Source organism: Cervus elaphus, chromosome X (assembly GCF_910594005.1).
Source record: "Cervus elaphus chromosome X, mCerEla1.1, whole genome shotgun sequence".
NCBI classification, from domain to species: domain Eukaryota; kingdom Metazoa; phylum Chordata; class Mammalia; order Artiodactyla; family Cervidae; genus Cervus; species Cervus elaphus.
Genome location: NC_057848.1, coordinates 42,813,457 through 43,097,437, shown reverse-complemented (window position 1 = coordinate 43,097,437; position 283,981 = coordinate 42,813,457). Strand labels below are relative to the sequence as shown.

Genomic DNA, 283,981 nt, shown 5'->3' with positions numbered 1-283,981 from the left:
GGCCCATTTTTTGATTGGGTCATTTATTTTTCTGGAATTGAGTTGCAGGAGTTGCTTGTATATTTTTGAGATTACTCCTTTGTCTCTTGCTTCGTTTGCTATTATTTTCTCCCATTCTGAAGACTGTCTTTTCACCTTGCTTATAGTTTCCTTCGTTGTGCAGAAGCTTTTCAGTTTAATTAGGCCCCATTTGTTTATTTTTGCTTTTATTTCCAATATTCTGGGAGGTGGGTCATAGAGGATCCTGCTGTGATTTATATCAGAGAGTGTTTTGCCTATGTTCTCCTCTAGGAGTTTTATAGTTTCTGGTCTTACATTTAGATCTTTAATCCATTTTGAGTTTATTTTTGTGTATGGTGTTAGAAAGTGTTCTAGTTTCATTCTTTTACAAGTGGTTGACCAGTTTTCCCAGCACCACTTGTTAAAGAGTTTGTCTTTTTTCCATTGTATATCCTTGCCTCCTCTGTCAAAGATAAGGTGTCCATAGGTGGATTTATCTCTGGGCTTTCTATTCTGTTCCATTGATCTATATTTCTGTCTTTGTGCCAGTACCATACTGTCTTGATGACTGTGGCTTTGTAGTAGACCTGAAGTCAGGCAGGTTGATTCCTCCAGTTCCATTCTTTCTCAGATTGCTGTGGCTATTTGAGGTATTTTGTATTTCCATACAGATTGTGAAATTATTTGTTCTAGTTCTGTGAAGAATACCATTGGTAGCTTGATAGGTATTACATTAAATCTATAGATTGCTTTGGGTAGTATAGTCTAGTCATTTTCACAATATTGAGTCTTCCAATCCATAAACACGGTATATTTCTCCATCTATTTGTGTCCTCTTTGATTTCTTTCATCAGTGTTTTATAGTTTTCTATGTATAGGTCTTTCGTTTCTTTAGGTAGATATATTCCTAAGTATTTTATTCTTTTCATTGCAATGGTGAATGGTATTGTTTCCTTAATTTCTCTTTCTGTTTTCTCATTGTTAGTGTATAAGAATGCAAGGGATTTCTGTGTGTTAATTTTATATCCTGCAACTTTACTATATTCATTGATTAGCTCTAGTAATTTTCTGGTAGAGTCTTTAGGGTTTTCTATGTAGAGGATCATGTCATCTGCAAACAGTGAGAGTTTTACTTCTTCTTTTCCTATCTGGATTCCTTTTATTTCTTTTTCTGCTCTGATTGCTGTGGCCAACACTTCCAAAACTATGTTGACTAGTAGTGGTGAGAGTGGGCACCCTTGTCTTGTTCCTGACTTTAAGGGAAATGCTTTCAATTTTTCACCATTGAGGATAATGTTTGCTGTGGGTTTGTCATATAGAGCTTTTATTATGTTGAGGTTTGTTCCTTCTATACCTGCTTTCTGGAGAGTTTTTATCATAAATGGATGTTTAATTTTGTCAAAGGCTTTCTCTGCATCTATTGAGATAATCATATGGTTTTTATCTTTCAATTTGTTAATGTAGTGTATTACATTGATTGATTTGTGGATCAAGAATGCAAGAATCCTTGCATTCCTGGGATAAAGCCCACTTGGTCATGATGTGTGATCTTTTTAATATGTTGTTGGATTCTGTTTGCTAGAATTTTGTTAAGGATTTTTGTATCTATGTTCATCAGTGATATTGCCCTGTAGTTTTCTTTTTTTGTGGCATCTTTGTCAGGTTTTGGTATTAGGATGATGGTGGCCTCATAGAATGAGTTTGGAAGTTTACCTTCTTCTGCAATTTTCTGGAAGAGTTTGGGTAAGATAGGTGTTAGCTCTTCTCTAAATTTTTGGTAGAATTCAGCTGTGAAGCCATCTGGTCCTGGGCTTTTGTTTGTTGGAAGATTTCTGATTACAGTTTCAATTTCCGTGCTTGTGATGGGTCTGTGAAGATTTTCTATTTCTTCCTGGTTCAGTTTTGGAAAGTTATACTTTTCTAAGAGTTTCTCCATTTCTTCCAAGTTGTTCATTTTATTGGCATAGAGCTGCTGATAATAGTCTCTTATGATCCTTTGTATTTCAGTGTTGTCTGTTGTGATCTCTCCATTTTGATTTCTAATTTTGTTGATTTGGTTCTTCTCCCTTTGTTTCTTGATGAGTCTGGCTAATGGTTTGTCAATTTTATTTATCTTTTCAAAAAAACAGCTTTTAGCTTTGTTGGTTTTTGCTATGGTCTCTTTTGTTTCTTTTGCATTTATTTCTGCCCAAATTTTAAAGATTTCTTTCCTTCTACTAACCCTGGGGTTCTTCATTTCTTCCTTCTCTAGTTGATTTAGGTGTAGAGCTAGGTTATTTATTTGACTTTTTTCTTGTTTCTTGAGGTAAGCCTGTAATGCTATGAACCTTCCCCTTAGCACTGCATTTACAGTGTCCCATAGGTTTTGGGTTGTTGTGTTTTCATTTTCATTCATTTCTATGCATATTTTGATTTCTGTTTTGATTTCTTCTATGATTTGTTGGTTATTCAGAAGCATGTTATTTAGCCTCCATATGTTTATGCTGGAATTTTAATAGTTTTTTTTCCTGTAATTGAGATCTAATCTTACTGCATTGTGGTCAGAAAAGATGACTGGAATGATTGCAATTTTTGAATTTACCAAGGCTAGATTTATGGCCCAGGATGTGATCTATTCTGGAGAAGGTTCCGTGTGCACTTGAGAAAAAGGTGAAATTGATTGTTTTGGGGTGAAATGTCCTATAGATATCAATTAGGTCTAGCTGGTCCATTGTGTCATTTAAAGTTTGTGTTTCCTTGTTAATTTTCTGTTTAGTTGATATATCCATAGTTGTGAGTGGGGTATTAAAGTCTCCCACTATTATGGTGGTGTTGTTAATTTCCCCTTTCATTCCCTTTAGTATTTGCCTTACATATTGCAGTGCTCCTATGTTGGGTGCGTATATATTTATAATTGTTATATCCTCTTCTTGGATTGATCCTTTGATCATTATGTAGTGTCCTTCTTTGTCTCTTTTCACAGCCTTTATTTTAAAGTCTATTTTATCTGATATGAGTATTGTGACTCCTGCTTTCTTTTGGTCTCCATTTGCATGAAATATTTTTTTCCAGCCCTTCACTTTTAGTCTGTATGTGTCCCTTGTTTTGAGGTGGGTCTCTTGTAGACAGCATATATAGGGGTCTTGCTTTTGTATCCATTCAGCCAGTCTTTGTCTTTTGGTTGGGGCATTCAACCCATTTACATTTAAGGTAATTATTGATAAGAATGGTCCCACTGCCATTTGCTTTGTTGTTTTGGGTTCGCGTTCATACAACCTGTGTTTCCTGTCTAGAGAATATCCTTTAGCATTTATTGGAGAGCTGGTTTGGTGGTGCTGAATTCTCTCAGCTTTTGCTTGTCTGTAAAGCTTTTGAATTCTCCTTCATATCTGAATGAGATCCTTGCTGGGTACAGTAATCTGGGTTGTAGGTTATTCTCCTTCATTACTTTAAATATGTCCTGCCATTCCCTTCTGGCCTGGAGGGTTTCTATTGAAAGATCAGCTGTTATCCTTATGGGAATCCCCTTGTGTGTTATATGTTGTTTCTCCCTTGCTGCTTTTAATATTTGTTCTTTGTGTTTGATCTTTGTGAATTTGATTAATATGTGCCTTGGGGTGTTTCACCTTGGGTTTATCCTGTTTGGAACTCTCTGGGTTTCTTGGACTTGGGTGACTATTTCCTTCCCCATTTTAGGGAAGTTTTCAGCTATTATCTCCTCGAGTATTTTCTCATGGCCTTTCTTTTTGTCTTCTTCTTCTGGGACTCCTATAATTCGAATGTTGGGGCGTTTCACGTTGTCCCAGAGATCCCTGAGGTTGTCCTCATTTCTTTTGATTCTTTTTTCTTTTTTCTCTGTGCTTCGTTTATTTCCACCTTTTTATCTTCTACCTCACTTATCCTATCTTCTGCCTCCATTATTCTATTGTTGGTTCCCTTCAGAGTGTTTCTGATCTCATTTATTGCATTATTCATTTTTAATTGACTCTTTTTTATTTCTTCTAGGTCCTTGTTAAACATTTCTTGCATCTTCTCAATCCTTGTCTCCAGGCTATTTACCTGTATCTCCATTTTGTTTTCAAGATTTTGGATCATTTTTATTATCATTATTCTAAATTCTTTTTCAGGTAGATTCCCTATATCCTCCTCTTTTGTTTGGCTTGGTGGACATTTTTCATGTTCCTTTACCTGCTGGGTATTTCTCTGCCTTTCCATCTTATTTAGATTGCTGTGTTTGGGGTGGCCTTTCTATATTCTGGTAGTCTGTGGTTCCTTTTTCTTGTGGAGGTTTCTCCCAGTGGGTGAGGTTGGATGATTGGCTTGTAAAGTTTTCCTGGTTAGGGAAGCTTGCGTCAGTGTTCAGGTGGGTGGAGCTGGATTTCTTCTCTCTGGAGTGCAATGGAGTGTCCAGTATGGAGTTTTGAGATGGGTCTATGGGTTTCGTGTGACTTTGGGCAGCCTGTATATTGACACTCAGGGCTATGTTCCTGCGTTGCTGGAGATTTTGCATGGTATGTCTTGATCTGGAACTTATTGGCTCTTGGGTGGTGGTTGGTTTCAGTGTAGGTATGGAGGCTTTTGGATGATCTCTTATTACTTAATGTTCCCTGTAGTCAGGAGTTCTCTGATGTTCTCAGGTTTTGGGCTTAAGCCTTTTGCCTCTGGATTTCAGTCTTATTCTTCCAGTAGCCTCAAGACTTATCCATCCATACAGCACTGATAATAAAACTTCTAGGTTAATGGTGAAAGGATTCTCCACAGTGAGGGACACCCAGAGAGGTTCACAGAGTTACATGAAGAAGAGGAGAGGGAGGAAGGAGACAGAGGTGAGCAGGAGGAGAAAAAGGGGGATTCAAGAGGAGAGAGACAGATCTAGGCAGTACTCTGCTCCCTAAGTGTTCTCCGCAGTCCAGAACACCCACAGAGATTCACAGAATTGGATTGAGAAGTGAAGGGGGAGGGAGGAAATAGAGGTGATCTGGGGGAGAAAAAGGAGAGTCAAAAGGGGGAGAGAGTAATCAAACCAATAATCACACTCCTGAGTAAAAATGGGTACTGAAGGTTGGATTCTTAAATGTCCAAAATTTTTATCAAATACTGAAAAACAAAGATTAAAAATCTAGAGTAGAGGTTAGACTCCTAAAATATAATATTAAAAAAAACAAAAACACAAAAAATTTGTGAAATATGTATGAAGTTCTCTTTAAAAATGGGTCCTTTTTTTTTGCCAGGTTATAGTGGGTTATAAAAATGAAAATTAAGGAGTAATAGAGGACTTTAAAAAAAAGAAAGAGAAAAAAATTTTAATTAAGAAAATAATAATGGTAAAAACATATCTAGGAATTTCTCTGGAGCTGTTGTGGGCAGTGTGGGTTCGGTTCAGTTTCAGGTAGCTCCTTGTTCCAGCTTACACTTCTCAATATCTATAGCTCCCTTCCAGTGTAGTCGGTGTTAACTACAGGGATTTTAATCTGTTGCACCGGTCACTTCTAAAGTGGTTGCCTTTGTTTATTTGGCTTCTGTTTGCAGGTCTCTTCAGTGTCTAATTTCCACCCTGACACAAGCGGGCAGAGGTGGTCTCTTGTTTAGGTTTGCTTGTTAAGTCGTGCTGCGGGGAGGGAGGGGCACTGCAGACAAATATCACCGGCCTGTGTGGGGAGCACTCGCAGTGTTCCGGCCACGCTGGGTTTGCCCCCGTTCACGACGCATGTGCTTTCCCCGTCTACACTGTTCCGGCTCCAGGCTGCTCTCCAGGGAGCGGGCTCTGAGTTGCGTGCACTTCCCAGGCCTAAGCCGCTCAGGTTCAGGTTTTCAGGTTCTCCACAAAGCTGCAGACTCGGTTGGGCCTGCGTTTTGTGCCTTCCCGGGTCGGAGCAGCTCAGGCAGCCAGGAGCTTGACGGGCACACTCTCCCCGGGTGCGGTGCACCTTATCCCCTCTGCAGTCCCAGCCTCAGTTTCCGGGCGTGCTGGTCCGGTGAGCCTTGTGTCTCTTCTGGGGAGCTGATCTCTGGCTGCGACCCTCCCGGCAAATGTCAACCATCCAGAATCTTTGGTTAGAGACTGGAAGCCTGTTTGCAGTTTGGTAGGGGATGCCTCTCTGGGGCCGAGTTTGCCCCTTTCCCCTCCCCGCTGCCTCCTGCCTCCAGCGGGGGATGGGCCGGTTCACAGCCAGCTAGCTCTTCTCTGGTATTCGCTCAGTCCTTTGTTCTGGGAACGGGCGGGTATTACCTTAGTTTAGGGATTTTTCCCAGGTTAATTCTCTCTCTCTTGCTATCCCACAGTTTAAATTGCTATCTCATGTTAGCTCCCTCCGATTGCCCTCAGGGCTTTCAGGCCTGGTCCTTACCCTAAGCAATGCCGCCCGCTCCTCTCCGTTCAGCCCCCACTTGCTGGTGGCGGATGCGAGCGAGCATCTGGGGTACTTTTCTGCTGGGAGTTGCTTTTAGGCATGTAATCTGTGGGTTTTATTTATTTTTCCTCCCAGTTAGGTTGCCCTCCGAGATTCGAAAACTTCCCCCAGACCCGCCGGTGAGAGGGTTTCCTGGTGTTTGGAAACTTCCTCTATTGAGACTCCCTTCCCAGGACAGATCTCTGTCCCTAACTGTTTTGTCTCTCTTTTTATCTTTTATATTTTGTCCTACCTCTTTTCGAAGACAATGGGGTGCTTTTCTGGGTGCCTGATGTCCTCTCCTAGCAATCAGAAGTTGTTTTGTGGAGTTTGCTCAGTGTTGAAATGTTCTTTCGATGAATTTGTGGGGGAGAAAGTGGTCTCCCCATCCTATTCCTTCACCATCTTAGCTCCTACCCCTACCCCCATAAGTTTTATTTATTGTCAAATAAAAGAGAGCCAGGCCAGATTGCCGGCTCTATGATTTTTCCTTGAAGAAATGTTTTATGGATGCCCCAAGACTTGTTAATATCCTAAATACTGAAAATAACTTCTAACAATGGGCCCTATACTTGACAATGTACTTATCTTGTGTTATCTTACACAACCGTTTTTGTCAACCCCATTTGAGATCAGAAACCAAATCATTTTTGTAGGCTCCTAAATGTATCATGGGACCGAGTCATCTCACCTACTGTGCCTAAAGCATAATGCCTTCTGCTTCTTTTTTTTTTTTTTACACAAAATTCACATTTTATTTAGGTTGAAATAAACTATACAAAATTGATTTTCTTCACCAAAAATAACAGCAATATTTTCTGTATTATTCCTAGATAAACTTATATTCCTAGAAGAACACTTATTTTTGTAGGCTTTCTAGGCTTTGCTTGTAAATCAAGATGAGGCTGTAGATACAGTCATGGAAAAAGACAGAAGAAAACAGACAAATCAGTTGTCAGTATCCATGGCCTCTGATCCTTTCTTGACCATGAAACTGAAGTGTTCAACATGTACCTGCCAAAAAGCTTATGAAGACGTAGGCTCAATCAAGGAATGTGAACAGCAATAACCAGATGTGGAACAACAATGGCACGCTCTTCCATTCAAATTTTAACTTGTTGCTTTAACTTCATTTGATAAAGAGAAAATCTACACTGAAATCCTTGTTTGACAAGCTTACACATTTCTCTTATAGTGTGATAATTTTCTTCACTGTCCTTTATAGATTTTTAATAGCATACTTATAACTCCTACTATTCAAAAGTCAGTCACGAGCTTCACTGTAACATTTTACAAAATGCATTCCTTCCTCCTATACCTCCTCTAATTTTATATTTTCAAAGATCTGATAACTTAATACCTGACAATTTGATCCACAGTGATAAACGTAATGTCTAAAATCACTTAACTAAAACAATTCCAAAGTGCCATTAGCAGAGATCACATAAAACTGTAATATGGTACTTTCAATGCTATCTTCTGGAAAAACAGTTGGGTCTCCAAAGCATGGGTATTTGAACAGGCCATTTAAACAGGCGGATTATCAATGACTAATGTACTCAATGGGAGGCCTACAGGTCAAGATATTCAGTGATTAACTGGCCTACCCTTACAACTTTTCTGTAAGATATTTTTAAATTTCTTACAAGTTTTTTAAAAATATCAAATATAAGAGAAAGTCTAGGTTAAAAGTCTCTTAGGTATTTTCAATGGTTTCTGAATTATCTGTAGGAAGCTCTGACTTACTTGTATAGAGTTTGATGTATGTATCCACCATTAAATCCAAATCGTGTTTTATATCAAAATTTATGTTAAGCAAAGCGAGGTTACTTGACCTTTGACCTGTCAAAGTGTTCCTCAAATATGCTTTGAGATGCTTTCACCCATTTTCATAGCGTTCATTCTCAACTTTCATCACAGGAAGAATACATAGGACCTTCAGCAATGCATAAACATTAGGAAAAAACTTGATGTCTGGTAGATGAAGGACTTCGTACATAGAGGATGGAAGTTCTGTATCTTCCCTCTGTGTTTCCATTTGATCCTCCAACAATGCAGCTCAGCAGAGAGTATGCCAGGATTAGGTAAGTCACTTGGGTACATGTCAGCATAGTGCTCCTCTGACGTATTGAATTTGAGCTGTCCCATGACAGAGGGTACCAGGGATAAGCACTTAAGAGCTTTGAGGTGCTGTTCTGAGAATATATCTTTCAGTTCCTGAATAATGGGTTCCACAGTTGGAACACTTAGAGTTTCTTTATAGTAATTCTCAGAGGTTAGCTGAGATTCTAGGTTACTGTGCTGAGCTCTGCGAAATTTCCCTGGGAGTTTCATCTGAATATCAAGTTTGGTTGCCAAATTTGTGGCTTCCTCAAACCAAAATTCATGATAACCTTCAATATTTTCCATCACTTTATTTAGTGAATGTAACACTGCAGTCAAGGTACTGGCTGCAAAAAAGACATCAGAGGTTTGCCCCTGAAGATTTTCCCCAAAGGCTCTTGTAAAAGATAAAACATTTTTAAGAACAACAATGGTAACAATGAAATCAAAATCTGTTATCTCACTACAGAGCACAAATGCTCGGCCAGCTATACAGTTATTCCATCTAACATTTGTATCACTATTTATACCATCTAAACATAAAAAAAGTGCTTGAAGGAGGTCCACTAAGATTTCAAAAGGATCGTGCTTGCCTGTCCACTGAGAATGGCAAATTTCCTTCAGTTCTTTGCCCCTTTCTTCATTGTTCTGAAAGAGGACAAAAATTACATTTTCAAGCTCTAAAAGCAGTTGTGGTGATTGATGAAAAAAAGAACAAACTTCCTCAATTGTTCCTAATGCAACATATACTCCCATAACAGGCACTGATTTTGCCAACCACATATTTACAGCACAGGAAGGGCACAGTGTGTAGATAGCTTGGGGATATTTCTCTAAAAGTCTAGAAGCAACAACTTTCATTTTGGATGAAAATCCACTAGACACAATGTAAGTCTGGCCACGACAGTACTCCATGTTTAATCCCCATTTCTCAGTTATTGTAGTGTGAAATTTCACAGCCAAAATTTCTGCATCAGCTTCATAAGGCAGGAAGCCTACAAATTCCTCTCTCAGGTTGTGAGCTTCATCGACAAACCTCATCAACACAGGCAGGTGCTCTTCCCCTGCGATGTCCACCACATCATCAGTGATGATGGAAAAGAAGTGAGAATCTCTCACTTCCCTGAGGGTTTCTTCCCGAATGCAGCTCTCACAGATCTCCAGCATCTGTTTCTGCTGTGTTTTGTAACAGAACAATGTGTTAACTGCTGTTGTCTCGAAGCGCTTTTTCAGAACCTCTTCACCAGAATTGATCTGGCACTTTAGCAGTGCTTGAAAGTTATCAGGAGTAAAAAGACCTTTGAATTTTCATCAGCTTCATGCCATTCAGAGGTATGTTTTGTTTTCCCATAAGAATCAAAATTTCAACTAAAGATTTTAAATATTCTGTTTTCCTTCTCTTCAAGAGTTAAAGGTAAAATGTCTTCATCCTGCTCTTCACCCCCTTTTCTGCACTGGGATTCTGAGCATTGCTGTTGTTTATTTCCTTATGTTTTGGTTCCTGTTCAGAAGTTTCATCAATTTTTTTTTCTGTTTCAGTGTCCTGATTTCATCTTCAGTCAATTCTTTTATTCGTTTTCTGTGGATTATTCAAATGCCTGGTAAGATCGAATATTGTTGGTATGGCATTATCTCGGAGAACTGTCCTGTAAGGACTAGTTCTGCAGATCATAGAAGTTTCAAAGTGTTTGGCACACAATTGATAATGTTTATTTAGTTGATCAGGTGTTTTATATTCTAAGTCTGCTCTCCTACAGTTCTCCACTCACTTCTGGCATCTGGCCGGATCCCGCAGGAACCTGAAGAAGGCCAGGTCCCACTGCGTGCAGTTGGGGGCTGAGTAGAAGCTCGGCATTGTTGTCTGCCCGCCGACCGACCCAGCCCTCCCCTCCCGGCCTCCTGAGCCAGGCTGGCCTACCGGCTGGCTCATCAGAACCGGTTCAATGGGTGGGGGAGGGGCCCCTTCTGCTTCATATTTCTGGAGAGGGGGTAAGAAATTAACTAAAAAGGGTTTGGTGACCAATTCTTTTTCAAAAAGTTGGTAAGAGATGGCAATCTGATACCTCTTCCTGATTTTAACCAAGATGTTTCCTCCTCCTGTTGGCCCTGGTTGAGTACAGCAGGCCTCTGCCTCTCTTGGCTTGAGAGCCTATGCACAATTTTGGCTTAATATTAGTTATCTCATGAGAGACTTATTAGAGTTTTCATCATGATTTGCCATTAGACTAGCTGAGAATTCTATGACAGCTCAGGAAGTGTGTCCCTTCACAGCTCAGATTTCCACAGTGAATTTTTGTTTTCCCAACTGTACTAACCCATGTGACCCTTGACAAACGTTGCCTTACTTTGGCATCAGTCATGGTAGTGTTTTTCTTTAAATGTAACTTAACTACACACTTTTAAAACCTTAAATACTGAATGGAGCCTCAAGTAATAACCACAAATCATGGTTTGATGTATTAGATTTATGGGAGTGAGGGGCCCTGGAGCCAGATTGTTGGCATCTAAATCCTGGCTGTGCTAACCATTTGCTAGCTGGCTAAACTGTTAGGTTACTTATTATCATTCAATCTTGGTCTCTACATCTGTAAAACGAGGATAGTAATAGTAACTACATCACCAGGGTGTTTTGAGAATTAACTGAGATGATAAAAACAAAACGCTACCAATGGTCATTACTATGCTGTCTTACGTTTCTGACTTTAGTCAATTGTGTGGTTAATTTATTTATTCACAAAGGTCCATGAAAGAAGAGAGATGATGGTTATTCTCTGGCAGTTGGCAATGAGGACAGAGAGTTTTCTTGTGAACATGTTGCTGCCATGTTTTTTGTCCCTATGTATGCTTCAGTTGCTGAAGAAGGCTGTCTTATCTCTCCTTGCTATTCTTTGGAATTCTGCATTCAAATGGGTATATCTTTCCTTTTCTCCTTTGCTTTTCACTTCTCTTCTTTTTACAACTATTTGTAAGGCCTCCTCAGACCTCAGCGATCAATGCAAAGAAACAGAGGAAAACAATAGAATGGGAAAGACTAGACATCTCTTCAAGAAAATTAGAGATACCAAGGGTACATTTCATGCAAAGATGGGCTCAATAAAGGACAGAAATGGTATGGACCTAACAGAAGCAGAAGATATTAAAAGAAGAGGTGGCAAGAATACACAGAAGAACTATACAAAAAAGATCTTCATGACCCAGATAATCACTATGGTGTGATCACTCACACTCAGCTAGAGCCAGACATCCTGGAATGTGAAGTCAAGTGGGCCTTAGGAAGCATCACTACGAACAAAGCTAGTGGAGGTGATGGAATTCCAGTTGAGCTATTTCAAATCCTGAAAGATGATGCTGTCAAAGTGCTGCACTCAATATGCCAGAAATTTAGAAAACTCAGCAGTGGCCACAGGACTGGAAAAGGTCAGTTTTCATTCCAATCCCAAAGAAAGACAATGCCAAAGAATGCTCAAACTACCACACAATTGCACTTATCTCACATGCTAGTAAAGTAATGCTCAAAATTCTCCAAGCCAGGCTTCAGCAATACATGAACTTCCAGATGTTCAAGCTGGTTTTAGAAAAGGCAGAGCAACCAGAGATCAAACTGCCAACACCCGCTGGATCATTGAAAAAGCAAGAGAGTTACAGAAAAACATCTATTTCTGCTTTATTGACTATACCAAAGCCTTTGACTGTGTGGATCACAATAAACTGTGGAGAATTCTGAGACATGGGAATACCAGACCACCTGACCTGCCTCTTGAGAAACCTGCATGCAGGTCAGGGAGCAAGAGTTAGAACTGGACATGGAACAACAGACTGGTTGCAAATCAGGAAAGGAGTACCTCAAGGCTGTATATTGTCACCCTGCTTATTTAACTTATATGCAGAGTACATCATGAGAAATGCTGGGCTGGAGGAAGCACAAGCTGGAATCAAGATTGCCAGGAGAAATATCAATAACTTGAGATATGCAGATGACACCACCCTTATGGCAGAAAGTGTAGAAGAACTAAAGAGCCTCTTGATGAAAGTGAAAGAGGAGAGTGAAAAAGTTGGCTTAAAGCTCAACATTTAGAAAACTAAGATCATGGCATCCGGTCCCATCACTTCATGGCAAATAGATGGGGAAATAGTGGAAACAGTGGCTGACTTTATTTTTCTGGGCTCCAAAATCACTGCAGATGGTGATTGCAGCCATGAAATTAAAAGATGCTTACTCCTTGGAAGGAAAGTTATGACCAACATAGACAGCATATTGAAAAGCAGAGAGATTACTTTGTCAACAATTTCCATCTAGTCAAGGCTATGGTTTTTCCAGTGGTCATGTATGGATGTGAGAGATGGACTATAAAGAAAGCTGAGTGCAGAAGAATTGATGCTTTTGAACTGTGGTGTTGGAGAAGACTCTTGAGAGTCCCTTGGACTGCAAGGAGATCCAACCAGTCCATTCTAAAGGAGATCAGTCCTGGGTGTTCACTGGAAGGACTGATGTTGAAGCTGAAACTCCAATACTTTGGCCACCTGATGCGAAGTGCTGACTCATTTGAAAAGACCCTGATGCTGGGAAAGATTGAGGGCAGAAGGAGAAGGGGACGACAGAGGATGATATTGTTGGATGGCATCACACCGACTCAATGGACATGGATTTATGTGGACTCCGGGAGTTGGTGATGGACAGGGAGTCCTGGCGTGCTGCGGTTCATGGGGTCGCAAAGAGTCGGACGTGACTGAGCAACTGAACTGAACTGAACTGATGCTTCAGTCAGTAATTCTTTGTTGGCTGCTGTGTTTACAAGGCCCTACCTCAGGCAGTGTGGAGAGTGTCATGATTCCAGAGACAGCTATTGTGCCATGGGTTCTCACAGTCTGGAGAGATCAGCCCATGTGAGAGAAAGAAGCTGGAAATTCTCTAGACAGAGTGCCCAGCCCTACCATCACTAACTTGCTGTGTGGCTAGAGGTAAATTAACTGACCTCTCTGTGCCTCAGATACCTCCTTTGTAGGATGAGGATCATGATGGTACCTGCTGGACGTGTTGTGAAATTTACATGAAGGAATACAAGAAAGGTCCATGGTGAGGGCTCAGACAGCTTCCACTGATGCTGAGTTAAAGGGCCGGGACTGACTGGGGGCCTGCACCACGCCTGAAGATGCTGGACATGGAGTGTCACCCCTGCTCCTGAGTGGATATGAGAGTTGGTAGAGTGCCACATGGCCATGCTTGGTCATGCTAGTGACACCATGTGGGAGCTCACTGTGCACCCGGGCCTGGCTAATCAATCTTATTGGTCCCCCGAGGAGGGGGCCATCATTCTCTTTAGTTCCTAACCAAGGTAATGGAGGCTCTGAGAGGTTCAGTGACTTTCCCAGGGTTACACAGCCCAAAGGTAGGGACAGGATTCAAACCTTTGAAAAGACTATTCTTAGCAGCCCGTTGTAGAAGTGGATATGGTTTTTGTGGGAAAGGTGTTGTTTGTACCCCATGGGATGGATCAGATACTGGCAGATGCTGAGCAGGTTGTGCTGAGAATCCCAGTGAAAAGCGATAGCACGAAAAATAAAATAAAATAATAAAACATGTAGCATGTTGTAAATCAACTACACTTTAAAAAAAAAAAGGTAGCACGAGCAGCCCCAGGAGGCATGAGTGCAAGCTTGTCTCAGGGAACCCCAACACAGCCAGATGTGGCCAGGTGAGTACAGATAAAGGGTGACTTTTTTTTGTAATTGGCTGTGATGGATCGTCAGTGCTGCACAGGCTTTTCTGTAGTTGCAGTGCATGGACTTCTCATTGTGGTGGCTTCTCTTGTTGAGGAGCACGGGCTCTAGGGCGAACAGGCTTCAGTAGGTGTGGCACGTGGGGTTCAGTAGCTGCAGCTCCCAGGTTCTAGAGCACAAGCTCAATATTTGTGGCGCATGGGTTTAGTTGCTCCGAAGCATGTGGGATCTTCCTACACCAGGGATCAAACCCATGTCTCCTGCATTGGCAGGTGGATTCTTCACACTGAGCCACCAGGGAAGACCTAAAGTATGGCTTTGAGAGGGAGTCGGAGGGAGAGCCTGAAGGTAACACTACCGTGAGTGAGAAATAAAGTTTAAAAGATAGATTGAGGTCAGAATTATGAAAGGAGTCAGAATGCCAGCATCTGGGCATGGATCACTGTAGTGGTTTTGGTCAGGGGCAGTGATAATGAAATCGGAGTCTTAGGATGTGGAGGAGAGGGGAAGAGTCTCTAACATGGCTCCTGGCTCAGCTCACTGCATTTATTGGGCTCAGCCACGAGGACGGACACAGCTTTCTGACTTGGAGGCCATGGTTGGCCATCAGGGAAATCACGGGCCTTCTTAAACTTGAATGTAAATTGCTTAACAATATATTTTTCCTTTTTAAAAGATTTTTTAAAGTAAAATTTTCTGGTGTACGTATTTTTTTAATATGTATTTATTTATTTTTATTTGGCTGTACCAGGTCTTAGTTGCAGCACACGGGATTTTTAGTTGCGGCACGTGAACTCTTAGTCGCAGTATGTGGGATCTAGTTCCCTGACCAGGGATCGAACCCAGAGTCCCCTGCATTGGGAACATGAATTCTTAGCCACTGGATCACCAGGGAAGTCCCTGAACTTGAATGTAAATTTTAAGAGTGTGTGCACCTTTCATCAGATAATCAAGGGGGTACATGATGACACAAACTACCCCCTCCCCAAACACAGACCAGAGTTTTGAGTAAAGATCCCAGGCTTTAGAGTTGGAACACCTGAATCTGGTTTCAGTGCACAGCACTGTTCTTTAGTTGCCTTCACACAACAAGAACTTTGGCCCCAGGTTCTTGTCACATGACACTGAGCATGCCTTGTATCTCTCTGAGAGTCGTGTAAAATAGGGTGACTATTGTTATGACTACTACTAGCTAAAATAAAAATAATCATCTTACAGAATGCTTTTTCTTTTTTCTTTTTAATTTTTTAGTTTCTCTCTGTCTGCATTTCACTTAGCATAATGTCCTCTAGATTCATCCATGTTGTGGCAAATGGCAGGATTTCCATCTCTCTCATGACTGAACAATACCCCACTGTATATGTATACCACATCTTTATCCACTCAACCATCAATTTATGCTTAGGTTGTTTGTATGTCTTGCTATTTTCAGAATTCTTGTGATGCTAGAATGAAGTATGGAAAGATACTTTATTAATTTTAACTGACTAAAAATATAAAGGGTGATTTCTATTATTGTCATTTGTGTTAAGCAATTTGACTTTTTATTTTTTAAAATAGCATTTAATGGAGAAGGAAATGGCAACCCACTCCAGTATTCTTGCCTGGAGAATCCCATGGACAGAGAAGCCTGGCAGGCTACATTCCATGGGGCCACAAAAAAGAAAAAAAAATAGCATTTAAAATGAAATTTTCAAACATACACAAAAGTAGAAAAAAATACAGTAACTCAATAATGAACCCTCATAGAAATCATCATCCAGATTCAATATTTATCAGGATTTTGCTAAACTTGCTTCATCTATCCTTTTTTTTTCTTCCCTCTTCTCTGTTCCCTCCCTTCTTCTTTCTGTCCTTTTCTCCTCCTCCCCTCCCCACTCACTCTCCTCTTCTGGCTGTGCTAATTTAAGAGGAACTCAAAACATGTATTTTCTTTTTTTTTTTTCAATAAACACACTTGATTTATTTTGTATAAAAGGGTTAAGTTTACAACTAAACTTTTATAGAAAGTTTAGCATGAATAAGTACATCATTACACTTTATATGCAGAAATGTACATTTCTGCCACTATACAAGAAAACTCTAATTAAAGAGTTCACAAGGTTTCACTCAATATATATATATTTATATATAAATATGTACACAGCATTCAGTAGGCTTGCGTCAAAAAGGTAATTTCTGACCAAAAGACTTCATTTAAGTAACTGAATACTGGATCCTTCTGATATTCACGCTCCACCTTTGAAAAAAGGCAAAGTCTGCTTAAATTGGGCAACTCCTTGTGATTTTAACGTTTTCGCTCCCCATGGTGGGAATAGTATATAAAGAAAACCTTCCAACTGCAGAAAGGGCATTTAAAAGTCCTTTTCATAAATAACTAATATCACAGTCCAGGTCAGAAAACACCCTGGGGAAGTTGATCATTCTTAAGTTTTCCTTCCATTTTTTTTTTAAAGGTCCATTTGACTTGTCCTCCTTGTGAAATGGTTGAAAAATAAGTTCAGCGCCTTAAAAGAGCCTGTGGATTTGTTGTTGTTGTTGTGCAAAGGGGAAAAAAAAGTCAGGAACACCACTTATTCAGCCACAGAGCGCTTTGCTGTCATTTGACATTAACTCAGAAGGGAATTCAGAAGCCTGCAAGGACGGGATGCTGATGTCGGTGTTGAGGGTGGTGAGCGGCGTCCTGGACGCCTGGCTCTGGCCCGGTCGCTGGTGGTGCAGGCTGCCGATGGTGGGTGCGAGTCCAGCGCGATCTGCAAGTCCAAGATGTAGTCGATGACGTGCTGCAGGATTTCCATCTTGCTCACCTTCTTGTTTGGCGGGATGCTGGGCACCAGCTCCTTGAGCTTGGAGTAGCAGTCGTCCATGTTGTACAGCAGGCTCATCGGGTCGTCCACCGGGGTTTTGCTCCGGGAGATGCCCAGGCCGTGGTCCGAAAGGCTGTTTTTCCTAACGGACCTCACTGGACTGAAGGATTTCATACTGACCGCGGGGAAGGGAAGCGAAGCGATTGGGAGGAGGGAAGCGGGCTGCCCCGAGGCTCAGGCCGCCGCCTACAGAGCTCGCTGCGCTCGGCACCGCGCTCGGCTCAGAATCAAGACATGTATTTTCATCCTTATATCTTTATGTGCACTTTTTAAAAAAAAATACAGACTTTTCCCTACATAACCACAGAGCCATCCAGGCACCTCAATGGTACTAATAATCCCTTGGTGTCATCACCCAGTTGCTTGTATTCAGAATTACCTGATTGCCTCAAAAGTGACTTTTTACGGTTGGTTTTTAAAAAGATATTTATTTTTTTGACTTTGCTGGGTCTTAGTTGCGGCACGTGGGATCCAATTCCCTGACCAGGGATAGAATTCAGGCCTCTGCATTGGGAACACAAAGCCAGGGAAGTCCCTATGGTTGGTTCTTATAAGTTTTTCTGTATCTACACTGATACAGTAAGAGGAAAACTCCAGGGGAAAGGGTTTTTGTATATCTAATTCCAGCCTTAGAAAGGCCAAGAAGAAATAAAGACAGCCTTGGATACCTACTACTACTGGTGGTTTTATGTGGCAGTAAAAGCAATTCTGAAAAAAAAAAAAAAAAGCAATTCTGTTTTTGCATTCACTGCAATGGCACCCCACTCCAGTACTCTTGCCTGGAGAATCCCATGGACAGAGGAGCCTGGTGGGCTGCCGTCTATGGGGTCGCATAGAGTCAGACATGACTGAAGTGACTTAGCAGCCACAGCCCTATCTCAGGACACCATGAGCTCTTTGGGTTTGTTCCGAGTCATTGTGGCCTAGTCATCCCAGTCCAGACGGTGGGACAGAGCATCTCTTTGCTCTAACCAGGCCTTAAGCGTAAAATTTCATGATTTTTCTTTAAATTCTGCCTAACCTATTAGGCCATTATGACAAGCAAGCTTGATGAAGCAAGAACCAGGCACCTCACTAAGGATGTGTTTCCCTAAGACAGCCTGGGCTCAAGCCTCAAAGGACTGCTCTCTACAGCTGCGTTCTCTGCGAACATCCTTCAGAGGGAAATCTCAAATGACATTTTTGGTCCTTGCCAGGAGTGGGAAAAACCATTTGCTTTTAGTCTACTCGATGGAGAAAGAAATGCAATTTGCCAATTCCCATCAACTTTCAGGTGTTTCAGGTTCTAAGTCAATCTCTATCTCTTGGAAGAAGCCTTCCCAGCTCACAATACTCTTGTCTTCTGAGCTTTTTCTGCTCTTAAAATGGGACCAATTCGTTGGATCCCAACCACACATTGCTTCCAGTGCAAGTCACTGTTAAATAATATGGAAGTAAGATGGTGGGACACATGTACACCCATGGCTGATTCATGTAGATGTATGGCAAAAACTACCACAATATTTTAAAGTAATTAGCCTCAAATTAAAATAAATAAATTAAAAATATATACATATGGAAGTATGACCTGTGTGTGTGTGTACAGGGTGAATGTGGTATGTATGTAGGTATATGTGTATTTTGTGTTTCTCAATTAGATGGTGAACTCCTTATTTTTACACACTTCTTAGTATTTTCCATGTAGTTCCCCAGAGCAGTGCTGAGGGATTTGGGAGTGAAGCGAAGGTGGAAGAGTTGCTCTGGCTGAGCCCTGAGACACACCTCTGGCTAGGCCACACCAAATTCCAGGAAAGCAAGAAAGAAGGTAGAGAGATGGCCTTTTCATTGTTGTTTTTAAGTTTCTGATCAAAACAATCAGTACTGAGAGGAAATCTTTAGCAATAAAGGCTTCAAGGTCATGGAAGGAAAATTCAACTAATGCCCCCCCCCAAATAAAATAGGAGCCTTAGCTGATAGCCTGTGAGAAGAGGAAACATTAAAAAAAAAAAAAGACTTGTCAATTGGTTGGTGAATATATTAGAAGAGTGGATGGCTTTGTTCAAAGCCACTGAGCCTGGAGACTTTTATTAGCTGAGCTTGTCCAGTGTTGGCTCCATTCTCTTATTTCCTTCCCAGCTCATTTGGCAGACTCTGAGGTAGCAAAGATCTTCCCAGAAAGGGTCTGGCACTTACTTAGTGGTCTTCCGTGTGGGTGGAGAAATGGGTCAGCAACATGATCTCCTCTCTGTCGGAAACACTGTGTGCAAAGCCATCCTGGGAGTCTTATCTGAACTGCAAAAGCTCTTCTTTCCTGTTTCTTTCTCTTTCTTCATAGTTATCATCCTTTTCGTCCCTGTCATTTGTGTGTGTGCGTGTGCATAATTGTTTAATTCCATGTCCATGTACTGTAAACAAGGGCCAAAGACATAAGCAAATCATGGAGAAAAAGAAAATACATGAGTTAAAGTCAAATGTGATCTAGAACAAGGAACTGAATAGCCACAAGCAGAAAATAAAAGTAGACCCTTATCTTATACCATATACAAAAATCTCAACTCAAAATGCACCAAAAATTTAAATATACATTAACAATGAAACCTCAGAAGTAGAAAGCAAAAAAAATTTCATTTAAAATCATGTTTAAAAAAATCTAGGAATAAACCAACAAGATGAAAGACTTATATGCTGAAAACTTGAAACTGAAGGTGATTCAAGGAAATGGAAAGATATCCCATGCTCTTGGATTGGAAGAATTAACATTATTAAAACAGCCATACTACTCAAAGAAATCTAATTAATGCAATCTCTATAAATTTACCCATGACATTTCTAACAGAACTAGAACAAATAATCCTAAATTTATATGGAACCACAGAAGACCCAGAACTGCCAAAGCAATCTTGAGCAAAAAGAACAAAACTAGAGGCATAACCCTTCCTGACTTCAGGCTATACTACAAAGCTACAATAATCAAAGACAGTGTGGAATTGGCACAAAAACAGACATATACAACAATGGAACAGAAGAGACAGCCCAGAATAAACTCACACACCTATGGTCAATTAATCTACAACAAAAGAGACAAGAATATATAATGGAGAAAAGAGTGTCTTGAATCAATGAAATCAAAACACTCACCTGAGTATATATTTGAAAAAAAAACAACACTAATTCTAAAAGGTAAATGCACCCCAATGTTCATAGCAGCATTGCTTACAATTGCCAAGATATAGAAGCAACTTAAGTGTCAATCAAGATAAATAAAGAAGATGTGGTGTGTATGTGGAATACTACTCAGACATTAAAGAATGAAATTTTGCCATTTCCAACCACATGGATGGACTTAGAAGGTATTGTGCTAATTGAAAAAATTCAGAGAAAGATTGCTGCTGCTGCTGCTGCTAAGTCGCTTCAGTCGTATCCGACTCTGTGCGACCCCATAGACAGCAGCCCACCAGGCTCCGCTGTCCCTGGGATTCTCCAGGCAAGAATACTGGAGTGGGCTGCCATTTCCTTCTCCAATACATGAAAGTGAAAGTGAAGTTGCTCAGTCGTGTCCGACTCTTCATGACCCCATGGACTGCAGCCCATCAGGCTCCTCTGCCCATGGGATTTTCCAGGCAAGAGTACTGGAGTGGGTTGCCATTGCCTTCTCGGCAGAGAAAGATTAATACTGTATAATATCATTTTTTCTTTTTTCTTGAAGTATAGTTGAGAAATGTGTTTTAGGTATACAGCATAGTGATTCAGTTTTACATTTTTTCAGATTATTTTCCACTGTAGGTTATTACAAGATATTGATGTATTACCCTGTGCTATACAGGAAATCCTTGTTGCTTTTCTATTTTTACACATAGTAGTTCGTATCTATTAATGCCATACTCCTAATTTATCCCTCCCCTCCTCTCTTTCCCTTTTGGTAACTATAAGTTTGTTTTTTATGTCTGTGAGTCTGTTTCTGTTTTGCATTTAGATTCATTCATATTATTTTTTAGATTCCACTTATAAGTAATATCATATAATATTTGTCTTTCTCTGACTTACTTCACTAATTATAATATTCTCTAGGCCCATCTATGTTACTGCAAATAGCAATATTGCATTCTTTTTTACAGCTGAGTAATATTCCATTGTGTGTGTATATACATATACCACATCTTCTTAAGCTAATTGTCTGTTAAGGGGCACTTGGGTTGTTTCCATGTCTTGGCTATTGTAAACAATGCTGCTATGAGCATTGGGGTACATGTATATTTTCCTATTAGAGTTTTCATCTTTTCCTGATATGCTGGATGATATGGTAGCTCTATTTTTAGGTGTTTTTTTTTTTTTTGAGGAAACAAACCTAAATTTTATTTTCAAATTCTAATGTTAATCCAGACTGAACAAACAAGCAGAAAAGTGACAAAGCTAACTATATTAGCAGACAAAGATGTACCAAATGTAAAACAGTGTGCTATTAACAAAACAATTTGCATGCATATTTATAAGCAATCCTTCTGTACATAAGTTTAACTTTTAGTTAGTTGGAAAAAGATTTCTGACTTTAGGTAAAAATATTACTAAAATAGGGCTGGAGTGGTACCATACTATAGCAAACATATTAGAAAAGTAATTCTCAAGCTTTATCAGTAATAAAGCAGATGGAAACATGAGTGACAAAAAGCTAGTAAAATTCTCTAGTAGAAAAGTCAGTGAAACTCATGCTATAAAATGAAAGTAGTAAAGTCATATAAATAAAGCAGAATAATATTCTACGCTTTAGAGAATGAGGTTAGGTGAAGAAAAATGAACAATTCTAGAACTGCAATAAATCCTCAGTGAAGAATCTTAGTTATTTAGTTGGGAGTTCTAAGTCTTTTTTTAAATCCCATTTTAGATGCCCTTGGTATCAAACACATCTGGATATGTTAATTTGTTATTAGTGATCTATTCTAAGACTTCAGTGTCAAAGATATTCATGACTGTGATTCATATTTGAAACTCAATGCACCAAGACACAAAGTAAAACTAAATGAAAGCTATAATACTAATACCTTTAAAAGGATGCTGCATTTTGCAGTAATATGTACTTCTCGGTTAAGACTTCCCCCCCCCCACCAGGAAAAGTAGAATTTAAAGGATAAGCTTCCCATCAGCTGGCAAAATTTACTTTCAATATTTCTTTTATTTCAAAATCAGTGTTATGCAGCCAAAGCAGTGGAATTAACTGAATATAATAAATTATGAGGCTTCCTGGGTGACTCAAGGGTAAAAGAATCTGCCTGCAATAAGGGAGACCCAGTTTCAATCTCTGGGTTGGGAAGATCCCCTGGAGAAGGGCATGGCAACCCACTCCAGTATTCTTACCTGGAGAATTCCATGGATAGAGGAGCCTGGCGGAATATAGTCCATGGGGTCCCAAAGAGTCGGACACAACTGAGCGACTAACATACACACAATAAACTACTATACATATACATTTATGTATACATTATAGGTAACAAAGTTTATTTTGGCAGAGATTATTAAACAAAATTAAAGTTGCATATGTTAGTAACATATATCACCATAATCTAAACTACTTTATAAAATGCATATGCTGAAATTTAATTTTACCATTTTTGCTTATGCTCTGGTTACAAACAAAACTTTTCATAAGCTTCTACTATTTCTGGGTCTGTCTTATCATCAATATAATCCAAGTGTGGGTCACCAGTCCCCAGTAAATCTGTTCACAGATATAGAGAACTAACTAGTGGTTACCAGTGGGAAGAGAAAAGGTGAGAAGAGCAAGAAAGGGGTCGGAGATTAAGAGGTACAAACTATTACATATAAAGTAAAAAAGTTATGAGGTCATACTGTACAATGGAGTAGCCCTCATAGTCAACAGAGGAGTCCAAAATGCAGTACCTGGGTGCAGTCTCAAAAATGACAGAATGATCTCTGTTCATTTCCAAGGCAAACAATTCAATATCACAGTAATCCAAGTCTACACCCCAACCACTAATGCTGAAAAAGCTGAGGTTGAACGGTTCTATGAAGACCTACAAGATTTTCTAGAATTAACACCAAAAAAAAAAAAAAAGATGTCTTTTTCATCATAGGGGACTGGAATGCAAAAGTAGGAAGTCAAGAGATACCTGCCATAACAGGCAAGTTTGGCCTTGGAGTACAAAATGAAGTCTGGAAAAAGGCTAACAACATTCTGCCAAGAGAATGCACTGGAAATAGCAAACACTCTTCCAACAACACCAGAAACGACTCTATACCTGGGCATCACCAGATGGTCAGTACCGAAATCAGATTGATTATATTCTTTCAGCCAAAGACAGGGAAGTTCTATACAGTCAGCAACAACAAGACCAGGAGTTCACTGTGGCTCAGACCATGAAATCCTTATTGCCAAATTCAGACTTAAACTGAAGAAAGTAGGGAAAACCACTAGACCATTCAAGTATTACCTAAATCAAATCCCTTACAATTATACAGTGGAAGTGACAAATAGATTCAAGGGATTAGATCTGATAGACAGAGTGCCTGAAGAACTATGGACAGAGGCTTGTGACATTGTACCGGAGTCAGGGATCAAGACCATCCTCAAGAAAAAGAAATGCAAAAAGGCAAAATGGTTGTCTGAGGAGGCCTTACAAACAGCTGAGAAAAGAAGAGAAGCAAAAGGCAAAGGAGAAAAGGAAAGATATACCCACCTGAACGCAGAGTTCCAAAGAATAGCAAGGAGAGATAAGACTTCCTCAATGATCAATGCAAAGAAACAGAGGAAAACAATAGAATGGGAAAGATTAGAGATCTCTTCAAGAAAATTAAAGATACCAAGGGAACATTTCATGTAAAGATGGGCTCAATAAAGGACAGAAATGGTATGGACCTAACAGAAGCAGAAGATATTAAGAAGAGGTGGCAAGAATACACAGAACTATACTAAAAAGATCTTCATGAACCAGATAACCACGATGGTGTGATAACTCACCTAGTGCCAGACATCCTGGAATGTGAAGTCAAGTGGGCCTTAGGAAGCATCACTACGAACAAAGCTAGGGGAGGTGATGGGATTCCTGTTGAGCTATTTCAAATCCTAAAAGATGATACTGTGAAAGTGCTGCCTTCAATATGCCAGCAAATTTGGAAATCTCGGCAGTGACCACAGGACTGGAAAAGGTCAGTTTTCATTCCAATCCCAAAGAAAGGCAATGCCAAAGAATGCTCAAACTTCTGCACAACTGCACTCTTCTCACATGTTAGCAAAGTAATGCTCAAAATTCTCCCAAGCTAGGCTTCAACAGTACGTGATCCAAGAACGTCCAGATTTTCAAGCTGGATTTAGAAAAGGCAGAGGAACCAGAGATCAAATTGCCAAATCCATTGGATCATAGAAAAAGCAAGAAGAGTTCCAGAAAAACATATACTTCTGTTTTATTGACTACCCCAAAGTCTTTGACTGTGTAGATCACAACAAGCTGTGGAACATTCTTCAAGAGATGGGAATAGCAGACCACTTTACCTGCCTCCTGAGAAATCTGTACCCAGGTCAAGAAGCAACAGTGAGAACCAGACATGGAATAATGGATGGGTTCCAAACTGGGAAAGGAGTATGTCAAGTCTGTATATTGTCACCCTGCTTATTTAACTTATATGTAGCATGTGAAATGCTGAGCTGAATGAAGCACAAGCTGGAATCAAGATTGACAGGAGAAATATCAATAACCTCAGATATGCAGATGACACCACCTTTATGGCAGTAAGCAAAGAGGAACAAAAGAGCCTCTTGATGAAAGTGAAAGAGGAGAGTGAAAAAGCTAGCTTAAAATTCAACATTCAAAAAACTAAGATCATGACATCTGGTCCCATCACTTCATGGCAAATAGATGGGGAAACAATGGAAACAGAGACAGACTATTTTCTTGGGCTCCAAAAATCACTGCAGCCATGAAATTAAAAGATGCTTGCTCCTTGGAAAAAAAGCTATGACCAACCTAGACAGCATATTAAAAAGCAGAGACATTACTTTGCTGGCAAAGTTTCATCTAGTCAAAGCTCTCGTTTTTCCAGTAGTCATGTATAGATGTCAGAGTTGGACTATAAAGAAAGCTGAGTGCAGAAGAATTAATGCTTTTGCACTGTGGTGTTGGAGAAGACTCTTGAGAGTCCCTTGGACTGCAAGGAGATCCAACCAGTCCATCCTAAAGGAAATCAGTCCTGAATATTCATTGGAAGGACTGATGCTGAAGCTGAAACTCCAATACTTTGACCACCTGATGCAAAGAACTGACTCATTGGAAAAGACCCTGATGCTGGGGCAGATTGAAGTCAGGAGGAGAAGGGGACGACAGAGGATGAGATTGTTGGATGGCATCACCGACTCAACGGACATGAGTTTGAGCAAGCTCTAGGTGTTGGTGATGGACAGGGAAGCCTGGCGTGCTGCAGTCCATGGGGCTGCAAAGAGACAGACACGACTGAGAGACTGAACTCAACACAGCTCGGATATGGAAGCACAGAGATGTCAGGCAACTTGCCTAAGATCACACAACTCAGAAGTGGAAGCACAGAGAGGTTAGAAAACTTGCTAAGGTCACACAGCTCAGATATGGATTCACAGAAAAGTTAGGAAACTTGCCTAAGACAGCACAGCTCAGAAGTGGAAGCACATAGAGGTCAGGCTATTGTAGCCACACATTCCGGGAAACAAACTCACTCAGAAGGACAATGCAGATAGTGGAGTGCAGTTTATTACACCAGTGGGCCCAAGGCAGTCTCCTCTTAGCCAGGGACCCTGACCAGTTTTTGTGAAAACATTATATACCCTAAGTGTACGTGCCCACACCCACTTCCCCAAATTCCCTGAAACTAGTCTGAACAAAGGAAAAGAAAGATACAATCAAAGTTAACCCATGATTCATATGCCTTAAGCCTAGGTAGTTAACAGTGGACAATCATCAAGAGGCCTCTGGTCATACCCCAATAAGCAAAATAGAATGTATGATTCTATTTGGTTACACAGATAATTAGGGTATTCTTTTAGGCTAGGGAGAGTCTAGGTATGAGCTCTGGGGCTCTTCCTTCCAGGGGCCTGGTTTTCCAGTTGGTATGTCATTTCCACAGATACTGGGCATATAGCTCAAAGTCCACAGTCCAGTCCAAAATGGAGTCCTGCTTTCAAGACAGAGCCTGTTCTGTCTGTTTCCTCCTTCAAGGCAATGTGCCTGAGATCACACAGCTCAGAAGTGAAAACACAGAGAAGTCAGGCAAATTGCCTAAGATCACACAGTTCAGATGTGGAACCACAGAGAGGCCAGGCAACTTGCCTAAGATTACACAGCTCATAATGGGAAGCACAGAGAGGTCAGGCAAGTTGCCTAAGATCACACAGCTCAGAAGTGGAAGCACAGAAAGAAAAAGAAAGAAAGTGAAGTTGCTCAGTAGTGTCCAGCTCTACGACCCCATGGACTGTAGCCTACCAGGCTCATCTGTCCATGGGATTTTCCAGGCAAGAATACTGGAGTGGGTTGCCATTTCCTTCTCCAGGAGATCTTCCTGACCCAGGGATTGAACCCAGGTCTCACACATTGTAGGCAGACACTTTACCATCTAAGCCACCAGGGAAGTACAGAGAAGTCAGGCAATTTGCCTAAGATCACACAGCTCATATGTGATGGACAGGGAGGCATGGCGTGCTGCAGCCCATGCGGTCACAAAGTTGGACACGACTGAGCAAATGAACTGAACTATATTGTACAAGTAATATAGCCAATGTTCTACAGTTACATAAATGGAGTATAACCTTTAAAAATTGTGAATCACTGTTGTAAACCTATAATTTATATAATATTGTGCATTTTAAAAGGTAAAAAAGTAAAAGAAAACAAAGTCGGGGTAAGGAGAAAGAGTGCCAATTTTTTTTTTTTTTAAATTGGTAATTTGTTTACAAAGTGCAATATCTCAGTACAGCAAATTCATCTCAAACAAAGGAACAGTATGTGTAGCTTCTTGGCCTTTAAAACTACCCCCAGTTTCCGTTTAGATGGCTTAACATTTAGTTGTGATATGTGGCAAAAGAAGCCTGTGTAATGAAGCCTGGGTCCCTAAATGTCTGCTATTTAATTTCAACATAAGAGTATGAGACCTGGAAAGTCAATATCTGATTGATGAGGTACAGATTATGTGAATAAAATTTATGACCTGGTAACAGTCAGTAATCCCAACACAAACTATTGCTTTGTAATGAATTCTGTATGGATTGCATATCTTTCAATAATTGAAGATTTTTCCTGCTTTTTTCTCCAGGTCTCGGTTTGGCAAAGTCCTTCTTATTTGTGGTCCCCGTGGTTGTAGAACGGCTGCTGCTGTTTCCTTCCTCATCAAGAGTCTTTTTGGTGGCTTTTAATTCCTTCTTTTGCTTCTCCAACTTTTGTTTCTCCAGCTGGGCCTGGTATTTTCGAACTTTAGTTATTTGACTGGCTTTTGCCTCCATCCTTCCCACTAATGCCTCCAGTTCACACTCTAGGTTGTCTTTCAGTTCAACAGTTGGTGATTCTTGGATAAGTTTTGCAAGCTGCTGGTGATCAAAGCTCATTTGCCCAAATTCATCTTGTAAAGTCTGCAGGACTTCAGACAGCTCTTCATTAACACTGCTAGAGGAGGGAGGCGTTGCTGACTTCTTGCTCTTCCCATTTCGTGAAGACACTTGTTTTGCCAAAGGAATACTGCTGACTACTCGATCGTTGCACAAGGCTTTACTGTGTTGCTTCATTAGATGCAGGACATGCTGAACATTGGCTACCACCGCATGGCTGGGGCTGGTGGACTTTCCAGCTACAAATGGCATATCACCCAAGCATAATCGATAATGTGGCTGTATAGCAAAATAGTTCCTAGAACCCTTCTTTTCTGGTGGTTTTGACTTCTTTTTTTTAATTCTTTTTGTACTGGGAACACATGAAGTTGCCTTATCTTGATAGATAAGTCTATTTACTTCTAGACCAGTCTGCAACTGGGCTGCCTTAGCTTGCATTCGTTTCCTTTCTTGTTCTTCCTGACGGAGTTTTGCTTCCAACTCTTGCATTTTTTTTTCTGCAAGGGCTTGCATTGTGGTAAGCTTGTTATACTCCTGTTCAAGAAGATCCAATTTTTCAAGTTGGTTTTGAACATGTGTTTGATCATGTTGTCGTTCTCTTTCTAGGGAGACCTGTTTCTCTAATACAGATGTCCTTTCCATTTCTGCATGCTTTATCATGTTCCGCATGTATTCCAATTGTTTTTCTAAAAGATTACATTTATTTTCTGCAGCTAACAACTGAGATGTCAGTTCTTGATTGTGCTTTGATTCCTCATTCTTTGAATTCTCCCTTTCTTGTATCTGTTCATCCAATACTTTCTTATATTCAATTGTTTCTTTAGACAAGGTTTTCACACTTTCTTCTGCCTGAATCCTTTCAAGTCCGGCTGCTCAGGACGTACGTTAGGGCGTGTGGTCCTTTCCTTATTTATTTTTTAAATTAACATAAAACCTGAAACAGTAAAACTACTAGAAAAAAAATGCACAGGAAAAATTAATTGACATTGGTCATGACGATTTTTTGATCATGACACCAAAAGCACAGAAAACAAAAGTAAAAATAGACAAGTAGGACCACATCAAACTAAAAAGCTTCCTGCACAAGAAAGGAAACAATTGCCAGAGTGAAATGGCAACCTATGGAATGGGAGAACATATTTGTGAACCATATATCTGATAAAGGTTAATATCCAAAATACGCAAGGAACTTGAACAACTCAATAGCAAAAAACAAAACAAAAACACAAACAAAACACAACAATAATGCAATTTAAAAATGAGCAAAGGGGAATTCCCCAGCAGTGCAGTGGTTAGGATTCCACGCTCTCACTGCCAAGGACTGGGGTTCATTCCCTGGTCAGGGAACTAAGATTCCCACAAGCTTCACAACGAAGAAAGCAAAAAAAAAAAAAAAGAATGGGCAAAGGTACATCAACTATACTTCAATAAAAGTTAATAAATTTTAAAGTGAGCAAAGGATCTGAATAGCTATTTCTCAAAAGAAGACATACAAATGGCCAGTAGGTGTATGAAAAGGGGCTCACTAATACTCAGGGATATGCAAATCGAAACCACAATTGACATATCACCACATCTGTTAGAATTGCTATTAAAGAAAAGACAAAGGGAAGTGGAAGGAGGGGCTCAGGATGGGGAACACATGTACACCCATGGCTGATTCATGTCAATGTATGGCCAAACCCACTACAATATTGTAAAGTAATTAGCCTCCAATTAAAATAAATAATTTTTTAAAAAAGAAAAGACAAGCATTATTGTTGTGTTTTGTTTGTGTTTTTGTTTTGTTTTTTGCTATTGAGTTGTTCAAGTTCCTTGCATATTTTGGATATTAACCTTTATCAGATATGGTTCACAAATATATTCTCCCATTCCATGGGCAGAGAAGCCTGGTGGGTTACAGTTTATGGGGCCACAAATAGTCAGACACGACTGAGTGACTGAGCACACAAACATACACACTGATATTAGAAACGTGCTAGGAGGGTAGATCTTAAGTGTTCTCACCACAAAAAGGGGAAGGGGTGACTATGTGAGGTGACGAGTATGTTAATTAGCTTGAATGTGGCTGTCATTTCACTATGTAAACATATATCAAAATAGCAAGTTGTACACCTTAAATACAATTTTTATGGTCACTTATACAAAATAACTGAAAAAGAGTAAAGGAAAAGAAAATAGACCAGAAATAAGGAAAGGTAAGAAGAAAATGATACATAGCACCAGGTAAGGACATTTAAAAGAACAATATTTATTATAATAATAGGAACAATACCTAACCATTATAGAGAGCTTAGGAAGGCTTTTTTCTCCTCTCCTACTTCAACTTTCATTTTCCACCCTTCCAACTCCCAATAAAGAATTCCCACTTATATATCTCAAACCAAAATATCTGTTCATCATTCTTGAAGCAATAGTTGAGCACCAACTTAGTGGCAGGCACTGTGAATTCTGTGATGAATAAAACAGGGCTCCTTTCTTCCATGAGGTCAAACATAAAGACAAGTATTTCCAGTAGGTATATTACCGAATGTAAACTTGTGTGCCCCAGGCACAGTGAGGCCAAACACTACAGAAACATCAAAGTTTGGAGCAGAAAAACGTTTATTTCAGGGCCATGTTGGGAGATGGGGGGCTCCTGCCAATCCCCCCACCAAACTCCGGGAATCCCTTCAGCAAAGCATTTTTTAAAGAGGCCAGGTGAGGTAGATGGGTCGCAGGGTAAGTGATCTTCTCGTAAACAATTCTCTGGTGATGGTGAGGTAACAGGATGGTGTCACAGGGGTTAACATTATTTATCAAGCCTCAGGCTCCAGTAGGCCTGGGGGCTATCCGGTTAGGGTCATCAAGTAGTAAACATCTTCCATTCCCTGTGGGGTTTTCACATCTGCAAAACAACACAGGAAATGTGCATCAAATACTATTATCTATTAACAGGTACTTCAGAGGGAACAAAAGCAGAGGCCATTCCGGAAGGCCTGTGGAGGGGTCGGGAAGACCCCAAAGGGTCCTGCTTGGTTACTGATATTAGATGCTTGACCGTGTCTGCTCTAAGTCCGCAGATGCAAGGGAGAGTGAAGACCAGGACACCTTGTGAAAGGACCTGAGGCAGGGTGAGAACGTGAGGGAGTACGATGTATAAGAGGTTGTTGCAGATGGATTGAAGTAGTGGATGAAAATGGGCTCAAGGAAGGTATTATAGAAAAGGCAAAAAGGGGACCATTCAGAAGCAGGACGAGAGATGAAGCAGACTCTGAAGGCAGGTGGGCTCCTCAGAGCGAAGGTGTGGCCGCATCACTCACCTCCTCCCGGTCCTTGTCCAGGAGATCGGTTTTGCCTCGTTGCTCCCGCAGCGGCGTGAGTGGCGGCCGCGCTCGTGAACGAGGAGGCAGAAGGGGAGGAGTGGTCGCCCGGAGGAGCCGAGGGCAGCTCTTGCCAACGACACCGGGAGCCGGGGTCGCAGGGCTGGTTTCTGGGGCCTCGGCCAGTTCCCGGGCCGAGAGCCAGAGTGCGGGCTAGAGCGGCGGCGCCAAGGGCTCGGGGCTCTTCCACGAACTCCGCCTCCCGGCTAAAGAGCGGGACAGACCAATCAACGCTGCACGAAAAAAGGGGGAGCTCTCTACTAGCGCCTGGCCTTCCAGAATGCCCATGCTGCGGTCCCGCCCAAAGCAGAGGAAACCTTGGAAAGGGTACCAGGCGAGTTGATGACGTCTGGAGTGCACTCCTGCGGGCGGAAGTGCAGTGCGCATCCCTGGAAATGAGCCACCTTGGGCACCCGCTCCCTGCATCCTTTCGGTTCCTCAGGAGACTCTGAGCTGAACAGGAGACAGCGTCCTTCCTCAGGCCCCTATGTGAAATAACTGAAGGGAAAGGCGATAGGACACTTGTCATATTTCACAAAGAGGCCATTTCGACAGTATAGTCAATTCATCTCGTGTTTGGGGAGGGGGTGTAATATGAAGGCCCGCTGTGCATGCGTACTAAGTCGATTCAGTTGTGTCCGACTCTGTGATACCATGGACTGTGTCTCTTAACTCTCCTGCATTAGCAGGTGGCTTCTTTACCACTAGCATGACCTAGGAAGCCCTAAGTGTATATGTAAACACATGTACATATACAATACACACACACACACACTAACACTTTTACGGACTTCCCTGATGGCTCAGACAATAACGAATCTGCCAGAAATGTGAGACACCCGTGTTCGATCTCTGGGGTGGGGAAGATCCACTGGGGGAGGAAATGACAATCCACTCAAGTATTCTTGTCTGGAGAGGAGCCTAGTGGGCTGCAGTCCATGGGGTCACAAAGAGTCAGACACGTCTGAGTGACTAACACTTTCAGTTTCACACACACATAGATACACACACTATATGTGTCACACCCTGTATCATATAATATTATATTAGTATATAATATAACTATATCAGTTCAGTTCAGTCAATCAGTCGTGTCCAACTCTTTGTGATCCCATGAACCGCAGCACGTCAGGCTTCCCTGTCCATCACCAACTCCCAGAGTCTACACAAACCCATGTCCATTGAGTCAGTGATGCCATCCAACCATCTCACCCTCTGTCGTCCTCTTCTCCTCCTGCCCTCAATCTTTCCCAGCATCAGGGTCTTTTCAAATGAGTCAGGTCTTCGCATCAGGTGGCCAAAGTATTGGAGTTTCAGCTTCAGCATCAGTCCTTCAAATGAATATTCAGGACTGATTTCCTATAGGATGGACTGGTTGGATCTCCTTGCAGTCCAAGGGACTCTCAAGAGTCTTCTCCAACACCACAGTTCAAAACCATCAATTCTTTGGTGCTCAGCTTTCTTTATAGTCCAACTCTCACATCCGTACATGAACACTGGAAAAACCATAGCCTTGACTAGACGGAAATTGTTGACAAAGTAATCTCTCTGCTTTTCAATATGCTGTCTAGGTTGGTCATAACTTTCCTTCCAAGGAGTAAGCATCTTTTAATTTCATGGCTGCAATCACCATCTGCAGTGATTTTGGAGCCCAGAAAAATAAAGTCAGCCACTGTTTCCACTATTTCCCCATCTATTTGCCATGAAGTGATGGGACCAAATACCATGATCTCAAGTTTTCTGAATGTTGAGCTTTAAGCCAACTTTTTCACTCTCCTCTTTCACTTTCATCAAGAGGCTCTTTAGTTCTTCTACACTTTCTGCCATAAGGGTGGTGTCATCTGCATATCTGAGGTTATTGATATTTCTCCCGACAATCTTGATTCCAGCTTGTGCTTCCTCCAGCCCAGTGTTTCTCATGATGTACTCTGTATATAAGTTAAATAAGCAGGGTGACAATATACGGCCTTGATGTACTCCTTTACCTATTTGGAACCAGTCTGTTGTTCCATGGCCAGTTCTAACTGTTGCTTCCTGACCTGCATACAAGTTTCTCAAGAGGCAGGTCAGGTGGTCTGGTATTCCCATCTCTCAGAATTCTCCACAGTTTATTGTGATCCACACAGTCAAAGGCTTTGGCATAGTCAATAAAGCAGAAATAGATGTTTTTCTGGAACTCTCTTGCTTTTTTGATGATCCAGAGGACGTTGGCAACTTGATCTCTAGTTCCTCTGCCCTTTCTAAAACCAGCCTGAACATCTGGAAGTTCACAGTTCATGTGTTACTGAACCCTGGCTTGGAGAATTTTTAAGCATTACTTTACTAGCGTGTGAGATGAGTGCAACTGTGCAGTAGTTTGAGCATTCTTTGGCATTGCCTTTCTTAGGGATTGGAATGAAAACTGACCTTTTCCAGTCCTGTGGCCACTGCTGAGTTTTCCAAATTTGCTGGCATATTGAGTGCAACACGTTCACAGCATCATCTTTCAGGATTTGAAATAACTCAACTGGAATTCCATCACCTCCACTAGCTTTGTTTGTAGTGATGCTTCCTAAGACCTATTTGACTTCACATCCCAGGATGTCTGGCTCTAGCTGAGTGTGAGTGATCACACCATCATGATTATCTGGGTCGTGAATTCTTTTTTATACAGTTCTTCTGTGTATTCTTGCCACCTCTTCTTAATATCTTCTGCTTCTGTTAGGTCCATACCATTTCTGTCCTTTATTGAGCCCATCTTTGTGTGAAATGTTCCCTTGGTACCTCTAATTTTCTTGAAGAGATCTCTAGTCTTTCCCATTCTATTGTTTTCCTCTATTTATTTGCATTGTTCGCTGAGGAAGGCTTTCTTATCTCTCCTGGCTATTCTTTAGAACTCTGCATTCAAATGGGTATATCTTTCCTTTTCTCCTTTGCTTTTCACTTCCATTCTTTTCACAGCTATTTGTAAGGCCTCCTCAGACAGACATTTTGCTTTTTTGCATTTCTTTTTCTTGGGGATGGTCTTGATTCCTGTCTCCTGTACAATATCACAAACATCCGTCCATAGTTCATCAGGCACTCTGTCTATCAGCTCTAGTCCCTTAAATCTATTTCTCACTCCCACTGTATAGTCATAAGGGATTTGATTTAGGTCATACCTGAACGGTCTAGTGGTTTTCTCCACTTTCTTCAATTTCAGTCTGAATTTGGCAATAAGGATTTCATGATCTGAGCCACAGTCATCTCCCAGTCTTGTTTTTGCTGACTGTATAGAGCTTCTCCATCTTTGGCTGCAAAGAGTATAATCAGTCTGATCAGTGTTGACCATCTGGTGATGTCCATGTGTAGAGTCGTCTCTTGTGTTGTTGGAAGAGGGTGTTTGCTATGACCAGTGCGTTCTCTTGGCAAAACTGTTAACCTTTGCCCTGCTTCATTCTGTACTCCAAGGCCAAATTTGCCTGTTACTCCAGGTATCTCTTGACTTCCTACTTTAATATTATATAATACAGTGTGTGTACTGTGTCATATATCAATGTATATATGTGTGTGTATAATATTAGCTCAAATCAAAGTACATATTTTTAAAATCTCTCCTGAATTAAAAAAATGTAAATGGAATGGGGAGAAAAGTACAAAGTATTAAAAGCATTTCCTACAGAAATGACAATACGTTTGTATTACAGTTATAATATTTAGCATAAAGAATACAGGGTAGGGCTGTCCTTGATGGTGGAGGAATAGGACGGGCAGACCATTTTCTCCCCCACAAATTCATTTAAAAAAAAAATTTGAACGCTGAGCAAATTTCACAAAACAACTTCTGAATGCTGGCAGAGGACATCAGACACCCAGAAAGGCAGCCCGTTGTCTTCGAAAGAAGGTAGGACAAAATATAAAAGATAAAAAGAGAGACAAAAGAGGTAGGGACAGAGATCCGTCCCGGGGAGGGAGACTTAAAAAAGAGAGAAGTCTCCAAACACCAGGAAACACTCTCTCCAGCGGGTCTGTGGTGAGCCTTGGAATCTCAGAGGGCAAAAAAACTGGGAGGAAAAATAAATAAATAATTAAACCCCACAGATTACGTGCCTAACAGCAACCCCCAGCGGAGCAGCAGCCCAGACGCTCGCATCCCCCACTAGCAAGCAGGGGCTGGACAGGGAGACGCGGGCTGCAGTGCTTTGGGTACGGACCGGGCCTGAATACCCCGAGGGCAATCTGAGGGAACTAGCTTAAGATATCAACCCAGACTTTGGGATAGCTATCCCGTGAAAAGCCCTAACCTAAGACACTGCCAGGCCCGCTCACAGAACAAAGGACCGAGCAGAGCTAGCCAGCTGCTGACCCGCCCATCCCCCACCAGAGACAGGCAGGCGAGAGCAGCCAGAGCCAGAAGGGGGCAATCGCAGCCCCAGAGAGGCATCCTATACCAAACTGCAAGCAGACTTCGTTGCTGACCAAGACTTCTTGGGATTCTGGACAGTCGACATCTGCTGGGAGGGTCGCAGTCAGAGATCAGCTCCCAGAAGAGACACACGGCACACCCGAGAAGGTGTGCCCATTGTATACCCAGAAAACCGAGCGGCTGGGACAGGGGAGGCGATAAGTCACAGCGAGCCTGCTCGCCAAGCACCTGGTCACCTGAGCTGCTCAGACCTGGGATGGACACAAAACGCAGGCCCAACTAAGTCTGCGCCTTTGTGGAGTACCCGAGAACCTGAACCTGAGCAGCTTAGACCTGGGGAGTGCGTGCAAACCAGGGCCCGCATCAGACAGTTCCCGGCAGAGCAGCCTAGGGCCTGAGCAGTGTAGACTGGGAAAGCACACACGCCGTGAGCGGGGGCAAACCCGGTGCAGCTGAAACACTGTGGGCACTCCCCACACATGCCAGTGATATTTGTTTGCAATGTTTGTCTCTCCCCACAGCAGGACTGAACAAGTGAGCCTAAAAAAAGTGACCACCACTGCCCGCATTGTGTCAGGGTGGAAATTAGACACTGAAGAGACCAGCAAACAGAAGAAGCTAAAATAAACAGAGGGAACCACTTTGGAAGTGACAGGTGCAATAGATTAAAACCCTGGAGTTCACACCAACTACATAGGAAGGGGCCTATAGACCTTGAGAAGTACAAGCTGGATCAAGGAGCTATCTGAAAATGAACTGACCCCACATGGTCTGCAACAGATCCAGAGAAAGTCCTAGATATATTTTTACTATCATCATTTCTTAAATTAAAAAAAAAGTTTATTTTTAAGTCCAATATTACTCCATTAATTTTCATTTTTATAACCTACTATTACCTTGCGAAAAAAGACCCTATTTTTAAAGCAAACTTCATATATATAAATTCTATAATTTTTGTGACTTTGTTTTGTTGTTATTGTTGTTGTTTTACTATTGTATTTTTGAGAATCTAACCTTTACTCTAGATTTTTAATCTTTGCTTTTTGGTATTTGTTATCAACTTTGTACCTTTAAAAACCCAATCTTCAGTACCCATTTTTACTTGGGAGCGAGATCACTGGCCTGATTGCTCTCTCCCCCTTTTGACTCCCCTTTTTTCTCCACCAGGTCACCTCTATCTCCCCTCCCCCTTTTCTTCTCAACCCAACTCTGTGAATCTCTTTGTGTGTTCCGGGCTGTGGACAACATGTAGGGAATTGATTATGGGCTGAATCTGTCTCTCTTATTTTGATTCCCCCTTTTATCCTCCTGGCCACCTCTGTCTCCTTCCTCCCTCTTCTCTTCTCTGAGTAACTCCATGAACATCTCTGAGGGATCCAGACTGTGGAGAGCACATAGGGAAGTGATTACTGGCTAGCTTGCTCTGGCCTCTTTTGATTCCCCCTTTGCTCCTCCTGGTCACCTCTATCTCCCTCCTCCCTCTTCTCTTCTCCATGTAACTCTGAACCTCTCCAGGTGTCCCTCACTGTGGAGAAACTTTTCATCATTAACCTATATGTTTTATCATCAGTTCTGTATAGATGGAGAAGTCCTGGCGCTACTGTAAGAATAAGACTGAAAACCAGAGGCAGGAGGCTTAAGTCCAAATGCTGAGACACCAGAGAACTCATATTCCAGGGAACATTAATTGATAGGAGCTCATCAAATGCCTCCATACCTACACTGAAACCAACTAGCACCCAAGGGCCAACAAGTTCCAGAGCAAGACATACCACGCAAATTCTCTAGTAACAGAGGAACATAGCCCTGAGCATCAACATACCGGCTGCCCAAAGTCACACCAAACCCATAGACATCTCAGAACTCATTACTGGACACTTCATTGCACTCCAGAGAGAAGAGATCCATCTTCACCCACCAGAACACCGACACAAGTTTCCCTAACCAGGAAACCTTGACAAGCCACCCGTCCAACCCCACCCACAGTGAGGAACCTCCACAATAAAGAGGATCCACAAACTGTCAGAATACAGAAAGGCCACCCCAAACACAGCAATATAAACAAGATGAAAAGGCAGAGAAATACCCAGCAGGTAAAAGAACAGGATAAATGCCCACCAAACCAAAAAAAGAGGAAGAGATAGGGAATCTAACTGATAAAGAATTCTCAATAATGATAATGAAAATGATCTAAAATATTGAAAACAAATTGGAGTTACAGATAAATAGCCTGGAGACAAGGATCAAGAAGATGCAAGAAAGGCTTAACAAGGACCTAGAAGAAATAAAAAAGTGTCAATTAAAAATGAATAATGCAATAAATGAGATAAAAAACACTCTGGAGGGAACCGACAGTAGAATAACGGATCCAGAAGATAGGATAAGTGAGGTAGAAGATAGAATGGTAGAAATAAAGGAAACAGAGAGGAAAAAAGAAAAAAGAATTAAAAGAAATGAGGACAACCTCAGAGACCTCTGAGACAATATCAAACGCCCCAACATTCGAATCATAGGAGTCCCAGAAGAAGAAGACAAAAAGAAAGACCATGAGAAAATACTTGAGGAGATAATAGTTGAAAAGTTCCCTAAAATAGGGAAAGAAATAATTACCCAAGTCCAAGAAACCCAGAGAGTCCCAAAGAAGATAAACCCAAGGTGAAACACCTCAAGACACATATTAATCAAATTAACAAAGATCAAACACAAAGAACAAATATCAAAAGAAGCAAGGGAAAAACAACAAATAACACACAAAGGGATTCCCATAAGGATAACAGCTGATCTATCAACAGAACTCTTCAGGCCAGAAGGGAATGGCAGGACATATTTAAAGTGATGAAAGAAAATAACCTACAGCCCAGATTACTGTACCCAGCAAGGATCTCATTCAGATATGAAGGACAAATCAAAAGCTTTATAGACAAACAAAAGCTGAGAGAATTCAGCACCACCAAACCAGCTCTCCAACAAATACTAAAGGATCTTCTCTAGACAGGAAACACAGAAAGGGTGTATAAACTCGAACCAAAAACAATAAAGTAAATGGCAACCGGATCATGCTTATCAATAATTACCTTAAATGTAAATGGGTTGAATGCCCCAACCAAAACACAAAGACTGGCTGAATGGATACAAAAACAAGACCCCTATATATGTTGTCTACAAGAGACCCACCTCAAAACAAGGGACACATACAGACTGAAAGTGAAAGGCTGGAAAAAGAAAGTCCATGCAAATAGAGACCAAAAGAAAGCAGGAGTCACAATATTCATGTCAGACAAAATAACTTTAAAACAAAGGCTGTGAAAAGAGACAAAGATGGACACTACGTAATGATCAAAGCATCACTCCAAGAAGATATAACAATTATAAATATATATGCACCCATCATAGGAGCACAGCAATATGTAAGGCAAATGCTAACAAGTATGAAAGGGGAAATTACCAATAACACCATAATAGTGGGAGATTTTAATACCCCACTCACACCTATGGATATATCAACTAAACAGAAAATTAACAAGGAAACACAAACTTTAACCGATACAATAGACCAGTTAGACCTAACTGATATCTATAGGACATTTCACCCCAAAACAATCAATTTCACCTTTTTCTCAAGTGCACACAGAACCTTCTCCAGGATAGATCACATCCTGGGTCATAAATCTAGCCTTGGTAAATTCCAAAAAATTGAAATAATCCCAAGCATCCTTTCTGACTACAATGCAGTAAGATTAGATGTCAATTACAGGAGAAAAACTATTAAAAGTTCCAACATATGGAGGCTGAACAATACACTGCTGAATAACCAATAAATCACAGAAGAAATAAAAAAATAAATCAAAATATGCATAGAAATGAATGAAAATGAAAACACAACAACCCAAAACCTATGGGACACTGTAAAAGCAGTGCTAACGGGAAGGTTCACAGCAATACAGGCTTACCTCAAGAAACAAGAAAAAAGTCAAATAAATAACCTAACTCTACACCTAAAGCAACTCGAAAAGGAAGAAATGAATCCCAGGGTTAGTAGAAGGAAAGAAATCTTAAAAATTAGGGCATAAATAAATGCAAAAGAAACCAAAGAGACCACAGCAAAAATCAACAAAGCCAAAAGCTGGTTCTTTGAGAAGATAAATAAAATTGACAAACCATTAGCCAGACTCATCAAGAAACAAAGGGAGAAGAACCAAATAAACAAAATTAGAAATCAAAATGGAGAGATCACAACAGACAACACTGAAATACAAAGGATCATAAGAGACTATTATCAGCAACTATATGCCAATAAAATGGAAAACTTGGAAGAAATGGACAAATTCTTAGAAAAGTAAACTTTCCAAAACTGAACCAGGAAGAAACAGAAAATCTTATCAGACCCATCACAAGCAAGGAAATTGAAACTGTAATCAGAAATCTTCCAACAAACAAAAGCCCAGGACCAAATGGTTTCACAGCAGAATTCTACCAAAAATTTAGAGAGGAGCTAATACCTATCCTACTCAAACTCTTCCAGAAAATTGCAGAAGAAGGTAAACTTCCACACTCATTCTATGAGGCCACCATCACCCTAATTCCAAAACCAGACAAAGATGCCACAAAAAAAGAAAACTACAGGCCAATATCACTGATGAACATAGATGCAAAAATCCTTAACAAAATTCTAGCAAACAGAATCCAACAACATATTAAAAAGGTCATACATCATGACCAAGTGGGCTTTATCCCAAGAATGCAAGGATTCTTCAATATCTACAAATAAATCAATGTAATACATCACATTAACAAATTGAAAGATAAAAACCATATGATTATCTCAACAGATGCAGAGAAAGCCTTTGACAAAATTAAACATCCATTTATGATAAAAACTCTCCAGAAAGCTGGAACATACTTAGCTGGAACATAGAAGGAACATACTGCAACATAATAAAAGCCATATATGACAAACCCACAGCAAACATTATCCTCAATGGTGAAAAATTGAAAGCATTTCCCTTAAAGTCAGGAACAAGACAAGGGTGCCCACTCTCACCACTACTAGTCAACATAGTTTTGGAAGTGTTGGCCACAGCAATCAGAGCAGAAAAAGAAATAAAAGGAATCCAGATAGGAAAAGAAGAAGTAAAACTCTCACTGTTTGCAGATGACATGAGCCTCTACATAGAAAACCCTAAAGACTCTACCAGAAAATTACTACAGCTAATCAGTGAGTACAGTAAAGTTGCAGGATATAAAATTAACACACAGAAATCCCTTGTATTCCTATACATTAACAATAAGAAAACAGAAAGAGAAATTAAGGAAACAATACCATTCACCATTGCAAAGAAAAGAATAAAATACTTAGGAGTATATCTACCTAAAGAAACAAAAGACCTATATATAGAAAACTATAAAACACTGATGAAAGAAATCAAAGAGGACACAAATATATATATACTGTGTTCATGGATTGGAAGACTCAATATTGTGAAAATGGCTATACTACCCTAAACAATCTATAGATTCCATGCAATCCTTATCAAGCTAACAACAGTATTTTTCACAGAACTAGAACAAATAATTTCACAATTTGCATGGAAATACAAAAAAACCTCAAATAGCCAAAGCAATCTTGAGAAAGAAGAATGGAACTGGAGGAATCAACCTGCCTGACTTCAGGCTCTACTACAAAGCCACAGTCATCAAGACAGTATGGTACTGGCACAAAGACAGAAATATAGATCAATGGAACAGAATAGAAAGCCCAGAGATAAATCCACACACCTATGAACACCTTATCTTTGACAAAGGAGGCAAGAATATACAATGGAGAAAAGACAACCTCTTTACCAAGTGGTGCTGGGAAAACTGGTCAACCACTTGTAAAAGAATGAAACTAGAACACCTTCTAACACCATACACAAAAATAAACTCAAAATGGATTAAAGATCTAAATGTAAGACCAGAAACTATAAAACTCCTAGAGGAGAACATAGGCAAAACACTCTCTGATATAAATCACAGTAAGATCCTCTATGACCCACCTCCCAGAATATTGGAAATAAAAGCAAAAATAAACAAATGGGACTTAATTAAACTGAAAAGCTTCTGGACAACAAAGGAAACTATAAGCAAGGTGAAAAGAATGGGAGAAAATAATAGCAAACGAAGAAACAGACAAAGGAGTAATCTAAAAAATATACAAGCAACTCCTGCAACTCAATTCCAAAAAATAAACGGCCCAATCAAAAAATGGGCCAAAGAACTAAACAGACATTTCTCCAAAGAAGACATACAGATGGCTAACAAACACATGAAAAGATGCTCAACATCGCTCATTATCAGAGAAATGCAAATCAAAACCACAATGAGGTACCATTACACGCCAGTCAGAATGGCTACTATTCAAAAGTCTACAAGCAATAAATGCTGGAGAGGGTGTGGAGAAAAGGGAACCCTCTTACACTGTTGGTGGGAATGCAAACTAGTACAGCCACTATGGAGAACAGTGTGGAGATTCCTTAAAAAACTGGAAATAGAACTGCCATATGACCCAGCAATCCCACTCCTGGGCATACACACCGAGGAAACCAGATCTGAAAGAGACACGTGCACCCCAATGTTCATCACAGCACTGTTTATAATAGCCAGGACATGGAAGCAACCTAGATGTCCATCAGCAGATGAATGGATAAGAAAGCTGTGTAGAAGATGGCAGAGGAATAGGAAGGGGAGACTACTTTCTCCCCCACAAATTCATCAAAAGAACATTTGAACGCTGATTGAACTCCACAAAACAACTTCTGATCACTAGCAGAGGACATCAGGCACCCAGAAAAGCAGCCCATTGTCTTCGAAAGGAGGTAGGACAAAATATAAAAGATAAAAAGAGAGACAATAGAGTTAGGGACAGAAACCTGTCCTGGGAAGGGAGTCGTAAAAGAGAAAGTTTCCAAACACCAGGAAACCCTCTCACCGGTGGGTCTGGGGAAGTTTTCGAATATCGGCAGGCAACCTAACCAGGAGGAAAAATAAATAAAACCCACAGATTACATGTCTAAAAACAACTCCCAGCAGAAAAGTACCCCAGATGCTCGCATCCACCACCAGCAAGAGGGGGCTGAACGGAGAGGAGCGGGTGGCATTGCTTAGGAACAAAGGAAAGACTGAGCAATTCCAGAGAAGAGCTAGTCGGCTTCGGACCGGCCCATCCCTTTCTGGAGGTAGGAGGCACGGGGTAGGGGAAAGGGGTAAACTCAGCCCCAGAGACAGCATCCCCTACCAAACTGCAAACAGTCTTCCAGTTTCTAACCAAAGACTTCCTGAGATTCTGGATGGTTGACATCTACTGGGAGGGTCGCAGCTAGAGACCAGCTCCTCAGAAGAGACACAAGGCGCACCCAACCAGCACACGCGGAAACTGAGGCTGGGGCCGCGGAGGGGAGAAGGCGCACCGCACCCGGGGAGAGTGCGCACGTCAAGCTCCTGGCTGCCTGAGCTGCTCGGGCCGGGGAAGGCACAAAACGCAGGCCCAACCGAGTCTGCGCTTTTGTGGAGAACCCGAAAACTGGAAGGGCACGCAACTCAGGGCCCACTCCCTATAGAGAAGCCTGGAGCCTGAGCAGTGTAGACGGGGAAAGCACACACGCCGCGAGTGGGGGCAAACCCAGTGTGGCCGGAACACTGCGAGTGCTCCCCACACACGCCAGTGATATTTGTCTGCAGTGCCCCTCCCTCCCCGCAGCAGGACTGAACAGCGAACCTAAACAAGAGACCACCTCTGCCCCCTTGTGTCAGGGCGGAAATTAGACACTGAACAGACCTGCAGACAAAAGCCAAATAAACAATGGGAACGGCTTCAGAAGTGAGAGGGGCAACAGATTAAAATCCCTGTAGTTAACACTGACTACACTGGAAGGGGCATATAGATATCAAGAAGTGTAAGCTGGAACAAGGAGCTATCTGAAACTGAACTGAACCCACACTGCCCGCAACAGCTCCAGAGAAATTCCTAGATATATTTTTACTATTTATTTATTTTAATTAAAAAATTTTTTTTCTTTGTTTTTCTTTTTACTATTTTTCTTTATTTTCTTTTTTAAAATTCTCTATTACTCCTCTATTACTCCTTAATTGTCATTTTCTTTTATTTTCTATCAACGTCCTCTATTACTCCTCAATTTTCATTTTCATATATTTTTACTATTTTTTAATTAAAATTTTTTTCTTTTTTGAATTTTTTCTTTTGTTTTCTTTTAAAGTCCTCTATTATGCCTCTATTACTCCTTAATTTTCATTTTCATTTTCATATATTGTTACTATTTTTTTAATTAAAAACAATTATTTTTCTTTTTTAAAAATTTTTGTTCATTTTCTTTTAAAGTCCTCTATTACTCCTTAATTTTCCTTTTCATTTCACTATAACCTTGCAGAAAAAAAGACCCTATTTTTAAAGCGAACTTCATATATATTTCTTAAATATTTTGTATTTTTCTTTTTCTTTTATTTTTTATTTTATTATTTTTGTTTGTTTTTGTTTTTAATATTGTATTTTTAAGAGTCTAACCTCTACTCTAGATTTTTAAACTTTGTTTTTCAGTATTTGATAAGAATTTTGGACATTTAAGAATCCAACCTTCAGTACCCATTTTTACTCAGGAGTGTGATTACTGGTTTGATTACTCTCTCCCCCTTTTGACTCTCCTTTTTCTCCCCCAGATCACCTCTTATTTCCTCCCTCCCCCTTCTCTTCTCAATCCAATTCTGTGAATCTCTGTGAGTGTTCTGGGCTTCAGAGAACACTTAGGAAACAGAGTACTGCCTAGATCTGTCTCTCTCCTCTTGAGCCCCCCTTTTTCTCCCCCTGCTTATCTCTATCTCCTTCCTCCCTCTCCTCTTCTTCATGTAACTCTGTGAACCTTTCTGGGTGTCATTCACTGTGGAGAATCTTTTCACCATTAACCTAGAAGTTTTATTATCAGTGCTGTATAGTTGGAGAAGTCTTAAGGCTACTGGAAGAATAAGACTGAAATCCAGAGGCAGGAGACTTAAGTCCAAAACCTGAGAACACCAGAGAACTCCTGACTACAGGGAACATTAAGTAATAAGAGATCATCCTAAAGCCTCCATACCTACACTGTAACCAACCACCACCCAAGAGCCAATAAGTTCCAGAGCAAGACATATCACACAAATTCTCCAGCAACGCAGGAACATAGCCCTGAGTGTCAATATACAGGCTGCCCAAAGTCACACGAAACCCATAGACTCATCTCAAAACTCACTACTGGACACTCCATTGCACTCCAGAGGGAAGAAATCCAGTTCCATGCACCAGAACACTGACGCAAGCTTCCCTAACCAGGAAACCTTGACAAGCCAATCATCTAACCCCACCCACTGGGAGAAACCTCTACAAGAAAAAGGAACTGCAGACCACCAGAATACAGAAAGGCCACTCCAAACACAGCAATCTAAACAAGATGGAAAGGCAGAGAAATACCCAGCAGGTAAAGGAACATGAAAAATGCCCACCAAGCCAAACAAAAGAGGAGGATATAGGGAATCTACCTGAAAAAGAATTTAGAATAATGATAATAAAAATGATCCAAAATCTTGAAAACAAAATTGAGTTACAGATAAATAGCCTGGAGACCAGGACTGAGAAGATGCAAGAAATGTTTAACAAGGACCTAGAAGAAATAAAAAAGAGTCAATTAAAAATGAATACTGATAAATAGGTAATAATAAAAAAAAAAGAATACTGAAAACTTCCGTAAAATGGGGAAGAAAATAGTTACACAAGTCCAAGAAACCCAGAGTCCCAAACAGGATAAACCCAAGGTGAAACACCCCAAGACACATATGAATCAAATTCACAAAGATCAAACACAAAGAACAAATATTAAAACCAGTAAAGGAGAAACAATAAATAACACACAAAGGGATTCCCATAAGGATAACAGCTGATCTATCAATAGAAACTCTTCAGGCCAGAAGGGAATGGCAGGACATACTGAAAGTAATGAAAGAGAACAACCTACAACCCAGATTACTGTACCCAGCAAGGATCTCATTCAGATATGAAGGAGAATTCAAAAGCTTTACAGACAAGCAAAAGCTGAGAGAATTCAGCACCACCAAACCAGCTCTCCAACAAATGCTAAAGGATCTTCTCTAGGCAGGAAACACAGAAAGGTTGTATAAACGCAAACCCAAAACAACAAAGCAAATGGCAACGGGACCATACCTATCAATAATTACCCTAAATGTAAATGGGTTGAATGTCCCAACCAAAACACAAAGACTGGCTGAATGGATACAAAAGCAAGACCCCTATATATGCTGTCTACAAGAAACCCACCTCAAAACAAGGGACACATACAGACTGAAAGTGAAGGGCTGGAAAAAAATACTTCACACAAACGGAGACCAAAAGAAAGCAGGAGTTGCAATACTCATATCAGATAAAATAGGCTTTAAAATTAAGGCTGTGAAAAGAGACAAAGAAGGACACTACATAATGATCAAAGGATCAATCCAAGCAGAAGATATAACAATTATAAATATATACGCACCAAACATAGGAGCACTGCAATATGTAAGGCAAATGCTAAAGGGAATGAAAGGGGAAATTAACAACAACACCATAATAGTGGGAGACTTTAATACCCCACTCACAACTATGGATATATCAACTAAACAGAAAATTAACAAGGAAACACAAACTTTAAATGACACAATGGACCAGCTAGACCTAATTGATATCTATAGGACATTTCACCCCAAAACAATCAATTTCACCTTTTTCTCAAGTGCACATGGAACCTTCTCCATAATAGATCACATCCTGGGCCATAAATCTGGTCTTGGTAAATTCAAAAAGTTGCAATCATTCCAGTCATCTTTTCTGACCACAATGCAGTAAGATTAGATCTCAATTACAGGAAAAAAACTATTAAAATTCCAACATAAACATATGGAGGATAAATAACATGCTTCTGAATAACCAACAAATCATAGAAGAAATCAAAACAGAAATCAAAATATGCATAGAAACGAATGAAAATGAAAACACAACAACCCAAAACCTATGGGGCACTGTAAAAGCAGTGCTAAGGGGAAGGTTCATAGCATTACAGGCTTACCTCAAGAAACAAGAAAAAAGTCAAATAAATAACCTAGCTCTACACCTAAATCAACTAGAGATGGAAGAAAGGAAGAACCCCAGGGTTAGTAGAAGGAAAGAAATCTTAAAAATTAAGGCAGAAATAAATGCAAAAGAAACAAAAGAGACCATAGCAAAAATCAACAAAGCTAAAAGCTGGTTTTTTGAAAAGATAAACAGAATTGACAAACCGTTAGCAAGAATCATTAAGAAACAAAGGGAGAAGAACCAAATCAACAAAATTAGAAATCAAAATGGAGAGATCACAACAGACAACACTGAAATTCAAAGGACAATAAGAGACTACTACCAGCAGCTCTATGCCAATAAAGTGGAAAACTTGGAAGAAATGGACAAATTCTTAGAAAAGTATAACTTTCCAAAACTGAACCAGGAAGAAACAGAAAATCTTCACAGACCCATCACAAGCACGGAAATTGAAACTGTAATCAGAAATCTTCCAACAAACAAAAGCCCAGGACCAGATGGCTTCACAGCTGAATTCTACCAAAAATTTAAAGAGCTAACACCTATCTTACTCAAACTCTTCCAGAAAATTGCAGAAGAAGGTAAACTTCCACACTCATTCTATGAGGCCACCATCACCCTAATTCCAAAACCTGACAAACATGCCACAAAAAAAGAAAACTACAGGCCAATATCACTGATGAACCTAGATGCAAAAATCCTTAACAAAATTCTAGCAAACAGAATCCAACAACATCTTAAAAAGGTCATACATCATGACCATGTGGGCTTTACCCATCAGCAGATGGATGGATAAGGAAGTTGTGGTACATATACACAATGGAATATTATTCAGCCATTAAAAAGAATTCATTTGAATCAGTTCTAATGAGACGGATGAAACTGGAGCCCATTATACAGAGTGAAGTAAGCCAGAAAGATAAACACCAATACAGTATACTAATGCATATATATGGAATTTTAAAAGATGGTAACGGTAACCCTATATGCAAAACAGAAAAAGAGACACAGATGTACAGAACAGAGTTTTAGACTCTGTGGGAGAAGGCAAGGGTGGGATGTTCTGAGAGAATAGCATTGAAACAAGTATACTATCAAGGGTGAAACAGATCACCAGTCCAGGTTGGATGCATGAGACAAGTGCTCAGGGCTGGTTCACTGGGAGACCCAGAGGGATGGGATGGGGAGGAAGGCAGGAGGGGCGATCAGGATGTGAAACCCATGTAAATCCATGGCTGCTTCATGTCAATGTATGGCAAAAACCATTACAATATTGTAAATTAATTAACCTCCAACTAATAAAAATAAATAAAAAATAAAAATAGAGAAAAAGAAAATAATCCTTAGATATAGAGGACGGAGAGACTGTGTAGGCAGCAACTTTCAAGCAGATATCACAGAACTTTAAGGAAAAACCAGTGAAAATCTTAGCTGAATATTTAGTTTGTAAAATAAAAGTGCTTTCTTAAAAAAAAAAAAAGAAAGCTGTGGTACACATACACAATGGAATATTACTCAGCCATTAAAAAGAATACATTTGAATCAGTTCTAATGAGGTGGATGACACTGGAGCCCATTATACAGAGTGAAGTAAGTCAGAAAGAAAAACACCAATACAGCATACTAACGCATATATATGGAATTTAGAAAGATGGTCACGATAACCCTGTATGTGAGACAGCAAAAGAGACACATATGTATAGAACAGTCTTTTTGGACTCTCTGGGAGAAGGCAAGGGCGGGATGATATGGGAGAATGGCATTGAAACATGTAAATTATCATATTTGAAACGAATTGCTAGTCCAGGTTGGATGCATGATACAGGGTGCTCGGGCCTGGCGCACTGGGATGACCCAGAGGGATGGGATGGGGAGGGAGGTGGGAGGGGGGTTCAGGATGGGGAACACATGTACACCCATGGCAGATTCATGTCAATGTATGGCAAAACCAATACAATATTGTAAAGTAAATAAATAAATAAAAAAAACTGGGGGGGGGGGGGGCGGGGAGAATACAGGGTAGGGCTTTCTTGCTGATCCAGTGGTTAAGACTCCACCTTGCGAGGGTCACGGACAAGATGGTTCCGCCGGTGTAGGTCTCTCCACTCATCAAGCTCGGCCGTTACTCCGCCCTGTTCCTCGGCATGGCCTACGGCGCCAAGCGCTACAATTACCTGAAACCCCGGGCAGAAGAGGAGAGAAGGCTCGCAGCCGAGGAGAAGAAGAAGCAGGATGAGCAGAAGCGCATCGAGCGGGAGCTTGCGGAAGCCCAAGAGGATTACCATATTGAAGTGAGCCTGCCCTTCTCCGGGGCAGTGTGGATGAATAAAGTTTTCTGTGCTCTGTGAAAAAAAAAAAAAAAAAAGAATGCACCTTGCAGTGCAAGGGACACCAGATCGATCTCTGGCCTGGGAAGATCCCACATGCCTCAGGGCAACTGAACCCATGTGCCACAACTACTGAAGCCCATGAGCCCTAGAGCCTGTGCTCCACAAGAGAAGACACTGCAATGAGAAGTGCACACTGCAACTAGAGACTAATCCCGGCTCACTGCAGTGACGAAGACCCTGCACAACCAAAAATAATTATTTTTCAAAAAAGAGAATACAGGGGATAACCCTGGTGGTACAGTGGATAAGAATCTGCCTGCCAATGCATGGGATGTGGGTTCAATCTCTGATCTGAGAGGATTCTACATGCCGCAGGGCAACTAAGCCCGTGTGTGACAACTACTGAAGCCCTAATGCTCTAGGGTCCGAGAGCCACAACTACTGGGCCTGAGTGCTACAACCACTGAAGCCTGTGCACCTAGAGTCCATGCTCCACAACAGGAGAAACCACTACAGTGAGAAGCCTGAGCACCACAACAAACAGTAGCCCCCACTCACCACAACTAGAGAAAGCCTTTCAGGCAGCAACAAAGACCCAAGGCAATCAATAAATAAATACATAAAAATCATTTTTTAAGTATAGGATAAATTTCAATATATTTACATAATACAGGAGGCTGAGTTATGTTTTAATTACTGATAAACAACAAATATATTTCTGGATAAGAATTTCCCATGCAATATAGGAGACATACTAAAATATTGTTTGTTATTTATTTAAAATTTAAATATAAGCCAGGGTTCTGCATTTTATCTGCCAATGCAAGTTTATTTCCCATTGTTCAAGGATGAAGAAGAAAGGGTGAAGGGGGGTGTGTATGCTGCAGGAGAATCTATTAAGACTGGGATTATACCACATACAAAATAAAGAGTATTCTATTTAAATTCTACTTCATTTAACAGAAGAAAAAGAAGCAAAGGAGATGGAAAGAATTACTGAACTTCAAGAAAATGTTCTTGACCACATGAGGGACCAAAAGGGATTCATAAAATTCCCTTTTTCTTCTCCAGCCTGTTGTTACCTTGTCCCTGAGGCATAATGTTTCAGTGGGACCTGGTTCATTACCATGAGACTTCCTGTCCTGGCCACTCATGATGTCTTAGTCCTCACTGGTCAGAAATCTGAGATGAGAACTAGGTAAGCAGAGTGAAGGATCAACTTAGAGAAACTCCCAGGCAGGGGTAGAGAGGAGAGAGCAAAGCAAGTCTGGGAGCAGGACTTACAATGAGAAATAACAGGGCCGAACAGTGGCATCCTATGATTGTTAGCTTTAGGTGTGTTTTCAGTTATATTCTTCTGTTGCAGAAAAATGGAAATTGTTTTAATGTTAGCTTCTCAGGCAAAGGTGGCAAATTGGCAACTGCAGCCCAAGTCTATTCTGCAGACCTGTTTTAGATATTCAGCACACTTTTCAAGAAAATATATTTCAGTTAGTTGCCAACATTTTAAAAATGGAAGGATTCATATAAACATTTTGAGGGACAACTCTGGTGGTCCAATGGTTGAGACTCTGCTCTTCTAATGCAGAGGGCTTGAGTTCGATCCCTGGTCAGGGAGGTAAGAGCCCACATGCCATGTGGCTTGGCCAAAAAATTGAAAAAAAAAAAACTATTAAAATTTTTAAAATGTGGGGCCAATCTTGAAAAACTGGAAAATACCGCAGTCCTGGCCCAACATTCCTGCCCAGCAACACTGCACTGGAAAACAGTGTTCTCCAATTTGCCAGTCACCATGCTTCTTGCTGTTATATTAATATTACCGGCCTGGCTTTGTCAGCATTTGAGTTTGTAACTCTGATTATTTAAAAACATGTTTTTTTATTATGCAAAATGTCAAACATATGTAAAAGCAGAAACAATCTTAGGATGAATCCCAAGTACTCATCACTTGGCGTCAACAATTATTCATAGCCAGTATTGTTTCATCAACACCTTAATCAATGTTCCAACACACTTGCATCTGCCCTGGAATTATTTAAAGGCAAATCTAGACATCACATCATCTCATCTGTAAATATTTCAGTGTGTGTCTCTGAAAGAACCAGAATGTGTGATTCCTAATTGGGCCTTTTTCCATTATGCCACATATTCCACAGGTAATACACCGAGGGGATGAGGATATATTGCAGAGTAACAGTAGTGAACATTTTCAAGGGCTTCTTCTGTGGCTAGACATTGTGCCATGTACTTGTGTACATTATGTCATTTATTCCTCTCTTCAATTCTATGACAAAGATATCACTATTACTCCTATCTTATAGTCTCCACACAGAAGTTCTCCCTCATATATATGCATACATATACCTATGCACATATTTATTTATATTATATATGTATGAGACATTTATATGTTACTTATAAATTATCCATATATATATATATATATTTAATTGTATACATAGACTAGAAGAAGTGATTCAGTTCTATTTTTTTTCCTTTAGAAAATCATGTTCCCTGTGGCAATAGGAAATTTCCAGAAGCTGGAGTTTACATATACCACTTCCCACTCACAAAGACCCAAAGTTCGAAACTTATTCTCCAAACATGGAAAAGGTAGCAAAAACACACAATTTCAGAATGTCTAGGACAAAGATGTGCAAGTCCAGAAGCAGGTTTTAGAATGGCTGCCTCAACAATTTTTTCAAGCTTACTGACCTATATCCTGGCTTCACGCACACACATGCATCTTGCAAATTCCTTTCTGAGGGAAGAAAACCACAAATATCCAGTGTTTGAAGTTGTAGATGAAATGAAATACACCATGTTCCATTCATGCTTGCTTTTTGGGCGGTGGAGAGCAAAGCAGGATCTTAGTTCCCAGACCAGGGATTGAACCCGGCTGGCCCCCTGCAGTAGAAGCACAGAGTCTTAACCACCAGACCCCCAGGGAAATCCTCATGCTTACTTTCAAATATCTATCCCACAACTCTTCACCCCTACTACATTGTTCTGTAATATCCAGATTGTGGCCTTGCTTTAGTAATGTTTTTCTCTCCACATTAAATTTCCCTGGAAGTCCAGTGGTTAGGATTCCACGCTTCCACTGCAAGGGGCATGGGTCTGATTACTGGTCAGGGAACTAAAGATCCCACATAAATAAATAAATTTCAGGGACCCCAAAACTCAGGATTCCAGATAAATGATATTTTTGTTTGTTGTATCACAGCATTGTAAATCAACTATACTTCAATAAAAATTTTTCAAAAAATAAAGAAAATGAGGACAATGATATCTGCTGGGAAAAATACTTTTGCAATTTTTTAAAAATCAAAATTAATTATTATGAACAAATTATCAAAATTTTAAACCAGGACAGGATCTGACCCTTCACTTGACAACTGGCCACACCTTACTCTCCTCACCCTGATCACCACCTTGGTTTGAATCAGACACTGTTTACAAAAATTTAGCATCAAGCCAAAGTGTGGCCACTTGATTCATTTTAATGCTGTGTGAAAATATCTACCCTGGTGCCAGGAAGAATTGCCTCCACTCTAGTGCCCAAGGACAATTTTTTATATAAAATTTATATAATTTATTTAAAATATTTTAAAATTCTTTTGAGGCTGACAAGATTTATTAAAGACATTCTCTTCCTGCAGCTCAATCCCAGAAAAATAAATGACCCAATCAAAAATGGGCCAAAGAACTAAACACATGTTTCTCCAAAGAAGACATACAGATGGCTAACAAACACATGAAAAGATGCTCAACATCGCTCATTATCAGAGAAATGCAAATCAAAACCTCAATGAGGTACCATTACACGCCAGTTAGAATGGCTGCTATCCAAAAGTCCACAAGCAATAAATGCTGGAGAGGGTGTGGAGAAAAGGGAACCCTCCTACACTGTTGGTGGGAATGCAAGCTAATACAGCCACTATGGAAAACAGTGTGGAGATTCCTTAAAAAACTGGAAATAGAACTGCCATATGACCCAGCAATCCCACTGCTGGGCATACACACCGAGGAAACCAGATCTGAAAGAGACACATGTACCCCAATGTTAATCACAACACTGTTTATAATAGCCAGGACATGGAAGCAACCTAGATGCCCATCAGCAGATGAATGGATAAGGAAGCTGTGGTACATATACACCATGGAATATTACTCAGCCATTAAAAAGAATTCATTTGAATCAGTTCTAATGAGATGGATGAAACTGGAGCCTATTATACAGAGTGAAGTAAGCCAGAAAGATAAACACCAATACAGTATACTAACACATATATATGGAATTTTAAAAGATGGTAATGATAACCCTATATGCAAAACAGAAAAAGAGACACAGATGTACAGAACAGACTTTTGGACTCTGTGGGAGAAGGCAAGGGTGGGATGTTCTGAGAGAATAGCATCAAAACATGTATATTATCTATGATGAAACAGATCACCAGCCCAGGTTGGATGCATGAGACAAGTGCTCAGGGCTGGTGCACTGGGAAGACCCAGAGGGATGGGATGGAGAGGGAGGTGGGAGGGGGGATCGGGATGGGGAACACATGTAAATCCTTGGCTGATTCATGTTAATGTATGGCAAAAACCACTACAATATTGTAAAGTAATTAGCCTCCAACGAATAAAAATAAATGGAAAAATAAATAAATAAATAAAAATAAAGACATTCTCTTTAAAGTATTTCTTGGGAATTCCCTGGCGGTTAGGATTTCACATTCTCATTGCAGAGGGCCTAGGTTCAGTCCCTGGTGGGGGAACTAAGATCCCACAAGCTGGGCGGTGCGGCCCAAAAATTAACCAAATACGCACTTCTTATCAGTGGCCTTAAGACCCCCTAGTTGGCCTTTGGCTCAGAAAAGGACGAAAGAAGCTCTAGGAGAAAGAATGAGTCTTGGGCCCTGCCAGTGCTCCCCGGAAGGTGGGCGCCGTCAGAGTGGACCACTTACTTTGGAACTTGTCCAAGCGGGTTGTAAAACGCTCTTCCGCTCCTGTTGTTGGCAACGGAACGTGAGTGGCGCAGTAGAGGGACTGCTGCCTGTTCCCAGGCTCCGGGGGCTTCAGCCCAGCGCCCTCAGGGTGCTCCTTGTCCGTGGGGCCAGGAGCTCCTGCGCCGTTTGAGGCCGTTGCGGCTGCTCTTAGATTCCGACTGTATTTCTGCCGTCTCGTCTTTCCTGCAGATCACTGGATTACAGGAGGAATTGTATCCGGAAAGGAGGAAAGGCACCTAGATCAGGGCACTGGATGCTAGGGTTCAAGGGCAGGAGCAGGCATGCGAGCCCTGAGCTGAGAGCAGCAGAGGCAGGAGCTCTGCGTCCTGTCCCCTCCCTGCCCTAGGGAAAAGTCGTTCCCTGGAGTTCTGAAAAGCGCCGGTCACCGTCCAGGCACTGACCGTGCACTTCTTCCCAGAGCTCCGGGACGCGCATCCGGTTTCATCTCGGCTGCACTGGCTGGGAGTCCCCTGTGCTCAGGGCTGTGGATGGAGACTCCGTGCTGAGTCCTCAGGCAGTGCCTGGTCACTCCAGAGGTGTAAGCAGAAGCCAAGTGGGGGGGGTCTCTTGGGGTGTTTGGTCTCAGTAGGCAGAGTGTCGACCTCAGGTTCAGCCTCAGGCTTATATATTCTAAAGAATTTTATATTATTTTACACCATGCTCACCTGTTCACAGACTAGTATTGTTACATAAGCAAAAAGTAAACTTCTCTCTTATTTGCATCTTATAAATTTTGAGGTCTGTTACAGCAATTAGCCGACATTAAATGATGTAAACGTTTTTTAAAAAGAATTTTATTTTATATAATATAAATATAATTCATATATAAATATTTAAGTGAAAGTCACTCAGTCATGTCTGACTCTTTGTGACCCCATGGACTGTAGCCCTCCAGGCTCCTCCGTCCATGGAATTTTCCAGCCTAGAATACTAGAGTGGGTTGCCATTCCCTTCTCCAGGGGGATCTTCCCCACCCAGGGATCAAACCGAGGCCTCTGGCATTGCAGGCAGATTCTTTACTGTCTGAGCCACCGAGGAAGCCCCACAGTATGGGACACATGCTAGGAGCAGCACTCAGCCACTCTCTATTACACCCAAACATTATTTTATAACTTATCAACAACTTAGTGTTGTTGTTGTTATGCAGTCTGTCAGTTGTGTCTGACTCTTTGCGGCCCCATGGACTGTATCCCGCCAGGCTCCTCTGTCCATAGGATTTCCCAGGCAAGAATACTGGAGTGGGTTACATTCCCTTCCCCAGGAGATCTTCCCCACACAGGGATCAAACCCAGGTCTCCTGCATTGCAGGTGGATTCTTTACCATAGTTATATAATTATCAAACTATTTAAATATATATGTTTTCAATATCTATATAAATTAAAATATAGATATAAAATATGGTATATTGATATAATTTCATTTTATAAATATTTTATACATTATTTATATATATTTATAAAATATAATTTAAAAATTTTTGAGACTGACAAGATTTATTAACAACATTCTCTTTATAACATATCTTATCAATGCACTATGTGTGTGTATATATATATACACACACATATATATATCAGGCTTCCCAGGTGGCTCAGTGGTAAAGAGTCCTGCTGCCAATGCAGGAGACGTGGGTTCCATCTGTGGGTCGGGAAGATCCCCTGGAGGAGGAAAATGGCTCCAGTATTCTTGCCTGGAGAATCCCATGGACGGAGGAAACTTGCAGGCTACATACAGTTCATAGGGGTCACAAAGAGTCAGACATAACTGAGCACATATGCACAAAATTTTACAAAGCCATCAGAAGGTTTCTGATCCAGAAGTCCTGAGTTTAGAAAGTAGAAGGGTGTGTGGGGCAGTGTGTGCATGTGCACTGAATGGGGCTCTGAATGAATATTGGAGCTCAGACTTGGTGGGGTCTCTGCCCAGAAGAAGGGGGTCTACTTGATTTTACAAGCTGATTTGGGCACACAGAGGAAAGAGGGGGAGATTTCATTCTAGTCTTGGAGAAGTTTGGAGGTGACTTTCAACCCAGCTCTCCATACCTTACAGCCAGTAATCCTAAAGAAAGGTGAAAGTGTTAGTCGCTCAGTCGTGTCTGACTCTTTGTGACCACATGGACTGTAGCCCACTAGGATCCTCTGTCCATTGGATTTTCCAGGCAAGAATACTGGAGTGGGTTGTCGTTCCCTTCTCCAGGGGGATCTTCCCAACCCAGGGATCAAACCCAGGTCTCCTGCATTATAGGCAGATTCTTTACTGCCTGAGCCACCAGGGAAGCCCTAGTAATCCTAAAAGAGATAGTAACTAAATAGAAATGATTTGTTGGAGCCTGCTTGCTTTGAGTATTTGCAGTGATGCTGAAATCAAAGCCCTCATGCTACCTGGAGCTTTGAGAGCAGGATCTTGGGGTGGGGTTTGTCCAGCACTCTGGGTGTTCAGATGTACTCTGCCAGAAACCAAATGCACCCCTTGAGAAAGTCCAAGTGCCCAGAGTTTTGGTGATGAATCCATGTCAGAGTACAACTGTAAACCCCTGCCTGGTGCTTAGTATCCCCAAGAATGCTTACATGGGGTCCTTCCCAATTAATACTGTAATGAGGAAAAATGAGCTAATATTTGGAAAGCACTTAGAACAATGCCTTGTGCATAGTAAGCACTACCCAAGGTTAGTGTGCCCATTTTGTGCCCATTTTCAAAGATTTATCACTTTGGACAAAAGGTATTTTAGTGGTGTATGTGGGACAGTGTTAATAGGATTATAGAAAAGGAAATAGTTTGCTGTGATCCTAGATGGATAGAATTGTGGAATTTCAAGTCCACCTGGACAATTCCTAAGAACTAATCTTTTGTAAACATCTGATCTGGCTCAATGTCCAGAAAAATAAGGGACTTGTCCAATACTCAGAACTGGTTGATTCTTAGCCTAGGCCTTCTGATGTTCTGAAAGCCTCATCTTTGATTAAGTAGTGATAGAAGCCTTTAAATAAGTTAGAAGAACCTTCAGGGGAAAATAAACACTGGGCAGAATCTGCTAGTTTGAGACTGATTACCTTTGACTAGGCAAGAGAGACCCATTCTGTTGGCAAAATGGAATGCTGTTAAGACAAGCAAAGGGCTTTGAGCACAGGATTAGGCCCTAGGGAGAAAAAAGGTGAAGAGGGGCAATGTAGGGAGATTCACAGTGAGGGCATACTGGCTTTAAGCCTCCACTCACGATTCAGGATATCAGGAAGCTTAGTCTATGTGGGCCTCTTTCTGCATAATACAGATTCATAATTACACAGTCTCCCCTACCCCTGCCCCCAGTAAGCCAAATCCCAAAGAAAAACCCTAGAGTCTGTAGACGTGGAGACACTTTCTAAGGGTGGACAACTTATATACCCTTTATTTTGGGGAAGACAGTATGTACTCTGAAGTGCTGTTCTATTCTTTTTTAAACTTTCTGCATATATTTACAGATATTAGTTATTTGTTTGGTTTTTTTTTTTAAGTTTTTGGCACATTAAATGGAGAAGCAGGGACTTCCCCAGTGGTCCAGTGGCTAAGACTTTGTGCTTCTAAGGCAGGAGGCTCAGGTTCGGATCCCTAGTGGGGAAATGATCAAAGATCCCACATGCTGCAGCTAAGAGTTTATATGCCGAAATTAAAAGATCCTGCATGCTGCAATGAAGATGGAGAATCCTGCATGTGGCAACTAAGACCCAGTGCAGCCAAATAAATAAATATTAAAAAAAAAATAAAATAGTGTTTTAAGAAATAAAAAATAAATAGAGAGGCAGACCAGTTGAGTCAGTGGCTCGCCAGAGACAATGCTGGAGACTGCAGTTTTCATGGTGATTCAGAGCAGAGAAAGGCCCCTGCCCTTTGCAGCATCCAGGGCATCAGCACACCAGGACTTGACCACTTGCCCCATTAACTGACTGACACCCACTGGGCTAAATGTGATCCTTGGGTTCTATCCTCAGTTAAGAAAGAGGAAGGAGGAAAAAAAATGAGATGGGGGGAAGAAAAGAAAATAGGAAGAAATACACATTGTGGGGAGAAAAAAACACCACCAGTAATGTAAAGGAGGCAATCAGGAGAGCAGGGCCAAAGCCTGACTTGCCATGTGTTGTGGGCCAGGCATGCACCTGTCTGACTCTTAGCTTCCTCGCCTAACCTCCTATGTGGGGCCCTCGTTAAAAAAATATAAAAGTGATTGAAGTAGGAAATGTGTGGTCATTCGTGAAGTTTTATTATTCCCACCTCTATTGATCCTCACAACACCTCGTTTCACTTGGTAGTTATAATTGTTATCCTCGTTTTAAAGATACTTGAACCAAGGCAAAGAATAAGCAGCTCACCAGATTAGCCAGGTTGCCTGTGAATGAACAAAGCTAGGGTTTAGATGCATGCAGTCATTCTGGCTCCAGAGCCGTTGCTTTCATAAATTGGTTCCATCAGATCATGATTCCCATCTACCTTTGCTTAGAATGCAGCTCCATTTCTAATTTTTAATTTAAAAATTAACATTATATTAAATTTAACTTTAAAATTTTAAATAAAAATATTACCATGACTGTAGGGCAATAGTTATCTGGGATACATGGGTGACTGGAGGTTAGATAACACTGGAGGACACCTTCAGCCCTGGAGGAGGGCATGGTAACCCACTCCAGTATTCTTGCCTGGATAATCCCATGGACAGAGGACCCTGGCAGGGCTACAGTCCATAGGGTGGCAAAGAGTCAGACATGACTGAAGGGACTTAGCATGCACACCCCCTGAAGTGTCACAGATGTCCTAGCTAGTCTAATGCAAACTATGAGGAGAATCTGTGTAGGTCTCTCATGTAATAACTGCTCCAAGGCCAAAAATTCATCACAGAGAATCTAGCCAAGAGATGAGGAGGCCTGCATAATCCAGCAAGAGTTAGTCTGAGGATGGAATATCTTGGTTAAAGTCAGGGAGGCTGTAGGATTGCCATCCTTTGACGTCTTTTTTAAAGTAAATTGTTCAATCGCCCTCTTTTAGATGATTTCTTAGCCATCCTCCAGAAACATGAGGCAGGGGCCACTTATTTATCAGGCACAGTAAATGAGGTGCTTAAGCCCTGTGATCCCACAAAAACAATTAAATTTCGTTCATAAAAGGATGCTGAAGACAATGGTGGTTGTGACGGTAAAAAGAAGATAAATCATATATGATACTAAGCATAGGGCCCATTATGAGAAGCTATTTTGAATATTAAGGATATTAACAGCTCCCAGGGCATCTACAAAACACAACTTGAAGGAGAACCATAGAGTTCTCAATCTGACCTGGATCTCTTTTATTTGACAATAAATAAAATGTAATTTTGTCCTAAGCAAGAGATTGGAATGCTATTCCTAGTGAAACGGAGGAGGGAAGGGGGAAATTCACCTGGGTTCACAATAGGAGCTCAGCACAGGACAGATTGAATTTGTGCAGAAGACCTGCACCAGAGCCGCTGAGCCGGAGCACAGCAACAGATGCGTACTGCACTGTGCTGTTCTAAGCCCGTGCAAGGCAAACGTTCTTGGATACACTAAGCCCGGGGCTGTGGTGCACACCTGCACTCTGATGTGCATACATTGCTAAAACCCTGGAGTGCTTGAATTTTCTCAACTGTAGGGAGTTTCTTGCAGAGCTTATCTGTCCCAGAATCCTTTGCAGTCCAGCTGCGAGATCTTGCTCGCAACAACGGCAGGAACATGGTGTGCTCTGGAGACGCTCAGAGCAAGCAGTACCCTAGTTAATTGTTTCACCTTAATCACTAGCCCGTGGCATGTGCAAGCTGCCAAATATGAAAGGTTGGACCCTGTAACAGTCTGCAAACTTTCCCACAAGGGCTCCGGCCGTTACTGTGAGATCTCATGACTCCCACCCTTCCCCTACTCCTCCCCTCAAAATCAACTTGCATTACCCAGGATAGCCCCTTCCTCAGGGTGGACACTCTGCAAGTGGGGAGTAGTGAACTGAACTGTAAACCAAAGCCCCAATTCCACAATACCCATGCCCCCACGAGCACACTGCTATCCCTGGGTGTCTCCATTTTGGGGGCCACGCCCCAGTCACTTTCGCGCCTAAGCAAATCCCACCCCCAGTGACTCCCGGTCAAAAGAGAGCCAATAGCGATCGTTCAAGGTGGAGCGCGGAGTGGGGGGTGAACCCAGCCCAAACCGTTATATACTGTACCACGCCCAAGCCCGAGCGCCAGTCTCGGGCTCTCTGCCTTCAGCAGAGTTCCTCGAGGCAGCGAGCTTCCACGGCGCACCAGCCATGGAGTCTCTGGCCGGGGACCACCAGTGTGGGCCCTACTGCCTGAGAGCTTGCACTTTGGATGTGAGACCTGAATTTGAGCAGGATCAAGGGCCAGAAGGCAGAGAAGGCTACTTGGTCCAAGGAGGTCGTCTGGCCTTCGTGGGTGGCGTGAATTACGTCAACCTCCTCAGCCTAGGCTACTGGAACCAAGAAGCCGTCTGGAACCACCAGGGTCGCCATGGTGGCCAGGAGCCGGAGCAGCAGCCTGCTGAGGAGCCAGCTGAGGAGCCAGCTGAGGGGCCACCCGAGGAGCCAGGCTTAGCGGCGGCTGTCGTCCAGGCGCAGCAGCAGGTGGGCCCGCCGCGCCGTCGTAGACAGCACAGGAAGTTCACGGCCATGCAGCTGCGGGAGCTGGAGGAGCTCTTCCAGGAGACCGAGTACCCGGACCTTCTCACCAGGTACGTGGCGGGCTCTGGGAGCGCTGGGTCCCAGTGGGTTTGGGCTCATTTCCAGCCTCCTCTATCCCTCTGTCGGGGCTGTTCCTTCCCTTCCAAAGCCACAAAATCAACCTGTACCCCGGGATGGGGGTGGGGGTAGGAATGCCTTAGTTACGTGGATTCGGTTTGGAAAGTGGTCCGTGGTGGTGGTGGTTTTTTAAACTGTGGAAAAATGTCTGTAGCCATAAGATTTACTGTTTTAACATTTTAAGTGTCCAGTTCATTAGTGTTAAGGATATTAATATCGTTGGGCAAGCAAGCTGCAGAATTTTTTAACTTGCAAAACTAAAACTGGATGTGGAAGGCAAGCCACCACCCCCCTCCCCCACCCCGTCGAGCCCCTGAGGACCACGTTTCTTTCTACTTTCTCTTTATATGAATTTCACTCCTCTGGGTGCTTCATATAAGTGGAGTTGTACAATGTTTGTCTTGTTGTAATTGGTTTATTTCACCTAGTATAATGTCCTCAGTATTCATCCATGTTGGAGCTGTTTTTTTATTGGAGTTCTGTTTTTTTATTATTAGCCGTCTTATTGAATGTGAAGTGGTATCTCACTGTGATGTTGATCTGCATTTCCCTGTTGATTAGTGATGTTGAACGTCTTCTAATGTGCTTATTCAAATCTTTTAACCATTTTATGCTTTATAAAACTAATATATTTATTTCTGAATTTTTATTGTAGTAAAATACACATAAAATTTGCTATCTTACCATTTAAAAATTTTCATTTATATATCTTTGAACTTGGTTTTAGTTGCATAGGACTTTTCTCTAAAGGTGGAGTCAGGGGGGTGGGGGAGGGCACTACTCTCCAGTTGCAGTTCGCGGGCTTTTCGTTGGCGCAGGTTTTTTCGTGGCGCAGGTTTTTTCATTGCGCAGGTTTTTTCGTTGCGCAGGTTTTTTCATTGCGCGGGCTTTTTTCACTTCCGTGGTGCGGAGCGTGGGCTAGGGCGCCCCCTGGCTTCTTTTACTGCGGAGCATGCGCTAGGGCGCCCCCTGGCTTCTTTTACGGCGGAGCGTGGGCTAGGGCGCCCCCTGGCTTCAGTAGCTTGCAGCACCTGAGCTTCAGTTCCTTCAGCTCCGAGGCTTTAAGAGCACAGACTCGGTAGTTGTGGTGGCCCAGCTTGGTTGCTCCGTAGCATGTGGGATCTTCCCTGATCAGGGATCAAATCCATTTCTCCTGCATTGGCAGGCGGAGTCTTTACCACTAAGCCACGAAGGAAACCCCTTTACCATTTTTAAGCATACACTTCCATGATATTAAAATAAGTACATTCTTATTGTGCAACTATCACCATGAAACCACCTCCAGAATGCTTTTCCTCTTGCAAAACTGGAACTCTGAACCCATTACATAGGAACAGCCTATTCCCCCCTTCTCCCAGTCCCTGATAACTGCTATTCTTTCAGAGAGGTCTTGGGAGAATACAAATTTTAAAACAAGCATAAAACATATCTATATATTTCATTTTGTCTATAACTCAAATACTAAACACTTGTGTTTTTCTCTCCTCAGAAGGGAGATTGCGAGACGCTTGGGTGTGACTGACACCAGAGTGCAGGTCAGTAAGCCTGAAAAAAACTTTTTCTAAAATTGACTTGGGGATTTGAACACCTTGTCCTGAATACTCTCAATACTCTCATGTTGTCTTTTTTATGTCGGCAAATAAGTCTTGATTTTAGTAGTCTTTGTGGGTAGCAAACTCCAGATTATACATATTTCCTGATACCAGAGGGAACATGATTTCCTAAAGGAAGAGAAACAACGAAATGCTTTCCCTAATCTGTATATAAAATTTAAATATATATATATATTTACAAACATAGATATGTATATCTATATACATGTATATGTGTATATTTAGTAAGGTTCAACTCCTAACAGTGGTATCCTCTAGGGAGCACTTCTGTGTGGAGTCATGTTGGGGCTCAGACTGACTTTGGAAGTATTCAAATTAATATACAGAGGAGCAGGTTGTAAGAGGGTTCAATTGTACTAAATTATTTAAAAGCAGGCATAAACTCTTTGCTAAATGAGTGAATTGATAAATATCAGGGTGAGGGAGTAATTATCCACAGAACACACTATGTGAGTGACTAATAAATGCTGAGACTGATAGGGGAAGATAGTTTAAAAGTCTAATTGACTGGCCCTCCTTCTTTTGTTTTTAAGTGTTTGGGATGGCAGTATAGAGTGGCAGCCCTAAATTTTAATTTTCTAGAATACTTGGATGTGTCAATCTGAAAGCATTGCTAGAATAGTCACATTAAGATGAGAATGGGGGGAAAGTTTGCAAACTTTGGAAATTTGTCTAAAGAATAAAACAGCAAAAAGAATAATATTGAATTAATATTAATTGACCCAAGAAGTATGAAAAGGTTAGAGAAGAAATACAGATACTACACAAATTCAACATTATGAATCTACTAAATGTATAAGTGAGTATTCTCTTGAGGAATTTCTAACATCTAAGGATGTTTTTCCCATTTTGGTAGGACTATTTTTTTAATTAATTTATTTTAATTGGAGGCTAATTACTTTACAATATTGTGGTGGTTTTTGCCACACATCGACATGAATCAGCCATGGGTGTACATGTGTCCCACCATCCTGAACCTCCACCCCCCCCCCAGCCTTCTGTATTGTCCCAGAGCATGCGCTTTGAGTGCCCTGCTTCATGCATCAAACTTGCACTGGTCATCTATTTTGCATATGGTAATACACATGTTTCAATGCTAGTCTCTCATGTCATCCTACACTCGCCTTCTCCTTGGTGGGACTATTTTGAAGAGGCAAGTTTTATGGAATTTGTTTAGTGAGGGGTGGGTGGCCCTCATGTCAGGGTAGATTCCTAGCTATATTAATTTCAAACACTTTTCATTCCCTCAGGCAGTGATAACTAATTTGTAGGTCTTGAGATCAAAAGGTGACCAAAAAACACCATAATTTTTATCAAAGCTTTATTTGCCCAAAAAGAAAAGAAAATCAGGACGAGAGTTGATTAGCTTTGCCACAGAGCGCATGCGCGAGCCAGGGATCGGCGCTGCAGAGCTGGTGGCGGGGTGTCTGAAAAGCAGCCCAACAGTCAGCCTCTTGAGTATCGGCATCCTAATGCCCCAACCTGGGCCCACAGGCCTGGCTCAGGTCGGAAAGGTTAGAAGGAGGTTAGGAAGACTTTCTCAAGTTGCCCAGGCATTTGTAGAAGAAAAGAAAAACTTAAAGTTTAGTGATTTGCTTTCTCCCTCACCAGATTTACATGGTCCTCTTTTGGTGGTATTCTGAAGAGAATATGACAAACAATATGACAAACAAATCAGGGGAAAACTTAATATTCTCATCTATTTCCAAACCATACAGCATGAATTTTCAGTAATACACAATTTTCTACCTTTCACTTGCAAATAGAGCTATTTTGTGAAACCAGTATTGGAAATACAGACCTAATTTGAGCCTAGGACACAACCAGCTTTGGGCTTTGATTCTGTTTACAGAGATTTGACCACTGGTGGTACATTTAGAGCCCCTCCCTGCTCAAAATGAGCCCTGTTACACCAGCCTGGTTTAGACTATCCATGCAGCAGAGAGACTGCAAATCCTAAGAGGGAAGAATGAAAATGAGGTCTCAGGAAGGGAAAGAGGGCCCTTTGGGTCACTTAAACTTTACAGTTTGGGAACTTTCAAAAGGATTGAAATACAGTGTCAACCCCCATTAACTAGGACATTGAGAGACAGTGAAGTCTGACAGTTTTGTTGGTTTGTTTGCAAAAATAGTAGACAGACTTAATTTTCAACTAGCCCTCCAACAGTAGTTCTCCTCCCCAAAGCAACCATTCTTTGCTTCATATAAATCTTATTTTTTAGTTTTTATTGGAGTAGAGTTGATTTACATTGTTGTGTTAGTTTCAGGTGTACAGCAAAGTGGTTTCGTATAAATCTTAACAGAAGTATTCAATGCATATAAAGGCAATTATGTGTATATTCTTTAAAAAATATAAATGATAGTATCCTATACACACACTGTTCTTCACATTAATAATATAGCTTGCTTAGAGAGTGTTCCATGTTGATAAAAAAATCTATATTAATATATAATGGGCAGATATTTAGGGAGGAGCCATTTAATCATCCCTTGCTCTCATTGTTGTCCACTATCTTCCAAAAATGCCTGTTTCACCTTCTTGCCTTAAGAATAAGGGATGGGATTGGGACCTCCTGGTTGAGTTGCAGCGCCTAGGATAACCTGCCATGCTGGACACCTGCGGCTCCAGTCCAGGATCCTGGAACTCTAGCCAGAGCAGAATGAGCTGCCTTGGTCCCGAGCCCAGGAAGGTTTGTAGGGTGGGGTAGGTTGGAACATGCAGAATTGACAACGGTGACCATGGTATGCCTCTTTCCCCTACACTCTTGGGTGGCCTAAGGTTTTCAAGGGTCTTTGTTAACTTGGGTTGAGTTGATCTCAACTTAACACTACAGGCTAAAATATCAAGGCAGTGTCCAGAGCTTCAGCAACTCTCATTTCCTGGTGACACAAGTCACAACCCACCCTGGGCTCCTTTGCCAGACCACCTTTCTAACTCTCAAGACCTTTCAGAGGACTAATGACCTCTTAGACATCCATCTGTTTAAAAATCCAACAAGTTCCTTCCTATTAATTATTTACTTCATACCAAAGATAGGCTTTTCAAATAGGGAGCTGTTCCCCTCAGTATGACCTTAAACAGATCCACTACTTACCATGCCTAAATCCACCCCCAAAAAGATGACCCTCTCCCTAGTGAGGACAGGGCAGGAGGTAGCCAGATGGCTGAAGATCAGCTGTCAGAATAGAGACCATTCTTTATCCTGTTACTGGGCATTTTATCAATAGCAAGGACCCAGTACAATGATTCATAAACTAAACCTGCATCCAATACTTGGGAAAAAATTAGAATATGAAAATTTCATGGAGAGAGATAAAAATAATAAGCTTATGCCAGAACTGGGCCCACAGCAGAGCTCATTAAGAATGAGCTGAAAAGAGGGGGGTGGTGGTTTAATTTTCCTGAGGTACCTTAGTAAGAAGGAAATAGCATCTCCTAATGCCCTTGGAAATCTCAATGTCATATAAAGTTGCAAGCTGTGTTTTTTGTATTATGACATTAACTGTTCAATACCCTAAACCAATCTTTTCTCCCCTCTGATTGTAGGTTTGGTTTAAGAATAGGCGAGCCAAGAATCGGAGAAATGAGAGAGCAGCCGTGGTTCAAGCTCCAACACCTGCTGCCATGAGGCGCCTTTACTTCTTCCTGATGGATGTGCCCTAAGATCTCGTCCGGGTTCTGGAGCCATACTGGAGATGGGTTCTTCTGGTGCCACTGACACCTGGGCTGCCCATGCTGCCCATGCCACCCATACCTCCTCTGTTCTTGTATTAGCAATAAAGAGACATGTTCTCAATATATTTGACTCTGTGTATCAAATGGGGCCAGTGGGTTATGTGTGAAAATTGTTAAGGAAATGCCATTTCAACAGAATGACAAGGTGACCTCCTTCCATGAGGTGACATCCTGGAATCACTACTAGTAGGTCCTGTGTATGTTGCAGAAGTTTCCCAAGCACGCATGGTGAGTTTGCACTGACCCATATATTCTCCTCCATCTCTCTCATCACCCCCACTCTTATCCCCACCCTGCCCCTTTGGGACCACATACATATGCACAATGGGTTGGGGTGAGTCCCTAGTGTGAGAACAGTGTGTTTCCAGACAGGGATGAGCTCCATTCATGCTGACAAGTTCAAGCTGAACACTGGAATCGTAAGGCCATCTTCCCTTAGGAGGCTGCTTGCAAGGATTCGTGGGAAGGTGATAGCCAAGCATTCATCCCACGTGCTCCAAATTCTGTTCACTGTTCTCTCTAGGGAGAAGATGGGGGAATAGGAGTCCTTCTGGCACACAGATTCTGCTGCTTCAAAAGAAACATAAGAGACTTCATCAGGCCAGAAAAAGGCACTTCTCCCTTTTTTCCCCTCTACCCACCAGCCTGGGTATATTCTTCACTCTTCACACCAGCATATTCTATATTCTTCACACCAGCATATTTTTCACTTTCCCAGCTCCGTTCAGTTCAGTCGCTCAGTCGTGTCCAACTCTGCAACCCCATGAACCGTAGCACTCCAGGCCTCGCTGTCCATCACCAACTCCCGGAGTCCACCCAAACCCATGTCCATTGAGTCGGTGATGCCATCCAACCATCTCATCCTCTGTCATCCCCTTCTCCTCCCGCCCTCAATCTTTCCCAGCATCAGGGTCTTTTCAAATGAGTCAGCTCTTCGCATCAGGTGGCCAAAGTATTGGAGTTTCAGCTGCAACATGAGTCCTTGAATGTCATCACCCAGGACTGATCTCCTTTAGGATGGACTGGTTGGATCTCCTTGCAGTCCAAGGGACTCTCGAGAGCCTTCTCCAACACCACAGTTCAAAAGCATCAATTCTTCAGCACTCAGCTTTCTTTATAGTCCAACTCTCACATCCATACATGACTACTGGAAAAACCATAGCCTTGACTAGACAGACCTTTGTTAACAAAGTAATGTCTCTGCTTTTTAATATGCTGTCTAGGTTGGTCATAACTTTCCTTCCAAGGAATAAGTGTCTTAATTTCATGGCTGCAATCACCATCTGCAGTGATTTTGGAGCCCACAAAAATAAAATCAGCCACTGTTTCCACTGTTTCCTCATCTACTTGCCATGAAGTGATGGGACCGGATGCCATGATCTTAGTTTTCTAAATGTTGAGCTTTAAGCCAACTTTTTCACTCTCCTCTTTCACTTTCATCAAGAGGCTCTTTAGTTCTTCTTCACTTTCTGCCATAAGGGTGGTGTCATCTGCATATCTGAGGTTACTGATATTTCTCCCGACAATCTTGATTCCAGCTTGTTCTTCCTCCAGCCCAGCATTTCTCATGATGTACTATCACAACTTCAAATTTATTTTGTCACCTTCAACATCCAATTTCTGCTCTTAACCACTAAAAGGGAACCTCTTGGTTTAATGGTGCTCCAAGCAAAAATAAGCAGATGTTTTCCCAAGCAGTGCTCCAGAATAATCATTCTTTGCAAAGAAACAGTCATGCCTTTGCTTTATTCATATTGTTTCCCTTGTGTGAAATGACTAGGGTAAGAAAAAAAGTAAATTTAGGAGAGTGAAAACCAGGCCTACTTTTCAAAAAGCATTTATTTCCTCTCAACTGAACCCTTCTTGTTGAGTAATCTTTAGTAATGTGAGGCTCCTTAAATGAAGTTTGATATTAAAAGTGATTAAAAATTGCAGTGACTACAGATAAGGTGCCGTAGTTACATCAGATTTCCTTTCATGGAAGTTAATCAAAGACCAGTTTCACAGCACTTCTGTGCTCACACACGAAGGAGACTGTTTTCTCAGGAAAGCGTACACTCTTTACCACAGTGTCCACTAATTTCAGGGGCTTCCCAGGTGGCTCAGTGGTAAAGAATCCACCTGCCAATGCAGGAGATGCAAAAGAAGTGGGTTCGATCCCTGGGTCGGGAAGATCCCCTGGAGAAGGAAATGTCAGCCCACTACAGTATTCTTGCCTGGAGAATCCCGTGGACAGAGGAGCCTGGCGGGCTACAGTTCATGACTGAGCTGTAAGGACATGAGCTCTATAGGACATAACTGAGTGACTAAACAAGCACTAATTTTTATTCCATCTTACCACTTCTCTCACTTGTGAGTGTCAAATGTCACAAAGTGGTTGTCATGTCAGGCTTCCACAGAGAGGATGTTACTGCTACCCAGAGACACCAGGACTTGTTGGGAGTGGGAGAAATTCGAGAATGTTCCCATGTATGCCCACTGTCATTCTCACCAGATGATTTTGAAATAAAAAATTCTTATTTCTTAGTATTGACCACTATCCTTTTTAAAATTTTTTTAATATTTATATTTATATGGCTGCACCAGGTCTTAGTTGCAGCATGCTGGATCTTGGTTCCCTGACCAGGGATCGAACCCCAGCTCCCTGCACTGGGAGTGTGGCGTCTTAGTCACCAGACTGCCAGGGAAGTCCCACCACTGTCCTTTTTTAAACATTAGGTTTCTTAGTACTTTAAGGACCCTCAAACTACAGGGCCTGTACAAGAAAGCTTCAGGACACTGTCAGACCCACTCCTAAGCCCTTCTCCACTCTGGCTACAGTGGAAAGGACCACATTCAGCCTTTCCAACCCGCGACTGAAAGCCAGAGAATACTCAGCACATATCCTCCAGTCAACCCTCACAGCAAGTCTGATACACACAAAGAACTTTTTTTTTTTTTTTAATGCTCAGGCTGCCTGGGAAAAACAAACAAAAAAAAGGGAATATCTATCCTGTAAGTGCTGGTATCTTCATTATACACTTTTACTATTATTTTGGGGGGCAGTGGAGTACACAGAATCTTAGTTCCATTACCAGGGATCGAATCCATGCCCCCTATAGTGGAAGTGTGGAGTCTTAACCAATGAAAAACCAGTGAAGTCTCCATTCTTTTTTAAAACATGTCTCTACTTCTTTCAGATGCCAGATGAATTAAGGCAGAGAGGTGGCATGAGGCATAAGAAATCAACAAAACAGGGACTTCCCTAGTGGTCCACTGGCTAAGATTCTGAGCTCCTGGTGCAGGAGGCCCCAGGTTCAATCCTGGTCGGGGAAGTAGATCCCACAAGCCCCAACTAAGAGTTTGCTTGCCACCACTAAAGATTCCACATGCCAAAACTAAGACCTGGTACAGCCAAATAAATAAATATATCTTTAAAAAGAAAAGAAATAAAAAATAAAATGAAAAACAAAAAAAAACAAAAAAAGAAAGAAATAAGCAAAACATTGCTGTAGCTAATAATTTACCCTTAGTCTAGGTTTGCCAAGAGATAGATCTTCTAAAATTAATCCCCAAATTTAATTAGTGCCCCAAAAAGAATTTCTCTCAAGGTACATTTCAAATATCCCAAAGACATAGATCAGAAATCAATTATTCTGACATAAGAAATAACCTGGATTAATAATAAAAAATCTTTAGAAACTGGCTACCAACAACTACAGAGAACTGAGGTAGGTTGTCTTTGCAGATGTTCATTTTGGCTAAAAAGTTGTATATAAGCATCATCTTATAAGGAGTGCAGTAGATTCAGCCTATTACAATAGCAATAATTTCTAGATGTAGTGTTGCTTTCTAAAATTTTCCACAATGAAGAATACATGCCAGTGAACTTTCAAAATAGTAAGGTTGGTGATCGAATGAAAGTGAGAGTCACTCCGACATAAATCACAGCAAGATCCTCTATGACCCACCTCCCAGAATATTGGAAATAAAAGCAAAACTAAACAAATGGGACCTAATGAAACTTAAAAGCTTTTGCACTACAAAGGAAACTATAAGTAAGGTGAAAAGACAGCCCTCAGATTGGGAGAAAATAATAGCAAATGAAGAAACAGACAAAGGATTAATCTCAAAAATATACAAGCAACTCCTGAAGCTCAATTCCAGAAAAATAAATGACCCAATCAAAAAATGGGCCAAAGAAATAAACAGACATTTCTCCAAAGAAGACATACAGGTGGCTAACAAACACATGAAAAGATGCTCAACATCACTCACTATCAGAGAAATGCAAATCAAAACCACAATGAGGTACCATTACACGCCAGTCAGGATGGCTGCTATCCAAAAGTCTACAAGCAATAAATGCTGGAGAGGGTGTGGAGAAAAGGGAACCCTCTTACACTGTTGGTGGGAATGCAAACTAGTACAGCCACTATGGAAAACAGTGTGGAGATTTCTTAAAAAACTGGAAATAGACCTGCCATATGACCCAGCAGTACCACTTCTGGACATACACACTGAGGAAACCAGATCTGAAAGAGACACGTGCACCCCAATGTTCATCGCAGCACTGTTTATAATAGCCAGGACATGGAAGCAACCTAGATGCCCATCAGCAGATGAATGGATAAGGAAGCTGTGGTACATATACACCATGGAATATTACACAGCGGTTAAAAAGAATTCATCTGAATCAGTCCTAATGAGATGGATGAAACTGGAGCCCCTTATACAGAGTGAAGTAAGCCAGAAAGATAAAGAACATTACAGCATACTAACACATATATATGGAATTTAGAAAGAGGGTAACGATAACCCTATATGCAAAACAGAAAAAGAGACACAGAAATACAGAACAGACTTTTGAACTCTGTGGGAGAATGTGAGGGTGGGATATTTCAAAAGAACAGCATGTATACTATCTATGGTGAAACAGGTCACCAGCCCAGGTGGGATGCATGAGACAAGTGCTCGGGCCTGGTGCACTGGGAAGACCCAGAGGAATCGGGTGGAGAGGGAAGTGGGAGGGGGGATTGGGATGGGGAATACGTGTAAATCTATGGCTGATTCATATCAATGTATGACAAAACCCATTGAAATGTTGTGAAGTAATTAGCCTCCAACTAAGAAAAAAAAAAAGAAAGAAAGTGAGAGTCACTCAGTCGTGTTCAACCTTTTGCAACCCCATGGACTGTAGCCCACAAGGCTCCTCTGTCCATGGAATTCTCCAGGCCAGAATGCTGGAGCGGGTAGCTGTTCCCTTGTTCAGGGGATCTTCCCAACCCAGAGATCGAACCCAGGTCTCCCACATTGCAGGCAGACTCTTATACAGTCTGAGCCATCAAGGAAGCCCAGAAAGAAGGTACTGTCAACTAAAAAAAATGCACAACCTAAAAGTTGAGAATTATGTTTTATTTGGTGGACAAAACTGAGGACTTTAGGCCAGAAAATCTCTCAGATAGCTCTGAGGGATGGCACCAAACAGGTAAAGGAGGAGCCAAGCTACATAAAAAACCAGGTAGTTAGAAGATCAAAAGATTACTGTTAATTCAAGAAAACCAAATATTTAGCACTTTTCTGTGTATGGGAAGATGCAAGAGTCCCGGCTTATGGAAATCATTCCTTTGAAAGGCACCTCAGCTATCTGGGCTGGTGTCCAGCTTTTCTCAATCCTGAATCCCCTCAGGTGCACCATTGTGGTAGGGCTGCAGTGACTGTCAACTTGATAACTTGATGACTGCAACATCCTTTGTTTACTGAAATGGTAAGCGACATTTCTCATTCACATTATGAACTGTCTAGGGGCTTCCCAGGTGGCTCAGTGGTAAAGAATCCACCTGCCAGTGAAGGAGACATGGTTCAATCCCTGGGTCAAGAAGATCCCCTGGAAAAGGGCACAGCAACCCACTCCGTTGTTCTTGCCTGGAGAATCCCATGGACAGAGAAGGCTGGCGGGCTACAGCCCATAGGGTCACACAGAGTTGGACACAACTGAAGCGACTTAGCATGGAAACAACATGAACTGTTTGAGGGGAAAAACTGTTTGAGGGGAAAAACCCAGCAATCCCACTCCTGGGCATACACACCAAGGAAACCAGATCTGAAAGAGACACGTGTACCCCAATGTTCATCGCAGCACTGTTTATAATTGCCAGGACATGGAAGCAACCTAGATGCCCATCAGCAGACGAGTGGATAAGGAAGCTGTGGTACATATACATCATGGAATATTACTCAGCCGTTAAAAAGAATTCCTTTGGCCGGAGAGCGAGCGGCGGGTAGGTTGCGGGCCGGGCGCCGGCGCCCCGCCTCCGCTTTCTTTCTTCTGAGGGCGCGCGCTCGCGGCCTCCGCGGCCTGCCCCGCCCGGCCGAGCGGAGGGTGCCGGGGGCGGCCGGCGCCTTGAGGTCCGGATCATTGGGGCCACCCGGCCACCGCCGCCCTCCTTTTGTTCCTCGGCGCGACTCAGGCCGGGCGGAGGGGCGGCCGCGGACCCGAAGGCCCAGGATCGAGGCAGGGCCGAGCGCGCGGGGCCTGCGACGGCGGGTGCCCGGGGCCGAGTTCTCACGGGCTCCCGAGTTGCCTGTCAGACCTCCCGGGCGGCCGCATTGTCGGATCAGAGGCCGCCTTCGGAGACCCCAGCTCTGGGAATGCGGCGCTGCGACGCAGCCCTGTGCCCGCTTCCCGATGCGGGCTCCGAGCTGCGGCCCAGGGCAGGGGGTGGGGGACGCTGCGAGGCCCTGGAGCTTCGGGCGCAGGCGGGGTGGCCCGGAGCTGTGAGTGCAGGCGGAGTGGTGGCCTGGAGTTGTGGGTGTAGACGGAGTGGCCCGGAGTTGTGGGTGTAGACGGAGTGGCCGGAGCTGTGGGTGTAGACGGAGTGGCCCGAAGTTGTGGGTGTAGACGGAGTGGCCCAGGGCTGTGGGTGTAGACGAGTGACCCAGGGGAAAAATTAATAAATAAATAAAAATAAAAAGAATTCATTTGAATCAGTTCTAATGAGATGGATGAAACTGGAGCCCATTATACACAGTGAAGTAAGCCAGAAAGATAAAGATCATTACAGCATACTAACGCATATATATGGAATTTAGAAAGATGGTAACCATAACCCTATATGCAAAACAGAAAAAGAGACACAGATGTACAGAACAGACTTTTGGACTCTGTGGGAGAAGGCGAGGGTGGGATGTTTCCAGAGAACAGCATCAAAACATGTATATTATCTATGATGAAACAGATCACCAGCCCAGGTTGGATGCATGAGACAAGTGCTCGGGGCTGGTGCACTGGGAAGACCCAGAGGGATGGTGTGGGGAGGCAAGTGGGAGGGGGGATTGGGATGGGGAATACGTGTAAATCCATGGCTGATTCATGTCAATGTATGGCAAAAACCACTACAATATTGTAAAGTAATTAGCCTCCAACTAATAAAAATAAATGGAAAAAAAAAAACAGATTCATGTAACCTGGATCTTGATTCAAACAAATATAATGAGAACCTTGGAATTCTAACTCAGAAGTGCCTGACAATCAAAATTCCAAGACCTTATATTTTTTAATTTTATTTATTTGGCTGCACCTGGTCTTAGTTACAGTATGTGGGATCTAGTTCCCTGACCAGGGATCAAATCCAGGTCCCCTGCATTGGTAGTGCAGAGTCCCAGCCGATAGACCACTGGGGCAGTCCCCCAAGCTCCTATTTTAACTGCAAGTACTCAGACAAAAAGGCCAGGGGGAAAGGAAGGAACCAGAAACAATCTTATCAAGCAATACAAGAGTGTGGTCCCTCCAGACAGATGTGAAAAGTGACTTTTTAAATTAAGAAAAGAATTGCTATAAATATATACAAAATAGGGCAATGAAGTTTGTTTTGAGTTGTCTTCAAAAAAACAAAAACCACATTTGCCTGAATTCTGATTACGGGGCATTGTGCTTACTACAAGGCACACACAGAGCACACATACTGAACACCATGCTGTCATCTGGTGCTGATGGAGCTCCCCTAGGAAATTTCAGACCCTGGAAGGGAAATAATGAAGCTAAAATAGAATCCTTCCCTGGATTTCCTGATTGGTAAGTTCAGCTTGGTCCACACCATGGACTGGGGGGGGGGTCTCAAAACCTTGAGTGGGACTGCCTTCGTGGCTCAGGGGTAAAGAATCTGCCTGCCAATGCAGGGGATACAGGTTAGATCCCCGGTCCAGGAAGAACCCACATGCCTCAGGGCAACTAAGCCTGTGTGCCACAACTAGTGTGCACCAATGCTCTAGAGCCCGTGCTCCACAAGAGAAGCCACTGCAACGAGAAACTTATGCACTGCGACTAGAGAGTAGCCCTCGACTGCTGCAACTAGGGAAAGCTCTAGTGCCACAAGGAAAACCCAGCACGGCCATAAATAAATGGAAACCTCAGGAGTCAGCTGCTATGACAACATAACCCTCATCACATACCCCTCATCCTAAGAATGCTGCTTGAGGTGAGAGGGAGGTTCAACAGGGGGGGGACGTGTGTATACCTATGGCTGACTCGTGTTGATGTATTTCAGAAACCAACACAATATTGTAAATCTATGATTCTCCAATTAAAAATAAATACATAACATTTGAATAATAAAAATATGAAAAATGACATTACTTTTACTTTGGGATTCATTTGAGACTTTCCTTACCCTCCCGCCCATTAAACCAGCACAGTAGGGCATCTCAAGGAAAGTACCTTTTTGTCTTCTGGGTGGGGGGTGGGGGGTGGAGTGGGGTGGGGGGGAACACCCAGGTTAAAGAAAGAAATCACAGTAGTCTCTCTGCACCACAGGGGACCTCTGTGGGCATCCAGTCCATTCCCTTCGTCGTACAGATGAGGGTATGCAAACCCAGAGCAGTTGGGTGGCCTGCAAGACAGGGCATGTGGAGTCGTCTCAGAAAAGGCGTCTCTGGGTGACTGAACTGTTCCCGTGGCCCAGATGCATCCAGCTCTGGGCAGTGCAGAGGCAGGTTCAGTTCTTCAGCACTTACCACCTCCAGCATGCACAGAACTCTTTCCTTCAAAGAGCTGTTGACTTCAAGTTCCTCACTCAGCCTCAGCACTAAGGCCCCTACCCTCCACCCTTAAGGCACGCAGTCTCCTAGTGTCCACTCCCGCACCGCAAAGGTCAAAGGGTTGAGACAGGGATGCCATGCCTACTGGATCACAGAAGCTCTGATTCCAGGACAACAGCCATTTCCTCCAATCTCCTGGCAAAGCCAAGCCTGCCCCCTGGCAGCACAACTCATGAACAACAGCCTGCTGTGCATAGTTGTTGAATAAGCTTCTTGAGGAAAGATGGCTAATAGCTTGGAAAACTTAATTTTGCCAGTAGGAATACAAAAGACTTTTAAAGCCCATTCTTTCATATTTCACAAACAAGGGGATACAAGTGATTTAAAAGGTGGTATTCAGGCATGGGTAGCACACTGCTACACTCAGCCCCCTCCAAACCTCAGCCCCCAGACAAAACTAGGGCCTGTATGAGCACTGCAGAGTTGGAACTTGATTTTCTATTTCAGGCCTAAGAATCTTGGTTTAGGAAAGTCCCTGGTGGTCCAGTGGCTAAGACTCCATGCTCCCAATGCAGGGGGCCCAGGTCTGACCTCTGGTCAGGGAACTAGATCCCACATGCCACAACTAAGATCTGACGCCACCAAATAAATAAATTAAAAAAAAAAGAAAGAACCTTCGTTTAGGTGTGGGGGACAGGGAATGTAGGCAACATAACAACCAAGGAAGAGCCTCTGTCCCATTCCCCTTGAACATGGTTGTAAAAGGAGTGAAGCAAAGGATACTTTGAAATTAGAAGTGGAAAAAGAAGTTGTAGTAACTAGAGGAGAAAGAAAACCATGTCAGTGGCTGGGCACAAAGTTGTTGCTGGGCTGTAGGGAGCTGGGCTGGGAGGTAGCCAGTAGGACACAAGTAGATGACTCTGACCGGCTGAGCTTTATAAGACAAAAGATACAGAGAAAGGAAAAACAGAACTCAGGTTCATGTGCAAATGAGTCCCTAACATTTTCCACAGCTCCCATCACAAGATCAAGCAGCAGAGTTGTCTTTTTCTCCCTGGTTTACCCTCCTTTTAACTCAAAAAAATTCACATGAAGCAATTTCACCAGGATTGAAATACTCATAAGGAAGGAAAGAAACTTAAGACAGGAAAAAAGTCTAAAAATGTGATAGCTTCTGGCCCAGTCTCCAGTCTCAGCACCCTTTGAAACAGCCAGGTTCCATTTTGTCATTCTAACCAGAAGAAGGATGTCTCAGGAGTTCCATGGACCCACTCATTCACATCCAAACTTCAACTCTAGTCGAAACTCAGGAAGAAATACTGAAAGGTGCCAAGTTAGTTCTCACATATTCTGTTAAATTAAGGGTTCACTTTAATATAGTCTCATGCAATATTTCTGGATAAAATTAAACAGATCAAATGATTGGCTATTGATGAGGGATTTTTGGGGTTTTTTTTACAATAGCTGCACTATTTAAATGATTTTCCTTTTCTCTGCATTGTATACTTTTTTATTTGATTCATTCATGCATTAGTTTATCAGAATTTAAGACCACATATAACATATGTGTGCATGCTAAGTTGCTTCAGTCGTGTCCAACTCTGCGACCCATGGACAATAGCCCACCAGGCTCCTCTGTCCATGGGATTTCCCAGGCAAGAATACTGGAGTAGATTGTCATGCCCTCCTCCGGGGGATCTTTCCAACCCAGGAATCAAACCCACATCTTGTATGTCTCCTGCATTCACAGGCGTGTTCTTTACCACTGCAGATAAGATGCATATAATACAGTAAGAAAAAAAGTTAACTGTGGATTAAGCTGTCCTTTTTAAAAGAGAAAGTGATTTCCTTTTTCCTGGGTGAATGATAAGCAGCCTATGAACAATATCAGAATATGGAAGTCTCACACTTTTATTTATTTTTAATTTAAAAATAATTTATTTTTGGCCATGCCACTTAGCATGCAGGATCTTAGTTCCGACCAGAGATGGAACCCGAGCCTCCTGCGTTGGAACTGGCTAGTTTTAACCACTGGACCACCAGGGGAGTCGGTGGAAGTCTCATAATTTTAAAAGCAAGATAAAAATAAAGCACGAATATAGTCAGCATTTCTGCTGATTTGAACCCAGAGTTTTCAAGGTGCACATCTTTAGTTTATTTTAATACATCAGTATGGTTTGCTTGGCTAAACTATATGTTTTAAATATATATGAAGGTACTTTGTGGAGTGTTGAATGCAATTTCACAGGCATGCATTCAGAAGAAGTCCAGTTATTTCATAGTTAAAGCAAAATAAAAAACAAAACAAGGCTTGAATGCATGAAATACCAGAGTTCCATATTTAAAATATATGTTTGTCCTTAAATAAATAGTAAATGAGTGGTACATTTATCTTTGAATATCAGTTGTTGGAAAATAGGTATATACCTATTTATATATATACCTATATATACCTATATATATACCTATGTATTTATATATATACCTATATATACCTGTGGAAACAGTGACAGACTTTGTTTTCTTGGGCTCCAAAATCACTGCAGATGGTGACTGCAGCCATGAAATTAAAAGAAGCTTGCTCCTTGGAAGAAAAGCTATCACCAACCTAGACAGCATATTAAAAAGCAGAGACATTACTTTACCAACAAAGGTCTGTCTAGTCAAAGCTATGGTTTTTCCAGTAGTCATGTATGGATGTGAGTTGGAACATAAAGAAAGCTGAGCACTGAAGAACTGATGCTTTTGAACTGTGGTGTTGGAAAAGACTCTTAAGAGTCCCTTGCACTGCAAGGAGATCCAACCAGTTCATCCTAAAGGCAATTAGTCCTAAATATTCATTGGAAGGCCTGATGTTGAAGCTGAAACTCCAATACTTTGGCCACCTGATGCGAAGAGCTGACTCATTTGAAAAGACCCTGATGCTGGGAAAGATTGAAAACGGGAGGAGAAGGGGACGACAGAGGATGAGATAGTTGGATGGCATCACCAACTCAGTGGACATGAACTTGAGTAAACTCCGGGGGTTGATGATGGACAGGGAGGCCTGGCGTTCTGCAGTCCATGGGGTCACAAAGAGTCAGACAGAACTGAGCTACTTAACTGACTGAACTGTTGCATATTACCATGGGAGGTAGTGTCCAGTTTTGGTTAAAAACATAGGATTTTTAACATCAGCAGAGCTTTTTTCATCTGGCTTCGTGTACCAGGTATGAGATGGTGGGCTGGTTACCCTTTCTGAGCTACAACCATCTGATCTATGAAATGGGAGAAAAAATAGTTCCCCAGTGCAGAAATGTGATAAGGAAGGTGAGCATAAAAGTATTGGCTATTATCATTATTATTGCTACCTGCAAAATACAAATTTCCCCACAGCCTCACAAACATTATGCTTTATTGTTTTAAATTTTTGTTTGTTAAATAGGTATAAAATGGTATTTGTTGTATCTGTACTTCCTTGTTACATGATGAGGTTTGTATTGTCTTTTTATTATTATTTTTTTTATTTTGCTGTACCAGGTCTTATTGTGGCATGTGGGATCTATTTCCCCAGCTAGGGATTGAACCTGGGCCCCCTGCATTGAGAGCACAAAGTCTTGGCCACTGGACCAGCGGCCTACATATTTTTCAAGTGTTATCTTCTGTGTGCTTTTTGTCTTGTGATGCCTGTTCTCTTCCTCATTGAGCATTCAGATTTTTGGTCTTATTCACTCAGAATTTACTCATTTTAAAGATATTTCTAAAGTAAGTAAAGCTTATCTATCATTCACTGCATATATTTCCCCTATTCTGTTGTTTTCCTCTTTTTCTTAGTGTTGTGGTCCATGTTTTTGTTTCTGATTTTGTTATTACTTCAGAACTTTAAAATTTTCCTCTCTCATAGTTGTATTACATTTTGTTAAATAATTGTGTTATGAAGATTTGTTTATTCCATACTTTGATTTGATTTTACCTGATTTTAACCACTTAACCTTGCTGAGATGTATGGCGCTTCATAGTTGGAAAAGCTAGAAAGATGAGGATAGGAAAAAACACCTCCCTTGTACCATTGCTGTGACCAGTAGGAAAGGCAGTGTGTGTGGTGTACAACAAGGTGTCTGAAGGTACAGAGCAGGCTCAGTACTGTGAAGGGAAAACAGCTATTTCAAGTTGCTGCCTAGGCACTGGACAGTAAGACAACCCTGGACACTTAGATGAGGACCTGAGCTTAGGATTCCCACTACAAGTTCCTGCTTTACTGTTCCCAGGACACCTTTTAAAATAACTGCTTAGGGATTTCCCTGGTGGTCCAGTCTCTAAGACTCTGCACTCCTAATGCAACGGGCTCAGGGAACTAGATCCCACATGCTGCAACTAAGACCCAGTGCAGCCAAATAAAAATAAATAAATAAAATGGTAAACAAAACAAAGCAAAACACTTCCTTCTTAAAAGTTTAAAAGAACTACTTAGATTTCAAACCCCCATGCCCCCAGCCAAAATTAGTGACCTCTACCCCAATCCACCTTCTAAGTCCAGGGGCTTGCCAACCTGTTTTCTACCTCCATGCTTATGACCTGGGATGGAGAACTCCCCTTCCCCCAGGTCACTGCTCTTCCTACCCCCCTTTCTGGGGTTTGTAAGTAATAAACCTTGTGACTTTACTTCCTTTGTGTGAGTGTTTGGAAACTGTACCTTCAATCAAAATGTCCCTGGGATTTTCCTTTTCCTAAAGTGGGAGCTCAGATGCTGAGGTAACTACCTGCCAACCCCGAGTGGGTGACTTGAGGCAAGGAAAAGACTTTAATCAGGGAGCCGGCAGACCGAGAAATAACAGGCTAGCACCTCAAAATAACCATCTTACTGGGGTCTGGATGCCAGGTTCTTTGATAGATCAGAGATGAGGGGAGGTGAGGAAGCAAAGCAAAAAAGCCATGAATCTTGCAAACATCTCCTAGAATAGCAAGCCTCAGGCAGGGGATGTGTTAATTTCTTCCTTCCTACCATTCACAAGTGGACAGGGTTCTGAACAAAGGCACTTTAACAATCAGGCAGAAGGACAGGATTCTCTGAGGCAAACCATTCTGTATGATTATAATAACAAAAGCAAAGAGAGGCAAGTCAAAGAAACAGTTCCAATATGGAGTCAGAATTGGCTTCCTCCCTGCAACAAAGATACAGTATTAAGTGCCTTCCAAACTTTAAGAGGGCATAATCCGGGGACGTCCCTGGTGGTTCAGTGGCTAGGACTCTGTGCTCCCAATGGAGGGGGCCAAGGTTCGATCCCCGGTCAGGTGGTCCCTAGATCCCACATGCCGGAACTAAGAGTTAGCATGCCACAACTAAAGATCCTGCTTGCTGAAATACAGATAGAAGACCCCCCATGCTGCAACTAAGACCCAGTGAAGACAAATAAAAATTATAAAAATAAATATTAAAAAAATAAAATAAAATACGGTAGGAAAGCTGTTCCTCTGTTGACGAAATACCTGATGGTGATATCTTGGTGTTGTTCTCTTCTTCCAGTCAGGTCCATGGTCTGACAGCGGGCTGCTCTTAAAGGCTTAGGCTGAAAACTCCAAGGTTGCCTGAGAGTCTTGACCAACCCTACCCCAAACACAAGTTCTTACAAGTAAGGGAAAAGAGTGGGCTTCTGGGGGTGGGGATGTTTTCTGGTCTCCAGAAATAAGGTACATTATTAGGCCTAGAAGGGAAAGATATGCTGAATAAAGCTTTCTCCTAGACCATGTGGTAGGTATCACACAGCAAGATGCACACAATATATCAAAGAAACTCTTAAACACATTAAAAATCACATTATTTTTCTTGTGAAAGTAATACTCCATGTTCTCATTGTATTCGTTACCTTTTACCTACTGTCTTTGGGTTGTAGTCATATGGTGTCGGGGAGGAGGAAATTTCCCCCTTCCTTTCTGGGTTCTTTTGGCTAGTCTAATAAATTGACAGAAGGCAGATTAACAGGACGAAAAAAACAATTTATTTCATATGTACAGAAAGAAAGGTGAAAGTATTAGTCACTCATTCGTGTCTGACTCTTTTTGACCCATGAGCTGTAGCCCATCAGGCTCTTCTGTCCATGGGATTTCCCAGGCAAGAATACTGGACTAGGTTGCCATTCCCTTCTCCAGGGGGATCTTTCCAACTCAGGGCTCAAACCTGGGTCTCCTGCATTGCAGGCAGATTCTTTAACACTAGTGCCACCTGGGAAGCCCCATATGTATGGAGGTTTCATACAAATAGGACCTAAGAAGTGACCAAGGAAGGCAGTTTTGGTGTGTGTGTGTGTGTGTGTGTGTGTGTGTGTGTTTTAGACAAAGAAATAACAAATCTGTGAGGAACTGACAGGACAAAAGAAATTTAGCCTGGAAGCTTAATTAGAGGAACATAAGCAAAGCTTGGGTTTGGGGTAGTAAACCAGTAAAGAAGTAACAAAGTTTGTTTGCACAGGCTTCTCAGCCTTGAATGTCCTGTCTCTGGTGATAAGGATGTTTCTCTCCTGGTACACAGAGTAAATTTTGCAAGGGAGAATTATTTCTAGCTTTGGGGGGGGGGGTAGAGAAGAAGGTCAGAGTGTTCCTCTCACACCAGCCCTTTCTAAAGTAACAGTTTGAAAAAATACTTTATTTATCTGGCTGCACTGGGTCTTAGTTGCAGCATTCAGGATCGTTGTTTTAGTTGTTGTATGTGGGATCTTAGTTCCCTGACCAGGGATCGAACCCAGGCCTGTTTTAGCCACTGGGTCACCAGGGAAGTCCCTCAAGTAACTTGAATTCAAAATAATCACTATGCCACTGTGGCATGTTCTAGGGTGGCCTGCTCTGAGCCCCAACAATAGAAACCACATGATCACTTAAAATGTTTCATCTGATCTCTTTGTAAAACAAGTTTATTATTTGGTCTCTGTTTTCTGAAAGTAAGGTTCCTGCCAAGAAACAGAACAACAAATGGTACAAAATAAGTTCAGACTAACAAAACAACAGATACCTAAATTACCACAACTGAATTCACCATTAAGATCTGCCTGGCCATTTTCTCAGTTCAACTCTTAAAAACAACTTGGTGTTTAATCTGGAACCAAGATTTGTGGAAATTCCTGAAGTCATTTGGCTCATCCACAAACATGAGCCTCTAGAGGTGAGGGACTATATTGTGGCCAACAACATAGGACAAAAATATACCAAAGAAACCTTTAATGATTATACAAACATAGATTATACAAACATAGCTTTGGATTTATTCTATAAAGAATTTTCCTTCTTTTTTGCTTTCTACCAAAACACATCAAAATACTGATCACAGAGAGACAGTGGAGAGTGATCCTGAAGAGAGATGGTGTTAATATTTCCCTGCCCAGGAACCGAACTGGGGCAACTTGGATGAAAACCCTACCCACCAGACCACCAGGGGCTAGAAGCTAGAAGCAAAGTGGCCCTGGCTCTTTCCCTCCCATTTGAAAGCAAGAATGTCTCAAGGAGGCAAAAACTGCAAAAACAGGTACAAAGTTTATTATTAGAGACATAGCATAATCTGGGGGAGAGCACACAGAAAAACAGGCTGTTTATTCAAGAGAAGAGCTAGGCAGAAATACACTCCCAGAGAGAAGGTGTGGGCGCCCCCTAGTGAGGAAGAGTGGCATAAGCCAAAAGCTTGGCAGAAATACACATCCAAAGGGGAGCGCAGGCATCCTGAATTCGGGGGTGCAGTAAAGAGGTGATTTTAAATCACTGATACAAAACAGTTCTTCCGGGTCTTTGTTTACTTTTGGCCAATTATCTTATTTCTTTCTTCATACCTGACTAGCCCTAAGACCCTTCCCAATATGTGTGTGGAAAATTTTTCAAAAATGGATTCCACCATAGAGGCCTGAGGCTATATGTCCATACTTATTATGGGGTGGTGGCCCCTCCCTTTTCAACTCCCCAAGAAACCTTCCTGCACATGTGCAGATAGGGAAGTCTTCCTTAACCTCAGGAGTGGGCACCTTCTGTCTTCAGCAGAGCTCAGCTTTTGCCACTAGCTTTGTTCTAGGAGTGTCTGGGTGAGAACAAAGCTTGAATTTTACTCCACCTGACAAACACCAGCTGTCCAGCCAAGAGGCCCATCTATCTGCTACCTCAACAGGAATACTCTAAGAGTTCCCAAGCAGCTCAGTGCACTTTAGTTCAATAACTCTTCACAGCTCAGCCAGACAGCTGTGGGCCACAAGGGTCTGCCCCTGCTTCCTTTATTTTTTTTTAATTTTTAATTGTTTTGGTCCAGCCAAGCAGCATGTGGGATCTTAGTTCCTCAGCCAGGGTATAACCTGTGCCCCCTGCATTGGAAGTGTGGAGTCTTAACCATCGGAATGCCAGGGAAGTCCTTGCTCCTGCTTCCTTTAGAAAACAAAGGAAGAGCATACCCCCAAGAGCACATCCACAGGGATTAAATAGCTGATAAGAGGTATGAGGTGTGGGGGTGGGTGAGTGTGGAGAGATGTCATTGCATAAGCACATCCAGACCCAAACTGATAAAGCTATTCTCCTTGAGTATCTAAAAATCTGCATCTACATACATGGGATTCCCCCAGGGGCTCAGTGGTAAAGAATTGGCCTGCCAAAGCAGGAGACTCAGGAGAGGTGGTTTCTATCCCTGGGTTGGGAAGATCCCCTGGAGGAGGAAATGGCAACCCACTCAAGTATTCTTTCCTGGAGCATCCCATAGACATGTGTGTGTGTGTGTGTGTGTGTGTGCTCAGTCGCTCAGTCATGTCTGACTCTTTGCGACCCTGTGAACTGTAGCCCACCAGGATTCTCTGTCTATGGAATTCTCCAGGCGAGAACATTGGAGTGGGTTGAGGGGAAAACATAATTATTTCATGTGTTTTGTTTCACACAAAACTACAGGAGAAGAACTCTGAGTTTTGGGGGTCACAAAATGATCAGGGTGATATGGCACCTTGAAAACCCAAGTATTATTTAATTCTACTCCCCCCACCCTATCCTCATGTGGAAGTTTCCTGCTGAGGATGGCAAATTACAATCCCATCTATTTGCCATGTTCTCTTAGAGCACAGGGCAGTTGCTGAGAGGGAAAACTAGCACTCAATTCTCACAGTGACAGTAAACTGCATTTTCCTCTCTGCTTATCAAACACCCAGAACAATTAAAGGGTCTTCATTTCATTGTAATTATTCATACTTCATTTCATTGAAATCACTGCTGTCTGTTCTTCTTGGCTCTGGGGATCTTCAAGGTGCCATCACACACTCGAACAGGAAACCTAACCACTTCTGCCACCTCCACTCAGTTTTGCAGTGGCCCTGGGGAACCGCCCAACAGCACAGTAGAACAGTGCCTTTGGGGTATTGGGTGTGGAGTGGAGAGCTGTTAAAGTACTCTCAAAGACAGCATCAAAACCTCCCACATTCAGAGTGAATTCCCTCTTCATTTTGTATAAAGTTATAAAGCACTTCATTTATAAGCTCTCCTCATTGGACCCTCGGGGAACTGAGGCTCAGGGCACTGAAGGGGCTTGCCCAAGGTCACAGAGCCGAAAGGTGGTGGATTCTCCTGATGCAAAAATCCTCACAACATTTTGTCTCCACGTTGTGTGCTCGTGTCCAACTCATTCTGACCTTATGGACTGTAGCCCACCAGGCTCCTCTATCCTTGGGATTCTCCAGGCAAGAATACTGGAGTGGGTTGCCATTTCCTCCTCCAGGGGATCTTCCCAACCCAGGGATTGAACCTGCATCTCTTACATCTCCTGCAGTGGCAGATGAGGTCTTTACCACTGTCTCTGCCTGGGAAGCCCTCTGTCACCACATGTCACATCAAATGGCAGGATAAGAAATGATTTTTTCTTTGCTGTCTCCATCAGAGGTTCATGACAGGTGAGTGAGTTTGGATACATCCTTGGCAAAACACATGCTTAATGCTTTCAGGAAATGGATAAAGTCCTGGTTTCCAAATAAGCCAAGGGAGAATCTGACATCTGACAATCATTTAAAAAGAACCATCACTCTCTGAAGTTGGGAGGATGGAGAAATTGCTCCAGGATCCTCACAAGTAGGACTCCGAAACCACCGTCTGATGTGTTCATTAATGGAGATTCAGATAATGTTTCCCTTTGTGTTTTTCAGTGGATTTGTTACTAGAGAGAAAAGATGGTCTTTCCCTTGAACATGTGGCTTCATCAGTGCTCTGGCTTGAGTCATAACTCCTCTAACATATTCCACCACCATGAAGGCCTAAGTTGGACATATTTCTCCATCATGAAGATCTAAGGCTCTGCCAAAAAGGTACCCATGAACAGAGTTATGTTTTTTGTTTGTTTTTTAAATTTTTTGGCCACACTATGTGGCATGTGGGAGCTTAGTTCCCCAATCAGGGATCGAACCCATATCCCCTGTATTGAAAGTGTGGAGTTTTAACTGCTGGACCACCAGGGAAGTCCCTGGAGTCATGTTTTTGGTGCTCATTTAAAGTCTCTCTTGTATTATCTGAATGCTCTTTCAGTATAAAAACTTGAGTCCAAACACTGGCTCAGTGGTAAAGAATCCAACTGCCAGTGGGGGAGACGTGGGTTCGATCCCTGGATCGGGAAGATCCCCTGGAGAAGCGAATGGCTACCCACCCCAGTATTCTTGCCTGGAGAATTCCAAGGACAGAGGAGCCTGGTGGGCTATAGTCCATGGGGTTGCAGAGAGTCAAAACACGACTTAGCAACTAAACAGCAACAATGAATGTACATATCTTGAAATCTGGACATTAAAATGTGAAAATATTTTTCCACAGGGGCAAAATGTTATCACATCACACACAAGCCAAAACCATCTTTTACAGGATGAAAAATACAAAGGTAAATAATTATTTACCTCATTTTTAGTGTTAACCTTTTTATTCCTGAATGTTTTCCTTCCCATGATCCATTGTATTATTAGATCTGACTGGATCAAAATATGACCCAAACCCCAAACTAATGTTCAGTGGAGTGGAAGTGAGAGTGGGGGTGTTGCAGAAACTGGTACTTGAGAAACCAAGCACCACACTCGGAGAGCTGGAGAACTCAGGTTTATTACACCAGTGGGCCCAGAGGAGTTAACACTCCAAGCTCTGAGCCCCAAACAAAGGGGTTATAAAGTTTTTATACACAGACAGGCATGCTTAAGCAGGTTTGTGGGTTTGCAGGGGCTGGGTGATTGCAAAGAGCAGGACAAAGGTGAGTGAGATAAGTTCTAGTTCCTAGTATTGTAAGTCCCTACTTTCTGAGACCTATGTGATCCAGACTTTGCAAGGAGCAAGCTAAGTTACAGAGGCAGAAGGAGCAGGAGGTTATGTAATCTTAAACTTTTCCTCTTCATTCACCTCTTGATGCTTCTATCACTCATTGTAGAAAGCATCATCTCATGTTTTTGTAGGACCTTCAGAGCTCTCCCTTGTTTAGGGGGTTATATTGAGCTATTACCATTTGTAACTTTATGGATTCAAGAGGTTATGAACTGGGTAATAGCATTGAGAATACAAGAGCCAAACAGGAGCATCACAAAGAACATGAAGAGAGGATCAGTTAAAGTGAGAAGCCATGATGCCCAGCTCCAGATATTGTTCCCATTACCCCAGGAATTTGCTAGTTCCTCTCTCCTTTTCTTTTTTTTTTTTTAATATTTATTCATTTATTTGGCTGCACCAGGTCTTAGTTGCAGCATGTGGGATCTAGTTCCCTGACCAGGGATTGAACCTGGGCCCCCTGCATTGGGAGCTCGGAGTCTTAACCACTGGGCCAGCAGGGAAGTCCCCCTCTCTCCTTTTTATGATTCCTTTCCTTAGCTGTTGGGCCATGTCCCTGACTATTCCTGATTGGTTTTCATAAAAGCAGCATTCTTCGTTCAAGAAGAGGCAGAGTCCTCCGTTTTCAGCTGTCAGTAGGTCTAGCCATCTCCTATTCTGTAAAACCACCTCAGCCAGGGAGTCTAATTGGTCCTGTAATGAAGAGCACAGCAATAATACTGATTCGGGATAGAGGCCAGGGTTGATAATGAAAATCCATCGATATTTTGATAGCCAGATCCTCTAGCTTCCACTGTGCGTTGACCAGTCAGCTGCCAGAGTGTGGCTGAAGCAAGGCTGAAGAATCCTCAAGTTTCTGCCGTGCGTTGACTAGTCAGCTTCCAGAGTGACTACAGCAGGGCTCAGCGTCCTTTGTGGGTGAGGGCCATTGTCTTTGGAACTGGACCTTGAGGAGGTTATGGGGGCCCCAAACTGCTTTCTAAATGTCCTCATCACGGGAAGTAGCTGCCGTCTTGACTCTGGTGTGGTGGATCCAAGGGATGACACCTATAACTTTAACAGCAGTAGGGGTTGCCAGGACGACCGTGTGAGGGTCAGTGCAAACTGGCTGAAGTGGGTTTTTTTCCCCTAATCTTTAACCCATACCTCATTTCCTGGCTGATAGGGATGAACTCAATTGCCTAAAGGAATCAGTGTCCTTTCTAAGGTTTATTGGGCGATATGGCAGAAGACTTTTCCCAGGGCCTGGAGGTGTTGGGACACCTCCAGGTCAGCTAGTTGTTGGTGGTCTCCCTTGAGCTTTTTTTTTTAATCATGGGGGTGGTCTCCCGTATAAGATCTCAAAGGGAGAATAGCCTGAGGACCTTGGGGTGTATTTATGGAGGGAGGTGAGAGTCCACAGAATGATAAGGCAGCTTGTTCCAGCACTGTCTGGGTGTTGGCGGAGGGATATTCTTGTCGTACTACTACTTGGAGAAACAAACTTAACAAGAAAGTTAAAGATATATGGCCCAAGATTAATAGACGTAGAAAAGTTGTTGTGGGGTTAGCCAGGAGAACCAGGTCCAGACGTTGGTTAGTGACATTAGTGCTTCTCTAGAATGAGAAGATGCAAGAATTTGGACTCAGAAAAATCTTCACCTGATAACATCTGGCAATCTGAAGGCCTGTTTTCCAGGTTTTTCCCAGGGCACAGAGTGCCTTATTTTTTGTCTCCACCCTGAACTCCTTTCAATGGGGTGTGGAAGATCAGCATCTTGTAGTGGTCATGATTTAATGTTTGTAGAGGTAGCTGGCAAGGGCCAACTTCCAGTCAGCAGGGCCCCTTCACAGCCACATATTTGACCGTGTTTTGGGGGCATTTCATGGTCATTGTGTCCCACGGTGCTGGGAAGGCTCATTCCAAGGTCTAACAAAAATTCCATTGACAGGACACTCAATGTGTTGTCAGTAGACCAAGCCTATAAGTAGCAAAAGTCTCTGGACCATACCTGTCTTATTTCCCTCTTGGTCCAGGAAAATATTTCCTCTTGTTGCTTCTTCCATATCTAGAGATACAACTATTGACCTCATACGGAACTGCATATCAGCATTTTATCACAGGCTCAGTCATACATTTGGTAATGTAAGAAATAATCGTCTGAAGCAAGCTACATAGAAAATAATATAGCTAGCAGTTATTAGTAAGGTCACAAGCAAGAATTTAAGTCAAGAACTTTCATTGGGTATAGCCCGGTATACCCCAGGTCATCTGACTCAGTGAAATGATTACAGCCAAGTGTTAATCTCCTGGTTGTACCTCAGGGAGCATCTGACCTTTATCCAAAGATTGGTTAATGAGATAAGCTTTAGAAATAATCTTAGAGTATCCTTTTTAATAACTCAATTAACCTTTTTAGCAATATAACATAACAAGGAACTATCTTAGAAGTGAGTTTTAGTAAGCACAGACCTTAATTAACAAAACTAAACTTAATATTCAGTGAAACAAATTTTTTTCTTTTTGTGGAGAACTCATTGTGAGGGCATTAACACTGTAGCCAAGGACAGAGGAGCCTGGCGGGCTACAGTCCATAAGGTCACAAAGAGTCGGACATGACTGAGCGACTAACAACAGGAACACATTTTATTAGGAGTGTACCCATACATAATCAAATGTATTTACATCTATCAAATGGTTTATTCTACTACATTAATTTTTCATCTTCTGCTATAAAAAATTTTTTATGTAGCTAAAGGATTCTGATTTTAAAAATAATTTCTAGATTTCCTACCTTGCTTTAAAAAGTCTCCTCAAATTCCTGATTATGTACAAACTTCCTAAATTTCTTCTGAAATGTACTGCTTTTAAATATATAATTTTCATATACTGTATTTCCTGTGTGGACTGTGGTAGACCCAATTTATTTTCCTCCAGAAACATGAAAAAAATTTAGTACTACTTATTGAAAAACTATCCTTGACTCCCTGATTTGAAATTCCTACTTTACTAAACAACACATTCTTATGTATATACCTGAATCAGTTCAGTTAAGTTCAGTCACTCAGTCATGTCCGACTCTTTGCAACCCTATGAACCACAGCACACCAGGCCTCCCTGTCTATTACCAACTCCCAGAGGTTACCCAAACTCATGTCCATTGAGTTGGTGATGCCATCTAACCATCTCATCCTCTGTCGTCCCCTTCTCCTCCTGCCTTCAATCTTTCCCAGCATCAGGGTCTTTTCAAATGAGTCAGCTCTTCACAACAGGTGGCCAAAATACTGGAGTTTCAGCTTCAACATCAGTCCCTCCAATGAACACCCAGGACTGATTTCCTTTCGAGTTGACTGGCTGGATCTGCTTGCAGTCCAAGGGACTCTCAAGAGTCTTCTCCAACACCACAACTCAAAAGCATCAATTCTTCAGCACTCAGCTTCCAGAATGGCTGGCTCTAGGTGAGTGATCACACCACTGTGATTAGCTGGGTCATGAAGATCTTTTTTGTACAGTTCTTCTGTGTATTCTTGCCACCTCTTCTTAATATCTTCTGATTCTGTTAGGTCCATACCATTTCTGTCCTTTATCTAACCCATCTTTACGTGAAATGTTCCCTTGGTATCTCTAATCTCCTTGAAGACATCTCTAGTCTTTCCCATTCTATTGTTTTCCTCTATTTCTTTGCATTGATTACTGAGGAAGGCTTTCTTATCTCTCCTTGCTATTCTTTGGAACTCTGCATTCACATGGGTATATCTTTCCTTTTCTCCTTTGCTTTTTGCTTCTCTTCTTTTCACAGCTATTTGTAAGGCCTCCCCAGACAACCATTTTGCCTTTTTGCATTTCTTTTCCATGGGGATGGTCTTGATCCCTGTCTCCTGTACAATGTCACAAACCTCTGTCCATAGTTCATCAGGCTCTCTATCAGATCTAGTCCCTTAAATCTATTTCTCACTTCCACTGTATAGTCATAAGGGATTTTGTTTAGGTCATACCTGAATGGTCTATCGGTTATCCCTACTTTCTTCAGTTTAAGTCTGAATTTGGCAATAAGGAGTTCATGATCTGAGCCACAGTCAGCTCCCAGTCTTGTTTTTGCTGACTGTATAGAGCTTCTCCATCTTTGGCTGCAAAGAATATTACCAATCTGATTTTGGTATTGACCATCTGGTGATGTCCATGTGTAGAGTCTTCTCTTGTGTTGTTGGAAGAGGGTGTTTGCTATGACCAGTGCATTCTCTTGGCAAAACTCTATTAGCCTTTGCCCTGCTTCATTCTGTACTCCAAGGCCAAATTTGCCTGTTACTCCAGGTGTTTCTTGACTTCCTACTTTTGCATTCCAGTCCCCTATAATGAAAAGGCATCTTTTTTTCGGTGTTAGTTCTAAAAGGTTTTGTAGGTCTTCATAGAACTGTTCAACTTCAGCTTCTTCAGAATTACTGGTTGGGGCATAGGCTTGGATTACTGTGATATTGAATGGTTTGCCTTGGAAACGAACAAAGATCATTCTGTCGTTTTTGAGATTGCATCCAAGTACTGCATTTTGGACTCTTTTTGTTGACTATGATGGCTACTCCATTTCTTCTAAGGGATTCCTGCCCACAGTAGTAGATATAATGGTCATCTGAGTTAAATCCACGCATTCCAGTCTATCTCAGTTCGCTGATTCCTAGAATATCAACGTTCACTCTTGCCATCTCCTGTTTGACCACTTCCAATTTGCCTTGATTCATGGACCTAACATTCCAGGTTCCTATGCAATATTGCTCTTTACAGTATCAGACCTTGCTTCTATCACCATTCACGTCCACAACTGGGTATTGTTTTTGCTTTGGCTCCATCCCTTCATTCTTTCTGGAGTTATTTCTCCACTAATCTCCAGCAGCATATTGGGCACCTACCGACCTGGGGAGTTCCTCTTTCAGTATCCTTCATTTTGCCTTTTCATACTGTTCATGGGGTTCTCAAGGCAAGAATACTGAAGTGGTTTGCCATTCCCTTGTCCAGCGGACCACATTGTCAGACCTCTCCACCATAACCCAACCGTCTTGGGTGGCCCCACACAGCATGGCTTAGTTTCATTGAATTAGACCAGATTGTGGTCCGTGTGATCACATAGATGATCAAATATTTACATAGGTACCACTAATTACCTACATTTAAATAATTTCTTCCATAAGAAATATTAACTTAAGAATGTTTTCAACATCCTGACTTCAGGATCCTGACTTTCAACATCCTAGTTGTCTCCAGTTATTTCTAGATAGGTACTTACCTAGGCACCACAAATTGTCTATAGTCCTAACACATGAATTCTATGAGAAATATGATTTTGGGCTTGACAAAAATGGGTTTTCCAGCTTCCTGCCTTCACCTCCTTAGTCTAGCTACAGGTAGTTATCTCTATATAAATCTTACCTAGGTAAGTCTATTTAGAGGGCTGCTTCCATGTTACAAAAAGCTGTCACATGACCTGAATTGTAACGGATATCCTAGCTAGGCCAAGGAACACCAGGATCATAACCATTAGAGGTTTCTCAGGTTATAACTAATCCCAAGCCCAAACTGTTCATTGTAGGTGAGGTGAGTAGGGTGGAGAACAGAGTTCTGGAAGATGGTCCCAAACAAAGGGAGAGAGAGGAGGGGAAAGAGGAGGGTGAGAAGGGGAAAGGTGGGCGCCAAGCAGGAGACTAGAGGAGGCAAAGAAGAAAAAGCAGAATTTAACCCAAGTCCAGGGGTTTTCCAGGTGGCTCAGTGGTAAGGAATCCACCTGCCAATGCAGGAGACGCAGGCTACATCCCTGAGTCGGAAAGATCCCCTGGAAAAGGGAATGGCAACCCACGCCAGTATTCTTGCCTAGAGAATCCCATGGACAGAGGAGCCTGGCGGGATACAGTCCATGGGGCTGCAGAGTCGAACACGACTGAGCAACCAAAGAACAACCACCCAGTCCACACAGCCCCCAGCATAAGAAACCCGTGCACTTTTGCAGAGGGCCAGCAGCCCCAGACGCGCTAGCGGAGCATAGCAAAGCAGATGCTCTATCCTCCACAATCGCGTCCAGGGCCAAAGCAAGGGTCACGTGCAGTGTTCTACACTTGCCCTCTGACATAGGTTAGTACAAATTTGGATTACTTGTTGCATTTGTAAGGAACAGGCTGGATTTCTTGCAGTAGGCATCTGAGTACACTGTGTGCTCTGCAAATACAGCCCCAAGTTCCCGCGCCCCAGTACCCCCCAGGGAACGAGAGGAGACGGGCTCTGCTTTTAGCGCTTTATTGCAAAACCCCAGCAAGTAGTCTCCCACCTTCCACCCCGTCTTTCCGTCTGAATCACTCGCCCGTTTCATGGACTTTGAGAGCGAATGGAACAGAATCGCAGTCCCATCCATTAATTACCGACTTCCCAAGAGGGAGGTCGCGCTCAGAGCCCACGCGACAAGAGGGGACGACTGTCGTCTCAGCCGGCTGGGATTGCTGGGGCCCCAGGGTTTCTCCAGTCCCACCTCTGCGTCTCCCGCTCTGGGGGTCAGGGGGTTGGGGGGGAACTAATGACAACAAGCCTGAGCCCATCGAGGGCCAGGCGGAGAGACGGTCTCCCAACATTTCCCCCAGGCTCCCGGGACGCCTCATTGAGGTCTCATTCCCTCCCCTCTCCCCCATCCCAAGTTAGCTCGCACAATCGGGAGAAGCCCCTAGTTCAGGACCGACCCAAGGCAGCAGCCGGGAGTATTCAGCTCAGCCACAAGTGGGAGCTCGCGCGCCCCCACCCGCTCGCCCCCTGCCAGGACTCTCCCCACGCGCATCTCTCTACTCTATGGCCACGCCCTGTCCACGTGCAAGCCCCAACGGCTACGCCCACCGCACGCGCCGTTACTGGGGAGTTCGCGTAGCCGACGCCGAATAGCTGGCGCGTGGGCGTCGGCGTGAACTGCCGCAGACCGGCTATAAACTCCCAACGCCGCGGACCGGACGTTGGGATCGCCGCCATCAACAGCGCAGAGTCGACCGAGGCGCGCAGCGGCTTGGACAGCGCTAGCAACATGGACCGTGAGCCCGGACGCCAACACGAAGACTCCGGTTACCTCAGTCTGGGAGTCGACGAGCTCCAGGAAGATCCCGGTCAGTGCCCAGAGCGGGATAGGTACACTGGCGAACTCGAAGGAAAGGCCCTTTCCCTGGGAGAGGCGAGTGGACGGGACGCGGCTGTGGTGCGGTCGCCGTCGCCTCTCAGGTCGCGGGCCTGCGCCTCCCCCAGCCCCGCACCCTCGGCACTCCGACGCCCAGACTTCTTGTCTTTTTCCTTTCCAGGTACGAAGCCCACCGAGGTCTCGGGCACCGCAACAAGTGCCGCCGTCGAGGAGGAGTCGGGATCAGAACCTGAGCCGGGAGCGGCAGCGGCGGCAGCAGCAGCAGCAGAAGAAGAACAGGGCCAGGCTGGGGCGGGAGCTCCCGACCCCATGGTCGACGAGATCCAGAAGGGCGGCGGCGGCGGCGGCGACGGCGACGAGGAGGAGTTCCCACAGGAGCCAGTGCAGGCGGACGCCGAGGATCCGCAGCCGTCGGACGGGGAGGCTCGCCTCCACCGCTGTTCGTTCAGGCGGCTGCAACTGACGGAGCTGGAGAGCGTTTTCCAGCGCAGCCAGTACCCCAATGTGTTCGCTCGGTAAGTGGCTTGCTCTGGAGGCGCCCAAAATTTTCTGGGACATTAGGGCTCTTCTCCCGACGCCTTTGGCGCTGTCCCTTCCCCCAGAGCCCAAATTCAGTGGGGTGCTCGAGGCCCTTGAAGGCTGCCCGCCCTTGGGCCCCCGGGTTGGGGCGGTGCGGTGAGTGAGTGAATTAACTCCGGAAACGTTAGGTTTCGGTGAATAACGTTTCATCGGATTGGGGTCTAGGTCAGTGGGAGGGGAGTGAGACCCCGTTGTGCAAGTATAGGATTGAATTTTGTTTTTATTTAAAATTTTAGATAATTTGGTGGTCGTGCAATTTTTTTTGCTCGTTTAGTCTTTAAATATTTATTCGGTTGCACCTGGTCTTGGTGGCGGCATGCGCCATCTTTAGTTTCGGCCTGTGGGATCTAGCTCCCTGACCAGGGATTGAACCGCGCCCCCTGCCTGGGGAGCGAGAAGTCAGCCACTGAACCACCAGGGAAGTCTCTGTGCATTTAATCTTTATTCTTAAATAGTACATTAAAAACGCTTAATATTGAATACTGAGTTTTTCAGTGCTCCCATAAATTTTGCGCACAAAGGAAAATTCTCCCTAAAGAGAATCTGGAACTGGATATTACAAAACTATGTTCCCTGGGCATTTGGGAGAATATGAATGTTAAAACAAGCATAAAATGTACTTTGTATATCTAATTTGGTCCACAACTCCAAATACTGAATATTTGCCATTTTCTCCCCTTAGGAAGGAGCTTGAAATTCCAGTCGATGTGAGCGAAACCAAAGTGCAGGGCAGTGAGCCTGAAGACGACAATTTGTGAGGGCAGTCATTATAAAACCTGCCTCAAGTCTTTGGACACTTTTGTCCTAGACATTCTCAAGTTTGCTTTTTCTTTTTTTGATGCTTTTTCCCTGTTTAGCAAATGAGTTTTGAACTTTGGGGTCTTTGGCAAGTGGAAATGGGATAAGTAAACACCAGTTTATGGAAATTGCCAATTATCAGAAGTAATGTGATTTCCTAAAAGAGCAAGAAAAGGAAATCACTGTTCCTATTTCCTGTGAAAAATTAAACATAATAAAGTTCAATTTCCTTTATTGAACTGTTCTCCTTTTATTATTTATTTATCCTTTTATTCCTGGTATCTTTTATTGAGCACTTTGTGGAGTCATGTGGGGGCTGGGTCTGATCTGGGAAGTGCACATTAATGCATTAAGGATCTAGATTATGAGATGGTTCAACTCTTAAAATACCGAAAAGTTTTTAGCTAAATGAGTGAATTTATAAATATTCAGGGACTGGAGTTAGGGGATAATTCACATACACTATATGAGTAAGTGTCTTTTAGTTAGGCTGAGACTGATATGGGGAGACAGCTTAAAAGTCCAAGTGCAGGGGACTCCTGCCATTGTTTTTAGTCTTCAGTAAAGCAGTGTAGAAAGCGACAGCCCTACATCTTTTTAAAAAATATTTGGTTGCACCAGATCTTGGTTGGGGTTATGTGTGGTATAGTTCCCTAACCAGGGATGAGAACCCAGGTCCCAGCATTGGGAGTGGGGAGCCTTAGCCACTGGGCCACCAGGGAAGTTCTAGCCCTACCACTTAATGTTTGGTATGTTATGATGTGTCAGCATGAAATCATTGCTAAAATAGTGACATTATGGTGGATGGTAGGAGCAAGGTGTACAAACTGGAAATTTGTCTAAAAATTGAAAGAAACAATTTTGAATAAAGTGGCACTGAGTTAAGAGTGAACAGTTTAAAAGAATTGCATTCAGTCAAACCATACACTTGGTGGATGGGGCTCAAATTGAACTTTATGAGTGAATATCATCTTAGGACTTTCTAACATCAAAAGATACTTTTTGAGGTATTATTTTAAAGAGGTGGGTTTTGTGGAATCTGGTGGGCAGTGGGGGTGGGAGGGTGGAAGCTTTCCGTTCAGGCCGGGTTCTTTACCTGTGTTTACTTGAAATACTTTTTTGTTGGAGAAGGAAATGGCAACCCACTCCAGTATTCTTGCCTGGAAAAGTCCATGGACAGAGGAGTCTGGCGGGCTGAAGTCCATGGGATTACATGACTGAGCATGTGTGCACAAGGGTGGAGGGAAATGGGTTGGTAGCAATAAAGTGGTAGAACTAAAAAAAAAAAAAAAAAAGAAATACTTTTTTGTTTGCTTAGGCAGCAATGACTGATTTGTAGGTCACGAGATTACCATTTGAGACTGTAGAAAAACCATAGACTGTATTAAGAGAGTATTTATCCAAAAATCCCAGATGAGTTTATTAGCTTTGCTTCACGTCCCTATGTGAGTGCAGTGATGGATACAGGCTGCTGGACTGGTGGTGGTGAGTTGTAGTGAACTTGGACCCAGGTGAGCTAAATTTTCCTCACCTCTGTAGGCTGAAATATCAAGGCAGTGTCCAGGGTGTCAGCAATTCTTATGTCCCAGTAAGATAAGCCACAAGCCCCCTGGGCCCTCCATAACCAGGCCTGCCTTGTCTATTTAACTTGAGGGAAACCTGTTTAAAAATCCAACTTGCACATATTGAATATCTCCTTCAGACGGAAGGAACTTTTTTTTAATTTTTTTTTCCTTAAAAAAAATAATTTTAATTGGAGGCTAATTACTTTACAATATTGTAGTGGTTTTTGCCGTACATCAACATGAATCAGTCATGGGCACACATGTGTTTCCCATCCAGAATCCCCCTCCCACCTCCCTCCCCATCCCATCCCCCAGGGTCCTCCCAGTGCACCAGCCCTGAGCACCCTGTCTCATGCATCAAACCTGGACCAGCGACCCACTTCACATGTGATAATATACACGTTTCAATGCTACGCTCTCAAATCATCCCACCCTCTCCTCCCACAGAGTCCAAAAGACTGTTCTTTACATCTGTGTCTCTTGCTGTCTCGCATATAGGGTCATCGTTACCATCTTTCTAAATCCCATATATATGAGTTAGTATACTGTATTGGTGTTTTTCTTTCTGACTTACTTCACTCTGTATAATAGGCTCCAGTTTCATCCACCTCATTAAAACTGATTGAAATGCATTCTTTTTAATGGCTGAGTAATATTCCATTGTGTATATGTACAACAGCTTTCTTATCCATTCGTCTGCTGATGGACATCTAGGTTGCTTCCATGTCCTAGCTATTGTAAACAGTGCTGTGATGAACATTGGGGTACACATGTCTCTTTCAATTCTGGTTTCCTCGGTGTGTATGCCCAGCAGTGGGATTGCTGGGTCGTATGGCAGTTCTATTTCCAGTTTTTTTAAGGAATCTCCACCCTGTTCTCCATAGTGGCTGTACTAGTTTGCATTCCCACCAACAGTGTAGGAGCGTTCCTTTTTCTCTGCACCCTCTCCAGCATTTATTGCTTGTAGACTTTTTGATAGCAGCCATTCTGACTGGCATGAGATGGTACCTCATTGTGGTTTTTGATGTGCATTTATCTGATAATGACTGATGTTGAGCATCTTCTCATGTGTTTGTTAGCCATCTGTATGTCTTCTTTGGAGAAATGTCTGTTTAGTTCTTTGGCCCACTTTTTGATTGGGTCATTTATTTTTCTGGAATTGAGCTGCAGGAGCTGCTTGTATATTTTTGAGATTAATTATTTGTCAGTTGCTTCGTTTGCTATTATTTTCTCGCATTCTGAAGGCTGTCTTGTCACCTTGCTTATAGTTTCCTTTGTTGTGCAAAAGGTTTTAAGTTTAATTAGGTCCCATTTGTTTATTTTTGCTTTTATTTCCATTACTCTGGAAGGTGGGTCATAGAGGATCCTGCTGTGATTTATGTCAGAGAGTGTTTTGCCTATGTTTTCCTCTAGGAGTTTTATAGTTTCTGGTCTTAAGTTTAGATCTTTAATCCATTTTGAGTTTATTTTTGTGTATGGTGTTAGAAAGTGTTCTAGTTTCATTCTTTTACAAGTGAAAGGAACTTTTAGTATGCTCAGCTTCCCCCACACTCAGGGTGACGCTATCCCTGGAAGGTAGAGGGTAGAGGCAGTTGGACCACTGAGGATCCACTGTCAAGATACAGACATTTCTCCATCCTGTACCAGAGATAGCATTAGCAGAAGGGACTGGGTGCGATCCATCAGCTGGACTAGCATCTAAGAGCTGGAAAAACCACTAACCAGTATTCAGAGTGGGAGGAAAGGGACAAAACAAGAGATCTGGTTATCGGGAAGCTTGGCACTTAGCGCTCACTAAGGATAAACTGAAGGGAACGGGGCTGTGGTGGAAACTTTCCTAAGATATTTTATCAATAAAGAAACAGCTTCTCCCAGTGGGATTTATAAGAGCCATAGCATAAAGAATGGCATGTTGGCCGCGGGTCCCAGCAGCTCGGGCAGCGGGAAGGGCAGCAGCGGTCAGGCTACTCAGCCTCGCGAAGGCTCTATGCGCGCGCGGCCCTCAGGCTCCCAGCTCTAGCCTGCCCCGCCGCAGCGATGCCCAAGAGGTAGGTCAGCTCCGCAGAGGGGGCGGCGAAGGAGGAGCCCAAGAGGAGATCGGCGAGGTTGTCAGCTAAACCGGCTCCTGCAAAAGTGGAAGCCAAAAAAGGCGTCGGGAAAGGATAAATCTTAAGACAAAAAAAATGCAAACAAAAGGGAAAAGAGGAGCAAAGGGAAAACAGGTGGAAGTGGCCAACCAAGAGACTAAAGAAGACTTACCTGCAGAAAATGGAGAGACTAAAATCGAGGAGAACCCGACCTCTGATGAAACAGAAGAAAAAGAAGCCAAGTCTGATTAATACCACACACCCAGTCCAGTCAGTGGTCCCTGTTTCCCTTTTTGTACAATCCAGGGGAATATTTTTATCAAGTATTTTGTAAGTGCAAGTTTTTTAGTAGCTCTGAGACATTTTTTAAAAGGAGGAAATCCCACCTCATCCCATTTTTAAGTGTAAATGCTTTTTTTTAATGAGGTGAAATCATTTGCTCGTTGTTTATTTTTTGGTACAACCAGAAAATAGTGGGATATTGGATATGGAAGGCTTTGATTGTCTTGGGTGTCAGCTTAACATTCCATAGATGGGGGTAACTTTTATATCCTATAATACAAAAGCATACTAAATGGCAATTTGGAGTCAGTTGTGTGTTTAATGTCTTGAACACTTTAAATTACTCCTCTTCCCATATTGTTTTGGTAGAATTATTTCCTATAGCAAACTACTCCTTGATCTTGGCTCTCCTGGTCAGAATTTTGCGTACTCTATATCTTTGGTCGTGATAGTTCAGTTTTCCTAGTAACTTGGTTAATGTGCTGTGAACGATTGACAGTTTGAGTATGTAGTGTGTATGATATTAAATTGTGAGTCAGTGGGACGTATGATGTAACAGAATATCAATATTTGAAGATAATTGGTACTTGATATCCTGTTAAGGAAAATTTGCTCCAAATTTTAAGCTGGAAAGTCACTGGAATAACTGTTAAGAATCACAATTACATGATTTTTTCAATTTCTGGTATGTATATGAAGAATTGTGTACAAACTGAAATGTCTGTGTAGTGATCCTCAAAACAACCAATAAAAACTCAATTATAAAAGAAGAAAACAACAGTGACATGTTGTGTGTATGGGAGTGGTTACTATGACATAAATTGCTCAATATAGTAAACCAATCCCTTTTTCCTCTAATTGAAGGTTTGGTTTAAGAATATGAGGGTCAAGGGGAGGAGATGTCAGAGGGCATTAATGTTAGGAAATATGCCCCCCCAGGCCACCCTGTGGGCATAATCTCGGATGGGCCCTGTAATCCCATCCTTGTTCTGGAGCCCGATTGGAGAAGGGTTCTTCTGGAGCCACTGTCATGCAGGTGGCCTGTGCCATCCATGCCTCCTCTGCCCTTGTGTCCCTCTGGCCAGGCTGAAGTTGGCCCAGAATCATCCCCTGTCACCTGCGACCATGCTGTAGTCCCTCATGAGTAAGATGTGGTCTCTATGACAGTTTTTCTGAAGTATTTTTCTGCCAGGTTCCTATTATGCACAACACAGTACCAAGAGCACTTCAGCAAATGCCTGTTAAATGAGTTGAATAAATGCAAAAAGTCAGTGCCCCCCTTTTAAAGTAGGGCACATTTTTGTATTTTTCAATAAAGAGGGAAATTCTCAGCATCTTTGTTTTTGTGTGTCAAATGGGGTTAAGTGTGAACAGATTGGAATTTCTAAGGGAATGTCATTCACACAGAATGGTAAGGAAGCCTCCTATTAGGAGGTGCCATCCCCCAGTCATTGGCAGTGGGCCTGTGTGCATGATAGAAGTTTTCCAAGTACCCAAGGTATGTTTATACTGACTCATACTTTTTTTCCCTCCACCTTCCATTATCCCATCCTCACCCTCACCCTTTGGTATTGCATGCACATGCAAGATGGGGTGGGATGAGTCCCCAGTGAGAGAACAGTTTATTTCCAGGCAGGGTAGAGTCCCACCCATGGTAATTTAAACATTCAGCCCAATGCTGGAAACAAGGGACGCTTCCTAAGAGGCTACATTACAGGGATTCATGGGAAGGTGGCAGCCGAGCATTCATCCCACATGCTCCAAATTCTGTTCACTGTCCTCTCTGGGGAGAAGATGGGGGAATGGGAGTCCTGGCACACGGGTTCTGCTGCTTCAAAGGCAACACAGAGGAGACCCCATGAGGCCAGTGAGGCGTATTGCACCTTCCTCAAAAGCAATCACACCTTCAAATGTATTATCTTCCTTGAGATAACCTTGATTCCTGCTAATTCAACACCAAAATGGATTATTTTGGTTAGTGCTGTGCAAAGCAAGAAGAGCAGCTTCCCAAGCAGCATCCTCAGGCCCACTTTTTAAAAAGCATTAAGTTCTCAGTACAACCTTGGCTCGGAGCAGTGCAAGGCTTCTTTAATGTTCAGTTCAGTTCAGTTCAGTTCAGTTGCTCAGTCATGTCTGACTCTGTGACCCCATGGACTGCAGCACACCAGGCTTCCCTGTCCATCACCATCTCTCAGAGCTTGCTCAAACTCATGTCCATCATGTCAGTGATGCCATACAACCATCTCATCCTCAGGACTGATTTCCATTAGGATTGACTGGTTTGATCTTGCAGTCCAAGGGACTCTCAAGAGTCTTCTCCAACACCACAGTTCAAAAGCATCAATTCTTGAAGGTGGTTTCTGCTTTATTGACTATGCCAAAGCCTTTGACTGTGTGGTTTCTGTTAAATGTGTTTAATTGTGAACACGGAGGTCCTACTGTGAAGTGATTGCTGAGATAAAGTGCCTTGATTACATTGGAATTTCCTCTCACAAGGGTTCATCCCAGACTAGTTTCACAGCTTAGATGTTCCCAGTGGAGAGGCTCTGTTCTGGGGGAAAAAGCATGTGCTTTAGGCTGTGCTTCCACTACTTTCACTCCTCTCTTCTCTCCCTCAGCACTGTGGTTGTGTGTGATGTGGGCCTTCTGCACAGAGAGGAGGGGAGTGCACCCTGAGGCCCAGCCTCTGTTGGGAGAGAGGAACAACTGGGCCCCAGTGTGCGCATGTTGCCATCCTCACCAGATGCTTTTGAAAACAGAATTTCTCATTTCTGAGTATTGACCCCTGACGTTTTTAAACATCAGATTCCTCAAACTTCAAAAATACAACTACAGCATCTTGTACAAACAAAAGCCACCGGACACTATCAGACCCAATTCTGAACCCTGCTAGTCTTTGTTGACAGCTGAGCAGGTGGCTTTGCCATACAGAGACTGGAAGTCAGACAGTATTCAGCACAGATCCTGCAGTTAACATACATACACACCTAGTGTGGCACACTTGCAGAGACTCAGACTACCTGGAAGAATAGCCGATACCCTTCCCCATAACTGACGGATTTTAAAGAGACAAATATACTATTTTTAATGCGTCTCTACTTCTTCTTGGTTCCAGAAGAATTAAGGCAGGATGGTGAGATGAGGCAGAGGAAATATTCGAAACATTGCTACAGAGAGTAATTTCCCCTCAGTCTAAGGTCTAAAAGGGACAGGTCTTTTAAAATGAGTCCTACAAAAAAGCATTTCTCTTAATGTGTACTTCAAATACCGCAAAGGTAAAGAAATTAATTCTTTTAATATAAGGAAATTAACACTGATTTGTAAAAACAGTCTTTAACACTGGCTACCATCAAATAGGTTTACTCAAGATCGGTGGTCTTTCTTGAGGTTACTTTTGGCTGAAAAGCTATAAACACAATCTCAGAAAGACAGGAGTAGTTTCAGCATCTTACAATAATCTAAAAATTACTTTAAAAAACCTTTATATCTTGCTTTCTAAAGCTTTTAAAGTTGTTTCACATCCAATAATACAGCTGTGAAAAGTGAATTTTTAAATAAAGAGTTACTTTAAATGTATACAAAGAAGGGGAATGGAGTTTGTTCTGAGGTGTTATTTCTTTTTTAAGAATAGAAGTATACTTACCTGAGTTCTGATCATGGGGTGTTGGGCTTATAATTGAGCAGCTCTGAACACATAAACTGTTCTAAACCAAACTGAGTGACACACCAGCAAAGAAGAGATTAAGGGTTGTATCCTCCCCCAGCATCCTGGCTTCCCAGGTGGCTCAGTGGTAAAGAATCCACCTGCCTACTACAAAGCCACAGTCATCAAGACAGTATGGTACTGGCACAAAGACAGAAATATAGATCAATGGAACAGAATAGAAAGCCCAGAGATAAATCCACAAACCTCTGGACACCTTATCTTCGACAAAGGAGGCAACACTATACAATGGAAAAAAGACAACCTCTTTAACAAGTGGTGCTGGGAAAACTGGTCAAGCACTTGTAAAAGAATGAAACTAGAACACTTTCTAACACCATACACAAAAATAAACTCAGAATGGATTAAAGATCTAAATGTAAGACCAGAAACTATAAAACTCCTAGAGGAGAACATAGGCAAAACACTCTCCGACATAAATCACAGCAAGGTCCTCTATGACCCACCTCCCAGAATATTGGAAATAAAAGCAAAACTAAACAAACGGGACCTAATGAAACTTAAAAGCTTTTGCACTACAAAGGAAACTATAAGTAAGGTGAAAAGACAGCCCTCAGATTGGGAGAAAATAATAGCAAATGAAGAAACAGACAAAGGATTCATCTCAAAAATATACAAGCAACTCCTGCAGCTCAATTCCAGAAAAATAAATGACCCAATCAAAAAATGGGCCAAAGAACTAAACAGACATTTCTCCAAAGAAGACATACAGATGGCTAACAAACACATGAAAAGATGCTCAACATCACTCATTATTAGAGAAATGCAAATCAAAACCACAATGAGGTACCATTACACACCAGTCAGGATGGCTGCTATCCAAAAGTCTACAAGCAATAAATGCTGGAGAGGGTGTGGAGAAAAGGGAACCCTCTTACACTGTTGGTGGGAATGCAAACTAGTACAGCCGCTATGGAGAACAGTGTGGAGATTTCTTAAAAAACTGGAAATAGAACTGCCATATGACCCAGCAATCCCACTTCTGGGCATACACACTGAGGAAACCAGATCTGAAAGAGACACGTGCACCCCAATGTTCATCGCAGCACTGTTTATAATAGCCAGGACATGGAAGCAACCTAGATGCCCATCAGCAGATGAATGGATAAGGAAGCTGTGGTACATATACACCATGGAATATTACTCGGCCATTAAAAAGAATTCATTTGAATCAGTTCTAATGAGATGGATGAAACTGGAGCCCATTATACAGAGTGAAGTAAGCCAGAAAGATAAAGAACATTACAGCATACTAACACATATATATGGAATTTAGAAAGATGGTAACGATAACCCTATATGCAAAACAGAAAAAGAGACACAGAAATACAGAACAGACTTTTGAACTTTGTGGGAGAATGTGAGGGTGGGATATTTCAAAAGAACAGCATGTATACTATCTATGGTGAAACAGATCACCAGCCCAGGTGGGATGCATGAGACAAGTGCTCGGGCCTGGTGCACTGGGAAGACCCAGAGGAATCGGGTGGAGAGGGAGGTGGGAGGGGGGATCGGGATTGGGAATACATGTAAATCCATGGCTGATTCATATCAATGTATGACAAAACCCACTGGAAAAAAAAAGTAATAAAAAAAAAATATAGCAATCACAAATTCATTTTTAAAAATCCCTTCCACAATAGCAACAGAAATTGTATAATACCCACGAATCAATTTAATTAAAGTGAAACAATACATACATGAGTAATACAAATGAAATTTTTCTGAAGAAATAGAAAATTTAAATAAATTAAGGCTACACAACTGAATGTATCTCAATATTGTAAATATCCCAGGTATTTGTAAATTAATGTGTATATCCAATGCAATCTCAGAGAAAATATCAACACATTTTTTGAAATGGATCTGACAACCTTATACTAAAATTTTTCTAAAAGAGAAATTATGCTAGAATTCCCAAGATAAGTTCTTAAAAGAGGAACAATGAGGGTGTACTTGTGTGGATCTGCACAGAGGTTCTTGTGCAACCAGATTGTATAACACACAATTAAAAATCTGCAGTAATTAGAGTATTAGCAAAAGAATAGACAAATAGATAAAGAAAATAGAACAGAGAGTTTTAAAACGGACCAGAGTACAAATCAGAATTTGGTACCTGAAAAGAGGTTTTTTAATGTAATGGGTAAAAGATTGTAATGAATTCTGTTGTCAAAGTGTCCATTCATTTAGGTAAAAATGTTAGATTCTGCTTCATACTAATCTCAAAAGTTGATTCCAGAAGGATTTAAAAAGTAAACAGTGAAATCAAAACTTTAAAAAATAGTTGAAGGAAATATAAGAGAATGTATATTCAACTGATTGGTAAGAAAGCCTTCTTGAACAAGATACATACACACAGGTTGTAAGTGAGAAAAAGATTGATAATTTTGACCTCATCAGAATTTAAAACCTCTGCTAAAAAGGACACCATAAACAGTTAAAACGTTAACAACAGATTGAAAAATGTATATGTTTACAACATATACATTAATCAAAAAATATTAATTATTTATTATAATATACAGCTCAGTTCAGTCACTCAGTCATGTCCAACTATTTGCAACCCCATGAACCGCAGCATGCCACACCTTCCTGTCCATCACTAACTCCTGGAGTCTACCCAAACCCATGTCCATTGAGTCGGTGATGCCATTCCATCTCATCCTCCGTCATCCCCTTCTCCTCCCACCTTCAATCTTTCCCAGCATCAGGGTCTTTTCAAATGAGTCAGCTCTTTGCATCAGGTGGCCAAAGTATTGGAGTTTCAGCTTCAGCATCAGTCCTTCCAATGAACAACCAGGACTGAGCTCCTTTAGGATGGACTGGTTGGATATTCTTGCAGTCCAAAGGACTCTCAAGAGGCTTCTCCAACACCACAGTTGAAAAGCATCAATTCTTCGGCGCTCAGCTTTCTTTATAGTCCAACTCTCACATCCACACATGACCACTGGAAAAACCATAGCCTTGACTAGACAGACCTTTGTTGGCAAAGTAATGTCTCTGCTTTTTAATATGTTATCTAGGTTGGTCATAGCTTTCCTTCCAAGGAGTAAGTGTCTTTTCATTTCATGGCTGCAATTATCATCTGCAGTGATTTTGGAGCCCCAAAAAATAAAGTCAGCCACTGTTCCCACTGTTTCCCCACCTATTTGCCATGATGTGATGGGACCAGATGCCATGATCTTAGTTTTTTGAATGTTGTGTTTTAAGCCAGCTTTTTCACTCTCTTCTGTCACCCTCATCAAGAGGCTCTTTAGTTCGTCTTCGCTTTCTGCCATTAGAGTGGTGTCATCTACATATCTGTGCGTAGTCCCTCAGTCGTGTCCAACTCTATGCAACCACAAGGACTGTAGCCCACCAGGCTCCTCTGTCCATGGAGATTGTCCAGGCAAGAATACCGGAGTGGGTTGCCATGCCTTCCTTCAGGGAATCTTCCCAAACCAGGGATCAAACCCAGGTCTCCCACATTGCAGGCAAATTCTTTACTGTCGGAGCCACCAGGGAAGCCCCTGCATATCTGAGGTTGTTGATATTTCTCCCAGCAACCTTGATTCCAGTTTGTGATTCATCCAGCTCAGCATTTCACATGATGTACTCTGCATATAAGTTAAATAAGCACAGTGACAATATATAGCCTTGACGTACTCCTTTTGCAATTTTGAACCAATCTGGTGTTCCATGTTCAGTTCTAACTGTTGCTTCTTGACCTGCATACAGGTTTCTCAGGAGACAAGTAAGATGGTCTGGTATTCCCATCTATAAGAATTTTCCACAGTTTGTTATGATCCACCCAGTCAAAAGCTTTAGTGTAATCACTGAAGCAGTGAAAGTGAAGTCACTCAGTTGTGTCCAACTCTTTGGGACCCCATGGGCTGTAGACTGCCAGGCTCCTCCATGGGATTTTCCAGGCAAGAATACTGGAGTGGTTTGCCATTTCCTTCTCCAGGGGATCTTCCCGACCCAGGAATTGAAGCCAGGTCTCCCACACTGCAGGCAGACTCTTTACCATCTGAGCCACCAGGGAAACAGAAGTAGATGTTTTTCTGGAATCTCCTTGCTGTTTCTATGATCCAGTGAATGTTGGCAACTTGATCTCTCATTTTTCTGCCTTTTCTAAATTCAGCTTGTACATCTGGAATTTCTTGGTTCATACACTGCTGAAGCCTAGCTTGTAGGATTTTGAGCTGAAAGATTGAGTGCAGCACTTTAATAGCATCGACTTTTAGGATTCGAAATAGCTCAGCTAGAATTCCATCACCTAGCTCTGTTTGTAGTAATGCTTCCTAAAGCATACTTGACTTCACATTCCAGGATGTCTGGCTCTACGTGAATGACCACACCATTGTGGTTTATCTAGGTCATTAACATCTTTTTTGCATGGTTCTTCTTCACATTTTTGCCACCTCTTCTTAATCTCTTCTGCTTCTGTTAGGTCCTTGGGTTTTACTAAAGCTGAGCTGACCAGGAGGCAGAGAAATAACCAATTCAAGCTCCTTCTAGCCTTCTTGTCTCTGCTAAAGGGAAGGGTGGGAAAGTTGAGAGGCACTTGTAAATGTCACAGTTCAGGGAGAGAGGCTCAGTAAAAGACTGAGATCCAATCATAGGACTACAGACTGCTTCCCCTGTCCCCAAGCTTACCACCACATCAACAGTGCTCCTGTATAATAAAAGTGGATTACAGCTGAAAGAACTGCAAGCTCTGACTCTAAGAAAAAGCCTCTAGGGACTTCCCCAGTGGTTCAGTGGTTAAGAATCCACCTTGCAATGCAAGGGATGCAGGTTTGATCCCTGGTCAGGGAACTAAGATCCCCCATGTCTCAAGGCAGCTAAGCCTGAGTGCCACAACTATTGAGCCCAAGTACCACAATAAAAAAGATCCCCCATGATCCATCAAAGATCCCACCACAGCCAAATAGTAAATAAATAATTTTTTTTTAAAAGAAGAAGCCTCTAAGGAAACGCAAAAATGACAGGGGAGACGAACAAGGATACTAGTAGAAATTTTAACCTCTGACACCCACCACTAACAGTAAACACAGCCTGATTCCTAGCCAGATAAACACAAAAAAACCTCACAAGAAAAAAAACATCTACTTCAGTTCTTTTATCCAATACATCATGACTGGCTTTCAACAAAAATTTACAAGGCATGCTAAAAATAAAAAGAAACATTCAAAAGAGAGAAAGCAGGCATCAGAGCCAGACTAAAATATGGCAGAGATTTTTGTAATTATTGAATCTAGAATTTAAAATAACTATGATTAATATACTAAGGTTTGTAATGAAAAAAGTGGACAAGATATAAGAACAGATGAGTAATGTAAGCTGGAGATAAAAACTCTAAGAAAGAATCAAAAGGAAAAGCTAGAAATCAAAAACAGTGACAGAAATGAAAAATGTCTTTGATGGGTTTATCAAAAGACTGGATGAGGCAGGTAAAAATCAGTGAGGTAAAAGATAAAACAATAGAAACATCCCAATATGACAATGGAAATATTTTTAAAAGCTTAACCCTAAAAACAAAACCCCACACACCATTTATATTAGCACCTCAAAACTGAGATACTTGTGTATGAACCTAAGAAAATATATGCAGTATCTCAATATCTATATGCGGAAAACTATAAAACTCTGATGTAAGAAGTCAAAAGTAGATCTGAATAAATGAAGAGATATTCTATGTTTATGGATAGGAAGACTTGATAATGTTAAGAAGTAAGTTCTTCCCAACTTGATCTATAGATTGAACACAATCCCAATCAAAATTCCAGCAAGTTACCTTGGAGAAATTGACAAATTGATCCTAAAATTTATATGTAAAGGCAGAAGACCCAGAATGGCCAAATTAACACTGAAGAAGAACAAAGCCAGAAGACTGACACTATCCAACTTCAAGACTCACTATAAATCTACTATAATCAAAATAGTGTGGTACTTCCAAATTCAGTTCAGTTCAGTTGCTCAGTCATGTCTGACTCTTTGCGACCCCATGGACTGCAGCATGCCAGGTGTCCCTGTCCATCACCAACTCCCAGAGCTTGCTCAAACTCATGTCCATCGAGTCAGTGATGCCATCCAACCATCTCATCCTCTGTCATCCCTGTCTTCTCCTGCCCTCAATCTTTCCTAGCAACAAGGTCTTTTCAAATGAGTCAGCTCTTCGCATCAGGTGGCCAAAGTATTGGAGTTTCAGCTTCAGTGTCAGTCCTTCCAATGAATATTCAGGACTGATTTCCTTTAGAATTGACTGGTTTGATCTCCTTGCAGTCCAAGGGACTCTCAAGAATCTTCTCCAGCACCACAGTTCAAAAGCATCAATTCTTCATATTAAAAGCAATGCCTTTGATATGAAACATGTTACTTTATTGGACTGACCAGGGTTGGGTTTGAGGTACTGAGTAAACGATGGGTCAGATTTAGGGTTATGAATAGGTAGACAAGGTTTTGGAGAAGAAATGGCAACCCACTCCAGTATTCTTGCCTAGAGAATGCTGTGGATAGAGAAGCCTGGTGGGCTGCTATCCATAGGGTCACATAGAGTCGGACACGACTGAAGTGACTTAGCATGCATGCATGCGTTGGAGAAGGAAATGGCAACCCACTCCAGTATTCTTGCCTGGAGAATCCCGGGAATGGAGGAGCCTGGTGGGCTGCCGTCTATGGGGTTGCAGAGTCGGATACAACTGAAGCAACTTAACATCAGTAGCAGGCAAGGTTTGGAGCAGGGTGAGTTATAGATAGGGTATTAATGTGAAGTTTGGACTGTAAAAGAAGAGGGAGTAAGAGTAAAATCATTATGTGGTGTCTCATGTCTAAGGGGAGAAAATGATATAAGTAAGAATCCAGGTGTAGAAATCAATTTGGGTAGGTGTGAACTCTATGAAATCTCCCTGGAGCCAAAGATCAGTTATAAAGTCAAGGAATAAGGGGAGATCAATAATAGTGGTGTTTCCAGGAAAGGTAAGGGCTTGTGTTACTATGTGAAGGAAAGTGGATAATGAATTCATCTAGGCTGATCACAGTAAGAGGAGGACCACGCCCAGAAAAACAAGAACTATGGAGAAGTAGGTAAAACAGAGGGAAAGCTTTAGAATGATAGTCCACGCAGGGGGAGACACAGAGTAAAGTACTACTGTGAATAGGGTAAGTAGGGGCAATCCCAGCCCAATTAGTAACAAATACATCTATTTTTGTTTTACTTGTCGATATTTGTTTTTCTGCCACAGGGACAGCAGACCTGGGTATGGCATAAGCCCTCTTGGAGGAGGTCACTGTTAACCCCACCATAGAGCTGCCAGAACTTACACAGGACTGGGAAATAGACTCTTGGAGGGCACAAACAGAACCTTGTGCACCAGGACCCAGGAGAAAGGAGCAGTGACCTCACAAGAGTGACCCAGACTTGGCTGTTTGTGTCCGGGAGTCTCCAGTGGAGGCATGGGTCAGTGGTGGCCTGCTGCAGGGTTGGGGGTACTGAGTGCAGCAGTACATGCACAGGATCTTTTGAAGAAGATCACCATTATCTGAATGACTCGTGGTTTTGCCCACTTTCTTCAATTTAAATCTGAATTTGGCAATAAGGAGTTCATGATCTGAGCCACAGTCAGCTCCTGGTCTTGTTTTTGCTGACTGTATTTCTCCATCTTTGGCTGCAAAGAATATAATCAATCTGATTTCAGTGTTGACCATCTGGTGATGTCCATGTGTAGAGTCTTCTCTTGTGTTGTTGGAAAAGGGTGTTTGCTATGACCAGTGCATTCTCTTGGCAAAACTTTATCAGCCTTTTCCCTGCTTCATTTTGTACTCCAAGGTCAAATTTGCCTGTTACTCCAGGTACCTCTTGACTTCCTACGTTTGCATTCCAGTCCCCTATAATGAAAAGGCATCTTTTTTTGGTGTTAGTTCTAAAAGGTCTTGTTGGTCTTCATAGAACCATTCAACTTCAGCTTCTTCAGAATTACTGGTCGGAGCATAGACTTGGATTACCGTGGTATTGAATGGTTTGCCTTGGAAATGAACAGAGATTATTCTGTTGTTTTTGAGATTGCATCCAAGTACTGCATTTCGGACTCTTTTGTTGACTGTGATAGCTATTCCATTTCTTCTAAGGGATTCCTGCCCACAGTAGTAGATACAATGATCATCTGAGTTAAATTCACCCATTCCAGTCTATCTCAGTTCGCTGATTCCTAGAGTATCAATGTTCACTCTTGCCATCTCCTGTTTGACCACTTCCAATTTGCCTTGATTCATGGACCTAACACTCCAGTTTCCTATGTAATACTGCTCATTACACCATTGGAACTCGCTTCTATGACCAGTCACATCCACAACTGGGTGTTGTTTTTGCTTTGGCTCCATCCCTTCATTCTTTCTGGAGTTATTTCTCCACTGATCTCCAGTAGCATATTGGGCACCTACCGACCTGGGGAGTTCATCTTTCAGTGTTCTCTCTTTTTGCCTTTTCATACTGCTCATGGGGTTCTCAAGGCAAGAATACTGACATGGTTTGCCATTACTTTCTCCAGTGGACCATATTCTGCCAGACCTCTCCACCATGACCCGTCCGTCTTGGGTGGCCCCACACGGCATGGCTTAGTTTCATTGAGTTAGGCAAGCTGTGGTCCATGTGATCAGATTAGCTAGTTGTCTGTGATTGTGGCTTCAGTCTGTCTGCCCTCTGATGCCCTCTCTCAGTGCCTACCATCTTACTTGGGTTTCTTTTACTGATAGACAGAGTGCCTGATGAACTATGGACGGAGGTCCATGACATTGTACAGGAGACAGGGATCAAGACCATCCCCAAGAAAAAGAAACGCAAAAAAGCAAAATGGCTGTCTGAGGAGGCCTTACAAATAGCTGTAAAAAGAAGAGAAGTGAAAAGCAAAGGAGAAAAGGAAAGATACATCCATTTGAGTGCAGAGTTCCAAAGAATAGCAAGGAGAGATAAGAAAGCCTTCCTTGGTGATCAATGCAAAGAAATAGAAGAAAACAACAGAATGGGAAAGAATAGAGATCTCCAAGAAAATTAGAGATACCAAGGGAGCTTTTCATGAAAAGATGGGCTCAATAAAGGACAGAAATCTAACAGAAGGAGAAGATATTAAGAAGAGGTGCAAGAATACACAGAAGAATTGTACGAAAAAGATCTTCACAACCCAGATAATTACGATGGTCTGATCACTCACCAAGAGCCAGACATCCTGGAATGTGAAGTCAAGTGGGCCTTAGGAAGCATCACTACGAACCGAGCTAGTGGAGGTGATGGAATTCAAGTTGAGGTATTTCAAATCCTGAAAGATGATGCTGTGAAAGTGCTGCCCTCAATATGTCAGCAAATTTGGAAAACTCAGCAGTGGTCACAGGACTGGAAAAGGTCAGTTTTCGCTCCAATCCCAAAGAAAGGCAATGCCAAAGAATGCTCAAACTACTGCACAATTGCACTCATCTCACATGCTAGTAAAGTAATGCTCAAAATTCTCCAAGCCAGGCTTCAGCAATTTGTGAACCGTGAACTTCCAGATGTTCAAGCTGGTTTTAGAAAAGGCAGAAGAACCAGAGATCAAATTGTCAACATCCTCTGGATCATCGAAAAAGCAAGAGAGTTCCAGAAAAACATCTATTTCTGCTTTATTGACTATGCCAAATCTTTGACTGTGTGGATCATAAATAAACTGTGGAAAATACTGAAAGGGATGGGAATACCAGACCGCCTGACCTGCCTCTTGAGAAATCTGTATGCAGGTCAGGAAGCAACAGTTAGAACTGGACATGGAACAACAGACTGGTTCCAAATCAGGAAAGGAGTACCTCAAGGCTGTATATTGTCACCCTGCTTATTTAACTTACATGCATAGTACATCATGAGAAATGCTGGGCTGGATGGAGCACAAGCTGGAATCAAGATTGCTGGGAGAAATATCAGTAACCTCAGAGATGCAGATGACACCACCCTTAAGGCAGAAAGTGAAGAAGAACTAAAGAGCCTCTTGATGAAAGTGAAAGAGGAGAGTGCAAAATCTGGTTTAAAACTCAATATCCGGAAAACTAAGATCAAGGCATCTGGTTCCATCACTTCGTGGCAAATAAATGGCGAAACAGTGGAAACAGTGAGACTATTTTCTTGGGCTCCAAAGTTACTGCAGATGGTGACTGCAGCCATGAAATTAAAAGATGCTTGCTCCTTGGAAGAAAAGTTGTGACCAACCTAGACAGCATATTAAAAAGCAGAGACATTACTTTGCCAACAAAGGTCTGTCTAGTCAAGGTTATGGTTGTTCCAGTGGTCATGTATGGATGTGAGAGTTGGACTGTAAAGAAAGCTGAGTGCCAAAGAATTGATGTTTTTGAACTGTGGTGTTGGAGAAGACTCTTGAGAGTCCCTTGGACTGCAAGGAGACCCAACCAGTCCATCCTAAAGGAGCTCAGTCCTGGGTGTTCACTGAAAGGACTGATGCTGAAGCTGAAACTCCAATACTTTGGCCACCTGATGTGAAGTGACTCATTGGAAAAGACCTTGATGCTGGGAAAGATTGAAGGCAGGAGGAGTAGGGGACGACAGAGGATGAGATAGTTGGATGGCATCACCGACTCAATGGACATGAGTTTGAGTAAACTCTGGGAGTTGCTGATGGACAGGGAGGCCTGCCATGCTGCAGTCCATGGGGTCGCAAAGAGTTGGACACAACTGTGCGGCTGAACTGAGTGACTGACTGAGGTCCCTCTGTATAAGCATTAAGTCAGCTGAATTCGTTTGATGAGGCTTTGGGAGAGAGCAATCTGCATGTTCTCTCATGAGGTGTCTAACAAGGCCAAGGATGGGAAGATAATCCCCAGCAAGGGGCTGGCAGTAGGGAACTGACCTAAGAGAAAAGGGAGTCCGTGCGGTGTAGCCCTAACGTGCACCAAAGCCATGGAAAGGAGTTCAGTCCATGGCCTTTGTAGTTCTAGAGTTTGGTTAGGTCCGTTTTGAGAATAGAATTTGCCTTTTCTACTTTTCCCGTTGATTGGGGTCTGTGAGGAATATGTAATTTCCAGGTTATGCCAAGGGATTGGGCTACCTGTTGAGTGATTTGGGAGATTAAAGCTGGCCCATTATCAGATTGGAGAGTGGGAGGCCAAAGCGAGGGATGATTTCTCGTATGAAAAACTGTGTTACCTCTGAGGCAGTTTTTGACCTCGTAGGAAAAGCCTTAATCCACTCTAAAAAAGTGTCTACTAGAGTGAGCATGAGTTTTATTTTTCGTGTTGGAGGCATGTGAATGAAGTCAATTTGCCAGTCCTCTCCCGGGATATGACCTCGAGCCTCATTTGTTGAGAATGAGGGAAATAGGCTTTAGGGCTCCCTGCGGTGAGACTGATGAGCAGATAATGCAAGAGTGAGTGATTTGTTGTAAGAGTGAAAGAAGGTTAGGATAGGTGATAAGAGGTTTTAAGAGATGATAAAGAGGTTTAGTGCCTCTGTGTAGGGCCTGGTGAAGAATCTGTGTGGCCTGAGATTGGGGAAGGACAGGGTGGCCCTGTTTTTATAACCTTGTGGTTGTGCTCTCTCTTGTAATAATTGTTTTTTCTTAAGGGAGGTAAAGGGGCTTTATGTTGGAGATTACTATAAGTTGTTGAGCTGGTGATCAGAGTGAGGCTTGTTTTGCTTTTCTGTCTGCGGCATCGTTGCCCTGTGAAATGGAGCCTGAGGCCACCTGGTGACCTCGGCAATGTATGATGCCTACTTCACTTGGCATGTTAGCTGCTTTTAAAAGTTGGAGTATAAGCGGGGCGTTAGTTATGGGAGAGCCTTTAGTAGATAGGAGCCCTCGTTCCTTCCAAATGGCAGCATGTGAGTGTATGATGTGGAAAGTGTATTTAGAGCCAATGTATACTTTGCTCTCTTGTTAACTGCGAGGGTAAGAGGTCTAGTTAGTGCAATAAGTTCTGCCTTTGGGGAAGGGGTTCCCCAGGGGAGAGGTTGGGATTCAATAATTTCGGTGTCAGAGACAATTGCATATCCAGCTACTTTTTTTCCATTTGATGTCATAGAGGAGCTGCCATCAATATACCAAATAAAGTCAGGGTTATTTAAAGAGGTTGAGGAAATGTGGGAAAAATGGGTCATCAGGTCTTCTAACGCCTCTTTGCAAGTATGAATAGGGGCCTCAGAAGAATTAGGGATAAGTATGGCAGGGTTTAGAGTAGGACAGTGTTCAAAGGAAAACTCAGGAGATTTGAGAAGAGTGACATGAATTAGTTGAATGCCTGAAGGAGATAGAAGGGTCATGGATTTGTGAGAAAGTAAGTCCTTAAAGTCATCTGGTGAACGAATGACAGTGGGTTCTCCAAAAGTAAGTTTTTTACTTTCCTGAGCGAGTAGTGCAGCTGCTGCCAGAACATGTAGACAGGCTGGCCATCCTTGAATTGTGGTATCTAATTGCTTTGATAGATGAGCAACAGGGGTGAATGAGGGGCCCTGATTTTGTCCCAGAACTCCTAGGGCAATTTTGTTTCTCTCAGTAGTGTAGAGTATAAAGGGGCGAGAAATGTCGGGAAGTGTTAGAGCTGGGGCTGAAAGAATGGCTTGCTTAAGGTTGTTAAAGGCTGAACGTATATTTGATTTTAGCTCTAGGGGTTCTGAAAGATCTCCTCGGCTTGATATAAGAGTTGTGCCAAGAGGGCCAAATTAGGAATCTAGCTAACCCCAAGAAGGACTGGATCTCTGTTTCTGATGTAGGTAGTGGTAGGGTGGATATAAGGGACTTTCTATTGGTAGTAATATATCTTTTAGTTGGTGTTAAGAGGACTCCGAGATAGGTGACTCTAGAAAGAGAGAACTGAACCTTGATGGGAGATACTCGATAGCCTCGATCAGCTAGAAAATTAAGGAATTGTAGTGTGTTGTTGAGAATATGTAAGCAAAGGACTACAAAGGAGGAGATCATCCACATATTGGAGGACAGTACTTGGAGTAAGGTCAAGAGAGATTGGGTCTGATGCTCGAGCTTGGCCAAAGAAATGAGGGCTATCATGAAAGCCTTGTGGGAGGACTGTCCATGTCAGCTGTTGGGAGCAATGATTGTCTGGATCAGTCCAGGTAAAGGTAAAGAGGTCTTGAGAGTCTGGGTGTAAAGGAATAGTAAAGAAGGCATCTTTGAGGTCTAGAACAGTGAAGTGGGTAGTGGAAGAGGGAATGAGAGAGAGAAGAGTATAGGGATTTGGAACTACTGGGTGTATGGGGATAACAGCCGCATTGATAAGTCTCAGGTCCTGGACCAGGCAATAGGAGCCATTTGGCTTTTTGACAGGTAGGATAGGGGTGCTATAGGGAGAGTGAGTTGAGTGCAAGAGGCCCTGACGTAGGAGTTTAGTGACGATAGGCTTTAGCCCTTGTTGATGTTTTTGGGAGATGGGGTATTGTGGTTGATTGGGGAATTTAGAGTGGTCTTTGAGATGGATATGAACTGGAGCATGGTGAGAGGCAACAGATGAGTTGTCTGTATCCCAAACTATGGGGTTTATGGATGAGGAGGGCAATGGGGTGGGGGAAGAGGAGGTGGGGTTAAGGAGCAGTAGCCAGGCTAGATCAGAGGGTGGACTTGGGATAGTAATAGAGGCTTTGAGTTTTGAGAGAAGGTCTCTCCCAAGAATAGGAGTGGGGCATTTTGGGAGTATGAGAAAAGAACGGGAAAATGGGGTATCTTGAAATGTGCAAGGTAGAGGCTCAGTTATTCGTGGTGTAGATATTAAACCATCAACCCCCATAACAGAGAACTGAGAGACCTTGGTTTTTCCAGACTAGGCAGGCACAGCAGTGTAAGTGGCCCCTGTGTCAGTGAGAAAGGAGATCGGCTTGCCTGCCACAGTAAGAGTTACCTTGGGCTCCGTAGAGGTGATGAGAGTCGGGGCCTGGGGCGCTGCGCACCTCCAGTCTTCAGTGGCGAGTCCGAGGAGGCTGGGCAGAGCTGGGTCGGAGGACTCCTGCTCGGGACCAGGAGGGGATGTCCAGGTCCCTGGAGGGGGATTTGGGCAGTCAACCTTCCAGTGTTCCTTTATGGCACAGCTGGGACATGGACCTGGAGGGGGCCTTGGCTTTAGGCATAGGCGGGCCCATTGGCCTTCTTTGCCACATTTGAAGCAGGGCCCAGGTGGCTTCCTTTCTTTGTTGGTTGATGGAGGCTTGGAGCCATGTAGGGCAGTGGCTAAAAGGTGGTATTTGGCCTAATCTCATTGGGCCTTCTCTAGCTTTGCCTGCTCTTCCTGGTTACTGAAAATCTTAAAGGCTAAATTTAAAAGGTCTCGTTGAGGGGTTTGAGGGCCTTCTTCTGCCTTTTTTAGTTTCTTTAGGATATCTGGGGATGACTGGGAGATTAAATGGGTGTTAAGAGCAATGGTGCCCTCTGCTGAAGTGGGGTCTAATTTTATATATTTGTGTAGCACTTCCTTTAACCTGGCTAGAAATTGTGTTGGGTTTTCATCTAGTCTTTGAGTTCTTTCCTGGAGCTTATCAAAGTTGACGGCTTTATGCCCTGCCTCTTGAAGACCCACAATGAGGCAAGCACTCATATGATTATGGGCTGCTTGTCCAGGACTCCCTGCCTGATAATCCCAGTTGGGATCATCTCGGGGGACAGCCGTTGCCCCTACGGGCTTAGTGTCCTCTATCCTGTGTATCTCATCAGCATGCACCTGAGAGGCTTGCCATACTCATTCCTTCTCTTCTGGGAGAAGAGTAGAGGAAAGTATGATGTAAGTATCATGCCAGGTTAAGTCATAAGACTGGGTAAGATACTTGAATTCTTTTAGATAATTATCAGGGTCTGAGGAGAAGGAGCCAAGATACTTTTCAATCTGAGATAGATCAGTGAGGGAGAATGGGACATGAACCCGAACAATGCCTTCTGCCCCAGCTACTTCCCCTAAAGTGTGGAGGGAAGGAGCGGGGTCCTGCGGTGGTTTCCTGTTTTAAAGTTGTTTGGGACCAGTGTGGGAGGATCTAGGGAGTTTAGGGTAAAGCCTTGGGATGCTCAGGGTAGAGATTGGGGCTGAGGTCTCAGAGCTTATCTCAGTCACAAGCTGGGGAGGGGGATTGGGAGCTGCTGTGGTGGAGGGCTGCACTTGAGAAGAAGGGAGGGAGGAGGGGACGTAAGGTGGAGGTTGTGGAACTGGATCTGGAGTGGCTGCAAGGGGATTGGGAGCGCTAGGGGGTGGGCTGTGGTCAGAAGGGTCAAAGGAAGAAGAAGAAAAGTCTGAACAGGGATCAGGAGACATTGTATTAGGAGGATGTGGCCCAGAGTGGGCTAAGAGTATTTGAGAAGTAGAATAGGATTCACAGAGAGAGGCTTAAGAGTGGAGCGCGGAAAACCTGAACATAAGGGATTTCTAACCACTTGCCATTGCAGCAGCAGAAGTTATCGAGGTCCCATAGACTATTATAATCAAGAGTTCCATGTTCTGGCCATCAGGACCTGTTATCAAGTCTGTATTGTGACCAGACAGTGTTAGAATAGTAAATAAGTCTTTTTGGTCTTATCTCCTCTTGGAAACCCAAAGCTTTTAGGTTTGGGAGAAGGCATCCTAGAGGAGTAGATTTTGAGGGCTGGGATTGAGAATTTCCCATTGTGGCTGAATAGGGAGGTTAGACAAGGGCAAGAGAAAGCGAGGAGAAAGGTCCAAGAGAAAAGGCATCCCCGTTCTCAGGACTTTCTCAGAGAGTAATAATAGTCTGCTTTGAAATGGGCATCCCCTATTTCAAAGTCAGATGGGGCACAAGGCCAAGGGCCTCAAGGGCTATGGGGATCCTCCCGCCTAGTGCTAGGACTTGGAAATGAGGCGAGAGACAGGATCCAAGAGAAGGGGATTTCACTCACCCTTGTAACTGATGATATGTGGGCCAGTGTGTGGATGTCTGTCCAGCAAGGCAAGTGGAAAGTCCCATTCCCGAACTTGCCTCAGTTTCTCGGCAAGGTCCAAGGGAGGGGACCACTGGAGGTGGGCTCGTGAAAGGAGCCCACCCAGTTGTGGTGGATCTTCCCTCCCGGGTTTTGGCACTAGAATGTAAGGCGAGTGCAGAGAAAAAGAGAGCGAGCCGGGCAGTCAGGCAAGAAAAGGGAAATTTTATTAGAGGGAAAAGAGAGGGTGACTGACCCTTAAGGAGAACCAGCGTCCTCCCTTTCTGATGGAGTCCTTCTTATACCCCACCAATGAAAAATTCTCTGAAGAGATGGTCTCGTAGCCAGAGGTCTGGAATCTGGTGGTCTCACAGCTTTGAGAAGATAGGTACCAGTGTGTAAACAGGATGCCATTTGGGCAATTTGGTCAGTCTCAAGGATCACTGTGATTTATTCTTTGTTTGTTAGGTCAACATAATGAGCCATCTTATCAGTGAGACCCCCATGTGGACTCTATCACCTTGATTCATGGACCTAACATCCCAGGTTCCTATGCAATATTGTTCTTTACAGCATCTGACTTTACTTCCATCACCAGTCACATCCACAACTGGGTGCTGTTTTTCCTTTGGCTCTGTCTTTTCATTCTTTCTGGAGTTATTTCTCCACTGATCTCTAGTAGCATATTGGGCACCTACTGACCTGGGGAGTTCATCTTTCAGTGTCCTTCTATCTTTTTCCCTTATCATGCTGTTCCTCGGGGTTCTCAAGGCAAGAATACTGAAGTGGTTTGCCATTCCCTTTTCCAGTGGACCACGTTTTGTCAATTTAGATAAATCCCCTTTAATTTGCTTGGAATTGGAAACAAAAAAACGGTGTGTGTGTTTGTGCCTCCTAAGTCACTTCAGTCGTTTCCGACTCTTTGTGACACTATGGGCTGTAGCACGCCAGGTTCCTCTGTCCGTGGCATTCTCCAGGCAAGAATACTGGTGTGGGTTGCCATGCCCTCCTCCAGGGGATCTTCCCGACCCAGGAATGGACCCCACCTCTCTTACGGCTCCTGCACTGGCAGGTGGATTCTTTACCACTAGCGCCATCTAGGAACTCATACTTACATGCATACATACAATTGCTTATTTACTTACTTAGTTACACAGCTCATTGTTCATACAGCTGTTCAGTGACACGTGTCCTGTGGCCTGTCGTCTTCCCCTTTAGGTCTTTCAACTCAAAGATGAAAAAGGAACAGTCTCATGTAGAGCTTAGAATTGAGCAGCCTCATTCGGAACCCGAAGGATGAGGGAACCTTGTTGCCCCACCGGCTTCTTTACACGGCTACACACATCCCGTCCCTGAGTCAGTAGGACCGCCTAGGTCTGGGGAAGGAATTTGCCGACGTACCCGGAACTGTTTCCAAGGTTTCCTCGGGTTCTGGCGGTGGTACGGCTGCGGGTCCTGGGAGCCAAGGCAACGGAGAATTTTCCCAGGCTCGCGCGAGCGCCCTCTTCACCCACGGATTCAGGGACCCAGCAATAGCGATGGCTCCGGTGTCTGGCTCCCGCAGCCCGGAGTGGGAGGCCTCGAGCTCCGGGGGGAAGCGTCGCAGTTCTTCGAAGAGCCCTAAGCCTAGCAAATCCTCTCGCTCCCCGCGCGGCCGCCGCTCTCGCTCGCGCTCTTGCTCTCGGTCCGGAGACCGGAATGGCCTCAGCCATCAGCTGAGTGGCTCCAGCCAAGGCTCCCGAAACCAGTCCTACCGTTCGCGCTCGCGGTCACGCTCTCGAGAGCGGCCCTCCGCACCTCGCGGCGCCCCTTTCGCTTCTGCCTCCTCGTCCGCCTATTATGGCGGCTACTCACGCCCCTACGGGAGCGACAAGCCGTGGCCTAGCCTCCTGGACAAGGAGAGGGAGGAGAGCTTGCGGCAGAAGTGAGTGAGACGAACGCACTTTCTTTCGCAAGACCACCAGCCTTTAGAGTCCGATTTATCGTTCATTCCGCACCCGACTATTCGCATTTCGCTCGCTCTCCGTGACTTGCGCGCGTTTTCATCCCTTCCTTCAGTCCACCCACGATAACGCCTTATTCATCCTTTTCCATCGTTAGGTTTTTCGCTCATCCTCTGGCCCCTTCATCTAAAATGCCCTGGTCTCCCTCCCGCTACCCCTTCCAGCCTCCTGGCTTGTTGCGGGCATGGTCAAGAGCCTCGGACCTGCCGGAATTACAGCATTTACTTGGTTGTGTCGTTGTCATTAGTGATCACGTTTTCATTCCCCAGTAGACTGAGCCCTTGGAAGAGCCCAGTTTATTGATCACAAAATTTACAGTGCGGAGCACTTTGTAGGTGCGCAACCATTGCTTGTTAAATGATCAAACAGGTTTGAGACAATAGGATAAGTGAGTGGAGTTGTTTTGCAGCGACTTGGGAAGGGTTGAGATTTAAGGTTTAAATTGGAGGGGAGGAGAACCTCTGAAACAAGATGTTTGACTAAATGTAGGAAAAAATGATCTGCTAAACTGTAAGGTTGGACTACATTGAGAAAGATCTTAAGCGGTCTCAATCTTGACCATGAAAAATGAGGTCAGATTGAGATCAGATCTCCTTTAATGACAGTATTGGAGAGGAAAATGAATAAGGAAAAAGGAGAAGAATTATAATTACTGTTTTGTAAGCTTTAATTTTTATTACTTAAAATAATCGAAGTATAGTAGATATACAGTGTTTTTAAGTTACCTGTGTACAATAATATAGTGATTCACTTTTTTTTATTGATTCACTGTTTTTAAAGGTTATACTTCATTTATAGCAATTATGTGCTTTGTAAGTCTTAATATCTAATGCTTATTGAGTGTTAAATTGTGTGTCAGGCACTGTACTGATCATACTGTATGTGTTTAAAAATACAAGAAATTAAAAAGTGTTAACAGGCATTGAGGGGCAGGTTAAGGTTTCAACAGTAGGGAGATAGCTTGAGTTTTTTCCTTCCAAAAGTGGGAGGCACTAAAGCCTAGTGATTAAAAGGACAGGCTCCAGAATCAGACTGCCTGAGTCTGAAGCCCTCCTTTGTTACTTAATACTTGTGTGACTTTGGGCAAGTTACTTAACCTCTCTGAGTTCCATTTCTTCCCCGTGTAAAAGGGAAAGATTAGCACAAAAGCTTTTTAGAGATGTAATGATTTAGTGCCTGAAACACAATAAATTGCCCTTAAGTGTTAGCTGTTAGTGTTTTGTGCATGGGAACAGAAACAGTAAAAACAGTCCTGAGTTAGGTTGGAGACCGACTTCTCCAAATTAAAATTTCCAGAAAGTTACCCCCAGGCTGTGTCCATCAAAAAGCATCCAGTTTCCATACTAGACATTCCTCACCAAAAGATGTCAGAATTCCTTGGATGAAATTTGCATTTGTACATTTAGAAGATAAATAATTTTAAAGTATCCATGAAGTCGGATGGCAGGAGGGATAAGAACTTTACTGCTTGGTCTTTTTAGCCTGTCAAGCATTCTTCATCTGGTATATATGTATTCAAAGTTTAGCTATAAGTGTGTCCTCTGTTAGACTTTATGTTACTTCAAGTAGGAAACCTGAGTCTGACTCTGCACGATTATACCTTTTCCCCTGAATAAGGAAAAAAAAAATAATTTGTTTTAAAAAATCAAAAGGATTTTATTTCTCTAATAAGGTTCTTTTTTTAAACAAGTGGAGTCACAGCAGCTGAAGTTTGAAGAAGTAAACCTTAGTTTTTGTTGTGTATTGTTTGTGTGTTTATAAGGAATATCAAAAATTAAGAAATCACAAACATAAAATAATTTTGTCTTCCAAGGGTAGATAGAGAATTTACTCCTTTTTGAAAAAAGAATTAGGGGAAAAACAGAAAACAAACGCTATATCTCACTGAGTAAAGTTTTGTCAAATAAAATTTTTCTTTTACTTTCAGAGCTCCCTTTATTTTCTACTTCTAATGCTTCATTTTTATTTTCTTCATTAATTCCTGACTTTTTGAAAACGAAGGTTTGACCTTGGCCAAAGTAGAGAATTCTCTTTACTTTCATAAGGATACATAAACAAATGAAGTTATTTCCAAATGTAAGACCATTTTTGTCACATATTGCAGAAGATGAAATGAGCAGTTGGGAGCTGTGTGATGCATGTACTGGAATGACACACTGGACAGCCTCCCAGGCTGAATCTCTGGCCAGGCCTATCGGGCTGTCCGTAGTTTGTACTATTTGATAGAACATCAGATACTTCAGAACATTAGATCCTAATGTTGAGTTAGATACTAATGTTGAGCTTACTTTTTAAAAAAAAATTTTTGGCCACCTCTTGTGGCATGCGGGATCTTAGTACCTGAACCAGGGATCAAACCTGTATCACCTGTGGTGGTAGCACAGTGTCTTAAACACTGGACTGGCAGGGAAGTTCCTGAGTTTAAACCAAGTTTTATTAGTTTAAAGTTTAAAATGTAGAGGGAAAACAGGACTTAACTGGACCCCTTTGAATCTTATACATTTAGGAAACAGTTTACCTGCCTATCTCTTCTAGGAGACTAAGTGAGAGAGAGAGGATTGGAGAATTGGGAGCTCCTGAAGTGTGGGGACTTTCTCCAAAGAATCCAGAACCAGAGTAAGTGATTAAAAAATACATCTTTTATATGGCAGAAACCAACACAATATTGTAAAGCAATTATCCTTCAATTAATAAAAATAAATTTTAAATATATATACATATATAGTTTAAATGCAACATTTGTTTAAATCCAGAGTCTATGGTCAAAATTTTTGTTAAGTGAAGAACTTGAACTACAGTTCTTTTTTTCCCTCTTTCTTGTGATTTATGCTATTCTGTGCCTTGAGTTTTAAAAACATTAAACATACCTTAGGATTAAAACATGCTCCTAGTGGATTTTAGCATGCTAATTGTTCTCTTTAAATTATAATTCATGGAATGCTAATTTCCTATTCATAGAAGGGTTCAGTGTTGAAACAAATACATTAATATTATTTTGAATTATTTTTTCTCAATCCAGTAACTGATTAAATGTCAGACATTAGCATTACAAAGTTTTTAAAAATGAATATACTGAGTCAGTATTATTAAAGGCCTAATGCTTTTTTCTTTTCCTTATTTTTTTTTCCTCTGTGTTGTCATTGTTCAGTCATGTCCAGCTCTTTGCAACCCTATAGACTGTGGCTTTTCTCTCTTTGGTGCCATTCAGAAGCTGCATCTACCCTCTGCTCTATTTCTGTGTTTTCTTGAGACAAGATGCTTGACCGGTAAACCTGTAATTTGCGACAGGGTGATAAAGCATTATTATCTGAAAGTTCTTTTTTCTTCTTAAAAAACTGTTATTTTTTTCCCCACCCCCTATTATTTTTTGAGATATATTTGACATACAATATTAGTTTCAGGCATGTTATAACATGATGATTCAATATTTGTATATATTGCAAAATGATCACCATAGTAAGTCTAGTTAGCATCCGTCACCATATATAGTTATAAAAAGTTTTTTCTTGTGATGAGAACCTCTAAGATTTACTTTCTTATCACCTGTCAGATATGCAATACAGCATTATTAACTGCAGTTGCCATGCTGTACATCACATCCCCATGACTTATTTTATAACTGGAAGTTTGTACTTCTTGATCCCCATCATGTGTTTTACCCATGCTCTGCCCCCACCTTCTGTGCTCTGGCAACCATCAGTCTGTTCTCTGTATCTGTGGTGTGGTTTTTTGTTTTTTAGATTTCACATATAAGTGAGATCATGTGTTATCATTCTCTGTTTGACATTTCATTTAGCAAATGCCCTCACAGGCTGTCCATGTTGAAAATGGCAAGCTTCATTCTTTTTTAAAGATAAATAATATTCTCTTGTGGGGTATGCGTGTGTGTTTCTCATAGTTCCTTTATCCATTCATACATTCATGGATATTTGGTTGTTTTAACATTTTGGCTATTGTAAATAATGCTGCAGTGAGCATGAGAGTCCAGATATCTCTTTGAGATATTGATTTCAGTTCTGTCAGATATATATCCAGAAATGAGATTGTTAGGTGATAATGGAAGTTCAATTTTTAATTTCTTGTAGAACCTCCATTCTGGATTCTATAATAGCTGTACCATTTTATATTCTCACTGAGTGTAAGTGTTCCCTCTTTTCCATATTCTCACCAACAGTTGTTATCTTTTGTCTTTTTGATAACATTCATCCAAACAGGTGTGAAGTGATATCTCATTGTGGTTTTCATTTGCATTTCCCCAATGATTAATGATGTTGAACATCTCTTCATTACCTATTGGCCATCTGTGTGTCTTCTTTGAAAAAATGTCTATTCAGATCCTCTGCCTATTTGTGAAATTACATCATTTTTTGGTTTTGGGGTGGTTTTTTTTTTAATATTAATCCCTTCTCGGATATGATTTGCAAATGGTTTCTCTCATTCAGTCCATGCTGCAGTCCCCAGGGTTGCCAAAGAGTCAGACACAACTGAGCGACTGAACAACAACATTCAGTAGGTTGCCTTTAACACTCTTCTGATTCTTACTACCATTTTCTTTAAATTCAGCTCTGATGAACATACACCAGTAGAGGATGAAGAGCCAAAGAAAAGCACCAGTTCAGCTTCTACTTCAGAAGGTATTTTTTTAATTGAGAGCTTTTTTATTGAGAAATTTAAAAAAATACATTTATAAGTAGTTGAACATTAGACTTTACTTTTACTCAAATTGCCTGTCATCATTTCCTTTTCAGTATTTCAAATACAATAAAATTGATACTCAGAAATACTTCTGATACTTGTATATGTATGGCTGAGTCCCTTTGCTGTTCACTTGAAACTATCACAGCATTGTCAATTGGCTATACCCCAGTACAAAATAAGTTTTTTTCAAAAAATTTTAAAATTTAGAAGTAATTTTTATTTGTATTTTATGTAGAAGAAAAGAAGAAGAAGAAGAAGTCTAGTCATTCAAAAGAAAGATCCAAGAAAAGGAGGAAGAAAAAATCATCTAAAAGAAAACACAAGAAGTATTCTGATGATAGTGACAGCGACTCTGATTCTGACACAGACTCCAGTGGTAAGAAAGCCAATATCATTCTGCCCGCCTTACTTCAAAACTAGTTTTACTTCTTAAAGTTTATTTTACTTTTATTTATTTTTGGCTGTGCTGGATCTTCGTTCCTACGTGGGGGCTTTCTCTGGTTGTGGCAGGTGGAGGCTATTGTTCGTTGCGGTACACAGGCTTCTCATTGCAGTGGCTTCTCTTGTTGTGGAGCTCAGGCTCTAGAGCATGCAGGCTCAGTGGTTGTGGCGCATGGACTTAGTTGTTCCCTGGCACGTGGGATTTTCCTGGACCAGGGATTGAACCCTTTTCCCCTGCATTGGGAGGCGGATTCTTAACCACTGGACCACCAAGGAAGTCCAAAGCTTATGCTAGAAAAAGGTTCTTTAAAATAATAACCAGGAGTTTTGAACATGCACTGACTTTGTGTGGGGCACCCTGCTAGGTGCCTGATAGGCATTATTGCTGTTTAATCCACACAATCACTGTTGGACACATCTTAGAGTTGGGGAGACAGAGGACCCGAGCAGGTTATAAGTACTGCTCGCACCCAAGGTCACACAGTTGGGATTCAGAGCTAAGTGGTGTGACTCCAGAGTGGCTGTGTGTAGCTGCACAAGGCCTGTGGCACCGAACCAGGTTGGGGTCAGTCTGTGAGATGTGTGGTGCCAAACCAGGCCACAGGGGGCTGCATCAGCCCAGTGGAGCATCTCTTTTGTGAGATTCTCACACTCAGCAGTCAGCTTTGTGCGATTTTCAAAGAGGCACAACATAGGGGACCCTTCAGGCCAGCAGTTGATTTCTAGAAGACACTTCCTGTGGGGTTGCATCACAACAAAGCCGTCTTTTGGTGCCCTCCCATGGCTGGTGATTGACAGAGGGTGCCTCCTCTGAGGTCACATTTCTGTGGATTTCTCATCACAGGTACCCTGTCACTCTCCTGCAGCGTCCTGTGTGTCCTGAGAGTGACTTTCATCTCCTCATATTGCACATTCTTTCTCCTGACTCTGCCATGTGGTACAGAATCCAGCTGCCTACAGTGCCAGTCTCTCCTTGCATGCGGCTTGGCCTACTCACTGCATGGATGAACGTGCATTACTTTTGTAATAAAACTGACTTAGAAAGAACTAGCTTAAGAGTCACTTTTTCACAGTCAACCGTTCCTCACCCACCCTCTCTAAACCAGCCTGATGGTGATACTCCTCTGTGCGCCCAGAACACTGCCCCCTACTTCCCTGTCACTCAGATTCTACTGACCCCCTTCCCTCTGTGTTCCACTAGACTGAGCTCCTGGAAAGCATCCCCCCAAACACACACATCATGAAGATACTCAAACATCCAGAAAAGTGAAGGGAGTAGTGTCATTAATGCCATATACATTGCTTGTCACTCAGGTGTACCATCTGTTAGCATCTTGACATGTTTGCTTCAAATATGGATTTTTGTTGTTGTTGTTGATATATTCGAGGTAAATTACAAATATCACACTGCCACCCTAAATATCTTTGTGTCCATCTTTAAACAATAAGGACATTTTCCTATCTAATCACAATACTATTATCTCATGCAATCAAGTTAGTAATAATACCCTATAGAACCAAATGCTTAGTGCAACTTTAATTTCTGTGTCCCTCATTCCTTGTACATTTCCTAACAGTAGATGTTTGAATGAATTAAATTCTCTGTAACAACAAATAGAAGAGTTATAAGGTATTTATCTACTCAAAAGTATTAAGGTTTTAGAGTTAAAATTTTTTAAAATTGTAATATGCTTTAATTTGCAGATGAAGATACAAAAAGGAGAGCAAAGAAAGCCAAGAAAAAGGAAAAGAAGAAGAAACGCAGATCGTTGGTTTTTTTCTTTAATTTTTATTATGGAAAATTTCAAAAATATATACAATTATATAAAATGGTATAATGAACTTCTATGTAACCATCACTCAGCTTGAACAATTATCAGCTTATTGACAGTCTCTGCTGTCCACCCCCACTGTTATTTTGAAACCGGTCCCAGATATCATTTCATCCATAAAGCTGCAAGTTTCTCTAAAAGATAGGCATTCTTTAAAAAAAAAAAAAAGCACAATACTATTAATCCACATAAAATATTTAATAATAATTCTTCATTCAGATCTCAGCAGTTTTTTGAATAGTTTCCTCAAATTAGAATCTAAACAATGTACATGAATTGTGATTGGTTGATAGGTCTTTTTCATCTCTTTAAATAGATAGCTTTCCCTTCCCTTTTTGTTCCTGCAGTTTAGTTCTAGAGGAAACAATATCATTTGCCCTGGAGAGTTTCCTGCAGTGTGGATTTTGCTGGTTGTATTCTTACGGTGTCCTTTTAACATGCTTTCGGTCTTATATTTCCTGTAGATTGATAGTTAGGTCTAGACACTTGATAAGGTTCAGATTTGAGTTTTTGGTAGTACTTCATAAGTAGTACTGTGTACTTCCAGCAGGAGGCAGATAATGTCTGGTCATTTCATTTTGACATATTAACCTGCATCAATAGTCTTTGTTTAGGTCCCTTCATTAGGGATTGCAAAATGATTCTTCATTTATTAGGTAAAATAATTCTATATGAGAAGCCTACCATCATTAACTGTTTGGTTACCCTGGAGTATAGTTGGTATAGGAAGGGTGGAATAATTGCTTACTTGTTTTATGAGTTTTCAAAATAATGAGTTGAGGTTTTTTGATGTTTTTATCATCATGAGCCCAAGGATTCAGACATATTTGATGTATTTTAATCCATTATACTGAAAATTACTGATGTTCAAATTGATAAGCGCTGTTTTCTTAAACTGCTTTATTTCTGCTATCTTTCTACAACATGAGAACTATATTTTATTGTTCCCTTGAAAGTGAAAGTGTTTGTTGCTCAGTCTTATCTGACTCTTTGCGACCCCATGGACTGTAGCCCGCCAGGCTCCTCTGTCCATGGAATTCTCCGGGCAAGAGTACTGGATTGGGTTGCCATTCCCTTCTCCAGGGGATCATCCCAACCCTGGAATTGAACCTAGGTCTCCTGCATTGCAGGCAGATTCTTTACCGTCTGAGCCAGCTTATAGTGAAACATGATTTGGTTAAATAAGTTAAAATTTTTAATACAAATTCTTCTCTAACACATTTGAATAAGCTGAGCATCCAAATCATTTCAATCAGTCTTTCATTGCCTTGAAAAAGTAAGATGCCCTTTAGCCTGGGAACATTAAATCAATTTATATCAAATTATAATCAATGCAGGAAGAAATATAAGAAAAAGAAGTCTAAGAAGAGCAGAAAAGATTCCAGTGACTCAAGTTCTAAAGAGTCCCAAGAAGAGTTTCTGGAGAATCCCTGGAAGGATCGATCAAGTAGGTTCTTCTGATAGACTTTGATTTCAGAACAAATAAAACACTGAATTAACTGATTAGTTGAAATGTGAATATGTTTCTGAATATCTTTCCTGCAGAACCTGAAGAACCCTCAGATTTGATTGGCCCAGAGGCTCCCAAAACACTTGCCTCTCAAGATGATAAACCTCTGAAGTAAGTAAGAGCATGTTTATAATCTCTAAAGTGCCTTCCCAAAAGTATGGTCCTAACTTACTCTTCCAAGTATATCTTTCACTACTCCCTTATTTAGACCCAAAGTTTCTATGCACTTTTACCTTACTTCTTCCTCCAACATGCCTTCCCTTCTTTTCCCAGTCCTGGTTTCTTCACTAACCCCAATTCCTTCCTGTTAAAATCCTTAACATTTCTCAAAGCCCCTCAAAGGAGGGGCATGTGCTGATTCCCAATACCTTCCTTCCACAGGTAGGTGTGATTCCTACCCCTCTTTAATTCTTTAGTACTCACAGCATTTTATTTTGTGCATTGTAATATATATTCTACATTGTATTAGTGTTATATCCTTATTAATACATAAATTCCACAAGAACAGAGAGTATTTTTACTGTATATTACAAGCTTTGAGTTTAATAGCTACTCCTGAAGAATTTAGTGAATTGAATGAAGGGGTGGTAGTTTTTGTTTTTTGTTTTTAAAATTTTTTCTTCAAGTGTATTAGGTCTTAGTTGTAGCATTTGGGGTTTAGTTCCCTGACCAGGGATCGAACCCAGGCCCCCTGCACTGGGAATGTGGAGTCTTAGCTATTGGACCACCAGGGAAGTTCCAGGATGGTAGTTTTCAAAGTCCCCTTGAATGAAAGTTAATAGAGAACTGTTACTGTATAGCATTATTATTGGCTATAAGTCTAAAAAATATGTTAATTTAAGATATATTATTTCTCTACTTTGTATTTAAAGGGAAAAGGAATTCACTGGAGGCAGAAGCAATAAAGACAACAGCTGTAGGGAAAATTGATCCATAATTGTAAACCATGAATACATGCTCACTAACATCAGTCCTTTTATTCTTCCAAAGTATCTCTGCATTTCTGGGTTAGTAATATAGGTCACAGTGCAGTGTTCCCTAATTAAATTAAGATAATTTACATAAGGCTTCCCAGCATGCTACCCAGCAACTGTTATTCCTACTGTTTTCTGAGAGAAATGTTTTTTGTGCTTTCTTTTATAATGAACCTTTTCTTAATTCTATATTACTTTGTAGCTATGGCCATGCTCTGTTACCCGGTGAAGGTGCAGCTATGGCTGAATATGTAAAAGCTGGAAAACGTATCCCACGAAGAGGTGAAATTGGCTTGACAAGTGAAGAAATTGCATCATTTGAATGTTCAGGCTATGTAATGAGTGGCAGCAGGTATGTTCTTGGCAATGAGGTCAGTTTCCTTTATAACTACCAAAATTATATTTTGGTGATAGATTTTCATTAAGTGCCCATTTCTAACGAAAGGTAGAGTATAAATGTTGGTTTGTTATTGGGTTTATTGGTATAAATATAGTTGTCTAAAATTCCAAATAGGTATGCAACTCAGTTGTATCTCCAGCTTCAAAGAATTAGGCTTTCCAGTGTCCTTTTCTAGTTCATAGTTTGATACAGATAGTTTATCTTCTGGAGGAGATAGTTAAATTCAGTTACTTATCAGTGCCCCATGAACAGTGTGGCATTCTGGTAGTTAAGAAAGCATTTTCATAAGACAGTAAAAGTTTCTGAGTGTGCCTCTAGTTCTCTGTGGAGAACGTGAACTCTCTAGTCCTCTGGACACTGAGAATGAAGAATGAAAAAGGATATGACAGAGGTCAGTTTCAGCGTGAGAAAAGGAATATAAAATGGGGAAGAAAAAGCAAGATACCAGGAAGAACAAGGAGAGTGAACTAATAGTGTTTCAATACCAAGATCAAGCTGAATTTTAAAACTTCATAAACTTTTAAAAGTGGGCATATATTTGCACGACCCCTGAAGCATCTTCAGAATCTTGGAATTCTGAGGACTGACATTTGAAAACATTATATCTAAGAACCAATAAGACAAGAAAAAGAAATGAGAGGCACAAGAATTGGAACAAAGGATGTAACGCTGTCACTTTTTGTGAATGATAGAAAATCTTGGACTTCCCTGGTGGTCCAGGGGTTTAAGAATCCACCCTGCAATGCAGGGAACATGGGTTTAATCCCTGATCTGGGAAGATTCCACATGACTTGGGGCAACTAAGCCTATGCACCACAAATACAGAGCCTGAGCTCTAGAACCTGGGAACTGCAACTACTGAAGCCCGAGAGCCTAGAGCCTGTGCTTCACAATGAGAGAGGCCACCACAATGAGAAGGCTAGGCACCAGAGAAAGCCCATGTGCAGCAATGAAGACCCAGCACAGCCAAAAATAAAATAATTAACTTAAAAAAAAGAAAATCCTAAGGAATCCTCAGATGAATTATAAATAACAGGAATGTTTAACAAATGGTTAGATATAAAGTTAATATACAAAAATCAATTGCATTTCTGTGTGCCAGCAACAAACAACTAGAAAATATAATTAAATGAAAGGAAAACATTTATAACAGTATCATCAGAGAATATGAAGGACTTAGGAGTAAATCTTAACAAAAGAAGTCTAAGATCTTTACAGGCAAAACTATAAAACACCGAGACATTTAGTAAGACCTAAATAAATGGAGAAATACCATGTTCATGAATAGGAAGGCAATACTGTAGAGTTATCAGTTCTTGCAAAATTAAAATGTTAGACTAAAGGGCCAAGAGCAGCCATCTCATTTCTGAAGAAGAGCAGGAAGGTGATTTTTCCTACTGATATGAGGGCTTATTATGAAGCTTGCAGCACTTCACTTCAGAAAGAGTGGGGAAACAAATGAACTGTTCAGTGGAATAAAATACAGAGCCTGGTAGAGCTTTGCATGTATGGAACTTCATTACATGAAAGAGCTGCTTTCTCCAATCAGTGGGGAAAGAAGGAACTAGGCAGTAAATGGAGCAGGAAGAAAATGGTCACCTGTATGGAGAAAAATGTAAGTAGAACCCTTTATCACTATGTTTACAGCCTGAGCTACCAGGGAAGTCTAGAACCCTTTATCACTATATTTAAAAGTCGTTGCAGCTAGGTTATGGACTTAAATGTCAAAAACAACTTCATTACGCTTAGTATAGAATATGAACAGTTATCTATTAGATCTTGGGGTGGGGAAGTATTTCTTAAAGAAGACCAAAAAATGCACCAACCGCACAATAATATATTAATAACTTTACCTGAGGTAAAAGCAAGAACTTTTGTTCATTGGAACATCTTAAAATAAGTGAAAAGACAAGTTCCAAGCTGGGATAAGATCTTGTAATACACAAAACTGATAAAGAGTTAGTACTGAGAGTATTTAAAGAATTTCTGTAAACAAAAGGAAAGTGAGAAAAATGACACAGGCATTTGTCAGAAGAAAAAAATATAGGGCTACACATAAAAAGATGTTCATGATCTTGGTCGGATCATGAACTCCTTATTGCCAGCTTCAGACTTAAATTGAAGAAAGGGGGGAAAACCACTAGACCATTCAGGTATGACCTAAATCAAATCCCTTATGACTATACAGTGGAAGTGAGAAATAGATTTAAGGGACTAGATCTGATACACAAAGAGCCTGATGAACTATGGACGGAGGTTTGTGACATTGTACAGGAGACAGAGATCAAGACCATCCCCATGGAAAAGAAATGCAAAAAAGCAAAATGGCTGTCTGAGGAGGCCTTACAGATAGCTGTGAAAAGAAGAGAAGTGAGAAGCAAAGGAGAAAAGGAAAGATATACCCATTTGAATGCAGAGTTCCAAAGAATAGCAAAGAGAGATAAGAAAGCCTTCCTCAGCGATCAGTGCAAAGAAATAGAGGAAAACAATAGAATGGGAAAGACTAGGGATCTCTTCAAGAAAATTAGAGATACCAAGGGAACATCTCATGCAAAGATGGGTTCAATAAAGGACAGAAATGGTATGGACCTAACAGAAGCAGAAGATATTAAGAAGCGGTGCAAGAATACACAGAACTGTACGAAAAAGATCTTCACAACCCAGATTATCACGATGGTCTGATCACTCACACTCAGCTAGAGCCAGACATCCTGGAACGTGAAGTCAAGTAGGCCTTAGGAGCATCACTACGAACAGAGCTAGTGGAGGTGATGGAATTCCAGTTGAGCTATTTCAAATCCTAAAAGATGATGCTGTGAAAGTGCTGCACTCAATATGGCAGCAAATTTGGAAAACTCAGCAGTGGTCACAGGACTGGAAAAGGTCAGTTTTCGTTCCAATCCCTAAGAAAGGCAATGCCAAAGAATGTTCAAACTTCCACACAACTGCACTCATCTCAGACGCTAGTAAAGTAATGCTCAAAATTCTCCAAGCCAGGCTTCAGCAATTCGTGAACCGTAAACTTCCAGATGTTCAAGCTGGATTTAGAAAAGGCAGAGGAACCAGAGATCAAATTGCCAACGTCCTCTGGATCATCGAAAAAGCAAGAGAGTTCCAGAAAAACATCTATTTCTGCTTTATTGACTATGCCAAAGCCTTTGACTGTGTGGATCACAATAAACTGTGGAAAATTCTGAAGGAGATGGGAATACCAGTCCACCTGACCTGACTCCTGAGAAACCTGTATGCAGGTCAGGAAGCAACAGTTAGAACTGGACATGGAACAACAGACTGATTCCAAATCAGGAAAGGAATACCTCAAGGCTGTATATTGTCACCCTGCTTATTTAACTTATATGCAGAGTAGTACATCATGAGAAATGCCGGGCTGGATGAAGCACGAGCTGGAATCAAGATTGCTGGGAGAAATATCAGTAACCTCAGAGATGCAGATGACACCACCCTTAAGGCAGAAAGTGAAGAAGAACTAAAGAGCCTCTTGATGAAAGTGAAAGAGGAGAGTGAAAAAGTTGGTTTAAAGCTCAGCATTCAGAAAACTAAGATCATGGCATCCGGTCCCATCACTTCATGGCAAATAGATGGGGAAACAGTGGCTGACTTTATTTTTCTGGGCTCCAGAATCACTGCAGATGGTGATTGCAGGTATGAAATTAAAAGACGCTTACTCCTTGGAAGGAAAGTTGTGACCAACCTAGACAGCATATTAAAAAGCAGAGACATTACTTTGTCAACAAAGGTCCGTCTAGTCAAGGCTATGGTTTTTCCAGTGGTCATGTATGGATGTGAGAGTTGGACTATAAAGAAAGCTGGCACTGAAGAATTGATGCTTTTGAACTGTGGTGTTGGAGAAGACTCTTGAGAGTCCTTTGGACTGCAAGGAGATCCAGCCAGTCCATCCTAAAGGAGATCAGTCCTGGTTGTTCATTGGTAGGACTGATGTTGAAGCTGAAACTCCAATACTTTGGCCACCTGATGTGAACAGCTGTCTCATTTGAGAAAACCCTGATGCTGGGAAAGATTGAGGGCAGGAGGAGTAGGGGACGACAGAGGATGACATGGTTGGATGGCATCACTGACTCAATGGACATGGGTTTGGGTAGACTCCGGCAGTTTGTGATGGACAGGAGGCCTGGCGTGCTGCAGTCCATGGGGTCGCAACGAGTCGGACACAACTGAGTAACTGAACTGAACTGAACTGAACTGAAAAAGATGTTCATTATCATTGGAAATGGAAATCAACTTATGGACATATGGTTTTACACCCATTCAATAGAAATTCAAAGGTCTAATAACTGCAAGCATTTGATAAGATGTGTGTCTATATGATCTCTTAAGTATTGCTAGTGGTGGTATACATTAGAAAACAGTCTGATGTTCTCTTGGAAAGTTGAGCATTCACGTGTTTTATGACCAAGCAATTCCATACCTGTACCCAAGAGGATCTTTCCCATGTACTGGGAGATGTGTATATGGATGTTTACCACAGCATCATTCATCTAGCACTTTCTGTTCCAGATCAATTCCTCTACTCACTGTACCCTGAGCAACCTAAGTACATTGTCATCTCCTTGACTCCTTGACCTGCCACTCCCCCACCTTCACACTAACCTGAAATGAGTCTCCCCTCTTCACCTTACTCAGTTTGCTCTGTTTTTCTAGGCATAGTTCAAGCTTTCTATAATTGATTGTGTAGGTTTGCATACATACACATAAAAGCAGCAGGTTTTCGTGAAGTTTTTCTTCTAAATAAGCAGACCTTTTGAAGACCATCTAAGAGTTTCCCTCTGCCTCAGAGCCTATACTTTCCTGATTTGGCCCTTGGGCTAAAATCCCTTCTTTCTTTTCTGTGAGCTGCTACTGGATTCTAAGGAAGTTAAATCCACCTATCATCCACCATCCACAAAACATCCAAAATTCAGTTGTAGATTTAAACCTAGTTCTTTTGGTTATAGGATAAATTAGAACTCTGAAGAAGTTCCACCAGCTAGATGACAACTTAATTTTATCTGTCCTACTATCAAGTCTGCATACTACTTAGGAAGTTTAATAATTTGCCTGTTTGCTTGTCTTACTGGAAACAACAGAACTAGACTTATGCCCTTAGAATTTGAAATTAATAACTTCACTCTATTGACAGAACCTCAGAGATCATTATTTACATACTAGAAATTAATCAAAGGACATGTCAGCAGATAAAATGAATAATCCTTGGAAAATCTAGAGAAAGTTTCTATTTGTCAGCATTTTAAATTGACCATTCTGTATTAGGAAAGGATTAGTGAGGAAACACTATGAGAATAATTACTGAGAAATTAAGCCAAAAATACAATTATCTCTAGGCATCGCCGAATGGAAGCTGTGCGTCTGCGAAAAGAAAACCAGATCTATAGTGCTGATGAGAAGAGAGCCCTTGCATCCTTTAACCAAGAAGAGAGACGAAAGAGAGAAAACAAGATCTTGGCCAGTTTTCGAGAGATGGTATACAGGAAAACTAAAGGGAAAGAGGACAAATAAGGATTTCCTGATTGTTCATCAGACGTTTTTAACAACAAAAAAGAAAGTTTGGGTTCCATATATACACACACAAAAAGATTATGATCTGAAAAAGCTTTACAGTGCTACTGTGCCTTCTATTTAATTCTTTCAGTCCTATAAAAAAACGCTGCGTATTGATATAACTTTAGCAAGCTCTTTGGGTTATTTTGGATTAACCAAAACAACTTTCTGGTTTAAAAATCCAAATCATGAGTGAAATTCTGCTGTGTTGGGGGAGGAGACATTGAGAGAAAATGCTGGTGAAATGAGGAACTGAGCTCTTAAATTGTGGGACAGTGCTGCCACGAGTTCTACATGATGCCCACCCCAACTGAACTTGTGGGAAGTTACCATTCCTCTATGTTGAATGTCATAAAGGGACTTGATAGAAACATACAGGAGGCCACTTTTGTTAACAGAAAGAAGGCATGGCTGAAAAAAAGAAAATCTAGAATTTGAAGATTGACTTGTATATTACAATATGCTGTCTGCTCTGGAAATAATGTATTTTGATTTTAGTCCCTACCTCCACCCCCAAACCAACCAACAAACCAAACAGCAAACTAACCCACAGACTTACTGAATTGAAAATATGAACATTAGGTTTAAAATTCTTAACAGGTTACTTAAGAATGGCTCTTTCAAATATAAAATATTGGGAAGTCTGTTCTGTAAATGGAAGTACATTATTTCCATCTGAACTGTGTTTAATCATCATTTGAACACTGTAAATGAATAGGAATCAATAATAATCAGGAGTTTAATAAGGAAAAATACGTGAATTATTGCTTTAACTTCATGTGTCATAAGGATGAAGATAATGTGATATTAAAAATGTTTTTAACTCTGTACATCATGTAACATGCAGATTTCATTTTATTTTTTTCTTTGATTTATTTTTATTAGTTGGAGGCTAATTACTTTAATATTGTAGTGGTTTTTGCCATACATTGACATGAATCAGCCATGGATTTACTTGTGTTTCCCATCCTGAACCCCCCTCCCACCCCCCTCCCCATCCTATCCCTCTGGGTCATCCCAGTACACCAGCCCCGAGCACTTGTCTCATGCATCCAACCTGGACTGGTGATCTGTTTCACACTTGATAATATACATGTTTCCATGCTGTTCTCTCAGATCATCCCACCCTCGCCTTCTCCCATAGGGTCCAAAAGTCTGTTCTATACATCTGTGTCTCTTTTTCTATCTTGCATATGGGGTTATTGTTGCCATCTTTCTAAATTCCATATATATGTGTTAGTATACTGTATTGGTGTTTATCTTTCTGACTCTCTTCACTCTATATAATGGGCTTCAGCTTTATCCATCTCATTAGAACTGATTCAAATGTATTCTTTTTAATGGCTGAGTAATATTCCATTGTGTATATGTACAACAACTTTCTTATCCATTCGTCTGCTGATGGTCATCTAGGTTGCTTCCATGTCCTGGCTATTATAAACAGTGCTGTGATGAACACTGGGGTACACGTGTCTCTTTCAGATCTGGTTTCCTCGGTGTGTATGCCCAGTAGTGGGATTGCTGGGTCATATGGCAGTTCTAGTTCCAGTTTTTTAAGGAATCTCCACACTGTTCTCCATAGTGGCTGTACTAGTTTGCATTCCCACCAACAGTGTAAGAGGGTTCCCTTTTCTCCACACCCTCTCCAGCATTTATTGCTTGTAGACTTTTGGATAGCAGCCATTCTGACTGGCGTGAAGTACCTCATTGTGGTTTTTATTTGCATTTCCCTGATAATGAGTGATGTTGAGCATGTTGAGGTTTTCTATGTAGAGGATCATGTCATCTGCAAACAGTGAGAGTTTTACTTCTTCTTTTCCTATCTGGATTCCTTTTATTTCTTTTTCTGCTCTGATTGCTGTGGCCAAAACTTGCAAAACTATGTTGACTAGTAGTGGTGAGAGTGGGCACCCTTGTCTTGTTTCTGACTTTAGGGGAAATGCTTTCAATTTTTCACCATTGAGGATAATGTTTGCTGTGGGTTTGTCATATAGAGCTTTTATTATGTTGAGGTATGTTCCTTCTATGCCTGCTTTCTGGAGAGTTTTTATCATAAATGGATGTTGAATTTTTTCAAAGGCTTTCTCTGCATCTGTTGAGATAATCATATGGTTTTTATCTTTCAATTTGTTAATGTAGTGTATTACATTGATTGATTTGCGGATATTGAAGAATCCTTGCGTTCCTGGGTTAAAGCCCACTTGGTCATGATGTATGATCTTTTTAAGATGTTGTTGGATTCTGTTTACTAGAATTTTGTTAAGGATTTTTGCATCTATGTTCATCAGTGATATTGGCCTGTAGTTTTCTTTTTTTGTGGCATCTTTGTCAGGTTTTGGTATTAGGATGATGGTGGCCTCATAGAATGAGTTTGGAAGTTTGCCTTCTTCTGCAATATTCTGGAAGAGTTTGAGTAAGATAGGTGTTAGCTCTTCTCTAAATTTTTGGTAGAATTCAGCTGTGAAGCCATCTGGTCCTGGGCTTTTGTTTGCTGGAAGATTTCTGATTACAGTTTCGATTTCCTTGCTTGTGATGGGTCTGGTTCAGTTTTGGAAAGTTACACTTTTCTAAGAATTTGTCCATTTCTTCCAAGTTGTCCATTTTATTGGCATAGAGCTGCTGGTAGTAGTCTCTTATGATCCTTAGTATTTCAGAGTTGTCTGTTGTGATCTCTCCATTTTCATTTCTAATTTTGTTGATTTGGTTCTTCTCCCTTTGTTTCTTAATGAGTCTGGCTAACGGTTTGTCAATTTTATTTACCTTTTCAAAAAACCAGCTTTTAGCTTTGTTGATTTTTGCTATGGTCTCTTTTGTTTCTTTTGCATTTATTTCTGCCCTAATTTTTTAAGATTTCTTTCCTTCTACTAACCCTGGGGTTCTTCATTTCTTCCTTCTCTAGTTGCTTTAGGTGTAGAGTTAGGTTATTTATTTGACTTTTTTCTTGTTTCTTGAGGTAAGCCTGTAATGCTATGAACCTTCCCGTTAGCACTGCTTTTACAGTGTCCCATAGGTTTTGGGTTGTTGTGTTTTCATTTTCATTTGTTTATATGCATATTTTGATTTCTTTTTTGATTTCTTCTATGAGCAGATTTCATTTTAAACATTCTTAAACTTTTCAGTTTATTTTTTACATCTGTCATTCAGGTTAACTTCTCACTTTATCACTTTTTTATGGCTACTATTGACTTTTGACTTTGGGAAAAACGAAAAATTCTGGGACTGTGAGATCATGATCTTTTTTTTTTTCTTGCCTCCTTTTGTTCAAGTTTAGTTGTTAAGACATAGGAGGGAAGCAGGGAGGGGATAGTAGAAGTTTTGGCTGTTTTTGTTAAGGTTGTTTTGAACTGCATTATTATGTGCCTAAGATAAGTTTAAATTATCTGAATGATAGGGAATTTCAGGCTCTGCTGTTATAAAATGCCCTCTCTCCTTATAAGCTAACTTCCCAGATGACTCAGATGGTAAAGAGTCTGCCTGCAATGCAAAAGACCTGGGTTCGATCCCTGGGTCAGGACGATCCTCTGAAGAAGGGAATGGCAACCCACTCCAGTATTATATTAGTTGAAAGTATTTTTTTTAAGTTGTAAAACAAAACAGTGAAAGTATACTTGATATACTTTATTAAAGTATAGATTAAAAATTTACTACTTAACATATATTCTAGGAAAATGTCTACCTTTAACCCAGTTAATGAACTAAACAGCCAGTTGGCACGTGGCAACATTTATGATGACTGAATTTGAAGTGATTGTGATTTACCATCTTTGTTGCCTAGCCTAATATATCTATTATTTCCGAAAGTTGAAACTAGGTCCCAAATTTGTGGGTCATAATCTGTCCATTTCCCTGTGTGATAAAATGTAAATTTTTATTTCCCATCTAAAAATTTTATTCTCAGGAATTCCCCAATAGTCCAGTGGTGAGGACTCTATGCTTTCACTGCCGAGGGCCCAAGTGCAATCCCTTGTCAGAGAACTGAGATGCCACAAACTGCAAAAGGGGGCCACATTTTTTTTTAATTTTTTTCTCTAAGAACATTAGTTTTTGTTACTAGTTCCTAGAGACTGAATGGGATTGTTCTCTGATTTTCATTCAGTAGGCAAGGTAGTTTAAATGCAACAGTTGTTAAAAACTTTTTATTTTGTATTGGGCTATAGCTGATTAACAATATCATGATAGTTTCAGGTGGACCGCAAAGGGGCTCAGCCGTACATAAACATTCTTCCCCAAATTCCCCTCCCATCCAGCCTGCCACATAACATTGAGCAGAGTTCCCTGTGCTATATGGTAGTCCTTGTTGGTTATCCATTATTAAATATAGCAGTGTATATGTGTCAATTCCAAACTCCCTAACCCTTACCCCCACCCTTCCCCCTAAATGTAACAATTTTGTGATATGTGAATATTATGGATTTCCATTGGATTCTCCTGTCTCCTCTACAGAGTAGATACTCAATAAATGCTTATTGAGTAAATGAAAGAAAATATATTAATTTATTTCAGAAATTTATCATATCTTTCATTAAGATTTTTTCAGTAAAGATCTGCCAAATAGCAGCTTTGGTAGCATATTCTTTGGGAAAGAGGAGGGAAGAATAAAAGGGCTAAGAGTATTTTATTTTCATCCCATTAGAGTTACTGCTTCAAGCTGTGTTTTAGTCACCTGAGCCATAAATTAAATGGGAGGGCTGTTGTAATTGAAATATACTTTTTTGTTCTCCAAGGAGACTTACCTAGTTCTCCCACCTCCTCACCTGTTGCTCTGATAAGATTTTCCCTCCTTTTCAATTTATTTCACAAATGTAACAGTTGAAGAAGAAGAAAGAAAAATTACCCACAGTTTTACCCCATCAATTGTCTTTAGTATTCTGTGTTCCTTTCAAGTGCTTGTCTACATAAATATGTATTCTGATATACCTATAAGTAATCACTCGTAATTTTGTCTTTTGTGTTTTAAGATCTTGCAGCCAGGCAAGACAGCTTCACAGGGATGGTAGGAACAAATGATCTGGTGTGAGGATGGAAGAAGGCCAGAAATAGTAAGGGTGGTGATTGAACCTTCCCTGTTTCATCAAGCCAATCCTCAAGCCACCCTAGTGCCATCACAGTTGCAGTGGGCAGCATGCCCAGTTGCAGAGTTTCAGAATGTATTGTTTAACATTGAGGCTTAACTTGCATTAAATAAAGGGAACTGTGAGCAGGGAAACCCTTCAGACTGGTTATATTATGAGCTGTAGAACTGTTGCCATTTTTCTGTTCCCCAGTTGTGCCCATGAAAGAGGTATGTTCAGGCCGGAGACTCAGGCTCAGATGGGGGAACGAAGAGCCAAGGACCAAGCTCAGTTTGGTCTGACAGGTGAATTTAATCTACTCCCTAAACTCAGCTTTTGTATCTGTAAGACTGAGAGAGACAGATAGTGATGGGCAAAACCTTTTAGAAAATAGAAGACAACTTAGTGGTTACTCTACTAATGTAATGGAAGTTGCCAACTGGAAAATGAATGCAAAGAAAAACAATGCAGCTAGATTGTGTGCCACAAATTTATTAGTCAATAAATATTCTGTGGTTTGATGTACAGTATCATATTTTTAATATTCTCTGATTAGAAATCTCCTAAAATATTCTGGAAGATTCCAATACTGTTGAATTGGAAGATATTTGGATTTATTAAAACATATTTGGCCTCAATAATGTCCCTTAGCCATTTTTCTCGAAAGCGAATCATTCCTGGTCTGCAGAGGAAGAGAAACAAACACAACAAAAGCTTTTAAAGGGAAACAAAACACTGAGCCAGGGATCCATTGATTCCCTGTTTACTCTGTTATATTCCTAGTGAGCAAAATGCCTTTTGGGGGTGGGGACAAAGATTGTCTCCATTCATTAGGCCCAGTCAATAAAAGGGTGAGTTTATATGTAAAGATTCTGTAAGAGAGCTGATGTACAAATAAAAGGAGTTATTGAATATTATTTATGAGTGAGTTCCATGTGATTGTGAAGTTCCCCATTGAAACAACAGACAGGACCTACTTTGGCCCCACCCTACTCCAGCAACTAACCTCAAGTTGCTAGTCACTGAAAAGCAAGACATTACAGATAAAATCCATTTTCTAGAACAAAAGCAGAATCTTACTTTCAGCCCATCTTAATGGAGTAGGTGGTCCAAAGAAGAAAAGTGACCATTACATAAATTATCTGTCATTGAGGGCTTCCCAAGGTGGCTCAGTGGTAAAGAATCTGCCTGAAATGCAGGAGACTCAGGTTCAATCCCTGGGTTGGGAAGATCCCTGGAGAAAGATTTCCCAGTATTCTTGCCTGGGAAATCCCAAGGACAGAGGAGTCTGGAGGGCTACACTCCATGGGGTTGCAGAAGAGTGAGACATGATGTAGCAACTAAACAGCAGCAACAAAACAGGCCCACTGGCTTCTTGGAGTGTGATGACCTTGTCCTACTACCCTTTTAAAATCTCTAAATTTTCTTTACCTGTGAATTAATGAATGGCCCTCAAAGACATAAGAGACATCAATGGGTGTATCCTAAGAGAAAAAGACAACTGTCAGCCAAGACCAGTCATACCAACTCATGATTCTTTCCATTGCTACATGTATCCATAAATACAGTCTTTAATTTCTAGAATTCATCTTCCCTGTGAATTGGAGATCTGTGGGTGGTAGTTCTTTGTCACTTCAAACCTGTGTTCCCCCAAAAGATCTTTTAGGGAATAAATACCTTAAGAGTCTCCATAAAATTGAAAACAAGTCAGGGGAGGCTGTGCTCTCATTACTAGGAGCATGAGGAAGTCATGTGCCTTCTTTACATGGTCCAGTTTACTCAGCCAACAGCACCAACTTACCTTGTAGGGACAGCCTAAGAATGAAGCCATGTAGATGAACACGGTACAAAAACATTTAAAAAATGTCTTTTACAGTTATAATTCTGTCTCAGTGACCCCCATCCAGTGTCCCCTCCAAAATTATACTTGGAATTCTGAGCAAGAGCCTGGCTCCCAAGTCCTCTCTCTGTGTGGTCTCGTTTACCTCCAGCAGCCTCCCTTTCCAATGTTAGAGCTTGCCAGTTAGCAAGATAGCTGATGGTGGACTGTATGACCAGGAGAAATGAGAACTCCTTATAGTCTACCTCTTTAGATCACTCCAGGTTCCAAACTCTCCAAATAGGGGAGTTTGTACTAGGATAGGATAAATATAGGACATGGTTGGCTCACTATGGTGTGGTTATCTATAAAGCCTTAGAGTCAGGAGAGCCTCAAATAGCTTGGGAAAGGATGAAGGCAAAGGGGAAGTAACACTTTTATGTCTCCTGTATTCCAGGCATCATGGTTAGTACCAACCTGGTTCTAAGGATCCTAACCCTGGATTCATGGGTGTCATTTGGACTCCTTTCACAGCATCTGTCAACATATTTCATATTCACAGTCAACCTAGTGGTGACAAGCAGTCATTCCTTCAAATACTCAGTGCCAACTATTTGCCAGGTCTTTACAGCAGCACCAAAATCCCTGCCTTCATGGAGCTTACATTCTGGTGGGGGTGCAGAGTATAACAAGGTAAGAAATTACATAGACGATCAGAAGATGGTAAAGTATTAGGGAGGGAAGGAGGGTTCCAGTCAGAGGGAACAGCAAGTACAGAAACCCTGAGGTGGGACTCTACCTGGCTTATTTGAGGAGTAGCAAAATCAGAGTGGCTGGAGCAGAGTAAGTGAAGGGGCAGGGGTAATGGGAAAGCAGAAATAACAAGGGACCAGATCACACAAGGCCTGTAGGCCCTCACTACTCAGGGTGTCGTCTGTGGATCTGCAGCATCAGCAGCTCCTGGGAGCTTCTTAGTAATGCAGAAGCTCAGACCTGCTGAATTTGAATTTTCCTTTTAACAAGATCCCTGAGTAATTCACATGCATTTTGAAGTTGGAGAAGCATGTTGGAACATTGGAGGTGTGACATAACTTCATTTTTCCAAGACTTCCTATGGCTGGCTGAAAAGAGACAGGATGCAGGTAAAGGTGGAAGCAGAAAGACTGGCTAGAAGGCTATTGAAATAACTTTGGTGAGGGATGATGATGTCTTGGCCCAAGGTGGTAGAGGTGCAGTGGGAAGAGAGGCTTGGATTGAGCACCTATTTTGAAGGTAGGGCCAACAGGATTTTCTAATGGATGTGACTGAAAAAGAAGAGTCAAGGAGGATGACAAGGATTTTGGCCATCAGCTGAGATGAGGAAGGCATAGGTAGGTCAGACTTTGAAAGGAAAATCAGAAGTTCAGCTTTGGATACAGTAAGGGAGATGTTTAAATATCTAAGTGACAGAAGTCTGGGCTGGAGACAGAAATTTGGGAATCATAAGCTGGAGGTGGAGCTTCCCTGGTGGTCTAGTGGTTGAGAATCCTCCTGCCAATGCAGGGGACATAGGTTTGATCCCTGGTCTGGGAAGATTACACATGCAGAGCAACTAAGCCCATGCACCCTAGGCCTGTGCTCCGCAATGAGAAGCCTGCACACCACAATGAAGAGTAGCCCCTGCTCACCGCAGCTAGAGAAAGCTCACACATAGCAACAAAGACCCAATGTAGAAAAATAAATGCTTTTTTTTAAAATAAGCTAGAGGTAGCATTTAAAGCCAGGAGACTGGATAAGATTGTGCAAGAAATGAGGATAGAGAAGATATCCAAAGGCTGAGTTTCGGGACATGCAAACATGAAGAGGTCAGTGAGAGAAGAGACCAGAGAACCAGTAGAGTAAAAATTGGTCAATGAGGCAAGAGGAAAACCAGAAGAGAATGTTGTTGTTCTAGAAGCCAAATGGAACATTTCACAGAGGAGGGCGTGATCAGTGATGGCAAGTGCTACAGATGGGCTCCACCAGATTGAAGACAGAAATATGACTGTTCAGTTTCACAAGGAAGGGGCCATCAATGGCCTTGACATGCGAAGTCTCTTCTCATTGAAGTCTCACTGAAGGGAACAGGGCAGCCAAGGAAGCGCTTACCGGAGGTTTGTTTTTGTTGACCTTGATGGTGAAGTACACACTGGCAGTGATTTGGGCTATGGGTCTCCGAGCAGTTGGGATGCTCCAACGTACACAGTAGATGTAGTAGAAGCTGTGAAACACATCTTCCTTCCTTAAAAACTCTGTGTAGTGCTCCCAGCGGCCTTGATACTCCCAATTCTATTTCACAGGAGAGAAGAAAAAGCACACAGAGGAAGAAAAGCAGACTTCTGTTCAAGTCCTCTCAGTGCACCCCAATCTTTTTGGCACTAGGGACCAGTTTTGTGAAAGACAGTTTTTCCACGGCCAGGGTTGGGGGGATGGTTTGAGGCTGATTCAAGTGCATTACAATTATTGGGCACTTTTATTCCTAATCTAATGCCGCCACTGATCTGACTGGAGGTACCTACCGGTCTGTAGCCCACAGGTTGGGGACCCCTGTGATGAAGGCAGCACACAACAGTAGGGATTATAGCCCCACTTCTGGAATCCATTTCTAACCTTTTAGACTGAAGTTCAAACTATAGTCAACTCTCACTTATCTCCAAGGGTAGAGGAGAGAAAAGGTGGAGCTAAAATGGGAAATAACCTAACAGTGCAGACATTGCTTGAGATTGGATTTTGGAGTGCAGGGGCGCACACTCAGGTGTGTGTAGATACACACTGTATGCATGTCCACAGTGACCTCCTTCCGGACCCTTACTTGGAAGGCAAGTTTGGTTAATTGGCAAGTAATTAGAAAGTGCTTAGAATATGTGTTCTGCTCACTCCAGGAGACCTAAATGTGTGACTAGGAAGTAATGAGGCTGGGACTTCCCTGGTGGTCCAGTGGGTTAAGACTTCACCTTCCAATGCAGGGGGATGCAGTTTCGATCCTTGGTCGGGGAGCTAAGATCCTACATGCCTTGTGGCCCAAAACATAAGACAGAAACAATATTGTAACAAATTTAATAAAGACTTTTTAAAAAAATGAAAGTGATGAGGCTGATTTCATCACCTGTTTGGGAAAATCAGACTCACTTCATTGCAGCCCTAGGTGGTAAGTAAAATAAGATCAGAAAAGGAGTAGGTCAGGATCATCCAGATGGCTTGGAGAAGCTTCCCCCTCCAAAGTACACACCTTAATAACACCTCAGGTCCACACAAGTCATGTTGCACCCTTGAGTCTCAGCACCAGGCCTTGAAAGCCGGAGATATTCATCAAGTTCAACAAACCCCCCTTACTCTGGCTGTTGGGGCACAGAAAGCTTCCAAATTGAAAAAGATCCTAAATTAAGATGAAGATCCACAGAAGGACGGGAGTAGGATTCTCTAACAATCCCAGTGATATCAGAAGAGAGTTTGGGAGGAGATGGTAAAAAGACTTCAGGCCTTCCTTTAAAAAAAATAAATATTGGGACCTCCTTGGTGGTCCAGTGGTTAAGAATCCATCTCCCAATGCAAGGGACATGGGTTTGATCCTTGATTGGGGAACTAAGATGCCACATGCTGCGAGGAACCTAAAGCCTGTGCGACTGCATGCCACATGAAGAACCCGCATGCTGCAACAAAGACCCAGTGCAGACAAAATAATAATAAAAAGAAACAAAAACTGTAGGCTGGTCTTCTGCCTCAGCTGATTTTATTTCAAACTTAAACCCAGTTGGCCGTTAGAGTTGGCCAGAGAGGAACATCAGACTCTAAATTTCTTGAGATCAGGTCTCTGTGTTCTTACACAGATCATTATTCCTTTGAATGAAGGAGTCAACAGTCAATCCTATGAGGACCCTTGGACCATGCCTTTTATTTTCAACCTTTCTATGTTATACTTGATACACTTTTTTAGGCCTAATGTTTAATCTGTCACAGAGACTTCTCTGATGGTCCAGTGGTTAAGACTGTACTTCTAATGCAGGGGGTGTGGGTTCAATCCCTGGTCAGGGACTAAGATCCCACATGCCTCTCCGCACAGCCAAAATATTTTAAAAAATAATCTGTCACAGTCACAGGCTCTGTAGCATTGGAATGGTCCCTAAAGATCATCTAACAGAGCCCCTTGCTTTGCACATGAGGATCCCGGGACCTAGAAATAGGAAAGGACAAACCAAACAGCTGGAACTAGGACCCGGGCTCCCAGGCAGCCAGCTCAGTGCTCTCTCCACCCCATCAGATGTCTCAGCTCTAGGATATTCTAAAGCGGGCTTAGACACAGTAAATTCAGCTGTCTCCATCAAGCCAGTCTCTTCCCATTTTTGTCTCTATGCTGTGAGTGTGTGTTATCCCATGTTTTGTCATTTTTACATAACATTGCTTTATATACTCACTTCCAGGAAAAGAGTATCTCATTGTGCTATTCTGCCATGGATGGCTTAGACAATAACATACTATTGGACACTCAAAATCAACAGGCACCTGGAAGTATATGCACAAAACTTATCCCTGGTAAGTGACATCTGAGGGAGTAGAACTGGATATTGTAGGGATAGAAGGGGGTTTTCATGTTCTACTTTGTGGCTTTTTGCTGAGTTTTTTTTTAATAATGATATCTTAATTTTATTATGAAAATATTGTAAGTGTGTGATAGGCATGAGGGATTTTCCAGGTTTTCTTGTATAAAGAACTTCTTTGTGTATTCTTGGGACTTCTCGGTGGTCAAGTGGTTAAGACTCCATGCTGCCAATGCTGGGGGCATGGGTTCAATCCCTGGTCAGAGAACTAAGATCCCACATGCCGTGCAGTGTAGCCAAAAGATAAAAATAAATTTAAAAAAATTTTTTAAAAAGAACTGCTTTGTGTATCCTTGTTACTACATTGCATTGCTGAAGAAAATAAACTAGTGCTGCCCACTGGCAGTGTATAAGTGTACCCATTTTTCCCTCCCCACAAACACACAAGCCTTCAGATACCAGATTGAATCATTCTTATTCACATTGTAATACCTTAAAATCTTTTGAATTTGCACTTTTCATTGATAGTAAACTGTATTATTTTTGGCATCAAAAAGGACTCTTCCTATTACAGTGAGAAAAGTATATCAGATAGACCTACAGTCAAAACTTTATTTTGCTGATTAATCAGAAAGACTTTGGACAAATTGCCCAACCTCTGTGACCCTCAAGTTTCATCATCTGTAAAATGGGTACACTGAGGTACCCATACCCAGGTTTTTTGTGAGGATTAAATGAGATAATGCATGTGAAATGCTTAGTGGTGCTTGGCACATTGCAGTGCTCACTCAGCAAATGGTAATAACTCCTAATTTGCCATCCCCTGGTGTGTGGTGAACTCTAAGAAATCTGCAGTAAGCTTGAGAAAGCTTTCCATTAGAAGTGCCTGGCACTTAGATGGTAGACTTTACTTCTAGGGCTTGCTGCATTAGTAGAACTGGAAATGGTGGTTTTATGTCAGGAGTTACATAGAGCTGCTAGCTTTTCCATCACCTTCTACTTTCTAATTTGTCTCTGTCCTCACAACAGTCCTACCAATGAGTAAGACAAATACTTTGACTTAGCTTTTCATCTGTGAAGAAATAATGGCACAGAGAATAAATCTGTTCATATATTCAGCACATATTTATAGAGCAGCTCCTCTGGTGACTCAGCTGGTAGAGCATCTGCTTGCAATGTGGGAGACCTGGGTTCGATCCCTGGGTTGGAAAGATCTCCTGAAGAAGGGAACGGCTACCCGCTCCAGTATTCCGGCCTGGAGAATTCCATGGACTATACAGTCCATGGGGTCACAAAGAGTCGGACACGACTGAGCGGCTTTCACTTTCACTACCATGTACCTGACCTTTCTAAGGCCTGGGGACATGACAGTGAACAAAAATCTCTGCCCTCATGGACCATGTGTTCTGATGGCGGATAAAGGCAATAGGGTAAATAAAATCTAATATCCTAGATAGAGCTGAGTTCTGATGGAAAAGAAATAAGTCAGAGGAGAAATGGGTGCAATTTTAAATCAGGTGGCCGGGAAAGGCCTCAGTGAGCATAAGGCATCTTAACAAAGACCTGAAGAGAGGGAAAACGTGACCCATGAGAGTAGATCTCAGGGGAGAGGGAACAGCAAGTGTAGAGACCCTGAGGTGGGAGCATGCCTGGCAGTTCAACTGCAAGTACAACTTGAGTGAGAAAGGGGACCAGGGAGAAGGTGGTAGGTGATGGAGTCTGAGCAGTCAGTTGGGAGGAGGCGGGGATGGAGACTCAGATCACATGGGGCCCTGTAGCCCAGGCAGGACTGACTTTTAGCCTTTTACTCAGGACCAGTAGGATCTCCAGAGGCACGTTTTCCTGCTTGTTCTCTGTCCCATTCAGTCTGATTCATAAACCCTGGGTGCAGCAGGCAGAACCTTTGGCCCAAACCCAAATGGAAGATGTTCTCCGAGTGGGAAGGCCCAAGGGGAACCAGAACTTTGCACCGTTTGTCTTCATTGTGTTCCTGGTACCCCGTGCAGTGGCAGCAGCAGTCGTGCCGCTGGATCACAAATGGAGGGTGTGGAGTCCCAAACCCCTGACCTTTCCTCTTTCCCACTTGACTGGGGCCTTCCTGGGCCTGGGAAAGTGCCCTTAGGCCAGAAGGCTTGGATGGACTGACCAGAGGAACAGAGACAGCTGGACACTTCTTCCAGGCTCCGGGAGTTTGCCTCCACCAGTTTCACCTGGTTTCTCTTCCAAGGAAATAGAGTGAGTGGGGGTTTCAGACCAGTCTTCTTCCTCCACCCCGCCAGTATGCAAAGCAACCCAGGGCCTTCTTCCCAGAGCTGCCAGGATAAGCCCCACAAATAGGTCAGAGCCAGGACCAGGAGGAAAAAGAAAAGGAGTTAGGAGCATGTGCATCTGACTGTACAGTGAACACATTCCAGAGCTAAGTCAAAACACCTGTGATCTCTCTACATCCCCTCTGTTAACGTGAGAACTCTAGAGCTGGGACTACAGAACCCCTGTTTTTAGAGAGGCATCTCCCTCCTTAGAAAGGAAGCCACTCCCCAGTGGCTCAGTGATAAAGAATCCACCTGCCAATGCAGGAGATGCAGGTTCGATCCCTGGGTTGGGAAGATCCCCTGGAGAAGGGAATGGCAACCCATTCCCATAATCTTGCCTGGGAGATCCCATGGGCAGAGGAACCTGGTGGGCTACAGTCCACAGGGTCGCACAAATCAGACACAACTTAACAACTAAACAACAATTCCTTCTTAGGCCATTAGGCCCCCATTTAGGGCAGTGGCATGGGGAAATTGCTTAGCTGAGAATATCTGATTTTCTTAGGGAAGTGTACAATACTTCCCTAACAAGTGAAGACAATACAAACACTGGGAAATACGATTGTGCTGTTCACCTTCAAAGACTATCCCATCTTGATTTTGAAATCCAGATGAGACAGTTTTTATTTATTCAAGTCGCCTGTGGTATCATCACTTAGGCTTTCTAGCAGGACTTCCAACTTTTCATCAAAGAGGAGTCTTTTTGTCATTCTTCGCCCTTGTGTGCAAAGCTGGAGTGGCCAAAGGACTTACCAAAACAAACTCTTCAACTTGCTTACGGCCCTTTTCTTCTGTGAATTCACCGTGGGTGATCCAGTCGATATTTCTGACGGGGTTTTCAGCTTCTGCAAACAGAGTATGAATGTATTAGTTACCTCCTAGTGGAGCACTACCTAATGAGACCATAGGCACCCAGACAGGTTTACTACCTTCTATAGACTTGATAGCAGCAGTGATGGCATCCTTGGCTAAAGTTAGAGCTATTTCTGTTATGTCTTGAGGGTCTTTGGCCATTGCCTGGCTTGTGGAACCTTTATCCTCATTTGCTTCCTTCTCAAACTTGACTTTTTTGGTCACATTCATCTTCTTTTCACTGGAAAAAGAAACTCAAGAAGTTACTTTGTGTGTGTGTGTGTGTGTGTGTGTGCGCGCGTGAGTGTGTGTGTGCGCATGTGCACATGCCTATATAAACTCATCTTAAGTACAGACTATCTATTGAAGAATCACAAGACACAGGAAACAATTGTTGCCTCTAGGGAGGGTATTAGGTGTTAGGGTAGGAGGGGTCTCGCTGTTTACCTTCTGTGCCTGGATGCTGAGATCCACTATTCCTGAAAACCAAGGATTTTCTGATTCTCATAACCATGAAGACTTAAGTCAAGGAAGGTGTAGCCAAATGATTCCTAACTTCCTTGTAGTTCTAACAGTATTGATTTCTAGTTGAGTCTTTATTAGAACTTCAACCCCCAGGTTTCCCTGGTGGCTCAGTGGTAAAGAATCCGCCTGCCAATGCAGGAGATGCAGGTTCGATCCCAGATCTGGGACGATCCAACATGCTGCAGAGCAACTAAGCTCCTGTGCCACAACTATCGAGCCTGTGACCTAGAGCCCAGGAGCCACAACTACTGAGCCCATGTGCTGCAACTACCGAAGGCCCTAGAGCCTGTGCTCTGCAACAAGAGAAGCTACCACAGTGAGAAGCCCGTGCAGTACAACAAAGAAGAGCCCCCACTTGTAGCAACTAGAGAAAGCCTGTGCAGCAAGGAAGACCCAGCACAGCCAAAAATAAATAAAATTATAAAACAACAACAACTTCAAACCCTGCTTTAGGCTACTGAGGGCATGTGGCTCTTTGAAGATAAAGTGAATTAAAAAGATTAGAGGCAGTACAGTAGAGGAGGGGTTTGCTTTTCAGTTTTGTTCCTCTTGGATTTTCCAGATATGCAATTATCTGTCAGAAACTATCTTTTCTTTTGCCATCTCTTTCCCTGCAATATATAAGTGTTAGCTTTGGGTAACGCTTCCAGAAAAATGGAAAGGAAACGAGACAGTGGCTTCTTTTGCTTCAGGCTTCAAGGGGTGTGCTTTTTGGTGTGGCACCAGTAAGTATGATGCTGGCTCAGAGCTTGAAATTTGTTAAGAAAATATTTGTCTGCTCCTATTTTAGTAAGATGTTTGTGTGTGTTAGTCACTCAGTCGTGTCTGACTCTTTGAGACCCCATGGACTGTAGCCCACCAGGCTCCTCTGTCCATGGAATTCTCCAGGCAAGAATACTGGAGTGGGTTGCCATTCCCTTCTCCATGGGATCTTCCTGACCCAGGGATCGAAGCCACGTCTCATGCATTGTAGACAAATTCTTCACCGTCTGAGCCACCAGGGAAGTCCAAGATGTTTGTAAGAGATAATTAAATTTTTCCAAGTGTGTTTAACACTTGTCCAGATTGTGGAAATTAGTTATCAGGACTTTACAGTCACAGAGCTAGAAGTCTTTGCACATTTTCCATTTTTCCCCTTGAGTCTTGGAGTCTTTCTTTCCCTGCTGTGCTGAAGTCTCCTCACTGAGGTGCACTCACTTCTAGCGTAGCTATAAACCCCCTGCAGGCAATCTCTGCTTGGCCAGTGCTGCCTGAAAGTGGCTCTCTCGCTCCTAAGGGAGCTATTTATTTCTCTATAAATAGCAACTCCCAATTTGGGGGGTTTAATGTGCCTCATTCCATTTGGCTCTCAGCACGGCTGTGAGATCATGGCTGGACATCTATCTTGTGCCTTCCAGGCCCACTTTCCCCACCTCCCCTGCTCTCCAGCCAGGAACACTGACCTGCTGGGACTGTAACAGTGGGCTGTCCCGTGCCCTCTGGCTTCCAGGAGGTGCCACACAGTGGGGAGATCAGGCTGAAAGGAGAGTGAGCTCCAGGCAGGTATTCCCCCGGGGCTCTCCGCCTCCCGGGTCACCCCTGACTGGCTGCCTGAGGAGGTGGCCACCAGTCCCAGGGCAGCTCGCTCACTTCTCAGTCTGGTGAGAGTAACCATCCTCTCCCCTCAACGTCATGGCCCCACTGTTACCAGCCCCAAGGAGCCGTCCTCACCCTCCTTTCCCTACCCTCTGCCCATACCTTTGTAAATATTCCCTTTACTTAACCCTTCTCTCCGACTTTCTGTGTGCCAGCACTTTCCCCACTGGGGCCCTGAGTCATAAAAAGAGGGACTCTATAGTTACCACATGAACCAGGAAGCCAACCTCACATCAGGCCATCCAGCTCCACAGTCCGCCTCTCCTCCACCCTGCCCTCCTCCCTGCCCTCGACGCTTCACAATGAGTGATGACCTCATCGCTGTGAGCCTCTTTCAAGAAGGTCATCCTTTGTTCCCTTTCTGGACATCATCACTGGTCCCAGGCTGTGGTGGGTGCTGTACTAGGCAATCCAGCTCCCCTGGCTGCAGTGGAGGGGTGGACAGGGTCATCCTTTGGGGGAAAATGGAATCTTCCCAGGCAGCCCATCCCAGAGTGAGGAGGGACTCAAGGGTCCGGGTAAGGGTGTCTGGAGGCCCTTAGCCCTCAAGAACTGGCTCTCCCACCCCGAGGCCCATGCCAGTTTGGCCAAAGCAGTTTGTCATAAACCCCATCCAGCAACATGATCCTTCAGAAAACGGCCCATTTGGTTACTTGGTCATTCGGTGACTTGACTTTCAGTAAATTGCCTCTTGATGAATTGACTGGAAGCCAAATCTGTGCCCTTCAAACCCAGCAAATTAGTTGGGGCCTTGTCTATAGAAGGACCCCAGGAGCCCTGTGCTCCAGTGGGGAACAGGCCTCAGGAGGCAGTTCTCATCTTATCCTCACATGCCTGTGGACCACAGACCCAAAGCCTCCCTCCCACCGGCCTCACCTAGCTCTTTCTCCTCCTCCCCTTCCTAATGTGAGGCCAGAAGGCAGAATGGCTATGAAGGGCCGGGGTCAAGTTTGAGGTGTGAGTAACAAATGGGGAAGACAAGTTCAGGCCCCTTTTGCAGAGCCCTCCCATCCTTCATAACCCTCAATACCTCTGTGACCGGATCATTTTATCCTGGATCCTCGTATGAAACAGCAGCGGTCTGGGAAGCCACAGAAAGAGTTGCTGGGCAGCTTTTCCCCTGGCTTCCCGGCTGGAATGTTTACACCTGCTACCAGGGCAACACCAATTTCAGCCAATAGGAACCAAAGCTCAAATGATTGACTTCTTCTGTTAGTGAGAGGGCGGCTAGTAGGGTCACAGCAGCAGTCTGAGCTGTGGATCAGGACTAGGCTGTCCTGTCCACGCTAGCTTCCCCGCAGCAGGTGGACTTGCAGGGCTGCGCAGGAGTAGTGAGCCTCGCAGCTGTTATATACTGGGAGTCCTTATTGTGTGCCAGTCACTGGGAAGTGCTACATCACAATAGCCCCAAGAAGTAGGTGTTGGTGTTTTCATTACAGTTGAGCAGGGGCACAGAGTGTATTACATAAGTTGGCTAAAACTCAAACCCAGAGCTGTCTACCTTCATTGACTGAGCTTTCACTTATTTATTCCCACCTTCTGAGGTTAGGATCTCCCTTGTGTGCCCGATTATTTTCAAAGATGTCTTTTATGAATCTAGGATGAGCTTATATTGTAATGGTTATCAGCACATACCCAGGAACAATTTACTTAACATTTCTTAGTTTGTCTATAAAATGGGGATGACAGTGCCTGCAGAATCCTCTTAATGAGGATCAAATCACAGTTTTACAGAAAAGGCTGAGAACAGTGCTTGGTACATCAGAGCCAAGGCAGGAGGAGGGCTCGTGTGGACACTGCCATTGGGGAGCACAGAGGCTCCTGAGCTATGAAAACGCTGGATGATGAGGACCTGCCTGGCTTCTGTTTGTTGATCTGACTCCCATACAGCCCATCAGACCAACTGCCATGAACCTTCTAGTGCCTCAGCAGGCCCTGATCCACAGCCCTGCCCTCCTCCTGGGTTCCCTGGGAGAAAGGGAGAACTGGAAACACTGGGCGGGGTCGCAGCTGCACTCCAAAAGGACAGAGCTCCAGCCGCCTGTATGCGGCAGAGGCGGCAAGACCTAAGAAGCCCTGGGACCACTGGTGCGAGGCCCAGGGTGAGCATGGAAGGGTGGGCAGTGGGATTCTTAACTGCCCAGAGGAGACATGCAATCCGCCAATGAGACGCTCTTAGAAGGTAAAATGTTCTTAAGGGGGAGCCCGGAAAGATTTCCCAGCTGATTAGAAAGGCTCCTCTTTGAAGCAGAAGCTTCAAGTGGGTGGCCAGAACGTCACCGTTTACCCCCAGCCAAGCCCCTCACTGAAGCGACAAATTCTGGCCTCTGGGCCTAAGAGATTGAGAGACCTTTTGAGCCCTCATCAGCAATGAGGACAGGGACTTCCAAACCATGCCCTCCTCGGATGCCTCCTCCCCAGGCGGCACGGCAGAAGTGTTGAGAGGGCCGGGGTGGGGGTGGGGGTTGGAAGTGGGGGCGCAGACGGGAGAGAAGCAGGTGGGGCAGGAGGAGAAGGGGCAGGAGATAAGCCTCTGGCAGCGCCCCTCTCACACACCCCCGTCCCCAAGCTCTTGCCCTGGAGGGGGGGCCGGGCCCGGGGAGAGGGGCCTTGGACACGGGGTCACACGGGGTCAGAAACGCGCCGTCTCTGGCTTCGTCCCTTGCTCCAGCCAGGGGAGGGAGAAGGGGCGGGGCCTCGCTTGCCCCGCGTGTGGAAAGTGGAGTGCATTGGTACCCAGGATGCGGTGCTCAGTAGGGGGTGTTGTTTGGTCGCTGTCAGCTTCTTCCTGACTTGAGGACAGTTAGGGGAGGAATAAGTTGGGGAGGGGGGCGGAAGCGGGCAGGGGGTCCCGCAGGGGCAGTAGACATCAGTACAGGAGAAAGGACAGCCACACCCTGGGCCTTGGTTTTTCTTCCTTCCCACCTGTAACCTGTTGAGGCTTGTCCCAGGCCACAGGTGCGAGGCCTTGCAACAAGGCCACAGAATTGAAGCCCAGAACCAAGGACACCTCCCAAGCTGACTGAGCCCCTTCGTAATGGTTGCCAAAAGCCCCCTTGATCCTCACTAACAAGTTCCTGACTCCCAGTTAGGCCAAGGTGCCCACTCCACTAAACACCCCATAGCGCCCCAACCATCACCTATTGCCAGCCTTCCAGCAAGAATTTTGTCTTGAGGCTATAAAAATTGGCTATTAACTCACGAAAACTGTCAGCTTTCTCTCCTCTGTCAGGAGGTCGTCCCACTGCATTCACAGTACCCACATTATCTCTGCTCTTTGTTCTCAGTAAAAACTCACTCCCTTCTGAAATGTCCTGTGTCTGGAAATTCTTTTCCAACCCGCGATCAGACAGCCTCAACATAGCCCTTCGTTCCCTCTAAGCTCCTGCCCTCACCTCTCCTGGTACCTTCAGCCTATCACCCCCTTCCCTTGTTTATCTTCTTACTCCCCCAACCCCGGCCGATGCCCCACAAGGCTGTTCTCAGAGATGAAGCTCATGCTATATGCTGACGATCCCCTGGCAAGTGATCCCAGTCAGCTAGCACGGGTCTTCTGAGGACTGCAAGGCCCTGAGGTGAAGTAAAGCTGAAACAAGTTTCCCACCCTCAGTGCACCTACAGTCTAGTTGGGAGGATAAACTGCGCTCACCTGACAAGAGAAGCAGAGTCAAATGTAGCAAGGCACCATGGGTTTGGGCAGCTTCTCAGCAAGTGTGGCTGATGACTTCACTTCCACCGTAAAAGGCCTGACTAGACTGTCCCCAGAAGGGAGAGGAGGTGACAGGAGCCCAGGGCCTTTCCTAAATGGAGGGCTGTTCTTCATCCATAAAGGCCACACACCCTGCGTACTGTGTCTGTCAGCCCCAGGTGGGCAGACCCCTGAGAGCTGTGATGTCACAAAGACCTCTTGCAATATTCCAGCGGTCCTTGAGCATGCAGGTCTGCCATTGGGGGAGTGCCTCATTGAACAGCTTCCTGCTCAGAACACAAGTCCTATGGCAGAACTGTTCCCAGATGGCTGGCCTTTTGATGGGGATGCCTAGATGGTCATTCCCACATTGGGCAGCCCTTAACAGACACTGGATGAGAACTCCAGAGTTGCCCTAGAGACCTGACCCAGCTTGACCCAAAGACTAGGCTCTTAAACTTAAGAGATGGGAGTGGGCTTCTGGGGGCCTGCACTGTTTTCTGGCCTCTAGAAACAAAGAGTATTAAGCCTAAAAGGAAAACAATCTGTCTGCTAAGTGAAACAGACATTCCCCAGCCCTGTGGTAGGTGGCACATAGGGGTACAGGCAGGTATGCCAAAGAAAATCTTAAACACACAGGGAAGATTCTTGTTTTCTTGGGGGCAAGTGACACTCCGTGTTTCCATTGTCTTCCCTTTTCTCCTACTGCCTTCGGCATTACAGTTCTTTGGTGTCATAACTGAAATTGCATAGTTGTTGAACTTACCTGGTGGCGCAATGGATAAGAATCCCCCTGCTAATGCAGGGGACATGGGTTTGATTCCTGGTCCAGGAAGATTCCACAGGCTACGGAGCAACTAAGCCTGCAAGCCACCACTACTGAGCCTTCATGCTGCAACTACTGAAGCCCGTGTGCCCCAGAGCCTATGCTCTACAACAAGAGAAGCCACTGCAATGAAAGCTTGTGCACTTCAACTAGACAGTAGCCCCTGCTTGCCACAACGAAGACCCATTTAAGCCAAAAATTAAAAAGTTAAAAAAAGAAATTGCATACTTGTTTGTAAATTTTATTTCCCGACCACCCTCTAACCCATATAATTGATTTCTCCAAGTTTTCTGGAATTGAGGAAGACACCTGCTACGAAACAAAACAACAGATGAAACAAAATGTCTGCAAACAAATAAAGCAGTATTTACATGGGTTAACACAAGTCAGATCTGCTAGGCCATTTTCTCAGTGATGCCCTGAAAAGAACAATTAGATCTTTAGTCCTCAGTCAAGATTTGTGGAAATCCCCAAACTGGTGATTTGGCTCTTTATTGCCAAAGAGACTTTGGGGGTGGCCAGAAGCATCAGACACAGAGGACACACAAATATACCAAAGAAACCTTTAACGATGAAAGATTATGCAAACATAGCCTTGGATTGATTTTTTCCAGAAATGTCCTCATCTTTTCTTTTCTCAACCGTGCACCAAACTGTGAAGGTCCTAAGAACATTCTCCTCCCCAGCTCAGACTCTACTCCAGCTCCATCTGGGAAGCATAAGAAGAGCATATCCCAAAAAAAGCATTCCTGAGTATGCCAACCTCAGAGGTGAGCTATTTGGTCAGGAGTATCTGGATGTGGCGGGGGGAGGAAGGCAGCATTATACCAGCACACAGAGACTCAAATCAAGAAGTTGAATGCTAGTGTCTTTCAAAGTGAAAGTCACTCAATCATGATCAATTCTTTGCGACCCCATGGACTACACAGTCCATGGAATTCTCCAGGCCAGAATACTGGAGTGGGTAGCCATTCCCTTCTCCAGGGGATCTTCCCAACCCAGGGATCGAACCCAGGTCTCCCACCTTGCAAGCGAATGCTTTACCAGCTTAGCCACCAGGGAAGTCAATGTCTTTAGACACACAAAATCTGCATCAACACACTTGGGAAAGAAAAACCTCTATAATCGTTCCATATGTCTTGTGTGTCACAAAAGTGTGAAAGTACAAAAGTGTAGTAGAATAATTTTGAGTTCTCAGGTCACAAAAGCATCAGAATGATGTGAAATCTTGAAAACCAAGTGATGTTTAAGTCTCCCCCTCACCCCGAAGTTTCCTGCTGAGGACGACCAGCTTCAGTCCCATCCAGTCACCACCTTCCCCTGAAACAGAGCAGGCAGCATCTACCTTGAGGGGTAAACCAGGACCTGGGTTCACACAATGGCAGGAAAATTGCATCTTTCTCTCTTTCAGAACACAACTTCAGAGCAATTCGTGTCCTTATCAAGGTTAGTACCATCTTTGCTGCAGTGTTCTGTGAACCCCCAGACTGTAATCACTGGTTCCAAGAGAGAAGCCAAGACTGCTGCCACTGCCTACTCCTGGTTACACACTGGGTCTAAGGGTCCTCCCGACACCACATTTGGGTGACTTTCGGGGAGCTGGGGGCAGACTAGACAGCTTCCACAGGCACAAGGCCATCCAGTTACAAACTACTCCACAGACACGATGTCCTGATAGCCAGAGATACCCAGGGATGGGTGCAGAGCGCCGACCATCCTCCCTTAAAAGATAGGAGATCTGAGGCTCAGAGTAGTGAAGTGACTTGCCTGAGGTCACACAGCTGACAGGGGGCAGAGCCTCCTGATGTGCTGGTACCCTCCGTGTTCCCAGTCTCCACAGTCTTTCGGAAAAGAAACGGTTTGTTCTTTGCCCTTCTCCACCTGAGATGCGTCACTCGTGGTGAGCTGGGATACACCTGTGGGAAAACAAAAGTCTCCGAGGATGGGATACAGTTCAGGTTTACAGATGAGCGGAGGGAGAACCCGGGCTTCTCAAGTGATGCTAGTGGTAAAGAACCCACCTGCCAATGCAAGAGACGTAAAGAGACGCAGGTTCAATCCCTGGGTGGGGAAGATCCCCTGGAGGACGGTATGGCAACCCACTCCAGTATTCTTGCCTGGAGAATCCCATGAACAGAGGAGCCTGGTGGGTTACAGCCCCTGGCGTTGCAGAGTGGGACACAACTGGAGCAACTTAGCATGCACACACGAGGGAGAATCTGGGATCCGAACTTGAATGAAAAAAAGGACGAGGAACAGGAGGAAGAAGCCATGTTGCTTGATGGAGACCTGGCTGTTTTCAGGGTTTCTCAGTCTCAGCAGTGTTGATGTCATCATGGACTTCTAAAACCGCCCTGGGAGGGCCAGCCCCTGCGCTCAGGCTGTTGAGGAGCATTGCCGGCCTCTGGCCACTAGATGGCAGTAGCATCTCCCCAGACTCCCCGGGAGATGGTGAGCCCGTCTCCAAACTTTTGTCCACTGTCTTTTTTTTCCCCACTGTCTTTTTTTCCCCCACAAATATTTCACTTAAGGGTTTCCCAAACAAAGGGTAGGGCCATCGTCTTCCCCTCCCTTCTGAAAGCGTATGGCTTCCTCTAACCTTTTTCAAAGTCTTTTCCTAGTGACGATTTCATTTGACCCTAGAAATAATGATGGCAGCCTGGTAAATATAATTTCAAAGAACCATTCTTCCAAACAAGTGACAGAGGTAAAATATGTGTCAAGTGTTACCATCACAGAAGACAGAAGAACATGTGTTTATTTTTTTACGTGCACAGAAACCCTTCAGGGTAGTGTGACAGTGGGGTAGGTGATGGGCAGGGAACTGGAACAAAGTCTTTTCACTGAATAACTTCTATTGTTGGATTTTTGAGCTATGTATGGTATCTATTTTAAAAATTAAAGATAAAGAATAAAACCATATGTATAAAATCAGCTACAAGGATGCCTTGTACAGGACAAGGAATATAGCCCATATTTTATAACTATAAATTGAGTATAACCTTTAAAAATTGTGAATCACTTTGTTGTATACATGAAACATATCATATTGTACATCAACTGTACCTCAATCAAAAAGGTAATAAAACCAAATGAATGGCATCGTCAACCAAACGTCCTTTCAACTGGCCTTAAAAGCAGGTGAGTAGTGAATCTGAGGTCAGTAGCCAGATCACATCTGTCAGAGCTGCTGTAAGAAAACCCTTCTGGCTAACTGCACTTTCACAAAATCAAGAGAAACACGGGCTGCTCCCTTCGAGGCAATGGCAGCCCACTCCAGTACTCTTGCCTGGAAAATCCCATGGACGGAGGAGCCTGGTGGGCTGCAGTCCTTGGGGTCACTAAGAGTCAGGCACGACTGAGCGACTTCACTTTCACTTTCACTTTCATGCACTGGAGAAGGAAATGGCAACCCACTCCAGTGTTCTTGCCTGGAGAATCCCGGGGACGGGGGAGCCTGGTGGGCTGCCGTCTATGGGGTCGCACAGAGTCGGACACGACTGAAGCGACTTAGCAGCAGCAGCAGCCATTACCTTCTCCAGGGGATCTTCCTGACCCGGGGATTGAACCTGCATCTCCTGCACTGGCAGGTGGATTCTTTACCACCTGGGAAGCACCGGATAAAAGATGGAGAAGAAAGGTAACTTAATTTTCTCACCTAGAGGTTCCCTGGTCACCTGGAGTGTTGATCTATACACACGGATTATCACCTTCTTCATAGTAGTTACACCTTTTCAGATCTTCATATTATCTGGTTACCTTTAGCACTGGACATGCAATTCTTTATTTCAAATACATTCATTTTAATAAACATAATCATTGTTGCTGCTCTACATAATAAACTAAAATAAGAATCAACACTTAAGTGACTACCATATGAGGATACAGGGTGCACGGACGATGAAGGTGCAGTCTGGAATTTTAAGCATATAGGGATTCACCCAGAAAAGGAAAGGGGAAAAAAGTACTACTTTTTCTGTATTCTTCTATCAATCTCCGAAGAAACACTGTTTTCCAATATTTTAGTATCTACTACAAGAGTAGGAACTACCTTTGTGACACATAATGCGCTGGGCAGTTATTGGTGCTTGGTGTATATTACAGCTATAATTTTACAAGCCTCGGTTGCCTTCTAGTTTTTTTTAAGTGATAATGCTATATTGGGTAGACGTCTTGATCTTGGGTAGTACTATTTTAAAAAGTAAAGAAAACCTCTGATTTTTTATTTTTATTATACACTACAAAATACAATGCATGCTACACAATATGCCGCATAATCTACTAGCAGGGATAGAAGAGCATGACTGAGTTGTTCTTCATCAACCAGGAAAACGTTTCCTTAATCAATGTTCTCCAAACCCTGAAAAACAGTTTAAAAAGGAAAATGAGAGAATTCTGTTCCTCTCAAAGATGTACAATGACTCCCAGAACCTGTAATGATTCCTAGTTTTCATTTTCTGACAGTAACAAATATATCACTTTAAACTGTTTTATAAAACAACAGCCAACATCAGGAAGAGATGATTAGCCTTATTCTACTTTTTTACAAATGAAAAAAATTAAAAAAAAAACAACAACAACGGAGGCTCAGCCAGGTTAAAAGTCCCTTGCTTAAGTCAGTCAGGAAGTAGTAGAGTCAAGTTCAGGGACCACTCACCCCCTCTAGAACTTTTGCCCTGTAAGCATGACACTGTTCGGAAGACCATTCTATAACACTCAGTTCACAACCAAATGCTTCAGAAACTATACAGTAAAAGTGTCATCAGTGATGGCATTTCTTCCAGGTTGTTAAAATAACACAATCCAGGTATTCTGTTTCTATTACAGGAATAATCTTTTTAAAGAATGAGGACAAACTCCTACAACATATAAGAACATACTATTAGGCCGAACCATATGAAAATGCTACTGCTTGACCATTTTTGACCCCCACAAAAAAAAAAATCATTTCGTGATTCAATCAAATACAAATTATAGTAATTCTTTAATGTACTGGTGCATGAATTGGCAAACCAATGGAGTATAGAAGAGTACATTAGTGAAACAGGCCCATGTATATATGGATATTTAGTTTACTAGAATGGTATCTGAAACAAACAAAAAAATGGACTGTTCTATAAGATAATTCTGACAACTGGCTGTTTCTTGGAATAAACTAAAGTTAAATCCTTGCTTCACATTATACCCCCAAATGACCTGTAGACAGGTCAGAGTACTAACTGTAAAAAAGGGGAAAGGATTGTTAATTGTATTTGGAGAAACTGTAGAAATATTTTTTAGAATCTTGGATACGAAAGTCCTTTGTATCAATGTAAACTATGATAAACAGAACATCCATATTAAAAATCTATCTGATGAAAGCCAGGATAAAGTAAAAAAGACAGCAGACAGAAAAATATTTGCCGCATATAAAAGAGACAAAAGATTAACATCTGTAATGTATAATAAGAACCTCTATAAATCAAAAAGAAAAAAGACAACAGAACAAGAAAGGATATAAGCAGACAATGCAGAGAATAAGATGATCATTAGTATGTAAAAGGTGCTACTTTAATTTGCATTTTCCCAGTCTGCTGTAAGCCCTTTGGCAAAGCGTTAACCAGAATGCATCTCAACCCTGACAGGTGGGCTAGCATCAGAGCCATCTTACCTTTGACACATAGTAACGGTTTACTCCAGAGACACGCCTATCTCTTTCCATCATATACCACTGATATGAATAATGGGCAATCCTTTTTTCCTACAATGAAAGGAAATCATTATTGCAGTTTATAAAGGTGAGTGGGCCAATAGAAAGATATTAGAACTTTAATTAATAAGTGACATTCCAGAAAAATGGAATCATCACTCATATAAAAACCAAATTAAGACAGAATCTTAAATAAAATCGGACCACTAAACTTTAAAATTAAGACAGTAACCATGACTTCTTACACATTCTGTTTTAACCAGCATCATTTTTTTTCTTTCCTTTTTTTTTTTTTTTTTTTTTAAGTCATGACTACTTGTTCCTTTTGGGGACGCTGGGATGAAAGAACAGCGGTAGGTCACAAGTGAAAGACGATCACAAAACCAGAAACCAAATACATTGATACTTCAGAGTTAACGTAAAGAACCAGTTAGAAAAATCACAATCCTAAACTGAAAATCTGGAGTTTGAGCTAAATTCCTAAAGGCTTGCAAGAGAAAGTGGGGGGTAAAAAAAAAAATGTCAAGGTAAAAAAACCTAATTAAGGGGAATTCCCTGGCCGTCCAGTGATTAGGCCTCAGCGCTTTCACAGCCAGTTGCCCGGGTTCAATCCCTGGTCGAGGAACTGAGATTTCGAAAACAGCCTGTCAAGCCCCCCGCCCCCCCCCCAAAAAAAAACTAATTAAATCAAGTTTAGGAAAAAGTGAAAAACGAGAAGCTACCGAGATATGGATGCGAAAAATTAAAATCAAAATCCAGCCAGAAAGGAGACTTGGGGTGGAGGCAAGACTAATTGACGCCTCTCTCCTCTGCCTAGGTAGGGCTTCACTGGTGGTTCAGACGGTAAAGACTCTGCCTGCAATTCAGGAGACCCCGGTTCGATCCCTAGGCCGGGAAGATCCCCTGGAGAAGGAAATGATAACCCACTCCAGTATTCTTGCCTGGAGAATTCTATGGACAGTGGAGCCTGGCGGGCTACAGTCCATGGGACTGCAAAGAGTCGGGCACGACTGAGCGACTAATACTTTCCATTTTCTTTCTCCTCTGCCTAAGAATTTGGACTTGACCTCTTTTAATCTCCTACCTTTCCAGCCCCCAGTCTCTACTCCACCCTCCAGCCCTGGCTTCACCCAGTAACCTTACTAAATCCTTACTAAAGTGGAACACGGTTCCGGACTGGTTTCGTTCCGCAAGTCTACGTTTTAAGGCAATTAAAAAAAAAAAAACAAACTGGCGAGAACGGATCTCAGTATTCCCCATCTCGGAGAGAGCCTCCGGGTCCTAAGGGCCTCCCGACGCCCCCATCCGTTACGTAACGGAAGCGCTGGAATCAGCCGCCGGGCCGGAGAAGCCGCCTTACCTTGCCCCCGTTACTGAACCTGTGGATGCGCGCGGTGGCCATTCCCGGGATGAACAAGCACACGCCCATGACAGCGATCCCGGGGAGAACCTCGAACCACATCGCGACGCCGTTCCCGAGGCCAAACACTCCCTTCCAGGTCCCTTAAAGGTGACCCGGCTTCGAGCTCTTCCGGGTAAGCTCCGCGGCTGCGCGCGAGTGGGGCCGCAGTCACGTAAGCGCCAGAGGAAGCGACGGGGCGCGGCAGGGCTCAAGAGGAGCGCGCGCCCGCGCTCTCGCACACTGCCTGCTCTCGCACACTCCCTACTCCCGCAGTCCTCTTTCTGCAGCAGATTTTGCGTCAACTCGCCGCCGTGCGCCCGACGTGCAGTAACGCCAGCCAGCCCCGCGCCAGCCAGCAGATCATCGCCGTTTCGGACCTCAAGACTCTAAAAATGGCAGAGCAACTTTCCCCAGGAAAGACGACAGACCAGGTGTGCACCTTTCTTTTCAAAAAGCCTGGGCGAAAAGTGGCTGCAGGCCGCAGAAAGCGCCCGATCTGCAACCAGGAGTCCGGAGACAGCAGCAGCAGCAGTGACGAAGGGAACACTGTGGTTCGCCCGGAAAAGAAGCGAGCGGTCCACAATCCGATGATCCAGAAGACCCGTGGCAGTGGTAAACAGAAGGTGGCATACGGCGACCTGAGCAGCGAGGAGGAGGAGGAAAACAAACCCGAGAGTCTCGGCGTGGTCTATAAGTCCACTCGCTCGGCGAAGCCCGTGGGGCCGGAAGATATGGGGGCGACTGCTGTCTACGAGCTAGACACAGAGAAGGAGCGTGACGCACAAGCCATCTTTGAGCGCAGCCAGAAGATCCAGGAGGAGCTGAGGGGCAAGGAAGATGACAAGATCTATCGGGGAATCAATAATTATCAGAAATACATGAAACCCAAGGATACGTCTATGGGCAATGCTTCCTCCGGAATGGTGAGGAAGGGCCCCATCCGAGCTCCCGAGCATCTGCGGGCCACCGTGCGCTGGGATTACCAGCCCGACATTTGTAAAGACTACAAGGAGACGGGCTTTTGTGGCTTCGGAGACAGCTGTAAATTCCTCCATGACCGTTCAGATTACAAGCACGGGTGGCAGATCGAACGCGAGCTTGATGAGGGTCGCTATGGCGTCTATGAGGACGAAAACTATGAAGTGGGAAGCGATGAGGAGGAAATACCATTCAAGTGTTTCATCTGTCGCCAGACCTTCCAAAACCCAGTTGTCACCAAGTGCAGGCATTATTTCTGCGAGAGCTGCGCGCTGCAGCATTTCCGCACCACCCCGCGCTGCTATGTCTGTGACCAGCAGACCAATGGCGTCTTCAATCCAGCGAAAGAATTGATTGCTAAACTGGAGAAGCACCGAGCTGCAGAAGAGGGTGGTGCTTCCGATTTCCCAGAAGACCCCGATGAGGATCCAGTTCCCATTACTTAAATTTCCCCATTATTCTCAAATCTCAAAATAAACGTTTTGTTGTTTTGGAAATCTTAACTCGTGTCCTTCCTTTCTAGGGAAAGTGAGTGAAAGGAAAAGGTGGGTGGTGAAGTGGGGTCCTGGATGGATGGCTTGCAAAAGCATCAAGGTAGGTAAAATCTGGAGTTTTACCTGGCATAAATGCTGCCTGTGTGTAACAGTTACTTTTCATAACCCTTTTACATAAATTTGGGGGATGGGAGAAGTTCAACAAAAGAGCTAGAATTTGCTTGAAGTGACCAAAGCTGTGATTAAAAACAAGAACTGAACCTATTTATTATATCACAATTATGAATCACTTAATAATTTACAAAAGTATTTTCATGCATGATCTTTTGGGAGCCTGTAGTACTTCAAAATACACCCCAGCCAAGGTGTGTGTCAGGGGTTGGGGGAGCAGTGAGAGCGGGAGAATTAGGATGGGGGACCTGTAGCTAGACCTGCAACCTGTGTGTATGGGGAATGTTCCTTGCTCTCCTTGAAGCATAGGTAACTCCTTCCATGGATGATTGAAATGGTCTATGCTCCGGGGTCCAATATGATAGCCACTAGCTTCATGTGGCTGTTGGAACATTTGAAATGTAGCTGGTAGTGACCCTATGCAGTTCTGGACTGAACTTGTGAACCTGCAGAAGGCAAAAGCCTAACATTTTATAATCCAGTGTCTGAAACTATTTTCATAGAGCTGATCATGCCCTATTAATCTATGTACCTGTTTTCCCAACTAGCCTGTGAATTTCTCAGTGACCAGGCCAGTGCTTGGCATATAATAAGCACTTAATAAATAAACTCAGAGAGGTCTGAAAAAGGAGATCAGGGCCAAAGCCTTGAACCCAAGCCGAGGAGCTTTGACTATATTCTGTAGGTAAAGAGATTTGGGGAGGGGAACACAATCAAACTTTTTTTAATGTTACTATGGTTACAGTCTATCAGACTGCAGCAAGATGGAAGGCAGAGAGGCCAGTTAGGACAAATGACTAGTAAATTTTTACTGATCTAACTAGAATTTGGGCTGATCCCAGGGAAAAGATATAAGAATAAATTGTGGGTTAGAATTTTTATATTCATATACATTAATCTATTTAAAGATATTCTTTGAGGAGCCACTCTTGTAAGGCACTGTGCCTAGCATACGGGATGTTAGCAAAGAAGATAGACATAGCCCCTGACCTCATGGAGCTGGACATCACACAGTGCAGGTTTGATGAGTACAAAAACAAAAGTGCACTGGGCTGACCTCTCAGGATTAAGCCAATTCCAGCCCTTGAGAGAATTCAGAATCAAAGTCATTTCATACAATGTCATATATTCTTTAACAGAATGTTTTAAGTACAGTGGGGATACATGAGAAGCCTAGCGGGAAAAGGGATGGGGAATACATGTAAATCCATGGCTGATTCATGTCAATGTATGACAAAAACCACTACAATATTGTAAAGTAATTAGCCTCCAACTAATAAAAATAAATGAAAAAAAAAACAGAAAAAGAAAGAAAGTATGACACAGAAAACAACATTTAAGGGATGAGACAAAAAAAAAAAAAAAAACCCAGGAGAACAGGAAAGAGAAAGTTGTAGAGGCAGTTGGAGAAAGAGAAATTTAGGTGGCGCTAGTGGTAAAGAAACTGCCTGCCAATGCAGAAGATGTAAAATGATGTAGGTTCGATCCCTTAGTCAGGAAGATCCTCTGGAGGAGGGCATGGCAACCCACTCCAGTATTCTTGCCTGGAGAATCCCTTGGACAGAGGAGCCTGGCGGGCTACAGTCCATAGCATCACAGAGAGTCAGACACAACTGAAGCAACTTAACAGACACACTGAGGTGGAAGGCAAAGGAAGACAGTGTTCTAAAAAGTGTTATGGGAAGAAACAGGACAACGAGTAGCAAAAAGCGTGGTATGCTCAAGGTTATTTTTCATGTTTACAAGGTTTATGATTAAAATTTTTAAAAGAACTATTTTTATTACTCTAATTAAATGGTGCAACTTCATTTCATAGGTGAAAACTAAATAGTTATTCTTACAAATTAGAAAAAAATTAAATACGGGGGTGGTTCCCTGGTGGCCTAGTGGGTAGGACTCTGGGCTTCCACTGCCATGGCCCGGGTTCAATTCATGGTCAAGGAACTGAGATTCCCACAAGCCCTGCGGCATGGCCAAAAATAAATAAATAAATATGGGGGGATAAAGAGCATGCCAGCCGAGATGAGTTGCAGCTGGACCCTAAAGGTGCTAACCTAGTCTGAGAGTTCAGAGGAGGCTCCCCTAGGAGATGACCCTCAACTGGAGACCTGTAAATGGGGGTTAGGAAGAGGATCCAAGTCAGAGGGTCAGTATATCCCAAGGACCTGAAGTGAGAGACTGGCTTCAGCTAAGAACTCCAAGCAGTCCAGGATACTAGAGGAAAAAGACAGGTGGCCAGGTAGTCAGGGCCAAAGATCAGCCACCTTGCTGTCATGTTAAGGACTCTGGACTTTATCAGAAAGGCAAAGGGATGCCATCAAAAGGTTTTAAGAAAGAAAGTGAGCTGATCAGATTTGAATTTTAAAAAGATAATTCTGCAGTGTGAGGAATGGACTGTCTTGGAGACAAGACAGATCAGACTGGAGGCTGGTACACCAGTTGACGTGATATCATGGCAGACTGGACTAGACTGGGGACTGTGGACATTCATTTAATAAATAGTGTTTTGTTTTGTTTTTTACCATTCTAAAGCCTTTATTAGCATCAGGTAGATCATTTCATTATAACTTCTTAACTTCAAGACAGCCATTGAAATAACTTGCTGGAGGTTACCTAAGGCCCATAGGAGCAAAATCTCAGTCTGGGATTGGGTAGATAAATACCAAAAGATTAATGTACCCCAATTAAAGGGGCAAAGCTACTGTACAGTATGTCTCCATACATATCTTAAGTACACAGGTGCCTTGCAAACCTGAAATGCTCAAGACCTCCTTTTATATAGTTTGATATTTATAATACATGAATACAACTGAGTTTCTCGGGTGGCATTTGTCAATGGAAGTTAAAGCATTTAAAAAGGTTTGTCATTATGTAATGATGGTGCCTAAAACCTCTATTTCTATGGTATTTTTGTGAATTGCTAGGTTTTATTCACCTTTTAATTCTAATGACATTAATTATAGAAAACTGTACAAGTAAGTTCAGAGTACTAAAATAAGCAAATGAAATACTTTTTCCAGTTTGTTTATTTATTTTTTTTTTACTTTTTCCAGTTTAGAATTTTCAAATCAGGAATGTCTCTTCCAAACATTCAGGCATTTTTTTTTTCTTTCTAGGAATGGGAAGGAGTAAAATTGATAGGATTAGTGTGAAGAAAAGCCATCTTTTCAATGTAGTCTTCACAAAAATGACATAAAACCTTCTCTATATTTGAGCATATAAACCTCATATAGGAGAATTCTAACCATTACAAAGTTAAATCTAAAACAGTCAAGCATGACAGCATAAAAATATTCAAATAACTTGATTTGGAATTACTATATAATTCCATAAAGCTAAAGTTACATTTAAGTATAAACTTCAGCAAATATGGCAATAGCAAACATCAAAAGCTTATTTGCCAGCAGTTTCCCATACCTCTGTATAAAATAGTATTCCAAAGAAGCATGACTGGATAGCAGAATTACCCATTTTTCCTAAGACTTTCATCACCAGTATCACCCTATGCCCCACTATTGTTGGGTGAAGTGCAAGTTATCTTGAGATGGTTTTTCCCTTTGAAAAAAGATAAGGAGAAACTAAGGAAGAAATTTTTAAAACATAGATTTAAGACTTATCTGTGGATGAGCCAAAACACCCCAAATTGTCTGCTGCTGCTGCTGCTAAGTCACTTCAGTCGTGTCTGACTCTGTGCGACCCCATAGACAGCCCACCAGGCTCCGCCATCCATGGGATTTTCCAGACAAGAGTACTGGAGTGGGTTGCCATTGCCTTCTCTGCCCCAACTTGTCTACATTTTAGTAAATGTCAGGCAAATTGAAGTAGTTTCTGTCCCAGTAGCTGCCAGAATAAAGCCAGTCCTGGGCTCCGCTGTAGGGATTAGGGCCTTGATGGAACCACCTCGTCTTCCAGTCCTCTGACTTGGACCTGTTCTTGCATGCCACTCTTTGTTTCTCCTCGAGTTGCTTTTTTTCTTCACTGGCTTGATCCATCTCCCCATTCTCCATGGCTCTGATGTCAGGCTGCAGCCTTCAGTCTGTCTTAGGAAGCATGCTCTCCATCTCCTTGTCTACTTCATTCAAAACCATTGCAAAGCTAGTAAAATTATACATCTGGGCCGAATTCGGAGGCTGTGGGGCTATTCGCCACAAGAGAACGCTCCCAGGGATGACAAACACGCTCTGGGATTCTGGCACTGGCATTTCATCCGACTCCTCAGAAGCACTTACCTGTTTGCTGTTCTTCTCTTCAGTATTTTTCTTATCCTTTTTTTGGTAAGCAACAAATATGGCCAGGTCAACACTGTACAAACATTCTGTCCACTTCCCGTAGAGAGCACAGAGCTTCTTTTTGCTTTTATCTTGAATGTAGCCTTCAACTACGTGAAATTCTTTACCAAAAAGGCCGCATGGCTTAAAATTCAACAGGCATTTGTCCCCAGTCTTGCGGTTTGTGATCTCCACATTGCTATACTGCTCCATCCAGAGCTTTCCCACAATGATGTTGTGCACACAGCAGGTAGGATTCACTCACGTATATGCTTCATTGTGTTCAAGGAGCTCCAACGTCATGGTTCCTTTGGGTTCTGCTTCTATGCTTTTCCCCCAGAACTTGTTTGGGATTGATTGAGCCATGAAAGATGAAATCATTGTTTAATCCTTCAGCATGAAATGCACTAATGGGTGGGTGATGGCTGACATGCTCAGAGATGAGTCTGAAACCAAGGTCATCTCGAACTAATTCATAAGTCTCTCCCAGAAGTGGGTTGAAAGGCTTTCCAGTGCGTTCCCACTGAGAAGCAACAGCAGAGACAACAAAGGCAGCTACCCACTGCATCCTTTCCACAGGATCTGCAAACCAACTGGCCTTGTGGATGAGGTATGCATGCTCCATGTATTCAATGAGTCGCTGGAGGAAGCTCAAAGGCTCATTAAATATAACTGGCATGGTGATCTTGGAGAGTTCCGTTCTGATACATTTTCTGAGGCTGCTCCAGATACTGAAGTCATTTCTGGAAAACATAGGGGAGGGCAGGCTTGTTCTGTGTTTTTTGATGCCTTTGGAGAACACGTCTTCACCACCAGAGTCCTTGCCTTCCGACATTCTGTGCTGTCTACTGCTCCGGGCGCTCTGCTTCCTCTTCCAAGGAGTGCGTGGTCGGTCACTGCTTCCAGTCTGCTCGGGGACAGAGCTCGCCCTCACTCAAGATGCTCAGAGGCGGGGAGCCTTTGACCAGAGAATGCTCTAATTCGTGATGTTCAGTGGCTAGAGTAGCCAGCGCTTCTGATAAAAATTTGGTTTTTCTCTTGTTCCTGTTCCAATTTCAAATTCCTCGCCTGGGCCGGGGCCCGGGCTCTCCCTGGCGGCTCACTCCGCCTGGTGCTGCTCGCTCCGCCCGGGGCTGCTCGAGGCTCTCGCACGAATGCGCTCGGCCTGTCCTTCCGCCTTTTTTCCCAGCCCAGCCGGGAGGTGCGATCAAGGGCGACACCGCAAGGTCTCCCTAAGTCACCTTCGCGCGGTCCGCCCCCGGCTCCGGAGAGGTCGAGCAGGAGAGAGGCGCGGCCCAGGACCAACGCCCGGGCTGCCCGCGGTCCACGCTGGCCGGTCGGCTGCACCGCCGCCCTCCGGGGCTCCCGCCGGCCTGGTAAATAGTTTTTGAACACCCACTATATGCCAGGCATTGAGTTAAGCACTGGCGATACAGCCAGAGCAAAGGCACTCGAATCCCCACACTCTAGAACTTACATGAGAGAGCACAGCAGAATCGCACATGCATAATACATAACAAATGGAGCTAAGTGCTATAAAGAACATTGGAGCAAGGGAAGGGGATGAGAGAGCGTGCCCGGGGAGGGGGCATGTCATCGTATATAGGGTGGTCAGGGAGGGTCTCTTTCTGATAAGGTGACATTTGAGCAGAGACCTAAATGAAGCAGATAATCTGGGATAACAGCATTCCAGACAGAGGACACCAAGTACAAAAGCCCTGAGGCAGGAAAGTGCCCAATTTGTCCTGAGAACAGTGAGGAAGGAATTTAACGATCTGTTTTGGAGAGCCCATACAGAATGAACTCAAGGAAGAGGAAAGAACTGTAAGATGAGATAAGAGAAGTAATGGGGGGTGAGGGCAGACTGTGTACAGCTTTATGAGCCATTGCAAGAACTTGAGGTTTTATTGTCGGTGACAAGGAGGGTCACTGGGAGGTTTGAAGCAGAGGACTCACATGATCTGACACTGGCTTTAGAAAGGATCCTTCTGGAACTTATGGGGGGTAGTGGAAATGTTTTATATCTTAACTGGGGTGTTTGTTACACTAGTGTCTACATTTGTCAAACTCATTGGAATGTACATGTATGTGCATTTCATTGTATGTGATTAATATTTCATTAAGAAATACCTTCAAGTCAAAGGAGAAAAAAGAAACTGGTTGCTATGTAGAAAATACTCCAGGGTAGGCAGGTCAGGGGATGGAGCGGAGAGATCAGAAGGCTACTGCTATTGTCCGGGTGAGAGATGGCAAGTGCTTCAAACCAGGTGGTGATGAGAAGGGGTCAGATTCTAGATGTAGTCTGAAGATAAAACTGACAAGGTGTCTTGGCACGTTAGATATGAGGTGTTAGATAAAGAGTCAAGGTGACTCCAAGATTTTTGACTTGAGTAACTGGGTGGAAAGTGGTACCATTTAGTGAGATGGAGAAAGGCACATACAGAAGAGTACATAAAACACAACTTTGCAGTATAACAAGTAGCTACATAGGAAGCCTTGGCATAACCAGCACCCAGGTCAAGAAATACAAAACTAACAATGCTCAAGAAGCCCCTCAAGTATCCGGATTCTCCAGATCGCACACACAGGTAACCACTCTGCTGATTTTTATGGTAATCACTCCCTTGCTCTTTTCCCATTGATCTTCCTCTTTAGCTATTTCTCTCTCCTTCCCTCTCACCAAGCCAAGAATAATGTATATTAGTATCTTTCATTTTCTCCTAACAGCTTTACTGAGATACAACTTACATATCATATAATTCATCATTTTAAAATATGCCCTTGAGTGGCTTTCATTCACAAGTATATTCACAAGGTTATGCAACCATCCCCACTATAATTTCAGAACATTTTCTCAATACTTCAAAAACAAAAGCATATCCTATATCTGAAACTAACACAATAGTGTAAATCAACTATGTTCCAATAAAATTAAAATTTTTAAAAATTTGCTAATAATAAAAAAGAAAAGCATACCCATTAGCAGTCACTCTCCATCTCCCCATTCAGTAATCTTTCTGTCTCTATATATTTACCTCTCCTGGACATTTCATATCAATGGAATCATATTGGGTTGGCCCAAAAGTTCATTTGGGTTTTTTATGGAAAAACTGGACTGAACTTTTGGGCCAACCCAATACAATGTGTGGCCTTTTGTGTCTGCCTGCTTTCACTTAGCGTGTTCTCAAAGTTCATCCATATTGTCGAGTATATCAATACATTCCTTAACGTGTCTGAGTAATACTCCATTTTACAGAGATACTACCTTTTGTTTATCCATTTATCAATTGATGGACTTTAGATTGTTTCCACGTTTTGGCTATTATGAGTAATGATATGTTCATGGGCACACACATCTGTGTTTATGTGTATCTTCATTTCTCTTGGGGAGATATATAGGAGTGGAAATGCTGTTATATGGTTAACTCCTTAACCTTTTTAAAACTGTTTTTTAACTGAAATGAAATTCACATAACATTAAATTAACCAATTTAAAGTGGTTAATTTTAATAAAGTGAACAGTTTGGTGGCATTCACAATGTTGTGAAACTACTGTGCGTGTGTGCTCAGTCACTTCAGTCGTGTCCGACTCTTTGTGACCCCATGGACCATAGCCCGCCAGGCTCTGCTGTCCATGGGATTCTCCAGGCAAGAACACTGGAGTGGGTTGCCATTTCCTTCTCCAATGCATGAAAGTGAAAAGTGAAAGTGAAGTCTCTCAGTCGTATCCGACTCTTAGCGACCCCATGGACTGCAGCCCACCAGGCTTCTCCGTCCATGGGATTTTCCAGGCAAGAGTACTGGAGTGGGTTGCCATTGCCTTCTCCTATGAAACTACTAGCTCTATATAATTACAAAACATTTTCATCACCCCAGAAGAAAACCTCATACCCACTAAGTAAATGCTCCCGAGTCTCTCCTCTCAGCATCTTCTGGCAACCACCAATCTGCATTGTTTCCATGGATTTAGCTATTCTAAATACTTCATGTAAGAGGAATCATACAGTATGTAGTCTTGTGTCTGGCTTTCACTTAATACAATGTTTTCAAGGTTCATTCACATTGTAGTATGTATATGTATCAGCACTTCCTTTTTGAAGCTGAATAATATTCCATTGTATGTATACACCACAATTTATTATCCATCTTTCTGTTGATGGATATTTTTGTATTTTCCACCTTTAGGCGATTGTGAATAGTGCTGCTCTGAAAAATGAGTGTCTATATCTTTGAGTACCTGTTTTCCAATTCTTTTGAGTATTCACCTAGGAGTATCGCTTCTCGGCCTTTTGGCTAAGATCAAGTGAGTATTCACCTAGAAGTAGAATTGCTGGGTCATATGGTAATGCTATCTTTAACTTTTTGAAGCACTGGCAAACTGTCTTCTTTTAGCAGCTAAGGCATTTTATTTAGGAAACCCGAACAAACTTCTTTTTTAATTTACGTATTTTTAATTGAAGGATAATTGCTTTACAGTATTGTGTTGGTTTCTGCCATACATCAACATGAATCAGCCATAAGTATACATATGTCCCCTCCCTCTTGAACTTCCCTCCCACCCCTCTAGGTCTGAACAAACTTTTGGCCAACCCAGTATATTCCTACCAGCAGTGTAAGAGGGCTCCAGTTTCTCCACATCACCAGCACTTGTTATTTCCCTTTTTCTTAAAAGCAATCCTAGTAGGTGTGAAGCGGTATCTCATCATGGCTTGGATTTGTACTTCCCTAGTGACTAATGCCTGAGCATCTTTACATGTGCGTGTTGGCCATTGTATGTCATCTTTGGTGAAATGTCTATTTAAGTCCTTTACCCATTTTTTAATTGGGTTTTTTGACTCTGGGTTGTTCAGTTGTAAGATTTCTTTATATACTCTGGACACCAGGGCCATATCAGATAAATAATGTACAAAATTTTTCTCCCAATCTGAGTTGTCTTTTTACTTTCTTGTTGGTATTCTTTGAACCATAAAAGGTTTTGATTTTGATGAAGTACAATTTAACCACTTTTCTTGTTATTCATGCTTCTGGTGTCACATCTGAAAATACATTGATAAATCTGAAGTCATAGAGATTTACCCTTATGTTTTCAAGAGTTTTATAGTTTTAACTCTTTCATTTAGGTTTTTGATCCATTTTAATTTTTGTGTATGGCATAGGATAAGGGTTTGATTTCATTCTTTGGCCTGTGGCTATCCAGTGATCTAGCACCATTTGTTGAAAAGACCATTGAATGTTCTTGGTACTCATAAAATGAATCAGTTGACTGTAACCAAGTGGGCTTGTTTCTGGACTCTCAGTTCTACTCCATTTACCTATATGTCTATTCTTATGCCAGTACTATAAGGTCTTGATTACTGTCATTTTATAGAAAGTTTTAAAATCAGAAGTGTGAACCTCCTTATTGTTTTGGATATTCTGGATCTCCAAAATTCCTTATGAATGTTTGAGTCAGCTCATCAACTTCTACAAATAAATCAGCTGGGATTTTAATAGAGATTTCACTGAATCTGTAAATCAATTTAGGGATTATTTCCATCTAAATAATGTTAACTAATATGGGTAATTCCCTGGTGGTCCTGTGGTTAGGACTACATGCTTTCACTGCAGGGGGCCTGGGCTCGACCCCTGGTCAGGAACTAAGATCCTGCAAGCTGAGAGGTGGCAAGGCCAAAAATAAATAGATAAACAATATTAATTAATAGTAATCTTCTAATCAAACTCAGTGAACATAGGATGGTTTTCCACTCATTTTAATCTTTAATTTCTTTTACAATTATTCAAGTATTCATTTGTAATCCTTTTTATCTGTATGGGATCAGCAGTAATGTGCCCTCCTCATTTCTTTTGTTTTTTCCTTTTTTGGCCATGCTGCATGTCTTGTGGATATAAGTTCCCTGACCAGGAACTAAACCCAGGCTGGGCAGTGAAATGCTAAGTTCTAACCATTGGACTGTCAGGGAATTTCCTATTGATTTCTGATTCTAGTCATTTGAATCCTCTTCTCTTTTGTTATTTTTGAGTCAATCTAGCTAAAAGTTTGCCAATTTTATTGATCTTTTCAAAGAACCAACTTCTGGTTTCATTGATTTTTCTCTGTTGTTTTTCTAGTCTCTCTTTCATTAATTTCCTTCTAATCTTTATTATTACCTTCCTAATACTTGCCTTGGTTTAGTTGGAAAATACATTTTTCCAGTGTTTTATTTTTTAAATGATTGTATTTATTTATTTTTGGATATTTTGGGTCTATGTTGCTGCACTCAGACTTTCTCTAGTTGTAGCGAGTGGGGGCTACTCTTTGTTGGGGTGTGTGGGCTTCTCACTGCGGTGGTTTCTCTTATTGCAGAGCACGGGCTCTAGGGCACACGGGCTTCAGTAGTTGCAGCACGTGGGCTCAGTAGTTGTGACGCATAGGCTTAGTTGCTCTGGGGCATGTGAGATCTTCCTGGACCAGGGTATCGAACCTGTGTCCCCTGCATTGGCAGGTAGATTCTCAACCACTAGACCACCAGGGAAGCCCACGATTCATGTCTTAATGTCTCAGAACCAGCTTCAGATTTATAGTTATCTAATTCCAGTGAGACATAAAACATTCCTAAATACTTCTATTCTCTTTTGTCCCTTTTCATGATACATATTACATCTATAAATGTTACAAACTGACAATACATTATTACAGGGGTCCCCAACCCCCGGGCCATAGACTGATACCGCTCTGTGGCTTGTTAGGAACCAGGCCACACAACAGGAGGTGAGTGGTAGGTGAACAAGCATAGCTTCACCTGTATTTACAGCTGTCTCACATGGGGAATATGAGCGTGAGCTCCTCCTCCTGTCAAATCAGCAACAGCATTAGATTCTCAGAGAAGCACAGTAAATGTAATGCATCTGATCATCCTGAAACCACCCCTACCACCACCCTGGTCCATGGAAAAATTGTCTTCCATGAAACTGGTCTCTGGGGACTGCTGTGTTATAATATTATTTCATATACTTTTATGACTTTTACAGGACCTAAGAAAAGAAAGGAAAACAAGTACATATTTATACCTTCTGTTATATTAACCTTCTTTTTATCATTTCTGATTCTCTTTATTTCTTCTGATAGATCTGAAAAACCATCTGGAGTCATTTTCTTAGCCCAATACATGTTTGTTCCACCCACCTCTTTTGTGCTATTATTGGAAAATATATTACATTTCTGTTATAGATCCAACAATACAGTACAGATATATTATTTTATACAGTTAATATATAAATTGGTTGACAGAAGAAGGGAGAAGAAATAAGCATTTATATTGTTTTTTAAGTAATTCAGTTCAGTAGTTCAGTCATGTCCGACTCTTTGCAACCCCATGGACTGCAGCACACTAGGCTTCACTGTCCATCGCCAACTCTCAGAGCTTGCTCAAACTCATGTCCATCGAGTTGATGATGCCATCCAACCATCTCATCTTCTGTCATCCCCTTCTCCTCCTGCCCCCAATCTTTCCCAGCATCGGGGTGTTTTCCAATAAGTCAGTTCTTCACATCAGGTGGCCAAAGTATTGGAACTTCAGCTTCAGCATCAGTCCTTCCAGTGAATATTCAGGACTGATTTCCTTTCGAATTGACTGGTTGGATCTCCTTGCAGTCCAAGGGACTCTCAAGAGTCTTCTCCAACACCACAGTTCAAAACCATCGGTTCTTTGGCGCTCAGCTTTCTTTATAGTCCAACTCTCACATCCATATATGACTACTGGAAAAACCATAGCTTTGACTAGATGGACCTTTGTTGGCAAAGTAATGTCTCTGCTTTTTAATTTGCTGTCTAGGTTGGTCATAGCTTTTCTATCAAGGAGCAAGCATCTTTTAATTTCATGGTGGCAGTCACCATCTGTAGTGATTTTGGAGCCACTCAAAAGAAAAGTATTATACAACTACTATTGGTTTGTAGCCTCAGGAGTTCCCCTGAGTGAAATCTGAAATTGACCCCCTTACATGGAGCATAAGGAGAGACCAATGAAAGAGGCAGACCACTCCAGATTTTCAGGTTGCAGTTTTAATAAACAAGGGAAGTTACATAGGAGGCTTGTCTTGGGTGGCTGCAAGCTGAATAAATCCCGCATCCACCCACCAGATTCACTCTCATAACAACTTTCATATATAATGTAAAGCAGTGTTAATTATATTTATTTTTCTTATAACTTGAAGTTTGTACTGTAAACAGACAATGTTGAGTGCCATTCCAGTTCTACAAGGATCAAGTCATTGGCCACCACGGTCACTGACCTACAAGGACACCCTGAAAGAATTTAGGATGAAGCATTGTGTGTTTTAGATATATGGGCCCCTAGATAGTTAAAATGCACATCTAAGGAAGAATTTCAATGATCCCATTATTCTTGCATCTTCCCATACTTAGAAAAGTACTAAAATCATTAACTGAGATACTTGATCCTCATGAGCAGTAAACTTTCACCAAGATCTTGACTGCACTATATGTACTAGCTCTTCCCCTAACTCTTTGAAACTATTTCTCAGAGTTTTCTGAGAGGCTGTCTCCTGGGCTACAGTCCTCAGCAAGAGTCAGAATAGATTCAACTCACAGTTCTTACATTGTGTTCTTTCCAGTACCTTTTGATTATTTTCATTCAACTCCCCCTCCCCCCACCCCCACCTCTGGTAACCACAAATCTGATCTCTTTTTCTGTGAATTTGTTTGTTTTTGAAGTTTAACTGACCTACAATACTAGGTTAGCTGCTAGTATACAGCATAGTGATTCCATATCTATATATACATTTCAAAATGAGCACCATAATAAGTCTACTTACCACTGAGCAGTATCCTTATGAGAAGAGGAAATGTGGATACAACAAGAAATCAGGGGCCTTCCCTGGTGGTCCAGTGGTTAAGAATCTGCCTGCCAATGGAAGTGACATGGGTTCGATCCCTGATTCTGGAAGATTTCACATGCCTCAGGGCAACTAAGCCTGAGTGCTACAACTACTGAGCCTGCATTCTAAAGCTCCACAAGGAGAGAAGCCACTGCAATGAGAAGCCTGCATACCATAAATAGAGTGGCTCCCACTCACCACAACCAGAGAAAGTCCGTGCACAGCAAGGAAGACCCAGCACAGCCAAAAAAAAAAAAAGAAAAAGAAACATCAGGGGTACATGTACATAGAGGAATGACCATGTGAGAACATAGTGAAAGATAGCCATCTGCAAGCCAAGGAGAGAGTCCTCAGAAATAAAACATGCTGATGCGTAGATCTTGGAATTCTAGCCTCTGGAACTGTGAGAAAGTAAATATATGCTGTTTAAGCTGCCCGGTCTGTGGTATTTTGTTATGGCAGTCCTAGCAAGGTAATATAGGGCTTACTTTGGCCACCTGATGGGATTCCCTGGTGGCTCAGGTGGTAAAGAGTCTGCCTGCAATGTGGAAGACCCGAGTTCAATCCCTGGGTCGGGAAGATCCCCTGGAGAAGGAAATGGCAACCCACTCCAGTATTCTTACCTGGGAAATCCCATGGACAGAGGAGCCTGGTGGGCTACAGTCCATAGGGTCTCAAAGAGTTAGACACGACTGAGCGACTTCACTTTGGCCACCTGATGTGAAGAGCCAACTCATTGGAAAAGACCTGATGCTGGGAAAGACTGAGGGCAGGAGGAGAAGGGAGCGACAGAGGATGAGATGGTTGGATGGCATCATCGACTCAGCGGACATGAATTAGAGCAAATTTGGGGAGATAGTGATGGACAGGGAAGCCTGGCATGCTGCAGTCCGCAGGGTCACAAAGAATTGGACATGACTGAGAGACTGAACAACGACAACAGGTGGCACTAGTGGTAAAGAACTTGCCTGTCAAAGCTAATTAATATAAGATCCTCTAGTAAGTTTTTCATTTAAGTTACTGTACCTTTCAATTCCAGAATTTCCAATTCTTTTTTTATATATAATTTATTCTTATTGAGTTCTCTATTTCATACAACATTGTCTCATACTTTTATTTCTTTAATCATGGTTTTCTTTAGTTCTTTGAATGTATTTATGATGGATACTTGAAGTCTTTGTTAAATCTGATACCTGGTTCTTCCCTGGTGGTTCAGTGGCTGAGACTTTGTGGTCCCAATGCAAGAGGGCCTGGGTTTGGTCTCTGGTCAGGGAAATGGATCCCACATGCTACAGCTAGGACCTGGCACAGGCAAATAAATAAATATTTTTTAAAAATCTGACACCTGGTTACTCTCACAGATGGTTTTTGTTACCTGTTCCTCCCCGAGTATATGGGTAATATTTTTCTGTTTCTTTGTATATCTCTTAATATTTTCATTGGAATCTGAGTGTTTTAGGTAATATACTGACTCTGGGTATAGGCTCCCCAGCCACCACTCCGGGCTTCTTCTTGTTATTTGCTTACTGAAAGGCTGGATCATTATTGAAGTCTCTCCTTGCTATCCACGCCCCACTGTACCCCTCCCAGTGTAAAGCTCTGATGTTGGTTCCCAGGGAGTATGGCCTTGGTGAACCCATAGTCTCCCAAGATGACAGTGGTTTTGACAGGTTTCTCTGTCTCTTTTCCTGACAGTACCCAACTGTTAGACTGCTTTATTTGCAAAATTGTTGTTCTACTGTCTTCTACAACACCCTGAGGCATAAACTGCTCTACTGTCCATCCCAATCAAAGGAGAGCACCTTTGGAGGACCAGTTCCTGAGGTCAGTGTTTGAGCTTTGTTCTGCACCTAGGAGGGCTCCTTATGCAGTTTTCTTCTTAGAGGAGCTGGCCTACAATTTAGTTTATATCGCCACTGAATCTAATAATCTTAAGTCCTCCCAAAGAGCAAACTCCTTTTACCACAACCTCCACTGTGTTTGAGAATACCCTTAAAGCTCAAATTTCCTCATCCCGTGTTGCTAATGAAGTCAGTTCCTTTGGGATGAGATTACCGACTGTTTTGTGACCTCCCCCAAAGAAAAAGCTCCAAGCCAAGACTCTGGGATTGAGGGCTGAGGTTGTTTCTTTCTGCGCAACCTCCACACTTTAGGACTTGAGTGCTAGGTAGAGATGTGGCAGTAGACTCAGGTCTTCTCAGCTTGCCTCTACTAGTGTGGAACCACCATATCAGCCAGGGCAGTGGTGATCAGGGCCCCAGTATTTTCGGCCCCACCGTGCTCAAGGTAGAGCCTCTGTCCCACCAGCGGGAGCTGGGTGAAAGCAGGGACCCCGACCTTTCAGCCACATTACCCCAGTACTTAGCCATAGCAACAGGTAGCCAGAGGCAGGATAAGAAATGGCAATGTTTTGCCCTTCCGAGGAAGATAGCCCTCTATAGGAGCTACAAAGAGAGGGAGCCCTGTATTCTTGGCTACACCAGTCTGGAATGGAGCTTCCATCTCACTGAGCTGGGAAGTGGGAGGGAGAGAGCAGTCTTGGTTCAAATACCATAGGCTCTTGCTGTTCTTATAGAATCTTAGTAGATCTTTCTTTCTTCCTTTCCTTCGTTCTTTCTTTTTGCTGCATCACATGGGAACCTAAGTTTCCCAACCAGAGATCAAACCTGAGCCCCCCTGAAGTGGAACCATGGAGTCTTAACCACTGAACGGCCAGGCAAGTCCCAGTAGATTTTCTTGGATAGGTATTTTCTTCATTTGGTATATACTCTTAGGATTATTTCCAGAGACTGTAAATGGTTGTTGTTTTTTTTTAATAATCTTCACCAGTTTCACTGGGGAGTGGGTCCATGGAGCTCCTCATGCCATCTATAAGAATTCAGTCTTTCCTCCCACTTCCTCTTTAGCTCACCAAAAAGCCTTCTTTTGGCCTTACCATTTCTCAGGGACATTATTAGTGATGACCAATATCTTGTTTCCCTTCCTTCTGGGGCACAGGAGACTACACTTCTAAATACCCTGAATTACACAATGCCACATGGCTAGATCTGACCAAGGAAATGTGAACAGAAGCAATATCTGCACAAAGCCTCTATTTGAGTCTCCAGTTTCTCCCTTCCCCTGCCCAAGTGAACCTGGAAGCCTCCTGTGGAGATGATGAAGTTAACATATCAAAGCATAATAAATTTTTAGTCACCCCAGGGGGGACAGATGTTTTGATGAGTTTTCTGGACCTGATGCAGACTTAGGGAAAGGTAGAGTCTTGTCTCACACCACTGAAATTTCTGGTGTTGTCTGTATTGCAACATTGCCTACCCTGTCTTGATAAATTCAGCATTCCAAGAAATTCCCTGGTGGTCCAGTGGTTAAGACTTGGCACTTTTACTGCCTTGGCCTGGGTTCGATCCCTAGTTGGGGGAACTGAGATCCCACAATCTGTGTGGTGCAGCCAAAAAATAAAATAAAGAGGTTAAAAAAATTCACTTGGAGAAGGCAATGGCAACCCACTCCAGTATTCTTCCCTGGGAAACCCCAAGGACAGAGGAGCCTGGTTGGCTATAGTCCATGGGGTTGCAAAGAGTCAGACATGATTTAGTGACTAAATGAGGACAGCTGGGTTTGAAACCCAAGGTCTCCCTGGCTGTGTGACCATAGGCAAGTTACTTAGCCTCTCTGAGCCTGTTTTACCTTTTGTAGAAGAGACACAGATCCCCCATCTTGGGATGGTCTGAAGGTCCCTGAGGACATGGAGCTCAGACACTGTCCCTGGCCACCCTCAGAACCCATTCCAGTCCCTGGGAAACTCTAGTTAGGGCCAACCCTCTGGCCAGTTACCAAGGCTCAGAAGGGAGGGAGCTGAATAACTGAAGGCTGGGGGTAGCAGTCCCATACTGACTGCGGGGACTGAGGTCTGCTGAGACGTGCCTACTGGAATGGGGGCTGGGAGGCACCTCCCTCCTGGCTCTGCAGATCCCCACTCTGGCCCAAGTTCCCCTCCTACAACTTCACAGCCTGGATGCCAGCTAGGGACCTGGGTTTGGGGGCTCCTGCCTCTCAGTCAGGTCAGGGGTGGGAGCAGGTCCAGGCCTTCCTAGGTTATGCTTTGGCAGAAAGACTGGCGAGCCTGGCTGGGTATAGTGGCGGCTTGGGTTCCTGCACTGGGTTTCCTGCGGTCTAATGCACATCCTGGTTCTTGGTTTTCCCATCTCTAAAAAGGGCGTCATGATAGCACCTGCACCGAGGTTGGGGAGGGGAGCGAAGCTGAGAGGACACGGGCTAGCAGACACGAAGAGGACTGAGGGGGTTCCTGGAATGTGATACTCAGTTTTCAAAGCAGGAAGGTCTTAGGCGGATGGGGACAAGTTGGTGACTCCACATCTCAGGCACCTAGATAATAGTGCCTGGCAGGTGGTCAGAGCTCATAAAAGCTGGTCCTGGGGACACAGATGGGACAGACTCCCTATAGTACCCTAGGGTCCCCAGGAATCCCCAGGACCGTAGTTGTGTAGTCAGAGCAATGGTGGACTACAGTTTTAGGATCAATCAGCCAGAAACATGAGACTTGTGCCAAATTAACATCAGATGGAGCAATGCGGGGGATGGGACATAGAACAGGGACCTTGGATTTCCTCATGGACAAGGGCAGGGAGGTCAAGTGAACAAAATAGAGCCTGAAGTGTTGAGGAATCAGGTTAGTCCTGAGCCTGGGGAAAGGAGGGCTGGGGAGGGGTCAGTATATGAAGAATCGAGGTTAATTTCAACAGAGGTAGAGCTAAATGATTATTAATTTTGTCTGAATGGACAATATATTCACATAGTTCAAATACCCCAAAACCTAAAAAGGCCTTTGTTCTCCCCTCTTCTTCATTCCCACCCCACTCCCTTCATAACTGCTGTTAGGTTATTTTCCTCTCTTTGAACTTCAAAGACAAGCAAACCTGCATTTGTATTCTTACAGATCTCTGCATCTTTAGACAGTATTTTCAGTCCTGCTTTATTACTTGCATCTGAACCCCCCAAATTCAGCACTCCACTGTAATGACTTTTGCTAAGGTCACCCAGCCTTAACAAAAGGTTTATACCTTTCTAAAGTATAACCCAGTTCCAAATTACAATTTTTAGTATATACCTTATTTGATTTCTCTGCAGCATACAACTGCTACTATTTTTTTTTTCAACTGCTACTATTTATAGAGACACACGTGGCTAGCATTTTATAAATATTACCTCATGATAATAAAATGAAATCAAACGTGTCAGATCAGGGGTCCTAATTTGGCGGTAGTGGAAACTAAGCCACTGTGGCAGAGAGGTTAGCCCCTGTTTCTAGAAAAACAGCCCCTGGTTGAAACCACTGGTCTAGGTATACCAGACAGCCAGCATTTCCTAACATGACATGCTGTTTCATACCTCGGATAATTTGCATAAACTATTTCCTTCATCTGTTATATCTTCCCGCCTCCTCCTCTGCCCGACATTTGTTAATGGTTCAAATGCCTGCTTAAAACACCTTTCTTGGGTAAAGTCTTTGTTTCCTGTGTTAATTTCTTTTCTGATTTTTGGCCATGCCACACAGCATGTGGGATCTTAATTCCCTGATCAGGGATTGTACCTGTGACCCCTGCATTAGAAGTGCAGAGTCACCACTGGACCACCTTAATTTCATTTTTTTTAGCTTCAGTGCCTAACACAGTCCCTGGCATAGAGTAGGTGCTGAATGAAGAAAAGGTAACATTAAAATATAGGTGCTGAACAAATGTTTGCTAAAAGGATTAATCATCATTATTAGGAGATTTTTATTGAGATCCTTGAGCACTGAATTTCATAAAGGGTATAAAGCAGGATCCTAATTCTAGGGTGGTTTACAATTTAATGGGTGTGATAGAAACTGTTAATTATCCTCCATTATCCTTTCTATCCTTTTGTCTTGAATAAAAGAAGCCCTGATGTCTGCCTAGTAAAAACATTTCCCAACCTCCCTTACTAAATCCTAGTCTTGTGATATAAGTGAAAGTGGTATGTGTCCTTTAAAAGAGGAGGGCATGTTCTTACCTTCCTCCTTCCTTTTGGCTAGAATGCAGATGAATTGGCTGGAGCTCAAGCAGCTATTTTGGGTTTTTTTGTTTGTTTGTTTTCAAGCAGTTATTTTGGACTATGAAACAGAAGCCTCATGCTAAGGCTGGTAAAGCAACAATAGAGAACAAGCCTGTGTCCCTGATGAACATGAAGCCACTATTCCCACCTTGGACTTCATGCCTTCTGACTTCATTTATAGGAGAAACAAATAGACTTTTATCTTGTTTTAAAAAGTATTAAATTTAATCTTAAGTAATTGAGTTGGGAAGACCAAAAGCAGACAAGATCTGGATTGAAGCAGAAGAGCAAAACAGAATCCCAGGAGGCCTGAGGAGTTTGCACAAGGGTATACAATTGCAAAAGGGGTTCAACATCAAGGATGCATCAGGCCCAGAGGTGCTTGGGAGCACAGTTTAAATTCTTTACACCTGCAAAGTGCAGGGTCCCTCAAGCTGAGAAACAAATAGTAACAACAAAAATGACAGTAAAACAGATCTGAACTGGTGGAAATCAAGGGACCCAGTAAAGGCAAACACAAAATTTATCTGTAAGGACATTCTTATACCCAGACACATGGGACTTCTACAGAGAGCAAGCCCAATGAATATGGGCTTATAGCTAAGATTATAGACCACATCAGGAAATCTTCCCTCTGCCTGAGGGAGGAGTCTGAAGAGGCAACAAATGGGATAATTTACATCTGAGGAACTAGGGATAATCAGTTCAGTTCAGATCAGTTGCTCAGTCGTGTCCGACTCTTTGCAACCCCATGGACTGCAGCATGCTAGGCCTCCCTGTCCATCACCTACTCCCAGAGTCCACTCAAACTCATGTCCATTGAGTCGGTGATGCCATCCAACAATCTCATCCTCTGTCGTCCCCTTCTCCCCCTGCCTTCAATCTTTCCCAGCATGAGGGTCTTTTCCAATGAGTAAGTTCTTCACATCAGGTGGTCAAAGTATTGGAGTTTCAGCTTCAGCATCAGTCCTTCCAATGAATATTCAGGACTGATTTCCTTTAGGATGGACTGGTTAGATCTCCTTGCTACCCAAGGGACTCTCAATAGTCTTCTCCAACACCACTGTTCAAAAGCATCGATTCTTTGGCGCTCAGATTTCTTTATAGTCCAACTCTCACATCCACACATGACTACTGGAAAAACCATAGCTTTGACTAGATGGACCTTTGTGGGCAAAGTAATGTCTCTGCTTTTTAATATGCTGTCTAGGTTGGTCATAGCTTTTCTTCCAAGGAGCAAGTGTCTTTTAATTTCATGGCTGCAGTCACCATCTGCAGTGATTTTGGAGCCCAGAAAAATAAAGTCTACCACTGTTTCCATTGCTTCCCCATCTATTTGCCATGAAGTGATGGGACAGGATGCCATGACCTTAGTTTTCTGAATGTTGAGTTTTAAGCCAACTTTTTCACTCTCCTCTTTCACTTTCATCAAGAGGCTCTTTCGCTCTTCTTCGCTTTATGCCATAAGGGTGGTGTCATCTGCATATCTGAGGTCATTGATATTTCTGCCGGCAATCTTGATTCCAGCTTATGCTTCATCCAGTCCAGCATTTCTCATGATGTACTCAGCATATAAGTTAAATTAGCAGGGTGTAATATACAGCCTTGACGGATTCCTTTCCCAGTTTGGAACCAGTTCCCGATTGGAACCACTAGACCATTCAGGTATGACCTAAATCAAATCCCTTACAATTATACAGTGGAAGTGACAAATAGATTCAAGGGGTTAAATCTGATAGACAGAGTGCCTGAAGAACTATGGACAGAGGCAGTGATCAAGACCATCCCCAAGAAAAAGAAATGCAAAAAGGCAAAATGGTTGTCTGAGCAGGCCTTACAAATAGCTATGAAAAGAAGAGAAGCAACAGGCAAAGGAGAAAAGCAAAGATATACCCATTTGAATGCAGAGTTCCAAAGAATAGCAAGGAGAGATAAGAAAGCCTTCCTCAGTGATCAATGCAAAGAAATAGAGGAAAAGAATAGAATGGGAAAGACTAGAGATCTCTTCAAGAAAATTAGAGATACCAAGGGAACTTTTCATGAAAAGATGGGGGCAATAAAGGACAGAAATGGTATGGACCTAACAGAAGCAGAAGATATTAAGAAGAGGTGGCAAGAATACACAGAAGAATTATACAAAAAAGATAATCAAGATGGTGTAATCACTCACCTAGAGCCAGACATCCTGGAATGTGAAGTCAAGTGGGCCTTAGGGCCCACTATGAACAAAACTAGTGGAGGTGATGAAATTTCAGTTGAGCTATTTCAAATCCTAAAAGATGATGCTGTGAAAGTGCTGCCCTCAATAGGCCAGCAAATTTGGAAAACTCAGCAGTGGCCACAGGACTGGAAAAGTTCAGTTTTCATTCCAATCCCAAAGAAAGGCAATGCCAAAGAATGCCCAAACTACCACACAATTGCACACATCTCACATGCTAGCAAAGTAATGCTCAAAATTCTCCAAGCCAGGCTTCAACAGTACATGAACCGTGCACTTCCAGATGTTCAAGCTGGATTTAGAAAAGGCAGAGGAACCAGAGATCAAATAGCCAACATCTGTTGGATCATTGAAAAAGCAAGAGAGTTCCAGAAAAACATCTATTTCTGCTTTATTGACTATGTCAAAGCCTTTGACTGTGTGGATCACGATAAACTGTGGAAAATTCTGAAACAGATGGAATACCAGACCACCTGACCTGACTCCTGAGAAATCTGTATGCAGGTCAGGAAGCAACAGTTAGAACTGGACGTGGAACAACAGACTGTTTTCAAATCAGGAAAGAAGTATGTCAAGGCTGTATACTGTTACCCTGCTTATACAATTAGGGATAATAGAGCAATCCAAAAGAGCTTTTGGAAAAAGGAAGGAATAAGAACCATAATACAAAAAAAATGTTAAAGCATTAAAAAAGGTGGATTTGAAAAATATCCAAAGAGAAATTTTAGCAGCATCTCTGTCTACTACCCACTACATGCCAGTAGCACTGGTAACAACTAAAAATAATCATTAAACTTTGAACAAAGTTTATAAATGGATAGACTAGACACAGCCAAGGAAAAAAAGCCACTGAATTAGAATACAGATCAGAAGAAATGACCTGGAACCCAACATAGTAAAACAGTAAAAAGAAAACCTGGTTACATAGTAGGGGGAATGAGACATTCCAACACACATCTAATAGGGAGTCAAGAAGGAGAGAATGAGAGACAGACAATATTTGAAGAAATAACAATTGAGAAATTTTTAAGAAATAAAGTAAATTTTTAGAAACTTTTAAGTAAATTTTTAGAAAGAAAGTACATCTTCAAGCTAAAGGAGCAACCTCAAGTACTTGGCAAGATAAATAATAACAGATCCACATCTGACATGTTGTAGTAAAACTGCAGAGCATCAAAAACACAGAAAAATATCTTAAAACATAAGAGAGAGAGATTACCCACACAGTAACAATAGCAGAATAACTACAGAATAACAGGCTTCTCAAAAAAATAAATAAATAACAGAGATGATAGAATAATAAGATGATAAAATAATATCTTCAAAGTGCTGAAGAGGGGCTTCCCTGGTGGTCCAGTGGTTAAGAATCCACCTGCCAATGCAGGGGACACAGGTTTGATCCTTCCTCTGGGAGGATCCCACATGCTGCGTGAAAACTAAGACAGTTAGCCCCAACTATTGAATCAATGCTTGAGAGCCAGTGAACCGCAACTACTGAGCTCACAAGCCCAAACTACTGACACCTGAGTGCATAGAGCCCGTGTTCCACAAGAGAAGCCACCACAATGAGAAGCCTGCACACAGCATTACAAAAATGTACATAATAGCCCAAAATTGAAAACAACCCGAATAGTCAAACACAGAATGACATCCAATAGACAGGGGAATCCAAGAAAGGCAAAGTGAAGTCCCAGGAAAACATTTATGTAGCAGGCCTAAGGATCAGTCAATCCTTACAGGAGCAGAATGGTAGATGGCAGGAGGAAATATGTCTCCAAATAGAGAACAAAAACTAGTAAATGACCTGATTTGTTTGACCTTATGGAGTATGACTTTACATCTCTGGAGGGGTTTGGCAGAAAAATTAGTAACAGGTAGTGCAAGGAAAAGGCAATGGCACCCCACTCCAGTACTCTTGCCTGGAAAATCCTATGGACAGAGAAGCCTGGTGGGCTGCAGTCCATGGGGTCGCTAAGAGTCGGACATGACTGAGCGACTTCACTTTCACTTTTCACTTTCATGCATTGGAGAAGGAAATGGCAAACCACGCCAGTGTTCTTGCCTGGAGAATCCGAGGGATGGGGGAGCCTGGTGGGCTGCCGTCTATGGGGTCACACAAAGTCGGACATGACTAAGGCGACTTAGCAGCAGCAGCAGTACAAGGAGACAAATCAGTCAAACTAAGTAAATTACCAAAGTAAGAATTTCCTGGCAGTCCAGTGGTTGGGACTCCTCGCTTTCACTGCTGAGGGCGTGTGTTTGATCCCTTGTCAGGGAACTAGGATCCTACAAGCTGCAGGGCATAGCCAAAAAAATAAAATAAGCAAAGTAATTAATAACTCCAGGGGGAAAGTGTCATATACTAAAGGAAGAATAACAACAGTATGGTATACGTCTCAGCTAGGAACAACATTTACATAGTCAATGTTAACAGGGCTTTCCTGGTAGCTCAGTGATAAAGAATCTGCCTGCAATGCAGGAGACACAGGTTCGATCCCTAGGTTGGGAAGAATCCCTGGAGAAGGAAATGGCAACCTACTCCAGTATTCTTGCCTGGGAAATCCTGTGGACAGAGGAGCCTGGCAGGCTACAGTCCATGGGGTTACAAAGAGTAGGACAGGACTGAGCAACTCAACAAAAAAACAAATAATGTTAACACTGAATTAGGATTAAATGAAAAAATAAAACTAAATGGAGTGAAGAAAAGTATATGCAAGAACAAGATGTGGCATTGTGAATAAATCCTGTTGGAAGCTGTTATTTACTTGCGGTTTATCACTCTGCCATGACTTGAGTGATTTATAACATACAGTTTGTAAGCCAGAACTATTTTCTACAATAGACATATTTATGACATCACAAAATTCTCCAAAATATGTTTTACAAGCTACTGGAGCTAATACATGCCTAAAATAAGATGGGTAAAGACAAGTTCTTTAGCAAAATATTATGAGTCCTTAAGTCCTTATGAAATGGAGCAGGGTTTTATGGTCCTTACCCCCTGCCACTCCTCATGTTATCTGTGAAAGGAGTTAATATAAAAGGGACAATACAACTGATAAAAAGCTGCCTGCTCAGTGAAGGCCAGGGAAGAATTTTCAAGTAAGAATTTTTCTATTGTATGTGTAGACAGACAAAATTCTTTCTGCTTTTCTATGGTAGGGTCCCAGCCATGATATTGCCAGCTTGGGAAGCTGGAAGAAGGATCTTGCAATGTTCAACCAAATGCTGAGAATCAATGATGTAAGGAACTTTGGGGAGAGTTCTTTCTGTCTCTCCTTTGCTCTCCCTTAACTGGTGAAAAGGAGCCATAACGCCTCTTCACCATGGTTATGTTCTTTTCTTTTGCTTTGGAATAAATAATATATTGACATGGTGTGATAACCAAAAGGTTAAAAAGGCATACAGTAAAAAAAAAATATATGAAAAGGTGCTCAACTGAATTAGTCATCAGAGAAATGCAAAGTAAAGCTACAATGTGTGCTTAGTCGCTCAGTTGTGTCCATCTCCTTGTGACCCCATGGACTGTAGCACACTAGGCTCCTCTCTCCATGGAATTCTCCAGGCAAGAATACTGGAGTGGGTAGCTGTTTCCTTCTCCAGGGGGATCTTCCCGACCCAGGGATCAAACCCAGGTCTCCCATAGTGCAGGCAGATTCCTTACCATCTGAGCCCCCAGGGAAACCCCAAACTACAATGAGCTACCACTATACATCCACCAGACATTACCAAGTGTTGGGAACAATGTGAAGCAACTTGGACTCTCACACACAGTTGTGAGAGTGTAAGCTGGTACAATCTCTTGGAAAACTATTTGGCAGTATCTAGTAGAGTGAAGCGTATGCTTACTCTATGATCCAGCAATTCCACTCTTAGATATGTATCCATAGACATGTAAATGCATACCTATGATCACCAAATAACACGTACTACAATGTTCAGAGTTGCATCTCAAATATTGGGATGGATAAATTGTGGTAGATTCATTCAATGGAATATTACACAGCAATGAGAATGAACAATTTAGAGCTACATAGGACAACATAAATGAATCTCATAGTCATAAAAATTGAAAAAGGGAGTTCCCTGGTTGCCTAGTGGTTAGGATTCTGGGCTTTCACTGCCGTGGCCTGGGTTCAATCCCTGATCAGGGAACTGAGATCCTGTAAGCCACATGGTGCAACCAAAATTAATTAATTAATTAATGATAAAAATTGAGAGAAAGAAGCTCAACATAAAAGAATACATACTCTGTGATTCAGTTTACATAAAGTTTAAGCAAACTAGTTTAAGCAAAACTAATCAATGATGGGGGAAGTGACTGGGAAGGAACACAAAGACAGCATCTGGAATGTTGGCATTGTTCTTCTTGATCTCAGTGCTGCTTACACGAGCGTATTCACTCTGTGAAAATACATCAAGCTATATGTTTATTTTTTTGTGCACTTATCTGTGCATGTGCTACACTTTCAAATTTTAATTAAAAAGAAACTTTACAGTGTGTAGTAGACAAAACAATGCTCCTTTCAAATTGTCTACACCCTAATCCCCAGAACCTGTGACTATGTTAAATTATGTGGCAAAGGGAATTAAGATCACTAATCAGCTGACTTTAACATAGGGAGAGTATCCAATATTATCCAGGTGGGGAAGAGGGGGCTTCCCTGGTGGCTCAGTGGTAAAGAATCTGCCTGCCAGTGTGGGAGAAATGGGTTTGATCCCTGATCCAGGAAGATCCCACATGCCACGGAGCAACCAAGCCTGTGCACCAAATCTATTGAGCCTATGCTGTAGAGCCCAGGAACTGCAACTACTGAGCCCATGCACCAAAACTGCTGAAGCCCACACACCCTGGAGCCTGTGCTCTGCAACAGTAGAAGCCTCCCCACAATGAGAAGCCCACGCACCACAACTAGAGAGTAGCCCCTGCTCGCTGCAACTAGAAAAAAGCCTGCACAGCCATGAAGACCCAGCACAACCGAAAAAAAGTGGAAGGGGGAGGAAGAGAGAGTGAAAGAGACATAGATGAAGCAGGGTTAGAGAGAGGTGCCATGTTATTGGCTTTGAAGATGGAGGAAAGGGCCCCAAACTGAGGAATATGAGTAACCTCAAGAATCTGAAAAAGACAAGGAACTAGATTCTTTCCTACAGCCTCCAGGAAGGAACTCAGTCCTGCTATCATTTCAGTTTTAGTCTAATGATATCCCTGTTGGGCTTCTCACCTACAGAACTGTAAGATGATAAAATTGTGTTATTTTAACCCACTGAATTTGTGGTAATTTGTTTCAACAGCAATAAGAAACTAATACAGGCCATGTCAGGAGAGATCAGGTGTTCGGTTTCAGACATATTCAGAGAATCTCAATGTGTTTGACATCTAAGTGGAGATGTCAAAGTAGGCAGTTAAATACATGAGTCTGGAATTCACAAGAGAACTATGGGCTGGTGGTATAAATTTTGGAGTTGTCAGCGAAGAGAGAAAAGCCAAAAGAACAGATGATAGTAACTAAGGAGTGAGCACAGATAGAAAAAAGGTCTAAAAACTGAGCCCTGGAATACCCAACTCTGACAACTGAAATAGAGTTGTTTAAATCTAGCAAGCACCCCAAAACAAGCATATACCACGATATAAATGCAGAGCTAAGTAGGAGGTCAGAGGCAGATAGATACTTGGCTAGGCTTGTAAGAGTGGGCAGATACTGGAGGCAAGACTGACAGATCTCAAATACAGGAAAACAGTCTTGGCAACAGGAATTATAAACTCAAACATATGCTTGGCAACAGAGGCAAGAAAATTTAAATACAGAATCTGGGTAATGTATTCTAGATGTCCGCAAAAAATGGAACCTTGGCCCTGAGCCAGCTTTCTGCCTTGTGTTTCTATTACATCCTTAATTTGATTCCTGCCTGCTGTGGGTGTCTGTATCTCTCTCTGGCTTATCATTTGCCCTCCTCTCCCATTTTACCTCTTTTTACCTTAATGGCACATAATACAGATATAATATGTTCAATTCATACTAAGACTTTTTTTTTCACATTTTAAAACTTTTTATTTTATATTGGAGTATAGCTGATTAACAATATTGTGATAGTTTCAGGCTCACAGCAGAGCTCTTCAGCCATATGTATACATGTATTCACTCTCCCCCAGGGGCTTTCCAGGTGGTGCTAGTGGTAAAGAGCCTGCCTGCCAATGCAGGAGATGCGGGTTCGATCCCTGAGTTGGGAAGATCCTCTGAAGAAGGAAATGGCAACCCACTCCAGTATTCTTGGGTGAAGAACTAAATGGACAGAGGAGCCTGGTGGGCTCCTCCATAGGGTTGCAAAGGGTCGGATACAACTGAAGCAACTGAGCACACACTCTCCCCCAAACTCCCCTCCTATCCAGGCTGCCACATAACATTGAGCAAGTTCCCTGTGCTACACAGTAGGTGCCTGTTGGCCATCCATTTAAAATATAGCCGTGCGTACATGTTCATCCCAAACTCCCTAACTAACTCTTCTTCCTCACCCTTCTCCTGCCCCAACCAAAAGTTCATTCTCCATAAGACTTTTTTTTTTCACATTTTAACACCTCCTTGGTCCACAGGATTCTCTAGGCAAGAATACTGGAGTGGGCTAGTGGAGAATCCTGTGGACCGAGGAGCCTGGTGGGCTGCCGTCTGTGGGATCGCACAGAGTCGGACACGGCTGAAGCGACTTAGCATGCATACATATCCCAATAAAAAGGAAAAAAAAGGAGAAGTATTGCTCTAAGTGATAGAGCATTTGTATTTCATCAAAGCTAAGATACCATTGAATCTAAAACCATTATTTTATATACCAAAAAAAGAAAAAAATGCTGCCAATTGAAATATGGCATACCATCAATTTTAAGATGCATCTTGGTTTCAGAGGTGTTAAAATGTGGAAAAAAGAAAAAAGTCTTACGGAGAATGAACTTGTGGTTGTGGCAGGGGAAGGGTGAGGAAGAAGAGTTAGTTAGGGAGTTTGGGACGAATATGTACCCACTGCTATATTTTAAATGGATGGCCAACAGGCACTTACTGTGTAGAGGGGTCTGCAAATTATTCCTCACCATGGAAATGTCCATTCTATTAATAATCTTCCTGGAATAGCTTTTTGGAGCTTTTTCTTGGAGCTGTTGCTCTTGCTGACTGCAGCCTCTTCAAGTCCATGATTGAGTGGCTCCTCCTTGAAAGAGAATTTCCTCTTTTTCTTGGGGACCCTCTTGTTTCCTGACTCTTCAGGGTCACTGACTGGTTCCTCTTTGGGGAGAGTTCTTCCTCTTGGAAAGACTTCCACTGCCAGCTGTCTCTTCAAGATCACTACTAACCAGCTCCTCTTGGAAAAAGATTTCTTTTTCTTGGGTTTGGAGAAGGAGACACATGGGTCTTCCATCCCGTTCTCCTAAGGAGCCTTCTGGGACTTTTTGCAGAGCAATATTTTTCAAATTTTGCATTTCTTTTCATTTCAGGGGCTGATCTTTGAAAAATAATTTACATAAAATAACATTTGCCAATTTTGTATACAATTCAATGAGTTTACACAAATGCAACCACCACCACAATCATGATAAAAAATATATTTTTTATTATTCCAAAATGTTTCCTGAAGCCCCTTTGCAGTCTGTCCCTTCTCCCCAACCCTGCCCCTGGCAATCACTGATCTGCTTGTGTGTATGCTAAAATGACTTCAGTAGAGTCAGGACTCTCCAACCCCATGGACTGTAGCCTGCCAGGCTCCTCTGTACAAGGAATTCTCCAGGCAAGAATACTGGAGTGGGTTGCCACGCCCTCCTCCAGGGGATCTTCCCAACCCAGGGATTGAACCCCATCTCTTGCATCTCCTGCATTGACAGGCAGGTTCTTTACCACTAGCGCCACCTGGGAAGCCCTTCCCTCACTCAGTTCAGTTCAGTCGCTCAGTCGTGTCCCACTCTTTTCGACCTCATGAACTGCAGCACCACCAGGCCTCCCTGTCCATCAACAACTCCCAGAGTTTACTCAAACTCATGTCCATTGAGTTGGTGATGCTATCCAACCATCTCATCCTCTGCCGTCCCCTTCTCCTCCCACCTTCAATCTTTCCCAGCATCAGGGTCTTTTCCAGTGAGTCAGTTCTTCATATCAGGTGGCCAAAGTATTGGAGTTTCAGCTTCAGCATCAGTCCTTTCAATGAGTATTCAGGACTGACTTCCTTCAGGATTGACTGGTCTCATCTCCTTGCAGTCCAAGGGACTCTCTAGAGTCTTCTCCAACACCACAGTTCAAAAGCATCAATTCTTTGGAGCTCAGCCTTCTGTATAGTCTAACTCTCACATCCACACATGACTACTGAAAAAAACCATAGCTTTGACTAGATGGACCTTTGTGGGCAAAGTAATGTTTTTAATATGCTGTCTAGGGTGGTCATAGCTTTTCTTCCAAGGGGCAAGTGTCTTTTGGGGGCGGGGGGGGGCAAGCGTCTTTTAATTTCATGGCTGTAGTCACCATCTGCAGTGATTTTGGAGCCCAAAAAAATAGTCTGCCACTGTTTCCACTGTTTCCCCATCTATTTGCCATGAAGTGATGGGACCAGATGCCATGACCTTAGTTTTCTAAATATTGAGTTTTAAGCCAACTTTTTCACTCTCCTCTTTCACTTTCATCAAGAGGCTCTTTCTTTGCTTTCTGGCATAAGGGTTGTGTCATCTGCATATCTGAGGTTATTGATATTTCTGCCAGCAGTCTTGATTCCAGCTTGTGCTTCATCCAGCCCAGCGTTTATCATGATGTACTTTTCATATAAGTTAAATAAGCAGGGTGACAATATACAGCCCTGACTACTCCTTTCCCGATTTGGAACCAGTCTGTTGTTCCATCCTAGTTCTGATTGTTGCTTCCTGACCTGCATACAGATTTCTCAAGAGGCAGGTCAGGTGGTCTGGTATTCCCATCTCTTTAAGAATTTTCTCTCACTAGTTTTAAAAACCTTATCTGGAATTTCGTATCAATGAGATCATACAGCATGTACTCTTTGTGTTCTGTTTCTTTCACTCAGCATGATCATTTTGAGATTCATTCATGTGGATGGACGTATGGGTTCATTTTTAATTAAGTAGTATTTCATTCTATGGATGTGCCACATTTTGTTTATGCATTAGTGGGCTGACAGACATTTGGGTTGTTCCAGTTTGGAGCTATTATAAATAATGCATAACTGGCCTTTTTAAAAGCGGGAAGGAGGTCAATCCTATCTAAAGTGAGTTGGATTTTATTTTCTCCTACCTACAGAGCATCAGTACCATGATAGATTCCTATTACTTTTAAAAAGAGTGGTGAAAACAAATCTCACACATTTTGGTCATAATTCTCCTTTAAATGTCAGTGTTTTGTGCATATTTATTAAGTATCTGTGAATCCTAAAAAATATAAGGAAAAGAAATTCTAAAGGTTCTGAAAGCTCACTTTACAACCAATAATAGAAAATACAAGTCGTTCCCCTAGTGAGGTAAACTTTGGATAACATCGGTTTTATCTCTGGAAAACGAAGCCCGCAGAATGTATTTTTTGACCTGAAAAACATTAACCTTTCAAGATTAAAGAGTCCATTTACTTACAGACACCCTGAAATACTACGAATCCAGAACTCTGGCAGAAGCGGGTAACCGCTTTGGATGCCGGGATTTGTAGTCCGTGAAATACTCGTCCTAACAAAGATGGCGGATATGCTAATGACCTGCCCCGAGGGAGTCTGGGCCGCGAGGGGATTGGGCAATGTGGGGATTCCGCGGGCGGGAAGCTAAGACCAGGTGTTGCAACCTTGCCAGCGAAGGAAGCCGGATGCCCTAAAGTCTCGCGAGATCCTGGCGGGGCCCAATGGAGCGTTGGGGTCGGCTTATCACTAGGAGAGCTTGTTGGGGGCGGAGCTCTGCCCCGAGCGGGCCGGGAGTCGTAGGTACCCGGCGTAGCGGCGTTTAGGCCGAGCTACCGCGGTGAGGAGCGAAGCTGTGGCCATGAAGGAGGAGAAGGAGCATAGGCCTAAGGAGAAGCGAGTAACCCTCTTGACTCCCCCAGGTGCTACAGGCAGCGGCGGTGGGGCTTCGGGAGACAGCACCAAAGGGGAAGATAAGCAGGATCGGAACAAGGAGAAGAAAGAGGCGTTGAGCAAGGTGTCTGACCGGCTGTTGGCCCAGGAGAGGGCGGGACGGTTCCACCACCCGAGAAAGATGGTTGGGAATGGGGCTGCCCTCTTCCTCTCCCAATCTCTTCCTCTGTTTCTTCACTTGAGTGAAAATAGCATCACCCTGTCTCATCCACTCGCCCAAAATGGGGGTCCCCTTCCCGGCCGAGTCCCGGGATGGGAGTGAGAGAGGGCGGGGGGATTCCCTGACTAGAAGGGTTTAGGTCAGAGCCGTGAGATGATGATGGGAGGGGGGGCGATAGCGAAAAGGATGAGGAATTGAGGGGGAGTTATTAAATAGGAAGGTACTATCACCAGCGGGAGTAGTACGTGATAGGAATATTAACAGAGGTTAGTTGAGGGAACGGGTGGGTGGCGGCTATTATTGGTCTTGGGGCCAGATCGGGTACATTCTGTTCGGGGAGCAATGAGGAAATTGGGGATATTTCTTAGAATTTTGAATTCTTTATGCTGACTGAATAAGGACTTTATCAATCAAGAATTCCTGGCACCCACAAAAGACCAGGGTTGGTTTACTAATTTCTTACCACTACTGAAAAATGGGTGACAGAAAATGAGGCGAAAACAGTAAACTGTGGGGCTTCGGGTTAACAGAACCTAAGATTTCCTTGCTCCAGGCAGTTCTCGTTTCTGAGAGTTGTTTTTTTTTGGTTTTTTTTTTTTAACTATGTTACTGTTATGTTTGACTAATCATTCTGAGCGTTCTGAACATTCTCTTGGGTTTTTAGAAGTGATCTCATCTTTTAAAGGCCAACTTTCTTCAGGGACAGTGATTCAGGTATGACAGAAAATTGATTTGTACTAATTTTATTTTCCTTATTCATTTCTTAAGGTGGTAATTCGGAGATTACCGCCCACTTTGACCAAGGAGCAGCTTCAGGAACATCTTCAGCCTATGCCTGAGCATGATTATTTTGAGTTTTTTTCTAATGATACTAGGTAAAATAAGAGGGAGGGGTAAATGAAAAAGGTTTCTTCCATTCTTTTTTTTAATCCTACTCATGATTTCTATTTGATTTTTGAGCCTATCTTTTTAATATATGCGTACTTGTAATTCAGCCGGACACCTGCAAGCACATTCACATAATTGCTTTCCTCCCTGCAGTTTGTATCCTCATATGTATGCAAGAGCATATATCAACTTTAAAAACCAAGAGGACATTATTTTGTTCAGGGATCGTTTTGATGGTTATGTATTCCTTGACAATAAAGGTGAGTCCTTTTAACTGAAGGGGAGTTTGTCATTTGTATGTTTAAGACAATGTATCCCTGTTCTCTTGGTGCCTTCATAGTGTTTCTAAAATCCTGAGTACTAAGATGAGCAACATTTAAAGAGTTTTACGCATTTCATAAGCTTATGACAGCTTTATAAATAGATAATATGACTTTTTACAGGTATTTGTATTAACCTATTATTTCTGTAGTTTGTCAACCGAAGGAAATTGCCACTGTTTTCTTCTCCTGTGACAGTTCTTTTGCCCTGTTTTCGGTGATCCATTGTCTTGAGTATTTTCTAGTTTTAAGTGATACTGACAAGTGACTCTTTAAACTTGTATGACAAGTTTTAAATATTTACTTCTCATCTTGCTTCAAGGACCAATACTTATTTAATTCAGATCCTTTATGTCAATAGTTGCCAGTTGGAGTACTGTTTAACATTCTAAGTTGTATGTAATTAAACCATTGAGCTTGATGATTTCCCACTTCCTATCCAGGAGTTTATAGGGAAGGAAAACTTCTGCATTAATCCTCATTTTATTATCTGTTGCTTGTAACATTTAGCCAGAGAATGTCCAAGCTGTTTGCTGCTTTTCTTTTGGCTTTGCAATATTGAATGATGTGTGTTTTTGTTAGATTATATTTTTTCAGTATTACTTCAGAGTTGGTAAAAATAAAATCTTTGTCAGGGAATATGCCAGTAAAAGTTGAAGAATTGCTACTATGTTTGTCCAGTTTTTATTAATCCCCCCAAACCAGCTACTTTTCTGCTCCACAAGTTTATTTCAGTAGATAGCAAGTGATTTCCTGAAAATCTGAGTTGTGTTTAACTTTTTCCTCTCTTTATCCCTTACATTTAAACAAGTGATGGATTTTGTCAATTTATTGCTTTTTAATATCTTGTTCATCTAGACTGAGGACGTTTGACTTACTAATACTTTCACACATCCTCATCACCTAATGCTTAGACAACCACTGTCTCTAAACTTATAGATTTTTTTTTTTAGAATTTTCTATTTTCTGTATAACTTAATCTTACTTTGCTATGAAAATAATCCTTTTGAAAATAGTGACTTAAGACAGCAGTTGTGGGAAAAAAGTCCAAATTCCTTAGTCAGGTAGACAGCATCCCCCATTGTTTGGCCTCGCTTCTAATTTTTTTTTTTTCTTTTGCCTGTATTCCACAATTTCCTTTTGCTTTAGTCTGCTTTATCTATTCCTTTTCAGGTATATCAGTTATTAAGGTAATATGATTCTGCATTCACTAGGATTTCTAAAATCTTGTTTCCTCTGTGACTGCTTTGTGATACCTAATGGTCAGTTCTAGTAATTCATCCTGGCTTATGTTTACACACCAAAGATGTGAAGATGGTATTTTATACCTTATATGACATTATTCTATAGCAAGGATTTGATGTATTTTTCCAGTAGTCACTTAGGTTTTTAAAAAAATTATTATTGAGATATAACTAATCCCATAAAATTCAGTGGTTTTTAGTATATTCACAGAGTTTTATAACTATCACCACTGTGTAATTCCAGAATGTTTTCATCACTTCAAAAAGAATCCTGTATTCATTAACAGTCATGTCCCATTCTCCTCTCGCCCAGCCCCTGGCAACTGCTCATCTACTAACTGTGGATTTCCTTATTCTGAACATTTCATGTGAACTAAATCATATAATTTATGGCCTTTTGTGACTACCTCTTTTACTTAGTATGTTTTCAAGTTTCATCCATGTTATAGTATGTATCATTATCTCATTGCTTTTTTTTTGTTTTTTGACATTATTAAAAATTGTAAAATACACATAAATAAAATTTATCATCTTAACCATTTTTAAGTGTGCAGTTCAGTAGTGCTGAGTACATTCACATTGTTCTGCAACTAATCTCTAGAACTTCTTCATCTTGTAGGACTGAAACTCTGCCCATTGAACAACTCCTCCCTCCCCCTAGCCTCTGACAGCTGTTAATACATTCTGCCTCTATGAACTACTATTCTTATTAAGTTGACCATTCTAGGTGTCTCATATAAATGGAATCAGTATTTGACTTTTAGTGACAGGCTTATTTCAATTAGCATAATGTCCTCAAGATTAATCCATGTTGTAGCATGTGTCAGAATTTCCTTTTCCATTGCATGTATATACTTCATTTTCTTTATCCATTCATCCTTTGAGAGACATTTGGCTATTGTGAATGCTGCTGCTGGAAATGTACAAACATCTGTTCAAGTTTCTGCTTTCACTTCTTTTGAATATATACCCCAAAGTGGAATTGCTGGGTCATGTGGTAATTCTATTTTTAATTTTTTGAGGAATCACCATACTGTTCGCCATAGTGGCTGCACTATTTTATATTCCCACTAGTAATGCCTGAGGGTTCTAATTTCTCCATGTCCTTGCCAACACTTGCTATTTTCTGTTTTTTTCCCCCTTTAATAGTAATCATTCTGACAGGTATAAGGTGATATTGCATTGTGGTTTTGATTTGCATTTCCCTAATGATTGTTGAGGTAATATTTTAATCTCTTCACATTCTTGAGCACATAGCATCTTTTCATTTGCTTATTGGCCATTTATATATCATCTCTGGAGAAATGCCTATTCAAGTCCTTTGAACATTTTAAAATCAGATTATTTGGGGGTTTTTTTGTTGTTGTTGTTGAGTTACAGTTCTTTACATATTCTGTATATTGACCCCTTATCAGATATATGATTTGAAAATATTTTCTCCAGTTCTGTAGGCTTCCTTTTCACTCTGTTGATTGTGTCCCTAGATGCACAGAAATTCTTGATTTTGATGCAGCACAGTTGATCTGTTTTTCACTTTTGTTGCCTGTGCTTTTGGTGTCTTCTGCTGTATTTTTTAATAACAGCTTTACTGAGATATAATGCATGTGCCATAAAATTCACCCTTTTAAAGAATTGCAGTTCATCATTTTTTAGTATATTCACAAAGTTGTGCAGCTCTCACCACAATCTAATTTTAGAACACATTCATCACACTGAAGAGAAACCATGTACCCATTAGTTGTTAAACCCCATCTCTAGACAAGCACTAACCTACCTTCTATCTCTAGCCTTACTTATTGTAGAGATTTCTGGTTTTGTAAAAAAATCAATTAAGATATAATTTTCATTTTAAAATGCATCCATTTTACATGTGCATTTGGTGACCTTTGACATATTTATACCCCTGTATAGTCAGTATTGTGATCTTGTTTTGTTTTTTGTTTGTTTGCTTTTTGGCTGTGCCATGCAGCTTGCAGGATCTTAGTTCCCCCACCAGGAATCCAATCTGGGCCCCTGAAGTGAAAGTGCCAAGTGTTAAGCACTGGACCACCAAGGATTCCCTTTAATATATTTTTTAAATGAAAATTAGTTTGTAGATTCCCACCCCCCTCCACATATCACAATATCAGAGTTTAGAGGTGGAATTTAAATGAATATTTTAATTCCCTCCCATATCTTTTTGTTATTTTTTTGGTATGAATTGGGGACTGCTTTGGTAACATGTTGATTTTAGTTGTGCCAATGAGATTTATGCCTTTTGGGAGACCCTATTCAGATCACTGTCATCAAAGGAAGCCTAGAGAGCAGGGGGTTGAGTCTCTTGTATCCATTTTTGACATTTTCTTTCTTTTAGCAAGTGTGCTATTTTTTCTAAACAGGTCAGGAATATCCTGCCATCGTAGAATTTGCACCTTTTCAAAAAGCTGCAAAAAAGAAGACTAAGAAAAGAGATACTAAAGTTGGGACTATCGATGATGGTATAGTATAGCTTTAGTTACTTAATGTGCTAATGCCATGTATTTTTTTAATTTAATCTTCGATTAATAATTGATGTACAATGTTGTGTTAAAGTGATTCAGTTATACATATATCCATTCTTTTTCAGATTCTTTTCCCATGTAGATTATTACCAAATACTGAATAGAGTTCCCTGTGCTATATAGTAGGGCCATAGATTTTTAAAAGAATATATTACCTTTGTGGGAATTGAGTGGACTCCAATCTTTTAAATTAAGAAAATATATGAAAAAAAAAAGCAAACAAGTTCATGAGAAATGTAATTCACTGATGAAAGCTTTGCTTGTTAGAATGGAGATGGGTTTCCTCTAGTTATCACTCTCTTTGCCTAGTGGCTTTTCATTCCTTCACAATTAAGCAATATATTGTTGACTATTGAGTAACAAATCACCTTATATTTCATTAGAAGACAGGTATTTTCATTAGAAGACAATGGAAAAAGTCAGATGTTTTAAAGTACAACTCCTTAAGGCCCCTTACCATTTTTATGATTATTTATTTGACTTTTGGTTTACATTTGTATAAAGAGGAAGAGTTATCATTGAGAACTGTTGGAAAAATTTCTGTACTTGAGTAACAACATAAAGTAACTGAAGTGGTCAATCCTGTTTCTAGGCTTTGAGTATGCAGTTAACTGCACACATAGTAATTACATTGAACTGAAATACTGGAACTAAAAAACAAATAATTGCCATTTATGGTAAACTGGATCCAGGTTTTGAGATCTCTGTAATGTGGTTGTGTTGGTTAAGGACTTAGCCGCAATATTTTATATCAGATTGGTATTTCAGAATCACCTAGTTTGGTTTCCATTATTATTTATTACTATAATGTGTATTTTATAAAGAAAACACAGACAAGACTCAACACACAGCTGCTTATTGACTATATCATAGATTCAGATGTTGAAGACTAGATCAGGTGACATGCTCCACAGTGCATTCTCCACATACAATATAATGACTCAGATGTGCTACCCTTTTTGATGTCGGAGGCATCTAGGAAAGAATTCCAGATATTACCATCACCTCTAGTGCCACATCTAGGACATTCCCCCTCATTTATCTGTTTAGAACACCCGATTTTCATATTCTGAGTTTCATTAAAGTGAGGTGTACCCATGCAGGAACTGCTTACATGCTCTACATGATACTCTCTGAGGGTCCCATAGCTATAGCTTGCAGTTCTCCCATAAGTATGACTCTGGATTAATAGGAGTGGTGGTTTTTAAAAGCAAACTACTTAACATCCCTGGAGGTTGTGTTACAATGCATGGTGTCTCACTTTGCCTGACTCTGTCAGTATATCTAATAGGAGTTCTCAGAGTAAGTGACCAGTAAAGCCCCAAATAGTCTATCTTATGGGTATAGTTGGGTTTATTTTCAATCTTCCATGAAGTAGAAAATTATCTTCTTTGATAAGTAAATATCCTGGGTAATATTTCTTATTTTGTTTAAAGTCTGCTATATTTTCTATTTACTTAAATAATTATTTAGATCCAGAATATAGAAAATTTTTGGAGAGCTATGCTGCAGATAATGAGAAAATGACATCTACTCCAGAGACACTGCTAGAGGAAATAGAAGCAAAAAATAGAGAACTAATAGGTAAGTGGGCAAAAGGAATTAAGTGTTATAGTTTTTTCATCAGAAGACCTGTCAGACTCCTGCTTCTGTCATTTGCTAGCTATGTGACCATAGGAAAGGCACTAACTTCTCTGAGACTCTGTTCATTCTACTATAAAGTGCAGATAATAGCTGACTCACAGGATTATGAGAATCCATCGATAAGATGGGAAATATTCTCTGGCTTATTTGCATGCATACTGAGTCACTTCAGTCGTGTCCCAATTCTTTGCGACCATATGGACTATAGCCTGCCAGGCTCCTCTGTCCATGGGATTCTCCAGGCAAGAATACTGGAGTGGGTTGCGATGCCCTTCAGGGGATCTTCCCCACCCAGGGATAGAACCCAGGTCTCTTACATCTCTTGAATTGGCAGGCGGGTTCTTTACCAGTAGAGCCACCTGGGAAGCCCCCTCTGACTTATTTAGTGCCACACAAATGTATAAAAATTTGAAGAGCTATATGGGACCTTAAGATGTTAATGAGTCTTTGAAGATCAGTTGGTATTTTCTACTAATAAGTTCATACTCGTAAAAAAAAAAATTTGACTTGAAAATATTAAAAAAATGAAATTGGTTACTGCAGAATTGAAAAACCTCTTGAGAAATTCTAGCTTAAATGTTGGTTTTGGTAGTAAGTTGTCACTACTGCATCAGCTCTAAACATAATCATAGCCTCCAACCTGCTCAGGACTTCCACTCCTAGGAATTTCTCCAAAGGAAGTATGCTTTTCAAAAAGCTAGCTATACAATTAGATAGCATTGTTCAGAATATTGAAAAATGAATTAAATATTCTTTTAAAACTTGGTTTTTATTAATGGATGCTTCCCTGGTGGCTCAGCTGGTAAATAATCCACCCGCAATGCGGGAGACCTGGGGTTGATCCCTGGGTTGGGAAGATCCCCTGGAGAGGGGAAAGGCTACCCACTCCAGTATTCTGGCCTGGAGAATTCCATGGATTATATAGTCCATGGGGTTGCAAAGAGTCAGACACAATTGAGCGACTTTCACTTTCATAGTATAAGCCCACCTCTGATAGTTTCCATAGAATAAATTCCCAGAAGTAGAATTATGGGGTCAAAAGTATTAGATATTTTTAGCCCCTTATCCCAGTTTCTTCCTGGTTGAACAGATTTATACTCCCATCTGTAAAACAAGAGAATGTCCTTTGCGCTTTATTCTCATTGACACCAGGAATTCCTCTTTTTAGAAATTGTTTTATTGTTTTAATTTAAATTTCTTAACTTTTAATATTTTAAATCTTCAGAATTGAAGCAGAATATTGTAAAATTTCTTTCTAATAAGATAGTTGTGAACTTACTGTTTGAGGGGTATAGTTTTCCCACCTCGGGTGGTTGGCAGGGAATGTGAGAAAATGGAATCCTTTCTAGGGTTCGATCAAGTATTATTAATAATCTGTTTACGTTTGTGTAGCTAAAAAGACAACTCCACTTTTGAGCTTCCTGAAAAACAAGCAGGTAAACCTTTTGTTTTTCTAGTTCTCACAATACTTCTATTTCATTGGTTCGCATTCTGTAAATTTAAGAGCATTGGGATCGTACAGTAGGGATAGCTGCTTTCTCTACCACTGTTCTTTAAAGATTTGGCTCATTGGCCTCACTCTCTGGCCTCCAACTTTACTCTGGTTGTTGGACCATAGATTCACTCTGCAGAACTAGGGGGTCCTTAGCTTGTTCCAAAGGCACTCTTGATTTCCTGAAAGCCTCTGGGTACTGTAGCAAGGCAGCAGTGGGAGACTGATATGAGCAGGCTGTGGTGTTTTTCTCTCTCATATTCTGAATGGAGTGGGGAGGGGGTTAAGGAAGTGGAAAGTGAGAAGGAAAGATGATACAGTTAAGTGGGTGCCCGCCGTACTTTCTGAACTATGTTTTTGGTGGTAATTATCTTGTCTGAAGGTTTTGTTGATGTTTCTTTGCAGAGGATGAGAGAAGAAAAGAGAGAAGAAAGGAGGCGGCGAGAAATAGAAAGAAAAAGACAAAGAGAAGAAGAGAGGAGGAAGTGGAAAGAAGAAGAGAAACGAAAACGAAAAGATATAGAAAAGCTAAAGAAGATAGACAGAGTTCCAGAAAGGGACAAATTAAAGGATGAACCAAAGATTAAGGTATGAACATAAGTTAAACTGACTGCATGTTGCTGAAAATTGCATGTTCTATATCTACTTCTTCAAATATGCATGCATCTTGTATTGGTGTAAACTGTGTTTAAGTTTTTGTCTTTTTTGGGAGGGAGTGAATCTTTCCTATAGTATTCATGTATTACTCTTAATTTAAGATAATTTAAAAGATTAAGTAGTTTACATGGGATTTCTAAAGTGCAGTGTTATTTATAATCATTGAAAATGTTCAATTTTGGATTATTATTCTCTCAGTTCTTCATATATAAGGGCTTAGGGCTGGCTGGCATGAATTATGGGTTTTATTCAGCTTTTCCTTCATATTTGATACATGAAGTTGCCTCATCTGTTTGTTTTCCACTGTCTTCAGGTACACAGGTTTCTGTTACAAGCTGTGAATCAGAAAAATGTAAGGACCAAGTACATGATACAGAGCACCTAGTATCATGTCACACACACACAGGTCTTAGTTAATAAGTCCTTTTGGTGGTGGTGGTAGTGTTACCTGTAGAAAATGCCCTCAGACTGACTTGAGTCTTAAAAGCTGAACTGTTTTAAATTTGTGCTGTAGAAAGAAACCCAGATGATTTCCTGATGCTCTGCTCTGTACCCAGAAGCTTCAAGAATGTGCAGCGAGAGGACAGCTATGCCTTAAGAGCTCTTTCTTTCCTCTTCCTTTATACGCCTCTCATACCTGGCTGCCTTGTGGGAGTATTCGGAATATACATCCTCTCCCCTCTCACATGATTCCCGACGTTACCTTCTTGCACCTACCTGGGAATCTGTGAGCAGCAGATTCTGATTAACACACTGCATGTAGGAAGAGGAAAACCTGTGGAAAGACCCCAACCTAGCTGCTTCCCTTCCAGGGGCCTGGCTTGGGCAGTCCTTGCTCCAGTGAACTGCCCAGGGAAGTACTTGTACATAGTATGGCAGAGAAAGTCAGAGAAAATCTCACAGAGATGATGGCAGAGTCTCCTTTTACCTCCTCAGAATTCAGCCGGTCAAGTCGCTAGGGCACCCCGAGGCTCTCCAGGACTCATCGGTGATAAGGGGCTTGGCGGTGGCAGGGTGGGGAGGTTCTCATCTTAATTCCTTCTATCGATCTGTGTCCGCCCTGCTACAAGCAACCTGATTGCTATTTCTGTCAGCAAGGCAGAAGGTCAAGCCTGTTATGCTAGAGACATTCGTTAATGTTCTTATTAGAGTAATGAACATCTTGGCTCCTGACGAAGATGTTCATGAGAGAAATAAGAACACTTGCAATGAAACCTGCACATGTTATCCTCACTTTGCACTGGTGCCTTCATAGTGTCCACTCTGGACTCACTGTTTTCAGTAGCTGTCTGTGTGCTGAAATACTTCATGCTTAAGTCTCATGCGTGGTGCTTTGCCTTTAGCTTTGTGGCTTGTATGATGCCTTCACACTGAGATGAAACTATGTATGATGCCTTCACTCTGAGACTTGAAATTCGTAAAAATCTCTCTGAATATCCAACACTTGGGGGTGTATTCTAGAGAGATTTGTAGAAGTGGCATGAGAAAGAAACTTCTGTTAGCAATTTGAACTTTATAAACCACTTTTTTTAGAATTGCATTCTGTCATATATACATATGACATTGAACAGAGTTCCTATTCAGTAGAGATGGAACTTCACAGTTCTGCTGTATGAGATATTTGGATTTTTAAATCAAATGCCAAATAATTCTTGCTTTTCATCTCTAATGATATGATTGTACCATCATAAGTATGTAGCTACTCTCAGATTCAAGGCAAAATTATTCCTGCAATGGATCTCTCCTTTGGTGACAAGGTATTTGTTATTCTAATAACTGTGTAAAAATAGTCCAGCAATAATGACCTGGCTAGCATTTTAAATTTGTACTGTATTTCCCTATCAAGTTATACCGACATGCTGGCTTGATACAGAAGGCATACTTGAAAGTATGCATTGGTCTACTCAAAGGTTGACCCATTTAAAGCCAAAGGAGTCTTGATCCTATTGCCAGAAAGTGATTAAACCACTTCACTTGAGTGCATAACACTTTCACATTAATAGCACCCTTTTAGCAAATTACTGCTCTTTGTGCACTATTTGTTCACCTGAAAGTTTGAGTACTGCAGAGACGGGGCCTTCAGTAGCCTAAATTGAAAATATTTAGTATACTGTTTTCTTTGTGAGAATCAGAAGACAATATCCCATCCTTCAAAATAAACCTAAGTTTGTTCTCTTTAAAGCTGCTCAAGAAGCCAGAAAAAGGAGATGAAAAAGAATTGGACAAAAGAGAAAAGCTCAAGAAATTGGACAAAGAGAATCTGAGTGATGAAAGAGCCAGTGGGCAAAGTTGTACATTGCCCAAGCGTTCTGAGGGTGAATTTAAAGATGAAAAGCCTAAGAGGTCGGTAGTCGAGGGCTCTTGGGTTCATTTGTTTTCGAACTGTTTCTGGCTGCTAGTTTTACTGATGCATTCTGGACTTGTACCTGAATCAATATACTGGGTTTTATGAGGGTTATGGGGATGAGGAGGATAGGTTTCAAGTATTTTAGTATCTTAATCTGGGTGAATGACTTTTGGGTTTTTTTTTCCAAATTGCTTTTCAAAATACTATTTTTTCTTTTAATGCTGCTCGAAGAGTTCAACCTCATTGTAGTGGCCAAGGCAGGATCAGAGTGTTCCTGCCTTCGTGATTAGAAGAGCTTCAAGGGTGCATTCTCAGATTTGTTTTTCGTGCAGACCTGAAGATGAGAGTGGCAGAGAATACAGGGAGAGGGAGCGGGATTATGAACGAGACCAGGAGCGCATCCTGCGGGAGAGAGAGAGGCTGAAGCGGCAGGAGGAAGAGCGCCGCAGGCAGAAGGAGCGCTATGAGAAAGAGAAGGCTTTCAAGAGAAAGGAAGAAGAAATGAAGAAGGAGAAAGAAACACTTCGGGATAAAGGAAAGAAGCCTGAAACTACAGAGCCAGTAGGCAGCTCAGAAAAAACTGAAAAGAAAGAAGAAGTGGTTAAGAGAGATCGCATAAGAAACAAGGTGCTGCATTTTATGAAACTTCTTTTCATGAGGATTTTCTTTGTCTTTTCCTGCAAGTATAAAGGAGAGGGCTAGCTCGTTGTTACAGAATTTTAGGGGAACTCTGTCTGTACCTTTTTTCAGTCTTGGTGGGGTCCTTTTATTAGAGTTTGTGTGTATTTTTCAAACATACACAAAAGTAGAGCAGAGGAGTAGTAGGATATACTTATCACCCAGCTTTGGCAATTATCACCTTATGGCCAATCTTCTTTCTACTCTACCCCATCTTACTCCTATGGGATTATTTTTAAGCAAGACCTAGACAGATAATTTCTTCTTTAAATATGTCAGTATTAAGAGTAAAGACTTAAAAAAAAAAAAAAAAGTTTGGTCACACTGTGAGGCATATGGGATATGGGATCTTAGTTCCCCAACCAGGGATGAAACCCGTGCCCTCTACAGTGGAAGTGTGGAGTCTTAACCATTGGATTGCCAGGGTTTTTTCTTAATAAAATAACCCTAATATTCTTTTTCTTAATAAAATAACCAGACAGAAGAATTTCTGACAATAACTCCTTAGCATCCTATCTACCCAGTGTTCAGATTTTCCCAATTGTCTCATTAACATCTCTTTTCATTAACATCTTTTTTATAGGCTCTAAACAAGGTCCACAAATTGTATTTGCTTGAAATATTCCCTTAAGTCTCTTTTAATCTAAATAATTCCTCCTCCTCTTGTTTTCTACCATTTCTTTGTTGCAGAAACCAGTTTGCCCTATAGAGTGTCTAATAGTCCAGAGTGGCTAATTACATCCCTGTGGTAACATTGAACATGTTCCTCTACCTTCTATGTTTCCTTGAAAACCAGTAGTCATATCTAGAGCAGGGTCAGAAAATTTTTTTCTTTCAAGGGCCAGATGGTAAATATTTTAGGCTTTTGTGGGTCATGTGGTCTCTGTCAAAACCAGTAAGCTTTGTAGGAAAGTAGGCATAGACAGCATGTAAAAGAATAAGCTTGTCAATGTATGACAAAACCCACTGCAATGTTGTGAAGTAATTAGCCTCCAACTAATAAAAATAAATGAAAAACAAACAAACAAACAAAAAAAACAACAAAAAAAGAATAAGCTTGGCTGAGAGCCAGTCAAACTTTATTCACAGAAAGAGGTGGGTGGCCCCTCATCTAGAGGCCTTAATATATTCAGACTCAATTGTTGGCAAGAATACTTGATAGGTAGTGTTGTGCAGTTCCTACTGCATCGTATCAGGAAGCATACAGTGTCTTGGTATCCATTTATTATGATGTTAAGATTGACCAGTAGTAATGGTACTATGGTTATGTGATAGGATGTCCTTGCTCTGAGGATACACAAGCTGAAATATTTAGTGATGAAGGGTCTTGATGTCTGCACTCATTCTCCAGTGGTTCTGCAAAAATAATAATGTTTCTGTATATGTGTGTGCCTGCATACACACTACAGACAGAAAAGGCATATATGCCATTGTGAATCTAGGATAAGGGTATTAGGTATTCACTGTACAAGTTTGGCAACATTTCTATAGATTTAAATTTTTTTGAGAGAAAAAGTTGGAAAAATAGCTGATCAATTAGCTCAGGTATTGTAAGCCTGATCCATATATTATAGAATTTTTTATCAGCCTTTCTCCTAATGATATTGTTTAGTTCATTATTTCATAGGGAGAGATTGGAAAATGGTGATATATATATACAAATTCTGCCTTTCCTGTTGCATTTATGATCTGAAATTCTTCCAGAGTTTTCCCTTATCAACTATTTGGTTAGTCTTGAAATTGAGTTCACACAGGAAAGGCAAGAACAGCACTTGATCCATTCCCTTTATTTATAGTACTCAGAGTAATGAGTTGGGGTCCCAGCAACTTGTAGGGGCTATCAGTGAGTTTTGTTCTGCTTAGTCTTTAAATAGCTTGTGGATTTAGAAATACTTGGTGAACTCCAACTTGTTATTATCAGTTATTGCTCTTGTTGACGTTTAACTTGTCCCATCTTTGCACACTGGGAGCTCCATCATCTGTTTCTTTAAATACTATGTGGCAGTCTCATCTGTTTTAACGTTTCGTCTTGTTAAAACAGTTAAATGTTTTGCTGGAATTACTCGAGAATAATGCTTTAAGGCTGTTTCATATGTCAGGGAGAAAGGACAGGGAAGGCTCATGTTGTCTTTTGTTGAATTAGAAAAAAAGGCCTATACATTATTTTTCCAGGGTCATATTGTGATAAACCAAACACATTACTTGAACTGAGAGGTACCTGGTGACGATACTGAGGCTTATTTAGGAACCTGAGATCTAAAGTGTTACCTAGAGAGTCTCAAGCTGGGTTGTCACCTTGTCAAATCTGAATTAAGAGAGAGTCATATTTCTGATGGGTTACAAGTGTTTGAGCTCATAACTTCAGGGACTTTGCATTATTAAGAATTGGCATTCTTTATTATTGTTTTCACTCCTAAAATTTTCTTAGATGGTGGTGCATTTTAAAACCCATTTACTGATGGGGAGGAGAGATAGACAGCAACCACAGTTTCTAAGTAAAAACTATTCAAGCTGATTCAGTTCATCTTGAGATGGTAAAGAAAATTAGGCAGTAAACTTAACAAAATTTACTATGGGCATATAAAATAATACTTTATAACTATTGCTTATAAATAGTTGTTTTTTATTTATAAAAATAAATAGTTGTGAAATAGTTGTTTTTCTCTGTAGGTAGGGGAAAAGAAGCAGGCAGTTTGAAGCCAAATAACCATCGACACTTACTGTCATGTACTGTGCCCTCAAATTTTGATCTCATGTGGGCTTTCACTGGTATCTATTATCCCCTGGACATGCTTAGTAGCAGTTTTGTAACATGAGTATTTCATTTTACTTTAGGATCGCCCGGCGATGCAGCTTTACCAGCCAGGAGCTCGAAGCCGAAATCGACTCTGTCCCCCTGATGACAGCACCAAGTCTGGAGATTCAGCTGTAGAAAAAAAGCAGGAAAGTGGTATTAGCCATAGAAAAGAAGGAAGCGAGGAGTGATAGGTCCAAATGGCCTTAGGTGTCCTGACTGTCTAGGCAGCCAAAGAGCACGAATTAAGCAATCCAGAAGTGCCTTCAGGGCAAAGGAATAGAGAGAGAGAGAAAGGGGGTCGCTGTGCTGGTGGGGTACACTGCAGAGGAGTATGTTTTGCGTTAAAGCAGGAACCCGATTGCAGGTTCAGATTGGAAGTACAATTTTCATTTTTTATGCAGTTCCTACAAATTTAAAGTGTCAGACAAAGCTGAGGGGGAGAGGACACGCATTGCAGTTTGCAGGCAAGAAATGTCATGAGAGGACTTATTTAGGTATGACACGAGAAGAAGATAGGAGAACTGGCTTTAAAATCAAAAGCTTTTGTTAATCCTGGGTTGAATTTTCTTAAATTTCAATGGAGCAGAGTCACTGTGAAGTCTCGTTCAGATCTAGTTATAGTCTTTGTTGGTGGTAAATGTTGACTTTGTGTAGTGTAGAAGCAAGAAGCATGTAATTGTAATACAAGTACAGTGAAGGATATAACACATTTTCACTTATGCAGAAATTTAAATAGTCATGTCATGTCGATATGTTATGTCCTAAAGTTTTAGGATTAGTTTGGGAACCGCTACCCACTCCAGTATTCTGGCCTGGAGAATTCCATGGACTGTGTAGTCCATGGGGTTGCAAAGAGTCGGACACAACTCAGCAACTTTCACTTTCAGTTTAGTTCTTTGTTTGCTTACGTGAGATTAGTGTAAAAAATTTTTTAAAAAACATCTCCTTTGCCTTTAGCAATTTTTATATTTGTAAAGTTTAACCCTTAGTTGGTTCTTAACAATCCAGTCTTTGTTTGACCTTAGGTCTCATGAGCTGAGTGCCTACCCTCTCCAGGAAGGAAACTGCACCAATATTTGTTCCTGTTAAATAGCAACTTAGCTTGTTTTGCATTGATGTCAATAAATATCAACATCACTCAAGTATGAAGCTAAGTGTGTTTATTAACTTTACAAAATAGCTATTACTTTTGAGAAATTAAACTTTTGATACTTAACCTTTTGGGAATTTTGAAAGTGGATGAATGATATTTATTTCTGCCTTTACTAGCACCATGCTTTTATTTTGCCCACAAGGAAGACCAAATCATGGTTCACCACTCTTGTTCCATAAGAACCAGAATTTGTCTGGACAACATCCTTGAGCTGCTGCTTCATTTCCGTCTTGCCAGTTTCTCCTACTATGGTGTCAGTTTGCCTTTACTTAATAAGTCACTGCTTTATGTTTACTCAGCTTTTAGAAACCAGAATCCCAAAAGGCAGGTAAAGAGGAAGAGACATTGAAGGTGATTGAAAGAGACTGGTCCTCAGCTGACACAAAGGAAGGGGAATTTTCAAGGAGAAGAATGTCTGGCAGTGTCCTGTGCCACAGGGAGAGGAGATTAAGCAAGACAAGAAACATGCAGTGTTCACTGGATTTGGCAGTACTGAAGCATGTGTGAACTGGTGAGGCAGAAACCATGTTATAGTGAGGGGTGAGTGGCGGGTGGGAAGTGGAGATGGGGGCAGATGGACATACGGGTCTTGGAGCTCAGAGGAGAGATTTACACTGTAGATACCAGTTTGGAATTCATCTATTTTTAGGTAATCATTGAAGCCATGGGCCTGGATTTAATCACTTAGGGGGAAACAGTAGGAAAAAAACAGAAATATACCTAGAGTCCAGCCTTAACTCTTAAGGATGTTAAACAGGTAAGGGAATGTATCTATAAAGGCAGAAAAGGAGTAGCCAGAAAGTAGGTGAAAAACCAGAAACCAGTATTACCTAACCCAAGAGAAAAGAATGAAGGGGAGTGGCCATCAGAGTTAGATGCTGCTGGAAGGTCAAGTGTGATGCCTGAAAAAAGGCCATGGAATTCAGTGACTTACAAATTACTGATGACCTGGAATGATAAGGAATGAAAGCCAGACTGCCCTGAGAATGGAAACAGCATAGACAGCTTTTCAGAGAAATAAAAAAAAAATGGTGATAGATAAAGGGTATTGGGGAAGGATTTTTTTAAAAAAAATAGGACAAATACTAAAGCATTTTTAGAAGCCAAAAGGAAAGATCTAAGAGATGAATACCCAGGGGAAGAGAGAACCAATAGTGTAGGTTTCCTGAGAAGGCAGGTGAAAAGGGAGCCTCTGGACAGCCGAGGTTTTTGACAGTAGAGGAGTTGGCCTTGGGAAGAGCATCGCCCCAAAACTATCAGGCATGAGTTGGCATCACTTGCCTCTGTACCCAGCGTGGGGCCTGTTTCCAGCCCTCATGGCTGTTTTTGTGTCACTGCATCCCTCTTCTGCTGGCCTTGCCAGTCCAACTCGTTAAACCATACTTACCTATCCCCTGTTAAATTTCCATCCATTGATGTACTCACTTCAACAAACATTTACTAGTCTCTGACTGTGTGCTAAGCCCTGGGGTTCAAAGACTCAAACAAGCCCTTGTCCTTGAGGAACCATTGGCCAGTGGTGTCAAGAGACAACCAGAAATAACCAGAGCACAGTGCACCATGTGAGAAGGGCTGTGGTGACAGCCTGGAGTGGGGATCTGACCCTAGGCTGCCAAGTGTTGCTGAAGAAAATCCCTAAACCAGACCAACTGCTGAGACTGCAGGAGGGCCCTCCCTCCTGCAAAGCAACTGATTGCATTTTTGCCTTCAGATACAGGTTTGATTTCTTTGGAAATAAAGACAGGATGGAGACAGTTCAGACACTGGATATCTGAATATTCATCTTAGCACCTCCTGTATGTTGGTACTAAGGCCATAGTTGTGAATAAGGTCCCTGCCCTCCTGATGCTGACAGCTTTGCAGAGTTTGCTGCTCTGGTGGAGAAAAGTGATGCTAAGGGAAAATAGGCAGGAAAAGTTCAAGAGGCGAGGGTAGTGAGAATAGGTGCCTACAGGACAGTGAAAAGGGGGTGGCCTGTGCATTCATGAGGCTTTCATGCCTTCAAAATCAGGGACTATATCCCCTTGCCCAGCAGGCATATACAAAGTAGTCCTGAGGCAGTCATTTAAGTGATTATAAATTAAGATCTAACTTGACCTTATCTTTAGTTCCATAGGAGATTAATTAGAGTTTTGTGGCCTTTTCTGGGTATATAGAAGCTCAGTGTTACATGTTTTTATGGGGCAGTCCAGAATTTACTATCTCTGGGACTGTCCTCTACACCATAAAAATGTATTATGACCATTTATATCCTTACAAAGGAAGCAGGGAGCAAATAAGCTGACATTTGGTGAATTCTTAGAAAGTGTATACTGACAATATATAGGATCGGCCATCCTTCGAAATCTCACAGAGTTCATTTATTCATCTACCAAATACTGATTCAGCTCCTACTATGGAGACATAGGTAAATACCTAACAGTTCATTGCTACTGTGGTACCTGATGTATTATCCACATTTCCAGACTTTTAAGACTCTCCTCCACATCTCCAGCCCTGACTAATCCATCCCCTGGACATCATCCAAAGACCCCAAGTATCTCTGGCCACAAACTGAGCTCAGGTTCCTCCCATCCGGTTTTGCAGAGGATGTGAACCACCTACTCACTCAGCACTGAGGATCAGGTCTGACTCCATCCTCCCTCCCCACGGCCACTCAATCATTCTGCCCATTCATCTGCCTCCTCTCCAGCCCTTCGTAGCCCAGGTTCAGACTGCCATCATTCATGCAGCCATTTAGTCATTCACCATTTTCTGAGCACACACCATATGCCATTCATGTTCTAGATTCTGGAATTACATCAGTGAACAAAACAGACAAACTTCCTGCCTTCATGGAGCTTTTGTTAAAGTGGAGAGAGAAAATAAGCGAACTACTTATGGTTAGAAAGTGACAGGCACGAAAAAGAAAAAAAAAAGAAAGTGACAGGCACTTGGAAAAATAAATTGGGGGGGGGGAAGGAGTATGATGGTCGTGGATGGGGGCTGAAAGACTTCCATGAGAAGATGACTTTTGAATAAAGAGAAGGAAATGAGATAAAGAAAAACCAGGAAAAAAGATTCTGAGGGAGCTATCAGTAAGATAGGAAGAAAACCAAGCAAATGTGCTGTCCTGGAAGTCAAGTAAATAAAGCATTCTAAAAAGAGGTCAGCTAAGACAAATGTTGACAGGTCAAATCAGATCAGAGAAATGAGGATTTCACAACACAGGGGTCACTGATAATCTTAGGACAATTTCAGCTTGAGTGCTAGGTGAAAACCTAATCGGAGTGGGCTCGTGAGAGGATGGGTGCCCACTAGGATGGCTATAATTTTTTAATAGAAAATAAGCATTTGGGAGGTTGAAGAAAAAATTGAACTATTATGCAGTGTTACAGGGAATGTAAAATGGTACAGCCATTGTGGAAAATACCCCACTAGTTACTCAAAAGGTTAAACAGTTACCATATGACCCAGCAATTCCACTCCTAGATATATATCCAAAATAACTGAAAACAGGTACTCAAACATACTGGCTTCCCCGGTGGCTCAGTGGTAAAGAATCCTCTGGCCAATGCGGGAGATGCAGTTTGATCCCTAGGTTGGGAAGATAGCAACCCATTCCAGTATTCCTGCCTGGGAAATCCCATGGACAGAGGAACCTGGAGGACTACAGTCCATGGGGTAGCAAAAACAATTGGACACAACTTAGCAACTAAACAACTCAAACATAATTGCACACCAGTGTTTATAGCACTGTTCGTAATAGCCGCAAACACAGAAGCAACCCTGCTGTCCATCAACTGATAAATGGATAAACAAAATGATATGTCCATACAGTGGAATATTATTCAGCCATAAAAGGAAAGAAGTACTGACACATGCCACAATATGAAAGAACACTGAAAAATTACATTATGTGAAAGAAGCCAGACACAAATGATCACATAATGTATGATTCCATTTATATGAAATGTCCAGAATATGCAAAGTCCATAAAAACAGAAAGTGGTTGCCCAGGCCTGGGAGGAGAAGGGGACTGGAGAGTGACTGCTAATGGGCACAGGTTTCTTCTTGGGGTAATTAAAATGTTCTGGGCTTAGATACTGGTGATGGTTGGTGATGATACCTTATGTACATACTAAAACCCACTGAATTATACACTTTAAAATGGTGATGTTTATGGTATATGAACTACAGCTCAAAAAAAAGGATGGGGAGAGTAATTGAAAAGTACATATAGACAAATCTCACAGTTTTGTTATAAAGGAAGGAAAACAGAAGTAGTTGGAAAGGGAGTTGTGGTAAAGACCAGGTTTTTGTTTTGAGTGGATTTTTAAGATGGGAGAAACAACCACGTATTTATCTGTGCATTGATGGGAACAATCCAGGGAAAAGCAGGGACAGAAAGGGAGAAATAGTCAGAGGCAGGTTTCTGAATAGGTAACAGGGATTAGGATCCACTGTAGGAACAGGACAAAGGTAGAGAGGATTGGAGTACAGTGCTGGTAGCTGGCATATGGTAGGTGAGTTGTGGAGTTCTGTGATTGCTGAAGTTTTCTCAATGACTAGGAAGCAAGGCTGTTGGTGAGAGTGAGAAGGGAGGAAGCAGGGCTGAGACAGTCATCCAGGCCAACAGTGGGCAAACTGTGGACCAAGCCTGGCCACTGCCTATTTGTGTACAGCCTGCAAGCTGAGAATGGCTTTTGTATTTATGTTATTTTTCAGTCACTCAGTCGTGTCCAATTCTTTATGACCCCATGGACTGCAGCACGCCAGACATCCCTGTTGTTCACCATCTCCCAGAGCTTGTTCAGACTCCTGTCCATTGAGTCGGTGATGCCATCCAACCATCTCATCCTCTGTCGTCCCCTTCTCCTCCTGCCTTCAATCTTTCCAAGCATCAGGGTCTTTCCCAATGAAGTCAGCTCTTCACATCAGTTGGCCAAAGCATTGGAGCTTCAACTTCAGCCTCAGTCCTTCCAATGAATATTCAGGATCGGTTTCCTTTAGGATTGACTGGTTTGTATTTATAACTAATGGGAGAAAAAACAAGAGAATAATATTTTGTGATATAAAAGAATTCTATGAAATTAAAATTTTAGTCTCTGTAATTAAAATTTTATTGGAAACTGATCACACCCATTAGTTTATGTACAGTAGCTACAGCAGCAGAGTTGACTAGCTATAATAAACATCGTATGTCACCTGCAAAGCCTAAAATATTTACTATCAGAAACAGTGTGCCAGCCCCCTGATCGAGGCCCTTTCTGGGACCAGGGGTCACCTGGGAAGCTGTCAGGAATGCAGACTCAGAACCTCTCATCTTGGACTTGCCTGGTGGTACAGCGTATAAGAATCCACCTGCCAATGCAGGGGACACGGGTTCAATTCCTCATCCGGGAAGATTCCATATGTAATGGAGCAACTAAGCCTGTGTGCCACAACTACCAAAGCCTGCATGCCTAGAGCCTGTGCTCCGCAACGAGAAGACACTGCGATGAAAAGCCTGCACACTGCAACTAGAGAGTAGCCCCTGCTCACTGCAACTAGACAAAGCCCAAGTGCAGAAACGAAGACCCAGCTTAACCAAAAGAAAAAAAAAAAAGAACCTGTCATCCACGTCCAACAAATTTCCCAGGTGACTCGTGTGCATGTTGAATCTTGAAGAGCAGTGCTCTAAGAGAACCAGAGGGTGGCCACCCGCGGGGAGTGCAGAGCTGCAGGGCAGCACTGAGGGCCCACTGGAAGTCAGTGGCTGTGAACCTCACGGGAGGCCAGTCGGTCTTCTTCAGCCTCATTCAGCTGCCAGAGGCACAGGCTGTCAAGCAGGTGGAGAACTGGATTTACCAGGGTTATGGTTTCTCCAAGTAAGTACAAAAAAGGGCAGGGTGTGGACAAGTGAGTGGCTGATACAATTTAAGTGAAATAAGGAGGGAAGAGGAGACATGGCGCGGCAGTGGAGGGAATAGGGAAAGGGTGTAGTTTCGATGGCTGGGTGGTCCTGGTGAGGTGGGAGCATCGTCAGTACTGGGGTCCTACAGGAAGTTAGCTGCAAGGAGAGCAGAGAGTGGGATCGTTGTAATGTTGAAGGCAGGGCAAAGGAACAAGAGGCTACAAGTGAATGCTGAATTCACCCGGAATCATGACAAGGAACAGTGCTGGAGAGAGCAGCAGTGAGCCAGGAGCTAAGTCTGCAAGGAATGGGTGGGAGAGGCTGGGGGACACTGCAATGAAAGAGTGCATGGTTGTGCTGGGACTTGCATCAGTGGCTCCTGTGGGTCTCCTTGTTTCCACTCCTTTTGAAGCTCTACTCTGAGGAACCCTCTTGGCTAGGCAGAAGTGCTTTAGGGGTTCCTCAAACAAGAAGTGTCCAGGTCAAACACTGAAGCTGTCCACTGCCCTGAGGGGCCTGTTCTGTTTTGTCAGTCTGAGGTATTTGAGTTCATTCAGGCATTCATTAAGCTTCCCTTGTAGCTCAGTTGATAAAGAATCTGCCTGCAATGCAGAAGACCTGGGTTCAATTCCTGGGTCAGGAAGATCCCCTAGGAGAAGGAAATGGCAACCCACTCCAATATTCTTGCCTGGAGAATCCCATGGACAGAGGAGCCTGGCGGGCTACAGTCCATGGGGTCGCAAGAGTCAGACACAACTTAGCGACTAAACCACCAAACCAAGGTCATTCATTCATTCATCAAATATTTACTGAGCACCTACCATGTGTAAGGCACTATTCTAGGCCCGGGGAAGACAGCAATGAACAAAATACATAATCTATGACCTCATGAAATTTACATTCTAGGGAGGGAGTTAGGCAATAAAGAAAGAAAAAAAGGACTTCCCTGGTGGTCCAGTGGCTAAGACTCCATGCTCCCAATGCAGGGGACTCAGTTTTGATCCCTGATCCGGGAACTAGATCCCACATGCTGCAATTAAGATCTCGCATGCTGCAACTAAAAGAATCCACGTGCTTAGTCAACTAAGACCCAGTGCATCCAAATAAATAAAAACAATAAATATTAAAAAATATTCATTTGCCTGCATTGGGTCTTAGTTGTGGCACGTGGGCATGCAGGGCTTAGCTGTTCTGTACCATATGGGATCCTAGTTCCCCAACAAGGGATTGAACCCACATCCCCTGCATGGGAAGGTGGATTCTTAGCCACTTAACCACCAGGGAAGTACCAAATAATAAATACTAAAAAAAAAAAAAAGAAAAAGACTCCTCGAATCCAATGCAGGGGACCGAGTTACATTTCATCTGTAGTTTTGTCTTTAGACCCATGTAAAAGTATCTTTATGTTGAAATATAACACCATACAGAAAAGCACACAAACCCAAAGTGTTCAGCTAGATGAATTTTCACAAAGGGAACACACCCATAGAACTAGCACCCAAATCACGAAATAGAATGTGACCAGTGTCTCCTCCCCCCACAAGGACAACCACTATGCTGACTTCTAAAGGCACAGATTAGTCTTGCCCAGTTTTGGTTTTTTGACAAAAATGGAATCATACAGTAAGCATGTTTCTGTGTCTGGCTTCCTTTGTTCCACAATAGTGGATGTTTGTGAGATCCATCCATGCCATCGTGGGTAGCTGTAGTTTGCTTATTCTCATTGCTGCATAGGAGTGGTTCACAAACATTTTAGTCTTTAGGATCCCTTTACACTTAAAAATTATTAAGTGGGAAGACGTTTGTTAAGGTTGTGGGCTCTACCCCTCTGCCAGATCAGGAAGCTGGGAATGCACCCTCAGATGCCGCGACTGGTGCCTAACCGTAGCCCCTCCACTACTCGTGATAGATTCCTGTGGCCTTTTAAATGATTGAATAATGATAAAAATGGACCCAAAGTGACTTCTCTACTGAAGCAGAAGATTCTTATTACCTTCCATTAACTCAGTTTAGTCTTTGGGGCAGAATGAGTGAAGTACAGAAAACTGAAGAAAAGAAAACCTCACTTTAGAACTTTCTCCATGATTATTCTTAAACCCTGCCTTCCTATTTGTTTTAATTTTGCTGTGAATTTATAAATAGTGAAGACCAAAGAAATAGAAAAAACATTTGAGAGCTTTATACCAAGAAATTTGCCTTGAAAGATGCTATTCTTGGAGGGAAAAGCATATCAAGTTCCTGTCTTTTTTCTTTTTAACAAGGTTTCTTATGTCCTTAGATTTTGAAGGATAAGACATATAAACTCATACCTGCAGACTATTTTTAGCAGCTGTGTAAGAATAATGAGATTTGTAAATTAAGGGCTTTGTAATGTGGATGTTTTGCTACTAGAGTTGACTACTCAGAAAATTTTTTTATAGCTCTTCAATGTTTTATTTTTGATCTATCACTTCAATGACATTATTTGACCAAACAGAAGTCATTCTGTCTTTCTAAGCTATGACCTTGTTATGAACAGTATCTGCATTCACTGTGCAAATGTCCATGTATTATCTATTTAAGCAACATCATAGTGCCATCACTCAAGGAAGTTGAATAAGGTGAACATTGATATAGCTCTTTCCCCTTCCCCCCATTTTTTAAATGTAACAAATACTTTTTATGTTTCCCTTCCCTTTGCCCTTTCCCCTTCCCCTTTGGGAAACATGTCAGGAACTAGATCGTTTAAGACGAGCAATTGAGGGGACTGAGAGATTGATCCACACAGAGCCTGGCTTCTTTGTGCTTCATCGTAAGGCATTCTGCTGGCCAGCCTAATTAAGTACCCTTTTAACAAGAGAACCTCATGAAAATCCAGCTGGCAACTCAAGAAGTTCAGGAAGCAGGACCGCAGAGGTTATACTCTGGGATCCTGGTCATGAGGTCGGATGCCTCACCTTGTTAAAAAGAGACACTGGACCTAAATAGTGCAGCATGACTTTGTTCCTGCTTGGCTAAATTTCTCAACACCACAGTCAGCTAAGTCACCTACAGTGACTTTCGAAAAACATGGAGAGCACCGACCCCAAGGAGATGGTAGATTTGGAGTAAGCCGTCGTAGACATAATTCCTCTGATGGCTTTTTCAACAATGGATCTCTTCGAACAACGGGAGGTTCTTGGCACCAGCCCTCCCTCTTCCGCCACGATTCTGTGGACTCTGGTGTCTCTAAGGGAGCATATGCTGGAATCATAGGGAACCTATCTGGTTGGCATGGCTCTTCACGAGGTCATGATGGCATGAGCCAGCGTAGTAGGGGTGGCACAGGAAACCATCGCCACTGGAATGGCAGCTTCCACTCCCAGAAAGGCTGCCTTTCAGGAAAAGCCACCTACAGATATCAGGGAAGAGAAGAAAGAAGGTGGAAAAGTTGCAGTTTGAAGAGGAAGACTTTCCTTCTTTGAATCCAGAAGCTGGCAAACAGAATCAGCCATGCAGACCTATTGGGACTCCTTCTGGAGTGTGGGAAAACCCACCTAGTGCCAAGCAGCCCTGAAAAATGCTAGTCATCAAAAAACTTTCCAGAGAAGATCCTGCTGCTGCCTTCTCTGCTGCATTCACCTCACCAGGATCTCACCATGCAAATGGAAACAAATCGTCAACCATGGTTCCAAGTGTCTATAAGAACCTGTTTCCTAAGCCTGTACCACCTCCATCCAAGGCCAGTGCATGGAAAGCTAACAGAATGGAAAACAAATCAGGATCCCTTTCGTCTAGCTGATAGTCTGTTTTTACCAGTCCAATCCCTGTTACCAAACCACTAGTACTGGCTGGTGGTGTAGTTTTAAGCTCTCCCAAAGAAAGCCCCGCCAGCACCATTCCTCTGATTGAGATCAGCTCCTCTTGTCTGACCAAGTTGACCCACAGAACTACTGATAAGAAGAGCAAATTCCTGAAGACTCTGAAGGATGACCAGAATGGAGACTTCTCAGAGAGCAGAGAGTGTGAGAAGTTGGAAGATTTGGAGGACAACAGCACACCTGAACCAAAGGAAAATGGAGAGGAAGGCTGTCATCAGAATGGTCTTGCTCTCCCTGTAGTTGAGGAAGGAAAGGTCCTCTTTCACTCTTTGGAAGCAGAGCACAGGTTACTGAAAGCAATGGGATGGCAGGAGTATCCTGAAAATGATGAGAATTGCCTTCCCCTCACAGAGGATGAGCTCAGAGAGCTCCACATGAAGACAAAGCAGCTGAGAAGAAATGGCTTTGGAAAGAATAGCTTCTTACAGAGTCGAAGTTCTAACCTATTCTCCCCTAGGAGAAGCACTTGCAGAATAGAGTTTGAGGACTCGGCCATGGAGACAAGTAGCAGTGAGACATCTGATGATGATGCCTGGAAGAAGGCATATAAATGCTTACAGTTAAATCTGACCCAGTAAACTCAGCTTGTGTGTTTAGGGGTTATACAGAAGAAATCGTTCTTTCCTTTTCCTATGTTATTGTTGAATACTTCATGCACAAGGGAAATAATCATATCCCAAAGAGAGAGTGAGCAATTGGCTTCTTTAGCTTTTGTTTTTGTTCTTCCCTGCTATCTGCTTAATAGAGAGAACTTCGTGTGGTGGGAAGAATTTTTAAAACACACACACATACACAAAGTATATATGGGGCAATGCACAGGTGGGAGCTGGCAGTCCTGAGTGAGGAGGAGACACTGGTTTGCAGCAACAGCTTCTACTACCAGCCCTTGGGGCACTCACCCCTCTACTCAAGCAATCACTGTCAATGACAAAGTGACTACTGAAGTTATAAGTGTATTAAATTAATGCTAATAATTTGGATATTTTATTTCTTGCTGCTTGGGTCACCTTAGCCCTTAACCAAGCATATGTGTTTTTTTCCCCTTTATTTTTCTTTCTGGGTACAGCTATAAAATATTTGGATATAGGAAATATTGTGTTATTCTTGCAGCCTTGATATTCAGGGTGGATAGTAAAATATAAATTTTTGTGAGATTTCAAAGATAAAGATTATTTTGATAACATTATTTACAGATTTAAAAGATGTAGTTATCACAAGTCTGTTGAGGGGGAAAACTACTGCATAAAATAACTAACTTGGAATAAATATTTTGCATCAGTTTGGATTGTCTTGTGTAAGAAGTATATTTACTTTAAAATTAGATGAGTGGATTTAGAGGTCTGAGGAAAATCCGAATTCAGACACACCTGTTTCTCCTTTTAGCAGATACATTCTTGATGCAGAAAAACATGTGCAATAAACTGCTGCTGCTGCTGCTGCTAAGTCGCTTCAGTCGTGTCCGACTCTGTGCGACCCCATAGACGGCAGCCCACCAGGCTCCACCGTCCCTGGGATTCTGCAGGGTTGCCATTTCCTTCTCCAGTGCAATAAACTACCAGTAATAAAACCAGAAAAAAAATATTAAGGACTCCAAAGGGCCTTTAGGGCTTCCCTGGTGTCTCAGATGATAAAGAATCCTCCTGCCAATGCAGGAGACCCAGGTTTGATCCCTGGATGGGGAAGATCTCCTGGAGAAGGAAATGACAACCCACTCCAATATTCTTGCCTGGAGAATTCCATGTACAGAGGAGCCTGGTGGGCTAGAGTCCATGGGGTCACATAGAATCAGACATGACTGAGTGACTAACACTTTCACAAAGGGCCTTCGTGTGGATTATTTCTATCGATGTTTACTGAATTAGAAATTAAAACTGAAAAATATTTAAACCCCAAGAACACACAAGCATACATTCTATTGTCTGTCAGAGCAATGAAGTCATTACAAGTCATGTAGCCTCTTTGATGGTTGGATGGCATCACCGACTCGATGGACATGAGTTTGAGCAAGCTCTGGGAGTTGGTGATGGACAGGGAGGCATGCTGCAGTCCATGGGGTTGCAAAGAGTCAGACACGATTGAGCAATTGAACTGAATTGAACTGAACCGAGTCTCTGAAACCCCACAGTACACCCGTGAGAGGACAAGAGTAAAAGATGACTTCTTTGTATTATTATAAAAATAATTTGACCCTGCAGGCCCTTTGAAAGGGTCTTGAGGATCTCCCAGAGTTCCCTGGATCACACTTTGAAAATTGCTGCTGTACAATAGCCCCTGGTAAATATACCACACTTTACATGTTCAGTTGAAGATAGATAGTTTCCTGTTTGGGGTTGTTAGAAATAATTTTGCCATAAACAATTTAGTACACGCCTTTTTTCAAATTAAAAAATACATATATTTACTTTTTAAAGCCACACCCTATGACATGTGGAACCTTAGTTCCTTGACCAGGGATCGAACCTGTGCCCCCTGCATTGGGAGCACAGAGTCTTAACCACTGGACCACCAGGGAAGTCCCAGTACATACTTCTTGATGCATATTTGTTCATCTTTCTGTTGGAGAAACATCTAGGAGAGGAAATGTAGGGCCATATAGAATGTAAGTGGAACCATGGAAAATATTTACATGATTAAAAAACAAAATTAAATTTACAAAAACAAATTCTTTCTTCATCCATCTTTTGTCCCTCCTAACTTGGGAAATGACTGTTGTCCTTTTCAAGGCAAATTTCTTTCCTGCTGCTCTTCAGCCTGCCCACTGTGTCCACTGAGACCCCCACACTATTAAACCTGGGTTTCCCTGCATCTTTAATGTCTCTCCTTCCTGCCTTCCTCTCCATGATCTACCAGAAACCAACTCCTTTTTATTTTTTGGCCGCACTGTGCAGCATGGGGGATCCCAGTTCCCTGACCAGGGATCGAACCCATGCCCCCTGCATTGGAAGTGCAGAGTCTTTACTACTGGACTTCCAGGGAAGAAGTCCAAGAGAGTATTTAAAGCCATGATATTGGATGAGGTCATCAAAGGAGAGAGTGTATATAGAAAATAGAAGTCCAAATCTGAACCTCAGGGCTCTACAATGTTTTAAAAAAAGAGAGAGAGAGATAAGAAAGTGAGATAAGGAAGAATCTGCAAAAGAAACTCAGAAAGGGTTGCATGCAAGGTAGAAGGAAAACCAGGCAGAACAAGTGCCCGATGAAGCTGTAAGAATTAAAAGGATGATTTATATAAGCTCTTAGCACAGTGTCAGTCACACTCTAAACCTGAGGAAATGGTAGCTATGATGATGATGATGACAATGAAAATTCATCTATTAAAGGCTTATCTGTTGCTCCTTCTGGCCGCCAAAAATAAAATACTGGCTCTTAAATAAATAATAAAAATCCAAGGTAAGAAGCTTCACTTGAATCAAATGTAAATTTGGATGAGGGTCTGAACCTAAACACTAAGTGGGATTAAAGTCACTAAACTTCTGCTGTTAAAAAGTGTAGTTAGGCTTTCGTTGGTGGCTCAGTGGTAAAGAATCCAGCTGCCAACGCAGGAGACACGGGTTCGATCCCCGATCCAGTAAGATTCCACATGCCCTGGGGCAACCAAGCCTGTGGGACAAAACTATTGAGCCTGTATTCTAAAGCCCAGGAGCTGCAACTACTGAGCTTATGAGCCACAACTACTTAAGCCCAAGTGCTCTAGAGCCCACGCTCCACAACAAGAGAAGCCACTGAAATGAGAGGCTCGCACAGTGCAACTAGAGAGGAGTCCCCACTCGCCACAACTAGAGAAAAGCCGGTGCAGCAACAAAGACCCAGTACAGCCAAAAATAAATAATTAATAAAATTTTTTAAAAAGACCCATAATTATTTAGGTATTCCCTGGTGGCCCAGTGGTTAGGCCTGTATGGTTCCACTGCAGGGGGCATAGGTTCAATCCCTGGTCAGGCAACTAAGATCCAGCAAGCCACGCTGCTCGACCCCAGTAACTACTAAATTGGGCTCAAGCTTTCTACCATTTCTGTATTCTAGCATCCCATGGCCCAAGGCAGAGACCTGGCACTAAGTCCTGTTAATGTTACGTCAGAATCATCTCTTGATCTTGTTACTTCTTCTTCTTCTTTTTGGCTGCACTGGGTCTTCATTACCACCCCCAGGCTCTTTGATTCGGAACTTGGGCTTTCTCCAGTTGCAGTACTCAGGGCTTCTCTTGTCGTGGAGTACGGGCTCTAGAGCTTGCAGACTCAGTAGTTGTCATGAGGGGGGCTCTCTAGTTGTGGTGTGCAGACTCAGTTGCCCCTTTGTACGTGGGATCCCAGTTCCCTGAACAGGGATGGAACCCACATCCTCTGCATTGGAAGGTGGATTCTTAACCACTGGACCATCAGGGAAGTCCCCTGGTCTGGTTCTTCTTATTCAATGTCATGGGGACTACCCTACTACTTTGTGCCACCATCCTTCTTACTGAAACTATTTCCAAAGCCTCTTACCTAGTTTGTTTGTTCTATCATCTGTCACTATACCCCAGTCCAGGGATTCATAACAAGTTTTGTGCCATGGAACCATTTGGCAGTCTGATGAAGTTTATGGAGTTATTTTCAGAATGTTTTTAAATGCATAAAACAAAGTACATTGGATGACAAGACAACCAATTGCACTGCAATAGAGCTATCAAAATATTTCCTAAAAGAAATGTGTACTATAGCAATATACAGGATTAACAGAATTCTTGTGGGTCTAATAGCTACTATAATTTTAAAGTGATGAGCATATAAATGACATTTTGAGACATCTGCATCAACTGCAATGTGATATGAAACCATCTTTGATTGCTATTGGTGACCAAGTCACAGGTACTGCCAATGTCACTGTAATTCGTTGCCTACATTTGTAAATGATGCACTACACTTCAGAGTTTGATGAGAACGAAGTTGTGATTTTTAAAATTTCCATCCACATTCATGTACCCTGTGAATCCTATACATTGACCCTTTCCTGGTGGCTCAGATGGTAAAGAATCTGCCTTCAATGCAGTAGACCCAGGTTTGATCCCTAGGTAGGGAAGATCCCCTGGAGGAGGGAGTGGCAACCCATTCCAGTATTCTTGCCTGGAGAATCCCATGGACAGAGGCGCCTAGCAGGCTACAGTCCAAACAAAGAGGCAGACACGACTGAGTGACTAACACTTGTGGACTCTAGGTAAAAAACCCTTACCTAAATGTATTACTGTAAAAATGCTTGAAGTGACTGAAAAGATAGAGGTCTTTAAATGGGGAGAAGAAAAAGAAGAAAACGGGGAACATTAACATCCAAAACGTGTGCCACTAATTCCTATACATCTTGCCAAAGGTGAGTTACAAATTCAGTCTGAGCTTTCTAACAGTTGAGGAAACGTTTTGTCCAGAACTTTCTCAGTTTAGAACTTTGATTGGGGCCGTGGTCATGCAATGGTAAGTAGTCTGCCTAGTGTAAAACATTGATTGGTTATACAAGGCTATATGTCATTTATATCTCAATAAAACTAGAAGGGAAACAAAAAAACCTTGCTTTGTAGCCTCTTGCCTAGACTAAAGCCCCACTGCCAACACCACTGTACCTTCCCATCCCGCAGCACACACCCGACGGTACGAGAAGCGACTGCCAAGAAAGAACTGTTGCTTAGTCGCTAACACGACTCCGTGCAACCCCAGGGACTGCAGCCTGCCAGGCTCCCCTGTCCATGGGATGTTCCAGGCAAGAATACTGGAGTGGGTTGTCATTTCCTTCTCCAAGGGATCTTCCCCACGCAGGGATCAAACCCTCTCCTGTATTGGCAGGGGTGTTCTTTGCCACTTAACCGTCAGGGTAGCCCCGCAGAGAAGCAGGTGTGGGTGCAAATCCGGCCTGGCCCTCCCTGGTTGGGCGTTCGCGCCCCCGCCCGCGCCCCTTCGCGTGCTCACTCCCTAGCCGAGGACCGAAGTCCCTAGCGCTGGAACACGACGTCTCCCCCGCCCTCTTTGGAGATAGCCCCGCCCCCCCTTGCTTCTCCCGCCTTCGAAAGGGTTTCTGCCTTGGCATTTATCATGGACCGTCTGCCTCACCCATGACACAACGTGCCCCTGGCACACTAACAGGCTCGTAAGGAACCCAGTTACGGAACTGAAGCATAGCAAATTCCATTTCACACGAACAAGCGCTGTTTCCCACAGTCTAACGGGAGCGTGCGCAGAGATGGGCCGCCAGGGGGCGTTGATTGGCGCACAGCGTGACCGCCCCAAGCCCCGCCCCCGGCGGCGCCTTCTAAACACGTCCTTCCGCTCACTTCCTCCTCTTTTCTCTTCTCCGCCATCCTATGTGCGGTTGAGTTCTGTCCGCACCATGGTAAGTGCATCCGTTACCATCGGTTCCGGGGTGGCTTTCCGAGACCTGAGATCTCCGCTAGCTCCCCGGTGCCGCGGGCTGCGTCGAGGTGTGGGACCCTTTTTAAGGCCTTTTCCAGGGGAGATGGGAGTTTGGCCTCGGCTCCAACCCGAGGGCCTGGCGGGAAAGGAGTGAGCTAGCACCTAGGGAGGGGCGGGCTTTGCCGGCCCCGCAAGGTCCGAGAGGGCGCTCTCTGTTGCAGGCCGCTACTCAGGCGGGCGGGGATTCCCGTTTTTCCCAGAGCGAACTGTGTTTCTGGGGCAAGAAGTCGAGGGGGCCCACAGAAACTGGCCCGACTTCGGGCTGTTGTCAGTGACACGCGGGATGTTTCGGTCGTCGAAAAGGGAATGTGGACTGCTGGTTTTCGAAGACTTATTAACTTGGGAGCCAGAATTCTTCCACTTGATGAGATTATAGGATATTTTAGCCCTTTGTTCGGGAACTTGAACGTTACCCAGTTTAAACTCATGGAACAAGGGGTGATGTGTGAATCTGTGTGTCATTCGGGCGTTCTTCGTAAAATGCTAGCTGCGTGCGGATAGTCACTGGCTTTTTCCTGTGATAGTACCTTGGAAAATTTTAACTGTATGTGATTTTAGGTGTGGAGAGGAGCGGTATCTGGTATTATACGGTTTTTTTTTTTTTTATACGGTTTTGTTAACAGAAATTTACAGTTGCTGCTATGAGCTGGGAGAGAGGAGTATAGTCTTTTCCTTCTTTGTAATAACGCCTGTTATGCAAGGGTGTGTTGGGCCACATGGGTCAGATTTTAAACCAGCATTCAGGCCGTTTCTCTGGACTCTACTGCACACCGGGGAGGGAGGTGTTTGGGGTTAGATTAGATGACCCATGGAGAAGGAAACGGCAACCCACTCCAGTATCCTTGCCTGGAAAATCTCATGGACAGAGGAGCCTGGTGGGCTGCAGTCCATGGGGTCGCAAAGAGTCGGACACGACTAAGCGGCTAACACTAACTAGATGACCCAAGTTCTTTATGAAAGCCAAAAAAAGAGCGGGAACTTGGGAAAGTGACATTTTAAATAGAGTTAATTTAATACCAAGATGGTCGGTGAGCTGGAACAGATCTGCCAAATGTCAGGGGCTTTGTGTAAAGTGGCGTTTTCTTTTTTTTTGAACGCACCGCGTGGCTTGCGGGAGTCTTAGTTCCCGGACCAGGGGTAGAAGCTGGCCCCCTGCAGTATAAGCACAGATTCCCTAACCATTGGCCCGCCAGGGGATTCCCAGTACCCTGGTGTACAAAACAGGGCACTGAGACTGGTTGACTTGCAAGTTGTTGTTCGTGAAAACCATGTGCTCTAGTCCCAGCCTTCAGTGATGTGGTCCTCTCAGTCCTAGGGTGACAGCAGGGAAGACTGGAACACAGTCTTCCCTTGTATCTGTGTCTAGCCTTGTATCTGCCCTGGGAGAAGTGAGGAACAAAAGCAAGGGGCAGTGATGGGTTTAGCATTGAGAAGGGTTTTGGGCATATGTTAAGCATTTGAATATTTGTTGGATTTAGAGAGTTCCTAATTTTTGAATAAGTTCTGGTATTGCTGTTAAATTAATTGCATTTCCTTCCCAGTCTTCTCACAAGACTTTCAGGATCAAGCGATTCCTGGCCAAGAAGCAAAAGCAGAATCGTCCCATTCCTCAATGGATTCGAATGAAAACTGGCAATAAAATTAGGTAAGGACACACTCCCCCACTCATGTGTTTTGTTAAATTTAGGATTTCTTTGAGTGCACAGTTGAAAGTTATATGCAGTTTAATTTTAATCTTGTGCCACCATTCTGAAATTCTTTTTTTTTTAATGTGCTTCTGGGTTTCTGAACAGCAGCCAGCCCACAGCTGGGCTTAGGGGCAGACACTCCTCCAATATTTGTAAATTTCCTGGTTGCTTTCTCTCTGAGCCAGAACATAAGGGGGCTGTCTCATTACACATCCCAGTGGGAATATCAGAAAGTGTTTATTTTTTCTGAAGATTGAAAGATTTGCTTTTCCCCACAGAATTGAGCTGATGGTTTTAGGAGAAAGACATTACTAGAATTTCTCCAAAGGACCTCTAGGGTCATCTAGGTTAACGCTAGACAAAGCTGGATCTAAGACTCTCCTGCATGCCTTTCAACCAAAGTATTTTCAAAGCATTTTTAAGCTGACATTGTAGGGTGGGCCTAGCAAGTGAGTCCTTGCCAGGATAAACACTGAAGCTCAGGAGTGCAAGATTGTGAAGCTAGTGTAGAAGTCTGATTGGGTTGTATGGCAAATAGAAGTGGAATTGTCTGTGGGAATCACTCACTGTAGCTTTATAGGCCAATTAATTGCAACCTTTGGTTTATTGTATCCCATCCAGTGATGGTAGGACCTGCCTTTGTAGTTGTGAGAAATGAAAGAAATGTAAAGTTTTGTGTAGCTCAGTAGAGGGTACCTGCAATTATCAGATGCTGGTCTTTTGCTCTGTGGTCTAACTTAAAATGCAGTGAAAGCAGGTTGCAATTACAGTGCTTTCTTTTGTGGAAGTACTGACATTATCCTGCTGAAAGAAAATCTGTGTTGATCGTTTTTTGATTTTGCCATTTATGGGGGTAAAATCATGACAGATTGACATAAACAGTTGATGGCCTTTGAAGTAACTGAGGATGTTAATGTATTAACATTATGCAAGAGCTTTTTGTACATGTAACCTATTATGTAGAATGACTGGTTTGATCTAGTGTAGTAGTTGGGGTTATATATCTCTGTCTGGGTCTGCTCCAGGTCTGTTGAATCGAAAGTAAGTGAGCTTCTCTACTACTTACTCCCAGTAAAGAACGAGTGTGTTTTCCTTAGCCTGGAGTCATTTTGAGAGGTAAAAAATTGATTTGACTAGTTCTTTAACACATCTAGCAAATCATTTTTTACTCTCCAAAAAGAACTCCAAACTTGCTAAAGAAGGGAAAATGGAACCCTTTGCTTTCAAAGATTTTTTTTTATGGTACTTTTAAGGCAAAGTTTCTGGTGAGTAAGAGCAACTAATTTGAGGTCAGACTACCTTTGTAACTTGGTATTTCCTTCTGTGTAGGTACAACTCCAAGAGAAGACATTGGAGAAGAACCAAGCTGGGTCTATAAGAAGCGTCACATAAAAAGTGGCACACATGTTAAGATCACTTATTTAAGCAGCCGTATCACAGTGAGAACATCACTACTGTAATGCTTGGCTCCTGATGTTTCTTATTTCCTCAAAACTATCAGTCTGAGACCAGTAATAAATATGATACGTTACGTTGGAACTGTTATTGTATTATATGGTTTGTGATGACGTACTGAATAAATGCTCCTGTCAGGACACAGGGCTGTCCAATGATAGAAATGTTCTCTAGCTACCAAGTACTTAGAAGTACTAGTAAGTACTAGAAGCTAGTAAATTAGGAACTGGCTTTTTAAAAGTTTTGTTGTCTTATGGTTCCCTATAACTAGCAGCTCTTAAACCTACTGTTACAGGAAGTACACATATGTGTCATCCTTTTACCTGAACGCAGCACCTTTTTAAAATAAACTGTTGGGGGGGGGGGATGCCTTGCCACAAGACATGCAGGATCTTAGTTCCCCAACCAGGGATTGAACCCACTTGGCTGCCAGGAAAGTCCCATAAAAAGCATGTTTATATGCTATTCTATGATGTGAACCAGGGTTTGGCAACTGGTCTCCCACCTGTTTTTGTATGGTCTGTGAACTAAAGCTCTGCATTTTTAAATGGTTGAAAAAATCAAATATTTTTGACATTTAATAAATTCAAGTTTACCTACCAGGCATTATTCCTAGGTACTTGGGATTAACCAATGGATGGATAGACAAATGTATGTTAGGCTAGTAATAGGCCAATACATGGGCCATAGCTAATGTCTGGGAAAGATGCGTGCCCAATTACTCAGTCGTGTCCGACTCTTTGGACCCCAGGTGCCTCTGTCCATGGGATTTTGCAGGCAAGAATAATAGGGTTACCATTTCCCACTCCAGGGGATCTTCCCCACCCAAGGATCAAACCCACATCTCCTGCATTGGCAGGCAGATTCTTTAATCACTGGAGGGAGCCAAAATGCCCTAGTTACCTGTGGAGTTAGGTTGGGACTGCAGCAGGGCGAGGGGGATCCTGTTTGGTGTTATCTACCTACCCAGTTTGTACAGAGCCTGTGCTGGAGCAAGCCAAGAAAACAAGTGACAGGAGCTGTCAGTGCAGCAAATGGGGGTAGGGGCCATACACAGCCAAGGGGTCCCTGACTTGTAACCACACTAAGACCACATGACCACAAGGACCACTGCTCACCAGAAGTTTTTAGAATGGCTGCCAAATAACCAGCCTAGGAACGTGGGCGCTACCAACAGATCTCGGAAGCACATTTTCTAGTTTACGAATCCCAGATTTCAAATATTTCCTTTTCCTGCATCAGTCTTTGCTTTATATTCAAAGACAGCTGCCACTGTGAACAGCAAGGCAGAGGGACTTGATAACAATTGACAGTCATGGAAATTCCTAGCCATTTGGAGTCTTAGGGATACCTCAGTCTTACCATTCAGAGTAGGTGGGAATTCCTGAGCCCCGGGAATTTATGAAAAAGCTAAGGTCACATGGCAGAGGGAGCTTTCTCTAAAGACCTTAAAAAGGAGGGTTAAAATTGAAAGAAAATGATAGACATTTTGGGTGGATTGGTTGGCCGTGTAAAAGGGGTTTCTTTTAAGCCTGGGGTGGGACAGGTCCTGGATCCAGTGACTCCACACCGCCTTGTTTAGTCAATAAGTCGTATGGGACTCTGCGACCCCATGGACTGCAGTGCCAGGCTCCCAGTATTTGTTCTCTATGAACTGGATCCCTTATTTCCTGAAGGGAAGAATAGGAGCTTTGAGATGTGTAGGACATAACATTTACCTTTAAGAGGTGAAGTGTAAGGTCAGCTTTTGAAAAGACAGTCAACCCCGCGGTGATGCTGCCCATCTCATAATGGCCTACTAAGAAGCAGGCAGCAGCCGAGTCGTGGCCAAGAGTTGGCAGTCTGGAGGAACAGGACCACAGAGTCAGCCTTCCAGTTCTGTTGGTGCACCAGCTGTGAGCCTCAGTGTCATCTGCAACATGGGGCCAATGGGACCTCCCTCAAAGGGCTTTGAGGATTGAAGTTAATAATGCACAGAAGCAGTTGATTGAATGACTGGGAAAAGGGAGAAGAAAGGGGAGTGAGCAGAGTTAAAAGTTTTAGTGTGGGCTGTACTCATGCTCAGTCACTCAGTCTGACTCTTGGGACCCCATGAACTGTAGCCCACAAGGCTTCTCTGTCCAAGGGATTTCCCAGGCAAGAATACTGCGGTGGGTTGTCACTCCCTACTCCAGGGGATCTTCCTGACCCAGAGATCAAACCTGTGTCTCCTGCTTTAGCAGGCGGATTCTTTGCCACTGAGTCACCTGGGAAGCCTGGATAAAGCAAAAATAAGACACAGGGACTGAAGATGGTGGGAAGGGGCAGGTTGGCATGGGGGAATCAGGCAGATCTGATGTGGAATTGATGCTCAATATCAGCCTTTAGATAGATACCCGTTCCCTTCTATTTCCAGGATTTGCATTTGGAGTAGAGTCCCCTCGAGGACTTGGAAAGAAAGGAATAGGGTGACTTAAGAGCTAAAATCCTGGGCCTTACACTTGCCTCCAGTTGAATCCCAGCTCTGTTCCTGAACCAGAGATTGACTGGAGAAGGGATAGGCTACCCACCCCAGTATTCTTGGGCTTCCCTGGTAGCTCAGCTGGTAAAGAATCTGCCTACAATTGGGGAGACCTGGGTTCGATTTCTGGGTTGGGAAACTCCCCTGTAGAAGAGAAAGGCTACCCACTCCAGTATTCTGGCCTGGAGAATTCCATAGACTGTAAAGTCCATGGGGTTGCAAAGAGTCGGACGCAACTGAGCAACTTGCACTTGAAGGATTGAATGATAATGTCTGTAAAGGATTAGTTATACCAGATAATCCTCCCATTTTACAGATAAAAAAAGTGAAACAGTTCTCAAACAAAAAAATACTATTTTTTTTTTTAAAAAAGCAAATTCCCTGGCAGTCCAGTGGTTAGGACTTGATGTTTTCATTGTGGTGACCAGGGTTAAAAAAAAAAAAAAATACATAATTCTCATTCCTGCTAATAGTCACTAACAGTTTGAGTAACTTATGTTGGCAGGTGACTGCTCTCAGCAGGAATGTCAATGAGAACCAGGTTGAACAGGGAATAGATTTTTCTTGGAAAGAACAGGGTGAAATATTAACCATTTACACTTCCCTGAGGGTATTTTAGCCCAGAGAAGCAAACATGAAGCCCTTGCTTATGTAAAGTGAGTATTTGAAGAGCCAGATGCAAGTATGACCTTCTGGGTATTGCAGTCAAAAGAGCATGCCGAGAGCCTATGCCTGTGCGTGTCATATATGCCCGTCTAGGAATGCAGGAAGGGAAGGTGGCAAACCCTCAGAGAAAACGAATCGATCCTTCATTGGGAGCAACTTTCCCCCCCAGGGGATGTTTGGCACTGTCTGGAGACATTTGGTTGCAAAAAATGGGGGGAAGGGAGGTGCCAGTGGCAGCTAGAGGATGTTTAGCCAAGGATTCTGCAGAGTCGGACACTACTGAGGTCACTTAGCATGCACACATGTTGCTAAACATCCTTACATCCATAGGACAATCCTCTACAACAGAGAAGTGTGTGTGTGTGTGTGTGTGTATGTGTGTGTGTGCACGTGCACTCAGTCGTGTCTGACTCTTTGGACCCCATGGACTGTAGCTTGCCAGGCTGGAATTTTCCAGGCAAGAATACTGGACTGGAGTTGGTTGCCATTTCCTTCTCCAGGGGATCTTCCCCACCCAGGGTTCAAACTGCGTCTCCTACATTGGCAGGCGGACTCTTACACCACTTCACCACCTGGGAAGCCCACAACAAAGAATTATATGGCTGAAGATGTCAATAGTGCTGAAGTTGAGAAACCATGGTTTAACAGCACTGCAGCCAGCCAGAGTCAGCTTCTTGAGACAGATGTGCTGGGCTCACTACTCCCCCCTCCAACTCTTCACACTACTCCTGGGATAAATCTCACTCTTAACATGGCCCCAAAGGAGTAGGGGTGGCTCCCACCCTCTCTTCACTCACAAAGTTGGGTCCAGCCGCACCGGCCTCTGGGTCTCTCAAAGCACAGCTTCAGCCAACCTCAGCCTTCCCACTGTTATTCCCTTGACTTGGAACATTCTCCCCCTTCACCCAGTGAACTCCCATTCATCCTTCAGGTCTCAAGCTACTTCGCACCTTCAGGCGGTGACCTTCCCTCACGGCCCCTCTCCCCTCAATCTAGTCAGGTCCTGCTGCTTAGTACTTCTTAAATCACCCTGTGAGTTTCTGTCCCGATTGTAACTGTAAAGGTCTATGTGTGGTTAGTTGATTGATGACTGTCTCCCTCACTTGACTGAGCTCTACAAGGAGAGGTCAGTCTTGCTCATTGCTGACTGCTTTTATGTACCAGTATCTGGCATAACAGAAGTGCCCAATAGAAGCATTTGTTGAGTGAGGAAAGCAGGCACTCAATAAATTTGTTGAATGAATGAGGAGAGGGACACATATGGGAGCAAGAGCAGTACAAAATGTGTGCCTTGACGTGTGTTTACAAGGAGTGAAGGACGAATGACTTGCCTGGGGAGTTGGGAAGGCCTCACCCAGGTTCACAAAGAGGCCAGTGGTGTGTGTGCACGTGCATGCATGGTAGCTAGGCAACTGGGGTTTAAGGTGCTAGGGGAAAAGTTGGAGACAGACACATCATGAAAGCTCAGGCATAACTAGTAGGGAAAGGTGAGAACTTCCCAGCACTCACCCTCTGTTCAGGTACCTTGTCACCACACTGCGGGGCCGATGCCTTCCCTTGAATTCTGGTCACTGATGAGGCCACCTGCAGCTGCCTAGAAGCAGCAGGACGGGACTCATGTCTAACCCTGATCCTAAATGGAACTGTGTTCTCCAGACCAATTTGAATAATTTAGATTCCAGCAGAGCTGATAATACAGATGTTTTAGAAATGTTTCATAAAGACAAAGATGCCTATCTTTGAGTGAGAGAAATGATAGAAAAAATGCACCAAAAAAGCCAACACCAACAGCACAGGCCAGGCAGGCCAGAGGCATTTTCTAGAAGAAGCAAAGAAAAAAAAGTTTCAAAGTTAACAACTCCTCTTAACAAAACACCAAAACTCCCACTACTATCAATACTGGAATTACAGGCCATTTTAAAAAATTCTCTTGAAATACAACATATACACAGAAAAGTGCCTTTTCCCTAAGTGTGTACCTCGATGAATTTTCACAGGGTGAACTCAATTGTGTCACCACCACCCAGATTGTTTAAGTTTGCTCTTTTCTGTGGGTATTTTCAGAGGCTTCCAAGAATACTGAGACACAGGAAAGATGACATGTCAAGGACACCAGGGATAATCCTGAAACATATTAGATAAATCTCTGAGCTGTGGGATTTGAAAAAGACATACCCTTTTGACCTGAGACCAAATTCTTTGGTTTGAGTTGCAAGGAGTTCAAGCAGAGTCTAATGTTTCTTCTCTCCAGACACTCAGGGACGAGTCCCAGGTTCTTGTTTGGAGCTGCTTGTTCTGCAGAAGCCTTTGTAGCTGCCTTCCACACACCCTGGCACCTCTTTCTGAGAGTTCTCTGAGTCACTTATTTAGGTGGGTTCCAAACAGCAAAGGGTAGAGGTAACTTAATGTTGTTGTCAATTTGTTACTGTGGTTGTAATCAAAATTTTTTGTCTAATTTTTGGTCACGCTGTACAGCATGCAGGATCTTAGTTCCCCGTCCAGAGATCAAACCTGAGCCCCCTGCAGTGGAAGCATGGAGTCTTAACCACTGGACTGCCAAGGAAGTCGCTGGAATAAAAAATGTTTAAAAAAGAAAAAAACTGTAGGGGAAACTTAATGCAAGGTATATAGGAACTTTCTGTAATATTTTTGCAACTTTTCTGTAAACCTCAAACTATTTGAAAATAGACCATTGATTTTAAAATAAAATGACCAACCATACACCTAATCCTAGGGGTGAAATTGATTGATTAAGCATGCACTTTAAAGCACTCAAGGAGACATGCTGATGGGCGAGTGAGTCCCTGGTATGTTTATAAATCACCAAAGGCTGTCGAGCTCCACCAATGATGTCTACATCATAAACAACTACCTTAAAGCAGTGACTACTCTTGTTGGTTCCCCATTTGTTGGCAGAGGAAACATACTGTTTGCTGTTTTTTTTCACAACCCTCTGGGTCGTGCTTTGGTTAATTGCACGGAGACTGCGGAGTGACAGGGAAAGCTCACAGAGCATTGCAGCTGGGCAGGTCTGGGTTTATATCATGTACATTTCATTCACTACTTTAGGGGAGTTACTTAAGCTCCTTGAGCATGTATAAAATAGAAGTGAATAATACTGCGCCACAGACTTGCTGTGAGAATTACTTGAGATGGCATGTCCAAAGTGTCTAGTCTATTGCCAGACTTAGTAAATGGTAGCAATCATGTTTGAGAGTTTCTGGTGTAAGTTAGTTAGTATTAGTCACTCAGTCATGTCCTACTCTTTGCAATCTCATGGACTGTAGCCTGCCAGGCTCCTCTGTCCATGGGATTCTTCAGGCAAGATACTGGAGTGGGTAACCATTCCCTTCTCCAGGGGATCTTGCCAACCCAGGGATTTAACCCGGGTCTCCCTCATTGCAGGCAGAAGCCCCCTCCTGGTATAAACCTATAACCAATATTTTTTCTTCTTTGTTTCTTTTTCATTCCTTCCTCCCTTCCATCCATTCTTCCTTGTTTCTGTCCTCCCTCCCTGCCCCCCTCCTTCCTCTTTTGTTTTTTGACCAGATTGGGGAGGGGATGGACAATATCTGTTTCAGCAGGAAATAACAGAAAGCTGACACTGGTGTAGACATTCAAGTGCAAACTGAAAACTGAAAGTGAATGGATAAAAAATAAGCTGCTATAAGACTTGTTAACTTAGGGAGAAAGTTGAAGTCTGGAGCCCAGTGCTAAGAAAACAGTAAACAGTCCCAAGAAGGTAAGGATATTCATCTCCAAATAGGAACAGTGAAGAATAACCTTCATTCATTTAACAAATATTTATAGAACATCTACATGTGCCAAACAGTGTGCTAGCTGCTGGGGTTACAGTAGTGAATAAGTGACACGTGGATGCTGCCTGAGGGATCTCAGTCTAGTCCAGCGGCCACACACATTCCCTTGCAAATTTCTTGATTTAATACTTGTGTGTGATTCATGCTTGTGTTTTTTTTTATAATAAATGCATTTTAAAAATGAATGTCATGACCCATTAATAGGTTGCATTTGCAGTTTGAAAAACACTGATGTGGACTGGGACGTAGACACATATACAGTGTTATAAGTGCAATGATAGAGAAGTATTCCTCGGGGTCAAGGGAAGTATTCTGAACTCACATATTTTTAAAAAGTTTGGTTAAGGCTGATGCCAAAACAGTATATGTCCCTAGTGTGAGATACATTTTTGCATCTTGAAATCACCAAAGTGACACTCATATGTTTGTAATATGCATACACATATATTTAGCATGTAATTTGGGGACCCCAGGATGGCAACATTTTATACAAACAAAAGCTTTGTGTTTTAAAAGACACCTTTTCACTCACATTTTGAAAACACTAGAGATAGTATGTTTTTCCATTATCCATTGTCAGGCAACAAACCATCCCCAAACAGTGACCTAAAAGCAGCATTTTGTTTCTGTCATCATTTTCACTTTGTGGGTTGGGAGCTGGAAGGTGTGCTCCCAAGCTAGCTTTTACACTCACATGTTGGCTGCCTGGGTGTTGCTTGGCTTTTCTCTCCACATGGCATCTCAGCCACCAGGCCTGTCTGTGTGGCTTGGGCTTCTCACAGTGTGGTGATCTCAAGGTAGTCGATTGCTTAGTTGGCAGCTGGCTTGACTGAGTGTTGCAAGAGACAGGAACAGGAAGCTGTTGCCAGTCTCCAAGGATCCAGAAACTGACAGGAGGACCAGCTTCATGGCTTCTGACCCACGCAGTCACATGGGACCCTGTGCTTAGTTTGATGCTCTGCTTTTGTGATCTTGAAATTCTTAATACATTTTTTGGCGGGGTCTCTCATGTTCAGTGTGGGCTCTGCCCAGTATACCTCTCTGGCTGTATTTTATTGGTCTAAGCATGGAGCCTACCTGGATTCAAGGGAGGGGGATAGAGACCCCACCTGTCGTTGGGAAGAGTATCACAGAACTCGTGTATGTCTTTAATCATTCACAGCATGGTAGGAGAGAGAGCATGGGAAGACTGGAATCAAGAAATCTGAGGGCTTTCCCTGGTGGTCCAGTGGCTAAGAATCTGCCTTGCAATGCAAGGGACACTGGTTTGATTCATGGTCTGGGAAGGCCCCACATGCCTTGGAGCAACTAAACCCGTAAATCACAACAACTGAACCAGCACTCTAGAGCCCAAGAGCTGCAACTACTGAGCCCATGCACTGCAACTACTGAAGCCTAAAACCCTAAAACTCGACAACTAGAGAAAGCCTATGTGTGGCAATGAAGATCCACCACAGCTTAAAAAAAATTAAATAAATAAATATTAAAAAATAAATAAATCTGAGGCCTAGTCCCAGTTTTACGGCTACGATGAGCCTGCTACCGACAAACCATGTCACCTTGGGGACTTCAGTTTTCTGCCACTCAAAATGAGAAAATTAGTTCTAGAATCATGAAGCTCTAAGGCCACATTTGTGACTCTCTAAATGTATATCTGATTCATTAGAAAAAGTGTTTCCACAGTGCTTACCAAAGGGAGCATGGGAACAGAAGATAAATGAGCTCCAAAGGAAAAAGCCTGCAGATCTAAATTCAAGCTTCCAGCCCCCACTTGTTCATTCTGCAAACACCTAATACAGAGGCAGACACAGGGTGCTGGGTGCTGGGCTGCAGCAGTGAACCATATCAACAGGTCCCCATCTTCACAGGCTCATAGTCTGCAGGGGACAGGCGAGTGTGTCGACCGCCAGGGACCCTGATGCTGTGGTGAGGAAGGCACTGGGTCCTTGGGAACCTATCCTGAACATGGGAGGGGAGGAGGGGCTGAGGAAGAGCAAGCTGAGCCCCCAAGGCCAAAGAGGAATTAGATCTGGGGGGTGGAGTGTGGTGTGTTCATATCCTACACAGAGGAGACAGATGGTGAAAAGGCCCAGTCAAAAGGAGAACTAATTTAGGGACTTGAAAGTCAGTCTGTGTGGCAGGAGTATGGAAAGGGGACATCCTTGGGGGTGGTGGGAGAGAGTGCCAAGAGGAAGTAGTGATGAACCAGGAAGCTGGAGAATGAGCAGAGGCCAGATCACTAGGAGACCCGACTCCTTGAGAGAGAGATTGGATTGCATCTTGAGGCTCAGAAGAACATTGAAGGGATTGAAACTTGACAGACACCTATCTGGTTTGGGTTTAAGAAACCACTGAGGTTAGTGTGTGGAGTGCTGAGATCAGACTGGCTGCGGATGGGGCAGGATCGGCTAGAAGTAGAGACTAGTGAGAGGCTGTGGTTTGTCATGGGTGAAAAAGGATGGTGACCAGCATCAGGGCAGAGGCAGTGGAGACAGAGCTACATGGGCAGAGGAGACATTTCCTAGAATCAAGAAGACTTGTGACTGAGTATAAGTGGAAGAGGAAGAGGGAGGTGGCAAGGATGACGCCCAAATTTCTGGCTTAAGAAGGTGGATGGTAGTGTCATTTGCTGAGAGGGAAAGACCATGAGAATACTGTTCTGGTGGGAAAGTAGAGTGAGTAATCAAGCTGATTCAGTTTGGGGTCTGTATCTAGCTTGGGATGGCTGTAAGCCTTTCAGGTGAAGGCATTCCATAGACAGCTGGAGAGTGAAGATGCGAGTCAAGAGAGAAATGGAGAAAGCTGTTGGTTTGTTTTTTTTTTTTTGACCCAAGTGACAGCTTGTTTGAATAATGATATGAAGGGCCCAGAAGGGAAGAAGTAGGAAAACTGAGGGGACTGTATGCAGTCACTGAACTAAAGCTCCCAAGGGCTGAGAAGTGATGAGTCAGAACACACGATTAGGGATTTGTCTCACAGACAAAGAGACCCCAGGAGTTAAGAGGTCAGACTCCGGAGTCTGGGTTGGAACACTTCATTCTATTACCTTCTGACTGTGAGACTTTTGGACAAGTAAGTCACTTGCTTTTCTTGAGCCTCAGTTTTCCTTGACTACAAAATGGGGAAATTATGAAACCTACTTCAGAATTTTGAGCGTGATGATTAAAGGTGATAATGCATGCAATATGTTTGCTGCCAACTAAAAAAAGCCACCCCTCAAAAAAACCCTCCCACAATCTAAAATATGTGAATTGCGTTTTATTTGGGGAACTTACTGAGGACTATAGCCCAGGAGACAGCCTCTCAGAGAGCTCTGAGGAAATGTTTCAGAGAGATAAGGGAGGAGCCAGGATATATAGGAGAAAAAATGGGGGGAAATGTAGTCAAACATGAAAAGATTACTGCTAATCACACAAAAACATCTCAAGTTAATGATTTTAGCGCTTTTCTCTGTATGGGAAAATGCAGGTGTGGGCTATAGAAGTCATTTCTTAGATATGCATCTTAACTATCTAGGGCCAGTATCCAGTTTCTCTCTCTCCAGAATTCTCCTCAGGGTGCGCCGTCAAGGCATCTGCAGTGGCTGCTGGTTTGATGGCGGGCAACATTTTATTTACTAAAACTGCAGGTAACATTTTTTTGGTCCACATTACTGTAGTGCCTGGCACACAGTTAACACTGCATCAGTGGTAACTGTCATTACTATATCAGAGCACAGGAAGGGAAAAATGAGCACACATGCAGGTCAGTTCATAGATTTGATTGCAGGAAGTTGAACCAATTCTTTTTAGGTGGTTTCTATCTTTTTGATGAAATAGAAAATGAGGTTATCTACTGGGGGGCTACTTGCTAACATCTCTGGGTGGGGTAGAAAAGCCACTCATTTGGCATTGACTAGAATACAGGACAGTCAATATCAACAGAGGGCCAACAGACTAGCAGCCACTTAAATAATCAAGACTTGCTTTTATTTTATTTTTGAAAAACTTTTTACTTTTTATTGGGGTATAGCCGATTAACAATATTGTGATGGTTTCAGATGAAAGCAAAGGGACTCAGCCATATATATACATGTATCCATTCACCTCCAAACTCCCCTCCCAGCCAAGCTGCCACATCAGTCAGTTCAGTTCAGTTCAGTCAATCAGTCATGTCCGACTCTTTGCGACCCCATGAATCGCTGCACGCCAGGCCTCCCTGTCCATCACAAACTCCCGGAGTTTACTCAAACTCATGTCCATCGAGTTGGTGATGCCATCCAGCCATCTCATCCCCTGTCATCCCCTTCTCCTCCTGCCCTCAATCTTTCCCAGCATCAGAGTCTTTTCCAATGAGTCAGCTCTTTGCATGAGGTGGCCAAAGTATTGGAGTTTCAGCTTCAGCATCAGTCCTTCCAGTGAACACCCAGGACTTATCTCCTTCAGGATGGACTGGTTGGATCTCCTTGTGGTCCAAGGGCCTCTCAAGAGTCTTCTCCAACACCACAGCTCAAAAGCATCAATTTTTCGGCGCTCAGCTTTCTTCACAGTCCACCTTTCGCATAACATTGAGCAATTCCCTGTGCTGTACAGTAGGTCCTTGTTGGGTTGAGAGGAAGTGATAGTTAAGGAGTTTGGGGTGGATATGTACACACTGTTACCAATTAAGACTTGCTTTTTTTTTTTTTTAGCAAACAGCTCAGCTTTTTATTGAATGTGTTACTAAAGAGGTTTAGTCAAAAAGACCAAAGCCCATGTCATCATCAGACTCTTCAGATTCTTCTTTCTTTGCTTCTACTTTCTTCTCCTCAGCTGGGGCAGCAGTGGTGGCTGGAGCAGGACCTCCTGCTGGTGCAGCCCCAGCTGCTGGGGCAGGTCCACCAGCCCCCGCATTGCAGATGAGGCTCCCAATGTTGACATTGGCCAAAGCCTTTGCAAACAAACCTGGCCAGAAAGGCTCAACATTTACACGGGCTGCTTTAATGAGGGCATTGATCTTTTCCTCTGTGACCGTCACCTCATCGTCGTGTAGAATGAGGGCAGAGTAGATGCAAGCGAGCTCCGAGACGGAGGCCATGGTGCGGGAGAGTGCTAGGTGGGGGCTGCCGGGCGGTGCTAGTCGCTGGATGAAGTGAGGGCCTCACCCCAAAACGGCCTTAGCTTCCTCGGAAGAACCAAGCACCTTAGCGGCAGCGGAGGAAAGAGCTAAGACTTGCTTTTAAATTAAAGTAAAAATGAAAACAGCAGAATGACTCCTCATTTTGTAGCCTAGGACTAAAACTTGTAGAGTCCAGGGAATTCCATGATGGTCCAGTGGTTAGGGGGCTTCCCAGGTGGCGCTAGTGGTAAAGAAGCTGCCTGCCAATGTGGGAGGCTTTAGAGATGCAGGTTCCATCCCCCCCGGTTGGGAAGATCCCCTGGAGGGGGAAATGGCAACCCACTCCAGTATTCTTGCCTGGAGAATCCCATGGACAGAGGAGCCTGGTGGGCTATGGTCCATAGGATCACCAAGAGTTGGATAAGACTTTCACTGCTGTGGGCTTGAGTTCAATCCCTGGTTAGGGAACTAAGATCCTGCAAGCAGTGTAGTGTGACCAAAAACTAAAATAAATTTAGCTCAGTTATCTTTAAAAAAAATCTTGTAGAGTACATATTCAGAAGTATTTATCTGACTTTTTCCTGATCTAATATTTTTAATAAGCTTTATTTTTACAATAGTTTTAGATTTACAGAAAAGTTGAGAGGATAATATAAAGTTCATAGTTTATTCAGATTTTTTTAGTTTTTACCTAATTGCCCTTTTCTGCTCCAAGATCCTATCCAGGATACCACTTGCATATGGTAGTTATGTCTCAGCATGGACTCCTATACCAAGTTCACAGGACAAAAATCTCTGGAACTGACCAAGCCCCATAGCAACTGTTGGCACGAGCCTCTGGATCTAAACTGGCTAGTTCCCTGAGATTTTTATCCTATCACCTTGGTGCAGGGCTCTACACCTGTGACTTTGATATAGGGCTCCACACTTAGGCTCCTCTTGGCTGTGACAGTGTCTCAGACTCTCCTTGTTTTTGACGACTGTTGTTGAACCCAAGTGTATGGGCCCAATGAAAAGGGAGGCCTAACAAGCCAAAATGTCTGAGTTTAAAGCAGAACTCCTTGCTTGGCAATAAAACTTTCTCTGCTCCAAACGCTGATGTTTTGGTTGGTTTGGCCTCACTATGTGTCAGGCTCATAAACTTGGGTTCAACAACATGACTTGACAGGTTGTTTTTGTTTTTGTTTTTTAATATTTTAAGTATTTGACTATTTTTGGTTGCACACAGGCTCTTTGTTGCTGTGTGAGGGCTTCTCTTGTTGCTGAGCATGGGCTATAGAGCTGCAAACAGGCATAGTTGCTCCACGGCATGTAGAATCTTCCCAGACCAGGGATCGAACCCATGTCCCCTGCATTGACAGGTGGATTCTTAACCACTGAACCACCAGGGAAATCCCCTACCTTGACAGTTTTGAGGAGTACTGGTTAAATATTTTGTAGGATGCCCCTCTATTGGATTTTGTTTGATGCTTTTCTCATTATGAGACTGGTTATAAGTTTTGGGGGAGGAAGATCACAGAGGTAAAGGGCTGTTCTTATCAGGTCATTTCAAGGATATGTACTCTCACCATGATTTATCACTGTTGATATTAACCTTGATCAACTGGCTGAAGCAGTGTTGATCAGGTTTCTCCACTGTACAGTTACTCTATTTTCCCCCTTTCCAACTGTACTCTTTGGAAGGAAGTCAGCACATGCAGGTCTCTTAAGAAGTGGGGAGTTATGCTCCCCTTCTTTAACTCTTCAAGGGTTGAGCATCTCCATAAATTATCTGAAATTTTTCTGCATGGGAGATTTGTTTCTTTTTCCCTATTTATCCAACCATTTCTTTATATCAAGATGGACTTATGGATGCTTATTTTATACTTATGATATAATCCAATACTCCCCCAGCCCAGAACCAGCCATTTCTTCAAGGAAACAAGGAACCTTGATTCCTTTTATTGAAGAATGGTATTTAGAAACCACTATCTAGGCATTAGACATGTTCTATCTGAATAAACTTTAATTTGATCACAAATTTATTATCCTGGAGTAACATAGTTGTTTTTGGTATGAGTCAAGGTTCATCCAGAGAAGCAGGACCAGTAGGAGATAAATGTTAAGGGATACATTGTAAGAAATTGGCTTCTGCAATTATGAGGCCCAAAGAGGCAAACTGGGAATTCCCAGGGCAGGCCTTCAAGAAAGCAGACAGGACTTCACGGACACCGGCCGTTCACTGGCTGAAGTTGCTGTCTAACAGAAGAATTTCTCTTGAGGCTTTGCAACTGATTAAATCAGACCCACTCAGGTTATCAACAATAATCTCCTTTACTTCAAGTGAGATAACTATGGACTTTAATTACATCTGGAAAATACCTTGACTGAAACACCTAGATTAGTGTTTGAGTGACTGGGGACTGTAGCCTTGCCAAGTTGACATATCAAAAGACCATCAATCCAGGTGGACCTTATCTGTTGAATGTGTTCCATAAAGTACATTTTCTGGATGACTGAGAAGTATACCCTGATGAACCCCAGCTTTTAGACTGTTACTTATTTAGGAAGCATCATAAACTTCTCTGCCTTCTTCAGTGGAGATACTACACACGTTTGTCTGGTTGTAATGACCTAGGGCCCCTGTGTGAACACCATTTATCACACTGAACTGAGTATACAGGGATGCTTCAGGGACTGTGAGGCCTGGAAGGAGCCTTATCTCCACATCTGGGGATTCATTGCTCTAGTTCTTTTAGTCCCTCTATCAGCTTTCTATTTATATACTTTTCCCTCTTTTCCTTTCTGAAGGCTGCCCCTCCTCACTTCTCTTGCATTAACTCAATAACTCTGTGTGTGTTCTCACTGCTCTCAAATCTAAGAGGATATTTGTCTCTGGTTCTTCCTGTTTTTTTTAAATTATTTTTTAAGTAACAGCTTTATTAAGATATAATTCACAGACTATACAATTCACTCATTTAAAGTGTAGAGTTCAGTGGTTTTTAGTATATTTACAGATATGTGTAACCATTACCACAGTCAATTTTAGAACATTTTTGTCACCTTAAAAAGAAATTTCCAGTGCTCGCTTCGGCAGCACATATACTGAAAAAGAAATTTCCGATAGAAAGCCCGGAAACAAACCCACGTACTTATGGTCAATTAATCTATGACAAAGGAAGCAAGAAAATACAATGGGGAAAATACAGTCGCTTCAATAAGTGGTGCTGGGAATACTAGACAGCTACATGCAAACAAATTAAATTAGAACATTCTCTAACATCATATACAAAAAATAAACCCAAAATTAAAAAAAAATTCAAAATGGATTCAAGACATAAATGTAAGACTGGATAGTTTAAAACTCCTAAAGGAAAACATACACAGAACATTCTTTGACATAAATCACAGCAATATTTTTGGATCTGTCTCCTAGAGTAATGGAAATAAATTAAAAACAAAAATAAACAAATGAGATCCAATTAAACTTAAAAGCTTTTTCATAGCAAAGGAACCCATAAACAAAAGGAAAAGGAAAAGATAACCTATTGGCTGGGAGAAAATATTTGCAAATGATACTATTGACAAGAGATTAATTTCCAAAAAATGCTAACAACTCATACAGTTTAATATATATAAAAAAAAAAAAAACCAATGCAGGACTTCCCTGCTGGTCCAGTGGTTAAGACTCCATGCTCCCAATGCAGGACGTCTTGGTTCAATTCTTGGTCAGGGAACTATATCCCACATGCAACTAAAGATTCCACATGCTGCTACAAAGATCAAAGATCCAAAGTGCCACAACTAAGACCTGGCACAGCCAAATAAATAAATAAAAATATTTAAAAAACCCAGCCCAATCAAAAAATGGGCAGAAAACCTAAATAGACATTTCTCCAAAGAAGACATACAGATGACCAACAAGCACATGAAAAGATGCTCAATATCACTCATTTTTTAATTGTAGTTTGTAAAACAAAACTACAATGAGGTATCACCTCACACCAGTCAGAATGCCCATCATTAAAAAATCTACAGACAATAAATGCTGGAGAGGGTGTGGAGAAAAGGGAACCTTCCTGCACTGTTCGTGGGAATGCAAACTGGTGCAGCCACTGTGGAAAACAGTATGGAGGTTCATTTAAAAAGTAAAAATAGAGCTACCATATGATCCTGCAATCCCACTCCTGGGCATACATCCTGAGAAAACTCTAATTCGAATAGATACATGCACCCCAATTTTCATCACAGCACTATTTGCAATAATAAAGCAATCTAAATGTCCATCAATGGAGGAATGGATAAAGAAGTGGTACAGATATATATTGGAAAATTAGCTATAAAAAAGAACTAAATAATGCTATTTGCAGCAACATGGATGGACCTAGAGATTATCATATTAAGTATATCAGACAGAGAAAGACAAATATATTGCTTATATGTGGAATCTAAAAAAAAGATACAAATGAATTTATTAACAAAACAGAAATAGTCACAGACATAGAAAACAAACCAAAAAAGGATTAGGGAGAAAAAGAGGAATAGATGGAGAGAAATTAGGAGCTTGGGATAAACATATACACACTACTATATATAAAATAGATAATCAACAAGGACCTACTGTACAGCACAGGGAACTATATCCAATATCGTGTAATAACCTATAATGGGAAAGAATTCAAATGCAGGATCTTAGTTCCCCAACCAGGGATTGAATCCTTGCCTCCTATAGTGGAGGTGCAGAGTCTTAACCACTGGGCCCAGGGAAGTCCCAATAAAAAAATGATTAAGAAAATTTCCTACCCTTTAGCTATCACCCCCCTCTCATCCCTCATCCTCTTCAATGCTAGGCAACCATTAGTCTTCTTTCTGTCCCTATGGATTTGCCTATTCTGGACATTTCTTATTAATGGAACTATATAATACATGGTATTTTGTGACTGGCTTATTTCACTTAGCACATATTTTCAAGGATCATTCATATTATAGCAAGAATCAATTGTGGTTGAGTCACCAAGTCATGTCAGACTCTTTTTTGACCCCATGGACTGTAGCCTGCCAGGCTCCTTCTCTCCATGGAATTTTCCAGGCAAGAATCCTGGAGTGGGTTGCCATTTCCTTCTCCAGGGAGTCTTCTCAACCCAGGGATCAAAACCGGGTCTCCTGCATTGGCAGGCGAATTCTTTACCACTGAACCACCAGGGAAGCTGGCATGAATCAGTACTTCATCACTTTTCATGGCTGGATAAGATTCCATTGTATGACTACATCACATTTTGTTTGTCCTTTCCTCTGTTAATAGAAAACAGCATTCTTTTCATCTTTTGGTTATTATGAATAATACTGCTATGAACATTCACATATGTTTATATTTTCATGTCTCTTGGGTAGATACCTAGGAGTGGAATTGCTCAGTCATATGGTAAATAGGTTCTGGTACCAACTCAGTGGACATGAGTTTGAGCAAGCTCCGGGAGTTGGTGATGGACAGGGAAGCCTGGCGTGCTGCAGTCCATGGGGTAGCAAAGTCAGACACAGCTGAGCGATTTGAACTGACTGAACTGAGCAACAAACAATTTTCCAACACCAGCTGTGTTCTACAGTGCAACTCACTTCTGACTGTACACGTAGACAGCATCAAATTCTACAGGTCCAAGGTTCAATCCCACAAGACTGTCCCCGGCCCCACCCCTTCAGATGCTTGTCACAACCCCAGGCTCTCAGCTGTGCTTCTGACTGACAGGCTACAGATGGGAACTTCCAACTACCACACCCCTTGGGTTTCACAGGCCAGTTGCAAGTGCAGGTTGTTACCTGTTCTTCTGATCGACTGGCTATAAATCAGAGATCCCCTGCTTGGGTTCGAGTCATTTGCTAGAGAGGCTCACAGAACTCTGAGAAACATCCTGTGTACTAGATCACTGGTTTATTATAAAATGATGTAACCCAGAAACAGCCAGATGGAAGAGGTGCAAAGGGCAAGGTATGAAGAACAGGTTAAGCGCTTCCATGCCCAATCTGAAGGCGCCATGTTCCCCAAATCTCCATGTGTTTAACCAATCTGGAAGCTCTCCAAAACCTGTCCTTCATTGGGCTTCCCTGGTGGCTCAGCAGTAAAGAATCTGCCTGCAATGCAGGAGACCCGGGTTGAATCCCTGGGCAGGAAAGATCCAGGGGAAGATCCCCTGGAGGAGAGCATGGCACTCCGGTATCCTTGCCTGGAGAATTCCCATAGACTGAGGAGCCTGGTGGGCTCCAGTTCATAGTGTCGCAAAAAGTCAGACACGACTGAAGTGACATAGCACACACGCACTAACAGAAGTTTCATTATATAAGCACGACTGATTAAATCACTGGCCAATAACTGATTCAACCTCCTGCCCCTCTCTCCTCTTGGAGGTTGGTGGGAGGGATGGTACTAAAAATTCCACCCCCTCCTTGCACCTTTGGTTCCCCTGGCAACCAGCCCCTAACCTTAGGTTACCTAAGGGCTTTCCCAAAAGTCACCTTTTAACATACAAAAGCCACCTTTATCTCTCTTATCATAGGAAATTCCAAGGGTTTTAGGAGCTCTGCACCAGGAATGGGGTTGAAGACTAAATACATGTTTCTTATCATAAATTATATTATTGCGTGAGTGCACGCTAAGTCACTTCAGTCATGTTTGACTCCTTGCAACCCCATAGACTGTAGCCCGCCAGACTCCTCTGTCCTTGGGATTCTCCAGGCAATACTGGAGTGGGCTGCTGTTTCCTTCTCTAGAGGATCTTCCTGACTCAGGGATTGAACCCAAGTCTCACATCTACCTGCATTGGCAGGCGGGTTCTTTACCACTTGCGCTACCTGGAAAGCCCCATAAATCACAATATTACATATAGTAATCTCATGTTTAACTTTTGAGGAAGTGGCATACTATTTTCCAAAGTGACTGTACCATTTTACATTCCTACCAGCAGAACACGAGGGTTCCAATTTTTCTATATCCTCACCAATGCTTGTTATGATCTTTTTTTTTTTTTGTTATGATCTTTTTGATTACAGTTACCCTCGTGGATGTGAAGTGGTATCTCATTCTGGATTTGACTTGCATTTCCCAAACAGCTAATGACGTTGAGCGCATTTTCCTGTGCTTGTTGGCATATCTCTGAGAAGTGTCTATTCAAGTGTTTGCCATTTTTTTTTTTGTGTGTTTGCCATTTTTTATATCAGGCTGTTTATATTTTTGTTGTTGAGTTGTAGGAGTTCTCTATATATTCTGGATACTAGGCTTCCCTGGTGGTTCAGGGGTAAAGAATCTACCTGCAATGCAGGAGCTACAGGAGGCACAGGTTCGATCCCTTGGTCAGGAAGATTCCCATGGAGAAGAGCATGGCAACCCACTCCAGTATTCTTGCCTGGAGAATCCCATGGACAGAGGAGCCTGGTGGGCTACAGTCTATGGGATTGCAAAGAGTCTGACACAACTAAAGCGACTTAGCACACACAGACCCTTATGAGATATATGGTTGCAAATATTTTCTCCTACTTTGTGGGTTGTTTTTTTACTTTTTGGTAGTTTCCTTTCAGGCCCCAAAGTTTTTAATTTTGATGAAGTTCGATTTATCTATTTCTTCTTTTGTGCCTTGTGCTTTTGAGGTCAAATCTATGATTCCATTGCCAATAGATACCTATTTATTGAGCACCTTCCATCTACCAGGAACGAGGGACAATGTGGTAATAAGACAGACTTGGTTCCTGCCCTCATGGGATTTAAGTCTAGTGGGGCAGAAGAGGGGCTTTCCAGGTGGCTCAGTAGTAAAGTATCTGCCTGCCAATGCAGGAGATGCAGGTTCAATCCCTGGGTTGGGAAGATCCCCTGGTGAAGGGAATGGCAACCCCCTCCAATATTCTTGCCTGGAAAATTTCATGGACAGAGGTACCTGGCGGGCTGCAGCCCTCAGGGTCACAAAGAGTTGGGCACAACGGAGCAGGGGAGATAGCAATCTCATAACTGCATGAATAACTTCTCAAGTGTGATAAGGATTAGCAAAGCTGCAGTTCTAATATAACCTGAGGGTCAGAGAAGACTTCCCCAAGGAGGTGACATTTAAACTGACATTTGAAGGGTGAGTAAGAGTAGACCAGGTGAAAGGGGGCAAGGAATAGAGGGTAGAATGATTCTAAACAGGGAACCACATATAGGAATTAGAGTTCAGGAGAACACAGCTCTTCTGAGGAACAGTGACTGTGTGGCTGGAGTAGAGTGGGGGTGGGTTGAGTGGGGAAAGAATGAAATGTCTTAGGGAGAGAATGTAAAGTGAAGAGAACTTTCCAGGACTTTAGCCTGGTAAGTGCCAGCAACTGAAGCCATAGGAAGTCATGGAAGACTAGAGAAGAGAGTTTCAAGGAGGAGGGAGTAGTCCACACAGGCCAGTGCTGTCAATAAATGATGGGCTTCCCTGGTGACTCAGTGGTAATCCACCTACCAATGCAGGATATGTGAGTTTGATCCCTGGGTCTGGAAGATCCCCTGGAGAAGGAAATGGCAACCCACTCCAGGATTCTTGCCTGGGAAATCCTATGGACAGAGAAGCCTGGTGGGCTACAATCCATGGGGTCACAAAAAGTTGGAAACAACTGAGCATGCACACACATGCATGCATGCCAAGAAGTGAACAAAGGTGAGGACTTGTATTTGGCAGCTGGGCCCTGATAGCTCAGTTGGTAAAGAATCCGCCTGCAGCACAGGAGGAGACCCTGGTTCGGGAAGATCCCCTGGAAAAGGGAAAGGCTACCCACTCCAGTATTCGCAGAGTAGGACACAACTGAGTGACTTTCACTTCACTTCAGGTCATTCTGGGAGACCTTTGTGGCAGAGGCAGAAGCTAGAATGCATAGGAGTGATTAAGAGGTGAGGAAGTGGAGGGACTTCCCTGGTGGTCCAGTGGTTAAGAATCTGCCTTGCAATGCAGGGGATCCCTGGTCAGGGAACTAAGATCCCACATGCCGCGGAGCAACTAAGCCCAAGTACAGTAACTACTGAGCCCATGTGCTCTGGAGCCTGCAGCTGTAAGGCAGCAAAAAAAAAAAAAAAGAGAGAGAGAGAGAGAAGGAGAGAGAGGTTAGGAAATGGAGATATGAAGGGAACATACCTTCCTTTGAAAAAGTTTGGCTGGGAAGTGTTCATCACCCAAAAAGCCTGGCTCCTAGTAGGTGGTCAGCAAGTGTTTATTGCACTAAACTAAACTGAGGGTGCTCTCCAAGATACAGAAGAGGGACAACTGATGGAATTAGGTTGTGGGAGGAGGCAGGCTTGAGAGCATGCATTACATCTTGAGAGGAGACAGGCATGCTCCTTCCGTTCATTTTAATGAAAAGCGAAGACAGGCTGGGTGTGGAATGCAGGGTATGTTGGCTGGGATAGGAGGGGGCATTTCTGTAGATAACAGGGTCAGGAGATGAGCAATTTGTATGCTTTTATTCTCTTCAGAGGATTTCAGGTTTAACTCTAAGTCCAGTTTATGACTTTATCTGGAAATAATAGCTAATCTGTTTAATAGTTGGTGGGCAATTACTAAGTTGCTGCTTTGCCTTCTATGGGCTGAGAACAAGGTAAGTCGGCTTGTTTTGATTGTGTCTAAAGTAAAAGTGGGTAGGTGGTGAACAACATCAGCAGAGGAACCAATACCTCCTTTGAGGAGCAGCCACTCATCTAGTACAAAAGGAAAATAATCTGCAATCATGGACACATTTTGGTGGTGGGACAATGCAGGTCACCACTGGAACCTGCTGAGTACCTTTCAATTTTTCCAAATGAGAATTTGTTAGTAAATTTTTTTTTCCTTTTAAAAAATATTTATTGATTGATATGTCTTCATCTGGTCTTAGTGGCACCATGTGGGATCTTACTTCCCTGACCAAGGACTGAACCTGTGTTCCCTGCATTGGAAGGCATATTCTTAACCACTGGACCACCACCAAGGAAGTCTCCTAATAAATTCTTTAATAAATTTGTTAATAAATACATTTACTGTTATTTCTTTTTTCTTATGTGTCCTGCAGATTGCTAGGTGTTGTGCATGTGTTTTCTCGAATCATCGGAACATCCCTGCAAGAGAGCTTGTATTGGTCCCATGTTACTGCTGAGGAAACTACAGCTCAGAGAGGTGAGTGATTTGTTCAAGGTCACTAATCAGTAGCAGGTTTGGAAGCCAGGTTAGGCTGAGTGCTTTCCACCACGCCAGCACTTTTGACAATTTTGCTCCAGGGGCCACTGTGCGCCCTCCGCTGGTCTAAGATGGATGCACGGGGTGGGGAGGTGAGGTCCAACCCAGATTCACCTCACTAGCTCCTCACTTGTCAGTTTTACATCTGGGGCTCTGAGATGAGCTTCATTTGAGCAAAGGCTGCGTGTGTGCTAAGTCTCTTCAGTTGTGTCCGACTCTTAGGGACCCCATGGACTGTAGCCCGCCAGGCTCTTCTGTCCATGGGATTCCCCAGGCAAGAATACTGGAGTGGGTTGCTATTTCCTTCTCCAGGGGATCTTCCCCACCCCAGGATTGAACCTACGCCTCCTGCATCTCTTGCATTGGCAGGCAGGTTCTTTACCACTAGCGCCACCTGGGAAGCCCCGAGCAAGGGCTATGGAGAAGAAAAAAAGTCTGAAGGCTACTGCCTTCCACAGGGGTCTCTGAACTTCCCAGCAGAAGACTGGCTTTCCTTGAAGCGTTTCTTCTGAAAGACACTGCTTGAATGATGTGTTTTCCCCCACTTGTCTCCCCTGACACATCTATCCTCCACGGGACTGTAAGAGTGATTTTTCTAAAATCCCATCCTGTTACTCCTCTGCTTAGAAACCTATGGCTCCCAGCTACTTCGAGGTTAAAATTCTCTGTTCCTCTTTTAGCATGACCTTGAAGACCCTTCATGACCTGGACCCCCATCTACTTCTTCTCCAGAGTTGCTGTTAATTACGCCCCAACTCCCACCTTCCTGCCATACTGGCTGACTTAACAGCTCCTGCTACTCGCTCTGTGCACTGATACATACTCCAGTGGCCCTGCCAGGAGGCTGCTCCCCTGTCTCCACTGACATACTTCCGCTCACCCCTCCAGCCTCAGATCAGGTATGATCTTCCTCCCCAAAGCCTTTCCTGCACCTTTTGGCCTGGGTTAGGCCCCATCCTCTGTGCAGGATCCCTTCCTCCAACCCTGATGCTTACCTGGTTACAGCCCTGCTTCGGTCTCGTTTTCTTGTCCATCTGTCCCACTCGAATGCAGATTTGCATCATCTGCTTAACTCTGCTTTGCTCCCCTGGAAAGAAGTTTCTCAGGGAATTTGTTCTTTCTCTTGGGGTGAGCATACCAGAAATGCCAATGGCTTGATGTGAGGCATGTGGAGTTTTCAGCATGGGAGTTTGTCCCCTGCAGCCAAACCTCAATTTTACATGGAGGAGGTAGGCTAAGCAACATCACATGATGAAAAAAAATTTGTGGGAAGAATAGCTGACGATAGGAAAAAACTCTAGAAAGCTGCTTTCAAATCTTCCAGCTGACTTGGTTTTCATTCTGGACAGAACAGGGCAGATGCTTGTCTTAGGTCCCTGAATCTGCTTATAGTTAAGATTCTGAGGTTCAGACTTTTCCTATGAAGAAGGGACTACTGTTAGAAGTGTCCTTTGGATGTGGGGCAAAGGCACATGCCAATCTTCTTTCTAAGCCCTGTGGCAGGAAGGGAAGGCCTTCACCCTGCCAGCCTTCACCAAGCCCAACCCACTTGGGAGAGGCTGTGAAGCACAAACCACCATCCTGCATCAGTTAACCAATTTGCATCTAGAAAATGGGCATGGGGGTGGAGGAGGGTTATACCAGGTGCCCATGCCAAATGCCACAAGCCAGGAGATGCTTGCCCTTCCACTGTAAACATCAAAGAAGTTCATTTACATTTTTTCTTTTTCTTTGGCTGTGCCACACAGCTTGTAAAATCTTAGTACCCCGACCAAGGATCAAACCCAGGACCCTGCAGTGAAAGCACTGAGTTCTAATCACTGGACCACCAGGGAAGTCCCAAAGAAGTTCATTTAGAAGATGAAAAATTAACACATATATATGGAATCTAGAAAGGTGATACTAATGAACCTATTTGCAGGACAGCAATGGAGACGCAGACATAGAGAACAGACATGTGGACACGGTGGGGGAAGGAGAGGGTGGGAAGAATGGAGAGAGTAGTATGGAAACATATACATTACCACATGTAAAATAGATAGCCAGTGGGAATTTGCTGTATTACACAGGGAGCTCAAACTGGTGTTCTGTGACAACCTAGAAGAGTGAGATCGAGAGGAAGGTTCAAGAGGGAGGGGACATATGTATACGTATGACTGATTCATGTTGATGTATGGCAGAAACCATCACAATATTGTAAAGTAATTATCCTCCAATTAAAAATAAATAATTATTTTTTAAAAAAGAAATGCTACATTCAGAAGAACTATACATAAAAGGTCTTAATGACCCAGATAACCACTATGGTGTGATCACTCACCTAGAGTCAGACATCCTGGAGTGTGAAGTCAAGTGGGCCTTAGGAAGCATTATTTTGAACAAAGCTAATGGAGGTGACAGAATTCCATCAGAGCTGTTTAAAATCCTAAAAGATGATGCTGTGAAAGTGCTGCAACTCAATATGCCAGCAAAATTGGAAAACTCAGCAATGGCCACAGGACTAGAAAAAGTTAGTTTTCATTCCAATTCCAAAGAAAGGCAATGTGAAAGAATGTTCAAACTACAGTACGATGTGCTCATTTCACATGCTAGCAAGGTGATGCTCAAAATGCTCCAAGCTAGGCTTCAACAGCATGTGAACTGAGAACTTCCAGATGTACAAGCTAGATTTGGAAAAGGTGGAGGAATCAGAGATTAAATTGCCAACATCGGTTGGATCATAGAAAAAGCAAGGAATTCCAAAAAAACTTCTGCTTCATTGACTATGCTAAAGCCTTTGGCTGTGTGGATCACAACAAACTGTGGAAAATTCTTAAAGAGATGGGAATACTAGACCACCTTACCTGTCTCCTGAAAAATCTGTCTGCAGGACAAGAAGCAACAGTTAGAACCCGACATGGAACAACCGGACTGGTTCCAAATTGGGAAAGGAGTACGTCAAGCTTGCATATTGTCACCCTGCTTATTTAACTTACATGCAGAGTACATCATGTGAAATGCCAGGCTGGATGAATTCCAAGCTGGAATCAAGATTACTGAGAGAAATACCAGCAACCTCAGATATGCAGATGATCCCACTCCAATGGCAGAGAGTGAAGAGGAACTATAGAGCCTCTGGATGAGGGTGAAAGAGGAGAGTGAAAAAGCTGGCTTAAAACTCACATTCAGAAAACTAAGATGATAGCATCTGGTCCCATCACTTCATGGCAAATAGATGGGGAAAAAGTGGAAAGTGACAGATTTTATTTTCTTGGGCTCCAAAATCACTGCGTATGGTGACTACAGCCACGAAATTAAAAGATGCTTGCTCCTTTGCCAACAAAGGTTCGTATAGTCAAAGCTATGGTTTTTCCAGTAGTCATGTACAGATGTGAGAGTTGGACCATAAAGAAGGCTGAGCGCTGAAGAACTGATGCTTTCAAATTGTGGTGCTGGAGAAAACTTGACAGTCCCTTAGATAGCAAGGAGATCAAACCAATCAATCCTAAAGGAAATCAACCTTGAATAGTCACTGCAAGTAATTCATTGGAAGGACTGATGCTGAAGCTGAAGCTCCAATACTTTGGCCACCTGATGGAAGAGTCAACTCATTGGAAAAGACCCTGATGCTGGGAAAGATTGAAGGCAGGAGGAGAAGGGAGTGACAGGGATGAGATGATTGGATAGCATCACCGAGTCAACAGACAGGCGTTTGAGCAATCTCTGGGAGACAGTGAAGGGCAGAGAAGCCTAGTGTTCTGCAATCCATGGGGTTGCAAAGAGTTGGACACAACTTAGTGATTGAACAATAGCAACGTTGTGTAAATATGTTTAAGGTATGGTTACTAGAGACATGGGGCAGACTGAGAATAAATAGGAAGGATTTGGATCATTTCATGGATATGAGTCTAATGGGTTATTAAGGGCAGGTGGGAATGTTTTGAGCTGAGAAGGGGCAAACAGGCCTGCCAAGCAGAGATGAAAACCTGGATGGATGAGCTCAGGGTGGTGTCTCTGGGCTGTGTGGGGTGGTGACTCAGTTCCTCCCTGGCCTTCAAGGACTGGGATGGGAGGGCTAAGGACATAGCAGTCCATTGCAAGGGCCACCCAAGCCTCCAGGGATACAGTGCTATTTCAAAAGTCTGCTGTTCTCAGAGGCAGCATGGATTTCCAGCCACCCACTACTTCTCCGTCCATTCAGCTCAATCAAGCAACCTTCCTGTATTCTACTCAATTCACAGTATTTCTAAATGGGAGCAATTTTCCAAACTACAACTTATATATCAAATAAAATCAAAAGAAACCCACAATGCTGATGATTAAAGCCCTCTCTTGGAGAAAAGTGCCAAGGGGTGTGTCTCATTGGAGGGCAGAAGTCAAGGTTAATTGCATGACTCACCAGGAAATATTAGAAAAAAATATTTGGAAGCTTTTTCCTTTTACCTCCCCTCTGCTCCCTTCATGGAGAAGGAAATGGCAACCCACTCCAGTATTCTGGCCTGGAGGATTCCATGGGCTGAGAAGCCTGGCAGGCTATAGTCCACGGAGTCGCAAAGAGTTGGACACGACTGAGCAACACATGCACACACGCACACACACAGCTCCCTGCAGACAGCTCCTCCGGACTGAGACTGACAGGAGGCCAGACCTAGATGCCAAAGAGCCTGGGAGACAGGTAAACAGTGTGTCTCTACTCAGAGCCAAGGTGAAAGGAGCTCCTTTGGTGCACAGCTTGGCCATTTTCTCTGAGAGTGAGGTCCAGAGTCTGTTCTGGATCGCTAGCTCACGGCCGCGGGTTGGTGACCTTCTCCCTGCAAACACAGGGAGCTTCTCCCTTGGTGGTTAATGAAAAAAAAAAAAAGTCACTCAAATGACAGCTTTGTCATGTGAAAGGAAAACATTCCATTTTAATATGCTAAAGAAGTCACTGGGGATACATTAGAAAGGGTCCCCTACCAGTAAGCCCTGCTTGTCTATGGAGCAGGTTGACAAGGGCTGGTTCATCCCCCAAAATAACTTATAATAGCTAAGTCAGGCCTGCAGTTAGACTTCCTCTGGATCACTGGCTTACAGTCTTATCTCATTCTTCTAACAAATGTTTCCTAATAAACCCAGAGCTTCTGCCTGCCAAGAAATGGCTACTGGAAGCGTAACTTTCCTTGTCCCGGAGCTTCTGCACCGAACGCCTAAATCCTGTAGTTTGGGGTCTCGGCACCAGGACCGCTTGGTGCCTGGTTCCAGCGGCTCCTGGCCGGTGCAGTAGGAGACCTCCGACAGGTGCCTGAGAACCACCCCGAGGGGGTCTGCTCCTGGCAGGCCCAGCGCCCGTGGCTGCGGCTCGAGCCGAGTCCCGGGCGCCTCCCAATCGGGGGTGGGGGGTGGGAGGACACGGGACCACCCGGGACAGAGGCCTCGCCGCAGCGTCGGGGTCCCTCCACGCTCTCCAGTCTCCGTCGCCTTCAACGGTCCTGGAAGAAGGGGAACATATGGCGGAGCAGGCCTTGAATTTGCGCCACCCGGCTGCCCACGGAGTCTTTCCCCTTGGCTGGCGCCGCCGCCGCTCTGGCCGTCTTCTCCACGACCTGCGCGCCCACTGCGCTCGGGGCGCGTTTCAGTGTCCACGCGGCGCCGCCGCCGCTGCTGCTATTGTTGTTGGCGTTGTTACGGTCCCGGTCTCGGCCGCCTGCCGTCTCCCAGTCCTCGGCCCCCGACAGCTCCCGCAGGCTCCAGGGCGCGTCGGGCCTCAGGTAGTGACAGGCCCGGTGGCCGCTGTGGTCGCGGCGCGTGGGGTCAGCCCCCAAGGCGCCCACCAGCACCTTGATGACCATCTCGTGGCCCTGCAGGGCCGCCAGGTGGAGGGGCGTGAGGCCGCCGCTACCCGGGGCGCTCACGTCGAGCCGCAGCCCCCGGCGCTGGGCGAAGTCGTGCACTAGGATGAGTTCCTCGTGGCGCCCGTGCTTGGCCAGCCAGTGCAGCACCGAGTAGCCCGTGATGGGGTCGCCCCGCAGCAGCAGCCCCGGCTCGGCTTCCAGCAGCTCCTGCAGCGCCTCAAAGCGGCCTTCGGCGGCCGCCAGTATCCACGCGTGCTCCCGGGGCTCCAGGCACAGCCCGCTACCGCCCGGTCCGTTCGGCCCGCCCGGGGACTGCTCCTCCGGGCGCTCCTCCGACAACCACCCGGCGGGAGCCGCCCCCTGCAGCCCCAGCTGCTCCAGCCGCGCTCCCCGCCGGCGCGCCGAGCCTGTTCCCGAGGGCATCAGCGCGCCAAGGAAAGGGGGCTCCCCGGAGGCGGTGGTGTTGCCCCGGTACCTGCCCAGGTTGCCGGCGTCCACTCTCGAGGGGCGGGGCTGCGGGGCGTTCCTCGAGCTCAGCTTGGTTGATGCGAAGGAGGCCTTGGGGGCCGGCTTGGCGGCCCCTCGGGGCTCGGCCATGGTCCGGCCGCCACGGCGGTCCCAATGTCTAGCGTCGGCTGCCCTTCCCGGGCCCCACCGAGAGGAACTGGCGCTGGCTTTGGGGAAGGAAGCGACTTGAGCAATTGAGCTCGGAGGGAGGGAGCGAAGGAGGGGAGGAGAGGAAGGGAGAGCGCAAGCGAGCCGAGGGAGGGCCCGGGCGCTGGGTCGGGGGGGGGCGGTGGGGGCGACGCGGAGGGGTGGGAGCTCCGGCCCGGCCCCTAGGGCGAGCCCCTCTCCAGCGCCCGGGGTGCAGCCGCCGCCTCCGTTCCCCCAGGTTTCGGGCGGCCCCGCCCCAAACGGCCAGGTGAGCTGGTGGCCCCGCCTCCCGCCGGGCGAGGGCCACCGTGCTGCGGCCGAGGGGGCGGGCTGCGAGCGGGCTCCGAGCGCCGCCCGGAGCCGTCCGGCTGCCCCAGACCCCGGGTTCTCTGCATCCCCACAGCTACCGGGGTGAAGAGGATCCAGGGAACTCCCTCGCCGGCGAACTGAGCTCGGCTTCCAGCCAAGGCCTCCGGGAGCGTGCTCCTTAAGGCTCCGCGGGCGCTCGCTCCCCGCCCCTTCCTTCGCCCTTCCCTCTTATCTCCTAAGAAGTCTCCGTGCACTTGGTCCCTGAGCCGCCTTCGTCCCGCGCCTCGCATTCGGGGAGGTGGCCTGGCTGCCCCGTGTGACTAGGGTTCCCTTGCACTCCCCTTTTGTGCCGTGACCCTTCCCGCAGCTGCCCCGGATTCCTGCAGAGAAACTCGAGAAAGGGTCCAGGCGGGAGCCCTTCCAGGGAACTGAGGACTATTCCCCTGCTTAGGGCTTCCCCGATGGCTCAGTGGTACAGAATCCGCCTGCCTATGCAGGAGACATAAGAGACGTGGGTTGGATCCCTGGATCGGGAAGATCCCCTGGAAGAGGGCATGGCAACCCCCTCCAGTATTCTTGCCTGGGAAGTCCCATGGACAGAGGAGCCTGGTGGGCTACAGTCCATGGAGTAACAAAAGAGTTGGACAGGACTAAACAATATTACCCTGCTTCCCCTCCGGGGGCTCCCTACCCAGCTCTCTGCCCTCATCTCCTCTTTAACCTTTCCTGACTAGACTTGAAGAAGTAGGTGAATCAGAGTCATTGGCCACGAACGCCTTACCCTCTTCAGAGATGTATCCTGCTCTCTTCTAGGACCTGCTGATTTCTGGGAATTAATTGTTTTAGGGCTTTTAAGAGAGGAGGCTGTTTTACCTTTTCACTCCTAACATCAGCCTCCTCTTTGTTCTTTTCTTCTCTCAATAAATGGTAGTTCTTGCATCTCCTGCACCCTCCCCCATATTAGGGAGTTCAGTCGATGAGCAGTGGGGAGCCATAGAATGTTCTTGAACCATAGAGGGACACAGCTATGATTAAGGTAGGTTTAAGGAAGATGATTAGGGATTTCCCTCATAGCTCAGTTGGTAAAGAATCTGCCTGCAACACAGGAGATTCCTGGGTTGGGAAGATCCCCCGGAGAAGGAAATGGCAACCCACTCCAGTGTTCTTGCCTGGAGAATCCCATGGACAGAAGAGCCTGGCAGGGTACAGTCCATGGGGTCGCAAGAGTCAGACATGACTTAATGACTAAACCACCATCACCAAGGAAGATGATTATGGGAGATGCAGAAAGCCAGGAGACAGTTCCAATAGTCTAGGCCAAAGGGAGGCTAAGCCAGGCCACTCTACTGGGTCTCACAGTGATGGAAGTTACCAGAGGCTTCTCCACTTTAACCCTATTTGAGGCCAGTCCTAAATATCTGGAGCTTCCCTTCATGACAGCCTATGCATTTGTAGTCCATTTTTGGAACATTTTTTTCATGTGCCACTCTGCCAAATGCTTTATGTGTGTTATTCTATTAACCTTCCCAAGGATCTCAAGAGCTAAGTATTGTTACTATCCTCCCTTTGCACAGAGGTTAGGCCACTTGCCCAAGGTCACCCAGAAGGAAGTAGAAGAGCAGGTCTGTGTGACACCATAGCCTTTGTTCTGGCACAGAGGGCCTGGCATTCAAACCAAGCTTATCAACTACAAATCACTCACACAAGTCCCAAATTCCAGCCAAATGAATGCACTTGTCCTAACCTGAGCATATCTTGAACTCACCCTCCTCAACCCAAATGTCCTCCCTCATAGCTTCTATTTGGTGAAGTTCTTCCCCCTGCCCTTCAAGGTTGGCCTCAGTTGCCACCTTCTCCACTGAGCCTCCTCTGATTACCCCTACCCGGAGTGATCCTTCTCAGTCCCCCAGCCACCTATTTGTATTACTCCTTCGGCAGCCAGAACAGACTGCCCTGTGTTGTATTTCTCTTCCTTAACTCTGACATGCCAATCAAACTAAATTCTTTGATGACTCTGTTGTGCTGCCCTTGTGTACCTAGTAGGTGAGTGAGAAATATGTTAACCACCTTCTGGTTTGGCAGCCTGGGGAAATGTAATTGTGTGTATATATGTGGCTGGGGTGGGGGTGGGATCATTGTATGCGCCGTGTTGGGGGAGGTGTCTGCCCACAGAACCTGGAGGTGGGGGACCCAATCCCACATCCCTGCCCTAGACTGAATCTGCAGGACACCTAAAGCAACTCATAGACTTGGTCAGTTCGTGAAAGAGAAGCAAAAGGTGAACAAGTGGTTGCTTCACTAAGCTGACTAACCAAAGCCACCTCGTGGCCTTTGCTGATTCCTCAGAGTGGGCCCCAAGCTTTCAGGCTTTCATTTTCAAAATGAACCCTGACTGACAAGCAGCTACTTCCGTTGCTCTGGAACTTCCCTCCACAACCTCAAATCTGTAAACACCAAACCACACACACTTCCAGAATATGCAAACAGCTGCAACAATATTTTTTTTTAATCAAAATGCCAGCATGGAGAATGCAGGATGGAAGAATGCTTGGGCTATTAATTTTCCCCACCACTAAGCAGGTAGTTCCCTTCCCTATCAGCAGTAACATTATCTCTGGTTCCAGTTCAATGACTGCAAAGGCACAGACCCAGGATGCACGTGCCCTTGCTTAACTGTTGCCAGAGACCAAGGCCAGGGTGCCGCCCTAGCAGCTCTTTATTTAGTAAGTGCTTTGTATAGGTCACCAACTGCATACACGATTCAGCAGAACCACAGCACCCATCTCTGTTTCAGTAGACAGGGTCTGTGGACAAAGAATGTGCCTATCATTCCAGTAAAGAAATGCCATCAAGCCATTGACCACTGCAGCCAATGACCCCCTGCATCCCTCCGCCCTGTGTGCTCTGACTGAAACTCAGGATGGAGAAAAAGAGGATACTGGCCCTAGAGAGTTTAGATGCTTATATAAGGAACACTTTCAATAAGCCCAGGCTCTTACATCTTGCCATACACAGGAAAGGGCTAAAATCACTAGTTTGAGATATCTATTTTTGGGGGGATTAGCAGTAATCTTTGATATTCAAACACATGCTTTTACTTTTTCTTCAAGAACTCCATATATCCTGGCTCCTCCTTTACCTCTTTGAAACAGTTCCTCAGAGCTCTCTGAGAGGCTGTCTCCTGAGCTATAGTCCTCAGTAAGTCCGCTGAATAAGACAGAACTTGTGAGTTCTAGGTTGTGTGTTTTTCTTCAGTCAACAGGTCTCTGGAGTGGGGTGAAGAGAGCAGAAAGCAGAAGAGATAGTACAGGCCTTCCTAAGCCCAAAATGCCCATCCCCTGAGGCAGCTACTCCCCCTCCAAGGGAGTGGGGCAAAACTCTTAAAGCCCTTGGAAATGGCCTCTTGAAAAGCTGGATGTAGGGTGAAGGTTTGGATTTTGAATGGTGGTGGTGGTTGTTGTTTTAGTTGCTAAGTTGTGTCTGACTCTGAGACCCCATGGCCAGGCTCCTCTGTCCATGGGATTTCCCAGGCAAGAAAACTGGAGTGGGTTGCCATTTCCTCCCCCAGGGAATCTTCCTGACCCAGGAATTGAACCCATGTCTCTTGTGTCTCCTGCATTGGTAGGTGGTTTCTTTACCACTGAGCCATCAGGGAAGCCCTTAAATGGTGGTACTTGGTGTCTTTTCCAAATGGTAGCCTCCCCAGTGTGTCTGTGGGTTTGTTTATTTGTCCTGGATTATTCAAACTATAAAAACTGTTAATGTTTCCTTGGTCAGGGTTTTCATTCTCCAGATAAGGTTTAGCTGTCAGAGAGGATGGAAGGAGGCAGAGAAACTTTAAGCTGAAGTGTTGAAAATCAACCCTGATGAGGAGAGAGTACAGCTCAGAAATCTTATTGGAAGCTGGTGGGAAATCATAATTGATCTGCAAAAATTTAATTTGCACGCAGGAGAAGGTGTGCAAATTCACCCCAGGAGAAGTCAAGAGCACATGTATCTGGCTCACAGTGGAGTTTGCCAATGGAGCTCATGGATTCAGAAAAATTCATGGAGGGACTTCCCTGGTGGTCCAGTGGCCAAGACGCCACACCCCCAATGCAGGGGACCTGGATTTGATCCCTGGTCTGGGAACCAGATCCTGTATGCCACAACTAAGACCCAGTACAGTCAAATAAATAAATATAGATGTTAAGAAATCCATGGATGCAGAGCAGATATGAGCAGATTGTGTGAAATATGGGAAGTAAATTTCCTCAGGGCAGGAGCAGGGAACATTCTTGAGGTTCCAGATATAAATGACAAGTCTCCTTTCCTCCAAAGACCTGTGCTGATATCACCACATGATTCTCAGTAAGAGAGAAAGCTTCTTTCTCACTGAGCAAAAAAGCTTGACTGTGAGTGTGTAAATGTGTGTTCATGTGTGTGTGCACATGTGCACACACTGCCAGACATCACTGCTCTGGTTGTCATTTGCCTCTTTCCAAGTGTCAGGGCCTCCCATGAAGGGATCCCAGTGAAAGGTTTAATATTCTGAATATCTTTTCCCTAGGTTATAGAACAAATCATATTTAGTAAACACTTAAAACATCCTTTTTTAGTGTTTTGGATTTGCTTTTTCCCCTTTTATAAAAAATTATGATCTTACTTTGGGAACTGGGTAAGCTTGGAATAATAGAAGATGGTAAGACGAAGCTGAAATCTGTGTATGATGAGAACAGGGTTTTTCAAAGTGACTGAAGAGAAAGGTGTGGGCAGGGAGCAGAAAGAAATCTTTAGACCTGAGTGTAAGCAGGAAGCCTGCCTAAGACTCGAGCTGCAATGGCTTAACTGGAGTCCAAGTGTCAAGCGTGGGCCATGAAGTGTGAGGAGAAAAAAATTTCCATTACATCTTTTATTGACACTGAAGGAAGTATCACCTCATTGAAGAGGCCTGAGGTGTTACCATGTGGAGACACAAGAGGGCGCTCCAACCAACTATTATTAGATATTAAGAAAACCAGATTATATTCTTTGCAGCCAAAGATGAAGAAGCTCTATACAGTCAGCAAAAACAAGACTGGGAGCTGACTGTGGCTCAGATCGTGAACTCCTTATTGCCAGATTCAGACTTAAATTGAAGAAAGTAGGGAAAACCACTAGACCATTCAAGTATGACCTAAATCAAATCCCTAACAGTGGAAGTGAGAAATAGATTTAAGGAATTAGATCTGATAAGACAGAGTGCCTGATGAACTATGGACGGAGGTTCATGACACTGTACAGGAGACAGGGATCAAGACCATCCCCAAGAAAAAGAAATTCAAAAAAGCAAACTGGCTGTCTGAGGAGGCTTTACAAATAGCTGTGAAAAGAAGAGAAGCGAAAAGCAAAGGAGAAAAGGAAAGATATACCCATTTGAATGCAGAGTTCCAAAGAATAGCAAGGAGTGATAAGAAAGCCTTCCTCAGCGATCAATGCAAAGAAATAGAGGAAAACAATAGAATGGGAAAGACTAGAGATCTCTTCAAGAAAATTAGAGGTACCAAGGGAACATTTCATGCAAAGATGGGCTCAAATAAAGGACAGAAATGGTATGGACCTAATAGAAGCAGAAGATATTAAGAAGAGGTGGCAAGAATACACAGAAGAACTGTACAAAAAAGATCTTCACGACCCAGATAATCATGATGGTGTGATCACTCACCTAGAGCCAGACATCCTGGAATGTGAAATCAAGTGGGCCTTAGGAAGCATCACTAAGAACAAAGCTAGTGGAGGTGATGGAACTCCAGTGGAGCTATTTCAAATCCTAAAAGATGATGCTGTGAAAGTGCTGCCCTCAATATGCCAGCAAATTTGGAAGACTCAGCAGTGGCCACAGGAGTGGAAAAGGTCAGTTTTCACTCCAATCCCTAAGAAAGGCAATGCCAAAGAATGCTCAAACTACTGCACAGTTGCACTCATCTCACACGCTAGTAAAGGAATGCTCTAAATTCTCCAAGCCAGGCTTCAACAGTACATGAACTGTGAATTTCCAGATGTTCAAACTGGATTTAGATAAAGCAGAGGAACCAGAGATCAAATTGCCAACATCCACTGGATCATCGAAAAAGCAAGAGAGTTCCAGAAAAACATCTATTTCTCCTTTATTGACTATGTCAAAGCCTTTGACTGTGTGGATCATGATAAACTGTGGAAAATTCTGAAACAGGTGGGAATACCAGACCACCTGACCTGACTCCTGAGAAACCTGTATGCAGGTCAGGAAGCAACAGAACTGGACTTGGAATAACAGACTGGTTCCAAATAGGAAAAGGAGTACGTCAAGGCTGTATATTGTCTCCCTGCTTATTTAACTTATATGCAGAGTACATCATGAGAAATGCTGGGCTGGATGAAGCACAAGCTGGAATCAAGATTACTGGGAGAAATATCAATAACCTCAGATATGCAGATGACAGCACCCTTATGGCAGAAAGTGAAGAAGAACCAAAGAGCCTCTTGTTGAAAGTGAAAGAGGAGAGTGAAAAAATTGGCTTAAAGCTCAACATTCAGAAAACAAAGATCATGGCATCTGGTTCCATCACTTCATGGGAAATAGATGGGGAAACAGTGGAAACAGTGGCAGATTTCATTTTTGGGGGGCTGCAAATCACTGCAGATGCTGACTGCAGCCATGAAATTAAAAGACACTCCTTGGGAGAAAAGTTATGACCAACCTAGACAGCATATTAAAAAGCAGAGATGTTCCTTTGCCAACAAAGGTCCGTCTAGTCAAGGCTATGGTTTTTCCAGTGGTCATGTATGGATGTGAGAGTTGGACTATAAAGAAAGCGAGCACCGAAGAATTGATGCTTTTGAACTATGCTTTTGAAGAAGACTCTTGAGAGTCCCTTGGGCTGCAAGGAGATCCAAACAGCCCATCCTAAAGGAGATCAGTCCTGAATACTCATTGGAAGGACTGATGTTGAAGCTGAGACTCCAGTACTTTGGCCACCTGATGCAAAGAGCTGACTCATTCGAAAAGACCCTGATGCTGGGAAAGATTGAAGGCAGGAGGAGAAGGGGACGACAGAGGATGAGATGGCTGGATGGCAACACTGACTCAATGGACATGAGTTTGAGCAAGCTCTGGGAGTTGGTGATGGACAGGGAGGCCTGGTGTGCTGCAGTCCAGGGGGGTCACAAAGAGTCAGACACGATTGAGCGATTGAATTGAACTGAACTGAAGAAAACCAGAAAGGTCAAATGGATTTCTACCTGGGAATAGGGACATTGCAGGCCCTTTATTGATGTGAATTCAGGTTTCTACCCAGGATCAGGCTGCTCACCCTTGGCCCTTAAGTAGATTCAAGGAAGGAGGTGCTAGCCATAGGGGCTGTCATGAGAATGTCAGGGTGTCATGTTGAAGAGATTGTGAACAATCTGGAGAGAGAAGGAGGGTGATGAATAGAACAAAATGTTTCTTTACTTTATTTGAGATGCGTGACTTTCTATACTATGTAAGACTTGCAATGATAATGCTTTATGGTTTTCAAAGTGCTTTCATATTTTTAAATTATCTCTTTGACCCGGGCAGCAAGGCTGTGAGTTATGTAGAGAAAATAGTATTTATAGCCAACTCTCTCACACAAGGCTGAGAGAAGTTAAGTGAACTGCCCTGTACCATGCAGCTCAAAAGTGATGGAGCCAGACCTGGGCTCATGCCTCTGTGTCATGCTGCCTTGCTCGTTTGGGTGCGGTGGGCAGGGATAGCTCTCGGTGACATTGTGCAGAAAGTGAATATTATCTCTGGTGACTTCCACCTCCCTTTCTGACATCCAGGCACCCTAGGTCCCAAATCGCCCAATGTAGCACTCCCTAATAACACGGACAGCAACCACCTGCTGGTATTGAGCACTTAGGTGCTTGGCAGGCCCCATGCTAAACATTAAACCTGCCTTATCATGCATGAGTATTCACAATAGCCAAAATGTAGAAACAGCCAAAATGCCCATCCACTGGTGAATGCATAAGCAAAATGTGGTATATCCATGCAGTGGAATATTATTTGGTGACAAAAAGGAATGAAGTAATGATACATGCGACATACAACATAGAGGAACCCTGAAAGCATCGTGCTAAATGAAAGGAGCCAGACACAAGAGACTGCATACAGGCTGATTCTATTTGTATGCCATGTCCAGAAGAGGCATGTCCACAGACACAGAAAGTAGGTTAGTGGTTGCCCAGGCTGGGTGAGGAGAGTTGGGGAGGGGAAGGGAGTGTGGAGAGTGACTGCCAATGGGTTTCTTCTTGGGGTAATGAAAGTGTTCTGGACTTAGATATTGGTGATGGTGTACCTCCTTGTGCACATACAAAAACCCATTGAATGGTTCATTTCACTTTATAATGGTGATGTTTATGGTAAGTGATTTATATTTCAATAAAACTGTTACCAAGAGTGCATCATCTCTCTTACTCTTTTTTTTCCTCTTAATCTTTATAACAGCTCTAGGAGATGGGGAATGAAGAGAACTTGAGGCCCAAAGAAATTAATTGGTCACACTCTTTCAGCTAGTAAATGGCGAGGGAACAAATCCAACTTTGCCTGAAGGCAAGGCTCTTGCTTTTCTTTCTTTTTTATTGGGGTGTAGTTGCTTTACAACGCTGTAAGGCTCTTGCTTTTCACCATTTCACACTGCCTTTAATGCGTTACTCATATAGAGGATATGGTAAGAGCCAATATTCACTGAGGACTTATTGTGTGCCCAGAACATTGCATTTATGACCTGGTTGATGCCTACAACAAGGTAGGCACCATTCAAGCAGAGGTCTCTCAACTTTTTTGATTGTACATCTCTCTACTGAAAATATTTTGAGACGTATTCTCAATATTTAGGTGTTTTGTAAAATGATTTATGTGTTACTCTATTAATACATTATTTATGTTCTAAAGCATACATCAAAAGGACATTTTAAAAGGATGAGACAAAGATGAAATATTGTTTAAACTTTTTTATAGTATCTGTAGTACAAAAAACTATTTTGGCTCTCACTACGATGTCATGAATACATTTTTTCCCCACAGAGAATGTGACTGCATATGCTTCATTAAAAAAAAAACCTTGAGTGAATATAGTAATATAGCTATAATTATAGACTATAATACAGCTATGTGAAGGTGTGGATCTAAGTTTAGTTTATTTCAGCACTTGGTTGCAGTGACTATCATAGATTTCTGAAAAAGATATACAACTCTCAATGGAAGGCAGATTCCAGAGGCTGAGCTTACCATGTCATCACGATTCTCCTTTTTCAATTCCACCCCCCCCCCCCATAATGCAATGTTTTTTGATGAAGTTTGGCTGGTAAGCCATCTCCTTTCCTGATGCCAATTATTTATCTTTGCCAATCGATCAGCACTTGTTGCACTTTTTGTGTTTTTAAAAAATGGGTTTGAAATCCACCAAAACACTACAATTGAAAGATTTTAAAACAGGGTAGACATTTTCAGTCCCAGATTTTAAGTGTGTAGATATGAGAGGTTTTCTAGGTATGCAACTTACATCATTTTTGGCAATAAAATTACATAACAATGAAAACACAAATATCTGTTCTCCAAATGTTTTCTCCATGAACTAAGTTTCCTTCCAAAGCAGTTATTTTCCTCACTCACTGTTGAACTCTCAACTTAACCTTGAAGACTGATATGGGGGTGTATTTATTATAACTGTTTAAAAAAATAACTACTGACTGTAAAAGGACCCTACAGAAAAGGTCAGTCAATTTAAAACGTGTGAAGGGAAATTTTATCTTATAGTCTGAAAACTCCTTTCAGGGCCCTGCCACAAAATAACCAGTTAACTTCTGTGTGACACAGAGGTTAAGAAAGTGACAAAAGAAGTGTCACTTCCTACTTTGTTACAAAATAGAGTACTGTGAACATTTCAGAAGTCTAGTTTCTGTACTATATTTTTAAAGTCAATTGCAATTCTTTTTTAACAAAAAAAATATCTATTTACTTATTTTTGACTGCGAGGGGTCTTGGTTGCTGTGTGTAGGCTTTCTCTAGCTGCGCTGAGCAGGGGCTACTCTCTTGTTGCGGAGAACAGGCTCTAGGGGCAGTCAAGCTTCAGTCGTTGTGGGTCACGGTCTTAGTTAGCCCAGGGCATGTGGAATCTTTCCAAACCAAGGCTTGAACCCGGGTCCCTTGTGTTGGTAGGCGGATTCCAATCACCGCACCAGCAGGGAAGTCCTCTGTACCCTACTGATAAATCTTTTAGCACTTTGTACATTTTAGGCCACAATATCTTTGCTGTGAAAAGTTGCCAACTTTTTCAGTGAACTTACCTTGAAATTCACCCCCACCTTTTGAAAAAACTTCCTGTCAAAGCAGCACAAAAAAAATTAGATCAGTCATTTTGTTCATACTGTATCTTCTTCTTTTTATCTTTCATTTGGTAGCCCACATCATTAGAGTAAAAAACTGCTTTTCCAGTTCTCCTGTAAGGCATTAAAAAAATTAAAGTGTTTCAGTACTCTGTAATGACCTACATGGGAATAGAATCTAAAAAAGAGTGGATATATGTAGATGTGTAACTGAGTCACTTTGCTGTACAACAGAAACCAAAAAACATTGTATATTAACTATGTATGTGTTAGTTACTTAGTCGTGGCTGACTCTGTGACCCCATAGACTGTAACCCAACAGGCCCTCCTGTCCATGGGATTCTCCAGGCAAGAATACTGGAGTCGGTTGCCATGTCCTCTTCCAGGGGATCTTGTCTACCCAGGGGTCGAACCCTGGTCTCCTGCATTGCAGGCAGATTCTTTACCATCTAAGCCACCAGGAAAGCAGATTTTAAAGTTCTTGCTAATCATGATAGCTTCATATCATTATTAGCTAATATATCAAGGCAAAGTATACATTTAAAATGAGGTTTTTTTTTTTATTTAACAGAGCAGACGTGAATCATACTTTAAATAGCTTTCTTTTTTTTCCAGGTTGAACTTTTTTTTTCTTTTGGGCATGTCACACGGCTTCTGGGATCTTAGTTCCCTGAGCAGGAGCTGAACCCAACCCTGGCAGTAAAAGTGTGGAGTCCTAATCAGTGGACTGCCAGGGAATTCTGTAAGTAGCTTTCTTGAAAAGCTTTCTAGCTTTTCTTTTTCTTTCTTTCTTTCTTTTTTTTTGGCTGATTTCTTATCAGAACCAATTTGTTCATTGTTGTTTTCATAATGCTTTGAAGTGGGGCTGATGAAAAGCTTATACTAGGAATGGGAGATGAATCAGTTTTGCCATTTTCCTGTTGCCCACTTGTATTCTTCATAGTCTTCATTCAGGCTGTGGTTTATTTGTAGGAATCTTTTCAAACCACTTTTCCATTTGAGGAGGACTGGTTTAGTTAAAACCAGATGATATAATCTGTAAATTCAGAACCCAACACAGACATTACAGAACTTTTCAGTAGGCTAAAAATGAAATGAAAGAGGGTGGATGCCACCACCAAACCCTTCTGTGTTGTGAATTTACCATTCCTTCTTTGGGATATACCCATCAGTGTCCATCTTACAAACAGATCAAATGAGGGTGCCAGTGTCACCACATGTCTTGGATACATTATAGTTTAATGTCTTTTATCTTTTTGCTTCAAAATAAATTTAAATCAAAACTGGAATATTTTCTTCACACACCTCAATGTATCATCTTATACATCTCACTTTAGAGACAACTGGTTTATTACATTGACTCCATTTTACAAATGAGACGACTGAGGTCCTGACAGGTGAAGAAATGAACCCAAGGATACACAGCTAGTATGTGATAGAGCTAGTATTCAAACAGACTTGTTTGGCTCCAGTGCCCATGCTCCCTCTATTACAACCAAAAGACTCTGGCTGGTTCAATGACAAATGATTTCTGGTGACACCAGAAGGAGGGAAGACTGATGATCTTATTCATAACTCCCAGCTGGGGGCTCGTTTCCCTTCAGGTGGTCTACAGCAGAGAAAGGGGCAGGCTTAGAAGGAGGATACTTGCAAAACTGTATTCTAACCACCAATCATCAGGCACTTACTATGTGCAAGTCATGGAGCTCAGGGACTTCTTTGGTGGTCCAGTGGTTAAGACCGCACTCCCAATGCAGGGGGCCTGGGGTTTGATCCCTGGTCAGGAAACTAGATCTTGCATGCTGCCACTAAGACCCAGAGCAGCCAACAACAACAACAACACACACACACACACAGCCAAGCACCGAATCCTCATGACCCTGGAAGGGAGCTCCGAGTGGTATGTCCAATTCACAGATGACAAAATGGAATAGATGGTCATGCTGGCACTCCAAGCCAAAAATGGAATGACTCCCAAACCTGGGATCTTAACCAATACACAGTGTTGCCTCTAGTCTACCTGCCTCATAGACAGTATTGTTTCAGTAATCACACAGGAAGAGCAACATGCCAGGCTCTGTGCCAACTGCTTTCCATGTATTGTGTCTCATTTAACTCTCACAACAGCTTCACGAGAAAGGTACTGCCAGACAGTGTCCCCATTTTACAGATGCAGAAACGGGCTCAGAGAGATTAGGTAACTTGTCCAAGGTCACCAGGGGTTGTCAGCAAGTGGCAGATCTTCTTCCAGTCTGGCCTTTCATCACTGCTTTTGGCAGGGACTGGGCAGAATCTTCCAGAGCCAGCCTTTCATGAGGAGGCCACATCTATCTACCAGCATCTCCTCACTGAGTGGATGGAATCCAGACAGGTCAAGAACAGTGTGGTCTGTGGACAGATGCCAGCCCAACAAGATAAGAAAGGACATCAAGAGTTTGGAAAGTTTTTTTTTCCAGTATTGTTTTATTTATTTATTGAAGTATAGTCAGTTTACAGTGTTGTCCTTGATTATTTTATATACAGTGGTGTGTATACTTTAATCCCAAACTCTTAATTTATATCCCCCCTTTCCCCTTTGTAACCATCAGTTTGTTTTCTATGTCTGTGGTCTATTTCTGTTCTGTAAATAAGTTCATTTGTGTCATATTTTACATTCCACATATAAGCGATATCATATGATACTTGTTTTTTTCTGTCTGACTTACTTCACTTAATATGGTAATCTCTAGGCCCATCCATGTTGCTGCAAATAGCATTATTTCATTCTTTTCTATGGCTGAGTACTATCCCATTGTATATATACCATACAAATATATAGTATTTTTAAAATTATTGCATAATAAATAGCTTTATTTAGTGATCAGAATCATTCAAACATGGGGCTTGCCAGGATAAAGAATAACAGGAGAGGTGCTCGGTGATGAGAGTTTGGGAACCGGGCCATAAGACTCTCTAAGGACAGATGATGCCTGCTTCATCTTAGAGTCCTCAGTGCTGGCGCATACCTCCTTAAGTGCTCATTAACTTTCAAACATACACAGTGCAAAGAGAACACATTAATACAATCAGCTCCCATGTACCCATTTCTGTGTGTGTTTATCCGCTCAGTTGTGTCAACTCTTTGTGGCTTCATGGACTGTAGCCTGCCAGTTTCTTCTGTCCATGGAGAATCTCCAGGCAAGAATACTGGAGTGGGTTGTCATTTTCTCCTCCATGGGATCTTCCCAACCCAGGGATCAAACCCAGGTCTCCTGCACTGCAGGCAGATTCTTTATCATCTGAGTCACCAGGGAAGCTCAATACCCAGCTCCAAGAATCATAGCTCATGGCCAGTCTAGCTTTCTTATGCTCCCACCTAACTGACCCCTAAACCTCCTTGCAGATTATTTTGAAGCAAGTCCCAGATATTGTATAATTCTACCCACAAATATTCTAATATGTCACTCTGAAAGATAAGTGCTTTATAAATACAACATCATCATACCTAAAAAATGAACAATAATTCCTTAAATATCATCTAGGGACTTCCCTGCTGGTCCAGTGGCTAAGACTCTGCCCTCCTGGGTTTGATCCCTGGTCAGGGAACTAGATCCTCCATGCCACAAGAGAGTTTGGAAACATTTATACAAGTTCGATATTGATGCAGCATCCAAGTGCCTAATTATTTTTCAAAAAGTTTTACCAAAGTATCTGTTCACAGCAGATTGGAAATTAAAAATATAACCTATCTTTCACCACAGATAGTTTGAAAAGCACTGGTATAGACAAATCCAGTCCATGCTACATGCCCACAAGCTGTCCTTTTGAGAGCAGGGGTGGTCAGTTCTGAGCCAGCAGAAGGGGTGAATTGCCCACAAATGGTTCCCAAAGGATTATAGGAAAGCCTTGGTTCAATCAGGTTGAACCTGATTCTGAGGGTTTGTGAAAGACAATAAAGGCCTGATCTTGTTCCTCTTTGGAAACCTCCAAGAAGAATGAGGCTATTGGCTTTACATGATATTGATGCTGCCTTGGAAGATCCAGCCTCGTTTTTATTTTGAGGACCCTCTCAGTGGTTCTCCAATGACTGTCCATCAGCAGAGGGCATCAGTGTGACATCCTCCGATCCAGAGATGCCACTGCTGTCCTCAGTTTCCAGAGGCATTGCTATCTCCCCAGATACAGGACATTATCCAGTTAACTGTTGGGAGGACAGGCAGTGAGGTGCTGGGAAATGAGATTGTAAAGTGAGCTGTAGGAGCCTAAGATAAAGGTCTGGGCAGATGGCCAGACTCGTTTTTCCCTTCCACCTTCTGTCGGTGCAAATGCTGCCTATCCCAGTGTAAATGCTGCCTATCCTAGCTCTGCTTTTGCCAGGCAGCTCTGCTTGACTACTCTGATCCTAGTCACTTCCCCCTTCACAGCATCCTTGTAGCCTGTCACACCAACACTTCATCATATAGTGTCCTACATGGTTCTCATATGACTTATGTCTCAATTTCTTGTGTAGGTTGAAGGTCGCCTAACAATCAGAACTGAGACATGACAGGAGGGGGCTGGGCCTCAAGAGTAAGGGGGCTTCCCAGTTATCAGAATTGAAGTCTGAAGTTAGGGATGGCCCGGTAGTAAGGGTGACTCCTGACGGTCCCAGAATGCTGGGCTGGAACTGCTGATGTCCTCCTGGGCTAGTGGATGGGCTGAATCTGTAGCTAAAGGGTTGGTTGATCCTCGGAAAGTGGCTCTAGGCTTGAAGGGGGAGGAAGAGAATCTGGAAACCAGGTAGGATCTGAGCCTGCACTGTTCCTTGGCCTCCCATCCAAAGCCCTTCACAATGTGACCCCATCATAATGATAACAGTTAACATCTGGTGAGCACTTCCTATGTGCCAGCCACTGCTCCAAGTTTCCATGTATTAACTCATTGAGTCCTCAAACTAATCTTATGAGCAGGTTTCATTATTATTCCCATTTTACAGCTGAAGAAAGTGAGGCACAGAGAAATTAAGAGGTTAACTGACTCGCCCAAGTTTGCACAGCTAGCATGGGGTGGAGCTAGGATTCAAACAGGCAATGTGGCTCCAGGGGCAGAAGTTCAGCCAAAAGCCTTTGCTCTGAAATCTTTGTCTTGTGATCAGGGCCTTCAACGCCTTAACTTTAAGGACTGGCTCTAATGGTGGAGCTCTCAGATATGCCGGCGCCTGATAGGGGAGAAAATTCGGATCTCGGAGGCTTTCCCTTAGAGGCACACTCAACTCTGCCATCCGAACCCTAAGTTTCACGGTGGCTCCTCTGTGAGGCCATATCTCCCTCTTATATGAGATAAATGAGGAAAGAGATTCCCCTGCTTGGGTTTGTGGCATCCTTCTAAATGACCCAAGGCCTCCAAGCCATGAACTCAATGTTTCAATGACCCTTGTATGGGCTTTCACTTGGACATTGATTCACTTGGAGTAGAACCTGGTGAGACCTCAACTTGAAGCAGTTTTAGTAGGATTTTGTATCATGCCCCTTCATCATTCATTCTATTTCTGGAGATCAAGAAATAGGGATTTGCCATTACTGGTGCTGAGACTGTCTTCATCTATGTATTCTGTGGTTTGGGGGAAATAACACTCTATTTTTTTCTTTTTTTAAAATTGAGGTATAGTTGATGATATTCACTATGTTCCCTGTGCTGTATAATATATTCTTATAAGTGATTTATTTATTTTGTAAAATTATTTTTAAAATTTGTTTGGCTACATTGGGTCTTAGTTGCAGCACACGGGATCTTTGTTGCATCATCTTTCATTGTGGTGCACAGACTCTCTGTCAGTGGCGCACTAGCTCAGTAGTTGAAGCATGTGGGCTTAGTTGCTCCGCAGCATGTGAGATCTTAGTTCCTGGACCAGGGATTGAACTGGCATCCCCTGCATTGCAAGGCACATTCCTAACCACTGGACAACCAGGGAAGTCCCTTATTTTATACGTGGTAGTTTCTATCTCTTAATCCCTTACTGCTATCTTGCCTTTCCCCTACACTGGTAACCACTACTTTGTTCTCTATATCTGTTAATCTATTTCTTTTTTGTTATATTTGCTACTTTGTTATATTTTTTAGATTCCACATACAAGATATATCATACAATATTTGTCTTTCTCTCTCTGAACTATTTCATTAAACACAATTCCCTCTCTGTTTTCTTCTATAGTTATAGGTCTTCCCTGGTAGCTCAGCTGGTAAAGACTCTGTCTGCAATGCAGGAGACCCTGGTTCGATTCCTGGGTCAGGAAGATCTGCTGGAGAAGGGATAGGCTACCCACTCCAGTATTCTTGAGCTTCCCTGGTGGCTCAGCTGGTAAAGAATTCACCTGCAATATGGGAGACCTGGGTTTGATCCCCGGGTTGGGAAGATCCCCTGGAGAAGGGAAAGGCTACCCACTCCAGTATTCTGGCCTGGAGAATTCCATGGACTGTATAGTCCATGGGGTCGCAAAGAGTCGGACACAACTGAACAACTTTCACTAGGGCAGGTGTGGGCGGCCCTTCACGACTGGTCTGCTAAGAGCATGATCCCTTGGTCCCATGTGCTAGGGGAGTTGGTCCAGGTTGGTAGAGAAGCAAGCAGGGCCTCAAGCTGGGCACAGGCTTTCAAGAGGAGACATTGTCCCTGAGTCAGCGCTTCCCATGGGTGGCTAGAGACGTCCCCAAAGAGCAGGGAAAGGGAGAAGGAGAGAGCACTGCGGTTGGTCGCAGTGCCTTTGCTAATGGATTTGTGCACCATCTTTTGGCACGCATACCACAGGTTGTCAATCCCTGGAAGAAAATCAACCCTGACCCTGCTGTAACAGTTGAGGGATCAAGGTCAACTGCCTGCTGGATGCTCTAGGACCCTGGAGCTGCCAGTTCAGTAATACCTATCCTGGGGTGGTTCCCATTCTTCTGCAAGTTTAACTGCTCCCTGAAGGCACAAGGAAGAACTGGCCCCAGTCTGGCCACCCTTTCCAGTTGGCCAGCTGGCATCATCAAGAGTTCTGTTCCTAGGGTCCCCTGGCAGCCTGTTTGGCAAGAGCGGGCTGGGAAGAATAGTCACTTGATTTGTTTTCTGTCTGCCAGACGCTCAGAGCTGCTGGAAATCCAGGCGGATGCAATAACTCGACATGGTTTCATTCATGGAAATCCAGAGGGAGGACACACTCCTTCCAAAGATGGATAGGGCCCGCATGCCTAATCTGGCAAGTCGGGTAGGGCTCCCATTTCTCTACACATTTCAAAGTCTAATTAAATGCTGGGGCTGCCTCATGTACCTCCTTCTGTGCTCACAAAACACTTGTTTCTCAGGGCTCCTGGGGACCGAAGATTTTGTAAAGGAAAAAAGCAGACCAAAAACACATATGCAAGTTATTCATATTTATGAGTGAACAATGCGTAAGACAGCAGATTGATGAAGCTTCCCTGCCAAGAGAGGAATTGGATTCCAGGCTGCAGGGATGGCAGGACAACAGCCAGAGCAAAGCGTGTGGGGGCGCAAAAAGCTTGCCCTGCACACGATTGGCCAGACTCAACCCAGAATACTGTGCTCACTTTGGGAGCCCAGCTACAGGGGTGACCGGGAGTGAAGGTGAGAAACGATCGGAAGAGTTGGGAGTGTTTAGCAGGAGGAGGAGAAGGCTCCTGGGGAACATGACAGCTGCCTTTAGAAAACCAGAGGGCTGGCCCGTGGGAGAGAGGAAGGGGACTTCAGGCAGAGTGGAGGAGTGGAAAGTGTGGGCTATGGATTCAGGAACCCTCAGCTGAATTCTTCACTCTGCGATTTACTAAGCCTGCTCTCTTAGGTCACTTAATCTCCTGAAGCCTCGTATTTTTCATCAGTGCAGCCGCTTGAAAGATAATTTCTCCCTGTGCTATGAGGATCCACTGAGAGGGGGGTTCATAAAAGAGTGCATAAAACCCGCAAACACTTAGCCATTGATATTGCTGTGAGTGTCTGTAGTTCCGGAGCAGATAGCCTGGTCCAGTGGGTGAAACTGACAGAGAGGCAAACTGTGGCGCAGTACAGTTACAAAGAGCTACCTAACCACTCTAGGGGTTGTGGATACAAATAACTGCTTTGAGAAGTAATCAGTCTGTCATCACTGGAAATGTTCAAGCAAAGGCTGGAGCAGTATTTTCTAGGAGTCCATACAGGGGACTTCCCGTATGTGGAAGAAAGCTGGAGTAATCACCTCTAAGCTCTTTTCCAACCCTTAGGGTGGAGGTTTTGTTCTTTAATATTAATTAATTTATTTATTTGGCTGCATCAGATCTTAGTTGCAGCATGGCGTCTCTAGGCATGTGGGCACAGGGATCAATAGTTGTGGAGCTCAGACTTAGTTGCTCTGTGGCATGTGGGACCTCAGTTCCCCAACTAGGGACCCCGGCATTGCAAGGGGGATTCTTTTTTTAAAAAAATCTTGTATTTGTTTATTTATCATTGGCTGTGATGGGTCTTGGTTGCTATATGCAGGCTTTCTCTAGCTGTGGTGAGTGGGAGCTACCCTCTAGTTGGGCTTCTCATTGCAGTGGCTTCTCTTGTTGCGGAGCGCTGCCTCTAGGGTGTGTGGGCTTCAGTTGTTGCAATGTGTCGTCTCAGTAGTTGTAGCTCTAGGGCTTAGTTGCCCCAAGGCATGTGGAATCTTCCCAAACCAGGGATCGAACTCGTATCTCCTGCAGTGAAGATATGGAATCCTAACCACTGCAAGGCGGATTTTTAACCAGTGGATCACCAGGGAAGTTCCCAGGGTTGAAGATTCTATGCTGAGCTTCTGCCAAGTCTTGTTGGCATTTGATGTGATTCCCTCTCACTGACCTCAATACTTTGCTCCAGCAGTAGCCGCCTCCCTCCTGTGTCATATTTTCCCTCTCTACTGGACCCTTTCTATCACCACACGTGTCATTTTTTCCTTCTCTACCGGATCCTTTCTGTCACCACACAAATAGGCTGTTTAACCTCGAAATGAAGAAAAAAAAAAAAAAAAACGGTTTCCTCTGGCCGTTGCTCCATTTCTCTCCTTCCCCTTTGCTAAACCTTTCAAAAGCATGATCTGCATTTGCTGTGCACACCTACCCAGGTCTTTCTTCTCGAACTCTCTCCTTTACATACTCCAAACTGGCTTTTGTCACCATCACGCTACCAAAGTTGTTCTTGTTAGGATCACTGTGAGATAATAGAGACTGTATATATTGATCTCTGGCCTGGTTGCTGGCACAGAACTCCTGAATCCCTTGTAATCTCCTAAGTGATAAGAACACTTTGAACATCTTTTGTTCTGACTGTGTCTTTGACCCCATTGCTGACACAAGGCTCCTAAAACCCTGGTAAATTCGTAAGTGATCAGAGCAAGGTGGGTTTCCCAGGTGGCTCAGATAGTAAAGAATCTGTCTGCAATGCAGGAGACCTGAGGAGTTCAATCCTTGGGTTGAGAAGATCTGCTGGAGGCAGTCATGGCAAGCCACTCCAGTATTCTTGCCTGGAGAATCCCATGGACAGAGGAGCCTGGTGGGCTAGAGTCCGTAGGGTCACACAGAGTCGGACATGACTGAAGCGACTGAGCGTGGCACACAGAGCCGTGAGGAACACCTTTTGTTCTGCTGAGGTGATTCTAGGTACATGGATTCTGGGTGGGAGTGGTCTCCAGAGAGACCAAGCCACAGTTAAAATCTTGGGATTTTCAGTTCCCCCCCATATTCTCCAGAGAGGGAAGAGGGGCTGGAAATGGAGTTAATAATGGATCATGCCCATAAAATTTACAGAAGCCTCCATAAAATCTCAATAGTAGGGAGTCTGGAGAGCTTTCAGGTTGGTAAACACATCCATGTCAGGAGGATGACACATCTCAGCTCCACAGGGACAGAAGCTCCTGCACTTGGGATCCTCTCAGACCTAACCCCATGTGTGTCTTCATCTGGCTCTTCTGTGGCCTTTATCATATCCTTTGATAACCTGGTAAATGTGTTTCCCTGAGTCCTGTGAAGGGCTCTAACAAATTAAGCCAAAGAAGGGGTTCGTTGGAACCTCTGATCTATAGCTGGTTGGTGAGAAGCACAAGTGATAACCTTGGCTTGTGACTGGCACCTGAAGTTGGGGGTGTATGTGGCAGTCTTGTGGGCCTGAGAGCTTCACCTGTGAGATCTGATGCTGTCTCTGGGTAAATAGTGTCAGAATTGTGTTGAATTATTGGTTCCCCATACCCCTGGTGTCTTAGAATTACTTTTTAGTGTGGGGAATCCCACTCCCCCTACATTTGGTGACCAGAAGTGTCAGAAGTGAAGTGTTCTCTTTTTAGGTAGAGACCCAGGGAAGAAATACACAGTGGAGAACCAGGTTTTTCCCTACATAGCAAGGAAAAAGACTGAGGTTTCCTCTACACGATCATCAACAACCTGTGTGTGTGTGCCAAGTCACTTCAATCATGTCTGACTCTTTGCGACCCTGTGGACTGTAGCCTGCTAGGCTCTTCTGTCCATGGGAATTCTCCAGGCAAGAATACTGGAATGGGTTGTCATGCCCTTCTGCAGGGGATCTTCCTGACCGAGAGATCGAACCCGTGCCTCCTGAGTCTCCTACAGTGCAGGCAGATTCTTTACTGCTGAGCCACCAGGGAAGCCCCGTCAGCAACCTACATGCTGCCAAACCCAAGGATCAGTTTTCTCCATCCTCCTGTGACTTGTCTCATCTGCATAACCGACCACGTTGATCTCTTCTTCATCCTCCTCCACACTCTCCTACCTCCCCAGTTCTCAGTCTCCTTGGCAGGTTCCTCTCATCGCCTGACTTGGAAATGATGGAGTGCCCCAGGACTGTGTCCTGAAATCTCTTTTCTTTCCTAATGTTTCCCAGTGGTCTCTTCCAGCCCTGTGGCTTTAAATATGCATACAAGACATGGTTCTTGCCTGTATATAGTGCACAACTCCCACAGTCACAGTTCCAGCAGGGGTCTCTTTTTAAAAAATTTTTTATTGAAATATAGTTGATTTACAATGTTGTGTTACTTTCTGCTGTACAGCAAAGTGATTCAGTTATATATATATATATACACACACACATACACACACACACACACACACACATATATATATTCTTTTCCATGATGTTTTATCACAGGATATTGAATATAGTTCCATGTGTTACACAATAGGACCTTGTTGTTTATCCATTCTCAATATAATAGTTTGCATCTGCTAATCCCAAGCTCCCAATCCAACCCTCCCTTGTTTCTGTTTAATAGATAAGTTCATTTGTGAGGGACCTCTATCTTGAACTCCACACCTGTATAACCAACGGCCTCCTTGGCATCACCACCTGGATATCTAGTTGTTACATCATATTTAGTAGGCGCAACACCAAATCCTCGATGCCTCCCCCCAAACCTGCTCCTCTCAGTCTTCTTCATTTCTGAAATGGAGACTCCATGCTTTCAATGGAGCACTCAGACCAAAAAACTTGGGTCAGATTGGGGCAGGCCACCCCCAAATATGCCACTTTGGCATATTAATTATTTTGAATTAAAATTATCTGAGAAACAGCCAGTGCAGAAAGGACACTATGACCCTCCTCTCTGTCCCCGTGAAAAGAGGAGATAGGGAGACATCCTCATTAACAGCAGTAGGGAGGTTTCTTCAACCCTTAGAGCAGCTGTGTTACCAAACTCTGCTTAGTTACTTCACCGATTAGTACCCAAGCCTGTTTCTTTGTTTTGTCAATTCTTCACACATTTATTGTTTCTTTGTCTGAAAGGTATAAAAGCTGCCTGTTTCAGTCATTTCTTTGAGCCCCATATTTCTATGAATTCCTGTAAGTACCAAATCAAAATTTGATTTTCTCCTGATAATTGGTCTTACATCAATTTAATGACTAGACCAACCAAAAGAACCTAAAAAGATAGAGGGAAAGTCTTTTCCTCCCCAATGTCTTCACACATCCCACAGCCAGTTCCTCAGCAAATCCAGTCAGTTCTCTGCAACAGGTATTCGAATCCAGCCACTTCTCATTTCTGGGTAAAACACAACTCACATCACATCACTTCTCTGCTCAGAATGGCCCAATGGTTCCAGCTTACTCAAAGCCAACGTTCTCCTCTCCAACAAGTCTCCACACCACTCACCCCGCCTGCTCTGGGAATCAGTTGACTTTTGCTTC

The 283,981-nt window shown here is 42.8% G+C and overlaps 11 protein-coding genes, 1 long non-coding RNA gene, 2 other non-coding genes and 6 pseudogenes across 17 annotated transcripts; 11 read left to right on the top strand and 9 right to left on the bottom strand.

The window, feature by feature from the left end:
* Nucleotides 1-8,064: 8,064 nt before the first annotated feature.
* LOC122690862 lies at nt 8,065-10,326 on the bottom strand (annotated as a pseudogene).
* Nucleotides 10,327-16,122: 5,796 nt separating this feature from the next.
* LOC122690207 lies at nt 16,123-17,264 on the bottom strand (annotated as a pseudogene).
* Nucleotides 17,265-26,928: 9,664 nt separating this feature from the next.
* On the bottom strand, nt 26,929-28,475 carry LOC122690206 (centrosomal protein of 57 kDa-like). The gene has a single exon (XM_043897240.1). The coding sequence runs from the start codon at nt 28,275-28,277 to the stop codon at nt 27,225-27,227; it is 1,053 nt and encodes a 350-aa protein (XP_043753175.1). The 5' UTR covers nt 28,278-28,475; the 3' UTR covers nt 26,929-27,224.
* Nucleotides 28,476-48,578: 20,103 nt separating this feature from the next.
* LOC122690208 lies at nt 48,579-48,865 on the top strand (annotated as a pseudogene).
* Nucleotides 48,866-59,857: 10,992 nt separating this feature from the next.
* On the top strand, nt 59,858-66,041 carry LOC122690666 (rhox homeobox family member 1-like). The gene is made up of 3 exons (XM_043897560.1): nt 59,858-60,562; nt 62,119-62,164; nt 65,790-66,041. The coding sequence occupies exons 1-3, from the start codon at nt 60,123-60,125 to the stop codon at nt 65,904-65,906; spliced, it is 603 nt and encodes a 200-aa protein (XP_043753495.1). The 5' UTR covers nt 59,858-60,122; the 3' UTR covers nt 65,907-66,041.
* Nucleotides 66,042-93,073: 27,032 nt separating this feature from the next.
* Nucleotides 93,074-95,004, top strand: LOC122689920 (rhox homeobox family member 1-like). Its single transcript, XM_043896747.1, has 3 exons — nt 93,074-93,359; nt 93,549-93,903; nt 94,650-95,004. Exons 1-3 carry the CDS (start codon nt 93,281-93,283, stop codon nt 94,723-94,725), a joined length of 510 nt encoding a protein of 169 aa, XP_043752682.1. The 5' UTR covers nt 93,074-93,280; the 3' UTR covers nt 94,726-95,004.
* Nucleotides 95,005-98,367: 3,363 nt separating this feature from the next.
* LOC122689164 lies at nt 98,368-98,669 on the top strand (annotated as a pseudogene).
* A 21,004-nt stretch (nt 98,670-119,673) lies between these two features.
* LOC122689335 (NFKB activating protein) lies at nt 119,674-136,563 on the top strand. Its single transcript, XM_043895683.1, has 9 exons — nt 119,674-120,222; nt 122,837-122,917; nt 124,865-124,935; nt 125,235-125,375; nt 127,145-127,208; nt 128,610-128,719; nt 128,818-128,893; nt 129,959-130,108; nt 135,517-136,563. The coding sequence occupies exons 1-9, from the start codon at nt 119,837-119,839 to the stop codon at nt 135,689-135,691; spliced, it is 1,254 nt and encodes a 417-aa protein (XP_043751618.1). The 5' UTR covers nt 119,674-119,836; the 3' UTR covers nt 135,692-136,563.
* Nucleotides 136,564-140,628: 4,065 nt separating this feature from the next.
* On the bottom strand, nt 140,629-153,605 carry AKAP14 (A-kinase anchoring protein 14). Of its 2 annotated transcripts, none has more exons than XM_043895680.1 (6): nt 153,511-153,605; nt 150,398-150,561; nt 150,222-150,313; nt 144,731-144,910; nt 142,216-142,268; nt 140,629-141,466 (listed from the first exon to the last, which is right to left on the bottom strand). In XM_043895680.1, exons 1-6 carry the CDS (start codon nt 153,525-153,527, stop codon nt 141,337-141,339), a joined length of 636 nt encoding a protein of 211 aa, XP_043751615.1. In that variant the 5' UTR covers nt 153,528-153,605; the 3' UTR covers nt 140,629-141,336. The 2 variants fall into 2 exon arrangements, with proteins under 2 accessions (XP_043751615.1, XP_043751616.1); XM_043895681.1 differs by lacking the exon at nt 153,511-153,605 and adding an exon at nt 152,687-152,700.
* Nucleotides 153,606-160,780: 7,175 nt separating this feature from the next.
* NDUFA1 (NADH:ubiquinone oxidoreductase subunit A1) lies at nt 160,781-164,177 on the bottom strand. Its single transcript, XM_043895682.1, has 3 exons — nt 164,044-164,177; nt 162,645-162,734; nt 160,781-161,354 (listed from the first exon to the last, which is right to left on the bottom strand). The coding sequence occupies exons 1-3, from the start codon at nt 164,143-164,145 to the stop codon at nt 161,334-161,336; spliced, it is 213 nt and encodes a 70-aa protein (XP_043751617.1). The 5' UTR covers nt 164,146-164,177; the 3' UTR covers nt 160,781-161,333.
* Nucleotides 164,178-164,284: 107 nt separating this feature from the next.
* On the top strand, nt 164,285-165,566 carry RNF113A (ring finger protein 113A). Its single transcript, XM_043895679.1, has one exon. The coding sequence runs from the start codon at nt 164,478-164,480 to the stop codon at nt 165,507-165,509; it is 1,032 nt and encodes a 343-aa protein (XP_043751614.1). The 5' UTR covers nt 164,285-164,477; the 3' UTR covers nt 165,510-165,566.
* Nucleotides 165,567-168,646: 3,080 nt separating this feature from the next.
* LOC122689331 lies at nt 168,647-171,240 on the bottom strand (annotated as a pseudogene).
* Nucleotides 171,241-196,971: 25,731 nt separating this feature from the next.
* UPF3B (UPF3B regulator of nonsense mediated mRNA decay) lies at nt 196,972-213,186 on the top strand. 3 transcript variants are annotated; one of them, XM_043896581.1, is made up of 11 exons: nt 196,972-197,334; nt 198,199-198,305; nt 198,472-198,578; nt 202,261-202,359; nt 203,896-204,006; nt 205,459-205,502; nt 205,964-206,146; nt 206,529-206,567; nt 208,398-208,558; nt 208,895-209,189; nt 212,076-213,186. In XM_043896581.1, the coding sequence occupies exons 1-11, from the start codon at nt 197,179-197,181 to the stop codon at nt 212,223-212,225; spliced, it is 1,452 nt and encodes a 483-aa protein (XP_043752516.1). In that variant the 5' UTR covers nt 196,972-197,178; the 3' UTR covers nt 212,226-213,186. The 3 variants fall into 3 exon arrangements, with proteins under 3 accessions (XP_043752516.1, XP_043752517.1, XP_043752518.1); XM_043896583.1 differs by lacking the exon at nt 198,199-198,305 and adding an exon at nt 198,095-198,144 and having other exon boundaries at nt 197,201-197,334; XM_043896582.1 differs by lacking the exon at nt 206,529-206,567 and having other exon boundaries at nt 196,975-197,334.
* Nucleotides 213,187-219,314: 6,128 nt separating this feature from the next.
* On the top strand, nt 219,315-223,808 carry LOC122689496 (annotated as a pseudogene).
* A 1,535-nt stretch (nt 223,809-225,343) lies between these two features.
* TRNAG-CCC lies at nt 225,344-225,416 on the bottom strand. Its single transcript has one exon. It is a non-coding gene; the product is annotated as a tRNA-Gly (tRNA).
* Nucleotides 225,417-229,064: 3,648 nt separating this feature from the next.
* RPL39 (ribosomal protein L39) lies at nt 229,065-232,562 on the top strand. Its single transcript, XM_043897333.1, has 3 exons — nt 229,065-229,255; nt 230,877-230,980; nt 232,353-232,562. Exons 1-3 carry the CDS (start codon nt 229,106-229,108, stop codon nt 232,399-232,401), a joined length of 303 nt encoding a protein of 100 aa, XP_043753268.1. The 5' UTR covers nt 229,065-229,105; the 3' UTR covers nt 232,402-232,562.
* Nucleotides 231,774-231,907, top strand: LOC122691087. Its single transcript, XR_006340326.1, has one exon. It is a non-coding gene; the product is annotated as a small nucleolar RNA SNORA69 (small nucleolar RNA).
* Nucleotides 232,563-236,139: 3,577 nt separating the features above from the next.
* Nucleotides 236,140-240,784, top strand: LOC122690802. Its single transcript, XR_006340107.1, has 3 exons — nt 236,140-238,267; nt 239,194-239,386; nt 240,625-240,784. It is a non-coding gene; the product is annotated as an uncharacterized LOC122690802 (long non-coding RNA).
* Nucleotides 240,785-244,132: 3,348 nt separating this feature from the next.
* Nucleotides 244,133-244,622, bottom strand: LOC122690725 (60S acidic ribosomal protein P1-like). Its single transcript, XM_043897637.1, has one exon. It carries the CDS (start codon nt 244,515-244,517, stop codon nt 244,173-244,175), a length of 345 nt encoding a protein of 114 aa, XP_043753572.1. The 5' UTR covers nt 244,518-244,622; the 3' UTR covers nt 244,133-244,172.
* A 14,961-nt stretch (nt 244,623-259,583) lies between these two features.
* SOWAHD (sosondowah ankyrin repeat domain family member D) lies at nt 259,584-261,609 on the bottom strand. Its single transcript, XM_043897636.1, has 2 exons — nt 261,594-261,609; nt 259,584-261,206 (listed from the first exon to the last, which is right to left on the bottom strand). Exon 2 carries the CDS (start codon nt 261,127-261,129, stop codon nt 260,161-260,163), a length of 969 nt encoding a protein of 322 aa, XP_043753571.1. The 5' UTR covers nt 261,130-261,206; nt 261,594-261,609; the 3' UTR covers nt 259,584-260,160.
* Between the last annotated feature and the right edge of the window lie 22,372 nt (nt 261,610-283,981).

Bases quoted from the DNA above. Each gene is read 5' to 3' on its own strand.
- LOC122690206 (XM_043897240.1), bottom strand. From the start codon at position 28,277: ATGCGGAACATGATAAAGCATGCAGAAATGGAAAGGACATCTGTATTA.
- LOC122690666 (XM_043897560.1), top strand. From the start codon at position 60,123: ATGGAGTCTCTGGCCGGGGACCACCAGTGTGGGCCCTACTGCCTGAGA. The intron at 60,563-62,118 runs GTACGTGGCGGG...TTCTCTCCTCAG, and splicing joins TACCCGGACCTTCTCACCAG to AAGGGAGATTGCGAGACGCT. The intron at 62,165-65,789 runs GTCAGTAAGCCT...CTCTGATTGTAG, and splicing joins TGACTGACACCAGAGTGCAG to GTTTGGTTTAAGAATAGGCG.
- LOC122689920 (XM_043896747.1), top strand. From the start codon at position 93,281: ATGGACCGTGAGCCCGGACGCCAACACGAAGACTCCGGTTACCTCAGT. The intron at 93,360-93,548 runs GTCAGTGCCCAG...TTTCCTTTCCAG, and splicing joins CGAGCTCCAGGAAGATCCCG to GTACGAAGCCCACCGAGGTC. The intron at 93,904-94,649 runs GTAAGTGGCTTG...TTCTCCCCTTAG, and splicing joins TACCCCAATGTGTTCGCTCG to GAAGGAGCTTGAAATTCCAG.
- LOC122689335 (XM_043895683.1), top strand. From the start codon at position 119,837: ATGGCTCCGGTGTCTGGCTCCCGCAGCCCGGAGTGGGAGGCCTCGAGC. The intron at 122,918-124,864 runs GTAAGTGATTAA...CTTTAAATTCAG, and splicing joins CCAAAGAATCCAGAACCAGA to CTCTGATGAACATACACCAG. The intron at 130,109-135,516 runs GTATGTTCTTGG...AATTATCTCTAG, and splicing joins TATGTAATGAGTGGCAGCAG to GCATCGCCGAATGGAAGCTG.
- AKAP14 (XM_043895680.1), bottom strand. The intron at 150,314-150,397 runs GTAGTAAACCTG...CTCTGTTTGCAG, and splicing joins TGCTATCAAGTCTATAGAAG to AAGCTGAAAACCCCGTCAGA. The intron at 144,911-150,221 runs GTAAGTCCTTTG...CCTGTGAAATAG, and splicing joins AAGTTGAAGAGTTTGTTTTG to AATTGGGAGTATCAAGGCCG.
- NDUFA1 (XM_043895682.1), bottom strand. From the start codon at position 164,145: ATGTGGTTCGAGGTTCTCCCCGGGATCGCTGTCATGGGCGTGTGCTTG. The intron at 162,735-164,043 runs GTAAGGCGGCTT...CTTTCATTGTAG, and splicing joins GGTTCAGTAACGGGGGCAAG to GAAAAAAGGATTGCCCATTA. The intron at 161,355-162,644 runs GTAAGATGGCTC...ACTGTTTTTCAG, and splicing joins ACCGTTACTATGTGTCAAAG to GGTTTGGAGAACATTGATTA.
- RNF113A (XM_043895679.1), top strand. From the start codon at position 164,478: ATGGCAGAGCAACTTTCCCCAGGAAAGACGACAGACCAGGTGTGCACC.
- UPF3B (XM_043896581.1), top strand. From the start codon at position 197,179: ATGAAGGAGGAGAAGGAGCATAGGCCTAAGGAGAAGCGAGTAACCCTC. The intron at 202,360-203,895 runs GTATAGTATAGC...ATAATTATTTAG, and splicing joins AGTTGGGACTATCGATGATG to ATCCAGAATATAGAAAATTT. The intron at 205,503-205,963 runs GTAAACCTTTTG...GTTTCTTTGCAG, and splicing joins GCTTCCTGAAAAACAAGCAG to AGGATGAGAGAAGAAAAGAG.
- RPL39 (XM_043897333.1), top strand. From the start codon at position 229,106: ATGGGCCGCCAGGGGGCGTTGATTGGCGCACAGCGTGACCGCCCCAAG. The intron at 229,256-230,876 runs GTAAGTGCATCC...TTTCCTTCCCAG, and splicing joins TGAGTTCTGTCCGCACCATG to TCTTCTCACAAGACTTTCAG. The intron at 230,981-232,352 runs GTAAGGACACAC...CCTTCTGTGTAG, and splicing joins AAAACTGGCAATAAAATTAG to GTACAACTCCAAGAGAAGAC.
- LOC122690725 (XM_043897637.1), bottom strand. From the start codon at position 244,517: ATGGCCTCCGTCTCGGAGCTCGCTTGCATCTACTCTGCCCTCATTCTA.
- SOWAHD (XM_043897636.1), bottom strand. From the start codon at position 261,129: ATGGCCGAGCCCCGAGGGGCCGCCAAGCCGGCCCCCAAGGCCTCCTTC.